The sequence below is a fragment of the Buteo buteo genome, chromosome 9 (genome assembly GCF_964188355.1).
Source record: "Buteo buteo chromosome 9, bButBut1.hap1.1, whole genome shotgun sequence".
NCBI classification, from domain to species: domain Eukaryota; kingdom Metazoa; phylum Chordata; class Aves; order Accipitriformes; family Accipitridae; genus Buteo; species Buteo buteo.
The window spans coordinates 17,943,359-18,231,716 of record NC_134179.1 but is presented as its reverse complement, the minus strand read 5'-3'; the positions used below and the strand labels follow the sequence as shown (position 1 = coordinate 18,231,716).

The window sequence follows — 288,358 nt, the reverse complement described above, 5'->3', positions numbered from 1 at the left end:
CTGCGTTGCTACAGCACCAGGGAGATCCTGGCTCCCACTGCAGATTCTTTGCTTGCATGATCATTAGTTAACTTCAAAGAAGTGGCTGACAGCCTTCCACAGCTCATGAAGAAAGCTGAAAAGATCAATTACAAAAATGATTAGTATGCAAACTATACCGGGGTTCTGCAGGCAGCTATCCCTCAATAAGTGTATCAGAGACCAAACAAAAGGATAAATAAATCATCCTAGCCTCTGTTTACAGCAGAAACAGCAGTCAAAAAGAAACCTTTAAGGATTTTAATTCTGTTGGAAACACATTCCTCTTTCCTATCACATGTATTACGCTGAAACTTAAATGAAGCTTTTAAAACTCAAAACTAAGAAAACTCATTATCCCATAAAAGGACAGATTTGCTTCCTTGGTGAATTAGTCATCCAGCTAATCTACCTAGTTTCTACTATTTAAAGCAATCTTGCTCTCATCAAAAGTTGTCATTAACTCTATCTGTGGTTTTTGTTCCAGGGACAAGGTAACACATTTTTACAATATGTGTGGTTGCATAGCATTAATATGATGGTTTTGCAGTTGTGGAACTAGTTACGTACCCAGTACCTTTACTGTAAATAATACTGTAAATACTATTTTCATGGACCTACAATGTGGATGTTAAAAAAAATAAAACACAACCAAAATAAACCCAAAACAACATACCAATTTCTCTATAATGGCCAGTTTTCTGAGCCTCCTTCAAGCTGCTCACTGGTTTATCGATGGGATTGTACCATTTATAGCAATGGGTGGTTTTTCACCTTTAGAGATAGAGTAAGAGTTTCTCAGGCTTAGCTATTCTCTAAATATAGCAAGAAATCTGGTTTGTAAATGCATCAGGCAACCATATTCCTTACTAATATGAACTAGTGCAGCTGCACTGACATCCATAGAGCTGCACCTATTAATAACAGCAAAGGATCTCAGCTATAATACCATGCTATTAAGGGCCAGTAGGTCTCATCAGTCCTCCCCTAAGAAAAGAAAAGGAAAAAAAAAAGAGAGATTGAAATACAAAAGCTGAAAAACAGCTACGATGACTATATTATCAGGTTCCTCTTTCAGGCAACTTACATGTGATTGTTTAACCTGAAGTGGCCTTGAATTAGCATGAGAGATTTAAAAAACCTGCAAATCACATAACGGGTCATTCATCCATGAGCCTATTTGATTCACACCAGAATTAGCAGAACACATGCTGACTTCGTACACTACCTCACCATAAAGACATTAAACCAGCTGTGTAGCAATTGACCAAGAATGCCTTTTTCCAAGCATGTTCCTTCTTCCTGCTGAACTATTTGTTATATAGGTAGGTCTGCTGAAAGGTTACTGAGCCACACAGCTAACAAAAATATACAGAGATAGGAGCTGCATCTTTGACTGCAGCAGAATTCCTCATATCCATGTTGAGCCACAGAGAAGCTGTGCTGCTGATAAACAGCTGATTAGTTTATTCTGCCAAACATCTGAGAGCATCATTAGTTACACAAATGGCTTGAATTATGATCAAATGAGCTGAGTAACCTGCTGCCACAAACTCTATGCGAGTCCTGTTTTACCAGATCTCAACACGTGTTACTCAGTGCGAAGCCACATCTCCTGGCTCTGTCTGATGGCTTATCCTGGCTAGGGCTTAAGAGTCCCCTTCCCATCCTGAGGACCACCTTTCCTACTAAATTGTTTTACCCGAAGGTTGCCTCAGTATATATTTCCACCATACAAGAAGGATTAACACAACATTTTCAGACATCTTTGCTACTGCACTTTCACACACTCTTTTTGATAGTAGGTATATGGATATGTTGTTCTCCTCTTTTAGAAAAAAAAATACATTTCCCTGTTGTTTGAAAGCTCAGTGGTGATGGAAAGGAATTAATGAGATCAGTTTGTCATTTTGCTAAGACAGGAGCAGGCTATCTCTCTTAGACCACAGAAAGAGTACTCTGCACAATACCAGCAGTAAGATTTACCTCCCTCCTTTACTTTTTGCTGCCACTCCTGCAACCCAACCATTTATAGAAAAGAGGCTCTGCCATAGATCAAGATACATCAGCTCAACCTAATTCCAACAGAAAAATATTAAATGCCACTATTTCAAAGCATCAGTCCTCCAGTCTACTCTCACTTTTGAAGGCTGACACCTGCTGTGCTAAGTCCCAAGGGTGAATAAATCCCTGTATTCCACCAAATGAGAGATTCCTGTGTAAGCAAAACCATCAGTTCCAAATTATACTTCCTCTTCTAGGTCTCTAAACTCTTTGCTCATAAAGTAAAGTACCTAGCTAGTATCACTCACAAATGTGGGCTACTCCCATGTACTTATTTTTGTCCTGTGACATACTTTACAAGAGATAGCCTGTACAGAATCAACACAGTGGAAGAAAACCCTGCTGTTCTCAACCTAGAGACACTGAAACATTTTATCCTGCAATGCAGAACAGTGCTTCTCTGCACAGTTTACCCCAAATTTATTGCATGGAAAGGTATCAATAAATACACAGAGGTACTGATGAAACATTTGTAAGGATAACCAAAAATGAGTGTGTTCTTTCTTAGTTTTACAAGTCTCAAAATTAAGTTTCATTCTCCCCTCTGGGAATAAATGGTTTCTAAAATCTGAAGGGGAGAAATGCATCACACAAAATCCACCGCTGCCACCAATAATGGTTACACTCATTTAGCCATGACTGATCAATCAAGAAGCTCCGCAGAGATAGCCATGCCAGCACTGTCAGGCAAGAAATAAGCAGCCAGGTTGATTCCTGAGATCAGCAGGGAGATAACCAGGCTTCACACATGCTTGAAACCCTGTCCAAAGACGAGCTGCTGGAGGAGGGAGAGCACAAAGCAGCTTGATCTGCTGCACATCCTGGGACAGATGCACTGAGTGCACTGCTTTATGACTAAGCTGCAACATGCCCATTTCCAGCATATGTACAGTGTAGAGGGTGGCTTGGTGGCTTGCTTTGGATGACAACAGAAAGGACTTGGAAAGATGTGTTTCTTTTGCTAACACAGAGACATGCTCTCTCACTCAGATACACACAGAGAAGTGATGCTCTGCACAACTCCAGCTACAAGGGTCCTCCCTCTTGTCATACCATCTCCTCCTCCTTGCACTGAAGCAGCTCTGCAGCAGTTTAGGAGTGTGGGAGAAAGGACAGCATTTCCCCTACATCCAGAAGTACTTGGCCAATGGACACCATTTTGTATCTACCAGATGGTTTTTACACACACTCTTGTACAAATCCCTCCAAGTGCACTGACAGAATTAGTGACCTGCCTCATACTTTTTTCCTTCTTGTTTTCAAGCTCTTCCTGCAGAGAGCACCTGAACTAGAGTATAGCTGAGCTAGAACTACAGCAAGCACCTGGTGAAATGCTATATGTGTTACTTTGGATCATCAGATAAAATAAAATCACAACAAACACTATTAACTTTAATAACAGTGAGTCCAAGATTTAACCATATTGCACTCATGTGGCTGGGACTTTTCTAACAAGAGCTTCAAATGAAACAAGTAGTTTCTGTAAAAACAAACTTTTCATTCAAGAAATTCCCATTTAATTCTTTTAGAATAATCAGAATGAAACTATCCAGTTTCAAGGCAGATATACTTATTTGAGTTCACCTGACCTACTGCAGTGCCTCATGACATTTCAGTTTTCAACTACTACACCACTGACAGATGACACATAAAATGGTAACATATATTAGTCTGGAAAATACATTAATTAGTATACTAATAATAACTAACATGATACGAAATTACCATTTTTCTTCTGCCAGGAATACTTTTGTTCAAAAATATGCTCATAGATCATGTTTAATTGCAACAGCCTTACATAATGTACAGGGGAAAACAGTACACCACAAATAAATAGCGTATTTTTAAACTCCAACAATTCTTACTGTATGAAGACAAGAGAGAGAATCTCAGTGGGATTTTCATGCCCAACACCTGTAGGCTCCCAGCCTGTAGCAGCAAACTTGCACCAGCCACTAAAATCTGTTGACTTATTTTCTGCCATAATACCTTTTCTATTGTTGATGAGGAGACACTTCACAAAAATAACACCATGGATCTTCATATTCTAAATCACCACAGATCCAAAAATAATGTTTTTCTCCACTGAGAGACAGAACTAACAGGTAGACTTAGTCAATAGCTCTCTTTTCACAAACTCACCCTCTCAGATTTGTAAGGACACTTTCATTACCCAGCTCATACAGTGCACTGCAATTGAGATACGATTGTTTTTATTAATTAGAAAAGATTAGCAATGCTAAAGTCCTGATATCCTCTCCTGACAGAAGAAAAAGTGTGATCAGTAGAATTATGGTCACTTAAAGGTGGAGTAAAAGAGCGAACACGCCTTGCAAATTTGCTGCTAATATATTTTCTGCTGTTGCTGTGGGTTATTGTATTTATGGATTTACTATGGCTTCTAAAGCAATAGCTGCAACTCTTTTTTTTATGAAAGGACATCTGGATCAGGCACATATCCAGAATAAGTATTCTTCCTGCAGCAGAACTTCAGCATCTGTTCCGTATGTTATTGTATCTTGTATACTGACTGATTTCCAATAGCACTGGATTTTGCAGGGTTTACTAGAGTGCTATGAAAGGGCTCATCAATATGTTCCTCCACTTAGAATTCAAAAACCTACTCAGCATTATGAAATATAAGCTTACAGCTTTTTTTCTCCCAAGAAGCCTCTCACTGTTGCAGTTCCATATACTGTCACTCCTGTCTATCTTTGCATCCCTGTAGTTACAGAGAGAGCAGACATCAGTTCTTTTTCTGCAATGGTCTTAAAGAAGTCTTTTGTTCCAAAGGTTCTTAATGGAGCCTTAAGGTAAGGAGGCATTTTACTGTCAATAATCTGTTACTGCTTAAGGGCATATTTTCTTGCATAGCACTCTTCCATGTTTTCTTTTTGATGCCTCTGAATGACCTGGAGTAGACAGCCAGTTCTAAGTAGGCTCTGAGAAATTATCAGCATCTAGATAGAGAATACAATGCTGGAGAGAGGTTTACCAACAAAACCAACCCCAAAGCACATAATTTTTATGATTTCCTTTAAATTTTTTTCTGACCTTATAGGAAAGTCTCATTAGATTTCCCAAACTTCAGATGTTCTTTTCCATGTGTCTCCTTTTAATTTGGCAAATGACCAGAGTATTGCTTGCTTTTTATCTTCCAATTTCTTCAGCCTTTCTGGTTTGCCAGCATAATTTCTTTCACACAAGAAGTTTCAAGGGTACACTTGAAAGTTTTATATCAAGACCACTTTTCAAGATGCAGTAATTCTACAGTATAAGCTGCTCTGCAGACAGGTAAATGTACTCATGTTCTTCTTTGTATCATCTCCTTCAGATATTCCCTGCCCAGTAAGTTTACTCCTCAGTTTGTTTTCTGCCTTGCATGTAAAAAAATTTATTCAGGCTTTTGGGGACTTCAGGATGTTATCATCCTCTAAGACTTTATGTTGTTTTCCACACAACATTCATTATTCCACAATGTATCTACACTCATCTGACACCCACCAGTCTGTCCTACATGTGATCTGAAACACTTTGCTCTATGAAGTGTCCGTCAGCTAAACTTCTTGTTTTGATCTCACACTCTGTTGCACAAAAATTACAAGTATTGAGGAATTCAAACTGATCACTATCTTACTTACATCTTGTCTCTCCTCCTTGAAGACAAATGTTTCATTTACCCTCCTTTTTCTTTCTTCTGTTTTTTTTCTTTCCTAGAAAGGGATGATACTGAAGGCATTTTTCAAAGGTATTTTCATCTCCACCAGGGATTTTGCTAAGCAGTGAATCATAGGTGACATTTACCTTCTCACCCACATAGTGCACCAAAGTGCAGCTTTTGTAATTTCAGTCACCAGTTTCAAACTGCTGCCAAAAGATTTCTGAACCAGCTTGTCCACTGCTGCACCACTAACCTGAGCCCCCCCCCCCCCCCCCACCCGCCCTTCAAGCATGCCTTGTTGTGACCATACACAAGAACGCTGTATTCCATTTGGGTTTTCAATCAGTTTCTCCCACATGCCACTTTTATGTATTTTTCTTCTTACCAGATCTTAGTCAAATTTATTTCCATTTGCCTCCCCCAACTGTTTTATGTAGCCTGCCTACTGCATGCTTTATGACTTCCTCCCCTTTTTACCGCAGACTTCTTTACCCTCTCGACAGTCTGTGAGTGGAGCTTGTATCAAAACATAACCACTGTTTTTTTGCTAGTTTCTTTCACCCCCAGTAAAAGACAAGCGCTATGCATCCCATACATTGATTCCTCTCACATCAAAACCTCCTAGTAAGCGTGGAAATATGATTACAACTCCACCTTGGGCTCTACAGATAGAAAGCCTATCCACAGCCAAAAAAAATCTGTTGAAAATGTGCCTTTCTTAACATCTGTGGAGACCAGTCAAAATTGTCAAACTAGCAATGAACTTCAGATGTCTCTAGTAAAGCTCCCAACAACATGTTGCCTCCAGGAGCTGAAGGAAGGATGTCACCCATCCTCAAGCTTTCACAGCCATGTCACCTCACTCAGTGAAGGGCAAGGGTACATGACAGCGATTCCTTCCAACAGCAGCCACCTGTGTTTCACTCTTACCATTGCCAGGTGAAGCTGAGGGTCCCCAGTGTGTCTCACCAGCTTGGTGGACAACACCCAATCATGTTTTGCCCTCTGGTTTTGCTAAGGTTGTGTTTTATTTAACTGTCTTTTTCCAACACCTTGATCTTTGACTTGCTATTTGATTTCTGGGTTATGATTATTACTACTACAGGAAGAGTAACCTGGTTCATTGAAACCTAGAGGTCTTCCAGTTGCCCACTCCACTGCACATTTAAAAAGTTGATGTTTAAATTTTATTTGTCAAGGCATGGGATGGTTTTGTGAAATTCACCAGGGATTTTTTTAATTTTTATTACTGTTTTGACTCTGCACCTACAAAGGAAAAAAGACCAGCAATGGAAGGGTTTTCACCTCAATACTGTGGGTGGAAGGATTATGTAAACAACTTGTCTGTCTGGAAAGAGGGGCCTTGACAGGTCTCATGTTGTCAAACGACAATTGTGACTTCTTGCATTTCAAAAGTCACGCTCAGATGGTTTCATCTGAAACCCTCTGGGTAATAGTAGCCTTTTGAGGTTATGATATCTCCGGATAGAATTCAATAAAAGAAATTCGCTTTCAATTGAAGCACTGGAACACTGCCAGACAGCCCCAACAATGCGATACGTCTCCAAAGAAAATTGGACTGATCCCCCCCTCCTTTTTTCTCCTCCCCTTTCTATTTCTCTCTCCATCTTTATTTGTGCTTTTAACCTTGTTTGTGGGTTGCTTTTTTGATATATTTCCTCTCCCAATAAACTTGGGATGCTGAAGCTTTAAAAAAAAAAAACAAACACAAACACTTGGGACTGAAACAGTAGTAGCTAGTAATATAGAGACACAGACGCTCACAGCAGCAACAACAAGTTGCTCTCAATAGCTGACCTCTGCCATATATGTGAAAGGAAATAGAATAGAACCTCTGCTCTAGGTGAAGGGGGTATATTATTACAAACATCAGCTTCCTAGTCCTCGTTAATAAGGCTGGTTGATGTACTTATTTATTTACTTACTTTAAGGCCAAAGGAAGGGAAAAAGCTCACAAAACCTGCCTGACTGCCAGAGGCAATAGTGTTGGCTTTTTTCTTGGGTTGTCATTCACTCGGTCTTGGGATTTTTTTTGCCTTTCCCACTCCCCCTTTTCCCTGGGTTTGGCAAGAGCTGCAATTGTCCTTCTCCCCTTATTTTTGATCCTCTAAGCAGATGAACAGGTGTGCATAATTGGGAGGCAGAAGATGGAGAAGATGCATCAATCTTTTCTCCAGTATTTTCTTAGTCAATGATCTACCTCTTATGTTTTTACTACTACATGTGATTTTCTTTTGATTTCCCATCAGGTCAAATGGGCATAGGAACTGCATAATAAAAAAATAAAAACTCCACACCTTGGAAACAGACTGTAGATCTGTTTGGAAGACTTTGTATTGAAGTTCCTTGTGGTTTGCATTTGATTCACCTTGGGTTGCAAATCCCTTCTTTTGTCTTGGTTCTACAATGATTTACTCTTCTTCCATTAGGTTAAGATGTCAAAACCAGTAAAGGAACAGCAATGTTAGGGTTAAAAAAATCTGACCTGGTTCCTCTCCCTACAGCGTTATTTGTCCTTTTATCCCTCCAAAGCTCACAAGCTATATAGGTTCAGGTCTGGTCAAGTGTCAGCTGAGAAAACAACAGGGGGGGCGGGCAGGGAGAGAAAGAAAAAAAAGGGTCATTTGTTCTGTACATGGTGCTCTCTTCTGATCAGCCGCATCAAAAGAATGATAGGGGATGCACAGCCACTGTCTTTGACAAGAAATGTCAAACCAAATTCCTGCCTCACTGGGATCCTTGGGATCCACTTGCACTTTCAAGAGAGTTGCTTGATTGCTGGCATCAAAACCAAATCTAGAAAGTGAGCTTCTGAGCTACAAGTTTAAATCCCACTCTCATTTCAGATTACTACATTTTAACCATTTTCCCTAAACTGTTCTCTACATACTATTAAATAGCTGATAGGACTCACTTATTTCATAAGAGCAGTTGCAGCTACAGTTCCTTGCAAAGACTTTGCTTACACAAATTCAGAGTATCAGCAATAGCATTAAACATACCTGATCCTAGTTAACTGGAGAAAACTATTTAAGTACTGCAGAAGCATGCAGATGCCAGCTCTGGATAAATTTGCACACACAAATATTAAAGAGGGATTACAAGTCTCTAACACACAAGATTTCCCGCTAAAATTCTCAGAAGCACAAGGAAATTAAACAACTGCTCCAAGCTCACCAAACAGCTCGGTGACAGAGTGAGGAGAGGAAAGCAGGTCTTCTCACTTCCCCTCTCACACCCAGTCCTGAAAATACATCACCTCCTTAGAGTGCAGGCTTGGTGTAACAGACCTTCCCAGGGGCTAAGGTATTAACTAGGTACTAAAATATTTAGGTGCATTTACTGCATCTCATAATGTTGGATTTTAAAAAATTCCTTCTAGCTAGCAGTCTTTATGCTCTCATTGTCTCAAGTTAATAAGTAAATAAAATACACACATGTGCATCTGAGTGCAATGAAAAGTCATGGAAGTATATTCTGCTACTCATACATTTGCCCTAATTCTCTAGAGTGCTAGAGTGTATTTGGACTGGATTTTCTTGTTGTCATTATATTTAAGTTAAAGAATCTCAATTCTCTCCTCAAAAGATTTACAAAAAATACTCATTTGTTTGTACTTTATGGACAAACTGTCACTCTCTAGAACATTTTTCCCCTTTTTCCTCTTTGTAGGAAATACCATTTACTCACACATAAAAATATATTCTAACTACCTGTATAATGCAGAGGAGTGTTCAAAGAACAACATTAGAAAATGGTAAACAAGAAAAAAACCTGCAAGTTTAAATCACTGCAGAGCTACTCTCCTAGCCTTTTTAGTATTTGAAAGATTTTAACTTTGTTATGGAGTAGTAAGTCAAAGCTCTCCAGGCAGAGTAGTTCATGAGTATCTCATCAACATTCTCCCTGTTATTTACCCGCTGCATTTGACATTTTTTAAACAAAAAAAACCCAAGCAGTTGTAACAGGCTTAAACATATAAGGCAACAGATTTGTCCCTTTGAAGCAATTCAGGCATCTACAGTCCAATAATCTATGTTTTCCTGTAGCAATAATAGAAAAATATTCCTTGCAGAATACAACATAAGGTCTAATCTGCAAAAACTTACAGGCATTCTTCACTTTATTCCTGAGAAAGAACCTTTGTCTACAGAAACAACAAGAATTTTCCATCACTTCCTGCAGTGCCAAGCACAACCACTCATCAAGGTGGTAGATGGTCTTACTGACTTTAACAGGATTGCCCATGTTCATGCACTTACTGGCCATGCTGCAATCACAGGTGTGGTGACCAGCTACATCTGTGCTAGCACAAACCTGGTCAGGTCAGATACCACTGGGGGCAAAGAACAGCAATATGTTTTTTAGACTATCAAGTGAAAACCAGAATCCTGGCCTCGCTTACATAGATAAATAGACCAGCTTCACGGCTAGCAAAATTGAGCTAGTGCTGGTGCATCTCTACACACTGGTAATTCTTGGATGTAAGCACAGGATAAATACTGAAGTTTGGCATCAAGCAATAAATAGGTGCACTCCTACTTACCAAGATGAGCACATTCTCTTCTCTTGCCTACACAGATTTTATTTGATTGGTTAATCATAGTAAGCTACTAAGAGCTCTAACATGGATCCTCCTCTATGTGAGGATCAAGGTACTTTCCTTCAGTACAACTGATTTTTTAATCCTAGCACAGCTTCTTCCAGTTGTCAACCCAGACTGCACTATAAATCAAAATAAACACGCACTTATTTATATGAAATAGCATCCACACTGCTAGCAATTAAAATCATAATACCCTGTAAAGTTATAAACAGAGGCTTTGAAGTCCAGACCAAGAATCTCATTTTCACATTCTTCTTCCTTCCATACTTCAGGTTGTTAACAAACAAGTTATTCTCATAGCTGGGAAGAATATAAAGCCTTGCTTAGAATGTATAACTTGTACTTTACTCCCATGGACAAACACAAATTCCTTAGGAAAAGAGTGCTATGAGTTCTAAGCTGTTCAGAAGCAGAAAGGTCCAGGAGAAAAACATTTTCCTCTAGTGAAGAGAATCCATATTGACCCAGAATCCTGGATAGCAGTGTAATTTACTTACAGCATACAATACTAGTCCTAAAATTTAAGCATCTGGGAATTTTTCAGTGAACAGAACTTAATGGAATATTAAGCTGGGTGTTTTAGCTCCGGTCATAAGTCATTTCATGAGGAAAATTTGGATCCATGCCCCAAACTTCATGATTTTCCTTTTAGGTGATTTTGTTCTAATAGACTGGATTATCCCTTTGTGATCCACTAAGTTTTCTTATTCTTTTAAGACGGTCACTGCAGCAGAGCACTAAAAGTCATTTATTATTTTAAGCTAGTGCAGAGAGTGCCCCAGGTGACCAATATTGGCACCAGAATAACAGGTCTGACTCCCATCAGCCTGAAGTGTGGGCATTCCTGGGACCATTTCTAACCCAGACCTCCTTCTCAAAGTGTAAGCATTAAGGCTGACACTGCTCCAGAGTCTAACCTGAAAAAGAGTTTTTAAAAGCCTATAATTATGCTTGTTCAGGCTTGCAAAGTCATTGTGAAAATTAACCAGGGTAGGGAAAAAGTCTGCTCATACCACATTCTCGATACAGAATAGTGATAATAAAAGGCTAGATAAGGAAAGCAAAATGCCTACCCCTCCAAAAAAATCAAAAGCCACCAAAACCCTAAACAAAACTGCCCATGTACCAAAGCATGTAAGACTTCCATGAGAATGATCATTTTTCCCTCAGATTTTGACAAGAGTATGATATGCCTTTAATTTTCACTTCTTGAGCCACATTAAAGTCAGCCTCCCTTTCTGCACATGAAAACACTGCTGCCCCAGCAATACTGAACTCAAGGAGTAAAGTGCATTTCACTTGTCATTCCCACACTACAAAGCTGACTATCTACTGGGAAGATACCACAAGACAGCAAATTCCTGCAAAGAAACATCCAAGAAGCAAAACAGAGAACAGTCAAAAAATCATATTTTCCAGAAAAAGAATACCTGGAAAAGAGAGGAAATTTTTGTTTTGTTCTTAAAAGACTATCTGAAAAAATTACTGGAAAATAAAATCTATCCTATTTGTTGTACTACTACTACTCGGAAGGGTTTTACTTCCTGTACTGGTGGTTTTCTCCACTCCCTTTTAAATCAATTGGTCCTTCCCTCTCATTATATATCAGGTCTCCAGTACTGTAGGGCAGAAGAGATTGCAGCTACACCTGCCAGCATTGCCCTGCTGTGCTCTGCAGCCACAGACAAACATCTGTTTCTTACCCAGCAGTGCCAAGGAAGGAGTCTCTGTGTCCAGACCCTCATTTTTCCCCCTGTGCTTCCAATACCATCCCCTGTTCAGTAAACAGTGAGACTAGCCACCAAACAGCAATTCTGTGAGGCACGTTATCCCATCCAAGGCAAAAGCTAGCCATCTAACAGCTCACACGAATCACTCAGAAACTGGTGAAAGCACTCCTCTCTTCTACCACCACCTTCTGCTTCTGGAGAAAGATGTCTCCACAGCATGGTGTCCTCTGGGGCCAAAAGAGTCAAATTACAAGTTAGAAATTCTCAGAATAAGAAAGAAGTACAGCAACTTTCATTGGAAATCGTGCTCCAAAATCCTTTAGCGCTGTTTAATCTCTCTTCCATAAGATGACTTATCTCACCACCTATACAACACTCCATCTTCATTTTAAAATTTATTAATCAATCCTCCCACTAAAAGCTAGAAGAAAATTTCCCATTAAAAAGTCTTTTTTTGTAGTAATAGTCTCTGCACAAAAGAGTTTTCATTTTTGTTGAAAAAGGCAAGCATGGGGGAAAAAGCGAACAAGTACAAACCACCAGGATGAAATACCCCAGCGAATCAGGAAACAAAAAACAACTAGCTAACAGTACCATTGGCTTTACATACTATAGCTGCTCCACTGTTGACCTCTCACCCCTGATCCTCTAGGAACCTCAGACTACAAGTGACCTTAAAATATAAGTCTGAAAACTAAAACTTCCCAACACAGTGGTTCCTAAAGACTTGAAAGGTGTTCTTATGTCTCTAAATTTCCCATTGTGCCTCATACAGTCAATCCACCTAGTGACCTAGCTGTCTTTCTCTTTCCCCAACAAGTCTACTGACCTCAACCATTTCTCTTACTTCACATCTCAGTCGCTACATCAACCATCTTTCTCTGGTTCACTAACTGATTAAAAAAAGGTAAACAGAAATTCACTCAGAACTATGCAAGCAGTTTCAAGGACTAGTTATTAAACCATTCTTCGGATGGTCACCTACTCTGCTTCTCAGCATCTATCTACTAGGTGAAGAGCTCAAAACTAGAGAAGATGAGAGTTGTTGCTACTCCCACTGAGAAGCATTTACCTTAAGCAGCAGGTCTTCATGCTCTCAGCTCTAGATGTCTCTGGCTTAAATACATCTGCCAGAAATAGGTCTGATGGTAAACTTGCTAATAGTGTAACTTTCACATTTTCTATTCCATGCACCAGGGCAGCTAGCAAAATAAGTCAAGCTGAATTAATTTCTGTCTCCAAGAACACTTGTTATTTCACTCTTTGCCTTCAGCCCTTAGCATGGAGATCCCAACATACCTTGTACACAAAGAACAGACTTCCCTTGCCTTGTTTATTGAGGGCATGTCAGGCAATCACAATGGAACTAAGCAGGAAAACTACTTTCCAGCACTGCTGATTTTTGGTTTGTTTTCCTGTATCTTCCCTCACCTCCCTCCCACCCCGAAATCTGAACCACAGGCATGGTCCATCTGGAAGGGCAACTCTGGTCTGCAGTTCATATGGATGACTTCAAACCAGGGCTCATGAGTGTGTAGGGGGGGGGAAGGAGGAAGAAAGTTAGAGGGGAAGAAAAGAAAAAAAAGAAAAAAAATTTAAAATCACGTGGACTAGAAATGTAAGCTGCAGATGAAAGGTTATCCTTCCCTATTTGTTATCATGTTCCTTCAAGGGACCCTGGCTGGCTTTCAGCTCTAGTTTTTGGCCAGAAAACTCCCCAAGCTTAATTTTAGTGAACTCATAAAACAGGACTCTAGGGATGATACAATACTCTGTGCAACCTCTAAACAGCATGAATGACTAATACAAAATGACAAATGAAAGGAAATTCCACCTAAACTGTCTACCTGTGTCCAAATATTCCAGCTTAGAGGTTAAGTAATATCCCAAGTGGACCAGAGCTCCGGGCAAATGGTGTGACAAAGAAATCCTTTTCTTTCTGATTTTACTTTATACTTGTTTTTAATCAGACTCCTTTATAACAGAAGCTGGGTCAAGAAAGGGTTCTGTATTTAATTTCACTGAGCTCATTGGTCTCAATTCAGGTACAAACTGAAAAGTATCACTTGGATCCAAAGTCATTTATTTTTTGCTTTACAATCAACCCAGTTTGAAAGAGAGGCCTGAAACTCTCCAAGATACTCTTGTAATATCTCTGCTTAAAAAAAAAGAAAAAAAAAGTCCTCAAAATAACCTTTAAAAGGATAGTTCTTTTTATAAGCAAACTCAGCCATAAATACTGTACTTGAACCAAACACCAAAAGCAGAGATCTCTTGAACTTTTGCCATAAATCATCACAGAGCAAAATGCAGGCACAGTCTGCCACGCATCCCTGGGATATGCTGGGAGGAGCTATGAGAGGAACAAGGTTCAGAGGGTCCTAGGATTAGTGCTCTGATTTTCCAGTTCAAAACACAAGAAACCAGTAAAAGCTTGCCTTCCTATTCTCTCCTCCACACTACATTCAGATTTCACTCACAGCAAATTACTCCTGCCTACAAACTTGCGATTGCCTGCACCTTGTCTCGGTTTTTTCCCCATCTGCAACAGGCCAACAGAAAAGAGAAAAAAATCTGAAGTGGCAGCCAACATGGTTGAGGGTTCATCAAGAGTTATGTGATGCTGGTGATGGACAACTACAGAAGTTCTCCTAAATGCTGGGGCAAGGAATGGCAAGGAAGGCTATGTGTAGTTTTGGCAACAAACGTCAAAATGGCACAAAGTCACCCAGGGTGGGCCCATTGCTACAGTGATATCAACATTGACCAAGAGATCTGGGCAACCTGGAATGCATTTACTGTATGCACACACACACATATATGTCCCTATAACACAACCTCACCAGTGGGACAGACACAAGCCTATATTCATCCATGAGCCACTGAGCTGCACATCACTTACTTCTCCTACGGATCTGGGACTCAATTACTTAAACTGCTTTAATGGCCTCAAACCATTTAAACTTTGTTCATTTGAAACTATCTCCAGCAAATCTGCAGTTCTTCATATTTCCTACCTGCAAATGGGTGAAAAGCATAATCCTGCTTTAAAAGAAACTTTATTGGGTCTTACTGACATTTCACTGGAAACTATTCTTTTTGAATGGAAGTTTATACACACATTTTTAAAAAGTGTATCTCTCTGTAAATATACATACACATAAAGTTTATAAATATTGAAGTGGAATATGACCAGACCTATCTATTGCTTAAGCTATGAGAGCAAAGTCTGACTGAAGTCAGCTGAACAGTGATAAGGAGAAAAAAAGTTTTCTGAAGACATGAGCTGGTGAGGAAGCAGTTTCACACACATTCAGGGTGCTTCTGATACAAACAGAGCAAAAGACAGAAGTGGCAGATGCTTGTCACAATCATTTTGCAACATTTCAAAATACTTACCATACTCTAATAACTGGTCTGGCAACAACTCTATTTGCCAAAGAACTTCAAATATATAAGCTTATAAGGGGAAAATTACCTACAAACACTCCAGGTCTAGAGACAATGAAGAATAGAAAATTGCTATATAAGTTAAACCAGTGCTACTATAAGCACATCATTGTAGTAAGTAAGGGGAAAAGCACCTGTGTTGTCAAGGAAGAGCATGCTTCTGGAAACCCTCTCTGATACACTGTCTGGGGTGTGAGAAGGCAACCATTCAGGCTGAGGTATGGGTGCTCTTCACATGTTTTCTCATTGTACAGTGCTATTCCAGAAGGGCAAGAATATCACATTCCAGTCTGTAAATTAATAAGGGTAAAGATTCAAAGGAATGAAAACCTCACCTTCCTCTGGGAGTACAAAAGAAGTCTAAATGCACCGATACTCCCCGTGAGAAGGGAACATTCACAGGGTTTTCCTTGTACTCTGGGAAAAGCCAAACAGAAGCAGCAGCTGTGCCCTGCATGGATTTGCTAAATCCACTGGCTCTTGATACTCTGTGGAAAGTCATGGGCCCTGCTCCCTCACTGCCAGACCCACAGGGAATGTGGATGTACCAGTACCCTCCACCCAAAGGCCTGCAGCGCATGCTGCAGTTTCCTGCTTTTCCTTCTGTGTGTTTCCAGGACAGCCAGCACAGAGACATCCTGTGCTACAGCATCGTGCTGTGCCTCTGTGTTAGACATCACTACTGTGATTCTGGGGAAGCTGAAGCAGTGAAAGTCACTTTGCAATTTTTCCAAACGTTTGGGGAGGATTTTACCTTTTTGACCTGCCACCTGTACAGGCCAGGTATAAGGACCTAGCTACATCTTCAACAGGAAAGGAAGGAAGCAGGGCAGTATTTTCTGGTGAATGGCTCCTGTTTAGGTACCTCAGCAAAAGAGCAAAACCTCCACAACTTTCAGCATCCAACTAATCTAGCTGATAATGGCTTTTTGAGTAAGGAAGTCCTTGGCCTTTGCCTGCTTGAAAAATACTGCTGCAGATGACACAATGTACAGCAATGTACAGAGCCAACAGTTCCATGGGAACTGCTGCCTACTGAACATTGACGAAAATCCAGCTGCCTGTATCCCATATGGCACTGCCAGCTCCTTTTTCAACCCTGACCAAACAGTCCTCAGTTAGCCAGAGAATGTGAAAGGTGTGAAGGATGCCCTTCCTTCCAGGCCTTTCCATATATGCTTGGCCAAATTGTAAGCACACTTATTTAAAAAGAGCTAATGGAAGCTATGCATCAACCGCAGCTCACACAGGCTAACAGCCAAATGACTGTTTACTGTAACCTCTATGCCCATAGAAGTTTCTTTTGTTCTTAAAATAGCATCAGTCACTGCAGAGTGGAGACACAAGGAAACTGAATACTACATATACATATATACACACACACACACAGAGGCACAAATCCTGGGGCTTACACATAATATCAATTTTAATTATAGTTTTAATTGATTTGCATATTACAGTACTGCAGCTTCTGTAGATCAATGAATATATCAATATTAGGTGTTAAATAAGAATATTAAAATGCTCCTCTAATGCATAATTTACTTCAGCAAACAATCTCTTCCTCTCAGATCATTACTATTGCAAATTTGGAACCTTATCTGAAAGGGTTTCCGTAATGCGTTTCCTAGAAATTAAATTATTCATACAAAAATTATTTACATTATGATTTTTTAATTTGAGTTGAGTGGCACTGTGGGAATGTGCTATTTTCTTAACTGATTGAGAATGAAAACTTGAGGGGAACATAGCAAGCTCTTAGTTAGAACATATTTATTTTTATTTTGTTATTTGTATCCCAGTAACCGTGTCAAAGTCCCAGCCCAGGTCAAGATCTCATGGGCCAGGAACTCTGCAAAGCCATGGTTAGGAAAAGGTCCCTGGCATAAAACAGCTTGCAAAATAAACACATGATGGAAAAAGGGGAGGCAAGACCCTGAGTATCATTATCCCCACCCTGAAAAGTAGGGAGGGATATGCAGACTGCTGGAAGTCACAATGAGTTAAGGCAAGTGGTCTGAACTATGGCAAGAAAATAGAACTGGACTCTATTTAATGTATCATAGGATATGATCATTCCTTACAAAGGGAATATTTCTGGTACTAAAGGTCTCATTAATCTAGTGGAAAAGGCATGACAAGGTCTAATGGCCAGGAGCCAAAGCCAGGCAAATTCAGAGACATGAAGGGTGACCATTTCTAAAGAGGGAAAGTAGCCCATTAGAGTTCCTACACTGGTACATAGGGACACGGTGACTTCTCCAACTCCTGGAGGCACTGAAATAGAGCTGAATGTCTGCCTAAAAAGGCAGAGATGCTGTATCCCAGAAGTCGCAGGCCTTATGCAAGAATCACTACTCATATTGCACAGTCTGTGGTCATATTCAATGTCAAACTCTTCTGGCTTTAACTGAGCCAAGAGCAAGCTCTTGAATTCCAACTTTTTATCTCAGCTACTTCCTCCCAGAGATCACATAATCACTGAAAACACACCAGAAGCTAGACAACAGAAAGGTGCCATCAACAACTGCTGGTGTGAAACTGTGCAGTGAAGAAGCAGCAGGGAGTGGCAGAGAATACAAGGGTCTATTTGTCAAAAATATCATGCCAATAGAACTTGACGTTTCTAATATTGACAACAGCAAAAGAAAACACATGTACCCCACATTCCCTTCCTATCAGCTAGGGAGTGAAGAATTCCCTACGCCATTCCCTGAATTTACACTGTGAAGAAGGAGAGGGTCAACAATACCATCACCTTTGAGAAGCAGCACAGGACAGGTCTTGGGAATTCATCAGAGGTACAAACCAGGAATTAGCAGATGCAATCCATACACATGGAAAATTATTTACACCTGCCTTACATAGGGAATGGGAAAGCACTTAGCAGGTCCCCAAACAAAGCTGTCTTGCTCAGGCAGCTTAATAAGCAAAACAATCTCTAGGTCTAGAGGAAAAATCCTGGCTTCAAGAAATTCAGCAGGGGAGCTGCCATAGCAGCACAGTCTCCCCTCCAAATTCTACTCCCAGCTGAGCCACTAACCTGCTGTATGACCTTGAATGGCCCTTCACTTCCCCAGGACTCTCTGTCAGCCTTTGCACGCCTTGGGGAGCATCATGTGACTCTTGCTCTACATATGTGCAGTGCCTAGCATAGCAGGGCAAGAGGTCCTTGGCATTTCTACGGTACAAATGCTATTACTAATACCATTCACAGACCAATCCTACTCCAGCAATCACCATGTGACTGGCTGTCACCTCACTGGGCCACACAAGTCCTGTTTTCGGGAACAAAAGTCACAGCACTGCTGTATCAGGAAGGACTGCTCACATGCTGGTGACAGGTGTTGATCTCTTCTTTGTAGCAAACATGGAACATTACACCGCATACACTGTTCCATGATGCCACTGAAATCATAGGCATTGCATTCACAGAGTTTGGCCTCAAAACTGACCAGTTTCCTGTCCTATACATGGCCCTTTTTTAAAGTAGCTGTATGGACACTAAGGGGAGGGGGGAGTGGAATTATTGTAATAAGCAAGAAAACAATGCTGAAGATTGATCCAAGATCCAGCTGCACATTCTATTATGGGACAAGACAAAGTTTAAATGCTTTTATTGCAATAATCCGACCAGCTCAAAGAAAGTTAAAAAAAAAGAGTTTGGTGGGGTTTTTTGTTTGGTTGGCTTGGGGTTGGTTTTTTTGGTTGGTTGGTTTTTTTAAATGTCTGTCTTATAACCGACCTTATGGGCAGAGAGAAAATACCTGCAAATGGCTCCATGATCTGCCATTCACACAGCCCAGAAGAAAAAGAGTATGTGGTTTCTTTCAATACAAGGATTTGGACAGAGCTAGTCTTAAAATGTTGAGAGCTAACTTTCCGCTCCAGTGCCTTGCAGCTCAGTTCTAAATAATGGCCACCAAACAGGAACAGGCGGAGAAGAAACAAGTTTTAATTAGCTGTACAGTGAGGGTCTTTGTCCCACAGATAGATTTGATTATATCGCTGATAACCTTCACAGGGCTTGTTATCACATTACACTACGCCATTCTTCTTAGCTGAAGAAATTTTCCACACACCCCAAGCAGACTTAGCAGCAGTGAAAGAATAATGTCAGAAGTCCCTTCCAGATACTTTGGTGGGATTCTTCTGTTTGACTGAGCTCACTCTACTGGGATGGAGCCAGGAGAGCTCATCAGTGGAGCTGCAGAGTGGTGAGTGATATCAACACAGACCCCTGCCAACTCCTTGTTTACAGGGCTTGTTTGTAAACATACTTATGGGGTTTTTATGGGGTACATGAAGTGCCTTATGTTAGCTCCTGAGAATAGGATCTGGTAGCTACAGGGCAATGTATTCTGCATAAACTCAGGCAAGAAAAACCAGCACTGGTATTACCTGACATGCTGTGACCTTCAGGTGTCACCCACTATGATTACATACCCCAAGCCTTCACAGAATTGGGCAAGTCATGGAAAAAAATGCCTCAAAAATAGAGCAGGCTGTCTTCCCCATGACTTCAGCCCCTCCACTGCATTGTTGTGCACTTGTGAGAAGTACACCTAGCATTGTGCTTCACTGTCCCTTGCTAGTGGCCTGCATATGGCACCAGGCAAGGAGAAAATCAGAACCTCCCTCCTACAGCAATATTACGAAAAGAAAGGTTTTGGATTCAACAGAAGGCTTTTTGTATGAAGGTAAGTGATCTCACAAATAAACATATGCAACAGATCATTCATTTCCAGTTATTGCACCAGCCAAGAATGAAACCTTCCTGCTGTACTTAGATAAGTAGCTCTAATTTAGTAGGGCTCAGACAGCAGTCGTTAACAGCAGGATTCCTTCTCCCCTTCCAAAGCAGGGAAACCAGAAACCCCTTCACAAACTGTCTCCCTATAGGATACAGGAGATCTGATCCTCATAGCCCATGCGCAGCTTATACTGCAACTGTAACTTCACTAAGGGATTAGCTCTAGCTCACAGCAAGACAGTTGAGAGTAGGAACAAGCATTGCCATCTCTTCCTTTCACTACTACTGGGGTAGATGGAGCCTTCATTGTGCTTGCAAGGAGGCTGGCTCCAGCACTTAGTTATGTCTTATCTGCTATAAAACTGATAGAAGGCAGACTGCGATATTTGGTAACTTTGGCGATGAGCTGAGAATGACCTCATATATAGTAATTAACAAAAAATAATTCGGTAATAATATAAACATATCCTGAAACAGATATAAGAGTTACATTTTGTTTATACCCATGGCTTCATCACTCCACTGGCCTTATGACATCCCTGGGGGAGGAAGAAACCAACAGCCAGTAACATCTCTGGACAAAGCACAAACTGCCTGCACTGATAGGTGTATATGCCTGAGTGGGGCTCAGGGAAAAAAGTTTTCTATTTTGTTCTTTGTATGTCCAGATATGGACATATAAAGCAAGGAAGAAAAAATTACACCTTTGACTTTTTACTTCAGAGTCTGTTGTGAGTTCTGGCTGCTGTTTACCCTCATGGCAACAGATCTTTATTATCATTGACCTTCCTCATATACCCTTCACAAGGCCAGATTATTGCTGGTTCACATATTTTGGCAGGAAGGCTGGGCAGGAGCTTCCTCTCCTTGTCCTGCCTCCCTGCTGGGCCCACCCATGCCTGCAGGTTTCCCACCGGAGACTGTCCAGATGCCTTTTTGCTGGAATTCAATGGGGCACAAGCTCTCCAAAAGGAGGCCCCAGGACTGCTGAACCAGTGGGGGTAGTATATGCCCCTCTCTTGTAAGAAGCAGCCAGGACAGTTCATCTGAGGACAAGGACAACATCATGCTCCTTTCAGCCAGACTTGGTCTCTTTCTCAGAGAATGCAACACCAGAGCATCTCTAAGGGATGCCTGCCAGGCACACACATACTCCTGACCAAACCATGCTATTGTAGATAGTACAGGGTCGTCTAACCTCAATAGCTGTGGGGGACAGATTTGGGTTTAGAAATCCCCCTCCTGCCTTCCTCACCATGGGTTGCATCCTGCCTCTCCCTCCCCCGCCACAGCAGTGACTGCCAAGGACAGCCTCAAGGCCATCCACACGCCAGCAACAAGGCACTGACATCGACTGCGACCTGATGGAGCCTGTGATGCTGGGTAAAAACTCCCAGACATTTGCCCCTCAGTAGCAACTGATTCCCCATCTCCCCCCAAAATACACACACCTCCTGTCAACAGCAGCAGCATTTTGGTTTTGTGTTGGAGGACAAGCTCAGCTGCAGGAGGGTGCAGTCGTAGCTCAAAACGGCTGTTCCCCATGTCCTCCAGGGAAGAAGCCAGTGGGCCAGATGGATCAGTGCAGAAGCCTGGAGCTGGCCTGCAGGCCGCCAGTTGGACCACATGTAGTTGTGGCAGGCTGCAAGCATCTCCAATGGCGCCGAGGCAATGCAACTACCCCTTCAACTGGGGGCCTGTAACAATGTAGTCACATCTGTAACACACATATAACACCTAGTCATCCTTTATAAATTAAGCTTTTATTATGAAGTCCTGTTTATGAAGCTATTCTGAAGCATGATCCTTTTCTCTAGGAAGAGGTTTTAAAGTCTTGTCTTTTCACACAGTGAAGAAAGGAATTATTTTTCCTCTCCCCCTTCTTCCTGGCACTGCCTTTCCATCAACTCCTGTGCACAGCTCGCACTATTTCCATTAATTATTCCCTCAATCTCTCTCTCTTCCTAAAGAATTAAAAAGTTTTTTGGAGAATACCATGGCTTTGAGCAGAAGTCAACAGAAAAGCACTAGTCTGGGATCATTCAGTTCCTCAAGCATCAGTTTGATGTTGTTTGCCTAAGACTTATTTTAACTTCTTAGAGCAGACCTACTGATGGCAAGCCCAAACATTCATTTTCATCCTAGTGCTATGCATATTTAGTAATGAGGTTTTTTAGTAGAAATTTCTGTGATGAAAAAGCAAAGCATACAGCTAAGATCACAATTACAGCAAATATTTAACCACTCAGGATTTAATACACCTGTCTGCAAATGTTTCTCTCATATTAAGGCCTTTAGCAAATTGAGAAGTATGGTAAATCATATAGCAAAATGAGCTTGGTCCTTGCAAGATGGGGGAAAGAGAATTCAGGTAAGATGTATATCCCAACTTCAAACTGAGGAACACTTTCTCTCAGCCTTGTAACATCACATAGCACTTTTTTAATCAACTGAAACACCCTAAAAGACAATTTTGCAACATCACCTGTTGAGTGCATCTTCAGGTACTAACAAAAACATTACAAGATTATCTTCAGGGAGTCTGAATTCGCCAGTCAAAGTCATTGCATGCTTTAGTCATTTTCACATATGGCATTTATTCAAATACTGAAAAAGCTTTTTGCTCCAATACCAGAATCAATAAATTTTTTTGCTGAAAAAAATAGGCAGAACCACAAACTGCTATATTACACTTCAGCTCAGGGTGTGAGCCCTCACTTACAGGAAAAGTTATCGGGAATTTTCAGACTTTTAGCAAGGTGATAACTCTGAAACTCTTTCCAGCATTAACCCACTTCCATTCTTGCGGAAGAGTTCATCTTCTGATATAATTTTAGTTAAAGTAATAGAGAGAACACTTTAAAGCTACTTCTTAACTATATAAAGAAGTTTTTCAAGATCTCTTCCTCTCCTTTTTGCCCTAGTCCCAGTGGTTTTGCCATTGCTTGCATTGCTGATCGAGCCTTTCTAAGCAGCACTTTGACCACACATTTGGCTCTTCACCTTCTCTTTACTCAATCTCTCCCGCATCAGAACATACTGCTTTGGCCTCCAACAGCAGTTTGCTAGAAACTAAAACAACTTAAAAATATAATTGGCTGTAAAGCATTAGATTAATACTGGAGTACAGGAAATCAGAATGTTGTATTCTCATTAGTTGGCAGGTGGTTCACGATCATGACAAATTTCATACTCTAGTTGACACATTTTCAAATGTTAATGTCCTCCAGAGGAATAAACTATGTTGTAATGACTGGAATAATGGCTTCTAAGGTGAGCATTCAGCTTATTATGGTTTCAAGCCCTGGCATTCAATGTACATAGGTGCTAGGCTACACACTCTACAAAAAGGAAGTAATTATGATCGTATAATGAAAAAAGAAGAAGTTTACAGAAAAGAGATTGCGAAGAGGATCTGAATCATGGAGACAACCACCTCCTTCATCAGCATGAAACAATAGTTAATCAAGTACTGTATATAACATAGCAGACAAGCACTTGCAGGCATCCCAAGAGCCACAATGTTCTGGATAATTGCAGCGAGTTTCTTGGTGGTTGTATGGTTTCAGCAGAAGTAAAACTCCAGTATCCTGCCTGCTTCCTTCTCTCCCACCCTTTTCCCCCCACAGTCACTGTGAGCTGGTTTCCACAGGGGAAGGAACTGAGGCAGATTGCACAAAGGAAACAAGCAAGAGGAAAGTTGTCCTTCAAGTTCAGTCCCATGGCAGCCAGTAACTAACGCAAGAAGGACATCCACTGAGAAGCAACAAGGAGAGTTTTAAGGATTGCCATTTTTGGACTGCACCAAAGGATCTGGATCTTTTGTCTTGCGAACCATGTGCAGGCAAGTGCTGTAACTCCACATGTTCCTCCTCTCCTAATGCTTCCACATTCTCCGCCCACAAGCATGTACACATGCAAATACTAAAGCCTAAGCCATCTTAAAAATTTACACAAAGTGAACACCGCCACAACTTGTGCAGAACAAGCATCGTTCCCCAGACTTCATTTCTTTGGATATATATTTTCCCTCCAAGTACTTTCTCAATACCTAAAAGTTCCCATGCACAACCAAGCAGTAGCATTCTCCTCTAACAATCTACTTGTCATCAAAAGTGGAATTAACCCAGTTAGCATCCACTGATGATCCCATGGTCATGGATATATCCCACTGTCCTCTTAACAATGACTTGTGCTTCAATGTCAAGGATACCGTGACGATTTATGCCTTCCCAAGACAAGCAGAACCATCTGTTGAGCAGCAGTTATGGCCTTATTTTCTAAAGTATTGCATAATCCTACCTTTGCCCCTGTAACATTGGTTTAAAAGCATCCTCTGTCAAGAGCCACTCTGCAATCAACATTGCTGACCATGTGTTATTAATTAAGTAATTTTACAAAATTAGAAATACAAATCACATTGTTTTCAACCAAAATAACGATCTACCAATTATTCTGCCAACAGAAATGACTTGTAGCTTTTGGCAGGTCTTTTCCTTTTGGCCATTGTTTTCTTTGTTATTAACAAGGTTACAGTTGGTCCTTTTGATTAAAAAGCTTTTTGGCCAGAATCACTGCTATGGGAAAACAAAACCTGAAATTCAATATCCTTCTAGAATTCTTTTGAAATTTGATCTCAGCACCAATGAGGGAGGAAGGTGAGGGGCCACAGGGGACATATTTTGTAACTTTTTAATTTTCTTTCCAGCCTAAGATTCTTAAAGATGAAGCAAATAGGGCTGGAAAGCAAAAAAGAGTATTTTTGTTCTCTTGTCTCCCTGTAAGGTACACACCATACTACTTAAGGGCTGACTGTAACATGAAACTTTTTAAAAATATGAATTAGGCTCATGGAGTATACAAGCTAGAATAAGGCTACATAGCAAGGTGTATCTCCATGGCTCTTTCAAAGCAGGGCATCCACATAGCCCTAGAAGATCCTTTCAGCCCCTCTAGAGGAAAGTAAAATTCAGGACAACAGAATCTACGGTCTTAACTAGAAAAGAATCTTTAAAAGGTATATTTATTAGTGAACATATACAAAGAAGTATCACCAAAAAAATTATGATTTTTAATGTGACCAAAACAACAACATAACCGATTGTAAGAACTAGATTTCAACACAAACCTGATCCTGCTAAACATACCTCCAAAATCAATCACTGTCCTTCAGCACTTCGCACTAAGAGTGCTATGGAAGTAGTTTCATCTTAGAAAGATTACTTAGAAGGTAAATTGTGTGCAACAGGGCACTGCTGTACTCCCACTTGGGGAAAGCTTAGTGCTTAGGCCTTCAGCAAAATCAAACTTCCATGCATTTGCAGTTGTACAAGAGCCTACAGAAGTATGGACTGGCTTTACCCCCTGAGTAATACTGCAATATATAATACCAAAAAAAAAAAAAAAGGCGGGGGGCTGGGGAAGACCTGTACTTAGCTTGTTCCTTCAAAAAAGGTTATTAAAGCAACATGGTGAACTGTTCCTGTCATATTTGTGAGAGTCAACATCATACAGAGGGACATAAATGTGCAGTAGCAGAAACAAGCAAAAGAATAAGGAGCATTTCCAGGTTTCTCCGTGAACTGGCTTGTGCCAGGTACCTCAGACTGGATGTTTACACAAGCATGTTAAGCACTTCAAGCTTGGAAGATTTTAAAGCTTGGGTATAATTGACTAAACAATTCAGAAAATGGCACACAGGGGTGTCAACCCTGCATATCAGCAACAGCAAAGAATCAAGCCTACCCTTCTCAATTGTTTTGCTTTCTTTCTCATCAGAGAGACCAAGTACAGATAAGGAATCCCAACAATAACCATGTGAAAACATAATTTTCAAGACATAACAGACTAGGTCTTTCACAAGACAGACAAACTGAAGGGAGTTGGATATTTTTTTTCCCCTTTTGCATCTCTCCAATATTTACTGTCAGTGATTTACAACAACTAAACATCTGGCCCCTAAAAGGAACATATCAGTATTTATTGCAATTAGAGCTCTGGCAAACAGCACATTGCTGTATGCAAGTTACTTCAGCAGCTTTCATATCTCAACCTTTGCAGTATCCCAGCAAAAGTCCTGGTACAGCTACTGTTGGCCATCTGGAAATTTTTCCCTTCCCCAGTCATGCAGCTAGAATAAATGCCACCTCTTCTGCTCTGACATCATGCTTTGCCTGATAGTGAGCCAAAAAATTTCTTACTCAGGAAACTCTTTTCCAGAGCCAGTTCACTCCATATTTGGGGGGGGGGGGGGGGCAGGAAACCAAGGGGAAAAAAGAAGAAAAAACAACCCCAAGCCCTTCAAAATTAACCCTTCAAAAGAGGATGCTGAAAAGCAAATGCTGAATGTTACCATTTTGACTGCAGAGATAGCAGGCTAAAATTAAGTTGTTGAGTAGTCTTGCTTGACCTTAGAAGAGAAAGATCATGCATGTCAAGACTCCTCGCTGTTAGTAAGATTTATGCAATGCTGCACCAGTGACACTCACAGAATGTGCATTATGCTTGGCAACAGGCCTGCAATCCAGCCACTTACTTCCATCATGTATTATAATGTAGAAAGAGTCACACCTGCAAAGCCTATGACAAATGACATTTCATTAACTTTGAAGACTGCTGGATCATTTTCCCAGGTTACATGTGAGCCAGGCCATAATAGTCCTTTCAACAGCCTATCATGAAAAGAAAGTCACTATAATGTCCCAAATATTTCAGGGAGTAAATACTTCTCAATTTGTTAATGATAAAGTTCTATGTCAATTAGATGTAATGGGATAAAAGCCTATCATTACAGATCCTAGGCCACACAAATTTAGAGTGGTATTTCCCATTGCTTGTTGTGTCACTTCCCCACCACCCTTTCTCTCTCTTTTATTTATTTAATTTTTTACTGTTTCAAGTGACTAGCAGAGCGGTCCAGTACATTTCACACAATCTGCTTTCATGTCAAACAATCTTTCCAGGTATTTTATTTCATTCCCTTGATGATTTCATGGGATCAACAAATCAAATTGTGAGGTTTTACAAACATGAAAATGTCAACAGAAGAACATAGGATATGTTCAGCTGCTTGCTTTCCAAACAGAAGGATTCTTTTCTCCCCAATCTGCCTTAGCTTAGTTACAACCACCAAACTCTGTTTAAATCATACATATTACAGGTGTATTAGGACACTAGTCTGTGCTGCTGATAGAGGAGGGCTTACAAAACAGCTCTTTGTACAACACATGTCAGTGTTTCGCTCACTGTGACTTCTGTTGCCCTGAGGAATAGCACTTCTTTCTGCTCTCGTGGAAGGAGAGGTGGGGATTACTCACATGTATAAAGCTAAGCACATTTTTAACAACTTTGCTACACCAGGGCTCAAGACTTTGAACAACAAGGCTTCCTTGTGAAACTTAATACAGCTTAGACTAAGGCCTGCAATTGGATCCCACAAGTAAGCAAGGTTCTACAGGCAACAGATCCATGGCAGAATTCAGCTCCTGAGGGCATTAACTGCATCCCAGTGGCCTCACAAAAATCTAGGGAGCAAGAGAGCATTCACCCCAGCTCTACAGTTGTTGCGGACGGACATCACACACAGCCCAATGTGATCAAGTGAAGTCCATCTACTACAACGTTTGACACAGTTATATATCTTATGCGCTTGTGCACACGCCTTGCCTTATACAATACTCTAATTGGTACAATACCCCGTTTCACGTGACACTATCTTATTCTCTATTGGCTGCGCAAGCTTCTTCACAAGGTGTCCAGCAGTTACTTATCTCATTCTTCAGCATCCAGGTGTTGTTTGTCAGGCTCTTCTTATCTTCTTTTTTCCCAGCATACAAGGACACAGCGTCCTTGTCTGCTCCAGCATTTTGTAAACTTATGCTTCGTTCCCACCTAACGGCTGGATTGCTCACATGCCTTCGCCCAGCCAAGAAATCCTCAACATACAGTTACTTCTCCAGGATGTTTCGGAGGACCTGAGGATCACAGGGTGAAAGTCCAATGGTATTGCTGGTGTGGGGAGAGAAACACTTGTAACAAACAGGCAGGTCCCCCTTCTGCCTGGCCAGAGGCAGAGCCTGCCTAGAGCAAGAGCCAAGAGTCTGGCTCTTAATGTGCATACACTAGTCCACCAATCTCCACTCAAGCTTATCCTGAAGAAGTTATCAGTAACATCATGATCCTTCACAGTTAAACTGTCCCCTCTGACCAACATCGGGGTGTGTACCAGATCACAGCTTATACAGATCACTGTCAGAAAACACCTGCAGATCTTCTCTCAGAATGAGAGCTGGCCCTCTAGGCCACCTCATTACACACTTAGATATCAGAGCCTTCCTCTTGCACTGAGCCTTGCTCAGCCACAGAGGAATTCAGTCAGGATTAAGCCACATGAACTGCAAGTCCTAGAGCTGCCAGATCTCTGTCAGTGTTTGTTGGCTTCTCAAGGAATCATGCTGGCAACATTTGTAAGTGTACTGAGAAACTATTTGCAGCTTGAAAGCAAGAAGCCCACAAATGAAATTTTAATATTCCCTAACTATAACCTCTGCAGACAACTGGGGATGTATCTCTATCAGGAGCACTTGTGAAGACACAAATGAACTTGACAAAATGTAAAGCACCCATGGAGAGAAGCAAAGAAATTCAAGTGATAATATGGCAACATCATGTAGCTATTCCCTATAGAAAGCAAACTCTATCGGTAAAAGCACAGTTTTGCTATTGTAAACATACCTACACCCAAGGCTTATACTGCCTGCACTGGTCTGTTAGCTGGAAGTTACATCTCATAGCATTTGGTACAGGAAAAAGTATGTGAAAGAAGCCTGTAATGTATAGATGGCCCATGATAATTAGCCCTATCTATTGTGTTGATCTACTTAAAACAGGCTATACTATTTTGGATCAGCTCAGAAGGTTCTGAATCAAACATGACCACAATGATCTAAACTAGGTATTGATTGATTTATGTCAACAACCTTTTACCTTAAAACATACTATGGCAGGCTTCATCCATTAATTTTTCCTGTTTAGGAGTTTAAGTTTGTCTGTGTCTGTATTACTATTGTATTTCAACTACATACCCTATAGTAAATAATCTTAATGATCAAATGACAGGCTTCATACCTCTCTGAGCAGAGTTCATCTGATTTATTAAAGTGACACCAGACATTTACTCAAAAAGTAAACATAGCTGACATTATAGGATGATCTCTGAGGGGAATGCTCAAGGGTAAATACTGAGGAAAAGAAGTGGTTATGCATTCCATTCCTTTGTATTTCTTGCCTAATTCTTTACTTTCTTCTTTTTAATGTTCTTACTAGTATTACAACATCTTTTGTGATCTTTAGGCAATAATCTGTGAGAGGGAGCCCTTGTAATATGGTCAGTCTTTACAGAAAAAGAGCAACCGGTTGAATCTGGAGAAGCAGCTGGAGAAGCCCAGTGACTCTTTGTCTGAAATACAGTCTCAGTGAAACTGTGACTACTTGGTCTGCAGTGGGGTCCCACCTTGACAGGGAGTCATTGAGGTGCTCTGGATAAACCTCTTCACCTCATCTCTAGTGACTACATAAGAACAGGATTGTTGCCCTTCACCCCCATCCCCAGAAAACATCAACTGGTTTACCTTTTCTTGTTAGGATCATGGGTTTGTGTTTGTTAATAAGAACAAAGGGGGAAAAAAGGAAAGACAGGAACAATATATATTAAAAAAGATACATCTTTCAGTCAAACCACAAGTGCAGAGTTTTCTCTTATGACATATAGACAAAATGACAAATGGATTGGAATGACTTGAGCCAGCAATCCTATCCTTTCTGTGAATGACAGTAAGAAGCTGTGTGGCTCACTTTTGGTAGCCAATTAAATTAAAACTAAGATAGCTATTCTGTTATTTGCATAGAAAATAAGCCTCACCCTCCTTCAAATCTAGGGCAACACAATATCCTGTTTCAAGACACTGCTCTGGTGACCATCTATCCCCACCTGCATCACTGCAGAAAGCAAGCCTCCTCAAAGTGAAAGAAGGAGGAGCTATTCAAATAATCAATTACTTATACGTAGAGTAAAAGGTTTCACATTCAAAAACAGAAAAAACTCTCAAGACCCTTAAAATGGCACTCATGGGAGCAAAATGTTTTCCATGCTCATACTTATACCAAGCAAAGCCAACAGAAAAGGAAATGGGTTACCATTGTTTCTTAAATCACAATCAACAGCCCAACACAGTAAGATGCATCTGAGGAGTAGAAACAAAATGTCAGAGCCAGGAGAGCCACAAAAGACTTCTTTACAGCTTTCAGTTTTACAGAGAAGTATCTGATGGTCTGGTGACTGCTGGTGAGAGGATATACCCTCAGACAATAAAACAATATCCACAGGCAGTACAAGAGACCAGGTTAGGCAGCACAACACAAGGAGAAGCAATAGCACCTAGAAGGCAACTCTAGGTTGTCTACCAGCACGTAAGCATTACCTTCTCTCACCTTTTTCTGACAGATGTTTTGACAGTCCTTGAACACAGCTGAAGCAAGGCCAAACAACTCTCATTCACTCAAAAAGAAAGTGCTTCAAACTTGTACACAGGGGAGAAACCTGTAATATACACCGACTACACACATATCAAGAAACACAATGTGAATGAGACATATCACAAGTAAAAGCCTTGCCTTGGCTACACTAACAAGGACAATGCCAAAGTCTGGATTATCTTGCTTGACATCTATCACTAACACCAAATTTTAGAACAGTTCCCCTAAAATCATAGTATCAGCAAGGCCGCCACAGCAAAACCACCACGTCTGACATGAATTATCCTTTCCCCTCCCCTCACATGGGGGATCATCTAAACCCATTTCTTCTCATCCTCCCCTCAGACAACTGTGTGGGTCCCATTACATACATAGGACAGATATCTGTAAGGAGATGTCCTGCCCTCTAGGCCAGAAGGTTCAGGCTTCTTAAGGCGCTGTTTTTAAGTTGAAAGTGCTTTAGCTTTTCAGCTAAAACTTGGCTAAAATGCTGCTGAAAAACATAACTTTGCCATTCAAGACTGTTCCATCTGCAGCATGGTCCACATGAAGGTCCACATCTGAAACTGGCATAATTCAATACAATGCTCCTTCAGCCAGCAGTGATATGAGCAGAACTTACAGCTTCAAATTAAAGGCCTTACTGCCATAAACACTGAAGACAGCTGGAAAATTATATTTAGCTACAACCAGCAGGTTAACCTGGTGCTGTCATGAAAAATGTCTGTTTCCTTGACTCATCCATCATCAAGTCATAATAAACTTATAATCAAAATGATATCACTTCAACTGTTGCTGCCAATCTTTCCTTAATGGATTTAATTTAATAAAATTTTAAAAAAGTTTTGATGTGTGTCTGTAGTAGACAACAATAGTAACAATGGCCTCATAGGGACGGTGGAAAAAACCCAACCTATTCCACAGTGGCAAAGTGCTCTGCCTATCAGATGTTACTGGGGCACCGCAGAACTGGAGGGACTTATCCTCACAAGGCAGAATTGAGCTTAAGTGCCCTTTCAGGGAAATGGAGTGAAAAGAGTTAATCTTTTCTTTTCCCAATTCTATTTTCTCTGCCACTGGCTGGACTCCAAGCCCAAGAGGGTTGTTTGCTGTGGTTTCAGGAGGGTTTGGGGCGTTGAGGAGGGTTAGGTCTCTGCACCTGTAGATAACATTGCAAAGTCTCACTTTGTAACATTCATGAGATGGCAAACTGCTATTCCCCTTCAGCTATTTGCCTTATCCAAAAGTTTTGCTCTTTAATTTGCCCTTCCTTCCAATCACTCATGATGATGGGCCCAATCCAGTGTTTACTGAAGTTTTGGGACTTTCTGCTGAGCTGGAAAAGTCCAAGGACTTCTTTCACTAGATGCAAATAGCACCCACTACAAAGTAGAAGGGTAAATTAAGTTCTACATTCAAGGCAGAGCCTCACCTCTGGATCCAGGAAATTGAGAGATTTTGAAACTTACCATGGCAAAACCTAAGCCAAAGTCACTGGGAATTTTGCTTCGATCTTGAAATCAAAGGAGTGTTAGTATGGTATTTTCAGCACCTACAGACCTATTCCTATTCCTTCCATCACAAAGCAAACCCAAAATTAACAGAGATTGTAATCAATCAAAACCAGAGAAAATTCACTTCAGTTGGAGCAAAAGTGGGTTTTCTCTTCAAACTAAAGCAGTACTTTGACACATGAACAAATGGCTTTTAAGTTGCTCATGGGCACATTTTGACTTGAAATAAGAAAGATATTACTAAACCAACAGCTTAAACGTAGGAATACAATTCTGGATCAACTTTCTTCGGGCCAACAAACCTAACTAGTTAGGATGTTGGCAGGATTTTTTAACAGGACTAGGCAACATTGTTGTCTAGTGGAGGACTTGATGTCCCTGTCCTATAATTCATCTTAAATGTTACACTGATGCCCTCCCTGTGTTCCTCTGGTGTGTTATAAGAGGCAGCACAGGTATAGACACATTGTTTATGAAGAAAAGGGAAGGGGAGAAAGAGTAAAAAACCCTGTTTCTCAATGGATATACATAACAGTCTGTTTTCCCTCTGAAAAAAAAAAAAATAATTACAGAGCTAAAAACTTTGGCAGCTAATATTCATTCTCTACTGCGTTTCTTCCGGGACCTGAGTATTTTGCATTCACACTCTGAGATACAAACAGGGAATTCCTCTTGGGACTTGGCCAGTGTAATGTTATACCAATGGGTTGATTCAGGAGCAAAATCTTCAAAGAGTCTCATACTGCTGAAATTCTGGAGAGAAAAAAGGAATGACCAATATGCGAGTAACTACATGTGTCAATGGGCTGTGACTGAAGCTGGAGGACTTGACTTTGCATTCCACCTAAGTTCAGTGGGGAAACTGGGGCATGAGTGGTCAATAATCAGAAGTTTTGCTCAAGGAATGTAAAACAGAACACAAAGGCTATTGCCCCCATCGGAATTTCACAACTACGTAATACTGGTGATTTCATTAGAGCCAGCCCTGATTTACTAAAAAACAGAATCAAACCTCAGGTCTAAGGAAGCCCTTATTTTAATGGTGTAAATCCACAGGAACCAGTCAGGCTATTCAAGATTTACAGTGGTATATGTTAAAGCAAGATTCAAGACTTAACATGCAAGTTTCTTGGATCTATGATGTGCTTATTTACTAGTTTAAGCACAGGCATGAAAATCATCAGTGACCAGATCCTAAGCAGAGAATAAACACTATGAAAATTAGACCTTGCCTCAAAAAACTTCCCAGATAAAGTTATTTAAAAAGTAGGTATTTGGGGCTACCATCTTGTGCTGGTGAAAACCAGCATCATTCCATTAATAGAAGAACATCCACTTTTGCTGGCCAAGGCTGCAGCCCTTGACCATCTTTTTCTCTCCCACTGGGAAGGACACAACCCTAATCTGAATGGGGCACTGCACAGATGTGCTCACCTCAAACAACATGCCTAGCATGACACATCATGCCAGCTAGGACTGATAGGCAGTAAGCAGGGAAGACAAATCAACACCAGCTTAGCTCTCTGGTAAATTTGCATCACTTCATTCTCAAAGCAGCACAAAGCCTTTAGAGTCCACACAGCATGGCTCATTGCACCAGCTGGGGTCCCGTCTTCCAGTCTGCAGTTGAGAAATGCTGTCCTTTTCCACTCAATATTTGCAATCTATCAGGATCCTGAGCAGAAGAATAAAGAACCTGATCTGCTTCCTGCTTACACCATTGTAAATTAGAAACAAACCCATTAGCAGCCTTCCATGAGTATAAAACAGGTGTGAGAGTAGAAACAGGTCTATAAACTCAGCTGAATTTAGAAGTTAATGTATTACTTTCCAATGATGCAGAGATTACATTACATTATACATACACACACATACACACACCACTTAAAAATCTCTCCAAGAAATCAGACAGAAACTAAGCAGAGCATATGGAAATTTAACTGGTTGCTCACAAAAAGCTGCTGAAATCTGCCAAAGTCAAAAGACACAGTGCAGTCTACTACACAGGCTTGTTAAAAAGAAGGTAAGAAAAGCAGCATTTTTAACTATGGCTACCTGATGGGTGGAGCAGCACTTTCACTTGTCTTAGAAATGCAATATTTCTGTATTTTTAAAGATTTTGAAAGCTTGGGTTCTTTTTTCGTTCGGCTTTTTTTTGTTGTTGTTGTTGTTGTTTGGTTTGTTTTGGGTTTTTTTTGTCCCTGAACCTCAGAAGCAGATTTCTAAGGCTTAAAAAAAAAAACACTTCTCGACGCGGCCTCCGGCCTGTTTGATGCTCCTTTGCTGCCACCAAGTGGAAAAGAACCAGTAAGGCTAAAATTTGCCGAAATAGCCTATAGCTGACGCCATGTGTCAAAGGCCTCGTCTAAATTTGCTTTCCCGCTTTCCTCTCCCAGTTTTTCCCTCATCCTCTGTCTCCTCCGGGGATGCCTGCAGGGAGAGGGAGGTGACAGCTGCCGCCATGTTAACCACAGGGTGGTCCCCAGTAAAGTCAGCCTGAGCAGCCTGCCACAGCACTCCCATCCACGGCATACACTGGGGAAACATAAAATGTGGAGAAATAACAAATATGCAGCATCACCACACAGCACCTCTAACAGACATTGTAAGGAAGGGGCTCCTCAAGCATTAAATGCATTTCCTCAGTAACAAACCCCCACTTTGCCTCCTTGCAGAGCTGCTGCTCCTCCACTACGCGACACAGGTGCACTTCGTAGATAGGAGAAGTGCAAGGAAGAGTAAATCCTACCTTTTTCCTGTAGAGGGACTGAAGGGCAGGTCAAAACATGCTGAGAGCATACACCGCTCCTCACAATCCTGCTCAGGTGAGATAAGCCCTCCCAGCTAGCGCTGCCATTTTGGCCTTGGACCTGGGCAGTGACTGACCACAAAATGGCACACAGAGGCTAGAGATACCTTGGGCAGGGCAGAGGGGTGAGCTACAACCTTTGCTCTCTGGGTGAGTATGGGGGGGAACAACACACATGCAAACCCCACCAAATTCAGGATGAGCCTTGTATGCCTTTAGGGTGTGCAAGGGGTGTGTGTCTCTCTTTCTGAAGGGCTCTGCTGGGGGAGGAAGGGACAGAGGTTAGGTGGCAGCCATAGCCTCTAGGTGGGGTACAGGAAAATGGCCTTTAAGCTCCTGAGCCTGGAAGTGTAGTGGTGTTTGAAGCAAGAAACAGCCCCATCAGGGGATGAATTTTGTCACACTCAAGAAGAAAAAAAAAAAGGAAAGGGGGAAGAAAAAAAAAGGCAAGCAAGTCTTTTGGTGAACCATTTAAGCTGGCTGCTGTGTTTGCCTTAAACCATGCATGATGAAAAAAAAAGGCAAGCAAGTCTTTTGGTGAACCATTTAACCTGGCTGCTGTGTTTGCTTAAACCATGCATGATGCACCTATGTTTTAAACAAGGTAACCCATGCCAAAGCAGATACCATCAGTGATTATATTCCATGAAAAATAAAATCTAGCTATAGTTTTACAACTTCAATGAGCCAACCACTTCTTGTTGAGTTGTATCAAGTGGTTAAAGGAACAAACATCTGTTTTATTGTGTTATGGATGGATGGTTTGGCAGCAGGAGTGCTGCCCACTCTTGAAGGAGTGCAGAGGACTCTGTGGAGAGTGCTGAGAAAGACACTTCTGTGCAGATGCTGCAAAGGAATCCAGCAATGCATATTGGTTTCAAGGGATATATATGCCATTCACCTTCCCTTTTAATTTAAACTAATTTAACCTATTATAAGATGTTCTCCCTGTTTTAATAGATCTTGGTTTTGTAGCAATTACTGTCATTTAGATAATATCACACAGATGTGCCCAAGGAGCACAAACTTGTGAGAAGCCCTGAAGAATTTCTGGCAGTATTTCTTTCATTCAATCTAATTTCAGAGGCAGAAGGAGAGCCACCCAGTTGAATTATATTGAAGGCAGACATAGGAAAAGCAGCTGAAAGACTGAAAAATAGATGAAATGGCCTTTAAGCACAAAGGTAATTAAATGTGAGAATTTACATGTCCTCTCTCTTATGCTGTAATCAAACTGAAAAATGTTTGCCTCTCAAACTTAGACAAGGAAGCTAACCTACTAAAATAAAGAAGTATCAGATACACTAAATAGAGAAAAATGGCAAACTTCTAATCTCATGGTTGGCCAGTTCATTTTCCAGATGCTATTCAAAACCTAAGCTTTAAGATGTGTTCTTCAGTTATGTCAAAGAAATATTCAGATATCTTAACATGGGGGCCACAGATGTGTTAACACATACACTGCCAGCAAAGTCACTCCAGTTAACACCAGCTGAGAATCAGCTTTTGGTTTGGGTTTGGGGTTTTTTTTCCCCCCCTGCTGTTGGTGGGACTTCAGCTTAGATGCTTGAATAGAGTAAATTGTTACTAATCTTTGCCAGCTGAGGTAATGGCCACTGAGGTTCCTGAGGCCAGCACGCTACCCAATACAGGCTTTGTCTTAAATGACTTAGAACCTTAAATTCTTTTTGGACACAGATGAGCTTACAACTATGCATTAACTGAAGGCTTGGCTCAATTATATCTTGGCTTTTTGCTATGGGAATAGAAGTGCCATGGCATCAGGAAACTGCAAGTCAGAAGTCACTGTAGCTAATGTCAGAATCTGGCCTCTTTGCCTTCTGAAAACCTGTGCAAGCAAATCCAAGAGCAAAATCTGGCCCTTAATTTTTCTGATGGTACAACCTCACCTAGGTGGCAGAAGACAAAAAAAAAGTAAAAGTTTTTCCAAGTTTATTTTGTTCTTGTTAAATTTTTAAGTGGGCCAAGTCTCAATCTGGGCAGTTTGCCCTGGTTTCAGGAAGGAAAAAAAAAGGCATTACAAGGTACAGGTACATCTAGAAATATTAACCTATGCTCAGAAATTACTCTTTATCTATCAACATTCTTCTGTGTAATTTGACATATAAAGGATGAGTTGAATTCTTAGTCTTTAATGATCTGTGTGTCTTCCAGAAAATAGGATACTTCATTCTACACATCCCAAGAACACCTATTAAAAAGAATACATTAAGTAGACCAGACTTCATTTTACCAGCTCAAACCTGGAGCAGCTCCACAGCTTAATAAATAAATACACACCCCTCAAAAAAAAACCCAACCAACCGAAAAAAACCAGTATAACAACTGTAACCCTTCTTTTCATTATGGTTTGAGTTGAGACAAAAATTTAAATTTCAGATTTCTAATACATTCAGCATACTTAAGCAGTGAAAAGAGGTACACTCACACTGGATTTACCTCTTAGGAAGGTGACACGGGAATTAATTCCATTTTAGTTAAACTGGTATGAAGCTGAATTCCAGTGTGATCATAATGTAAATTAATCATATACATGTGAGAGCATCCTTTGTCTACATTAACTTTTTAAAAATCTGAAATCCATGTAAAGCTACATTAAAACAATGCTGTTAAAAGTTGCAAAGTTGTACTAGATCTGCAATTCTGCAAATATAGTATGTTACAGAGGCCTGTCATCATCTGAGATAAATTGGACTTTAATTGCAGAGCCCGTATTCCTCCCTAAACTATTTGTGGCTTCAAAACTGTGCTGGGAGCTCAGTAATGCTGATGACCATGCATGGGAAAACTAGAACACAAGCAAATTAAGGGCCAGTATCTATCATGCAGTTCTCTGAGGTTTCTCTAGAGCCCTAATTTGGATAGATTTTCACTGGGATAACTTTTCTTTTTAAACTCCTGACAATGCATTTCAAATTTTTACCTCAATGAAGGAGAGTTACAACCTTCAGAAAAACGTTGTCAGCTACCATTGCCAATGTGGCCTATACTTCACAAACCGTGTTCTTGAACAACTGTAAGAATAACTGCTCAACCTTTCTGGGGTAGGGGGCAGGGGATAAAATTCAGCCATGGCAGAAACCAAACATGAAAAAGCCCAATACAAGTAGTTAAAAGCTGGCAAAATTATAAACATCTGGGAACAGAACATTACCATAAAAAGCTGAGGCACTCTGTGGAAGTATCAGTGGTAAGCCCTTGTCCTGGTTTCAGCTGGGATAGAGTTAGCTGTCTTCCCAGTAGCTGGTACAGTGCTATGTTTTGAGTTCAGTATGTGAAGAATGCTGATAACACTGATGTTTTCAGTTGTTGCTAAGTAGTGTTTAGACTATAGTCAAGGATTTTTCAGCTTCTCATGCCCAGCCAGGGCACCTGACCCAAACTGGCCAACAGTGTATTCCATACCACGTGACGTCCCATCTAGTTTAGGAACTGGGAAGGGGGGGGCAGGGAATCACTACTCGGGGACTAGCTGGGTGTCAGTCGGTGGGTGGTGAGCGATTGCCTTGCGCATCATTTGTACATTTCAATCCTTTTATTACTACTGTTGTCATTTTATTAGTGTTATCATTATCATTATTAGTTTCTTCTTTTCTGTTCTATTAAACCGTTCTTATCTCAACCCACGAGTTTTACTTCTTTTCCCGATTTTCTCCCCCATCCCACTGGATGGGGGGGGGGGTGAGTGAGTGGCTGCATGGTGCTTAGTTGCTGGCTGGGGTTCAACCACGACAGCCCTGTATATAATAAAAGGCAAACAAAGCTTAACAAACACTGTCAAAGCATCAAGGAAGTGGACTTTAACTAACAGACAAGTAAATTTCACTGAAAGTCAGTGACTCAGTATCAGCTAGATTTGTAGTGCTGTTTTTGTTATGTGAAGACATTCATACCTACAAAAAACCAAATTCTCGGTTCTTTTGAGCTGGATTTTTGCTGTGATGGCCCTAACAAAATGAGGAGTTGATCTGACTTAAAGCAATAGAGAGTTAAGCTTGTGATTTTATACGCAGTCTCCAACAATAGCATTTCACGAATATGCACTTTGTATTCTGTTACACACTGACAGAAGAACTTACTGCCATTCAGGAGATATATAACATGCAGGTGGATGTGTAATGTGTACATACATGGACAGCACCTCATGAGATTAACTGCCTTGAGGAAACACTCTCTCCATGGCAACTTTACAGGACAAAACATGTTTTCTCTTGTGTGTGAGTTGGGGAGTAGGTTCGTCAGCCCAGGGCAACAAATTAAAAAGATTGTTTATGCTATCCAACTTGACCATGTTTGTTACTAGGCATTTCTCCTTCTCACCTTTTAATAATGGGGACAGTAACTTTGTAGCTTTAAACAATGACTAATTTGTTCCATTGAGGCCAAAAAACACTTAAGTGACAAAAAATAAACATTCTAGGAAACAAAGACTACAACACATTCATGAAAATTAACATTCATATCAAATAAGAGAATATAAAAGACTACTGCTTTTTCAGGTAACTTTTTCACTTGCATAACTCAGCAGCTGCTCATTTACTTCAACAGACTCTGCTGGTAAAGAGCAGCTAAGAATTTGCCCCTAGAATTACTACTTTAAAAGAGTTTATTTGCAAGCACAGCTGAGTTTCATTTCTTTTCTGCCTATTCTGGATCATTGCTATGCAAGATACATTACCAGGAATTTGGGGTGAGCCTTAGCTTGAAAATTGTTGTTGTTCATGTGCTCTTTGGATACTGTCTAGGTACCTTTGATATCAAGACTGTCTTGATGTAAAGCTGGAACAACATTGTGCTGAATTAGACCCTTTTTCTATCACTTAATATAGGCTTATAAATTCGTCCATGGAATGTGTCCACACTAGACTGAAAAGAAGCCTCTTGGCAATACTGCATTATCATACTGAATTGCTTCCATCCACTTGCTGGGGCTGCCAAATTGAAATGATGCATGTCAAGGCAACCCTACACTGGAAAGTAAAAGATAGCCTCTTAAATATTCCATTTAGAAAGCTTTTTATTCACAGTCAAATTTAGTATCCCCTCTGAAATATATCACTTTACAAAATTGATACCTTGCCATTACAAGATTTCCACGCCATATTCACTCAGCTTAGTAGTAAAAACAAGCTTTTGCTCTTTTCCCTTTGGTATAGCTGATGAAAACTGAGCAGTTCAAGGTCTGCTTCTTAGATCACCAGCACTAAGTATTCCATAGATCCGTAATCTTCTCCTACAGGGAAGGTTAAAAGTCAGCAAAAAGGCAAACTGTTAGTTCTATGAGTAAAATGTTACAAGTGCATCATATTGGAAAGCAGAAATTGGGGGGGGGGGGGGGGGGGAGAAAAAAACCACACCTACCACTAATGCTAAGGATGCTAAGAGTGATCTGCAAAACAAAAGCATTCATGTGGACTTCCTGGAACTCTCTGCAAGGAATATCACTCAAAGCAAATTAGCAAAAAGAAAAATTACACTGTTGATAGCATATTTCCATACATTCTGTATGGTATGTCTAAATATTTTGATGGTTTTAATATTTTGCACCAGCTGTGGAAACTGGTTTGCTGCTAGGTGACTGTAAAAGTGAGATTTGGTAAATAATTATTAGAAATCCTATACTAACACTATGATTGAAAAAATAGACAAAAGTATAGCCAAGCAATTAACTAGTAGAGGTAGTTACTCCTAAGTTTTGCAGTTCTTTGCTCTTATGACTAGATGTTCCTGTACACTAGATGAGAACAATGTTGAAACTGACCACATGTATTGAAGCTGCGTTAAGCTTCAAGATCAAAGAACAAGGACAGGAATAAAGACTTCAAGGACAGCCAACAAGAACTTCAAATGGGTCAGTGGTTGCAAAAGCAGCCCTTCGACTCAAATGGATCCTTCATTGTGCATGATCAGATGTAGGCAGTACTAAGATAATCAGTTGCAATTATTTTTATGTATATGTATACTAATCTGATTAATATGCAATTAGTTATTCTATATAACCTGTTAGTGCTAAAGCTGTGGCATGCACGCTAGGTGGAACTATCCCCTGTGCATCCAGCACTGCAATAAAGAATGCCTGCTTTCTAAAACTCCAAAACGAGTCTTAGAAAGTTTCTTCAACCGGCTTTTCAGTATCACTGTCACACTGCAGGACTCTAATGCATTTTTTCCTAAATGGTGTCACATATGATTCTAAAATGACAAACTGCATTATTTACTTTCTGTATTATTTCCCCTAAAATGCTGTAGCCTAACACTTATTTTTAATCACTTCTAAGAAACACAGTCTTTTTAACTAGTGCTCTGTTTTGGCATCTTTACATCTCAGTTTATGACAAAGGAATAACCTGCCCACATTTGGGATGCAACCAGTTTCAATTATTTTGGCCCTCTAAATTGGAAAGTTTCTTTGGCTTCAAGTTTGTCAGACTTACTCTTTTGGAGCGGCAGAACATATCCATGAAGCCTCATGATCATTTCTCCAATTTTATTCTGATTTGCATGTCAACATTTAGCTGAAGTTGTTTTTTTTTTCAACTTCTCATTTGCATCAAAAATAGTTTGCTATTGTTTCCTTACACTTTAACTCTCTAAAGCAGCTATGCATTACTAGCCAGCCATGTCTGATGAAAGAAAGAAATGACATTCCAATCAAGTTGTTTCATTTTTTTTATGGTAACTTGGCACATATCCCAGCTTGTAGCAATATTAAACAGAGAAAAGTTTTCTAGGTAGAAGGGCTTTTTGCAGTTGCTTGCAGTAGAGGAGAATCTGCATGAATTGAGTCAAGAGTTCAGTAAGATCTTGCCAGAAGGAACCCTGTGCCACAGAATGCCCCTTACACCAATATACCTCTACCCGTGTTTCCAGTTACAGATTGGAGTTTGCCGTTCACAACTCCCGAAAGCCTTCCTGTAGCCAACAGCTGTATAAGCCTTAATCAAGGTAACCAAAGTCTCTTCTTTGGGGCTGCAGAACCAGGTCTTCATCAGTCCCTGGGCAAAGTATATAATTTACTATGGAAACCAGGATTTCCCTTTACATTTGTAACGGTCCCAACACCACAGTTAAAAAATGAATTTCAGTCTACCCCCTTAAATCCAAGAAAATTCTGAATTCTAAAAACATTAAGTTTGTTTAACTTTTATCATTCCATATAACTACATTTTGAGGAGACTGCCAATGAAACTGCAACATTAATACTTTTTGACAAAGCTTCATGCTAGTATTGGTTTTCAAGCCTGGGAAAAAATAGGATGACTTAATAAACCATCCACTCTTGAGGATGCAGTTCTCTGATAATAAAAATACTGAAGGAGTAGAAATGAGCACCAGTGAGGTGTTGACTTCCCGACTCATGGCTAGCATTCATTAGGGTGGGAATTTAAATTCTAGTAAGATTCCTCCTCTGTTTCCAGCCACAGTAAATTCTCTGTTGGAGACAGAAGTTTTTCTACAAGTAGATCTGCAGAAACTATACGTAGCTGGGAGAAGACCTGGTTTCTCAGCTCAAAGATGCCTATTTTGTTATGGTAAAAATCTCTTTACATGGGTGGGACAGTTAATGATACGGAGTTTTCTCCCTGCAACATTTTTTTGAGCAGCATAGGTTTGTGGGGAAGAAATCTTTCACTAGATATTTAAAGATGCATCTATGAAAAAGATAATTCACTGACTGAAAAAACACTGAGTAATGGCCAGACATCTACTACAAAGTCCCAAGCCACTGATCTGATAACTGAGTCATTATCAGTCCAACTACATGTATATTTCTACCATAACTTAGAGTTTTACATAATTTTCTCACTGCATTAAAAACATTTTCAGAAACAGCAATTTTGTCAGTACTTCTCTTAGCTGGTACGTCTAACTAATATTAATTAACCCATAATATATTTATAGCAAAATCAAGACAAAGCAGGGAGGTGTCACACACACCTTAATGTTCTCTTAAGATATCTAAAGTTTATTAATACTTTAATTCACTGGTACTAGTAGCTTGCTATTATAATAGCAATTCTTTGCATTACATTGGCATTAACTAATGCAGAATTGGTATTTTTGCACCATATTCAGCACATACAACAATGGGACTAGAAGTCGCCCAGATGTTTTCCTTCCCTTTCAGGCCCTGTAGAACCATTCTACAAACCATAGCTCATACAGATTTATGCACACAGCCACCGCAATAAATGTTCTTCTTGTCAGCCTCCTATTTTGAAGCAGGAAAGTTGGGGACTTTTATTCCAATAGTCATGTAGCTTTTCCAGGGAGGAACTTTCACAAACAATGTTCAGTCAAGTCATTTCACATTTGAGACCTCAGTAAAGTTAAATACCCATCCTGAAGTCTAGATGTTCCAAGAACACTTCAGTGTTCTTCAGTCCAAAAACACTTAGCATTCATAATCTTGTATTTCAAGTCTCTTTCTAATAACGCTGTTAGTGAACAACAAGCACATGGTGACACTTCTTAGCTTGTGGGGCATTTGTCTGGGTTGTTTTCTTTGTGTTAGAAAAGAAAAGCCACAAATCCAGGCTGTGAACAGCCATACTGAATGATACAAGCCTTAAAAAAAGTTTACAAAGTTGAATTTGTTACATCTATTTGAACTACCCTATTACAAATGCTAAATACCTGTATATAATTAATTATACCAGATGTACTTCTAACTCAGTCAGTCTTAGCTAATAGCCTTGCATTATTCTTGTTTAAACATTTACCAGTGAAACCTGTGTACTTTACCGGACACTGAATTATGATCCTTTTCAGAAATTATCCTTTTAAAACAAAAGCTATAATTGAAGCTTAAGAGGAAAATCATGTAATGGAAATGTCCTTCAATCCCCTTCTAATTAACAGCACTGTGCGTAAATACAAGCTGAGCTACTCATTTCCTCAAGACAATGCCTCTCAAAAGTACAAGATGTTATCTCTCAGAAAATCTCTATATTAAAGTGCTCTGGCTTGTGCCACTTTAGACCGCTTCTATCCTATTGTCTTCCCAACTAGTTCATAGGACACCTGGCCTTTTTTCTTTTTTTAAATTGATGGTTTTGAGATTAACATTTTGAACCTCATGCTTTGCACATGCAGACCTCTACATCCACACAAAGTCCAGAACAGTCTACAGCTGTCATCTGCAGTTTCAGGTTGAAAGGGGTACAAGACAGGACACACAGACTTCCAAATAAACTCCATCCAAACCTGCTGAGCCCACCAAAAGAAGAACTACTTTACACAAGCATTGCTATCTTTGGCCAAGAATACACTTCGGGTGTTTTGCATTTTTAACCTTAATTGGACAAAAAAAGACTCCCGAGTCCAACAGCTCTTTCATTTGGCATAACCATGACATTAACCTATAGAAATAAATCATTCTCATTTTAGTTTTCAGCTGGCCTTTCACGTGCATACTCACATGACCAGTCCTGTAGATCTGAGGCACCTACATGAGCATATACACCAGCAAGTTCTCTTGTTAGTTGGATTAAAGGAATCACTATTTAAAGAGTTTATCATAAACAAAAATGTGTAAATTCATACCGGTCACTGAAAAAGTTTATAGAGATAATGCAACAATTACTTGCCCTTAATCAACTTGTCAATGTATCGAACTTTTACTTTCAAATATATATTTTTAGATAGTCAGTGGCCAGAGAACCTTCATTTTAGCACCTAATTCAATTTAGTCCATATTCTGCATTGCATGATGCAGTACAACTCTGTAAGGACAGTAACCATCCACTGTACATCATTCAGCTTGCAGTATTATAGGTATACTGGATTCATTTGTTCTTATCATTTAGTCTGTCACACTAACAATATTTCCCAACCAGTTTTGTAGACTGCTACCCAAACTGCATTTTGGTGAACTAAATTGTTTATTATTGCTTCATAAGTAGTTAAGTTACTGCTAATTGTTAAATAGCTCTTGGGCAGATAATTGAGTTTTGGTTTGCAACGTATTGAAAAATGAACTAGTGAGGTTCTTCTAAAGAAACAAACACACCTCCTCTCCTAAATGACTAAGCTTCACATTTTGAGGAAAACAAACAGAATATTTGTAAGACAGAGAAGTAGTTTTTATTGCACTTTCCCTGATAAAGATTTGAGAAACAGCAATGGATGACCACACTCCTACCACCTGAGAGCATATTTCTCTCTCTGACAGTGTCAGCAGTAAGGGATGAGCACTGCAGCCAAAATTCCAATCAAGTTCCTGCATGTGGTGTTTCCTAATAGCTGTCCCCAGCCTGCTCCTTTTTGCAGACCCTACAAATTGCCCCTTTGGGGATATCTATTTTTTCCATTGACTAGACACAGTGGCTTAGAGTGGAATCCAGGCTGTTTGCTTGTGGCCCTTGCATCTCAGTTTTCTCAGAGGCAATAGAGTAAGGGAATATGGCATGTGCTCAAGTTCAGAAGCTGAAGAGGAAAGAGTTTAACACAGTGAATAAACCTTACAAAACTGTACAAATACAGCATTTCACACAGTGATGTAATGAGAAAGTAAAGATGGCTCTTTCATAAACACCACAGACTGGATAGCATTGTTTGAGACTTTTTAATATTCAGGAGATTAAGGATGTATAAAAAAGTGTCCATCATTCAGCAGTAAAAAAAATGAAACTTAGGCATTATGAGCAAAACATCACCATTATCTATTACCAGCAAGTGTAGGTCAGGTCATTATCATTTGAATAATGAAACATTACTTCTCTCACATCAAATGGCACTTTCAGATACACATACAATGCGATCACCTCAGTGACAAGTGTTCTGGACAAATACAATCCTGTAAAATTCTTAAGTATAACTTAATCAAGATGTTGCTATACAGCACCTCTGCAAGATGCACACAGTATGCAAAACACATTTCAAAATAAGTTCTAAATATCTCTGATTTATATAATGGGAAACAAACATTTAGTCCATCTTTCTCTTTTTTCCTTTAGCTGGAGTTTTGGAAGCACGTTCATTTTCAGCATTTGGTTCCCAGAGTGCATTTCTTACAAATCTAGAAGCAGCTCCTTTATCAAGTTTGGATGCCTTTTTCTTGTCTGCTATTTCTTTGACCTTGTTCATGTATGTTCTTATTCTCTCCTAGGGGGAGGGGAAAAAAAAAAAAAAAAAAGGAAGAGTGTATTTCATACCATTCTCCAAAGATTGCTGCTGAAATAAAATCAACGAGTAGAAGCTCTCCACACTGTACATTTAGATAACTATAATACCTAGAAAAATAGCATCATTTAAATATATACCAGACTCTTTGCAAACTTGAGGCTTCTCCCCTTAGCAATTTTCCATCACAGATACCTACTATACTAATATCTGCATGACATCCACTGTCATAGGAACATGAAGTCCTACAGACATGAAGACTGCATCTAATTTACAGTGAGATGAGAACTGTTCTTGCAAGCAAAGTCAGAAAACAAAATACTGAACTCAATTTGGAGTTTGGCCTATATAAAGATGGCAAAATAATATTTAAATATTTGACACTTATATATGAATTACACTGTCTGACTACTGTCTACCAAAAAAAAAAAAAAAAAAAAGAAAATTCAGCATGTCCAAGCAAAGCCAAAAAGCACCTTATACAAAATCAAAGATGTTACAAGCGTTACACATGCAACTACACAGAAATCTTGTGGTCAAGATCCTGAAATGGTCAAGGGTACTTACCAGTGAACCTATTTAAGGCAGCCTGATGGATTTCCAGCTGTACCAGAAGTTCCTTTTATGAACATAAATAACAAGAAAAGCCTGTTTCCACTGCCATTCCATAAAGCAAGGGGATACTATCTTGCCATCTTAGCCTACCATAGTCACCTGGTGTCTAAGCTTTTTTTTTGAACAAAGCATGGCTTGGATTCGTCCCACCTAAGTATACCCTCCCAGCTTAACAATCTCATTTATGTGCCTACTCATCCTCATCTACTTCTGCAATCAATAAAGAAAATTACTTTTAGAGGGTAACTAAACCCCTCTAAGATGTGAATCACCCTCTGTTACGTGACTGCTTCTTTTCACTGACTAGAGAGGACACTTACAGTAGTTCTGTAAAATACATAGGAGTTTGGTTGATGGATTTCATGTCTACGTATTTAGCCTAATATGGCCTTCAACTCTAGGGCCTTTAGGTGTTACTGTAATACAAACAATAGTAATATATATACACATAGATATAATGCTCTACCTGATACCTGAATCATAAATGTGGATTAACAGAACATTTATGGATACTGCTAACTAAATAAAAGTTAATACTATGTAACACACATTTCTCAAACAGCCATTGACAGCACTTTGAATCTGGAACAAAAGTTACAAGACCTACACTACAGAACTGATTTTCAGTTCTTCAGTGACCATTATAAGTAACTGGTTTATCAAAAAGTTGGCCACTCTTTCTCTATCAAAAACATAGCTTTAATGAGACAGGCTTTACAGGGTCTGAAATCATGACAGACTGTAGTATTTCTTTGGTGATTGAGATGGCTAATGAGAACAGATGGCAAACCTACATCTATCAAGATGGGAAAAAGGAGCTGACAAATGTCAACGTGACAAAAGAAATGAACTCTGATAGCTTGAATGTGAGTTTTATTAATACAGTTTGAACCCCCGTGTATTCTGTGTATGTACACAAGGACAGCAATTCTAAAAACAAAACAATCATGACAGAATAGCCTTGTTTTATTCCCTCTCCACATGAATAAGAACATCACAATGTTCTTGGAAGGAAGGAATGTGTATTCATTCACCTTAATAATTGTAAAAGGAAAAGAGAACTGGATAAGAATCTAGGCTGTGATAACTCACTCATTCTTCAGAGTTAAAATGACTGGCAATTGTGAAGTAAAATATCACCATAAAATATCCACAGCAGAAGAAATAAAATTTATTTTTTAGTATTGCTTTAATTAACACAATATTCAGACACTATATAATATAGGAGGAATAAGAAACTGACTGAAAGCTCGTGAAATATTAACCGCTCTATTTTTTAATATGATACAGTTTAGACTACTGAAAACCTCACAAAATTAAAAATAGAAGTATTCTTGTTATTCAGGCTAGCTTTCCACATTTATCAGTCCTATCTTCCGTTCCACTAGTTATGTAAGGATTACATTTAAGCTAAGTATTTTACAATTGCCCAGATTTAGTATTTTCATTTATACAGGAATTAAAATGTGTAGCTGTAAGTTCTGATTTCTATTTTTTCTTCAGGCTAAATGATTTGACTTTTTAAGTCAGCAGAATTTTCAAGATAGCCGGCCTTCTATACTGTAGTCATGCATCTAAATGGAATATAAAGACAAATCTGAAAGATTTATTGTAGGTTGTAAATATGTCACTAATGCAGAATTACTGGACAATACATATACAACTGGTGCCAAAAAAGCTTTTAGCTTTGTTGCTGAACTGGATTCTTTACTGCTGAGAAAATGAATTAATGGAGAACTTGGAAGGGGGAGGGGGGCTCTTTCCCGTCTTTGCTAGTAAATCAACCACACTATACTTTTAGAGTCATACAAAAGTAAGAAAAGGCAGCCTTAGAGATTAACATGATTCCAAGTATTTATAAGAAAAAAATGACATACTGGAAGTTATAAATTATTATCAGACATGTAACATTTTTCCATTTAACAGATACAAGTGAAAAGCTGCTCTGTTCAGAATCCAATTCTCAAACAAAGGTGGAGAAAAGAAAAGATGACACCATTCATCTTTTTGTTCTTTTCTAATTTCAGCAGACTACAACTTTGCTTTAAACAGTATTGTTTGGAACTAAAAATATTACTTTCTTAATTTAGAGAGCCCAGCAGGGCATATGAACAGTTATATAACACCACGTAGCATATGTGTGCTATTATGGCAACATACAGTTTTAAACATAGATATAAACATTTATTTTATTTCTATATGAGTTAACTGTCCTGGGCAAGTAAGATATTGCAATGCATGCAGTGTAAGAATCTTACCAGTTCTTGTTTCACTGGATGTTCCTTTGGATTGATTCCCTGAGTAGCCAAGTATACTACAAGAAAAAAATATTTTTTTGAAACTGAAGGCTGTCATGACTGAGGACGCAATCAATCAGTCACATAGGAAAACTGTAAAACCATTAATAAGAATTGGAGTTAACTGTGTTGTTAAGTATCTGACAAACTATTATCATCAAATATTGCAGCTAAAAAAAAAAAATATCTAACATGGTTACACTTTCTGTCTTTAAAAGGACAGGAAAAGTTGCCATGAAAAAAAACAGAAAGAAACATCCTCATGCATGTAAAAAGTCAGCTTTTGTAAATATCAATTTTTGATTTGGAGTTTCAACATCATTTACCCTACGGATGGCAATAATTTGGGTCCTTGGGGTAATTACAAGTTTCTAATTATCTGGCTATTAAATATGATTATTTAATGTTTGCAGCTGTCTAGAAGGTGTTCAAATGGCAATCATAAATACTACTTTTTCCTCCTACCACATACTTACCCCAGAACATTGAATTTAACGTGTACACCGAAACCAAATCCAGCTTTGCTTGCTCAAGAGGCTCTAACTAGAATGAAAAAAACCACCACATTTGGACATTTTTAAGCAAGATGTGCACAGATTTTAGTAACATGCACATTTTATAATTGTGAATGTATTCATAAAAAATACACACTGAACAAGCACATTTTTGCACCACAAGTTCACTGAGACCATGTCTATGCCTATTTCCATGCCATCACAGAACCATTCTTTCTGTGCAAGTATTCATGTCATCTTCCCAGTCTGATGTTAAATGCCACAGTCCCATATGGCCAAAAGCACAAAAATCTCTTGGCACATAGCTCTTAGACTACTGTTCCCGTAAGTCAGAAGTAAGTACCATTTTTTCCACAGAAACTTAATTCAAAATAGTTGTTGCTATCAATGGAAGAAAAAAAATAAAAAGTCTTAGATTGCTGAAGCTCAAATGTGAATATAGTATGCTACAGACAGTCAATGAAGATTAACACCACACATGGTAGACTGTGTGTTCAACGCATGCTGGAACACTTAGGGCTGTAAAGCGAAGAAAGAATAAAGGTAATGAGGGGTTTTTTTTCTTGACTGTCAAAGTCAATTTATTATTTTAGTCCTACAGGATTTCCAGAAACTCTGATAACATCATTGTACAGCTCACTAGTTCTAACATGGATATTGTCAAAAGATCAGTGTTGTCAAGACTGTTTTCTTCATAATTTATTTGTGTTAAAAATCCTCAGACAATGAAGAAGTTCCTTCATCTGCTGACTTTTTCTTGCCCTACAGAAAGAAATTACATGTTAGGCTTTAAACATTAAAAGATAGAGAGGCTTGTATGAAGTCTTCAGGCAGTACCTCACTCTGTCTTTATGCACTGAAAAATCCCCACATTTTATAGACTTAAGCTGATAACATAGCTAGAGGAGACAGCTCAGTTTTTCAAGCACCAGGTTCTGCAAGTCTAGACTTCTAAAATCAGATCAATTCTCACTGCTGTCAATTCATTTTTACATCCTTCTGGGTATACCAAGTGCCGTTAAGTTTTTTGTGAAAAGGTCTCAGATGAAAATGGGAATGACCTCTCTGTTATGAAAGACCACTCAGCATGCACTTTAAGGAAGGTCAGGAATAAGCTAGGATGTCCTCTACCTAAATGACTCACTAGTAAGATCATCACTTTTCAGTTTGGAAGAGCATATCTTTCATTGCTTAGTTTTTAAGACCGTCTGGATGTCTTAGAAATGTAAGAATTTCAAATATTAGGTATCAAGGGTAGGATGTGTCTTACTTGTTATTTCTCTATGCGGTGGCTAGCCTAACAGACCCTTTTATTTCAGTTTGGGTTCCCAGGTATTCTTGTATTAATAACAAAAAGGTTGTCAAAAGGAAGATTATTTACCTTTTGGAGAAGCTCACTCCTGGAAACTGACATCATTGTCTTCAGCATCTCATCTACAGAACCAAGAGATTTTTCAAATGCTGCAAGATAATCATGAATTTCAGTGGGGTATTCTTCCATGTTAATATCATCTTCCGACATTTCCATCTGGAAAGAGGAAACAAAACTAATAATCCTTTTCATTAAGTCCCTACAGAGTCAAAAGACCATATTTTACAATACAAAGCATTAGCATTCCTTCATGAAACATTATAAGAAATGCCTACTTCTGAAGAGTTCTAGCAGGTAATGTCAATAGTGACACAGTTAAAGGTTCTATAATTTCAGGGATATCTCCTAACTGCTGTGCAAAACGGCATGAAGGGGAATTACAAGTGACATGACTGTAGTACCTATTCTTATAACAGTCCCAAATCAGTATTTAGCTTTTATGGTCTGTGATAGAAGGAAATTACTTGCTTGTTTAAAAGAAGTGCTCTATAAATCAGAGTATATAAAGAGCTACACCAAGCAGCAGGCAGGACACTAAAAAAAAAAACAAAAACAAAAACACAAAAAACCCCCAGGGATATGGCTTCAGCCTGTCTTAGGAACAGTCATTACTTCAGTTTTAAAGTGGTTATGCAGCACCAGTTACACCAGGGTCAGTTACATCTTCCAATACCAAATTTAGAAGTTGGTCCGAGAAATTCTTGTGAACCCTGTATCCAGTTTTCTGAATTCTCTATGGGGTATTATAATCTGTGCTATAACTCTACCAGTAACAAAGCCAAGCTGATTTGGGGATTTCAGAATACTCTGGAAATCTTGTAGACACATCTATGTACAGCAACTGTGAGATAAGCAAAGATGTGAAAAATTCCAAAGCACTCCTTTTTTGATCCCAGCATTCATGGTAACATGGCATGGCTACTGCCAAGCCATCTGGCTGCTGGCTTACAATCAGTATCTTTAATTCCTCTCAAATCATAAATCACATACTACCTTGCAGAGTTGATGTTACTTAGAGCTGTGTTATTTTCTGTTACTTCTACTGATTGAGCAACAACTTTTGGAATGTTCTAAGGAAAGAAGAGAAGAAATAGATAATTTTCCCACCCATTTGGTGAGCTGCATCAAGAACAGCGGGAGCACCTGGATCACTGCAGTCCTTCCTATTTAGGATTAGTGTGATAATCCCACTACCCAGCCACTGAGTACAGAGGGCAGGAACATAAATTGGAGAAACTGCACTTTATCTGTGAACACCAAGCCACACAGCCAGTACAAACAGCAAGGAAACTGCAAACAGCTGTCACATCATGAGTTTGTTTTAGATAACGATTTGATTTTTCGCTCTTCCTGGCAAGAGTGTGGTATGTGCAAGAGAGGTTTCTTTTTATTTATATTGTCTCCTGGAGGTCAAACAGGAGGAAGATTGCGAGGAAAAACAGTGTGGAGCTACACAAGCTTGTCTGCAACTCCAGTTTTAATCGCACCAGTGCGTTTCCAGAAATACGATCAGCCAGTTAACAAGCCCAGTTGCACTGCTGTTGTTTGCATAGTTTAGAATTATAATCCTACTCAGCTGTATGAATTTTCATCCTGTTCAGAGCTGTTTTTCAGATCGAGTACAGAATCGCAATGCTAACCATGACATGTTGAAGGACCCCTCCCCACCCCAGCATGTAACTCACACATGTAAATACTGTTTCAGTCAGCTGCAGCAGACTTTAGCAAGAAAGCTGAGCTGGACCTACAAGATGCTGCCCACAGAAAGGCAAAATACCAATACATTTATTTCTGCCATTTACAGTAGTATTGTTTGTGGTTTGTTCTGTCCTGGCCACCTGCATTATAATCACCCTTCTAAGGTTGATTACAGGAGTCCAGAAACAATGTTTGTTATTAAACTTTTGTCATAAAATACAGCATAAAAAACACTCAAAGCTACAGAAGAAACTAGATTTTCCCAGCCATTAATACAGTTAAGCTTGGTTGGGTGTCTGTCAATACACATTTACTCTACTTACACATACAGGGAGAGAGATGTAATCCAATCCAACAATCATCTACAGAGCTTACCATCACTACAATGCTTATCTACTATGCTCTTAATTTGATAGACAAGCATGATAAGTGATAAATTCCAACTTTTCTCTCTCCCTTTATCAGGGCATCCAGCACCAGCAACTGCAGGAATAAAAACACTACCAACAAAAAACTGTAGCAGGAATGTGTTATCAATCAAAACCAACTCGAGCTATTTTACAGTAGTTGCAAGGATAAACAGTCACTAGAGCACATACTATATTCTTTCCAATATTCCAAGCTAGACCTAAAGAACGAGACAGAGAAAGAATAGGAAGATAGAAGGAAAGATAACAGATACAGTCCAAAATACATTTGTCTATGATTGCTGTCTCATGAACCAGAAGAAATTAAGTTTGCCCTTGTATCACGAAGTATTTGACACTGTCGAATTAGCAAGGAAAGGGAAAAAAATGCATCAGCCTTCAATGGAACAAGGCTGCAAGTTAGCCTGTCTACAGTACCCTTCATTGGTAAGTCCACTCCTTCAACCCAGGGAGGGGACAGAATTTGTTAAACTTGTGTTTTCTGTTCATTTCAACAGGAACTAGCAAGTTCCTACTCCTGCTGCATAAGGACCTCTCTCTTTTCATTAGACTGTTGTTTCAGCATTACTAAGCAGGATATGTTACAGTGTCGGCACATGCCAACAGTAGGCACCAGTCAACAGCCTAAAATAGTTTTGATAACATTAAATCAACAAGAGCAAACTTACGCTACATTAGGAAATGTGTACACCAGAAACTCCACAAAATTGTTTCTGCCAAAATCAACACATAGACTGCATAGTCACACCTGCAGAATGACAAAGGCAAGGATGGGATGAACTAAGACTACATCAGTGATTCTCTAAACATACCTAAAGGCTATACCACCCTGAATACTTACGTTTCAGTTATTAAACCACGAACAAAATTTTCCTCAAAGTTTTAAAACTGTTTCTCTATATAATTTGAACAAGCAGAAATTTAATTCAGTTCCTGAAGTTGATGTTTACTACACAGGTTTTCTCTGTTGAATTTGCTGACTTTCAAACAAATTTTATTTGGCACAGATATCCCGCTTAAAAAAATTAAGGACAGTACAAATATTCAGATAAGAGAAGTTATGAAAATACTTGCTGTGTAAGCCTGTGAATAATAGGGAAGTCTAAGGGAAATGAGGATAAGACAGCATTTTCATTATCAAGTAATAACACTTATGATGCAGAACACCTAATGTGTGCTTGCATACATGATGATAATACTTTGTAAGATCTTTAACTTTGAGAATGCAGAGGAAAGTTCACAACCCATAAACATAAAATAGAAGAGAATAGGCCTACTTTGATTAAGGACACCGAGGCAAATAAATAGCAATGAAAAATGTGGTATGACTTCATAACATCAATCTACCAGAAACAACTTTCCCTTTTAACCCTGAGCTCAAAAACTGCCAAGCAGTTTTGGGGAAAACAGCATAAAAGAGAAATATATTTGAGGAAGAAAAGGACTTTAAATCACAAAAGTAAACCACTTTTCATGAGAAAACTCTTTCATTGCATTTAAGTCTGATCAAAAATTGTCTTATAAAATGAGTTTCCACACGTAGAAAATTTCTGAATATTCTGAAATTTTTGAAAAATTCTGAATAAATTCTCATTTACTCAGAAACATGACTACATTTATGTAAACTTCTGCTTAGAACAAGGAACATAGTATAAACCAGAGCAAGTATTACACTCAACCTGCAAGAAGGGAAGGGAGGGAAATACCACACATTATGAACCACAGAAAAGACACAGATATGAAAAGGAGAAAGCCAAGAGAAAATATGTCATCTTCTGTAGACCATATAAAAAAAAGCTAAATGGGTTTGCCATAGTACTAATGTGGCTATTGATCAAAGATCCAACTGAGTTAAATGCTGTATTAAGGAAGTTTAAATAAAAACTAAAACACAGATGATTGTGTACAATACAACTAGCAAAACATCTATCTTCACATTTATTTTTCAGGAGAATGAAGAGAAGAACTTTGCAGACTCCTTCCAAGAAAAGCACACCCATGACTGGCACACAAAGGTAAGAAATGGAAAAAGAGAAACTGCAGACAATTTGCAGGTGGCTTTTATGAATAATCTTTGAATATATCTGGTGCTTTAATACAAGCCTTAGAAAGTAATTGCCAGCTGGTTTAAAAAGCAAAACCAAACCTCCCTTCCTGCCCACCCCCACAGCAAAGCGGTATCTGTCTGTATTGGCTTTGTGTGGCAAGCTTTTGGGGCGGGGGGGTGTTACAGGGGTGGCTTCTGTGAGAAGCTGCTGGAAGCTTCCCCTGTGTCCAACAGAGCCAATACCAGCCGGCTCTAAGATGGACCCGCTGCCGGCCAAGGCCAAGCCAAGCAGCGATAGTGGTAGCTCCTCTGTGATAACATATTTAAGAAGGAAAAAAAGCTGCTGGGACACAGAAATGGCAGCCGGAGAGAGAGTGAGAACATGTGAGAGAAACAATCCTGCGGACACCAAGGTCAGTGAAGAAGGAGGGGGAGGAGATGCTCCAGGCACCAGAGCAGACATTCCCCTGCAGCCCATGGGGAAGACCCTGGTGAGGCAGGCTGTCCCCCTGCAGTCCGTGGAGGTCCACGGTGGAGCAGATCTCCACCTGCAGCCCAGGAAGGACCCCACATCAGAGCAGGTGGGTGCCTGAAGGAGGCTGTGACCCTATGGGAACCCCGCGCTGGAGCAGGCTCCTGGCAGGACCTGCAGATCTGTGCAGAGAGGAGCCCATGCAGCAGGTTTTCTGGCAGGACTTGTGACCCCGTGGGGGACCCACGCTGGAGCAGCGTGCTCCTGAAGGACTGCACACCGTGGAAAGGACCCATGGTGGAGCAGTTCATGAAGAACTGCAGCCCGTGGGAAGGACCCATATTGGAGAAGTTTGTGGAGGACTGTCTCCCGTGGGTGGGACCCCACGCTGGAGCAGGGGAAGAGTGTGATGAGTCCTGCCCCTGAGGAGGATGAAGCGGCAGAAATAACGTGTGATGAACTGACCGTAAACCCTATTCCCCATTACCCTGTGCCGCTGTGGGGGTTGGTAGAGAATCAGGGAGTGAAGTTGTGCCCGGGAAGAAGGGAGGGGTGGAGGGAAGGTGTTTTGAGATTTAGTTTTATTTCTCATTACCCTACTCTGGTTGATTGGTAATAAATTGAGTTGATTTTCCCCAAGCTGAGTCTGTTTTGCCTGTGATGGTAATTGGTGAGTGATCTCTCCTGTCCTTATCTCGACCCACGAGCCCTTTGTTGTATTTTTTCTCTCCCCTGTCCAGCCGAGGAGGGGGGAGTGATAGAATGGCTTTGGTGGGCACCTGGTGTCCAGCCAGGGTCAACCCACCACACTGTCATACTGAAAGATATAAACTCTAATTAGGCCCTGGGTACCTCTGTGAGAGATTTTGCTGAAGATGCATGGTGAAAGTAATGGAAGCTACATGCATGTATCAACATGGCAATAGGAAACCCCAAAAGACAGAAGTAAAAAATGCTCAGTATTAAGTGTCATGCACATGGTTTTCAACTGGAATTAAAACTGCAAGTTCAGAATAAAAATGGTGTATTTGACATATTTTGTAACATGCAAACAGAAAACAAAAGTAATTTAGCATCCTTCATTCTACTTAGTATTGCAACTCGCTTCATGTTAATTCTTACCTATTTCTTAAGCACTAGAAGGCCTTGTCTTCATATTGAGCTCAGATCTTTTATTTTTTTAGATCATTCATCTAACAAAAATCAGATTAGACTTTCCTTCCTTTCATTGATATTTACAGCTTGTATAGAGAAAACCAAAACAAACCCCAAACTTTTTGGTCAGGGCATAAAAAAACACACTCAAATTCAAAACAAATGCATTAGCAACACCAATATGACAAACTATCTCTGTCAGCTCCTAAAAACTGACACTGTCCTCCCTCTCAAGAGTTCTGACTCACAACCTGCAGTGAATGTAGCTGATGTGCAAGTGCAGCAGAGATGTCCCTTCTGCTCCAACACTGTAGTTCACTGCTGTGACTATAGGGCAACAGAGCAACAAGGAACAAGCATCTTAAATTTAAAGGTACCAGAGATCGTGACTAAGTTCTTTGATCACAAGCCTCTTTTGGGCAGAGAAATCCGCTTTATTCCATGTTTGCAAAGCTCTTAAGTACGACAGGTTCTAATCTGTGACAGACGCTCCTCAGCATTATTGCTGCATAATAAATAATTAGTTGCCCGCTAGTCATCACTCTGTCCACAGATTTGTTTTGCTACTAATGCCTTTTGAGCCAGCTTGGGGCAGCTGGAGAGCTCATCTAGTACAATTAGTCAGAGGACTCTTGCAACGCCAACTCACAATCTTGTTTGCAAGAAAGATTTCCATTGCAAAAGCAATTAAGCCTACCATGAAATACCAAGTATACACCAACAGACTTATCTTGATCCCCTTAAAAATATCCCAACTCAAGCCATGATAGTTACCCAATGCACAACTTGCACTATATTACAAATGGGCAACAGCCAAGCAATCATTTTTAACCCTGCCTTCAAAGCTAGGCTCCAGTCAGCATCTTAATGTGCACAGAAGCCTACAAAACAGCCCACAGCCATCCTGCTCTTGCTGATGCCACCGAGATAAAGTCTCCTGAGCCTCAAAGGATTTGCAAAGTTTATTCCAATCTGTCTTAAAAGAAGATTAACATTTAAAGGGAGGGAATAATATTTTTGAGGCTCACTTACACTTTAGCCCATGGTGGATATCACATGAGAAAACAGGTATCTCAGCTTGGCTTAAATAACCCATATTCACTACAGCCCCATATATATCCACACAAACCAACTCTGATGTAAACCTTCAACTCAGCATGATTCTTAAAACATTATTTTTCTCTGTAATCAGCTTTTCTAGATTCCACATCTTTGACGACATAGTCGTTTCCTCTTCTGAACACAGGACTGGCGCTTACAGCACACCACCGTGGTCTGACACTAACCTTTTTCTGCCAACCTCACCTCCGATATACCCTGGCTCTTGTTCAGCTCCAACCTGCCAGTACCTCCATCAGTAAGTACAATGATAAAGCCAGCTTTCTTTAGATATGTCCAGAACACTTCTTAGTGAGAAGTTTTCATAAAAGCTCTCACACTCAGACTATGCTACCACAGCTCAGTTCAAGACTGGGGCTTTAAAGTGATGTTAAATTTGTACATCTAAACTGGTCTTTAAAACATATACTTTTGCCTGTACTGAACCTAGCAAGAACGTCTTGTACAGCAAAGCACTGTCTCCTTGGCAAAAAACAGTTTACACACAGTGGATTTTTGTTCATGACAGCAATCAATACTGAATATTTCTGTCCTACCAAATTTGCAGCAAACAGGAAATAACCTGCCTTCAGTCCATAGCTCCTGTATGCTCTAAACCATAGAGTTTACTACCTCTTCTATAATTTGCTGCCACTCTCCACTGGTATCAGCACCATGAATATCCAGAATTAAAGCCAAGGAGCTTTTCACTCTTTTAAGCTACTAACCTCCTTTGTTTCCTTTAGCCACCAGTCCCACAAAGCGTGAAAAAGTACTTCCTTTTATCAGAATTCAATTTCCTGTATTTGCACTTCATTCAGTACCTTTCTCTACTGTTTAGAACAGTGACCCCAATCTATTTTTGGCCATTCATTATTTGACTCTCCTAACAAGACTCTGTTCAACTGGTAGAAGCACTTTGACCCATTTTTTGGTTGAACATAACGCAGCAACTGTGGGATGTTGTGTTCCAAGCATTGTGTTCTAAGCATCAATCTTACTGATGCAGGAGAAAAACAGGGAAAAACTTTTCTACCTATCCCCTAAATAGAATTTAAGAGCTGATAACCTGACAAAAAGGAGACCAACTACTATCAGCAATGAAAAGGGATGTGCAAAATCACAGAAGTGAGGGAGTAACAGGGAAAACTCATTTGGGGACATGGTAATTTTCACTGGGATTGAAATAGGTGAAATAAAATATTGTAGGATGGAGAACAGAGATGCACTCTGGCCTGGCACAGGAAGAAAGGGCAAGGCAGTAACCACAGCTTGACACAAAAGGGAGAACAAAGAACCAGGAGAATAGACGAAGCTGGGAAAAAGGAACCTGAGCAATTTCCCAGCACAGAAAAATGGAGCTTATACAGAACAGCATGCATGGGGAACACTGCCTGCGTGAAGAAGTAACTAAATATGGTGTGTATCCTGAGGCCCAGCAGAATGCCTCACGGCAAGCCTGCATGAAGAATGGAGAAAAGCAAATAGTTATAGTGAACAAAGAGAGTTCAGACAAAGGTAACAAAGTCTGCAACCTCAAAGCTTTCATAGTCTGTTGTTACATCCCCTTGGCATCATCTCTAAAGTTAACAATATTCACTCTCATTGTTGCCCCTCAATCAGTCATCTTTGCTGCTTCTTTCTGTGCTGCCTTTTCCAGCTCTGGTTCTGCAACATCTACCTGGAGCTGTGGTGACCAGTACCATTCTAGTGCACTGTTTATTTATTTAAAGGAACTGATGTTTTCTCGTTCACCATTCCATTCCATATACATCCCACAATTTTCTACTACTGCCATTAAAAACAAACAATCTTTACTAAATGTAGGCAGTTCATATGAAAAGCAGAGCAACCGTGCACAGATGAAGAATTGATTCTGAAAATCTGAAACCACTTCAAAAAGAAATGCACTTATCAGAAAGGTTTGTGTGACTTCTGCACTGCATTTCTGATAGGAAGCCTAAGAATTCTAATAATCACTTTCAAGCTTCTCATGTTCTGGAGTATAGCCTTGTGTTAAGTGCTTTCTGATTTCTTTAACAAGGGTCATACTGCTACAGGGTTAGCAATATCCAAGTATTTTAGATTGGAAGTGTTCTTTTATATTTTTAAAACCAATAAATGTGCCAGACACCTTTCAGTTTTGATTTATTTTACAATCAAGTCTTTCCATTTTTGTTTGTCTCAAAAGAGGCCTTTTAATTAGCATAATCTAAAGTTTAATTTACAAGTCAAAGTCCCTTCCAAGTTGCTAGCAGCAACTACACTTGCAGTCAGAGAGTTGTGACAAAGCGTAAAGGACATCTTCATCTTTGCAGCAATATGAGAGAACCGTAACGAAATCTACTTTATTACAAAGTACTTGAGCTTAATAATTTTAACTGTCACCTGCCTTTCTGTTAAGGGGAAAGAGTGAACTACTTTAACCATGGCCTGTATGTGCAAACTGTATATTCTCTTTGAAAAACACACTCTTCTTACAACAATTACCAAGTTCTCACGGCTCCTCGAGTTGCAACACTATTTTACTGACTTTTAATAGGAATGTAACTGTTCACTGCCTACCACACAGCCTTCTTAGGTACAACCATCCTAAAGGCACGACTCCATATCGTCTTTTTCACAGGTAACTAAACAAGTTGTGCATTAAACTGTGTTTATGCTCACTAACAAAATCAGTACCGCACACAACTTGACCCTCAGTTCTGGGAAGTTACGGAGGAGTGTCCACGCATTTGGGACAGGGACAACAGAACAACTTGGACTGCTTTAACATTGACTTACAGCTCCCCTGGAAGCCTAGTTTAGCTCTTAGGCCGCACACAGATTCCTTGATCACGTCTACCAGGTGAAGTAGATACGCATGCAAACCGAGGCCTTCCCAACAGTTTATAACCAAAATCCCCTGTCCTGACACCTCTTTGTGAAAGATGAAACACCTTACCGATCCTTTAGAGACACGGTAAAATGGGATTTTAGCATCTGACCTGAATTCCCGAACACCTTTGGTCACAAGATTTCCTGAAGGCACTGGACGTACCCTTGAAGGCCCACACAGGACTGCAGCTTACAGCATGCCGCCGTGGTCTGACACTTAACCTTTTTCTGCCAACCTCACCTCCGCGCCTCTTCTCAACAGACTGAAAACCTACGGGGTGGAGGTAACCCGCCTGTGAACAGCCATCAGAGGCCCTGATTCCCGACAACGCACCTCCCGCTTTTCAAACGCCTCTGAAAGACCCTGAAACCACAGGAAGCAACCTGACCGCGTTCCTAACTCCTACCCCAAGGACAGACCGCCATTTCCCTTTCCCAGTCCCAGTCCCACCACCGCCCCAGCCCGCCGGCTGCGCCAGACCGCGAGCCGTACCACCCCGCGGCGGGGAAAGGGGGGAGGGAAGCGGGCGGGCCCATCTCGGGGAAGGGCGCAGCACCTATGCAGCCCCGCGCGCCGGGTGAGGGCAAGGCTACGGCGGGAGGAGCCGCTCTTACCTCCAGGCGGGCGGCCTAGCCCCACGCGCCGCGCGTGGGGCGGGGGAGAGCGACGAGGGGGCGGGGCCTCCTCCGACGCGCAGCGGTGACGCCAGTGCAGGGGCCGTGGGGCGCGAGGGGCGGCCGTTCCTGCATGCGTGTCGGCCGTGGGGCGGCTCCGGCTGCCGCGTCCCGGCAGATAACGGCTTGTGGTAGGCCCACACGGCCCTCCCCGCAGTGCGGGTATTCACCGCGTGTAGCCGGAATACTGGTGACGTGCCAGGTACGGTGACGACAGCGGCTTCCGTCCGTGACAAAAAGAAACGGGCCCGCTCTTTTAGGGCAGAAAACATGCTCTTCGGCAGCCAGCTCGCTTAGATGGGGGAGGTAAACAGCCGGCCTGTCTCCGGCTGTTCCCAAACGCTTCCAGTTGCTTCCTGGATAAAGGGAGGCACAAACTGGTTTTAGATGCCGGAGATCTTTGTTCACACGGAGGCATCCCGGGGAGTGGGGGGCATCAGTTCCTGACTGAGGTTGCACATCTTCACCTCATCCTCGAATGAGGGTTGGTTTCTAACAGCGTTATCGGTTGTAATTTCCACTGCGTTTCTCCTCAAGATTTCAGAAAATAAATCTGAGTTCAAAATGCAGTGGATTTATATTTCTCCACCACAAGAGCTTGCTGACTGGAAGATTGTACAAACACATCTGTGGCTCCCAAAGATCTGCATTTTACAGATTCACATTCTGATAAATAGTAAAACAGAAGTCAGTATCTGCATCGAAAGTATTGGCATTCCTAGCCAGAGACGTCTTTCCTCTACTTTCTGTTCACAATCTTGTCTGAAGCTTATTGTAACTAAAGTCTGCAGCCTATCCCCTCCAAGGCAGATTAAGATAGGATCACTAGAATCCTTCAGTGTGGTTGAAGAGGGCCTGTTCTCAAATATAGGTTATGCAGGAGTGTATGTGACTGATTAAGTCGTGGCTGGTTGCCTGAAGGGAATGTGCTGAGCTGGCTTACTCAGCATCAGGGTTTCTAGAGGAAAACAGGTCCAACTGAAGAAGGACAAGGTCAAGGTTGGGGAAACTGGAATTGTGTATTCGTAGGGGGAACAGGACTAGAAGGTCTTAACTAGCTTCAGTGCACTTCTCTGTGCCTTCAATACAATTTAACATATTGCAAAAGTGAGCATCCTTTTAATAAGTTGGTTTATATCTAAGTGCTATACTATGTCTGTTCTAATTAAATCAGTATGAACTGCAAATGAGAGTCTTTCTCCCAGTTAGAAGCATATCTAAAGATCTTCACATGGAGTAGTTACATGTTTACATCTTGTCATCTCCTTTTCCTCCAGGAGATTTAGAGGTTTAGGTTTTCAGTTTCAACCAAAAATGGCTGCAAAAGCAAGACTTTTTTTTTTTTTTTACAGCAGAGTATTTATGAAAGCAGAAAACACAGGGATTCTTTAAGAGCCTTTCAGCTGTATGTGGGACACACATAGAGACAGTAGAACCACTGGTGTAGGGAATAGTATCCCTACTGTCTGCTACTATTTTAGTGTAGTAATATAATGTTTCACTGAATTTTCATAACCATTTCTTTTTTTCAGAAAAACACAGTCTTAAATATTTTATCTTGTTCATTTTTACTAGTACAATGACAGAATTTTGCACTGTAGGTAAAAGGGAATTTAGGAGAGGTTTGGGGTTTTTTTTTCCAAAAATTCAGAAATGCAACAGTCTGAAGAGTAGCAGGGAAATAGCAAGACCTGCACTCCTAAATAAAATAATACTTTGCAATTCCAGTGCGCCAAGTGTCTACAAGGACCTCAGAACACTTGACATATGCTTAGTTCATTCTTACCTCAGTATTCACATGTCACAGGTTGGGAAAAGGAGAGGGAAGTTGATTGATAGACTAGTTGGTTTACCAAATGTTAGGTAGTGGTTTCTGCCAGAGCCTTATTTCCTAAACCCAATATTTTGTTTCAATTACAAGATCAAGGGAAAATGCAATGCATGCTGATCAATGTTCAGATTCAGTGAACTCTGTAGATTGTAACCACGAATAGCATTAATGCAGTACAGGTTGTACTCAGAGTATTTCGTGATCATACAGTGTGGCGCTCTGTCTCCTTCTAGTGGTTCACATTTATTGTAGATTTGCTACTGGATCCAAACTACTACAGATCTATACTTCTCTTTAGTTAACTGGAGTTCCTATCCGGAGCGCCATAAGTCTTGGAATTTCTTGAGGCAGTTCATTCAGAGGATTACTAGGTATACAATCATTCATTTTCTGCTTAAAATGGCTGTGTTGCTTGTTTGGTTTTCAAGAGCGGAGAGTGAGGAGTTAAGGATTTATATTTATCCCAGCCAAAATATGACTGAGATACAGCTCATATAATCCAATTATTTTATGCTGGTGCCACTCTGAAAATATATTATGATTTTATATATGGATATTTATAAAAAAATCTATCCAAGAAAAGCTCTACTATATATCCAGTACTTAATGGAAGCCATTCCATTTGAGAGGCCTGTGAATGATTATTGATTTCTTTCTATCATTGCCAAAACAACAGAAAACAATCCTGAATATTTTCTCCAAAGTAGTCAAAGTGGCAGACATCTTTAACATAATTTCTCCTTTATTATGAGGTATCTCATTCATTGTACATACTACATATTGACTCTTGTGGAGGCAGTGTTCTTTGCAGAGCAGACTTGGAGACCAAATCCTGTAGTCTTGACCTCAGTGGAAACATTATACTTACAGCCTGGGTCATGGAAGGCACCACAGCCTGACATACAGACCAGCTGTGGCAGAACTCCCAGAAACAATGCCACTGAAAAAGCTTTTGGAGATGCTCATATAGAAGACAAGACAAAAAAACAGCCTGGATTCTTCTGTTCTGCATCTGGTGTGAATACAAAGAAGGATGCCAGAAGCTACTTGTAACAAAAGGGTTAATGAATCATTGGCAGGATAAAAACACATATGCTAAAATCAGACCAAAAGCAAAAGGTGGTTATAATAGGCATCTACAGTCATCTTAAGGGAGAAACTAAAGCAATAGAATTGCTTTGTCTGCAAGTCCAGCTTCTTCTGACACTAAACACTCTTTTTGGCCTTTTAATGTGAGTCTTAATGAGAGCAGCAGAAATACTTCATTAAATAATTCAGCCTTTCTAAGTAGATACTTTTATCAGGTGTCCACCATAAGCCCTTTTTAGCTATTACCGGAAAGCCCATACATCCAAACACAGAGAATATTCCCTTTTATTCTGTCAGTATCTGTATTAAACCTCTAGAGATTCAGCAACCATGCTGAAAATGCTAAACCAATGCAGACTTAAATGAAATTAAGTCAGTGAGAGTACAGCAACACTGTGTTGAAACTAAACTGAGAAATTTCGTGTTACCTCTGGTCAGTCTGTAGCTTGCGATTAAAATGTGTGTGTCTAAACTTGTGCAACATCACATTTAAACTATTTCAAGAGTGAGTTAGTCTGTACCTGTGTTACCTGAGCTGCAGACCATTTCATGACAGTTCCTGGCCTAGCATGTTTAAAGTCAAGTTATGGCCAAAGTCATTAAAAAGCAGAGTATGAGATGGTACCTTTTGAAATCTCAGGTCAGAATGAGTAGACTAGTTTGGGAGATGTTAGTATGTGTAGTACACTTGTGTCTGAAGGGCCTCAGCCATGTTGGGCATTTCTGGGGTAGGCATTTAGTGATCGTGAGGCCTGTTTCTTTGCAATGTAATCTAATGAATTTGCAATCTGATTTATGGGCAGACCAGCAAGTTACCAGAAGAGGGTGTAGCAGGAGTAAGCTGAAGCATGAACACCCATCTGCTCGCCAGTACCTACCTACATGCACTTGCCACTCAGTGGAAGAGGGGTGAGTACCTGATGCTTCCTCTGGCATATCAGAAGACAAATACTTGCAAAAGGACAGTTACAGACAGCTGCCTGACTCAGTGGCATGTTTATGGTAACTTACATCTCTGCCTGTATTCTGCAGAGACCAGGTATATACAGGGAGCAGGGAGGCATAGCAGGAATAGAGAGTTTACAGTGATGTATTACAAGATGGATGGTGAATCCAGGAAGAGAGCCCAAGATATCTGGCTGCCAGGTTTGTGCCCCAGCCACTAGATAGGGTAAGAAGGGGAATAGAGTCTTGAGGTTAACCCACAGGGATGTCTCACATCTTCAGGAACTAAAAAAACTGTAGCAGTGACACTTAGTACAGTGGAAAAGAAGTGTAAACTCCAAAATTTTCCATGTTGTGATACAGTTTGATGGAGTTGGCGACAGCGTATGTGGCAGCCTAAGCCCAGGTGAACTTAGACTCACCTTTCACTTAAAATGCTCTGGAAATGTCTTTTTTTCTGCACTCAAATTAAATTAGAATGACTTTAAACCCACTAAGCACAGATTCTTTTCCCTTTTGAAAGCATAACTTTTCTAATCAAAATACAGACATAAAAGTACATGGAAAGAAGGAAACTGAGCTTGATGTAGCTTCGTTTTAGGGAGGAAAAATAATATAATTCAATAAGACTAGCTTAAACCCTCTGATTAAAGCTTTTATAACATAACAGATAGGAAGGATGAGATCTACACTGAGATAAAAATAGTTAGTACAGATCAAAAGAGCTTGTGTTCATGCCAACTAGATTAAGTGACAGGATGTGGTGAAGTGCTGGGTACCGTATCTGGTTACTTCACATACAAAACTTTATTAGCTGAATGTAGATGTATCTATTAGGTTATATGCATTTATATATGGAAACTGTAGAAATAAATTGAAAGCAATCTACCATGTGTAGAGTATTTGTTCTGATACTGTTCTAAGATTGCATTTCTTCCAATTAGTATGTAAAGCTATAATTTTTTATAGCTGTCTCTCTCACTAAGATTGTGGAAGTAAATTGTATTAGAAATTGAGGTTTATTTTTAAATGCATTAGCATTCCACCATTCTCACTTGTTAGCTTCTGTGCATAAATTCAATAGAACCATATATTTCATACTCCAGCTTCATTTTAGCAGGAAGCCTAGGACAACTTTGGGATTAAATTAAACTTAGGACACAAATTGCAGTCATCATTTTAAAGGTGTTTTTTATATTTGTTTATCTGCACATGGCCCCTGAAGAGGAAGGATACAGGACTGGAAGACTCTTTGGTCTAACCCCGTGTGGCTGCTCTTATGTTTCTCATATACTCTGCAACAGCAGGATGTGGGAGGACAGGAATGTGAATGTCAGGAAGGGAAAACACTGCTGGATATGAAGATGCCACAGGCCTGTGCCACTGTGCACTTCTGCAAGGCAGCAGAAAGGGTCTGTCCCCCGCATCTGCCAAACAGGCCGCAAAGTCAGAAAGAAACACAAAGGAGAGATTCTGTCATCTCTGCAGGAAGGCTGATGACTCAGAAAATGAAAGGTTTAGCATGGGATGCAACTGAACTGAACAGATTTCATTAGCTGCACCTACGTTTTATTGTTACTTTTCATTGTTGCTGCAGCAGTGCCTAGAAACCTGAGCCTCACAGTACTCCAAGCTGGAAATACTCATGAGAAGACTGTCTCTGTCTGAGAAATGTTATACAATAAGCAAAAGACAAAAGATGAAGACAGCAGGAGGAAAAAACCTTTAGTACGCAGAAGACATTGCTAGTGTTGGATTATTTCTGGCAGACAGATGCAGGACAGGCTGGAGCAACATCCCAACATAACCAGAGCCAGAAACAGCTACAACTGCAGTAGAAGTGCATGGTTTCATTATGATCTGTGACATGGAAGGGCGTGAGAGGCTGAAGCTCCCTTAGCCCTCTCAGCAAATCCACAAATACGAACTTAAGGCTTTGTGCCACGTGTAGTCATTCACACCTGTGCTGAGTGAGGATAAAGTAGCATTTCTGTGCTGATGGAAGTGTTTGCACAAAAAGATTACGTCCTCAATATTTTCTGAGACAGAAATATTGCCAGTGGTGGGTTTTAATGTAAGCAGCCCCTTCCTTTAAGAGAAGGAACTGGAAGCAGCTGGGACTTGGAGACTTAACCAGTAATTTACTTGAAAGAAAGAGTAGTTTCAACTGCAAGACTGTAACAGTCAGTCTAACAGTGTGCAACTGCTACAATGCAATCTGGTTAACGGGCTGAGCTACTATTTCTGAATCACTGCCACACAAAAAGGTCCCATCAGGTCTCAATTGCTGTACAGCTCTGCAGGCCTTACTGCCATTCTGCAACCCACACATCCACTAGCTTCAGAGAATGTCTTAAATTTTTCACAACCTTAAAATCCCAAGCAACCTAGGAGAGCTTGCCTGTGCTTGTTTTATTTATGTTGCTGATGGGCTTTTCATAGTGACAAAAAAACGACTTCACTGCCATGCTTAACAAGGTCAGGACGTAATGTTCTCATCAGGAAATACCCTGAGAGGCTGGCAACCTTGGGCGGCCTCCTCTTGCACATTGATAAGACAGGAAGAAGACATTAGTCTGGGAAGGGAACACAGCAGCATTCTGCACAGGCTGTTTTTACTGCTAAGCTCAATAGAGGAGGGAACTTACAGGTGCCTCCGCATGGTTGTGCAGCTCAGCACTCTCTGCACATCCCCAGACATGGAGACAGTGACTAAAGATTTACTAACATTGTGGAGGCAAGGGAGTACAGTCAGGAGGGAAGGAGATCTCCTGGAAGTAGAGAAAACTGGAGCAGACGCATCTGTCCCCGAGGCTGTAGCTGGACTACTAGGCTAAACAGCAACAGGCTTGTTCTCTGGCTTAGAGACCAATTGGCATAGCTTGTGACCGTACTGTTAAATTGAGCTAGTCTCCAAAGCAGGGATGCCACACACAGGCTGCCTGTTGGGAACAGTCCCCGCTCATGCTATGGTCCTGAATTGCACAAGCAAATTATTGGGCCAGTTGCTAGTTAAATGCTCTACCTGGTCCCCACGAGTGGTGCAGGGGGATGGGGAATGGGGGTTACTATCAGTTCATCACACATTATCTTCCTCCTCAGGGAGAGGACTCCTCACTCTTCCCCTGCTCCAGCATGGGTCCCCCCCCCCCCCAGGAGACAGTCCTCCACAAACTTCTCCAACCTGAGTCCTTCCCACAGGCTGCAGTTCTTCACAAACTGCTCAAGCGTGGGGTCCCTTCCATGGGCTGCAGTCCTTCAGGCACAGACTGCTCCAGTGTGGGTGCCCCACGGGGTCACAATTCCTGCCAGAAAACCTACTCCAGCGTGGGCTCCTCTCTCCACGGGTCCTGCCAGGAGCCTGTTCCAGCACGGGTTTCCCACGGGGTCACAGCCTCCTTCAGGCACCTGCTCTAGCATGGGGTCCTCCATGGGCTGCAGGGGGACAGTCTGCCTCACCGTGTGTCACGACCCAACCTGGGCTGGACAGACCAGGGAGTCCCTGTTTAATTTGAAATTCCCTCAGGCTAAATTAAGGTGAAACGACACCATAACAATCAGTTAAAGATTTTATTCATGATGGAAGCTAACTGAACTGGGGAGGCATGATAGTAGGTGGCAGGGTTTCTCACAACAGGAATTGGCATAAGACTACTTCTGTAAACCGTGTAACCCAGGGTAACCATATACATCAATTCAGGGAATAAGGAGATCCCTCCCATTGAGTCACAAAGTTCAGAGCAGACCTCCTTGCTTTCTAGACTCCTCAGAGAAGGGCCCAGGGGTGGCTGGATCCACATTTAGTCCCAGACTTTGTTAATGGTTTTATGTCTTAAAGGGATGAGGTGTAGGGATTGTGGAAAAGGAAAGAGAGAAGAAGACAGAGAGAGAAAAAGGAAGAGAGAAAGATTTCACTGGTCCTGGGTCCAGCGTTGGTTCAGTCAGCCGAGGGGTCCAGTTCCAGTGGGTTTGCGCACCTGGGGCTTCAGTGTGTGTCCTTTTATCATCCTTGCCCCTCCTTCAGGCGGGCACTCAAACTTATTAGGCTAATGAGTAGTTTGTGAGCCTCTGGGCTTGGGGGTCATTTGTGGATTAACTTCTCCTTCCCTGCAGACATGGCCATTGTTTGATCTTTGTATCAGAACAGGGAGCTGGGCACCCTCCAGCACGGCCTCCCCCTCCTGTTGCTGATGTCTGAGCTGATGGGCTTTTCACCTCTGTTCCTTGCTGTGCAGGGTTTGTCTTTAAGCAGAACTTGCCCCACCACAATGTTTGAGACATTAACTCTTTCAGACTCTCACACCATGGTCTTCCCCACAGGCTGCAGGGGAATCTCTGTTCTGGCACCTGGAGCACCTCCTCCCCCTCCTTCACTGACCGGGGTGTCTGCACGGTTGTTTCTCTTACATATTCTCACTCCTTTCTCTGGCTGCAGCAACTTTTTTTTTTCCCTTCTTAAATCTGTTATCCCAGAGATGCTTCCACTGTTGCTGATTGGCTCGGCCTTGGCCAGCCAGCTGGCATTGGCTCTATTGGACGTAGGGGAAGCTTCTAGCAGCTTCTCACAGAAGCCGCCCCTGTAGTCCCCCCTGCTACCAAAACCTTGCCACACAAACCCAATACGGACAACTTTATGACAGTGATGAATATGCAGGCCACAAGTTCGCAGCTTCTTACTTATAAATCAGTCAGCTTAGCCAAACAATCCCTACTTGCTATCGAATATATTTGATGGCAATAATTTAGAGAAGATGAACTGAACTGTATTGGCAAGCTGTATCTGCTGTGTTATCCTCAAGTTATCACTGGAGGACAGATGTCTTTTTTCCATGCAATTCCCTGCCTTCCTTCTGTGCACAAGTTCTGTGATGTCCCTAACAGCATCAGTGGTTGTGAAGGGGGAAGGGCATGTGCACTTCCAAATGTTGGTATATGCTGTGCACCTCACAGGTTTGCCATTTATTCCCTGCTTCAACTCTGCCCTTCAGAGTTATAGTTGCTATTTTGGATGGCACAAGCAGTAATTAATTATAAACTAGTACAGTTCACACATGAGCCATTCTAACTTCATTGGGTAAATTCTCAAAATGCTGGCATGCTACTTAACTTTTTCCTCAGTCCTTTCTTCTGTCATGGCTCTTTTGTTGCCGATTCTGGTTTTGAATACCTTCTATACTGCAGCTGAACTTTGGAAAATCAGAGGCAATAGCTGATGTTTCACACGCCTTGACAGCACACTGTATTGTAGCCTCTCATACAGAGCTATAACTTGCCTTACTTTGCTTAAAATTCAATCCAAGTGATGGCTAAGCTGTAAATAATTTTGTGTGTGTGTGATGAAAACTATATACTGTAGGCCAAATATAGGCTACCTGCACAGTAACCTTGGAGGGCTGTAATTGCCAAGGACCTGTACAAACAATTTAAGTCAAAGTAACTATATTGGTGTGAAAGAAAAAACCTTGATTTGTAATAGCTGGGGATTTGGGCAACACCTGGTTAACAAAACAAAACAAAAAACAACTGTGCAACACATACCTATATTCTGGCTGCAGTCATGCCCATAAAGATTTTTCTCTTCCATAAGTATACAGGGATGGTTTGCACAGGAAACAAGCAATAGCTGCCAAGCAGATACACTTGTTAAATTTGGTCACTCGAGGTAGAGCCATGAAACTCGGTAGCACGTTTCCATTTCCTGGCCCTGGGTGAGGCAGGGTTTTTTTCCGGAGTGCTCCTCAGTGCTGCGTCAGAGAGGATTTGGCCCTCTGCATTTCATCTCTGATGTATTATGATTTTATTTAGAACACATTTTAGTTCTTCAGCCTCCAGGTTACAGAGGCAAGGTGCCAGTCTTCAGCAAGAGGAGGAAGGACTATAAATAGAGCAGGCTAGACTGCCACAGGCAGCTTTTGGTCTGCTTAAGTTTCTTGTTTAGCCTGGGAGAAGCAGAAATCCAATCTGCTGAGGAGATCCAGCATAGTACAGGCAACATAGCAACAGCTCTTCTCTCCAGCCAGTAACTGTCTTTCATTTTCTAGGTACACAGCTACAGCCACTTACCTTTCCTGAACAAGGACAGCACTACCCTTCATCTGTGCTTCCCTCCAGCTCTCTTAGCTTTTTGCAAACTCTTGCCACGCAACCTGTCATGTATTTTCGTGAAACCAGCTACTCATGAGGAAAATGCATTCCTTCATTTTCAAAACAACAAATAAAATGAATCCCAAAACTAAGTACCCAGAAGTAACACACATTTCATCTTTTTGAGGCCCATGGAGCTTTAAGAAGTGTTGTCTATTAGTTGTTGCTCAAATTTGTATCACCATCATGTAGGCTCACTAGGAGCTGTCCCTGGAGTTCGTATAAGGAAGGGACATTTTTGCTGCAGGCCAAGTACATAATAAAAATACCACCAAGAGCCCAGTCCTGCATTCAAGAGTTCTTTGCTTTCCCTCACAGGTACCTATACCGACAGCTTTTTCTTCCCTTACACTGTGCTTGACTCAGAGTTACCATTAAAGAGAGAAACATATTTCCACAAACTTCCACTGCCTAGCATACCTTTCACTAAGTATATTTTATTTACAGCACAAAGCTAATGGGGGCCATCTCTGAACAGTGCATTTTAGACTCAAAGCACTTGAATTGATTCTTTTAACTCCACACCCCCAGCTTTTTAAAGCAAGCTGCAGCCAAGATTGCACAGCAGTAGTTCCCCCTATTCCCTCCTGCTGGGAGGCACCCTAAGAGGCACAACATTTAAAATAATTTCAGAATATGCTCTTAGCATTACGCTATGCACACAAGCAGATGGGATTACCGATGTCAAAAAAAAATCATATACTAAATATTACACTTGAAAGCAAACCATCAAGTCTTGAGGAAGACAGCTGGATCTCATAAATCTTTGCCTTCCACAAAATATTTAGCCTACATCCCTCGGAAGGGCACTTGCGGACCTATGTACATCTAACATGCTACACAACCTGCCATTTGCGTGCCAAGCCAAAGTGAAACCTGCACATACACCTGCACCAGAGGTTAGCACATCACGTTTTTGACAGATGGACAGATCTCATTAGCCCTTACTCAGGGATCTTGAAATTCTGGGCTCAAGCCTTAGCAGCTTTGGTGCTGGCCCACAGCACCAGGACCTACCTCACTAGGGCATCCCCATGGTTCTGGCCACACTGGGGCACCTTCCCAGCGCCAAGCCACTGAGCAGATGCCTCCTTCACAGAGGGACAGATTCTCACTGGTCAAACCTACTGGCTCCTTTTCTGGAAGTAAGCTTTTGTTACAGTTTCAGATACCTCCCAGTTTGTTACTATTGGTTACTGTGCTTTCATCCCTGCTGGCCCTTGCTAAACCTGTGATAAGAGACTAAATGTGAAGGCAGGCTAGAGCCAAGCATCAGTGACCTACTGAAACCATGGACTTCCATAGACACATTGAGTTTATGGTCTATTGCAATTTTCCTGCTGGCCCCCTCTGCTACACAGGCATTCATGATTTCTCTGTTCCATAAGGTTTAATAGCCTGTGAGCCTTTTGTACCCACAGGTGTCTGCTCTCTTTTTCCTCAGCTGGTTTAATCAATTAAGATACCCAGGAGTTAATAAGGACAATTTTATTTCACTTGTATTTAGCTGGAATCTTAGATCAAGAGAAAAAGTCCAAAGTCTCTCAGTCCAAAGCTTGTCACCTCATGCTCTCCAAAACAGAGCTGACTGACAATGCACAGGCAAATTTGCATCCCATTTCCCTTTTAAGTGTGATTTAGCTATCCCAATGTAACTTTTCTGACACAAGCTGTTAAGTGGAGGGACAATGTTTCTAGATTTTGGGAAGCTGGTGAGACACTGTAATTTCTTATTATAAATAACTCTAACACAGTAGTAGCATAGAAGTATAGCAAGGTCCAATTTGGATCCATCAGCACATTCAGACCTTTTAGACCTGCCTCACTCTCTAGTATGTGACTTGCTGCAGTAGAGAACTCATCAGTCCCCAGCAAACTGAAGAGACAGATAGCTTTGGTAAATGTTTCAGAGCTATTTCCCAGCAGTCTGAGGACATCACGTAGTGCCAGGTCTGCATGTTTGCCATCTCTCACTATCTCATCCCAGCCTTAGTGTTGCCCTTCTGCTACAGCTCCTCACCTCTCCTTTCAACCCAGTTTCTCCTTCTACTTTCAGTCGTCTCTGGTTTCCACACTGCTTCCCCCATTTGCCACTTTCCCTACCTTAACCTTCAGTATTTGGCTGTTTCCTCTTCCTCCTGCATCTTGCTTGGATGCCAGTTGGTGGCAGGACCAGCACAGACAAGGCCCTAGCATCTCTCCTGCAGACCAGCCTCTAGTTTTCAGGTGCAGTCCCTAGAAGGTTAGGCTTGATTCGACACAGGTGACTCACCTGCATTTGTCAGATACCAAATCCTCATTTGGAAGTCTGAGGAAACAGAGCTTCTTTGCAAATGGCCACACAGGGGCTTTTTTGTTGTTAACCTGGACAAAGCCAACATTCTCCCTTCACATCTGGTTTCAGAAATAGTTAAATACTTTTACATAATACCAGACAAAGCTAATTAGCTTTGTATTTTAGGTATTAACTATTTAGGTAATACCAGACAAAGAGGTGACAAATGAAGTCACTAGAGCTTACTGAAATTCAGAAAGCCCCCACCATACATCCACAAATAGAGGACAGCAACTGGATGTGCCTGCTAAAAAGAACTGACAGCAGCATACACTGGTAAAATCAGAAAAGAAACACACTGGAGATAAGGGGAATTACAAACAGAAGTTCAGGTGAAACTACAGTAACAAAGCTACTAACTCTGTCACATCAGATTTTGAAGAAATACTGAATCGGTTAAAAAAAAAATAAAGAAGAGACAGTACTTTGGCTACCTTATAAAGTTTTTCACGATGGAGCTAAGTTTTAGTGACTTTTGCTGCAAAATGAGTTAAGTTTTATCTAAGTACTGCACACTGTTCTTGTAAATCTATACAAGTACATTCCTCCTCTAAATCTCTGGATGTTTGAATAATATACTTTGTTCACATTAAGACAACACTGCATATAATTTTATTTGTAGAATACCAAGCTGCAAACATATATTAAAACAACAGAACATAAAAACTTGTTATGAAGCCAAACTCAAATAAAAAACAGTGCATTTTGCTCAATAGTTTAATTTCAATATGATTTCAGTAAAAAGCTTACTCCATTAAACCTGAACATTTCAGCATCCATTATAGTTTCTATAGTGTATTAAAGAATCCTAAGTCACTTTCACAAACATTCTAATTGATATATCCAATAACAAAGTTTCTGTGAGGAAGTATATAGTAGTTTCCATCGCATGAATGCATATTGACAAAACTATATCTAAAAAAGCCAGACCATTTAACAAGTGTGAACAGATTTGCACTGTGATTAAACTGAACACAAACAATTTAAAGTGATTTCTAAAATTACAGATTGCGCTAACAAAGGCACCTTTTATTTTAAATGTAGATTCACATTTCTAGAAGGTAAAAGTTTTGTGCACAGGCAACTTCACGTCATTGCGGCACCATCAGTCAAACAACTCGTAACTGCATGTATCTGAACTTTCAATAGAAAGATCTAGTTTCTATTTCTTTAATCCCGTTTTAATAAGGGAGAAATTAAATTAGAAACCGGAGGGCTCTCCCTCCTATATTTACAGACTGCAAACTATACTGCTTTCTCCTCAGAAATCCTAGTTTTCCTGTCAAACTTTGTTAAGCTTCGTAACTATCAACACCCTCACAGTTTGGTCAAAGGCACCACAAACACAGAGTCCCTTTTTGTCAGGGCTCCAGTCTAGGCTAGAAATCGGCTGCGTTGACAAAGTCACATTCTGCAAGAGACTGACAGAACCTGCCACCCCCATCTCAGCTCCTTCAGAATCCTTCTTCGAGCGCTGAGCTGGGTACTCACTGGTGATAAGAAAAGTCAAACAAAAACATGCATTTAGAATTTACTGATGCAAACACAAATTTACTGATGCAAACACATCATTATCCTCTTTATTTTCAAAAGAAGGGTCTCCTCTGTTCTATAGATAAGGCAAATAAATGTCTTAAAATAATGAATAATCATATCCAGCCATATCCACCCTGCATACTTAGTAAATATTTCATGAAAAAAAAATTAGGCAGGAAGTTTTGAATCTTGACACCTCACTCCTATAGCCCTTCATTTTTTAACTGTTTGGCTTTTGCCACAGGCAAGAAAATTTCATCTCAGCTAGCCCTCTGAAACTTAATGCACCTACTTCACCGCATTTAGGATGATTAAATTATTTTGCCATGTAATGTAAGAAGATGTAAACATAAGAATCTTTAAAAGTCCAGGCTTTCAATATTCTCCTCACACATAACTGCTACCATATCAGAATTTTAAGAAATCCATTTCTTCCATTTATCACCTTGTTAACCAAGGATATAATTAGATCTTGATTATGTTAAGAAAACTGAAAATGGCAAAATTCACCTGTGCTGTTGTCACATTCTTTTAGGGATTAATCCAAGATTCCAGGTCAAGTACTGACACTGAAATCACCCTTTCTCCTGCATTTGTAAGCAATGATTTTAACTAAATATTCTAAGGTTGGAAGCAGAACCCTACTCATAATTTTCAGGAAGATTCTTTCTTAAAACATGAAATGGTTGGTTTCTTATTACCCCTATTGCAGGCTGGACAGTGATTACTTACTATTTCCACAGATGAAGGCTCCCAGCTCCTCCACTTGTCATAAATATATCTCTGTTCTGTGGTAGGTGTCGAACCTGCCATATGGTAGATTTTTGTGCCTAATAAAAAAAAAATAATCAGCATTGCATAAAAGTCAGTTATGGATGAGCTTCACAAGAAAGGATGCAGAATCTTAAAACGACAATCACTTGTATGAAGAGAACCCAGCCTTCTCATGGTGGTTATTGGAATGTCTGTTCTGAGGTACCTTCCTTTCCTCCAGCCTTGCGACCTCTGCCACAGGAGCATCCAGTTCCCACACAGGAGAAGCCAAGTCAGGCCTCCAGCGCACCCCTTTCTTCGGCAGGGATAAGGCAGCAGCCCTACCAAGGCTATCACTCACTAGTACTTCAGCTTCTTTGGGACTGGCCATGTGAGTGAGCAAGGTTAAAGAGAGGTAAAGTGGCTGCGTAAGCATGTCTTTTGGAACTGCTCTAGAACTACAGGATTCCCAGACTCTTAGGTGACACAGTCACCACCAGGTTAATTTCACTCTCTGACATCTCTTAAAATCATTACTGGAAGGGAATATACTACAAATGCTGTGCAAACAAAACAATCTACAATTCAGATTTAAATCTCAGCCAGGGCACAGCAAGATAACATAGCAACAGAAATCACTTAGGGAAAAACCCCAACACACCTACTCTGACTTAATGCATATCTGTCTGCAAGTGTCCAAAAGGAAAAGCTTAAATGCAGTGAATGAAAGATAAGAAATTCCATTTTCACATTTTGATTATTACAAACACTAATTCAGTAAATACTTTCGTGTTATCTCATCAAAGTACTTCCAACATGTTATCTGCTTTGAATGGTGGTATGGAAAATATTAATTAAAGATATTAAGTTGAAACTCAGCTTTTTCTAATTTAGGCAGTCCTGGAGAATTTCAACACAAAAGTTTCTTTTCTCTAATTATCAGATTTTGTTCACCAAAAAAAAAACCCAACCAAAAACCAAAACACCCCACCTGTTTTATAAAGAACTTAAACTAATCAACATAGCGGTCACAGATGGAAGAAAAAAAGGTTATAAGAGTTCTCCATATTTAACAGCCTCCAGACCACTAAGTCTCTCCTATATATCCTTTCACTCACTCTCAATATCCCAATCCAAAAATGTTTGGTTCCGAAGAACAAATAATGGTTTCTGTGTCTCATATGAGATCTGGTGACTGCAGGCTGAAAAGTGTTTGCAGAGAGCTCACTTTGTTTTGGGCTATATTTAAGATTCAGATCTGCATGCTTATCACAATTTAATATGGCCTCCAATAAACATGACTCCCAGATTAGGGGCACAGCTGAGCGCACAGAGGTGGAACTGCAGCAGAACCCAAAGACCAGAGAAGCCCAACATCAGGTTATAAAAGGGAGGAAACCTGGATGAGTGCTGGCAGCTGGATGCACAGGGGCTCTTTCACTGCTTGCACCTGGGGCCACACCACCACACAGCTTTGTGCCCCAGTAACCTGGGCATATATTACCTATCCAAGACAATAGTTTTAGACCTGTAGTACTATGGCAGCCTATATTCAAAAAGTTTGTCTCTTAAGAAATTCTCTGTCTCCCCATACCTTCTCTGAAACAGAAGCAAAACCTTTGGTTGGATGCTGAGTTCTCATATCGAAAACATGAAATTTTCCCTCAAGTGATGTGGCCACTAGCTTGTTCATATTTACATCTTTTCTGTCAAACTCCAGACTGCAAACCTGGAAATATAAAAAAAAAATAAAAAAATAAAAAAATACATTCAGCCTTGAAATTTAGCCACTGCTAAAAAAATGGGGGGTTGTGATTTGTAAATATATATTAATCATTGGTTATTTTTACAATGACATCACCACCAATTTGGAAATAACAAAGTCATCTGAAAACATGAATCTACTGAAAAATACCCCATGCTATTCAGACCAAGAATTTGAGGGGTACAATTCCTTGGTACAATCTCAGCAGAAATGTCTTCTGGGTAAATTTCAGGTAGACAGATCCTACACAGGAGCTGGAATGAAAAATACTTTTATGGTTTTCTTACCCCATTCTTAATGTTGGTCTCCCATCGTAGTGACATGGTTTTTAAGTCAAACAATTTAATGTCGCCATTGTCATATCCAGCACATACAACGCGTTCCTCTTGATTGTAAGCATTGCCTGGACACAGAGAAAGAATTAAACAGAATACAGAAACCCTCTTTACTCTGTAAATTTCAGACCTCCTAAGCCTGCAATTTCAACTTACATTTATGCCAGAAAAATAATATTACTATTGGGATATTAAGATTTAATGAACAGTCTGGTTTTCAAGCCTAAAAGGTATAGAAAATATAGCTTGAAAACTGGAGGTCTGTTTCTTTTAAAAATATGAACAAAAGTCTTATTCCCCCTGCCAAGTATTGCCTAAACTGCACAGACTTAAGTACTGCACACTGTTCCTGTAAACCTATACAAATACATTCCTTCTCTAAATCTTCATCTGCTATAAACCACGCTCCCCAGACAGCACCACGGCACCGAAGCAGAAAGCGGTTCAGCAGTTCCTTAACCAGCCTCTCAAGCACGAAACGTTAGTGGGACAAGAAGACTCTTCTGTAGACACAGACTTGTAGGGAGGCCCTGGGTGTTACCATGGCCATCACTAGACAGATGCAGAAGCCTGCCTCCAAAAACTCTCAGCTGACAGGATCAGGGAAGCACATCAGTGTCTGAAAGAAGTTAGCTCAGGGCATGTAGTTCAAGATGAACCTGGCCTTGGCTCAAGCTTCAGTAACTCAGAAGAAAATTGAAGAAAATATGAGGCCATTTTTTTCTCCATTTGTCAAAGCAGAAGACAAAGATATGAATAGCAATGAGCATTATAGCTGCACCTTCTTGCCAGGAAACGTCATCTCCTTACTATCAATTTTGTTATTATAATCCATGCACTTATTAGCAGTTTGTAAAACTTACTCCCTGACTCTGGAGGCAAAAATGGAGCTAATCCAGAAATACCAGCTTGTGTAGAACACAAGCAGCTTGTTCTCTCCAAAAGAAAAATGCAGAGCACACATCAAGCATTGCTTTTGTCTTCAATTAGCTCTTAGCTTCAAGGATCTTCTCTTAAATTAACGCCTTAATGCTTGATAGTTGGAACTACACTGCAACAGCGATTGGTTCCCTGTGCACTACAACATTTACACTCCTTCAGGACAACGCAGCTGGATTTACTGTTTTTACATTCCTAGGCATAGATATAAAGCTTGCACAACTTATCTATGCAATCATAGAACCACAGAATCATGTAGTTTGGAAAAGACCTTTAAGATCAGAGTCCAACCGCAAATGATGACCAAAGGTGATAAGAGAATGAGTCCAAAACCCAACTATCACAAAATCAGCTTCTTTCGGAGGAAAAAAAAAAAAAAAAAAAAGATTAAAACCACATAAATTTGACAACATTGAAAAGCAAAACCTGCTACTTATGCATCCATACAAAATAAACTAATCTGCAACATCCTGAAATACTTCGATAATTGTCAAAGCACAATCATATTAGAGGGCGGAATGGATATAATCTGACAGATTACCAAATGTTACCGTCCAGCAGTCTCTTTTGCTCTCCCCCTGTACAGGTTCCATATTAGCAACAGGAGTATCTTTCTGTCTCGGGTCCCATACTTTCACAGTTCCTGTGAAAGAAGGACAGTGGATTTTGTATTATGGATATTCTGTCATGTTGCGTTCATCTTCCCAGGGAAGGCCTTTGCTTTTCAGCCTGATACTCAAAACACGGGAGCATCTCTTTCAATTCCAGAAAGACAGACTGTGTTTAGTGGGTAGAAAAAACAACCAACAAAACAAACCAGAAATAAAGTGAAAGTATTTGTCAAGGATGTATTTTCTCTAGCTGATATTTTGCATTTATGCTGCTTTGTATTCCTTCTGTCCCATGCTCAGTGACAACAGTATCTTTTGCTTATCTGCAGCTTCTAACAGAATTAGAGAAAATTTGTTCCAAGCAAGATTCAAAAGACAGCATACGAAGAGCTAGTTGCAACAGATTCGTAACTAGTTCAGATGGCAGACTATGCCCTGCCATCAAAGCTTGCAGACTACTTTCTCAGAGTAACTGAAAAGACTTTCAAAGTTCACTAACTCACCATCTCGACTGCCAGTCACAATTTCTGGTGCACCTTCCCCAATTCCTAAGCCACCTACACCATCTATACTGTTTATGATTTCCTTATGACCTTTCACAGAATACACTGGTATTTCAGGAACTTCTAAATTCCTAGGTGAGAGAGAAAAGAACAGATAACATGGCATTTTCCTTGATGCTCAGGATTTGTATAAAAGTGACAGGAAACATAAGCACAAATTACATAAACTGAGATTAACAGTGGGAACAAAACATGGATATCACCATTAAGAACCACAAGTCTTTGTTCAATTCCTTCTTTGCCTACTGCTTTAGACTGGTCTGGAAGTTTCTGCTCAGTTCTGGACTTCCCTGTTTGTAAAGGCAGTTGTAGGATTCCCAACAGCAACCCTGAAGAACTAGGTTTTATATTGGGCTCAAAATTAATTGTGTTACAGATCAAAATACTCCAATTAGCTTTACTTTCAGTAAGTATATAAAATGACCTTATTCAGCGATCCCCACCTAGCTCTGACTACTGCTCTTGAACGTCACATGAAAGCTGCATCCAACTGTGGGTTTCATGGTTCTTCCCCACTGATTCCCATCCTTTGAGAATCCTTCAGAATTTTATTTTAAATTTCAACTAGTGACTAATCCATGTCATTCTTGCTATTCCAACAAAATAGAACCAATAGTTCCTTAGCAAAGGAAATGCAATAATAACAACAACCACCACCAACAACAACCCCTTTTTGACCCTGTAACTTTATTTGATAATCAATTTACCAATACAAATTAATTATACAAATAATTCAGGGATGTGAAAAAACATTTGAGACTTCAAGGTTAAAAATACGTATTTAATCTAGACATCAAATTTAGGTTGAACACAACTTCTGACTTGTACTCATGCGTCCATTCAAAAGCCTCTGAAAAAGAAGAGGACCTAGCAGAACTTTAACAGGTTTTTGTAGCTGCACACAGAATGCAAGCAAAACAGCACCGAATTAAACCACTGTGCAGAATTCATGTTGTTTTTACAAAACAGGCATGGTCCAAATACAGTAGCCAGCGAAGCTTACGACTGGGTCCCAATCATATGCGGCACAGAGAGCATCTCATACAAAAGCCAGCCACATACAGAAACATCAGTTCAACAGACACATACGACATCAAATGAAAAAGCTACGAGAGAATATGCACACTTACCATATATTAAGGTTTCCACCAAAATCTCCCGTAGCTAAGTATCTTTGCTGCAGAGATGTAGCACCAAAAGTTCCACATTTTATAGGCTTAGCCTTTTCAATCTTTTAAAAAAAGGATACATTCTGTGTCAGCACACGGAAAAAACCAACACAACCGCGGACCGTGGCAGCAGTTTCTTGAGAGTCCACGGGTGGCAGATTTCAGTGAAATATACATAAGACATTTGGCGTAAAATACAAGCAAAATGCTATCAAAGGCATATTACACTTTATGTTTATTTCTTTGTGCACAGAAAAGCAGAGACTTTGGTTTAATGGTCTTAAACCTCTCACCTTCAGGTTGCTAATGATACTCAGAGGCTGCTGTTTCACTGATTTGGAAAGATAACACAGAGGAAATCCCAGCTCTTTCCAGAGCCCTGCTGGCACGCCGGGAAAAGGAGAATTAAGCCCTTTTTTCAGTTAATGTGTAGCAGTATTGTGCGTGCACCCTCAGCGCCTCTTCCCTCCTGAGCTATGTTTATTCGCTGGTGGCCCTGGGGGTCTTTATGCACCCGAGGGGCTGTCACCCCTAGAAATCAGCAAATCCTCAAAGGTCAGTTTGAGTTTTAAGAAGAAAAAAAAAAGCACACCCCCGCCCCTAAACCAAACAACACAACCGGGGCGCGGGGCCTCCGGCGTTCCCTGTAACGCGACCCGTGACAACAAGCCAACGAGCGCACGCCAGACTAGCGCAAGTAAACGGAGCGACGCAAATTTAACGGGCGAGCCGGGCACTCCTGTCATGGCTTTCGTTTCGTTTTCCTCCCCGCCATCGAGTCTCGCTGGCCGCGGGCAGGCGCCTGGCTCTCCCGCCCCGAGCGGGATCCGAGCCGGGGCTGCGGCCCCCGGGCAGGGCCTAGCGGCTCTCGTCCCCGCGGAGGGATCAGGACACGCTTGGGCCCAGGCGGTGGCGCCCGCCGGCCCCGGTCCCGGCCCCGGCCCCGGCCCCGTCGCCGCCGCTCACCTCCCTCAGCAGCGCCAGGCGGCCGCCCCGCAGCTCGTACAGCTGGAGGAGGCCGGTGCCGCGCGCGGCGCTGCCTAGGCAGAGGAGGCGCGCGCTGCGGGGCACCCACTTGCAGTCGAACAGGGTGTAGCTCAGCGCCTGCTGCACGTGCGACACCAGCTGCGGCCGCTCCAGCCCCGCCACCGACATCGTCGCCGCCGCCGCCCCGCGACGGGGCTGCCCGCTCCGCCCCCTGACGGCCGCGCTCCGGCACCGCCGCGGGCACCGCAGGAAGCGAGCGAGCGAGAGCCGGACGGGGCGGAAGTGAGCGGCGGGTCTCTTCCGGCGGCAGCTGGTAGGCACGTAGGCTTGCGCGGCCGGAGCGGGGCGAGGGTTGGAGCGCGAGCCCCTCGGTAACGGCTTCCCCGTCCATCGCCATGGAGACCGAGAGGGCGGCGGAGGGCGAGGGAGGCTTCACCAGCATCGTGTCCAAGCGGAGCCGGCGGAAGCGGCGAGCGGCCGCGGAGGAGTTGCCGGCGGCGGCCGCCATGGACACGGCGGAGCCGCGGCCCGGCAAGAGGCCCGCCTTCCCGCCGGTGGCCGCCGAGGCGCTGGGGGTACGCGGGGCGCCGGGCGGGGATAAACGGCGGCCTGGCCGCGGTGCCGGGAAGACCCGAGCGCCCCGGGGAAGCCGCGGGAGACGGAGCAGCCCTTCGGCAGCTGGAAGGGTGTCCGGTTCTCGGCCCCCCTTGGCTCACGCCCTTCTTTCCCCCCCCCCCCCACCCGCTAGGTTGGCAAAGGCGAGATGAGGAAGGTGGCCGTGCCGGCCAACAGGTACACGCCGTTAAAAGAGAACTGGATGAAAATATTCACGCCTGTCGTGGAGCACTTGCAGCTTCAAATCAGGTTTAATTTGAAAACGAGAAACGTTGAAATCAAGGTAAAGAGACCTCCTCCTCTTCCTCCTCCTCCTTCTGCTGCTTTCCCGGCTAGTACCTGAAATGCAGCGCCTCTTCTCACAGGTGCTCTTGTTCTGCCTTCTAAAGACTAGGGAAGCGTGCTGAACCCCAGAGAATGCTCGGGAAAAAGGAAGCTGCGTAGTTCCACCTAACCAAAGAACCCTTGCTGGGGACCAAAAGAAAGTCTGGCAGTTACTGCTTGGAAGCAAGTAGTTCATGCAACCAAAATTCAAAAGGGTTAATCTCTTCTGGAAGCAGGCGGAGGGTGGGTGGGCGGGCATGTTTAATTTTTATAGGAGAAAAGTACGTACACAAGAATTAAGGAAGGCTTGGTCTGTGTATTAGGTACGATTTTGGAATGCAGTGTTTTCACACTATTTAAGGCTACTAAGTACTTAGGTGACGATTTTGAGTTGACTGTCTTTTGAGGGGGCCACCGAATCTTCTGTTACCTTCTGTTTGTGGCAGAAGATAAGGGCCTGTAGTTTAATAGTTTGTGATTTTTCTTTAATGGATTGCACTGAAATAGCTTAGGGTACAGATACCAATATATAGTTGTAAGTCTTGCAGATGCTCACTCTTCATTCTTACTCCTCCTCAGGAATATTCAGACTAGCTGTTTTTAAGTGTACATCCAAAGCTCCTGCTATGCCTTTGACGTACGACTTAATACCGTATGAGCTATAATACCGTATTAGCCATGTTGATGTATGAGACCTTCTAATGTAATAGTGAAAATACAGACACCGACAGTAATTCTGCTTCCTAACCGTGATATCTTACCACAAGTTCAATGGCAGCAACTAGAGGAAAGGTGACAGAACTATCCCTTATTTACACTTCCTAGAAATAACTTGAAGGAAAAGGTAGGGAAGAGCAGGAACTTGCAGTTCCACCAAATAACTGTGCAGGTGAGAAACCTGGCATTTTACTAATGCTTTTTCATACGGAATGATCTCTGGTTGAAAAGTGAGGTAGTTTTGATCTTGATCAAGCCGATTTCAATTTGCCCATACCTATCATGAATATAAAACAACTGAAAATTTTGAAATTAGTTTCTATCATTTCTTTCACATGGCACAGAAGCTGTAAATGGTGTTTCAGGATACTTTTACGTATTCTAGACCTTAACGTAATTATCTTCCTTAATTATTGTTTCCTGTTTTTCTTTTCTTACAGCTTCAAAGACTGCTTTTTTCTAAGTCGTCCCTGTTAGGATCTGTAAATGCAGATGTGCACAGACTTTTCTACTGGTAGCAGAGGAATGCTTTGGCCCCATTTTAGAACATGAACTGAAAAAATGCCCCCAGCAGCAAATCCGGTGGCCTCTGCTGGCATGGGGGGGGGGGGGTGGGAATTATAAAACTTAAACACTGCAACACTTGCTGCTTTGTCAGCTTGATTTGTTCCTGTTCCAAATATCTTGTTAATCTTTCTCTTGTCCCATATGTTTTGTTGAACCTGTCCAGGCTTCTATTCACCTGCTAAAACTTCTTTAGGATATTGTCATTAGAATAACTTTCCCTCCTCAAGCTGTCTCCTGCCTTCATCCTTCTTTTTTTTCCTGCTGTTCTGTGTTGCAGCTTAGTTTGCGTTGGTTTTGGTTTTTTCCATAAAAAGGGTGCTCCTCTGTCAGTGGTGGTGGGGATTTTCAGCAGCTTCTCTTTTTCCTCCCCTCCAAACACTGGCTGTGGTAGTGAATGTGTTCTTGTTGAGGGTCAACATTATAAAAAAAGCACAAAGCATATTACTTGGGTCTTTCAGTAAAAGACAATACAGGAGCATTATCTGAATGTTGCTTTTTGATTGTTAGACTGTATCTCTTAGATTTTTCAAGTCCTGGTCCTACTTGCACGGTCTTAATTTGCAAACCTAACTTCTTGTCTTGCAGACTTGTCAAGAGACAAAGGATCTCAGTGCTCTGACGAAAGCAGCTGATTTTGTGAAAGCATTTATACTTGGGTTTCAAGTAGAGGTGAGTCTACCAACAGCTACATTGTGAGATTGCTTGAATTTGCTTGCATGATGTCTTTGGCCTCTCTGCAAATTACAGTAAGAAAGAAAGAAAGATCCTTAGGTGGTTTTCTAGAAATAAATTTGTTTGTGACTGGAGTAGAAGTTTAGTTTCTTAAGCTAATGCAGGATAAAAAAGTACCCTTCAAACAGCACATAATTCAAATTATGAAACGGAGGAAATATGTAGCTGTGTGTGAGAGGCAAGCGTGAAGCAATAATCTAGCTCTGAGGTGCTCTGCATGTGTAGAGACTGTTCATTTTGCTTTAGTCCAAGCCAATAACCTTCAGTCTGTTCAAAACTCAAACTTTACTTGAAGAAAACAAAACTACTTTTTGCAGTATCGCACAGCCTGCTTGTTGCTGCAGACCTGTACTGACTTCACTAGTATAGGTGGGCCTAAGGTGAATGTGTAAGGTTTTCTACAGAGAAATAAAAATTTATATTGCTATTGAAAAAATAATTTGATCTAACTTTAGCTGACCATTGTTTAATATGTTAAGTGGAGGAATACTGCTGATGTCATCTGTTTGTACGTATGGAGAAAACATCAGGTTTCAACTCTGTTGTGGTACTGCAACACTCATGCCAATAACAAATCTTTTAATATTTTAGGACGCTCTCGCTCTCATCAGATTAGATGATCTCTTTCTAGAATCATTCGAAGTTACAGATGGTAAGTAGTTTCTGCTGCGGTATTCAAGTAGTTGTGTGTTACCAGCTGCAAGTACATTTTTTTGTTTCTTTTCCCCCACTCCACTTGGGTCACACTTCTTCAGGGATCAGGAAAACCTTAATGTCATTACACAGAATTATTGTCTAGGTACAGGCAGCTTGAAAGCCTTGTCACTTTTTGTAAGATGTCTCAACAAAACCCCCCAAACCTTCATCCTTAAAAGCCTGTCACTTTGTCACATTTGTTTTTTCTTGTCACAGTGTAAACGTTGTTTTAAACTTAAAAGGTGACATGGACTGTTTTGGGGACTACATCCATTAGATTACTAAAGCAGCATGGGCTTTGTTCTTTCCACTGTCCTGACAGCGAGGGGTGGGAAATAGATAGCAGAAACATCTATTATTTCATGTATTACTGGGATTCCTTGGAGTCCCATTTAGAGCAGCATCTAAATCTGATCTGTTTCATTTCTGCCAGTGTTAATTGTGTGCACTCTGGCTCCGTTTCTTTCCTCAATCTTAATTGCTCAGTAATGAAGCGAACGCCTTCCATTACAGTTCTGTATGAGAATTTCTTTCTGATGCCAGAGACCTCATGGTCATGTAGCAATGGATGTGATTTTTCACTTCTAGTCACATAGATCTATATTCACCATAGTAAAGTTGCTTTCGTATTACTTGGAATGAGTTGTTTCCAGTAACTTGAACAAGGGAAGCACTACAGAAATACACACCACTCCTGTTACACTGAATGTGTTATTCTCGTTTTAGTCAAACCTCTGAAAGGAGATCATCTGTCGAGAGCAATAGGGAGAATAGCAGGGAAAGGTGGAAAAACCAAATTCACTATAGAAAACGTAACCAGGACACGAATTGTTCTTGCTGATGCGTAAGTATTGACTTCCTTCTAGGCAGAGCACAATCCCTAAGCTAATCCATGTCCCCTTCCAGGAACAAAGATAACTTGAATTTCTTGAAACATTTGTAGAGCAGTTTTAAGACAAATGCTTTGAATATATGACCTTTTGTTATGAGAACAATGACAATGTCACCAGCACACCTAGAAGTTAGTAATTCCCCACACCATAAGAATTCCTTCTTATGAATAATCAAAGCTGAACCTACCAAACCTGCAACAGTATTTTCTTCCTCAAGCTGCTGTACTGTTAAATCTGCAAATTGTAAAATCTGTTTTAAAAAGGATTTAGAAGAGCACAGGTTTTATGTTGTAGGTTTCCTTGTTTTGAGGTGGGTTTTATGGAGGTTTATTTACAAGTGTAGAAAAGGAACTAGTACACTGATCTGAAATTCTACCTTCATCTCTAACCTCCAACTCTCTATTAACTATGTAATCACAGAGGTTTTTTTTCCATTAAGTAATGCTACTTTGACTGCTTTTTTACAGGAAAATTCATATTTTGGGATCTTTTCAGAACATTAAAATGGCACGAACAGCAATTTGCAATCTAATTTTAGGTAAGTCCTGTTATCTAATCTTCTCTGTTACATATAAGTAGATCTTGCAGTTTGAGAAGCTACTTTCTGTGGGTCTTCCCTGGTGTGTCCACACCTGCATGTGGAGCAGGTAGCTTGCTGGGGCTTGTCTTGTTACCCTTAAGAGAAGTGTTTGGGGAAGAAGCAGGAAGCCCAGGGCTTGGTTTCTGGCTCCAAAACCCTCTCCATGGTGCAGAAGGAAGATTTTCTGCTTTTTGTTTTAGCTGCAGCATTCCCTGAGGGGCTATTTTGAATGCCCCATCTAGAAAGCCAAAGGGGGCAACCCACACCAACACCAAAAGTTCCTACACTTGCAGTAACAGACAAGGTGGATAACCTTGAGTATCCTTCTCACCCAGGAGCTTATTTCTCCACTTTTAACACAGATGTGAGAGCAAACCACCCATTTCTGTGACATACATTTATCTTGTTTGCTGACTGAGTTTGTGCCTTCTTCTGCAGGAAGTCCTCCATCAAAAGTTTATGGCAATATTCGGGCAGTGGCCAGCAGAGCAGCTGAAAGATTCTGAGCTGCAGCATGGGTACCCCACCAAGGACTGGGGCTGGGAGTCGTGGTTTCTGTATGCATGAGAGGCCTGAAGCTACACAAGCATGCACTCAGTCTTCTGCTGAAAACCCAGACTGTTTGTGTAGTCTTAATTTCAAGTCAGACAGCATGTCTGATTTGAACACACTTCATATTTCTGTGTAGTCATTAAAAGTTACTTTAAGTTGGCTGTGTCTGTATCAGTACAGGTACCTGATTTTACTTAAACTTAACCCTCAAACAAAAACATTCTTCATTACTGACTTTCTGAACACTGATGTATTAAAGAGACTGCTGGGAGGACTTTGGAAAGCCTTTGTGTTTGAGCCTAAAGGAATCAGCATAGTTAAATGTTCATAAGCACACATCATGGATTGGTATCTTCCTGGAAAAAGGAAGAGTCAGCTGGAATGCAAAGTTCAATGGCAGGCTGTCCAATGAGTCTCTGCTACTGATGGAACAACATATCACATGAAAATGGTATGACAAAAAGGTAAATAGCATATTTAATCCTAGAATCTGCACCTATATAGATTTTATTTTTTTATTCTCTTGAAAATGACCTGTAAGGGCAGCCTAGCGAAGCTAAGAGCCACCAGGTTAAGTACTTGCCCACATACCAGAGCACAAGCAATTGTGAAGTGCTGCATCTCCTCAAAATGCTACATGCATGCAACAGAGGAGGGAAAGAGATTACAGAGACCAGTCACAGTCCCAACTTGACTTAAACATGGGCCCTCTTCTCCTAACCTTGCCACCCCAACTTGTTACTGCATGTCTTGCAAAATAAATCAGTTCAGGTTTGTGAATGAAAAGAAAAACTGAAATGAGGTTATCAAAAACACTAGCAAATTGAGTAAGCATTTCTCTACATGTCTAAATTTCCAGTGCAGCACTTTACAGTATGGGATTATTATTATAGCCAAATTCATTCAACCCTTCAATTGCTAACAGATTTAAGACTTGCTGAGTTACCTGCATGTACAGCTCTCAACAGTCTGAGCGATATAGGGGAGAGTGTGTCCATTCTGAGCAGCTCAAGGTGTAAGAGCACACCTACCTGGTTAGCACATTTTCTGTTCACTGGCTGCTTACGTCATTTATCTCAGCTTGAAAGATAAGGGGAGAGCAAGGCAAGGACACACAAAAGTAATCTAATCTTTATCCTATAGCAGGTGCGTACTGATACCAACCAAAAGCAGTAGAAAGGGAGGGGGCAGCACAAAAGGCCAAAACAACTGCACCACAAAGAGCAACAGCAAACAGCTTCTGTGAAGGATATACCTGCTACAGGGAGGATTTTCACCAGCAGAGGTCTCAGACCTCTCCTTGAGAAGGAAGCTGCCTTTCAATCTCCACCTACATTAAGGTTAGGGTTTTTTTTTTTGTTTGGTTGGTTTGGTTTTTAAATCACCTTCCACTTAGCACAATCATTCTGAATTTACTAGGATTTAAAACAAGGTATTTTATCCAATTTGGACACATAGCAAAGAGAACCAGATGTGCCTTTAAAAAAAAGAAACCGAACACTTAAGTGGTCTTGAAACTAAAATTAAGCCTGGAACTATTTTTCAAGTGTCTGCGTGCACCCTGTGCAGTTTTTCAATAAATCTTTATAATCAAAGAGGGGACAAAAACTATAAGCAGCAGGTTTTCTTTTCTTTTGAGCAGGGTACAGAGCTGCTTTAAGTTGAACAGGAAAGGTCTAGGTAAGTACTGAAACACCACAGCCAAGGTTCAAATGTTTTATTTTGTATTCATATAGTATGAAGGTTCTTATAGTTCCCACAACATATGATGTATCATGCAGAGGAAAAACTAAACATTCAACATAAATCATTTTTCCCCACACAAACTAAAAAAAAAAAAACACCTCATCCCTCCCCTTCCAATCCCCCTAAGGAAATAACATTAGCACTAATTTCTATAATGCCAGCCAAGATATGCACAAGCAATTAAGAGAAATTGAAAGCATTTGCTAAAATGTTTGTAACAAATACTTATGTACAAAAAATTCACAAAAGACTAGTTCCCCCTTGAAGCAGAGCGCATGGCAGTTGACACTGGAACAGATACAACCACTGGCTGGGATTATAAACCACGTACTGATCCAGAGGAAGGAAAGTTACATGTAGTGGAGATTTTTGTTTTGAACATTAACATTTACCAAAGTTTGGCAACATTATCTTTTAAATTATGCAAATTATGTAAACAAGAGGAACATTTCAAATTTATCTACATGCAAAACTTCATGTCATGCAAGGACACCAAGCACCTGGATTTCTCTCTCACAGACAGAGCCCATGATGTGCAGCACTCAGTTGAAGGAACAGCTATGGCAGACAGGTGCTCAACTGAAGTAGGTTCAGACAACCTGCACTTTCCACTGCTGATTATAAAACAATTTTTTTGATAGAAAAACTACTATACAGGAAAGATGTACTGTCCTAAAAAAATCTAGCAAATATTTTTCTTCCAGCCAATAGTACCATTGCAGAAAAGGGAAGGGATGATATAAAGTTGTAAAACATGGCTCGCTACTTTTATATCACACAAATATATCAAGTTACCATCCATTACAGATTATGATATGGACAAATCTAGAAAAGAAAAAAATTCTCCAGGCAAAGGCCTGGAGAACCAGAAGAGGTATAAATTTAGATAGTGTGAAGTTTTCCTCCTCTATGGCATAGGTTAACAAGATTTTTTCCCCTGTATGAATCCTATATACATACATATATATATATATAAAATATTACCAGTTATTTATGCTACCTGTAGTATTCTTTAAATGCAGAGGGGAAACTATCATGGTTGAAATAACAGAATTTAAATGGCAAGAACATTTTATAATCTAAGTACTGTATAAAATAAGTAGATGGGAATCCTGCACAGTTATGTTGACCCTAATTTCATTAAGCTAAGCACAAGAGAATCATGAATGTGTCTATCACCTTGAGCAGCTGTATCTAAAAATGAATCCAGAACAGCAGATTTGCCTTAACCACAGGACAGCTGTAACTGCTCCCAGTTCCTAGGTGACAAAATCTAGTGGCCATCAAAGCATCCCGCAGTTACTATATGCACACAACGGCTAGTTCTTGGCAGTAGCATTAAACTATATTCTCCTATTAAGTGGAACTGTACTAAGTTATTTAGCAAAGAGACACAGTCCCTGGTAATATATTAACAGGTATAAATAAACTTAGTCTCCTGTGTTACAAAAAACATAATTAAGATGAATTAATAAGCAATGCTTTGTCAGCCAGTCAATATATAGAAACACCTGAACAGTCACAGGAAAAGGAAAAGAGTTGACCTAAGACCCAGTTAAAATTTTACATTCTTCTACTATATATATAAAACTGTGTGAAATAAAAGTAAGGATGTATATCCATATATTGAACTGTTAATATTCTGCTTGGCACTTTGTACTCTAGTTTTGTTTCTGAATCAAGTATATTAAATTAAAGCCCACCTAGCTACTACATATAGAAAGCTACATATATATCTATATATAAATACACACACACATATATATATATAGATAGATATTTCCTTGTTATAAAAGATGAAGAAAAATAAATTAAAAAGCCAACCCCTTCCCTTTCTCCACCACACTGATATGCTCTTTCCATCTTTGCTGTCCTTCAGACTTTAAAGTGCTACACTGAGTTATTGAGAGAATAAAAGTTCAATAACACTTAGTTGGCTTCATGAGGCTCATGTTGGAAAATGTGGCTTCACAGAGAAAAATACTTCCATTTAAATACACAGAGAGCATTGCTGGACGTCTTGAGCAGATCTTCAGAGATGGAGAAGAAAGCAAAAGTGTTGGATGGTGCCCTACAGAGTCACACGTCTACAACCATCTTTTTGTGGATATCTAAGCCTCCTACAACCTGAGAGAAAAAGAAGTGTTCATAAATAGATGAGAATTGAAAGTTAGCAAGATACAAAGAACACACTTTATTCAGAAGATGCATTCAGGTCTATCAGAATTACAGTACTTCCCTGGCCTCTCCAAATTCATTTACATTTCACAGGTACTGTGTGGTATGTGAATGAATTATGTATTACCCAAGATAATGACAACAGTACAATTTACACACTCAAGGGCCTGAAAAAAGTGTAAATTACATCACTTTGGCTCTCCTCCCCATCTCATATTCTGACCTTGTATTATGTTTCAGCATGTTAAATTAAATGCTAACCTCACTTCTAACATACCCTGTAAAACTGTGCATCTTTGCAGGAGAAGCAAAGGGCCTTAGGAAAGGCGGCAGGATTTCTGACAATACTGCACACATCCAAAAAAGGATTGCCAGTGTTCAAAGGTGTACAATTCACACGCAGAGAAAGGAAAAGGAAAGGCGCAATGTCAGAGGAACTTTTTATAATGTGGAAACAAAATTCAAAGGCCAAGTGGTATGGCCAAATGCCACAAACGAAAAAGTATTTTTGTAGATGGATGGCACAAAATTCAAAGAAGGTAAAATGCAAGAACAAAAGGATAATAGATTGTAGGAATGAAAGGTGTCTTGTCAGTAGGTCAACAAAAATTGAAGAAATTAAAAGAAAGGTAGAGGAAAATCAAACGGCAGTGCAAGACAGGAATTCTGGGCAGAAGCCCAGGAACAAAAGAAAAGGGCAACTTCATATTTGATAGACGGCTAGAAGACAACAGCCCAGTGCAAGAAATAAACAGATATTTCACTAATCTAGGTGTCTGCAGGCTGCAACTCATTCTGAGTTCTTTGCAGATGACCACATTTTCACATGATGCCATGAAAATAACTAAACTCTACCAAAAAAAAAAAACAAACCCCAAAAAACACAGGCAATAGAACCTTTTTGCTTTAATAGTTTGGAGAAGGGCAGATTTTTTTTTTTTTTCCTTTTTTTAGAACTTCCATTGATCATGAGTATGAACAAGTTACATTTGAACTGAAGTTGTAAATTCAAAGAGTAGAAAACAAAAGCAAAGCTTGAGTGCCTATTGACTCAAACTGTGCTATCCAGGTGTGTGTTCATTAATACACCATTTAATATTAACATGTAAACACTCGTTGCAATTTTAAAATCTTCACATTTCAATGTGTCATTTACTTTTTTTTTTTAAAGAGAGAAAGAGTTTAAAACTTCCTGTCAACTAATTAAACAAATACATGACATGGGTGAAAATCAACCATTTCAAGTCTCAAGTGCTACATTCAAGCATTCTGCTCAGTAAAACTCAACGTTTTTAAAATGTACCTTTGAACTGCTTGTCCTTTTTCAAGAGCAGCACTTGAGGGGTTACTCTTCCTCTAACTGACACAAATCACACTATCCTGGTCTTTGTAAAAACCTCGTGTTGTGCAGATGGTGATAATCTCCCCAGGCTCCCTCCACACCCTGCTAAAATAAACCTTTCTAAAGGGTGATTTGGAACAGACACCTAGTTTAGAGATTGGGAGATTAACCTAAAATTCACCTCTGTGGAACACACCTCTCCCCTCCACGCACCACCCCGACACTGATGCTTTTTGAAAGAGATCTGCTATGGCGTCCTCGGGTTTTACAGCTTTCAGGTGGTTTAAAGCATTCCTCACCCCCCACCCTGGCAGACTGTACCTGCCTGCCCACTATGCTTTGATTTTTATTTTTTTTTCCCCACACAGTGTTCCATTAAGCAGCTATAGACATTTAAAACAACTGAAGTGTCGATTCTTTTTTAATCAAGTTTAACTGTTGAAAACAAAGAAAACCAGCCTCCTACGACAAGCCAGTCACTCACAACTCATATTTAAAGCTGCTATTTTCTACCAGCATACAGACTGGAATCCAATGTATGTCTTCGTGTCAGGCTAGCATTTATATACAAAAATAATTAGGACTAGTCTTGTGTTTATTGTGTCATACAATGACATAGAAATTACTTCATACAAGTTGCTGTGCTCTGAAACACCCTCTTCTTCCAGCACACTAGATTCAATAGGAAAGTCTGCATCCTGAAGGAACAGACTCATGACTTGCTCATACACCAGAAGACACACTGCTCTACTGTAAGCCACGAGATGACGATACCATCTACAATAAAGCTGTGTCAAAGGGTGACTGTTTCCAGATCTGAAAAAATACTCTGCTTTTATAACTTTACCCTTTATACCATTTACCATTTTCCCTCCTTTTTTTAAATTCCAAATTATCAAAGTCTTTTTTAGAGGTTACTTACAGCACAGAATTCTTCAAAGGATATTCTTCCATCACCATCCTTATCTGCATTAATTATGGTTTTATCTACAATTTGCTGTAACTGAGTGTCTTTGAGATTGTTCCCAACCATCATCTTGAGCACCTGGAAAAGCTCTCCATTTGAGATATAACCATCTTTGTCCATATCATAGATGCGAAAAGCAACTGCAGAAGTAAAATATACATATGTAAAACCTAGAGTAACAAATGTGGTCAGAAAAGAGCAATATACATTCATGTGCTTTGCATTAACGCTAAGTGACAACAATCCTGCACAAACTGCGAAAAATACTGCATGTTAAGTGAGATTTCTAACAGCCTTTCCATTTCATTCTGAAGAACATGAAACATCAGAAACAATACAATGAATGGTGCTACTATAGAATTTAGAAGAAAGAGTTCACTTTAGAAATGTCAGCTGAAATTGTTTTAGCGCCAGCAGTAAAAGAACTCTTACAAACACCAAACTGGCAAATCTTCACCACTGCAAGTAAAGCACCCAGGTAGCAGCTCATTTGCAAGCAGAAAAAATTACAACCTTCCAGGGGACTGATGAATCAAAATTCCACCTGGCTACTTTACTGCAAGCAATTTGGCATTAAGACTGAATTTATTTCTAAACATTTCAGTCGTAGTTATTGAAAGTTACATCCATGACTAAGCCTATCCCTTCCCCACTCCAAAAGCCTGGGTCATGTGTTCCTGAGATGCAGTTCTCAAACAAGAATTTAGTGTTGTTCTGCTGTAGTAGCAAAAAATTTATTATTCTTATGCTCCCATAAAGCAAAGCACATTGCTACACAGTTTTGTGAACTAAGTATTCTTAAATGATTTATTTTTTTTAAAACAGGAAGCAACTGAAGATATTCAGAAGGCAACCTCAAACCTTCTCCGCAGAAAACAGCGATGGCAAATTCTTAACACAAATGACGTGTGCAAAAAGCTTACAATCTACCTTCACAATTTCCCACTTTTTCAAAGAATCTGGATTTGCTGATTTCTCAGTGTTAACTAACAAAAGTGTATTTTTGAGGACCAAAAAGTTTTTGTTAAGGAAAATCAAAATACTTACACCTCAATTTCTGTTCCTTATCTCCTTTGACACTGAACTGGGAGACTCCTTCTATAAATTCTAAAGAGTACAAGAAAAACGTTTACAAAAAAGTGTATTTTTTTTTAATAAACCAAGGATATAAACATTCAGAAATTTTTAGAAATTGTAAAAAATCCCAGTGACCCTAAAATCTTTAAAATATTGCCTACCATGACACCTAAGTGTCCACATACATTGATACTTTAACGTACTTCAGCGGGAAGTACTCCAAATCCAATACTGCTCTCGCCAGACTTGTTCTCCCCAGTATTTAAGTAATTTTGTTGCTAGACTTTCACAAGAATCTGATGTAAAACTCCATCAAGATCTCTACTAAAGCTACTCCAGCAGGGATTCTAATTGTACAGCTCCTCTCAAGATTGGTTTCTCATCTTAAAGCAAGAATTACATTAAAACTGGAAACTGCTCTAAAACAAATTTTAAAAAAAATATTTTTCTATAAGAAATAGGGTAAAAAGAAAATTTACACTGTTTGACAATGAAGTCATTAACTCCAGGAGCAAACTCTTGAGTTACCCAAAAAATAAAACCCTGGGATGTGATCTGTCTGGATGAGATCCTGTAACTCGACTTCTTAGAGTTTTGGGTGGTAAAAATGACAACAGTGCAAAACTACAACCTAAACTATGATATATAAAAAATACAGAGGTATAGCAAGAGAGCATTAGGTTGAAAGGCCTACTACAGGTTCAAATTTTGTGAAGTTAAATCAACAACTCCTATACATTTTATCAATAAAAATGCTTGACTGATAACATGGATATTTTAATTACTTTTTTAACCATTATGCTTAAAGATTAATAAAAAAAGTTTAGGTCTTTCAACAAAAGAATGCAAGTTTTCTCACACTAGCAATTTTCGTTTTCATAGTCACAGAACGGTTTGGGTTGGAAAGGACCTTAAAGATCATCTAGCTCCAACCCCTCTGCCATAGGCAGGGACACTTTCCACTAGACCAGGTTGCTCAAAGCCCCATCCAACCCGGCCTTGAACACTTCCAGGGATGGGGCATCCACAACCTCTCTGGGCAACCTGTTCCAGTGCCTCACCACCCTCCTCATAAAAAATTTCTTCCTTACATCCCATCTAAACATATCCACTTTCAGTTTAAAACCTTTCCTTTGAGCTTCCCTCTGAGACAGAAATAAAGAAATTAAATTAATCAAACTTGGCCAGATGACAACAATAGAATTCACTGCCACTTATTGCAGCAGCATCATTTTACTATACAAAATTGATTTTGACAACTTCCTGTTGCCACCCAAGACAAACAGTAATTATATTAATCACAGCTCAATCTCACTTAGAATTTAGTATCATCTTTCACCACTGCCTATTTTTCACAAGGGAATTTTGGACAGTTACATACTACTTCTAGTGCTTTGGAAATGGATACCAAGAAAGCCTCAAAAACTCAACATACCAGCTACACTGTAGTTCTCCCTATAGAAATTTGAGGGGGTTTGTAAAGGTTAGAAGCTTTTGTATGTTAACATTTTATTTAAAACATTAGCCTGTCAATACAAATGAGATTGAGTAACTTTCTCCAATTAAAAAAAAAGAACACTTAAGAAAAACTGATTAACCTTTTCTAGTCATGAGCAATAAGAAACAGTAAACATTAGCTTGAACAGAACTTACAGACATTATCACTTCTAAGGGTCAGAGACTGTTTTAACATAAACTAGTAATGAAGATTTTTAACCTGCTGGTCCTTTTAATCATGAATATTTAAAATAAGTCAAAATTTTGAAGGAATGTACCAAATCAAAACTTCTGCTTTTTGCTTGAAATGTCTACTTAAGATCATAAAAAGAATCCTGTAAAGGAAGTATCAACAGAAAAATTGGAACCACTTTCATAATTTAGAAAACTATTTTCAAAATACTCCAAAAGACAGATCTCCTAACATTTGGGTAAGTACAACTTACACACAGAGACACCACTTAACACAATCTACCCCACTTTTTTCAGTCTCTTCAGCCTAAGAATATACTTCAGATAGCACCACAATTGAGAGTCTGAATTAGTGTTCTTCAAGAGATACTTAATGAGTAGTCCTAAATCGGTAAGACCTGGAAAGCTATTACTGAACAATCTGCTCTTTTAAGCATTTCTTTCAGGAGTGTATTGCCCTAATGCACCATAGAAACTAGTTTTACTGGTACTCAGTTTCACTAGGAATTAGAACCTTATTTTGATTAACAAGTTTTCTTCACCCTTCCTTTCTCAGTTGAAGCAAAATTTGAATTCCAAGGCTCCAAGAATTCCAATAAAATGCCACCACCTGTCACCAACCACTGTGTCTTACCTTTGAAGTCCACTTCTCCATTTCCATCTGTGTCAAATATATCTATTACTCGCTGTACTAATGGGTTCTGTTGCAATTCAGGTAAAGACATGAACTCTTCCACGCTCAAAGAACCAGAGTTGTCCAAATCAAGCTTCTTAAATCTCTTTCCTAGTCGTTTTATCTCATCCGCATCAACTGAAAGAAAAAAAATAACCAAAAAACCACACACCTATTTTCAAAAAGGCTTCAGTAAACCCTTTGCCAGTTAAGCACAATGCACATTTTTTCATTGCTTTCCTACCAGAATTTCTCCTACTTCATTACAACTATTAAAACACTCATGGAAGATTATAAAGGTAATGTCAAATTTGGAAGACAAACACAAGCCTTTTCAGTTTATTTTAAATAAACCTTACCTTTTTTCCTCCCTGCACCAGCCATAATACAGTTAGCCTTGTGACTTACTGAATACCACATGCTGACACAACATTTTTAAGGATTGAGGATGCTTAGCTAGTTCTTAGTCAGACAGCTCTTACAAATTCAAGGTATGAAGAAATTAAAGAAGACACTGAGTCTTCTTTGAAGAAGCTAGCATTATGTTTATAGTAGACTAACATAATAAGTTAGAAAGACAATTATATTAGTAAACATATTAGCAAAACTAGTGCTTCTTAAGCACACCAGACACATGAGATCTCCTGGGATACATGCCAAGTTAAGCAGGTTAACACAGTCCCACTGTTGACCAGTAATCACTCACCTACCCAAAACATCACCCAGACAAACCCAAGATAATTTTTTTCCCCTCCATCTTAAACAGGAAACAGACATACCTGTAGCCATGACCTGCATACATTGATTATTTTTTTTTTTTTGTCCCAGAAATGAAAGCAGATTCAGGTTCTGCAGCAGTACAACTTCATCCATCCTCTTCAAATTTAAAAAGAATCTCAATTACAGCATATACCTAGTACCCTACTTTACACCTCTGGTTTTGCCTGGAATAGACTAATCTGTGAATCAATAATCACCACTAAGAAATCTTGTACTCTGTGACTGCTGAAAAGCTTGAAAAATTTTCCCTGTAACAACCTGAAAATTCTTTATCAGCAGCTTGATTTATGTGACCAAAGTTAGTTCACAAATTGCTCACCATATTTGGGTATGAAGGAGGAACTGAGATTCTTAGGAAGTCCTAGAAAGTGGCCATCATACAGCAAACCACAGCAAACCTATCTTACAGAACCTGATGCTTTCAAACTCCCCATACCAATTTCTTCCCCAATATGAAAAGCCTCCTCAACATTTCTTAGCTCCATTTAGTGCATTTGCTCCAATATTAAAAGAAATTGTTTCTTAACTTCTACAAGGCACATACATACCACCTGATCCACTTTACATCACATTAATACCTTCTTAGGTTTTTGTAAAAGTGCAGCATAAAAACAAACAGCACTTAGTTTTTCCAATACTCAAGGTCAGCCAACACGCAGAGCTTTATGTTTGGAAGTTGTAGCCAATTCAGAGACCAGATCCTCTACCAAAACAGTAACAAACTTCCACTTAAATTTCTTGATATCCTTGTCTAAAAAACCAACCAGACACAAACCCAGACATACACACAACTGCAGTATTTCAGAACAAAGGAGAGAGCACACCAGAAGTCCAGAAGCACAAGATGATTTTCTGTCAAGACTTCTTTTGCCTGAATAGTAAATTCAGACATTCTGCAGTTAGTCAGTCTTGGTAACTGCTTGCAACTACAGAGGCAGAGGGCAAAAAAGGGTCGATACGCCCAGAACAATCTTCCCTTTGCTGTGCCAGCAAGCAACAGATCCGATTCTTCCTCCTGGGCTATAAAAATAAGGCTAAACAGTATTTCCAGAGGCTTAAACTAGTTTTTTCCATTTCCAGTAGGCAATTTGGCATTTCTATTAATAAGGCTCTCAACTGCAATAAAGCCACATTCCTTTTCCCACCAGTTTACGTGGAAGCCTAGAACATGATTGAAGGTGTGCCCTTAACAGCACGACATCGCAACACAGCATCAAAAGCATATTACTGTCAACATAGCTATACAGAAAGCCCTCTGGATCACACAAAAGGAGCCGTATCACCATACGGTAAGCTATATGTCAAACGTAATAATGAGACTAAAAGAAAACAGTACTAAAAGAGAATGGCAAAGCAGAGATCTACTGGCAATTAGCCCAAACAGTCGCTCATGAGTTCCACCAGCACAAAATGTTTCTTCTCACCAGTATACTGAAGGTAATTGTCAACTCTTGCTTCTGCCCACAGAAACTCCTTGGTTTCCATTTTCCTTAAAATCTTAAAACTGTAAATGGATTCAGTCTTTGAAATGGTAGGCACTATCTAACCTCACTCCCTGCCCTGCCACCAGAAAGTTACTGGACCCACTACAGTTTAATGCAAAGCCACCACCTTGGCAAGCTGTTAAGACAGGAACCTCATTTTTACTCCAAGCTCTACTCCAGACTTGCACCTCGCATAAAAAGAGTTGATATCCTAAAAAAATCCTCACAGCATATGCATCTGAAAATGCACAAAAACATTAAGCATGGCTTGTCACACTACACATGTAAACACATTTTCCAATGTAAAATGAATGTATGAATAGACATAATTTATAGCTATACTATAATAATGTAAATAAGGGCTTGTTCGGCCATGACATCAGTCTCTGTACTTTTATTAGTCATGTTTAAAATGATGTCCTGGTCCAACCACAACTCTCCTGCTTCCCTGCCTGGACTCAGAAATCGCAACACCTTTCAACAACTGGCCATTATTTATTTAAGACAGATCCCTCAAATGATCTACTTTTGAAATCAGAAGCGTGCAATTCCATCTAGAACTCATGCTGGAAAACCCTGAAATAAGCTCTGTGAGGGTTATTCTTAGAACTACTTCCTACTGGAAAAACCAAGAACAATAAAAGGTACATGCATTATTTATTTGTTTTAAAAAAAACCCCTCACTTTAAAACAACTAAGCAGCCAACTAAGAGTATTATCTATAGTATATATAATGCACCTTCATTCTCTTGCCAGATCAGTGAAATCTCAATTCCAATATTAATAGAAAGACTAGCACTGACTAAAATTGAAAGATTAAAGCCGCCTAAGCAACTGAATAGTTCTGTAATTTCACAAAATCACAATGGAGAAAAATGAGAGGCAGCAACATACCTGGATCTCTTCTCCTTTGTCACACAAACTAATGAGTTAGTTAATTGCGAGTTCTGAAACATTTCTAACTTACACTTCAGAAAACCTTAAGTACCAGAACACAGTAATGAAATTTTTTACATATCAGGATGTAAACAAACAGATGCCTGAGCCAGGACTGAAGCCCAGCAGTCATTAGATAGCATCATTTTCTCAGAACCCCCCAAAGTAGCATTAAGCAAAGTCTGATTTCATTACTTCAGTCCATTTCCTGGTTTGGGAGCTACAGTCCACAGTATTTTTCCTCACAAGTATATAAGCAAAGATTGAAAGTGAGACCCAGAGTTCTGTCAATGGTCTGCTTTGAAGTGGAGCTAATTACCATGTATACAAATCAGCTTTAAATTATTATAGCTGGCACAAAAGACTGACAGGACCAACTCTGACACCACACTGGTCTGCTCTAGTAAAGACCACACAAGATGGGCTAAGTAACCAAAATTTTGCTAGAAAGGTATTTTATCTCAAGCTAATCTATCTTTTAGGAGGACCTACCAATATGAATTCCGAAAGAACATTTTATTGGGACATTCAGAAACTGATCCACCGCATGCAACGTTAACAAGCAACGCTACACTGAAAATACATGCTCTGCCATCACCTGCTGGGCCTAAGAGCCACTGTTCAGTTAACCAGCCTTGCATCTGCAATTATTAGCCAGATACTTAAACTTACAAACCAGTGATGCTTAAGAGAAGATAAAGCACCAATTTATTTTTTTTCTTTTGAAGATAGTAGTCAATGAGGTTAGGGTTATGGATGATAAAGACAAGAATTGGATGATGGGAAGGGGAAGAGGTTGGAGAGGCACGTAAGAATATTTCTCAGGAATGTTTTTTGTGCTTTGCTGAACTGTAGCAAAGCAACAACTGCCTAAATTACAAAATTAAAGAGGAGCCTTCATACTTAGAAAATGTTAATTACTCTTTCTCCACATACACACACATCCAATTTCATAGTTCATACAATCAATTCCAGTTCAGCTGCAATATACAGACCATGTACAGAAGTTTAGCACCAGTTTCTACTAGAAATGGGATTGCAAATGTCTCATTCCAAACCTTTAAACATTCAAGCAAAAGGACTGCCTGCACTAGAGAGCTGAGAGAGGTCTTACTCTTGGAGGGGGAGAGGGGAGGACAAGTCAAAGAACAGTACTGAAGAAATTAGTATCTCTGCCAAAAGCTGAAGTATCAATCTCATCCAATATTTTGTTTCTGGTAACAGACACACCATGGATGAGAGTATTTGGGAGGAAGAAATAATGAAAAACTGACTATATGATAATTTCATATCAGAACAATTTCATTATTTTTTCCTTAAATATATTGCAAGCACCTCACCTACCTTTAAAATCCTTTCCACAAAACTGAAATTTAAAAAGCTTATACACTTCAAAAAATTCTTATTTCAGTAACATCTTTGTCTTCATAAAATAGCTTTAAAAATAAGAATATAAAATAAGGGATTAATGCATTACAGTATAAGCCTTAAATTTGCAAAATTTTTGGCTATTCTTTCTTCAATTCAGTCATAATTCCTGCTGACTCTCTCTGCCTGGGCTAAACTTACCTAAAAACCACATAGGTTTTGGGGTTTGTTTGTTTGATTTGGATTTTTTAAATAAAAACAGCATACATTTATGTGTAACAACATATTTCAATAGCATCCTATTAATTTTTTGTTCAGATGTCCTCCCCGAATGCACATATACAACACTCCTCACCTATGATGGATGTGCCCCTTTTCACAAGACTGCTTTTTCCTCAGTATTTAGCAACAGACTTTCTTAAAATTTCACATCGTTGTCACTGAAGAACAGAGTACTGAATTGAATCTTCAGAGCCTGAACAAAATACTTCTCCGAAGGCTCCTTACAGACAACCTAGTGCCCACACAAATATCCTGAAGCTATACTGGAAACGCAAGGCACAAGATAGTTCAGATACAGTGAAGGTTTCTGAGCTGGAAGGACTGACGGTGGCAGTAGCAGACAGAATTTTACAAGACAAGCTCAGGAGACCAGGATAGAGAAGAAAACACTAAGAAATCCAAGGAGGTCCAAGTCCACAACACTGTAAACAGGGTGACATCATCACTGAGCAAAATAAGGAGGATCAAGCTTTGTTTACATCATTTGAGGCAGAGTCTGCCTGTGACTCATCACAGCAGTCTGAGCTTCGTTGAGCCCTGGCCGCAGTGAGCATTCCTTTAACCTCAAACTCAAGTTAGCCTTTTCTGTGCTTTGCTCACCAACTGACATGAGGCTCTATGCTTCCTATGCTTTTCAGCAGAATCAGAAAGTATCCTGTCAGCTTGGCACTGATGCCTGAGCTTACAAACAACTGGCTAGAAATAATATCTGTTAAATGTTTTTCTTTAAAAGGCTTTGCTGGTAGCCTGGTAGAAACATCTGTTTTATTTATTGAATAATTATTGAATAATTGAAGAATTTATTTATTGAATTATTTAAGTTTATTTCATAATCCATTTTGAATTTCATTCACCTTGTAACTAACACAACAAGGTGGCATTTTTTAAGCAGTGCCAGTATTAGGGATTTTTTTGTTAAAGAACTATCAGTATTTTCAAAAGATACCTCTTCCATCCAATTATTAAAATTCTAGAGCCAACAATATCTGTGTCATATCTTGAATTCATTTGCATACATCTAAAAATATGATGAACCGGGTTAAAATGCAAGAACTCCACTCTTCCAAGAAACCACATGCAAATGCTCTGTGAAACTGCCATTTTAGTACAGTAGCTTTATCTGTTAACTGGACACTAGTATGTTGATACATATTACTAAATACCACACTCCCTTCCCCAACACAGTAACAGAGGATGATCCGTAAGTTTTAAAACAATTGTCTGTTTCAAGCTGTTACTCACATAACTGATGCTCAGATAGTATTGTAAAAAGCATTCAAGTGGCAACTCAAAAAGCTTCATCAAAAGCCAATTTCTGGAGTGCAATGTGCTCTACATTGAAAAAAGTAATTTCAGAAAATTTGTTTTAATGATACTTTTTCTAGTCAAAGTACAGGTGCATGATTAGTTTGCTATTAATATGACAGTCAGAAGTAAAGAGTGCCTTAAAAATACATATCTCTGAAATCCACTACATTCAGTCATAGTTTTAAGAGGATAATTGATTATGTATTCAGAAGCACTGTACATCCATTGATGCAGAGTAGACAATACTTACACAGGCATTTGCAAAGTGTACAAACCTTAGAAAAGCTGTATATGTCTCAGCAAAGAGGTGCCGGGCACTTCTGAAATCTAAGTGTTTATCTAAATGTTTAAACCTGTATTTAAGAGGTTGGCTTTTCAGATACTCTTAAAATACTGGCTTAAAGTTATAACTAACAAAAAACAGACCAGAGTGTGGTCACAGAGAGCCTAGTTCCCACATATTTTTCTAATATGAGATTATTATAAACAAGAATATTGCTAACACATTAGAAGAAAAAGATTTTTGTAAATAAAACATGTTCTGAAATTTGTTTTAAATATTTCCAGGTTAAGAAAAAATATTTTTCCCCTATAAGAATGGATTGCAGAGACCTCAAAGTAAGACAGACCTTCAGCAAAAGCTCTCACCTCTATCTATACAGTCTTGTCTGATTCACTAATATAATGTTTCAGAGTAGCAACCAAGACAGCCATTTCAGTCTTGGAGATCAGATTTCAAAAAGATGACGCCCTTGAGAACACATTCAACCACTTATCTTGTATATGCTTACACACAGCTGGCCTAATCCTTTTCATGACTTCAGATATGTCAGTTACAATCTCCTAAATTAGAAAACAAATACTAGTCTCCTTATCCTAAAAACAAAACATACTATAAAATATTGTTTATACTATAAAATACACTACTTTCTACAATAAAATATTGTTTACTATATCAAATAGTTATAAAATAATAGTTATACTATTATAAATAGTTTTCTTCACAGCTTTTTGCTACAATAGAATTTTCTTATGGACGATTTGACATAGCTCGGCTAACATCAAATTTTCAGCATGTAAAACAGCACTAGATTTTCAGTAATTTCTCAGACACAGCACAGCTGAAAAACAAAAGCATACTGTTTTAAGGAATACAAAAATACTAATCCACCCATGAAAAGAACTAATGTTCTAAAATGAAGGGTAAAAAGAATATTAACGGTGTGCATCCTCTGCATAGCATCCTGAATTTGCTTCCTGTAACTGCCAACTTTGAAACAAAATTATTCTTATAAAAACCAGACACCAAAATAGTGACTGCAGTGCCAGGCAAAGGTTACAACCCAGTGCCACCATGCAGACAGCATAAATACATTATTGCTAACTGCCAGTCTCCCAGAAGTCTAAACATTCAAAATCCTTACCAAACCATCTTCAAAAACACTGTCTGGTCTTGCCTCGAAAAGCTTTTGTCCTGTCAGTAACAACTACTTGGAAGCAGCATGAACGTTTAACATTTGAAGAACAAGGTGAATACCTACTTAGTGGACTTATTCACAGACGTGCTACTGTACATATCTGTGCCCACCCCCAAAACCCTGCTCCTTCAGGATATTTAGGCATGCAGAATCTTTAAGCACAGTACAATCATTGCAGCGATTAGGCAAAATAAAGCAAAGGGAAGCGAGTAATAACTACATCTCCCCTAATGCATGTAGTTATGATGCCCTGAGAAGCAGCTGACTTTCTCTCTACTGTGAGAAGGGCCATCAAAGCAGAAAAAGCTTTAATCATGCGAAACCTCAGATTTACATGATGATATCCTCAACATACAGTTTAACCACAGAATATAATGCGGAAATCTTCTCTGCAATAGAAGGGGGCAAACAAGCTCAAGTAATAAATCTTTAGGTTGGCAGTTGCTACCAATGAATATAGCTTGTCCTAGAATCAAAAGTTAAGGATGGCAACACACTGCTTACAAGTCTGCCAGAGGCATATCTAGTTAAAAAAAAAACCAAACAAATATTCAGAAGCCAGTTCATCCCTAAGCAAAAACTGACCAATGAAGCAGTAAGCTAAGATTGATATACATGATTCAGGAAAAGACTACTGAAGTCTTAATCAAATATGAAACTTTCACCCACATATCCATATTTAACAAAATATACACTGAGAACAAAACACAGCAATGCAGTGTTGTGGCTAAGATTCTCAAGTGTTTACAAACTAAGGACTCAATTTATAATTCATGTGGACATGTGTATTAGGCACAGAGGACTTGCAAATTACTAGCTGAAGCCTCATTTCTCTGAAAAACATATTTAGAGAAAGATTCCCCCATGATTATTTATTTCATATTACTGTTTGACTTATGAGAGCTGGAGTTCAGTTATGACTAGCATTGTGAAAGCAATCTAGAAGACAGTTCCTATCTTGAAGAATTTATTATCCTGTTTAAAAACAAGATCTGATTCACTGAAGATGAGGAATTTTATCAAGCAGTTCATACATACATACACAGGTCTACACATGATTTAGTGCTGAAGAAAAACATTCAAGGAAAAAAGCAGTTAAAAATAAGTATGCTTAGCATAACACCACAGGCACATTTCACAAGACAACCCTTTCTTTGGTCAGCTTTAGGCAAGAAATACTTTGTTATTTTTACAGGGTAGACTAACCCCATGAGACAGAGCAATGAGTTTTATGGTCATGTGGCCAAAAGTGAGTAACAGTGTCGTGGTTTAACCCCAGCTAGCAACTGAGCACCACACAGCTGCTCACTCACTCCCCCCATGGTGGGATGGGGAAAGAATTGGAAGGGTAAAAGTGAGAAAACTCGTGGGTTGAGATAAAGACAGTTCAATAGGTAAAGCAAAAGCCCTGTGCACAAGCAAAGCAAAACAAGGAATTCATTCACTACTTCCCAACGACAGGCAGGTGTTCAGCCATCTCCAGGAAAGCAGGGCTCCACCATGCGTAACGGTTACTTGGGAAGACAAATGCCATCACTCCAAACGTCATCCCCCCCCCGCCCCCTTCCTCCTTCTTCCCCCAGCTTTATATACTAAGCATGACATCATATGGTATAGAATACCTCTTTGGTCAGTTGGGGTCAGCTGTCCCAGCTGTGTCCGCTCCCAACTTATTGTGCACCCCCAGCCTACTCACTGGTGGGGTGGGGTGAGAAGCAGAAAAGGCCCTGACTCTGTGTAAGCACTGCTCAGCAACAGCAAAAACATCCCTGAATTATCAACACTGTTTCCAGCACAAATCCAAAACACAGCCCCATACCAGCTACCATGAAGAAAATTAACTCCATCCCAGCCAAAACCAGCACAAACACCAAGTGGCTTCTCACCCAAATGCCTGGCTGCAAGCATGCACAGAAAAAAATGCTCTTTCAGCCTCAACCTCTCTTTCCTCTCAGGGTGGAAAGACAGCTTAGGCAATATATTTGACTCCTAACATAGCACATGCTGCACCACAAGCTGTTCCAGATTTCTGAGGAACTGGCACTGGAACTGATGGAAAAGCCCCACCAGTTGAACTACCAATTATAAAGCTTCACTGTACAGACATTGAAACTATTAGAAGTTTGTTTCATATTCTGATGGAAAAAATAAAAAATCTTCATAATTTTTTTTTTAAAGATGGACTGATTTTTTATTTTACAGTCTAACAGCAAAAGCTGTATTATTTCCAAAGGTAATCTTTCACCTTTTAATTTTACTCTTTTGGTTAGTATATAAACTGCATAACTTTTAAAGCAGTAATTTCATACATAAAAATTGTACCTATGGATCTCCAAATAAGATTAACCTCCCTAACAATATAATGTAGCAATTAAAAAAAAACTTACAGTGGGAGCACATTTCCAAAGGGTAGCTTGCCTCATTTCCCTGAAACACAAAAAAAGAACAATGTTGCAATTATTCCCAAGTTAGCTTAGAGGAACTACTTTCAGTTTCAGCACTGTAAAGATCTCTGGCCACTCACATTGCATGGTTATTTAAATATAAATATATATATATATTTTAAACACAACAACCATGGACAGTGTTATATATGGATAGGTCTATGTTACCAAACATACAAAGAAATATAAAAACATTGAGAGGTCTCCTCCAATGAGAATTCCCATGAAAATATCAGCAGTCCACACGATGACGGTAAGAACTTCAATCTCATATTCTGAACATATGTGCAAATACTACTTTTCAAGTTAAAATATTTAATTTCAAATTTCAAAACTTCACATAATCTTCTTTACCATTTTATACATAGAAACAGACACATCCTTATGAATTACCATGACAAACCTTACTCAATTAGCATATGAAAATCATAGCATATTTTCTCACCTGAGCCACCTGCCCACTCCCCCCAAAAAGGATTCACACAAGAATGATACAAAAAAAGTGGTTTACATGACCAGAAATTCAGATGTAACAGTTTTACATTTAAATATTTTTGTAATGTAGTACGTTAATATGTTCCTGTTTTGTAGTTAATAGAAAGTTAAAATAAGATTTTAAAACCTTGCTGCACTACACCACAGTCATAGCAAGAAAATTTAACTTTGACGGTACAGTCACTTTGAATTTGCACATACTTAAATCTGCAACTATTGCAGCATGAACGCCAAAAGACACTAACATTAAAAGTTGGTATTTTTTTCCCAAATGCCTCGCTTTGAGCCAGAGAAAATCACAATACACACATGCTTAACATTTTTTTCAGAATCAGTCAGCTAAGAAGTGACCAGATAACTGAAGAGATTCATAACCAAACATCTTCAAAAATATTATTGTTAAGGGAATGTTTTATACAAGAAAACAAAACATATTTAAGATTAGTCTAAGACATTATATTCAGCGGTGATTCCCTTATGGTGTGGAATGTAAGGGGTTCCATAGCTGAGCACTTGCACAGAAAGACTCCTCAAAATTATACCAAATTGAACAGAAATACAGAGATTACTTGACAGAAAAAAAAAGAAAAAACCCAACTACATTTAGCCTGGAAGCATGCAACTGCATTTCCTAATAAGGACAAAAAGGGGCAGAACAAGTATCTCATGAATCTAAACATGCCTGAGAGGAGATATGTTGTTGGGGGGTGGGGGGGGATTGCTTTTTTTTTTTTTTTACCTCCAGAACACATTCACTTTGCTTATCTCCCACAATCCACAAGCTCTCTTGCTTCTTCAAAAAAGTTAATACACTTGCTTTACAGGTAGAGCAGAAAAAGATACAGCCTTAACTTCTTCCTCAATGCCTACTTACGGCAAGACAAAGTAGCAGAACAGAAACGTAGCTGAGGACTGTCAGGTCCCTAAAACCTCAAACAGCTTGACTGAGATATTCTACAAGAGAAACTTATTCCACTGTGGCAGGGAATCCAGGAGAACGGTCCCACATGGAAAAACTTGGATGGAACCCAACCACAGTCTTAGAAAAAACAGTGAAGACCAAAACAGCTAGTAAAAGCCTAGTGTATGTATATAAAAGGGTAGGGGATTTAAAATGGGGGAAAGCAGAATTTTGAAACAAGAAGAAACAGGAACCAGGGGATCCAGCTAGGCTGCTCAAGACACGAGGTCATGAAGAGGCAAGAAAACCAGACTGGAAGGCTGCAAATTAAAGGAGAAAGTTGAATTAAAACCAGTGCACTTATGCACATGCACACACAAATATACAATCATAACTACATCAGATAACTGTTCTAGGCACTTACATCCTTGTTCAGGTACTGGGAGAAAGTTAATTTCTAGTACAGGCTACTGAAATCAATCTGCCTAAAGAAGCATAAAACGCTTCTGAAAATCAAGCAGGAAAAATTAAAAACGGGAATAACTTTTTTCAGTCCACGAACTAATTGTAATATTTATAAGGAGTCTTACTATGCATCTAGAAGCACATGCTAAGCTATAACAAAGTTATCTACATGAAGTAGCCTAAAAAAATATTTGGAGAGCAGAGAAAAAAAAAGTAAATAAACTTCGACTTAGTTTCTCTGTGAAACAGTTACTGCTAAAAAGAAGTGTTAAAAATACTTACCTATCCAGGACTGGAAAACTTGGATATCTACAAGGAATTAGAAAAATCTAGTAAGTGACAATGTACAAATTACATGATTATTCAATATTTGCTACATAGTATTTAAATAAGGTATTTTAAAAATTAGTTACCTGCTACTGATGTGCTGAGTATTCATCTTCACAGAAGAATCCAAAAGTCTACAAAGTTTTAAAAATATTTTAGCCCCCCCCCCCTTTTTTTTTTGTACAAATAAACATTCAAGCTACTCATGCCAAGATTCCTGTTTGCACAGCTGTGACCTGGACAAATACAAAGGTGTTCCTCTATACCAAAGACTTGATCCTCAGAGATGAAGATTAACGACTTGGTCTTGGGGACAGGCATACTCTGAACAGCAGTACAAAAAGGTCACTTATTTGTCCCCAAGTACAATCAGTGTGTGTACATGCTCTATGAGATACAATATAAGCCCTGAAACACTAAATAGTTTGAGTATATTTTTGCTGTTTAAGAATAGGTAGGCAGTAAGACAGAAGGCCTAGAGCTAAATCCACATTAATGCATTATGAAAAAAAGCAGGGAGGGAAGCACAGCTATGAGACTTCATAAAATATGAAATGAGCCCTTTAAGGAAAGAGGAAAAAATATCAGGTACACATTTTCATGTGTACAGTTTTAATGCAAAGAATTACCAAAGTTTAACACCAGGACTAGGTAGCATTCTAAAGAATGCTCGAAAATATTACTTTTTGACTGGATGCACTAACAGAAAATTTGACAGTAACTGCAGAAGATCATCATAATTATAAACCTTATTCAGCAAAATAACACTGCACTGACATTTATTTTTTTTATTTTATAGTTTTAAGATAATGATACCCATTTATAAAGACAAAAGTCACTGTAAAATCTCCAAACAGCATGTCATTTCATCTCTGACCCACAGAAGTTGATTTATACAAATGAACGTGTAGAGTAACAAGGTTCTGATACAACTTAAGATTGCAAACTTAAACTCACATTATTAGTATTTGCTGCCAGCTATATATTTAGCATACCTCACATGAAGTGAGAGTATCCTCTCATATACACTCTATTAGCAGATTTAGAAACAAGCGACACATGGTTTGTTAAGAAATGAAGCTTGTACGGCATGAACACTCCACAACAGACTTACTTGGCACCTATTCCTAGCATAAAACATGCTTTCCTCAGCTGCATCTGGGTATTACCACCACACTGCTGGAGTTCAACTCTTCTCTCTCAAGTTACACAATTAGAACAAGTGGCTGGAATACTATGGATATTTTGAATAGCCTTATCCTTTCAGAATAGTCTTGACATTTTCTTGAATGCTGTTAGATCCCTACAAGTTAATTCCTGGTTAAACAGCAGCAAAATCATGACTTATAGACAGAAATAATTACAGATCGAGGAACAGTCTAGAGACTACTAACAGAAGGCTAACCAAATTATGAATATTGCAGAAATATCAGTTTACTAGAGAGAAGTCAAAACATGTCACTGAAGTATTTCAGAGGTTTATATGACATGTAGTTTGTTCCTTTAAGAATAAAAGTGTTCTTTGCAATTTTATTCTCTGCTAATTATTCTCCTTTTCTCCTTTCAGCAGCTGTGCCTTTTTACTGATTACGGATAACCTTGGACTTTAGTCTTTATTTCTTCTGTAGGTTATCCATAAAAATGTGTTTCTTGATTTCTCTTTCTTTGGCAGTTACTTCAAATACTAAATAGCTCTCTCTTCTTAAGATTGGTTTTGTACATGCTCCTCCAAGGTAGGATAGTTAAGGGCAATTATCTTGACAAGTTTCCTCTTAGTGAAAGGCATGAAGAGCTGTGGATAGAAAATTAAAAAAAAAGGAAATTTGCAATTAGCAAAATCAGCAACAGAATCTAAATTCTTAGCTGAAGTTTTCTATACAAAACAGCTTGTACACAGTAAGACATCAGACTGCAAAAGAGTTCTTCAGCATACATTAGTAGAAAACACTTCCTAGATCTGCTCAATTGTATGTTACTTTTCTGCATGATGTACATCCTTTTATAAATAGTTCAGAGACTTAAATTACAGTGTCAGCCTTCAACTGGTCTTCTGCTTTTATAAAAGCAGAAAATGTGTTTAAATTGCAGCAAGCCATAATGTCACCTTAGGACTCATCTCAAATTTAGTCCTCAAAAGGTGGTGTGAGAGGGACCACAAATACAAATGAACTCCTGGAACAGTTTAAAAATTAGATTGTTTCAAAACTTTTGATTTGTTTACATAGCCAGTCAATGAATTAATTCAACAAGTGGCATGAGTGGTCTCCTAAGATCTGTTTAGTACATGTACAGGAATAGTTGTCCAAGATTCACTACAATTTTTGCAGCAACATACAAAGAACTGTAATAAGCTCATCCTTGTTGGAAATGGCCTCAAAGATGCAAACTGCCTTGACACTACAGTTGGCTGTTATACCTGTGCACCAAAGCTGCACAGAAACTGAACATTACTAATGTTTCTGTATTTGTGGTTCTGATGCATGGGCACCTCATGGGGTGTTGTCAACACACTATATGTTGTGCTTCCTGCATTTGCTCCTGCACCTTCTACATTACTAATTATCTTTGTTAGCACAGGAAAAACTACAGTGTGCAACTGAAACAGTTAACCAAGACATGTCAGCTGGGGGTCAGAACTAGGAATTATCAAGATAATCAACTTCAATTCTCAAATTACACAAAAAGCTGTTTTCCATCATCCACTACAACTAGAAAAGAATGGGAGTGTTAAGAAGAAAGGTGGCAGAGGCTGGCAGTCAGCATTTAAAGAGAGCTTACTCAGAAGACCCTTCTTCCTGTTCCACAAACATACAAAATGCTTCTCATTCTTTTCTCATTCTTCTCCATACCACCAAAATTAACCATTAATGAAAATTACCTGCTGCAGAGAATTCTTCCTCCTCCTCCGAGCTCGTTTTCCATGATGTATTGCCATTTCCATAAAGCTTTAACAATGAAGAACTGCCAGCTTGGTAAAGAGAAGTTTGGGGTTTGGGGTGGTTTGGGTTTGGGGTTTTGTTTTTGTTTGTTTTTTTTTTTAATGACCCTTGTTTAACAAGTTACTAGAGCTCTGGCTGTGATAGGCTGGCACTGTATTCTTCCTCAACAACCACCAGGCAACTTCGCAAACTAAAAAGGATGGTATTTGTTATCGAGGCTGCAAAAACTTTTGCATGAATAGAATATCCACACAGACACATCCACATTGGTTTAAATATTTGTTAAAATGAATTTCAGACAAAGCCCACAGGCTTTAAGCCACCTAAATATTAGAATTTCTGAATTAACTGATGGTCAGAAAAATATGCAAGATCTCACCTGCTGTAATTTATACATTTCATATGCAACTTACCAGAGCAATTAAAGCCTAAAAGAGGTTTACAAGAGCACAGATGAAAGACATGTCCAAAGTTTCTGTAGACACCACAACAAATAAGGCTTAAAACAAGACAAACAGGAGTAAGGTTTGACTGCAAAAAAAGCAGCAATAAAAACATCTTCATCTACCCCGTTCAGAAACAGTGTGAATACATTTTGCCTTTTTTTGTTAAATCTGATTAGGAAAAAACCAAAACACCCTCATCAAACAAACTATTCAATACAGAGAAGTTGTGTCTTAGCCTGAGAGGAGCCTGTGAATCCAGGAAAACGTGATACTGATTATCTTCCAGTATATTTAACAGGAATATCTATCTGTACACTACAAAAGGAAACTTGTTAATGAGATGTCACAGATAAGATTGCTAGGGAATCTATGGCATTTGTTTGACTCAGAGTAATTAAGTCACCTTTCAGGCTTTGCGTTGCAGCCACTAAAAGAAATCTAATTCAAATTGGGATATTAACACAGTTACAAGACTGGACTTCATTTAAGAGCTGATGATAGTGCAGGCTAACTGCCAAAATTTAGAAATTAACATTTAAAACAACTTCATGACTTTTACATTGTTTTATGCAAAGCAACTACTAAGTACTTGCTTTGCATAAAAGTAATCCAGGCACAGAGAGTGCAACTTCCCCAAATACTAGCTCCTCGGAATTAGCAGCTCTCTAGCACAAACAAGACTTCTACTCAAATACTAAGAGAATAAATCTACCTCTGAGGTTCTTATAATCATACCAACGTTGAGTCAGATATTGTGATGCAGAAGAACTAAGCGAAGCCAAGAAATTAGAGGGCATGAAATTGGAAAACATGTAGAAGTTCAAACAACTTAAGAGCAGTGACAGTTTCACTGTTAACCCCAAATACTCAACCTACTTTCTAAGATCATGACCCACAGAAGGAATTAAAGAAATACATAAAAATGCCTGACACCCACCTCACATTCAGCAAGTTCCAAAATTAAATATCTTCAAGCAGTATACTGTATTACACTTCCTAATCTTACATTATTTTTCCAGCCCATCAACAAATCCATTCACTCTTCTGTGGAGCAGCCTAATTCCTTGCACCTCTAATCCTGAAGCTAAAATAGTATGACAGCAGTTTAAGATGCAAGACTTCCAAGCTGAATCCAAGACAGACAACAATTTATTGAACCGTCACAATTACAGTTTTCACAGTCTCAGCTCTGCTTATGCCCCACTTATTTTTGTGACCAAAGCTGTGGAACAGTCTGACCACATAGTTCATAGCCCTCATCCTGTCTGTCCAAAAATCCAGTATAGTACCTGAAAGTTGGCAACCATCTCATTTCATTTCTCGCATTTGGACTGTCAAATCTGGGCACTTTGTTACCCATTGGTAACATTCAGTGTTTTGTGTGAACATTCAGTTGTCCACATGTGCAACAGAAGGAATTAAACAGGTTACAAACAAGCAAGGAATTCTTACAGGTTATCCACATCCAGAAAAGCAAGGGATTACAGAAAAAAAATAAAGAAAGAAAAGGCAAGGAAGAAAAACACAGAAGCAGCAATAATGGCACCAGGTAAGTAGCACAGACCACAAGTGTGACAGTAAAGGAATTGGCCATTCAGTTGGTACTGAAGAGTTGTGCTCTCCTGCTCTTCAAGTAAAACTTCCCATTAAAATCAGCAATTTATTATTATTATTAACAAAACTCCAACAGCTAAAATTGCCATCCTATATTAAATTCAGAGAATGGCATGGGTCATGGAAGAAACACAGATCATGGTCTTGCAATATGTTGGCAAAGAATAAACAGTATTTTTATGGAAGAGTATCCACCATTTGTTTCTTTAATTTTTTAGTCAACCAAAACCAAGATGCATATTGCAGCAATGCATATAGTTATTTTTCTCCTGGACCTTTGAGCACAAGATAGAACTACAGAAGCAAACCATGAAATTTATGTGTTGACCTTAAATCTTAGTGTTTAGTTAGTACTTCCTATGCACTGTTAAGAGTTCCCTAGGTATACAGAGATAAGGAATGGATTCAACATCCACCAAGTTTTAGGATGCAGCCTAAATATTGAAAAAAAAACCCACACTTGAACTTGCTTTGAAGTTACTCCAAGTGGTTTTGGGACACATTTGCTTTACCAACTATGACTGTTGGTCATTGGGAAAACCCATAAAGCATGAAGGAAAAAAAGCTGCAGGAAGGCTATTTATTCTAGTACAAGAATTTAGTTTATTTAGGAACTTCTCTAAAGATTTTTAACTTCTCTGACTCAGCTACAACCCAGTACTCGAAGCTTCTCATTTTGAAGACACTTAACAAAACGTATCCAATAAACAGAGAAACTGAAAACTGCTATCATCTAATTTTTGCACCTTAATGTAAAAACATACATATTTTTCAACTCTAAATTTGCCAAGGGATTGCTAACGTGTTCTCCTCTACTTTTTATTCACATACACAAATATTATCTACATGTTGATTCTACAAGAGTTGAAAAATTAAGAAGCATGTTTTTAATGGCCCAGATAATGTAATAACTGAAGTGTCAAACGCTTTAGAAGGTCTAATAATCTTTTCTCTTTAAAAAAAAAACTAAAAGAACTAGAGAAAATGGACAAGTTTCATTTGGGATTTAAAAAAAAAATCTTAGTTATATTTAGTTGACACATTCTTGTCCAATCAATTTATGGTTTCCTTTGAGGAGATAGAAGCATTTTCCATCTTCTGGCAGCCAGGATTTTCAAGAGGATACAAGAGGATACAACTATCTAACAAGATACATCTGCAACTCCTCAGCATCTCTGTTACAATTCCACCTAGCTGTTTAAGACCAGCAACATAAGCCTGCCAACATTCTCTTCCATTCCACCTTTGTCTTTTGTCACAGTCTCCATTCTGGGACTACAGCATAAACTATGCTCTCCCCTATACCTGTCAATGAGCACAATCATTAGCAATCAAGTGCAAATTACCTTGAAGGTATGGTAACTTTTTGCCCAACACTTCCAATTAACACTTCTTGGCAGGTTTACTAGAATTCTGATAAACCACTGAACTTGTATCAGTGCTCAGTTTTTATGTATGATCTTAACTCAATGGTGAAACTACAAAGGTACAAGGGACAGGTCTTAGAGCTGGTGTTAATATTCTAACTCAACATCTCACCTGAATGCTAATCAACAGCAAACAAGGAAGGCTACAAGCATTTTGTAGTCAAAAAAGGGGACTGCAGGGCAGGTGGGGGGGAGCACCACAGCTTGTTTTAACTTACCTTTGGAAGGAGAAGATTTCAAGTTTTAAATGTGTTATCCCCAAAGTAACCTAAATTTGTTAATCCTGCCTCTAAAGAAAACACTCTGTGACCTTCAGTACTGAAGGAACTCGAAAAAAGATTAATACCTAATTCTTCAACATGGCATTTAAATTGCAGACATCAGAGATAACGAACCAAGGCAAAGGGGATTGCCGGATTTGGGATTACAGTAGAGATCAAGTCAGGTTAAAGCTGTTACAGCATTCTGGCATTGTTGTTCTTTGCAAGTACGCAGAATAAGTGTTATAATTCCCTTTGCCACATTTAAAAAAGTCTTACTACAAAAACCTTATTTTGGATACATTTATTCAATCTGTTCATAACAAAAGAAGTGATGATTCTTTAGAAGATTCTTCCCCCTCAGATGTACATCAGGTTCTACCACATGCCCCCTCAGGGTACAGGAGGCAAGGAAGACTGTACTAGTCTTAGGAAAAGCCTGCAGTTTACTCCTTAGTCACCATCTAATCCAGTCATGGCTCTGCTCAAACTCTGTCAGTCATTTTAAGGGAAGCCACTTGTCCTCTGGCTGGCAGTTGGCCAGTTGCTTCTGCTATGCTTTATTTAAATCCTCCACTGTCCATGGGCCTCCTCCAAAATGAGATATTAATGGCTTAAGACCATCACAGTCAAGTAGCTATTCTAGGATATCACAGGGAAGCCCTAAACCAATGAAGCAAGAAGCAAACCTGAGAGACAGCTACTATTGCCAAAGTCTCTACCAGACAGGAAAAGTAAAGGAATCAAGAGTGTAATTATAAGAGGATTCAGCCTTTATCTTTAATACGCCATTTGGCTTTATTAACATTAAAGGAAGCACAGAAATAAGAAGTGCATCTATTCAAATGGAATAAAAACCACTCATCTATAAATTTTAATGTTTTGAATATTAAGTGTTCAGGACTGAAAAGCAATCAGTAAAGTCTGTCCAGTTATAGCAGGGATTATGTGATTTATATTCATATACATAAATGCCATAGCTTTTCCTATCTGAACTCAGTTACAATTGCAGAGCTTTCAGCAAAAAATCTAAACTTGCGTGATCTTGAAGGTACAACAAATTACTTGGTTTAATCACTTATCTATACATACAGACACACAACACTACTTACTCATCTGCAGGTAAACTAAAGGTGTCTCCAAGAAAAATAATTGTCAAATTGTCACCCAAGACAGAATGAGACATAAGGACCCAGTAGAAACACCAAAGAAAACAGTCTGCAAAACTGCTTAAGAAAGCATGATCAAAGATGGAAAACAGCTTTACTGCAAAGTCCTTTTCCTGAATTTGGAGAAAAGGAGCCATCAAGTCAGAGCATACATCAATAATGCTATTCACTAGGTACGTGTCTATCCCCACAAATCATCTTACACAAGTTGGATGTAGACATAATAAAAACCTAAAGGATAACTGGTTTGCTTTAAACTTAACCTCCATTGTTGCATCTGTAATATGTGTGAATATTAAAGTTTTCTGTTCTATTTTATGATCTCCCTGCCAGAGTTTGCAATATGTCAGGTAGGCAGATAATTAACAGTGCTAGAGACAAATATAGTGCAGTTTTTAAACCAAGGCAAGGCAGAGTAAAGATTGTGCCACATTTGGAAAACTAACAAATAAATCCTTTCACTTGAAGCAGAAAAGCAAAACCTTGTATGTATGAGAAACCATAAGCTCTCATACAAAATAATAAGAGCTCTCACTGCAAAAACTTGCATAAGCACTGCAATCTGTAAATAAAACTTGAGACAAAAAGTCACAGGAACAAAAGTGTTAACTTTATGAGCTAAGGTACAATTCCCTGTGTGGTATTAAGACAATTTCACTTTTGGCAGTTCCCAGCTACTACTCTTCAGAGGCAAAAACCCAATCTACTATGTAATCACTACAGAGCTGGCACTTCTAAAGCTTGCATCACTCTTGAAAATTCTCAGAACCCTATAATTTTAAGTGCATAAATGAATAATGACCTCTCCAAAAGCCAATGAAAGGAGTTTCCCAGAAAGATTCTGAAGCAACTCAACCTTTAGTAGGGGAACAATAAAGTTCTGCCACCACTAAATCAAACTAACTTCTGATGGAATTAAGAGTTCACATTAGGTAAGACAGGTTGGTCCTCCATTGCTTCTGGAGGAGTCACAAAAAATTTTGCAAGATGCTAACTTATTTGTTCCACTTACGTTAACATACTGGTTTCATCTACAAAACTTCTTACTAGGTTTACCATACAAGCCTCTTCACTGAAGTTTATTCAACTCCCTTAGCTAAAGAAGAGACCACAGCAGCCTTCTTTCTCAACTTTAAAGATAACTGCAATAGTTTCCCAATCAATCCACCCCATGACTGTGCTGTTACATTAACACAGACCACACTAGTGAAAATTAAAACAAGACCATGCTGTCCAGGCAGAAAATTTGTAATCCAAGTACTAAATAAGGTAGAAGACTGAGAAGACTGCAAGGCAACAGACATATCAATGACAATTAAAAAAAAAAAATTACAAACCAAACCATAAATCTTCATGTATAACAAAAGTGGAGTTGAAGAGTTTTAGAGATCATTTCAAAGAAGGCAGTTTTGTTTCTAAGTATATAGTGCAAAAGCTTATAATAAACAGTATGGCAGAAAGCATAAATCATGACTGAAGGTTATAACAAGTGACTAAAGTGTCATGGGATTATCAGAGTTAAGGGTCAACATCTTAATAACAAAGAAATGACATCAATTTACACTTAATGGGATACTAGAGAGAAACAAAAACCAAAGCCTTTCACATTGATCTTGTTCTTCAGTACACTGACAGATATAAATTGGATATTGGCCACTTACTATCATCTCCAATTTAATCACTTCATTAACATGAAGGAATTTTTTCCCATCATTGGAGAATATGAACATAGAAAATCCAAGCAACTGCAAACAGTAAATTGTGTTACGGTTGTGTGAAAGAAACAACTTCAGATTTGGAAAAGTAAAGTAACATATAGAACAAAGGAAACAAAAAACTTCATTCAAAACATTAAGCATCACTGAGAACCTGGAGGGACTAAGAACAAAGTCACACAGTTTTCACCAGTAATTAAAACAGATTATATTTAAACTATTATTTAGCATCTTATAGCTTGTCAAATGAAGACAGACAAAACTACCCAAAAGAGTTAAAACTTTTTTTTACAGGTAAGGTATTTAGTAGGCAATTAAAGCTTTCAGCTTCTCCCTTTCTCCACAACAATTTGGAGATAAAACAGTTTTTGTCCAAAGTACCCTCCCTGCAAACAACCTTCAAAACTTCCACTCCAACACAAAGCAACAGAACAGTGGTCCAGCAAAATTGGGAATTAATCAGTGGCTGACCTACATAGAAATAGGAATAGAAAAGTTACTTTACAAAAAGATATTAACTTGACCTAAAGCCATATTGAAATATAATTTACTATATATAGATATACTCTCTGAGGCTGCTTTCTATTACACCTATTTAATTCTCAGCACTTCCATAGCACTATAAAACCCAAAGAGAACTAGGGACCTTCAGCAAACAGCTCTCTAGAACAATCGCAGTACAAACTCTGCCAAGTTAATTGGCAGTTCAATACCGCCCTCCAAAATTAACAGAAACAGTCAAAAATTAGTTATATTCTCTGTAATACTTCCAATTCCGTGGCAAGAGTGCTTGACTGATGAGGGGTATGAAAGGTAGGCTTTCTTTTCTCTTCATTGTTTTTTAAACGTGCTTTAGTATGTTGTGGAAATCATTGTCACTTAAAGGTATGGTACTTGTTAACATGCTTGCAAATTTAAAAATTACTCCAAAAATAAGTAAAAAAAGCTAAAGGCAAGTGTTATTGACATCTGTAGAATCAAAAACTCTACCTCTTAAAAATATGATTTGTGACACTCCAAATACAAAAAAGTGAGTATAACTAAGAGTGACCCAGCCTTCTGAAGTTTCTGAACTTCCTGATTTTGCTTGTACCAAGAAGATATAACACTGAAAGCCCTAACTCTACAGGCAGGAAGAAAACCAATAATCATCAGATCAGTTTCACACTACTATTCAGCAATGCCATGAGCATTAGAAAGGCATAATAATACTTGCAGAGCATTTTCCAAAAGCAGAAGAGGAGCTACAGTAGTCACAGAACCCCCACCAGAGAAAACAAACCTCCTCCCTAACTTCTAGCAAGAAACGGCTACAGGCCTGCTTGTGACTGATCAGATATATCTCACATATGTATCAGGCTGAGGCAAACATGAAAGATGAGAACCTAGCTGGAAATGAAATGGAGCATGTTATCCTCTGACAGCAAGCGACAAGCATAAAAATTAATGTATTTGTTCCCAACATATCTGGTAAATGTCCCTCACCACAAACTGTTCACCAACTTATGCAAGCAAAGAATGGGAGATCAGTATCAGTTGGAAAGTAAGTTTAGAAGGCTTCATTTTTTCAGGGGGTTTAGACGTGGCAGGTTCACTGTACTGCTGCAAGTGGTATTTGTGGAAGGGAAAGAAAATAGCAAAGATATATTCTAGAAATGAAGACAACAGATTATACTCCATCATATAACAGTATTATACTACTTAGTGTAAAAGATGATACTACAGTTGAATTAATTCCCTGTTCACAGAAGTAGGTTGGAAATACTCAAGAACAATGTGACCAGCACATCTTTCTCGTAAGTTTTTAGATTTTTAACAGTGTATTCAGTAATGAGTTAACTGCAAAGGTTAAGGCTTTGTGAACAGTTGCATGGATATATTTAAATGGATGTGAAAAGGCCTGCAGGAAAAAGAAAGCTGATGCAGCTCTACTGTACTGCATACAACAGTCTACTAACAGTTTAAAAGAGTCAAATGTCCTTGAGCAGGAAGTTTAAGTGCCAATTCAGAGAATATTGCCAATTCACACAACCTATACCACAAGATTTAGGAAAGTCACACAGGTCAGTGTACAGTACTCGCTCAAATGGTCTAAGAGCACAGAAACAGACTGCATAAATAGATGCTGTCACCAGCCTTTCTTCCCATTTAAGAAATTTATAAACAGTTTAATACCTCTTAGTGTGAAAAAGGGAAATCTGAGCTTGAAAGACAGGAGATAAGCATCTTATCAGCTCCACAAGAAGAGAGACAATGGAAACAGTACAGTAAAAAAGATCACAAAGGAAAGTAGAAAATTAATAAAATGTCATTTAGGATCTACCACAAAAGAAGCTGAAGAACACTGCAAAGTACTATGTAAAGGACATGTATCTGAAAACAGAACAGATAGTTCAAAAATGGGATTTGATTTCACGAACTGACAAGAACAGAAAACAATCAAGGCGGCAAAGATGCAGAACTGGACAAGATGTGCAAATCAAAGGAATAAACAGACTATGCTGAAGGGGAACTGTTGCATAGCTACAGAATCTGCAAAAGAGAGATTGTATTCCAGTACTCTTAACCATCTCTGATAGTTAACTTATCTTAATACTTAGTTCCTTTTTTTTTTTTTCCCAGAAGGAAAATAACTTTATCAGAACTTAGAGCTGTCAGCTATTACATTGAGATGTTTTAACAAGCTCTGGTTTAGTTCAGGCCACTCAAGGACTCACAAAGAATTCAGTAAAGAATAAAGATGAGTCATACGGTTTGAAAACAGGGCCTTACCAACACTGTGATCCAATACATGGGAATCAAACCCACTGTAATTAAATTATAAAGAATTTTACAAAACATTAAACAGGTCTTCTGGGCATTACCAGCTTCTATTGTAAGTGAATAGCTAGAATTTCCAGCAAATTAGGAATTTATTTTCAGAAAAGATGCACTGCAAATTTCTGAATCATTATCATTATCATAGACTTCCCAATCAAAGAAAAGCAAAATGAAACATAGTAATAAACAGAAAAATACCACACTGCTTTCAGTTAAGGTTTTCACTGGTATGGAATATTCCAAAATCTTGAAACAGTTTTCTTTATATGACCTGTGTCATGGAGAAAATACTGACTTTTAAAAATCATAACACTGAGGTGATGTCCATTCTGGAGTTGGTTATATGAATATTCAAATGCAATTAAAAAGATAGAATATTTTAGGTTAAGTTCCTCAGGGCAGGAACTGTACAGGAATGCCAATATTTAATATTCAGTATCAAATAGAGACATCTAGCACTTCTGCTACAAGCTAATAAAAAGGTACTCAAAAGATTAAATTAGAATTCCAACCCAGTTTCAGTAGCTTATAAACAATTTTATGTCAAATATTTGAAGAATTATCCAAAATCTCATTTACTTACAGATGTTAGCATTATTTTTAGTAAAGATTCATAGCACCTGCTAAAGAAAAGATAACTTCATATTGTCAGGAATCAAAGCTTATTAATTGCTGTAACTATCAATACAATTAAAATCAGCTATCCTGAAGAGCTGTAAATTTTCTTAAGTTGTAAATGTACATAAAAGTAAGCATAGAAGTACACACAAAGCAGCATTAGAAAAAATTACTGCTATTTATAGGGTCCACAGGTCCCAAAATAAGTCAGGTAGATGGACCCCTGCAGAGCTCCAGTGACTTCCAGTAATAATTACCAGTTGCTCTGGAGGCTCACAATCAATAATCTAGTCATCCTAGCCCAAGGCACAGTACAAATAACTGCATCCATCCCCAAAGACTGACACAACTGTGCATGTATACACAATTTGCCCACAGAACAACAGGCTACCATCTTTCTGCTACCTCCCATCTTAGCTCTTCATAGGCTGTACTTCGAAAAATTTACTGCTTGCAAACCTTAAAGGCAGCGTATAATACGCATACATTTGTACACCAGTCTGTAATATGAACTGCAACTCAAAGAACACTTCTAATTTTAAAATCAGTGCTTTATCTGCTCTTTGTGAGATGCTGGGTAACATGAACTGACTTCACAAAACATTTATGGCACTCCATAGATGCTAAACAATACCTCTGAGAAAGTAGCCAAGGTAAAACTATTGCTCTGCACTCTCTCACTCAAACCAACTCTTCCCCATTTTTTATGGCATCTTTAGCTGCTCTGCCCCCTACTAGAGAGCATTACAGTACTACTACATCATTACATAAAATGCCTAAATCTTAAACAACCATCTTCTACTTCCCCTTAATTTTAGTCCCTTTTACTCGCATGATTTTTTGTTTTGTCTCCAAGAAAGGGAATTTGGCCACCTTCTAGCTCACTGTTTATTTTTTCAAGGCCTCTCAAAAGACAATTTTTCAGAATTGAACTCTGGCAAATTCAGCTGCACCAACACTAGAGTTGTACTCTAACATTCAAGACTACACAAGAATCAAATTTACTAACCTTTTATATTTTATAAGTTACATTTGTCACTAATCTCATTTTTCAATGCACTGTCTGAAATAAAAAACTAACACCAGCGGCACCCAATGCAAATGCTTTAATCTTATTACTGAAGTAACCACATTTAGTGTTTTGAATAAAATATTTCAGAAAAACACCATTTTTATGAGAATCCCTGAAAAAGTTTAAGGGTAAGTAGGAAACAGGTATTTTACTAGAAGCCCCTATGAAGAACAGGGATTAGAGTGCTAAGATAGACTAGATTTTTATATTTCACTTAAGTAGACTATTTATTCATATAGCATTTTGTTATTGCTGTTCAGAAGTTCTCCTATTTATCATTAATTTTTTCTAGACTTCCTAGCAGACCTACATGCAATCAAGCTTTATCTGAGAAATCTGTGAAGTGTTCTTTCAGTGTTACCAACAAAATTGACCCATGACTGCTCAGATACCAAGGTGCTAAGCCTGTAAGCAGTAGCTCAATACTAAATTAAACTTCCCCGAGGGAACATCATTACATACAGAACACTAAAAAAAGCTGTTCAGACATCATGCCTACGAAGAACGTGAAAAGTTCTCCTTCGTAAATTCAGGCCTAAAGTCATATCCATGAGTTTATTAAAAAAAACCAAACAAAACACTCTTTTTGAAGTCCTCTCTGCTAGCCATAGTATCATTGAGCAGAGGGAATTCAAGTGAGTTCTTTCAACTTCAGTGATGCTGTTCAGAACCTACGGAGTCAGCAGTGAAACAACAGTTGTTTTGTCTTTTACTACCTATTACCAAAAACCCAAAACACCTGATAAACATATGCAGAGGAGCTATTCACAGGGTGACAATGGAGAAGGGGAAAAAAAAAAAAAAGTACTGTAGCTGAGGTCTTCCTTCTCAAAGTTTCCAGCTGCTTAAAATAAAGGGTAAAAAGCCTCCATATTTGTCACAAATATATCAAAGTAGAAAAGAAGTTCCACAGAATTTAAAGATGATCCTAAGATCATATTCTTGTGAGAATCACAGCTGAATCCACCTTTCCAGTAGCTGGGTTTCTTCCCAGGAACACAGTAAGCCTGGCCTTTATTTCTGGGCTTCCTAGCTCTCACCCCATCCTTTCCTCTCCTGCCCCTACCAAACTCTGACTGAAGTTCTTTAACAAATGTCTTACTACATTTTTTAATTCTTACTTTACCCAACTTAGACAATGACACAAAGTGTTTTTGAACTTCAAGCTGACTGCATAAGCTTTTTAAAATAGGCACAGTATCAGCTTACTAGGGGAGTTCCGGTTCTTTGCCTTAACAGTCTGCTTAAAAATGTCCATCAACACAGACTTCACAAATATTCACCTGAGTGTATTAACTGGCATAACCTGTTTACAGCTTGGAAGCCAAGATTTTTATTGGCAGTTCATGAGCAATGTGGTCCTTTAATCCAAAGCATTTAAAGGGTTTCTGAGACTATTTTAATGCAGTCAAGGATAATTATTTATATCGCATGGGATTCTTCCTTAATTGTGGAATGGAGTATCAATAGCATGGCCAACTGACTGTCAAGTTACAAGTCAGATATAGTCTCCAGCCTGTTTTGCACCATCTACATAGTTTTGCCAAGCAGTTAAAGTAACAATGTGCTTGTGGCTGTGCTAGGTACAATCTAAAAGCAAGATATAAAACATTTTAATGGTCTTTCTGTTTGTGGAAAAGGCCTAATAAAGTATAGTTACCAAATTAAAATTTTCAAGCTACGCATTTAGAAAGCTACATAAAATGTCAAGATTAAGTTTTCTTATTTAAAAGAACTGTCATTCAAAAAATTACTTCACTTGAAAGATGTGGTCTTTATTCTTAGACACATCTGAAAGTTCTTTAAAAAAAAAAACACACCTCTGCACAGACTTTTGCCATTCAAATTATACAGAACAAACCTGAATAGGAAAACAAGCCATAGTTTAAATTTAACCCTGGTTAAACTTATCTCGATATTCAATATTACTAAGGAAATACAGTATTTCACATGGTGACCAAAATAATCTAGCTACATCATACCTCAAGCAGAATATATTGCTTCTAGTCGTGTTCTTAAATCACTGCAAAATCCTATATTTCAAGTCATTTAAGCTCCCTGATCATTGATTCAGGGAAACAGCAGTGAAAACATTCCCAAAATACTTGAACTGGTATACTGAAAGATCTATCTATTCCAGATTAAAGTACACTGGTCCATATCCAAGCCTGCCCCACTTCATTCAGCACATTAAAGTAATCTTTGTAGCAGATCTTTCTCAAACTGCTGATGTCAAGATTACTTTAGGCCACTGACATCTAAGAAACTGAACAGCTTTTATGGGATATAAATGTCCATTTCCAGGTCTAATCTCTAAAAGAAGTTACTTTAAGTGGCTAACACAATGCTACAAAGACACTGAAAGAAGGTAGTGTGTGACCAAGCCTTCAACCACTGCACACCATCACATGCCTTAAGACAAATGGACAGTGCACAGCACATTTCCTAGTGGCTGTATTCTAACTCAACTCATCAGCCCCAAGACCTCAAAATTTTTAGCAGCTGATTTGATTTAGACTTCTTATTTTTAGAGCTACAAACACATTATCCATTTCCGACATCACATACTAATGTTAACTTCTAAACAATAAAAAGGACCTTGGATAAGTTATTACCCCACCATGACCTCAACCTTTTTCATTTGTAGAACAAGGACAGTATTTACCAGCTTCACAAGAGCACAGTGAGATAAGCTCTTATGGTCTTTAGGAAAGAAAGAACATGTTTAAGTAATTTATATAATCAAGCCAGCCAATAAAATTCTTACAGTTTCCAGGAGCTCCAACTTCTTTTCTGTTTTAATTAACAGGGACATGCACATAAACCAAGATACTTATTTTTCTTACACTATCCTGCTCAGAAGGTTCCAACTGCATAATCTTTAAGCATAAGCACTTTTCACTCCTCTCTTTTGATGTAGATCCATGCCTCTCATCATTCCTTCCCCATCAGTTCAATCTTTACTCCCCCATCCTTGCAGTGCTTGCTCCTCCAGAAGCAGAGGAGTTTGATCGTGACAAGGACATCACACAGTAGCACCTTCTCTATTTCTGCTGACAATTCTGGCAAAGAACTAGCATGTAGGAAGCACGGGAACAGTCAGCCCCCTTTGCCCCCACGGCCTTTCTGTAGGGAACACACAGGAATAAACAAATTTAGGAAAAGAGAAAAACATATAGGCCAGAAGAAGGAAAGGATCGAAAATAGGGAAATGTGTCACTAAATGAATTGGCTGCTAATCAACAAACAGTGCAGTGTAATTTTTCTCCCAATTAGTAGTTCACAAATGATACTACCCAGAGCAGGGAGAACAGGCTTGGGAGGAAAGAGGAAGGGCAAGGACATCAAGAGCAAATTGCTTTCAAGAAGTCATATATTAGCTCAAATTACAAAAAAGTTTTTCCTATGAACACAATTTTTGGTCACCATTTCATATAACTAAACCAAAGACTTAACAGTTTCATGCTCAATTGCCATTCAAACTTAAAACACTTCAGGAGAGGATACAGTTTTCTTTAACAAAACTCAGCTAAACATAGGCAATAATAAAGGGGAGGGAAAGCAAAAGAATTCTTTTACTAGCAGGGAAATCAAAGCAATGTTGAAAAATCTTATACAAGTGTAATTATGAATTACAGTAGGAGAATGCTATTAAGCATACGTACAATTAAAAACCCCTATTCCTTCTGCAACATTGCCAGGTAAGCAACTGATTCAACAACCAGCTACAAGAAAGCTGTAAGATCTTCACTACTAGATTCATTTCTTCTTTAAAGTATGTATTGCGTCAATCAAAACTGATGAATAATTTTCTCATAGTAGCTTGGCTACACCTTAACAGTTTTTTGTATGTCTTTCTGACATACAAAAATGAGGGAAACGAGGAGGCAGAAGCAGACCAAGAAATGGTTTGGCACCAAAATGAGCATTTCTGCCCCATTTGTTTCCCCAGAAATACCAGAATTACTGAAGACTCCTTTTCTGATCAACTGAAGATAGTCCCATCTCCTTTAAGGTATCAATGAAAAACCCAATTTAGATGTTATTAATGTCACTCCCTTAAAAGCTTCCCTTTTAGTGCTAAGTCAGATGCCTTAGAAGATCAATATTCTGAAGTTCCTGAGGTATGCCTACCACAAACCATTTTCCCCTCAAACTACTCAATTTTCATTCCTCTCTATTGTTGAATTAATAGTTTAACCAATAAAGACAGAATTCTACTTCTACTGCAGAAATAGTGAAAAAAATTACTTTTTAAAAAGTCTCTTTCCTCCTCCATCAACAGGATCTGTCTTCCTTTCTAGATCACAGTCAAGTAAACTTGCATTATCAAATTGGCCTCTAAACTATGCCTCTGAAAATTACTTCCAAAATAAAATCTTTTATTAAAGAAACCAGCCTAAATAAGCCTACCAAATACTTCTTAAGACCTACAACGAGCTTCACAGTTTGAATCCTACACCAGTTTATTCCACCTGTGGCAGAAGACCACCAGTAGGCTGTAAAACATAAGACAGACCATGTAAGTGCCTCCAGTTCCTGCCACCTGTTACAAAACTGAACTGACTATTCAGATGTTTGTAATGATAGCAGTGAAATGATGATTTGGTAATGGAGTAACTAGTTTTTTTGTCAGCTGAGAACCAACATATTTAATACCCTCCCTAATAAATAGTAAACAATGAGTCAAGATGGTCTTCAGGCTTTTTTGTTGTTGTTGTTTTATTGCAAAAAATGTTTTGGTTAGAAACACTGCTAGATCAGCTTCAGCTGGAGAAAATGCACCAGAAGCACCACTACTCAAGTAAAGTGGGTCAAAACAACTGAGTAAGAGTGTAGCTAAGGTGGACACACTACATAACGTGGTTTGGGTGACAGGATCCTGTGGAATTCTGTATCTTCTGTCCTACAACTACAAAACTCAAAAGCTGGATATAAACCAGAATACAGACCATCCTGAGAAAACGGAAATTACCTATCCAAACCCAAGATTGTTTAATAGCATCTATCTGTGCTATCTACCTTTTCCTAGAAAATACTACTCATAGGAAAATCTTGCTAAGTCAACTCTGACAGAAATAGCATATCAACATTACTTCTAGCATTACATAATGGACTCATCTTATGCTCTGCCTGATAGATTATTTTAGAACTGGCTATACCAAAACATCCAGAACTACATTCTTTGACTCACTACATGTTTATGTTTTATCTTAAGCTACCTAGAACAAACACAAGAATACATTCACCTCTTTCTTCACTATAACTTTCAGCTCTCTGGTCCTGGAAGAACACAAAAGAAATGTTACCCCAAACTGTAAAAAAGAATTGCTCTATCCTAATAAAGGTTGAAACAAGGTCTACTCCATTAAAAGTGAACTGTTCCAGTGAAAACATCCACAGGGTAATGACAGTAAAAAGAATAGCAACTTAAATGAATTTTTTTTTTTCATGTTTATCAGCTGTTTAGTTTTAGCTTAGTTTTCAGACCACAAGGCACCTAGGATCAGTTGTTATCGGAACCAGCATACTGACATAGCTACAGTGAAAACTCTCCTGCTGTTGTTACTGCTTATGTCAGCAAATGAACACCTTTACTGATAGATACAATATCCAGCATACCTTTTTTCCAGCTTCTGCATTTACACATTGCAATTGATCACACACAAATACTGTTCAACAAATCACAAACTAATAATCAACATGACTGTACCATCAAAAGATGCTAGGACAGCTTCAGTTACAACAGAATGGAGGAAAAAAAAAAATCAAAGTTAATCACACATGAAAAGTTAGGTTCATTACAAGTCACTAACACACACGGGCATTCATGGTTAAATAACTTTTTCTTTCCTTTTATGCATGTTAGCATATCTCCTCAGGCAAGTCTTTGAGAACACAATTTTCACAGAAGACTCAACTAATGGCAGTATGAGCACAACTGTTGTGTGGAAGATGATCACTGTTCATCTATATATTCACAGCAATTAGCAGTATTGCAACCATGGCATAATTACAAATAACTTTTTTCTTTTTAAGTTTCAGCTTCATTAATACCTTGTTCTCAAAATACAAGCCACCTTTTCTCACAGTTTTAACATACTCCAAGACCGTGAAGGCATTCAAGTACACACATTGGTTTAGTACCCAACTGAAACCAAACCTTTATACATTTCAAAATATTTCTCCAAATGCACATCTAACAGACATTAAAGTGTACACACAAAGACAGCCTGAACATGATGCATCAGTTTCTGCTACAAATTTATTTTTTTTAAAGGGAAGACTGCAATCCCCTGCTTAAAAACAAAAGAAAACCCACTTTTGGTTCCCAGGCCCTGTGAAGTCTAATGTGAAATGTGATGAACAGCTGACCTTGCTATTAAAGGGTTAAGAACCAAAAAGTTTAAACCACTTATATTTTTCCAGGTGTAAAACCAAAAAATTGCCAGAGTCTTCCTGCAGCCAGAGTACTGGATAATTTAGGCTAAAATAAATGTTTATTAAAAAAGGGCGTTGATTTCTTGGCAGCGGTGAAAAGCAGGAGACACCCCTAGTGTCGACGTAAAACACTACAGGACTCCATACTACATATCTGGGTTAATTTTACGGCAGTAAAAGGGAAATTTAAATCGTCATGATTTAAAAAACAGAGCAACTCAAATGCACACACCTGGACATACCTCATACCTTCTTCCTGCAGTCTCAAAACCCGCATGCCTATCATATTTAAAGTGTCAGCTTTCTAAACCCAGACCAATTGAAGTATACATTATCTAGCCTGTCTCCCTGCCATAGGCTACGTGCATTATAGCTTTCCGGTCTGCACATGAACAGAAAAACGCTGCTGCACCAAGGCGGTGGGGGGTGGGGGGGTGGAACGGGACCCTATTGAGATTGCAAAACAACCACAAGACACCGCTACCAAAATGCCGGACTTGCTTAGGGCGCTGCTGATACATCTGGAAAAGAGATGAAGCGCAGGCCGAGGAAGGCGAACCCCCAGACAGAGGGGAAGGGGGGCGGGAGAGCGCGTTTGGGGGCGGGAGTGAGGTGAGAGGGTGCCGAAGAGCGAGGCGAGGCGGGGAGAAAGGGAAGGGCCAAGCCCAATGAGCGCTGCCGGGGGGGGGGGTAAGGCGGTGGAGGGAGCAGGGGAGGCAGCGGAGGGCATGGGGGCGAGGCGGCGGCCGTGGGCGGCGGCGGGGAAGCGGGGGGACGTGCCCGCCCCCAGGGAGAGACGCAGGGCGGCCGTAGCGGTGGCCCAGAGGAAGGGGAAAGCCCAGCGAGGCGCTCGCCCGCGGGAGGACGTGGACGGCTTGGGGGCGGGAGGCGGAGGAGACGGATCAGAGGCAGGGCAGCAGCAGCGAGGCGGAGCGGCGGTCGGGCCGGGCCGGGCCGCGGGGCCATTGCCTCGCCCCCCACCCCCGTGGCCCGGCCCGGTCTGGAATATTCCGGCGGGGCGGGAGCGGGGGGCTTGGCACGGAGCGGCAGCGAGGGAGGGTCCTCACCATGGCGGCGGGTGGGCGTCAGGCGTCTCCCCCACAGCTGAATCCACGGAGCCCCGGCCTCGCTGTGCGTGTTCGGCGTCGCCGCCGCCGCGCCCCGGGCCTGCCGCTGCCGCCGGCTCCGGCTCCCCTCACTGCGGCAGTGGCTCGCGCTGACCTGCAACGGCGCACAGGGAGGGAGGGAGGGGGCGCGAGCGGCGGTAGCGCTCGGCAGCGGGGGCGGAGCCTCCCACATCCGGGCACCCGCCGCGCCTAGCACCTCCCTCGCGGGGGGCGGGGCGAGTCCCTGGCGTCACCAGCGAGGCGGGGGAGGGAAGAGAGCGGAGTGGAGTGCAAAATGGCGGTGGGGTGAAGGTGCCAGGGGATGTGGGGGCGTAGTTGGGTAGGAGTGGCTGTGGCTGCGGCTCCTCTGCTGGGTTCCCTAAGAGCGGGTGGAAGGCTTTGTGAAGGCGCGGACATGGGAGTCTCCGCTGAGGGGTTGTTCTGTTGCCAGGAGGTCCTTTTTGTAAGGCCTTAGGTGTTGAGTATTGCCATAAGACAGGCCTGTTTCTGCTCTTTTAGGCCTCTGCCCAGGGAAGGGTTAACCCGGTGTTCCAGGGGCTGTCAGAGCTGCTGGTTGTTCCTGTTCTCCCACACCCCCTCTGCTTAGGTTGGCTCCCCTCAGCCACTTTATAAGCTGTGCTGCTGGAGCCCTTGCTGCTCTAGCTTCCTTCCTTGTTCCTGCGTCACTTCTGCTCCCTGCAAAATAAGAAAAAAAAAAAAAAAACCAAAACAGCTCCATGCAGGGAGAAAGCTCAGCACAGGTGAGCCTTTAGAAGCATAGCTCTAAGTGGTGCCTGCTTTCCTTATGTTCTGGCTGGTTTTTTCCTCTGGTTTTTAATTTAATAAAAGGTTGTATTGCAAGAGACTATCCAGTCTGGAAGGTGCTTGGTACTTAACAGCTTTCAGAGTATTGTGTTTAAGTAGTGTTAATAGTTAATTATACAAAACTAAAGGAATTGTGCTGTGATGAGATAATTCTCAAAAGTATTTACGTGTATGTTTGTGGTTTCATGCCAGTAGTTAATGCTTTGTACCCTAGATAGTTTACAAAGTAAAATGACTGGTATAGTTGAATGCAAGCTAAGATGAAAGATGTAGTCTTGGTAACCCCTTTAAGGCAAGATTTAGGGCAATGCAACAGACTGCTTGCATAAGTAAGGCTGACCCTCAGGGAGTGATCTCTATATATTGTAAAGTTTTAAGTAGGCCAGGTGACACCTTTAAAAACCTCTCTGAAGGGTAAAGTAAAGTAGGGAGTAAAGATGGGTTGATTTCACATTCCTTTTGCTGTTTTTGCCCTTCTTTCTCTGCTTGCTCTGCTGAATGTGTTTATTTTGGAGCACCATCACACAGCGCGTAACACTATGACAATTGAAGTGGTGATGTGAAAATAATAGTTACATATAAAATATTGTTATGTTAATACTGCCAAAGAGAAGATTCAGTACCATGTTGATGTTTTCAGGCATTTGCTATTTGGCTCACAATAGCTAGACACTTTGCCAGGGAAATGCGAATCAATCCTGCCAAGTTCAAGGTGAATGGCAACCTAATTTGTGAGGGAAGGGAAGACTGGATTATTACTTTAAAACCAGGTTAATTTTTAGGGCCATAGCCAAGCATGAGCTTTCCAGTCTAAAATGGTAATTTCCTCTTGTTTCAGCTTCTTCTGGAAAAGGAACTGCCTTGTCACTGTTGCCCTGTTTGTGGGAGTCTGATCTCGTCTAAGGCTAGCAAAGGTTACCTTAAGAGTTCCTGGAGAAACCTGGAATCTGGAAATCAAATGCTGATGCACAAATGTTAAGAGGAATGGGGAATCTCCTATACGGAAGCCTGCTCAGGAAACTAGATAAATAAAGGGTGACTGTGAAGTTCAGGAACAGATTAGAAATTCTCATCTAAAAGATTGAAGCAAAGCACAGCAATAAATGCGCCGTTCTTAGAAATTCTTAATGACTGATGAAGGTTCTGTTTGGAAAGTGATACTTAGCATGCGTTCAGGGGTGAGCTTGACTGGGAAGAACAAAGAGTGGATTAGGGAGATTGCACAGAAAAACCTAGCAGAAATAAGTAAATGAACATGGGGATGAGTGAAACTAAGTGGTGGTGAACAAAAGGTAATTTGCACCAGAAGAAAGCAAAGCAAACACTAATGCATAACTGTAAGCTTTGAGTTAATAGCAAATCAGGAAAAAAGGCTTTGCTGGTAGGAACCAGCACCAGTGGTAATATGGTCTAGGGAAGGCATTTCCGGCCTTTTCTTATTAACAGGTACAGGTGGCTGGGACAACACTTCTTTTGGGAGGGGGTGGAATTCTAGTTGCTAGGATGTCTAGAAATAAAACATTCCTAGATTTTACTGAAAACTAGTTTTAAAACTGACTGTACTTTAGAAAAAATAAAAATAATAACTGAAGATCTCCAGAAGAAAAAGAAATTCTTATGTAAAACGGTCTTCCTGCTTACATCTCTTGTCATTGCAGCCTTATCTAGCAGGTGCAAATCTGGAGTAAAATCAGCTAAATGAAGTTGAACATGGCTAGAATTTCTTTCATTTACTGTAATGGGACTAAAATAAACAGAAATTAGGAATACAATACCTTAATTGTTACCTTTTTAAGTTCCAAGTAGAGACAGCCAAGAAATTATGAAAATATATTTTTTAATACCTCTTTCTGTTGTGCAAATGTGTCAAAGTTGCTTTTCTATGTGACTTCTAAGAGTAGTTAAAAATGCAAGTTGGCATTTGTTAGTGTGTAGATAAGAGGCTGTAGAAAACCATGACTTGCATTTAACACTTTCCATTATATTCCCTGTATTTCTGACTAGCGTTTTGCAAATGTTGATATTTGAAGGTGTTTTTAGAGCAAGTTTCAGACAATGCTGTGTCGTGTCAGTTTCTGGCTTTAGTAAAGCTCCTCTGCAGCATAACGACCACCATTCAAACTAGGATAAATATGTATCTCTGTGTGATTGGAAGCTGTTTTAGCTACAGATAAATAAACAGGTATGTAAACTCTGTACGTGTTTGGGTTCTTCAGTGTTATTAACAGTAATGCTGTGGCTTGCATAGTGCTTGACCTAACGTTCAGAAGACAGTTTCCATGCTCCTGCTTATGTGTCTGGACTCCAGCTACAGTTCTTTTCATAGCATGCTTCTTTTAAAGTGCTATTTGTGATGCCTTGTATGTCTCTAAGTTTTGAGGGGTTTTTAATATAGCATGTATCTTTGATCCCCTTAGCATATCCTCCTTTGTCTTGCCTTGTGCTGGTCTTCATGTAAACATCCCTTACTCACAAACATAGCTGGATGCAATTTGTATGGAACATTCCCCTCTCTGTTAACCCAGGGTGAGGGCTGCTGCCTAATTAAATAATCTTCTGCCCTGACCTTAACAGGCTGTAAGCAGCTTTTACTAGCGAAGCAGGTAAACTCTTGGGACAGTGCAGTAAAGCTTGAAAATACAGGATTTTTAAGCATATGCATGTTCTTATGAGCTCCAGTAGTGTTTTATAAAAATAAATAAACTCTTGTTCTTCTTTAATGCTCTAGAAGGAAAAAAGGAAAGCCACTTTTTATGAACTGGCTTTGAGGGAAAGTGCTTTCAGCTACAGTGGGTGGGGGAAGCTGTATTTTATCAGCAAAAGAGGAAGCCTTTTTAGATAGAAATGAAAACTGTCCTTTCTCAGCATGTTTGAATTGCTCTATTAGTGCAGGTCCTCAGCTCTAATGTCTGTAAAACCAATGTGCCATATTTATTAATCTCATTTCATTTGTAATAACAGGTAGAATAATAAGCAAATCTAAAGATACAATACTGACTAGAACTGGCAAATGGTTGGAAAGATAAAATGCCTCTCATTGTATCTCTCTTACACCTACATCTGTCTTTTCAGTTGAAAGAAATCAAAGGGAGTCTGCCCTTATTTTCTTGCATATTTGTGAGAGCATGTATAAATTGCCAAGATAAGGGAGGAGAGGGAGATGATATTTTTCAGATCCAGTAAGGCACAGCTGAAAAAAACTGGTCAAATGAAAGCATTAAGGACACAGGGGAACACTGCTCTCTTTTACCTAGAAAATGAGGACTAGGAGTCTCCTTAAGACCAGAAGAATGGCGTGGGCCACAGAAGCCTTGTGAAGCTGTAGGTTAATAGGGTGATTTTTGGTTACCTGTTGGTTCATTTTGCATTGCTGCAGGATGCTGGATTTCAAATTGCTAGAGCAAGTGCAGGTGTATAGTTGTCTTGCATATGTGCATTTACTGAAACAGTGGTTGTAAATGCTTCTGATCTGTGGATCTTGCTGCCCAAGGTGGTGTGAATTAAATGTCCTGATAGTAGGATTATTTCTTCGGGTACCCTTTTCAGCTCTTGGTGGTAATTAACAGCCCCCAAGGACTTGAAGCCACAGATTGAAAATAACTGCATGAAACTTTTTTTTCTTAACTGGGTTATAAAGACTGGTCATCTGACAGTTCTGGCTAGGATAAACTGGGGATAAAAGTGCTTTCTCTATCTTTGACCCTCTGCCTGTGATTGTATCACTGTATCAGATAGCTGTCTACAGAACAAATACGTGGAAACAATTTGCAAGAAAGAGTGAGACTAAAAGGTTACATTTTTCTTGAGACTCTACTGTTTGCATAATAATTTCATGTAGTGATCTTATTTGTCTAGCAGCTGATAAGATTTCTTGATGGGATGCAGCTGTAGCTAGGGTTGGTATAATTGGCTGCTTTTTTCTGAAGACATTTGTTCTGGGGAACTCTGATAAGAGCTGTGGGCTCACTGCTTAAAGACTTTGCTACAACTGGAGGCAAGTATTGCAAGTAGGAGTACAGTGTTTGATTTTTTTTCACTGATGTGCTTGCCTACCACCATTGTAAAGGTTTATTGCTTTCATTTAACTCTGCTAGAGATACATGTATTGGTCTGACTTGTGAAGTTCTTATCTTCCTGCAGCAACTGATTAGGCAGTAGTGACTGGCCTGCACAGGATATTAATGAGCTATTAATCTAGGTAACTTCAATCTTGTGGAAACAATGGCTTGAATTATTTTAAGGTGGTACCTGTTTTATGACTGGTCATGTGTTGGCTGACTGGTCAGGTTTGGGCCAGTATAAATTCTGAAGGAGATGACTCAGGCAGCAAACTAGATGCATAATTTAATAGCGAAACAACAGAGTCTGAACCGAAACAATGCCAAAAGGTCTTAATTTGTTCCTTCTTTTTCTTGTGGCAGAGAGAAAACTAGGGAATTGCTTGATTGCTGATCCCCTAACAGTTTGAGTTGAAGACAAATTTTGAATACCAGTAAGTAAACTGACTCTTTGAAAACTAATCAAAATAGATGTTGTTGTCATGTGGAGTACCTTTTAGTGTATCAGTATGTGTTGTGAGGAGTGTAATGAATGTAAGTGTGAAGTTCTGTGTCTAACCCTTTTTGTCATGGAAGAGAAAAATAATTGCATTAACAAATGCTGTCTGTGATATGGTAAATTGCATCCATCTTAGCTGTACATTTTTCCATAGCTTTGATTGCCATGAACTCAGTGCTAATGTAATCTGTTTTCATTTACAGTGCTGTCATCTGTGTGAAAAATTAAGTAGCTTGTTAGAGCTTTCAAAGAAAACATGATGCAGCATGATCACGTGTATTTGTGTAATGTTCAAGGCCCCCTCAGCTGAGGATATGAGACCACACTGAGGTAAGCACCATGCATGTGTGATTCTCCACTCTGTGCCTCTGTGCCATGCAGACTTACTTGGGAGTGTATATTGAGGACTGTGCAGTTTGTAGTTTCAATGTGAGAAATAGGAGGGAGTATAACCCCATATGCGAACTAGGTCTCTTTGCCACCGGATGTGATTTTTTTTGCCACAGGAATTCAGAAGTGCATCTAAGAACTCCCAAGGAACTAATTTGGTGCTAATACAGAATAGTGCCTGTATTTTTATAGCCATGACAGGTTTTACTGCTTTAGACATGGTGAAACTGGTTTTGGTGATGCTCTTTTCTTGAGGTGCAGAGCACCTAGTATATCAACTGTGCCTGTCTGGGACGAAAAAGAGGCACTTGCCAGAGACGGGGTGCAGCTTGTTACTGTGGTACGCTGTAAGTCATGATGCTTCTGCCTCCTACCTATTTGGCAAAGTACCATCTACTTTCTGGTGGTATAGAATGGATTTATATCTTCAGTGGATTTAACATTAGCTTCTGATCAATCATGCTGCTGCTGAACTCTCCCACAAGAAAAAAATTGAGATTTTCCTTTTCCAGAAGGACCTGCAGAGTTTCCAGGGGAGATTTCAAAATTCAGAATAAAGACATATGCTCATATTCTCATATCAGACTTCCCCCCCCCCCGCTTCTGTCTCCCTGTAGACAAAAGGTATGCATAATGAAAGTGAAGTTCCTAAGTAAATACCATGAAATTTTGGGTGACTTAGTCATACAGTACCATTTTTTCTTCCCTTTGTCAATAGGGAAGAATTCTGCTCTGTGGAAATTGTACATTTTAGTTTGTAGCCTGCTTTGTACACTGAAGACAACTTCAGATTTTGTACCATAAAGTGCCACCACTGGAATTTTACTACAGCCCAAACAATTTTACCACTGGATGATAATCTCCACAAATGTGCTGTCCCTGGTTTGAGCAGCATGTATCATACAATAAGAGATACTCCAGGCTGTCCTCAATGTGAAATCTAGTTTCAAAAAACCCACTCCTGTAAGCCTTGTCTGTGGCAGGAAGAATAAGACCACTAGTGATTCTAATGCTTTTCAGCTGGTGGGGAACTCTACAGGTGGTTTTGTGGCTTGGGTGCATGTGTTTATGCATAAATAACCAAACAGAGGTTTAAGAGAATAGTATTACACAAAAAAAGAATAGTGCAGATTATTCATTGTGAGGATAACACTAATGAGATGAGACTCTTTGTGTTGAAAAAATCATATTATCATGTGAAGAACTTCCACTTTATGTCTTTTTCCATTCATGAAGTTGTTACATGACCCTTTCTGCAGACTTAGGGATAGCTGGTAAAGTTGCAATGGAAAGTTAATGCATAGGTAGGCTAAGTACAAAACTGTACCTCACAATGCCATGAGAGCTCTGTAATGCATGTAAATCTTAGTATTAGAAAAATATGGAAACTTGTTTAGTGTTGTAATAAGCATGTTACCTCTAAGTAATGCTATAACTGCATAGGTTGAAACTGCATGAAGATTTACTGAGGTGTATACAGTTCTGCTGGACCCAATATTCACAAGGTAACAGCAGCCTGTGGATGAGACAGTACTGCCATTCTGACAAACCTTCTTAGTGTCGTTGCAGTCAGTGTCTTTCTCCTGTTACAGCTCACACCACTTTTGGTCTAGAATAAACAACACTGTAGTGGCTTTTTGGTCAACGTAATTTGCAGTTTTCTGGCTGACTTGTGCTCATGGGAGTATTTGCTACCTTCCTGTTGCTAACCAGCAGAGCTAAAAGTGTAGGAAATGTCTGGGAAATGTTTATGTTCTGGCCCTCTTGCAAATAGATACCATTCTGAGAAACACCCCTCATGGCATGGTGAGGCAGCATGCTACTTACTGATTTTGGCATATGTAGCAAAGAATAAGTACAGGTCATCGATACTATCTTGCCCTGCTGGATATGAACTCTTCAGCTCTAGCAATACTTTGAGTAAGACCTCAGTAGCAAGCAACTGAAAGCTTTCATTCCCTGTGTCTGCATCCTGTAGTCATACACTGGGATGAAAGGGACTAATTAATGCCTCAATACCAGGGAATACATACCCAGTCTTCTGCTGATCAAATACAGTGCCAGTTACTACTGGATTTAGCTTAGGGTCAGGGAAGAAAGAAGAACTGCTGTTAGGGAGAAGGAGGAGCACTTATGTAATCCTCTTGGGAGTGAGCCCCTTTCTCCGTCTGCCGATCAGGACAGTCTTGATCAATAGTGTGCCAGATGCACCCACGTCTGATACAGTGAGAAAATTTGTCCAGTGTGTCTGGAGGCTTCCTTTTTTTCTCAGACACATAAACGGAGATCTACCTTTCATGTTGAACAACCTGCAGCCCTTCTTGTGTGGGCTGTTAGGTTTGGTTTTTTTTAAGCACTGCTGTTCTGAGTGCAGTAAATAGAGCATATCTTAGATGAATTCTCCAGGGAAATAATTTTCAGTATAACCTGGTTGTCAACACTCAGAAGCCTTTGGATATAGCCTAAAACTGTTTGTTGCAAACCTTGGGAGGTCAGAGCCTTTGAAATAGTTGTGCGGAGTAAACCGTGTTTTAAAAATAAAAGGTAACAAAAAAAATTCCCCAGATCTGAGCTGTGTTGCTTTCAGAGCCTCCCAGTTCTTGCAAAGTCTGAGTGACCCTGCAAATGGACTTTTTAAAGAGGAAATTCTGCTACCTGATCAAGGCCCCTGAAAGTGCTAGGAAAGAACAGAGAATGTCTAAAGCCAGTAAAGCTTGTGGTACTAAGATGAAAAACATCCATCATTGAAGCAGTCAGAGCTGGAATCTTCTAAAGTGCTTGGGATCCGTGGATAAAGTGCTAGATTCTTTGGAGTTCTTTAGCTGAACTAAAATACAACTTAACCAGACACTATGCCATCTTTTAATTCATGTGGAGTGAAATGTGTAAAAGAATTAGGAAAAAAAAAGAAAAAAAAAAAAGTCTTGCAGTACTGTAACTCTAGATTTGGGAATATATCTTGTTTGTACAGTGTTCAATTAAGTATCTGGTTTGTATAATTGTTAAGGGAGAACTTGCCTCCCCAGTGGCAAGTCCTTTAGTCTATTGGCATTTTAGTAACATTCAGTGCACATTTTACTGCTCAAATGGTTAATTTGTTAGTGAACATGTACATTTATCTTGTTTTGAATATGTGGGTGTTTGTTCCAACTGAATGCATAGATCTGTAGGTGTATGCTATAGAACATAATGGAAGCTTAAAATAGTTCTTGGCATCTCAGTAGCCAGTTTAAGCATTTGCTCAAGATCTCCATTCATAACTAGCCAGCTTTGAGTCTCCTCCTGTGTATCTCATGACAGCTTTGGGATAATATTTTGGGAGAGTTTGGGTTGGGGGTAACTCTGCAGATAACTTCCAGTTAAGAGATGAAAAATAGTTTTCCAGGGATTGTCTGGTTCCACTGAGCTATGAGATTGAGCTGGAAGAATGCTGAATCCTGGAGCAGACCAATGAAAGGCTGTTGCTGTGGGCAGCCCCTCTTGCCCCACTCTCTTAGCGCTAGCATTTAGGCTCTCCAGCATCCTTAATGTCCCCATGTGGTATGTGGTCCTGTTCAGGAACCAGATGTGTCCTAATCTGTAGTAATGTGCTCCTGCCTGCTGCTGTGGTGAAGACCACAGAACAAGTCCAGACATTCTTATCTGCACAAGGTTTAGCTTACACCCTGTTATTTCTGTTCTGTTTTATGGGATTACTAAGCACGTCAGTACTAAGTTACCTGTAGAGTTGGGGATGCCAAACCTTGATCAGTACCACAGTGATTCTTTGCTCCAACTATTAACAAATCAATCACTTTGGGCTGGAGAGCAAATACACATGTAGTTATGTTGGCAGCCTGGGGAGAAGGGGGAAAAATTTCAGTGAAAGAAAAGAGCTGTAATAGGTGGCTGGGAGTAAGAAGCCTCTTTACTTGCCCACTGTCAGCAAAGCACCACCTCCAACACAGGTGTAGTTGTTGGCACCCATTGGGTGAGTAAAGTTGGATTTCATTATCAGACTTGAGACCAGGGCTGGACCTGGGTCAGCCTGAGAGTTGGAGGGAGTGTAGTGCACGTGGACAGGGAAGAGCTGGCATCATAGTGGAAAGAATGAGGCAGCTCATCAGCTGGCAATGTTTCTGCCACATTTTGCCAATTATTTGGTTTTCTTCAGGGAGGAATTCAGTGTTTGGTTAAGTTTTGTCATTAGTTTTTATAGTCATAGATCCTAGGAAGTAGTCTTGTCTATTCTGAATTTAGTATTCCTTAAATTTAAAGCAATTTTAGATGCTAAGGAGTATGACTAGTGATCACATTTTAGGACTGGATTTTCTTAATAAAAAAAAAGTCCAAGTTATACATAAATGTTGTGGCAAAGGGTTCCCCAAAACCCTAAGCAGAATATTCATCTTTGTGGCAGATGGTTCTGTAACTACTGATTCATAATCTTTTGAAAAGGAAGTAAGCTACTCATAAGTTTATAAACCAAGCATTTCAACTAAATTAACTCATTTATATCAGCTTACTGCTTTTACAGTAAGCTCAGAGTTAGGAAATACTGCTTGTATTTTACAAGTAGGTGTGATTTAGTGTAGTGATTGCATAGAAGAAAATGAATCATACATTCACTTTTTTATTCAATAAGTATTTCTTAAGTTTTGTTAAACAGTGAGGTAGTTTTATTAATCATTCCTGTTTTTCTTAAGCAAAAACATAAAATGTATAAAACCAAGCATTAACTTCATCTCTAGGGAGTTAAGCAGTTTAGTTTTCAGAAGAGATGTGATTCTCACTGACTAATTTTTCACGTACTTTTTTTAATTCTTGCCATAGGTTTAAATTATCATTAGCTTGCTAATGAATAATAGTGATCATTAAGCTTTAAGATTGTAATGCTTTTTTTCATCTGTTTAGTTAAAAAAAAAAAAAAAAAAAGAGTGGCTGCCTGTGAGAAGGACAACTGCTTTCTTGAAGGGAGAATTTATCTACTTATATATAAACATTTATTCCATGCTCATCACCATAGTAACTGAGGCCTCAAGTCAGTGTGCTTTGCTGAGGAGGATTGCAAATACTGTAGTGATCCGAAGCCTGAACTTCTCTATGAAAGTGCAGTTTTACATTTGGTTGAGGCACAGCTAGTCCCTGCTAAACCTTCTTGACCTCTCCCTTCTGCCACTATTTGTATTCCTGTGGTTGCAAGCATGGTGGAAACAGGGAGCTAATATCACTGAAAGATAACCTCCCCCAGAATTAGTGTACACCAAATTGTCGTTCTGATCTGGCTGACTGCATGATTGCATGAGCACTAGTGAGGCACTGGGAAGAGTAAAAAAATGCGTGATTGTGATTAAGTGTGGGGAGAGACAGCTACAAATCAAGCTGATTACAAAGCTGCTGCTGAAGCTACTTGTTTAGGGCCTGACTATGCTGTGTGTGAAATCACTGAAAACCAGGTATTGAGTTGGGAGTTAAGCCAGTTGAATTGAGGAAATGATCTAACCCTTATTAATTTTGAAGTGGTTTTGTGACTTCAGCAGTATATTCTTGAGCCAAGTATATCTATGGCCTATACGGAAGTGCTGTTCTGAGAAAGGAAAATGCTAAAAGGATGGAAATTTGATGTCTCTTCTCATATGCAGACCTCTGAAAAGTGGCCACAGTATTTTATCAAAATGTTCATTTCAGGAGCTCTGTTACAATCAACTTACCACATCTCTTTATTTTCAGTGTTATCTTCTTTTTGGCTGTACCTAGACAGTTGCTTTCAAAGAAGCCTCATCTTTTTACTTTAGCTTTCCTTTGAACAACAGCAAGGGCAGTAGCAAGATATTTTTGTAGCCTATTTGTAAATAAATCTCAGATGTATTCTGTTTTCAGCTGCTCCCTCTGTCTTATAAAACGTTGCAATGGAGTGTGTTTTATAACTACAAAACTTTACAGACTCAGGTTTTAAAACATTTATCGTAAAAGCTTGATGAAGGCTTTTTACTTTTTATCTGCTACATTAACCAGGCCTTCATTTTTGAGCCTTTAAAATTACAGTGCGATTTTATTTTCCAGCGCCCTTTAGATCATCACTTCACCATCCAAGGTCCTGATCCCAGGGAGACTTGCACACTTGTTTAACAATGCATGTTTCAAGCAGTACCACTGATATATTACTCTGCCTGTACTGTTACCTGATTTGAAGAGAGTCAGGTACTGGGGCATCTACATTACTTCTGCAGTATTTGCAAAAAGATAAATTATTTGCAGGTGTAACACAGCACTACAGTTAATCACGCTAGCAAACTGCAGCGTGAAATGGGATCTTGTATAGCCATTTATAGTCTGAGTTTTTAAGAGCTGTAACTCTGCTTTTGGCTTGGTTAACTTCTGTGGCTGTTGTAGATTACATTTGCAACCAAGTTGTTGCCAAACTTCCACTTGATGTTAAGGTCATGTTTACTACTGCACAACTGCATAGTGAAGAGTTGCAGTAAAAGCAAAATAAACTTTAAGACTCTTGACAAAGCAGCTTAGTGTCACTCTTTGGGAGCCTGATAGTAAGCGTATGTTGGGCAGAAGCTCAAAACTGACTGTAGACCGAAGCAGAATGTTGTTGGTAGCAGTTAAATTTTACTGTTTCATTATAGCTGATGTGTCCTTGACTGCAGCTCTAGTAAAAACATCTTGTGCATGTTCTAAGTACTGTTTAAAAAAGAACATAGACGTAAGAAAACTGGAGTCTGCCACTCTCCATATGTGGTGTTAGTACTGTGCAAGGTTTTCAGCTATTAGCTGGATTGAGTTATCTGGTAGCCTCCTAAAAGAACTGTGCACATCAAATTTCCGGTACTGATGATCAGAAGAATGCTGTTGTTGGAACATTTGAGTTCCTGTTACTCTTAAGGGAATCGATACGAAGCCTAAATGTGGTCCTCCCAGTTGAGGGTTACAGTATGCTACCAGTGAGCTGCAATGGAGTTTATGTTATGGCTATAACTGTTCTGGATTAGACATCCACACCCACACACCCCTTCTTGTTTTAAAATCTTGTAGATAGATACATTTTTGCTGGTGTGAATGCCAGTAATGATCTGAGCTTTTAAAAAAAAAAAAACACCAAAAAAACCCCAAACAAACAAAAAAAAACCCCACAAAACAAAAACACGGACAAGGGAAGGAGTATTACTGCCACTAACATTTTGAGAAGCCTTTTTTAGCTAGTTTTAAGGATGTATACACTCAAGGTGTATGCAGATCAGCTGCATTTGACAAGCAAAATTCTCAAAAATACTAAGTTCTCTGTGTGAAAATAGGCCACAGAGGAGAGAAGGGTTTTTTTGGTTGTTTGAGCTTTTTTAAATTATCCTTAATGGGAGGGAAGATACATAAACCTAAGTTTTGTTAAACACCAAAATTCCATAGAGGATCAACACCTTATTGTCCCACTTGTGTAAAAAGCTTCAACTGGAGGTCTCAACTTTTTAAAGACCAGTTAACCACGTCTGGAATATTAATGCATAGGAAACCAAACTTCTTTATTTCTGGTACTAGGGAGAGATATTTTTTCTCCCAGTTTTCAGTTCCTGAAAAGTTGAGACAACTGGTATTTAGGGGGAATGATTGTGCTAGCTTTCTGGTGTGTTGCAAATACAGGTCCAAAAGTTCACAGAACAGTATTAGAATTGGAGATACAATAGAGTTATGACCTGACTCAGTATGGTTTGTGTACTCTCAAATCCCTGTGAACCTGGTGGGGTCTGAACCCTTTTATCACAACTGGACTCAGCCCTCTTTTTTTCTACTGTCAGTTACTTCTGCTGATCTATTTTTGTTTGAGTATTATTTCCCATTATAGACACAATTAAAAGCAATTTGGAGTAATTCCAATATTCATGTGCATCAGGGAGGAATTAAACTATAAAAAATGGGATTAATTTTGGTCCCTCTGCTTTAATATTATCAATATGTTTCAAATCTCAGTGAAGATGCCCATATGCTTTCTAAATAATTTTTCTTAAATATCAGGTATTTTTGTGGAGAATTTTAATTTTTAGTTACTTACACTTCTGTTTCAATGCAGGCACTTTTGCAGGTCCCTGCTCTTATTTATGGTATTCAAAGTATAGAAAGTAAGAATACTTTTGACTCCATTGATATTTCACAGATGCAAATTACTCGGACATGGCAGTGCATCCCATAGAATGTTATAGATGCTCTCTCTTACCAGGCAGGTCAAATACCTTAAATAAAGCCCTTCTGGATCATAAAACTTTTAAAAGAAATCAGTGCCTGCTGTAGAGCTTCATACATGTTGTAATGATGTCCAGGCATCATGTGAGTGTTTCATTTTCCATAAAAGTGAGCTTCCAAATCAATATATTGGCTTTGTTCTAAGGCTGGAGGCACTGTAGTTGCCCAAGATCAAGTTTCACACTCAAATAGCAATCTAATTGAAGCAGAAAAGTCCTGGTAACTGTTCTGGTTTTGTGTGCTTGCTTTCCCAGGCAGGAGTTAAATCATGCCCTCTGGAGACTGCAGTTGGACTCTCCAGTCACTTCCCCTTTTCTTTAGTTGAAATTGTGGTATGCCTCCTATGCAAGAGTAGCACAAAAAGGAACCATATTGGGATAAAAGATCTGGTACTCATTAATGTTCAGGGTTAAGTAGATATGTAGTTTAGTAAGGATCATACCCTACCATTTATTTTTGTTAATTTGCAATAAGAGAAGGGGTTGAGGCCAAGAGAACCTTAGAGAGCCAAATGGTTATTTCAGCCCTTCATCTTGTTAGAAAGCAATACTTAGAAGGAAAAAAAAAAATCACACTGTGTTTATCAGTCTTATGTCTGAGTGCCATAATAATTTTACAGGCATGATACAGAGGCAAGTAGTCTATAATATTACTTGGTTATATACAATCTTAATTATGAAAGTTATGAAACACTACTTATAGAGAAATAGCTCTTTAGATCAAACCATTTTTTTTGTAGGAAAATTTTCTGTTACAAAATTTCCAGCTACTAGATCAAACAAATTAAGCATACCAAACTTCCAGTTAAGTTTTTGTGTGTAAATACTTCATTTCTGCTAAATATGCTTGAAAATGAAAAGGTTTTGGTAAGGTTTTAGTTGGCATGGGTGTTTTTAAACTTTATTTGAAAAGTAACACATTTTTGAAGGATCTTTAATATTAGGAAATGCTTTAAATAACAAGGGACAGTTGTTCCCTTTTCAGAATTGTCTGAGATTTTTCTGATTCTTACAGCTTCTGATGTCCCTTTTTTCTTTCCAGTCAAGTAAAGCAGATAGATGCTTAGCAATTCTGAAATTCAAGCTATGTATCCAGGTATCTAGCTTTGGTTAAAACATTCTGGATCAGTTTATAAGAGTGATTATTGGAACTGGAGTGAAACCAAGTAATTCTTGTTTCCCAGACTTGAATTCTAATTATCTACCTTGTATTCTGGCCTTTGCCTTTTTATCTTAGAGTAAAATCTACTCCAGTGTTTTGTGTTTCTCAGTTGTAGTTTCAGGTTGTAAGAGAGTGATTCTTTTCAGGAACTTTTACAAAGTCCATAATTTCTTTTCAAATGTAGGGGGAAAAAAAATCTACTTAAAGAAATAGGAGTCTTGGAATGAGTGTAAATATTGACATGCTGTCTTTGTCAGCTACAAGTCCTACTGGGAAACTTGATGTCAAGTTCACTTTGTGTCCTTGTACTCAAAATATGTCAAATGAGTGCTGAAAATGCAGTGTTCCTCAGTAAAGATTTTTACTTCGCCTAAGGAGATTTAACCTTCCAAGATGATCTTGGCTACCTTCCAAAATGTATCACCGAGGATGCTTTTTTTATATGCTTTGTTCAAGCTTTATCAATATTCACACTGAACTTTCAGGAGACTGGACATTTCATTTTATGAAACATCAGTAACAGATGTAATTATGATGAGGAAAAAAAAAAAGGGACAACCAAGGCAGCTTTACACAGTTTTCCCTTTTCCCTCAGGGACTTATTAAGTGTTATACAAACAAGACTCTCTGGTTGCCTTTGCTTGTAATGGGACTTCTGGTCTTTTCTCAAATGATGCTGTCTGGCCTGTTTTGTTTCATTATTAATATTTGTTAGTAATTTACATTTACTGTATAGCACAGTAATTTTGCAGGGTTAATTACCTGTGAACAGGAAGAGTTTTGTTCTGAAAAATTACCCTGAGCATAGAGTGTGATCTGATGTGGTCTGCAGATTGTTTGGATGTATTTTTTTTCTAAAATGTTAGATAGGGCTTTGATTAAAGAAAATTCAACACCACTGAGTTATCACTCCAGAGCTGGCTTTTCTGACTTTAATGTTAAGCCTTCTGTTTAGCTGACCGTGGCCTGCAGCTGAATCTATCTTTACTAGTGTTGATTATGTAGAAGCCAAAACAGCCCGCATGCTTATACCATAGTTGGCTTTGAAGTAATAGCAAGTGTTGAAGACAGGGAAGACTTGTAATATTTTTTTACATTATGACTTTAATAGGAGGAAACAGTTCTGAGCAGCATGTGCTATTTTTTATGTGGCTAGTCATAAATCAAGATTGTAAGACCTTTGGAGCAGATGATGTACTTCACCTAAGCCTTTCTACCTCATTTTGCTCCACAGAACTTTGATCTGTGATTAGATCTGTGTATATAGAAACGTATATATAGCAGTTAGTTATTCATGGCAGAACTATTTCTTGAAATTTGTACAAAGCTGGAAACTATGTGAGTAGGGTATCTCTAGTGCTCTGAGTGTACAAACCCATAATGCATTCTTAAACACAGAAACTGGTGCCGAGGCTTATTACCTACCATATGCAAAATATGTTTACCCTGATACTTTGAAATTACTACTTCAATAGGCCTCAAAGGCTCGTTGTCCCTTTGTGTGCATTTGTTATTCCCACTGTTGACAATGGGAATTAGCTAGACACGTCAGGAGGAGGATATACCCATTGGACTATAACTTAGACAGCAGGGAATATGAAATTCTCTAGCTATTAGATGGTGAGAACAGCACAGCTTAAGCATTGCTCACACTTGGCTTGTCACCTCTGCTTTTTTTTTTTTTTTTTTCTGAGGAAACAGTAGTGGAAGTAGCAGCTGTGAAATGTGATGGTAGCACAGTGCTACCTTGATAGAAATTGCAGCTCAGAGCTCCAGATCAATTGTGGCACAGAATTTTGAATGATGGAAGTGAGCTGTTTTTCTGGAAAAAGCAGCCATTCAGGTTAAGCCTAGTAAAAGCTGACTGTCACTTGCTGGATTAATAAATCGTTGTCCAGAGAATTTTCAAATTTGTATTCAGTTATTTCTTTCAGCTGTTAGGCCAGATTTCTTCTCAAGATGTTATATTCTTTGAATTGCTGTGATTTATTGTTCCTCTTCTAGTACTGGCTGGATAGCTGATACCTTCAGTCACGTGAGTGAAGTTTATATATGTCAGATATGTATGGACATATATGGTGTTGGATTTGGTGTTCTCAGGTTTTTCTGCTATATAAGTAATTGCATTGGGGGTGGGGAGGAATAATAGTGTGATATAACACCGGGGTCCAAGAATGGTTTAGGTTATAAATGCTTGATCTTTGGTTTTCTGGGGGTGTTTTTCTTCACTTTCTGAATCTTCTTGCTAATCCTGTGTGGAAGCTGTCAGGTGTGGGGCCCTCCAGAACTGTTTAATGCTCCTACACGTTTCCAAAATGAGAACTGCAAAAGAAGTTCAGTCGTCTTTGCAAGATAAAAGCTCCCTCCTGTGGAAGAGAGGAACTTCTGCAGTGACTGGGAGCAACGTTAGGGCATAATACTCTGATTTTAAATTAGCAGGAAAAAGGGGCACAAGCTCCGCAGGGGGTTGCAGATGCTGGAATTCAAACCCCTGTTCCCTGTTTTTTTTCCCAAAGCAAGTTCTTCATATTTGTATGACTTCTTTCTAAAAATGTGTATCAGTTATAGCTGTTTGCTGTGTGTAAGTAAAACTGGATTGTTTAAATAATATAATGTGCCCACAGTGGAATCTGTAGTGTTAAAGGGGTCTAAAGCAGCTGATATTTATACTGAGTTTGCTTTCTGTAGCTCTTTGCTGAAATTCCTCAGTATTTTGGGCACTTCTATGAATTCCAGTTCATAGAACTTACATTACTTTTTTTAAAAAAAATTCTTTTTATTTTTCCTTGTAAGTGTGATAATCTGTTCTGTATATACTGAAGATCTGTATCACAATGATTTTGGATCTTGCTGCAATTTGGGGTCCTTGGTAGAGGGCTCTGCTGAGCTCAAAGTCCTGTCTGACTTGGAAAATACAACTGCACAGAAAGCATAAAGATGAATTTGTGATGGAGGAGCTGGAACTAGAACTCATCTTGATATCAAATTTCTGCTAGAAACAGTATTTTTACCTTTGAGCTGAACAGGATTCATGCTTGTGATCTGAAGGTGGAAGGCTCTAGCTCCTTAGCACATTAGCAAAACCTTGAGGCATTTACTTCTATAAATGCTGATGTTACTCACCTGAGAATGTAGCACTTTGGAGGGGGTGGGGACAGACAGATCATTTAGTGTTACAGTGGAGATTTAAATTTACCAACTCAGATTCATTGCCAGGTAGAGGACTGAGACAGCACAGTGTGTGCTGACCCATTGCAGAAAAACGTTGTGTTGAGATTGGGTATTGGGATCCTATTAACTGGCAAAATGCTAAATTATGATCTTGTTCACAGCTGGCTGGGTTCTAGCTTGTGGCACACTGCAACACAGACATAACTTTGGTTACAGAAGCGTGTGATTTGGCACATTCTTTGTGATCTGTAATGGTGAAGTGAGATTTGGTTCTGTCTTAAGAAATTTATGGTATACCAGCTCATTTTGATACAGTTTGGAGTTATCTTTGAAGTGGGCAATAGCTGCTCTATTAAGGAAGTAAGTATCCTCATTTATAAGAACTGTGAAGGTGCTATAGCTTGGATGAATAGTCCTTATGATTGTGCATGTCAAGAAATGCAAGCTTTTGAACTTGTGTGAAAGCAGAAACTTCTCATGAGGCTGCATGCAGCGAAGGCTAAAGTCAGGGTAATGAGGGATGCTGGCAGAAGTGCCCTATTACTGAGCTTCAGTACTGTGTGAGCTCCCTGGACCTCTGTCTGATCTTCTGGAGCACAGACCACTCAGTGGCTGCTGCTCTTCAGGTGCCAATTTGAACTAAAAGAAACTCAGCAATAGCAAAGGGGAGTCCCTTTTGTATATAAGTACTTGCACTAGGTTCTGTAAGATTGTAGTGTGTTTGCATGGGAGGAGAAGTGGCCTACACAGTTAAAAATGGGATGGGGAGTCTTTCATGTGGCTTACAGTTTACAGATGGCTCCTGGATCTTTAAAGTTCCTTCATGGTACATACTTCCTCCTAGTAGCACCACCTAGTGATTGCCTGGAGTATTTTTGATTTGCAGCTTTTTTTCCCTCTGGCAGTTCTAATCTGGTTTCTTAAGAAACTGAAGCTTGTGTTGAGCACGTTTTGTCTTGCTCTTCTTCCTTGTCTGCACACTTCCACCCCCAATGTTAAATGTTTTTCATGAAAATCAAAAGAAAGGCTGAGGTCCCATACTGAGTTGCTTCAAGTTTTATGAAATTACATATCTGAACAGAGTACAGTGGTTGAAATTAGTGTCCATAATGACAGAGGGGCTGCAATACGAGTTGAACCACAATATTAAAACACCAGAGAATCCACAGGAGACAGACAGGAAATTAGTCTCCATAAGTTCCACAGTTCATGGTGATATACTACCAAGAACAGAAGCAAGGTAAAAGTTTTACTGTTTTTAGTATTCACATGGCAGTGATTTCTGTGAAGCAACTGTGAGCTGGAAGAACATTGCTTCAAATCCCTGAATCCTCAGCAGTTAATTTTCTTTTACTGGATCTGTGGGAATTGAAACAATGATAAAAATACAGAGGAGAAAACCTACTAGAGTTGGGCATTTATTCTTGACTGTAATGACTAATAATTTGTACCTGCTCACTTTAAATGAAGTCTTGTTTGAAAATGTGTAGACCCTGGATGAAACAGAATTGCAGAGAAATGTTCTGGTGGTTTTGCAGTAATTTAAAGCACTGGTTTGGATTACTTGATGCAGATTGCACTAAAGTCTTGTCCTTCTCCAGGAATTCTGCATCAAATGGGCTACGCAGCAGGTAACTCGTGACTGATCTGAGATACAATAGAGCCAGCCTCCTTTTTTACAGCATCCTAAGGACTATTACTTCATTAATCTTTAATTTCTATGAGTTTTTATTAAAAGCCCAGAAGGTAGAAGGAGATGGACTAAAATTGATTCACTGTTTTTCTTCTCAATTGAAGTTCTCCAGTATCAAATAAAATGTGGAGTAAACAAGCTTGAATCGCATGGAATGGAAGGTGTTTCCATGACACTTCTAGTGAGCATATAAAGGAGAAAGATTTCTTGGATTTGACACTTGAACTTGCTGTGAACTTGGCTTTCGGCCCTTTTTATTTGTAAATAATCTTTAAAATTGGGGCTAATGTTCAATGCATTAAAACACTTCTTTGCGTGTGCTTGTGTGTGTGAACATACATATGAGTACATGAGTTCTTGTCATCTTTCTCTCCAGAAAGTTAAGAACTGGTTTACCAGGTGTACTGTAAAAGAGAAAACTAGGTGGCTATTTAAGTAATTGCATTGTTTGTCCACACAAATTATTAGCTTACATCAAGATTTGTAGCATGCAGAAATGAAGAATCTGAAAAATAGAAGGAAAATGACTACAGTCTTAAGAACAAGCAAATGGGAACAGTGACAATGAAAATTCTCTCTGAGTTTTCCTGGGGTACTTTACACTGTCTTGACAAAGAAAACACTTCCTTTCTGTAGGAAGAACCATGTAAAATCGATGCCTTCTGCAGAAATAATCACTTTGGATTTTAGGATTCCAGTTTCTTGATTTTTCACATCCAAGCGTAGCTTGGATGAAGTACTTGTGAGAAGGTGGATTGCTAAACAGTTTAGATTTGTCTTTTCTTTGGAGCCAGAGAAGTAAAAACAGGTAGTATGTGCTAATCAGGGAGAGTCTGTGCCTCTTCTCCTAGATTATCCTCTTCACAGTCTGCTCTTCTAGAGAATCAGTAGTGACCATAGCAGGTAAGAAGGCTGTGATGGCATCATGGTTAATGTCTATATTTTGGTATTTTGATTAGAATAAAGATGGGCAAGATAATTGCTAAGAGGCTAGCCTGGCCATGGTGTGATACAGGTTAACACTGTGTTCTATCTAGGCTTCCCTGTAAGAATATAGCAAGTCCATCAGTCTTAATTTACACCTGGACTGTTGACCAAGGTTTCACTTCCATGGGAAAATACAATGCAGCAGTTGGAGGAAGGAGGCTGCTGCATGTCCAGATTTTATCCTGATGTTGAATTTGGGTTCAGGAAGGTCATGTACCCTGACCTGGGAACTAAGAAGTGCTCTCTGATTCCCTTAGCCACTTGTTCTTTTTTGTTGTAGCTGTGCCTCATGGGAATGCAGCTCAAAGACTGCAGTGGTGCTGCTTGAACCAGAATAGGAAGTGGCACAAAGTCAGAGCAGCGAACCCTGCCTGGCCGAGCTGTGCCAGCTTCTGCTTTGAATATTTCCTGGTATTTCTGAGTGGTGCTGCTCTACGTGGTATCGATGTACTCAGTTGGTGTGTCCTCTGTGTAGGAATTATGAGGGCTTCCTTGCCCATCCCATAATATGGAACATAGTACTGCTTCCACCACCCCCTTGGATTATTACATTACGAGTTATTGAATGACTGGGGTCCTTACAAGTTTTTTAAATAGCTACTTAACTGCAGAGCCTTCAAGGTAAATGAGTAATAGATTGAACAGCAAAAGGTGAGAGAAGATAAAGCCTTTTCTGTCTCTCCATTGCAGATGAAACATGAGATGAGACATTAGGGGATGGTAAGTAAGCTATGACAGTATTCACTAGCAACTAATGACTGCCTGGGCAATGCTTTAGTGAGATCTGAAAAGTTTTGAGATTGGTATGAAATCTGTGGAAAGTTACTGACAGTGAGTTTAGTGAGCCAGAAGCTTAAAGCTACTTACCAATAAAAACCATGGGACGTTCTGTAGGAGATTTGAGGTTAGGAGTGGTCTTTCTAGCAGAACCTGGAAGGAGTATTAGGGGTGACTGAGATGGAGACTACCAAAAGAATTTTTTTAGGGGGGTTCTGATATTGTTACATTTTGGATATGCTCTGAGATTCTTCTGTCTCTCTCGCTGTTTCTATAGTACCATGACTCCAAGCACGTGCCCCTCCACTGTTTTCCCTTTAGATATCCATACAGAAGCTGGTGTCTCAGATAAGGCATGATCACTCATGGATTTGTAGAATGGAGTGTGTGGGGAAAAAAAAGTGTACTTACCTGTCCTAGTCATGGCTCTTCAAGAATAAAGGCTATAGGAGGACTGACAAGGTGGCTAATGATCTCCCTTTCCTGTGCTGTTTGGATCATATCTCAGTCCTGGAGCTAAGTATGTGGCAGCATTCCTTCTTTCCTTGTTTATTTGTGCTTGAGGGCTGCTGCTGCTGGTATTGCAGGACTGAAGCACAAGGAAGTAAGAGTTGACAGCTGGTTTTATTTTAAAAACAAAAACTGCAAGAAATTTTTAAGCTGTGCTAGCTCATTATGTAACTGATTCTGTACCTGTATGCAAGCACAAAATATTAGTTCCTGATCCCTGGGGGAAAAGAAATATTTTTCTAAGATAGGGCAAATGATCTGTAGAGGAAATCTTTTCACTGTTTTTAAAACAAACAGCCTCCCTGGAAGTATTTCCTCAGTGAGTTATACTTAATTTGTATTAAAACGGTTAGATCTAAATTCTTACAGTTTTGTTTTAAGCAAGGGCAGTTAATCCACATTTTAGCATATTGGGGCAAATTTGTCCCTTAGGTTAACTCCATACATTTTGGTAGAACTTTGTACCAGGAGTGCATTTGGCACCTTTTCTTGTTTTTTTTAACCATCCACCTCAAGAGTAGCAAAGTTCAGTGTAAGCATTGTGCATTTGAAAATGAGATGATCAGCACATTTATGCATGACTATTGCCTTGTTCTGGTACAAGATGTTGCAAGCCTCTTGAACAGTGTTCAGTGTGCAACAGAACTGAAAGATGCATGAAGCCTTTTTTTGTTTGTTTGTTTTAATGCTATTAAAGCTTTGAAATGCAGTCACAGTTTCCATACAGAACAGGGATGACTGCAGTTGTATTTTCATACAGTCATATTTCCTGCATTTGCTCAGCATGCCTGTAGTGTAGTCTTTAGGCAGACATGTCTCTGAAGCCAGAAGTAAAAATAATACAGTTAGTTAAAAACAAAAACAAAACAAAAAAGTACCAAAAAAGTCTGTATATTCTGTACATAGAATCGGCCAGGGCTTGTTCTCCACAATAAGTTTGAAATGTGGAAGTACCTTAGGTGGATCTGTTGGCATAGCAACTTAAAACTGAGCAGAAGAGTGCCATTATAGTCAGAAAATAGTATGTGTTGTGATATTATTGCGTGCCTGTGCCACTTCTCTGTAGACAAGACCCTCTGGGGTTCACATTAAACTCATAATGATTCAGTTCAAGCTTCCAAGAACATTTGGTCCTTGTAGCACATGCACTGTAGCTTAATGCAGATATCACTGATGACGTTATCACAGTCACTCCCGTAACAGCAGGATGGCACCTAACCTTACAGTTACCGTGCTGAGAATGGGCAGAAGGTCCATCTTACCTCCAACACAGTCGTATGGTTCTTGCCTTCATCATCATCAACTATCAGTTTATTATTGCTTCTCTGAGGATTGTTCAAAGGCTGCAGAAGTTACTGGATGGGATACCAGCCTGTTCCTTGCTATTTGGGGTAAAGTAGGTGTGTCTGTTCTCTCAGGGAGGGAAACAAAGGCATTGTGGATAGCATATGAAGCACTCATACGTGGTAGCGTTGAGACTCAAGTTTGTCCAAATGACAAAAAACAGAATATCAAATCCTTACACTTGGTCAATACAGATGTGTCATTATGAATTATTTTTTTAATTTCAGATTTTTGGCAGCAACATTGATGGAAAAGCTGTCATTGCTTTTAAGCCTTGCCTCCAATGGAGATCTGTTTGTATCTATGTTCTCATACCTGAGTGGTGCAACTCACTGCAGCTCATGGCTTAGACAAGTATACTCTTCGCTGGGTGAAAAACTGACTGGATGGACAAGCCCAGAGGGATGTGGTGAATGGAGTTAAATCCAGTTGGCGGCAGGTCACAAGTGGTGTTCCCCAGGGCTCAGTATTGGGGCCAGTTCTGTTTAGTATTTTTATTAATGATCTGGATGAGGGGATCAAGTGCACCCTCAGTAAGTTTGCAGACAACACCACATTGGGAGAGAGGGTTGATCTGCTCGAGGGTAGGAAGGCTCTACAGAGGGATCTGGACAGGCTGGATCGATGGGCCAAGGCCGGTTGTATGAGGTTCAACAAGGCCAAGTGCTGGGTCCTGCACTTGAGTCACAACAACCCCATGCAGCGCTACAGGCTTGGGGAAGAGTGGCTGGAAAGCTGCCCGGCAGAGGAAGACCTGGGGGTGCTGGTTGACAGCCGGCTGAATGTGAGCCGGCAGTGTGCCCAGGTGGCCAAGAAGGCCGACGGCATCCTGACCTGCATCAGAAATAGTGTGGCTAGCAAGAGCAGGGAGGTGATTATTCCCCTGTACTCGGCACTAGCAAGGCCACACCTCAAGTACTGTGTTCAGTTTTGGGCCCCTCCCTACAGGAAAAACATTGAGGTGCTGGAGCATGTCCAGAGAAGGGCAACCAAGTCGGTGAGGGGCCTGGAGCATAAGTCTTACAAGGAGCGGCTGAGGGAGCTGGGGCTGTTTAGTCTGGAGAAAAGGAGGCTGAGGGGAGACCTTATCGCTCTCTACAACTACCTGAAAGGAGGCTGTAGTGAGGTGGGTGCTGGTCTCTTCCACCAGGTGGCTGGAGATAGGACAAGAGGAAGTGGCCTCAAGTTGCGGCAGGGGAGGTTTAGACTGGACATTAGGAAAAATTTCTTTACTGAAAGGGTTGTCAGGCATTGGAACAGGCTGCCCAGGGAAGTGGTTGAGTCACCATCCCTGAGATATTAAAAAAGTGCATAGACAAGGCACTTCAGGACGTGGTTTAGTGGGCATGAATGATGATTGGACTTGATGATCTTAAAGGTCTTTTCCAACCTAAATGATTCTACGATTCTATCTTATTATACAGAGAAATTCAGTGAGTGTTAGTGCACCGTGGAAACAATCTGTGTAGTTGGCTTGAGTTCTCCAGCACTGTAATGGCAGGTGCTGCAGGACCTCCACCACTGACCATCAGCAGTGCTTTCTACAGTCTGGCTTCTTTATTTTTTTGGCAGCTGGTCATTTTCTTATTCATAGTTGGGATACAGTTGGAATCCCTGTGAATTTCTTCTGCAGGAAGAGGCAGAGAAGGTTATATGAGTGCACAGAACTAAGCTGTGTTGACTAGTAAGAGATATAATCAACAACTTTGAGGGAGGAACAGAAAATTATGCAGAGAGGACTGATTTGGCTTTTCCTGGGTTGATGCAGCCTTGTTTTCCTCAGGCTGAAAGCCAGGGCTCAAAGGGATTTGAAGCCTTAAATGCTGGTCTCAGGGAGAGGGGAAAAGGAAGCAGTCCAAGGAATGCTGGCGAAAGCTGCCAAGCATGCAGCAGGGAAGGCCTGTGGGCAGGAGTGCCTGTCTCTCCTGGCCAAAGATCTGGATTAGCTGCACTAAGGGGACTTTCCAATCACCACTTGTGAGCTTTGTAGAGCTAAGGGAAAACATGAATTTGTAAATGATTATACTGCTGCTTTGTGCTTCAGGGTTGATACAGCTATTAAGGCAATGCTCAATGCTTTGAATTCTGAAAGCCACAGCACTTGTTTCAGATCTCAAAAAGAGGTTAGCATTCACAATGTGCCACATCCTTATTTAACCAAAGCTTTATATGGTGACTTTAGAAGAATAGAACTGTTCAACATAGCACATGGATCAAAATTTTACATAGCAAGTGAGGCAGGTACTCTTAACCAAATGGAAACCAACCTCTGCTAGCATGTAAAAGCCTTGTATTACAAAACTTACAGCTTTATTGTACAGAAGTTCTGTTGATGTCTTTTATAGGAAGAATGTAATAAATGAGGTTTTCTGATACTCTGCTAGTCTGGATCAGTAAGGGTCACTGCATCTGCAAACCAATGGACAGAGCCTCAGCTGAAGCCAGTGAAACCCCCCTAACTTGTGTTAGTAGGGCACAGAGACTTTAGCAGTATTATTTCTTTTTCAGGTAGTCAGATGGTAGGAAATACCAAAGCCTGTAGGAGCTGTGCTAAACACAAAGCCCTGTTCAAACTAATGATCTAATGCAAGCCCTATGCAGGATCACAACTGTAATAATCATGACTAAACTTGCTTTTGGATCCTTTTACTCAGCAGTCTAAAAAGTGCTAACAGCTACCTAAATATAGGTGAAGAAGTGACTCTGAAAGATTCAGTATGTTTGTTTAAGTCTTTCTTATGAAAACAAAAGCTGGACACTTCATGAGAAAAATCCTGAAGTCTCATGTATAAAACCTTCAGATATGAGTGCTTTGTGGTTTCAGGTGGATTGACGCATTGTCAGCATTTTTTGATATTGTAATGGATAAAAATAAATATAAATATAAGCTTAGTTTGTTGTGCCCTGTTCTGAATTTTGGAGTTCTGTACAAAAAAGGCAATACTAATTAGAAAAAGCTGTGTAAAGAACAAATTTGGCTGGAGATTAAATGCTGCTGATTGCATAATGCATCAAACTGTCACAGCAACAATTTTTTTAGTGACTCAAGCTTTATGAATATTTACCAGAGTTGTCCTGGATGAAAGAAATTAAAAATATTACTTTCCAGGGAACGGCTAAAGTCTTGGGTCTCCTTTACTGAAGCAAATGTTAGCATTGTTAGCAAAGCACTTGTTGAGCAAGGGGAAATTGATGGGACTATTTTGCTTTACATGTGCAGAGTATCAGTGCTGGTGGTATGGGTACTCAACAAACACCACGTGAATAATCTTTTATTTAGGAATAATGCAAGGCCATCAAGCCACATTTCTGTATGCTTAAACCTCATCTAGGAAAGAAGGATATAACAGCTGATAAACACCATTTACACCTTCCCCAAGATCAGCTGTTAACCAGTCCTTATCCTTTTTATCACTGCCACTGTCTGTAAAAGGGGTGCTGCAATCCTGGGCAGCAATGTTCAGTCTCAGGGTATGAGGCCTGCAAGACACAAGTCTGGCTGTTTTCTCCTTCCTTTTAAAAGCAACTCACTCCATCTGCAGCCTGTTTCTTGGCCACCCTCTGAACTGATTGCTACAGGACTTGCTAGGATGTAAGAAAAGAGCTGTCCTATTTAGCATTAATATGGGCATGAGTATTTACCTTGGGAAGGGTGTGCTTCCAGCTAGCTGAGAGTAACAGCCCTCCTGTGCCAGAATAGGCTAGATTTATTCATTGTAACATTTCTTAAATGCTCAAGAGCTAGGACATTGTGGGCCAAGGATTTCATAGAAGCTGAACTCAAAATGAAGGCATGTCTTACACATTTTAATTTTACTAGGACAGAAGTTTCTCTGTTAATTTATGTATCATACATATTTCTTGCTGATGTGTTTTCAGTTCATATGTACAAACAAAATAAACCAAAGTATGCCAATTGTTGTAGAATAAAATTGCTTTCTAGTAGTGCACAGATAGAACTGGTTGACAGCTGGAAGTTCAGTATCGTTGAAGCCTGTTACCTAGAAACTTCTGCTAAAGTGCTGGCAATAACACTTCTGTCTGAAGTACAGATTACATTTGAATTTGCTCAGTTCAGTTTTTCTCATTTTGAAGAATTCTTTCTGTAGTCTAGGAAAAGTCTAGGAAAGAACTTAATGCAGAAGATTATTTCTAGAATTTCATCAGAGTGAAATTTGCCTGTGTAATATTGCCTCAGAGTAGAGATGCAGCTGGCTAGCTCATCGTTCCAGTGCTGTATTACATCAGTGCTACTGTCAGGCTCTTTTGTCTGCAGAAATCTGCAAACAGTCAAGCTTTTTGATTAATAATTCAACAGAAGCAAATATTTCTTTGGGATTTCACTTCTGTCCTAAATCTCTACTTTCCATGCTATGTTAGTGGAACAAAATGCAGTTGAATTTTATCAATAAGCTCTACTAAGTGTTATCCCATTAACTGTCTGCATTCTAGCACATTGGATCTGTATTGCCTAGAAACAGTAGCTTTGGGTAAAGAACATGAGGCACTTTGGACTGGATTCTCAGAACACACTGACTTCGTCCCCTCTGCTGTCTGACTTTCTAAAACCACTGCCTTTTTGGATACAGTATTTTCAACTTATTTAGATGGCCATACTAGAGAAGAAATTGTTTAAGTCCTTTATTACAAAGATCAAAAGTAATGGTTACCATTTACATACACAATTTACAAATTATTCACAAAAGGAATAACAGATACGCAAGAACTGACAGCTTACTTCAGCCCAAGTTGGGGATGGGACAGTGTATTTGTTTCCCTGCTTTATTTACTGAAAGAAAAGATGTATTTGCTTTTCATTTTCTGGATGTGTTAAACACTGATCTAGTGTTTATGTAGCACCTTTAGTCATAACCATGCAAATGCTTACATGCTTATCTTTATTTGAAAGAGTGCAATGCATGTATAAACATGCACTGGGATCTGTATTCTCTTCATACTGCTGACTGTTTGTTGTTCAAATTCTGTTGATTTTGATACAATACAGTGGTGAGGCTTGAAAAAGTTGATTTGTAGGATTCTACTGATTTGAGCAATGTGTCATTAAAACAAAAATGGAGATTACTATCAGAACTCTTATTCTAAGAACTAAATTAAGTATGGTTGCTATATCTTTAAAGAATACTATATGATCTTAAGATAGATATTAGCCATGTTGTTAAATGTCTTTGATATAACTGATTTATTGCTTTTCCTTCATTCAGGTTAGCATGTTTTATACCATCTCCTAAAGCTATTTCAGAGACTGGGAAACTTAACAAGAAAGAATCCTATTTCAGAGATTTGGTAAATTAGCAAACCTTTCACAGAATATCTTACAGCACTTAACAAACAGGAGAATGAGTTTCCAAATCCCCTGGTATGAAAGCACAATATCAACAGTGCAGTAGCTGCCATTTAGCTAAACCTACAAGTATCCATAATTTGCACTTTTTGCTGTCCGCTGGGATGACATGTATGACAAAATGCTTGGAGGAGCAAGCACACCAATTTAGGAGCAAACACAAATATAAATACAGAAATCACCAATGTGATGTTGCATCCAAATTCTAAGCAAAAAAGCAAAACACTTCACAAAAGTTGTTACATCTAGTGGAACTGTTTAGTGGGAATAATCCAAATACTTACAACAGTATTATGATGGTATGACTTTCTACCCAGCTATCAAATATTCTTTACTATGAACTTTTCAGTATTCTCAGGGTGACAGATAAAGAATGTTGCAGATGCCATGGTAAACTTAAAATACAGTAATAGGCGAAGATTTTAGTGGCACCACCTGTATATACAACATAGTTGTTGCAACCTTATGGAACAAAGCAACAGTACAGTATGCCTTTGTTAAGGCTTCTTGCTGGTTTAAAAAGGTAGATTTTTCTTTAGGGAGATTGTCCAGCAGTATTGGTTTTGCATCTCTTCAATGGAAGGTCTCTTTATTGATCCACATAAGACTGCGCGTTTCATTTGGCTTGCATTCGTACTCAATACTGCCAAAACTGTTTCCCCATTGGCAATGATCCCGTTTGTGGTAGTTGTAGAATTTGACTTGCCAGACTGTTTCAAAAACGCCAATGTCGTTAAACTGCGAGGAAAAGGCAATATCAGTGTTAGTGAGCTGATTATTTTGTTGGTTTCTCTATCTTAATGAGAAATAACACTCTTCTGAAACTGTGGAACATAAACCAGCTGATATAAGGGTCATTGTTCCTCAAGTCAACAAATCAAAGATCTGTAAAGCCTGCTCTAGCAGTCATAAAGTTTTTTATGCTTAGGCACATATAAAACATGAAGGATCAGATTCTCCAGGTACTGTCCTCTTGCACTTTTGTCTGGGAAAGGCAAGGGAGTAAAAATGTTCAAGTTCCCATATGGATAAATGTTACTAACAGCAAGACTCAAAGCTGTAATCCTTCCTAAGATGACACATCAGTAGTTGGCCCGATGATCTCTAAGTGGCTTGTATGTACTGTAGATCATGTAGCAGTGATCTGTAGTGATACAGGCCATCACTTCACCTTTATACCATACCTCGAGGCTGCAGTTAGGATTGGGAAGATTTTTTTTTTTCTTTTGCTCAATCTGAAATCTTTAACATCCCTGTATTTTGTAACCTTGTGTTTACAGTGTCTTGACTGAGATATGCTGCTATTAGACCACCTACTCCTTTCCTGGGATTCTGTTCCATGTCTTACATGGAACTTAAGCAAAAGAAGTTCTTTGTGCATTTCTGTAATTGCTAGTTGTACTGTGATAGTGCAGCTTTTCAAACAGATATGAGTAACAGAAGCTAGGAAGGTGATAATCAGTGTGTTTAGCAGATAAGTGTCTAATACAGTGAAGGAGTAGTGAGAGATCGACTGTAAGTTGACAGATTGCGCTTGCAACTTTGAGACTATGTCTATAGTAAGTTCTGTAGAATAAAATCTTTTTTTTTTTTTTAGCCACTGCTATACACGCTTACAACATCAGAAAAACCTTATGAGTGAGGCTTTCAAGGACAGATTATTATTTCATTTATAATGGTGATATAAAATTTGAGTTCCTGTGCCCTGAGACCTTGCAGAGAATCCGAAGTGTGGGTGTGAAGCCTGTATGTATTGCTGTTGGTCCCAGTAGTATCACTTGTTGATTGTGTTATGTTGTTAGAAGATACTAGATAGTGGATTCAGTGCTACTGAACAGCACTGTTCTTCAATGTTTTTTCCTTTTAAATATTTCCATCACTCACTTCAATGACAGCTTCTTCACTTGACTGTTTTCCATTCCCATCATGTGCCTGTGAGCTGACCTTTGATCATTTGCCTATTATAACCACACTTGCAAAGTCCATATGAAAGCCCTTCCTGACTCTTCCTGAGTTGCAAGCAGAGCCTTCTTGTATCCAGTTTTCTCAGGACATGTTTGTTTGTTTTTAATTCAAGATGCAGTTTGTAAGGTGCTGCTGCGTAATGGACATTGCTCTAAACCTTCCCCCAGCCTACTGTGGTAACTTAAATTTAGCTTTGACAACACCAGGAGTTGCTGTGTGCTGTTAGTGGAAGGTTTTTATTTGGCTCCAGTTCCAAGTGTTACCTTAAAGGAGTAGCTGAAATATTTCTGCTACTTCCTTTGACAAAGAAAGAATCAGATGTACAGGCTATTTTATCTCTCCCAGCAACTAAAACCTTAAATAGGGATTATTATTTTTTTTATTAATCATCTTTGATAGTAATCCTGATATAATGCAAGACGGTGAAGGTTAAGCACATTGGATATTACTGTGCACAATCCACAAAGAGAAATTTTCAGAAAGGAGCATCAGCCATCCTCAGTGTGGAAATTGAGGAAGAAAAGGCATTACTGATAGCATTTGTAGAAGGTGATATGATAAAAGAGCAGCATTTCATTTCATTAATGTATGGAGGATCTGAATTTTAACAAGATAGAGGAAGAAAAATTCTATGTTCCTCCAACAACCCAGATTGCTGAGCTACCCTGAGTAGTTTGACTGCTGTGGATTTCCAGGAGGAGAAAAGAATTAATTGTAGAGCTTTTCCAGTACCATGTGCGACCACACCACCGGCACCACCACACCACCCCCCCCAGCCCAGTACTTAGCAGATGCAGCAGCTCTGTGGCATAATGAGCATTCTGCATCCTCAGACCTCCCCTGAATTCTTATGGCTTGTGCAGCTGAATCCTGGCTCATCCACTGGGGCTGTATATGGGTCCTACTCTTTGTAGGTCAGGCTTAGAAGCCTATTTCCCTGTCTGCTATTCTCTGTCATCCAGTGCTATAGGTGTGAATAGTTATTTAATCACTCCCTCTGAATTTGCATGCCAGGATGATTTAATGGCTATTTATTACTGGGAATAGAGGTCTAGCTTCTTTATTCAATCTTAGTCTAGTCTGACCAAGAATAAAATGAGACCCAAAGAGAGGTTTCTAACTTAATTTACACCATTTGCTAGACAGTTTAGCAGTTTCTGGATAGTGCACATAATTGAGCATTCAGGTAACAGAAATGCATCCTCAGATTCTGGAATTCAGAAATAGGATTGTTGTTTTACATGTATAAACTATGGCTGTAATAGGTCAGATGTCTACTAGCCAGTTAAAGTAGGAGCACAAAGAATTATTTGTTTGAAGTTTTAAAGCAGATGGGAAACAAACTCTTAAGGACCTTTATGGACCTTCTGTCTTTCGGGCATTAGATTGGCAGTATCAGACCAGTTTTTAACTGCAGGACTGACCTCACAATCTATTTCTAATGTGAGTTCAGATTTTATGCTGTAAATAGTGTCCTTATCTCCCTAGGATGCATCAGGATCCTGCCTGTTCTAGAAAAGGAAGTGGAGGCAGAAGTTCCTCATAGTTGAAGGAAATAGGAAAATTTAAAGCTGTAAGCAATAAGCCCAGTTTTGAAGATTCAGGAAGTAGGTATTAGAAGCAGTTTTGGGACTGTGGTATCTGAGCTTGGTTCCCTAAATCTGTTATGGCTCCATCTAGCTAAGCAGCTAAATGATGAGTTAAACATGTAAATCCCTGTCGAGTTGCCTGTATTTAATACTTAAAAGTATCAATTGTGGACACTTAAGTCTGTACTGAAGAACCTATCTATCAAGATCAAATCCTAAAACGTGTTGAGGACCTACTTAATGCTTGAAAATCATATTAGCTTCATGGTTAGTATCCCAGGATTTGATTTGGTAGAAGCAACTGTTTGGACAAATATTATGGCTACTTACTCTGATGCTGCAACAAACCATCTTGGAGCTTGTACCTGAAAATCAGACCCTCCTTGCATTTCTGGGAATTACTTCATTTGTGATTTGACTTGGTTTTCTCCATAAGAAAAGTTAAACTTTCAGATTTTCAGAGTTCACATTAGTGCTACTCTTAAGGGCAAAGGTGGCTATCAAAATAGGGATGCCTTGGTCAAAGCAGCTTTTGGGGGGGGGAGTGCTGCCCTTTCACCTCCTGGTATAAGGACATTGTGAAATATAACTGCAATACTTAACAGTGGCATCCAGCAGCCCTGTTCTGCTTGAGAAGTTATACTGGGTGTTTGGTTTTCCTAGGTGTTAAAAGGAGGTGACTGTATAGAAAAGTGATTAATGTGGACAAATACTTCAGGGTAGTCTTATTAACCTAGGATTATGAAGTGGTAACTGTTAATGGGATGTGGGTCTCCCAGATTAAGTTATGCATGCTGTAATTATTAGAAACTCCAAATGGAGATGTTACAGTTCTTACTCAGAAGGGGATTACCATGCTAAATGATGATTCCAGAAAAAAATAGTGAAGATAAAGATGAAATCTTATCTCACATTTGCTCACTTCCCACAAAAGCTGAAATCTGGTGGGCTTGGCAAGGTCCTAAACATGTATAAGTTGGAACAGACTCTTAAGAGAGCTTCAGATGAAGATAGCTTACTGCCCTGTTTCCCCTTTTTGGTACAGGAAGCATAGAATAAACAGCAGGAATCCCTCACAACTGTAATCAGGAGAGGGGAAAAAAAACCCCACAAACAACCAAACCAAAGCCAGAACAAAAGAAATCTCGCTTTGCACCCTGAGTGTTGTGGAAATCCGCCTGCTGCTCTTCCAATCTTCTGTCAGCTCTGCTGCCTTACAGGCTGGAGCTTTTGTCATCTCACTTTGAGGCCATGGCATATACTGATTCTGACTCTTAGAGCTTCTCTTCAAGGTTGGAGTGAGGAGCCACTTGTGTAAGAATTAAGGTTTGTGGATGCAGAGATAATGTGATAATGGGAGCATATGAGGAAAGAAAGGGAGACAACAGCCTGAGGGGGGTGGTGTTCTTATGCATGCTTTCAGCCTCTGGCAGGCCCTCAGGCATCCTGCAGATGACAGGTAGAAGGGGAGAGTAGTCATCTCTTGTGCTTGGGGCATGCTGTGCTCCAAAAAATCTGGCAGTGCTGGCAGATAAAAGGGGAGGTCCCTGTATGCCAAGGGCTTGGGCTTGGATTCCTAGCCAGGGACCTTGGTGGGAGTTGTCTGAAGTCTATAATATGTCCTGCAGAAGAGGCAAGATGTTCAGCTCTCATTTCTTTCTGCTGCAGCACCCCAAAGGGCTTTGCAGGTCTCTAGAAATCCCCCTACTACTTCCTGGCCCTTGCTGCTCTCTTGGCTTCCCCTTGGGAAGCAGGGCTTGTGTTTTCCAGCTACGCTCTGACCAGCGGTCTTACTGATGCAAAGCAGAGAGGAGGGCAGCAGCTTGATCAGACTTTGCCCTGGAATATTTCACCTCAAGACCTCTCTGGGAGTCAACCCCCTGCTGCCCTCCCTTGTCGTCCCATGCCAGGCTTGGAGAAACACATACCTGCATGTTGACCTGGATGGGCTGTCTCTCCCCACTCTTGGTATGGGGCACCCCTTCTGTATCATAGATCCCTGTGTAAGAGGCCACCTGTGCATCCCTCGATTTCTCTTCCAGCGGGACATTGACGCCCCCAATGCCCATTGTCCTGTAAAGAGACGGGATCCATCCTTTCAGTAGCCCCGCAGGTCCCCTTCCCTAGCAGCTTGAAGCAAGCATGTGGCCTGGCAGCCTCTGTGCTGGGGGATGCTTCAGGGATTTTGGCAGACCTGCAGGTGTTGCTGACTCACTGGCGCCCCTGAAAAATGTCAGGGCTCTGCAGTCACCCAGGGAAGGTGTAGAAAGGAAAGGCAGGAGGGATCTGATGTCGAGTAGCTGGGGAGAGGTTATTCGAATCTCTTCTCCAGGCATGCCCCTCCACCCAGAGCTGGTTCCCCGTGTGCATCCTCCCTAGTCCCAGTCTCTGCTTTGCCATGCTGCAGCGAGGCTTGGGCATGATGCATCTCTGACATGCAGGGCTGGAGGGGCCTTCTCCCTCTGCCTCCAGGGCAAACCGTGGGGAAGGAGGGAGAAAAGGAGCTGGGCTTGAAAGGGCTCTCTCAGGAGGTGGGGAGGGAGAGGGAAGGAAGTGAGTCCCAAACGTGCCTCTCTTCTGAGCCAGCCAGGCAAAGCACTGGGAACAGTTCGTCAGGGACCTAGAAACGGGGCCACCAAAGCAAAAGGGCGGGGAGGGAGAAATCATGGAAACCCTGTGCTGTCAGCCTGCCAGGAAAAAATATTAAACCTCTAAAAATAAAGCAGCGGGGAAGGGAGGGCCAGGGAAGCCACCCCAAGCCGGGAGGCTGCTGCACTTACGTGGCCTGGACGGTGCCGGGCCGAAGGGCCACCTCAATCTTGTACTTGGCTCCGGTCAGCAGCTTGATGGTGCGGTTCTGGCCGAAGCGCTGCCCGTCCACCTTGAAATACACCGCCCCGTCGTTGGGCTGGATTTTGAGGGAGACGCTGATTTTCACGAGGCCGGGGATGTCGTCCATCGCTTGTCGCCGGGGGAGAGGGGGGGGGGGGCTGCGGGCTCTGCGCTCGTCTCGCCCTCTCCGCGGAAGGCGGCTGGCCGGGAGAGGAGAGCGAGGCTGCGAGGGAGAGGAAGAGGAGGAGGGAGGAGGAAGAGGAGGGGCTGCCGGATCCCAGCCAGCCCAGCCCTTCCCAAAAGCAGCGGATGATATATTTGGTTTTTTCCCTCCCCCTAATCGCGGCGCAGCATCTGGGCAGCGGATGTACACACCCCTCCGCCCCCCCATCACCCGGGTTGGGGGACATTTGCAGCTGCCCAGATTGCAGCCGGTTTCCAGGCAGTAAATCCGGCCCTGATTACTGCAGCCTTAATCCCGTCATTCGTCCCGGAGGGGAGCACGGGGGGCCCGTGCCGTGCCAGGCGGGCGCCGCCGCCGCCGCCGTTCAGCACCACGGGCGCGGACAGCGGCGCGGGCAGGCAGCGCCCCACAGGGCTCCTCCGCCGGCGGGCAGCGCGCCGTGGGGTCTCGTCGGAGGGGGGACTCCTTCCCCCCCCCCCCCCCCCCCCCAAATCACCCTGCTGATCCATCCCCTCACCGCGGGGAGCCGTCTCCCGTAGGCTGATCGAGCCCTCTGGGGTGGGCTGAGGCATCTGCGTAGCGGCACGTAGGAGCCAGAGCTGCCTGAGAGGGAGGGGAGGGCGGAGAGCAAAGACATGTTTTTGTGGCTCTTCTCTCTCCCTGTACGGCAAAAGGTTTTTGTGAGCCCATCATCCTAGACTGAGTGTTAGTTTCTTGCTCCCCGAAGTCAACAGTCAACATTAATATTTGGTTCAGGGTTTCTGTTGGGATTTTTTTAATCACTTTATTGAAATCTTCTTATTTTAATAGAAAAAAATCCCACCGTAATTGCAGTATCAGATCAGAATCTCATTTCTTTGAGTCTAATACTACTCTTTACCTACGGCTGGTACCATTTTTTCAAAGAGAAAGATCTCTGAAACTGGAGGTTGTACCATAATTCTACTCTCCACAGGTCTCATTCCTGTCTAACAGATTGTTTTTAACCCAGGAGCAGGTTTGTGCATCCCTTCCATTCCTTTGCATTCGTACTTGTTTGCTGGTAAAACTGCAGCATTCTTATGGCTGACAGAGGACTTGGGCCACAAATATATTTTTTGTTTGATTGGACATAATGGCAGAGTTAATGATTTTGTTAGGAGAATTTCACAGCTGCATGTTGCACTGGACCTGAACTTTTCTTTGTTTTTCTAAAGCTGGGATGCACACATGGTGGTAAAATGTAGTAGTATTGCTAAGCCAAATGGAAGATATAGCATTACCCAGGTGCCTTTCTTTGTGCATGCAAGTTAATTAGTGAATTAATTTTATTGTGAACATTAAGAAAAAGAATACATCCTGCTGAAAAATTAACCTCTAAAAAAAAAAAAAGAAATCCTACTGTATTTGTGTTGATTAGGTATCCAGCTAAGAATATGCTTCATAATGTGTCCAGGCAGCCAGGTTTCTGCAAAGATAAGGGTAGGACATGATCCCTGCCTCTCAGAACTGTGTACGTGTTAAGTTTTGTAAGTAACATCCTACCTTCGATGGCGCTCACTGGCAGCAGAGAGTCCCCCATAGGGAGGTTGTTACACAATGCAGCCATTGCTTCTCCCACTGAACAGTCAAGAGCGAAACAAATGCTATTAAAAAAACCCCTAACATTTCCCTATGTACGATGAAGTGGTGGCATTATCAGCATTAATATATGAGAAGAATCTTTTGGGTTTGGTCAGTCACCTAAGACTCTTGTATTGTCAAAGGGCACCTAATCAAAGAGTAGTTGAACCTAATCAAGCAGTAAGTTGCAGGAGCAACTCATTCCACAGTGGGACCCAACATTTGATCATGAATCATACACTGAACTCCAACAGTTTATTGCAAAGATCTTTGCTGACTTTAAAGGTCCTCAAAGGCAGTCCACAAAAAGTTAGGTAAAGTTAATCCCTCCAACCATTGTCAAGGTCAACAATGAATGGTCTTGAAAATATCTTGGAAGTTACCAGACAATCAAGTTGTATGCATAGGTTTTCAGATAAGGAAGCAGCTGGTATATATGGACACAGCTTATAACAGTATGGCTCCGCAAAAGAAGACCACATGTGCATTTCTCCCTATCTTTTTTGCTTGTTGCAAGAGAATTCTCATTTTTCATTCTATTCTGCTGAAACTGCTGCACTTTGTGGCTTGTTGAAACTTTTGCTTGCAGCAATTCCCACTTCTGTAAGTTTAAATGTAATTCAGTACAAAATCACAGAGGCCTTACACATGGGGAATCTGATAGTATCACTTAAAGTGGGGTGTGAAGAATAATGGCCATTGCCAGGGATCAGTTTTACTCAGCTCATGGGCCAGACATATCATGTTGTAGTAAATTGTGTGTAGCTAAAGACATTGATTGCAATTAGTTTCCCAAGTACATGAGAGCTCAGATCTATAACGAGGGTTTTTTTTCCCCTTATTATTTCTGCCTGAGTGATCATCTTTCTCTGACACAGCTCAGGCTGTGACTTTATTCCAGACCGCTATGGCAAAAAGTGGCAAACATGAGGGAGAACTAAAAAAGCATCATATTATGGATTACATGTGCATAGGCTGAGTAACTGTTTTACCATGTGAAAGTGAAACATGGTGAGAGTAGAATGTTTATGAAGAAGAAATTTTAAATGTAGGCATTGCCTTTCTTTTTATCCATCTGATAAAGGGGTTGCCTTTGCTAAGTCTTTCTGGGAGCTTAGTTTTGTTGCTGCCCACGTTAATGGCCCTGACCAGCCTCACCTGGGGCCTCCACCCACACCTATGCCCACGGGCCCTATTTCAGCTCAGCCCTGGGCCTTTAATCTCTTCCTGAGTTATGCTTAGGAATGCTGGTTTCCAGCTCTGCCACCGACATATCCAGCCATAGATGCTGTTGATCTTGACCTGTAGGCGGACTACCTGGCTTGACCTCAGCCCATCCCTATGGAGATGCCAGATGCTGTGGGCTGCCCCCTCACTGAGGGTGGTTGGATGGCCCCTGGGTAGAGAAACCCATGCCCTTCCAGTCTCCATGGGGGTTTTCTATGGGTCCCAGCCCCCAGGCTGCTGCATGGTTACCTGAAATTAATTGCTTGATATTCTATAGGGAGCAAAATACCTGCAGGAAGAAGGAGGCAGTGTGGTTTTGCCAGGAGCACAAAGCAAATGGGCTGACGTTTACAAGATTCAAAGCTAAATAGATGATCATAGGCTTAGGACAAGGTCCCATTTCTCCTAAGCCACAGCAGTAATTTACTTCCAGATAAATTTGTGTCCATTCTGCCATTCTCTACACCTACATTTGAGGGGTGGGGGTTGGAATCTTTAATGTCTTTGTAAAATGCAAAACTGCTTTTTGGGGTTTTTTTTCAGTCCTTCAAATCTACCTTTTGTTCCCCTGGCACTTGAGGCTTCCCAGCCTGTTGTCTGGAGTTAGCAAGGTACATTAAGCTAATTCACTTCACTTGGAGCAGGAACATTACAGCACTCCCCTGTGCCCTGGTGAACCCCTTAGTGCTTTTGAAGGGGTTGGTGAGCTCCTACAAGTGAGCTGCAGCCAGCATGCTCAGCTATTCTCATCTTTCTGTCTCTTCCCAGAACTAGTAAAGTCTTCTCACACTGCAGCTTCATCCTCCAAGACCTCTCTCTTGTGCTTAGGCCTTCCCTGCTGCGGCTACATTGCCTGTATGTACCTCTGATGGGGAACTAGTGTAGGGAAGAGGCAAGTATGTCACAGGTGAGGTTGGATGCATCCAATGAAAAGTCAGAGCTAATATGCACATAAGCCATGGCCTATGCTTTGCGCTGGTCCAATTTGTGTAGAAAACATTCTGGAGAAATCCATTTGGTCTCTCGACTGCATCCACTCAATATGATCTCTCTATGAGTAATAATATGTCAACTGTATAAGCTTTTCAGTATTACCATTTATGCAAGCCTTCCCACTTAGAGTTAATGCACTAATCCTGCTGCATAGCTCCACAATAATTAAATATATGAAATGTGCCTTGAGGTCCGAACAGGACAGTTAATTTATGACAGCCAGCCCACAGTATTCAGATTCCAAGGTGACGTGGACAATATCTGTAATAGTCTTTTCATGCTTGCCCCTCTTTGGTTCCTTTCTTAACACAGTGGCAAATTTGGAAATGTTCTGGTTTGGGATTTCTTTTCGAGAAGTGAATGCAAAGCCACAATCTCTCATTCACTAAAAATAGCCATATGTGTTATTCGTATGGAGTGAATTGTGCTGAGACTTGCACCTGCCAGCTCTCAATTTAATATTGTAATTCTTTTGAGACCTTTGCCTCTGTGCAAAAGTGAGAAAGGGTTTTACTGAACTATAAGCTGGACCCAGTCTCTATCACCTTTGCAAACCACTTGTGTATATTATTTTTCCCATGTAGACAATCATTTTGAACATATAGCATTTGATTTAATTTCCCCTGGAAATGCAGCTGGATTTGCTGGAGATGCATATTTATGGAGAACTCACGTGCTCTGCTACAGATGGAGTGGGCTTATGGCATTTACAATGCAGCAAACATGTTTGAAGAACAGCTCTGCAAGGGCTAGTAGAGAGAGCAGTGAAGCTGATGTAACAAGCTGAGAAACTGCCTGTCTTCCTTGCAGCTGACATGTTTAATTGCAAAGATATGGTTCCAATTTTCAGTATAAATGCCCATCAGTCTCTCAGCTAGATCTCTCGCTCACATAAATGTGGTTGATTGCTTTTTTTTATTTTATTTTTAATGATTGCAGGTGTGGACCTTGAAGTAGCAGAAAAAAACCAGAATTCTCTGAGGAAATACAGCAGCAAGATCTCCTGTACAAGAACAGATCACTTGCCAGTAAACTGAGCCAAGATAGTCAGCTCTGTTGCAGATTGTGCTATTGTGACAAATGTTGCTAATCCAGCATCATGCACCATTACCTACTTCGGACAGAAATGGGGAGAACAGGGTAAGTTATAGCAGGTTTTCACAATGCAGGTTACTTTCTCTTTCTGCCAGACAAGGCTCTTTCCTTCCCTCTGTGGAGAGCTGGAAGAAATACAGCTCTTCCTCTCTCTTATGCCTGGTGCTGCTCTTTAGGAATGGCTGCACAAAGAAGATGTGCTTCAGCAGTCCAGGCTGTCCCTCACACTTGCCATGGCCACTGTATGATTAAGGACCATTTTGCTTCACATGAATGATTTAGCTGATCAGCCCATTTCTGCCTGGGGAAAGCTGAAGTGCTGATTCTCCTGTGGTGATCTGTCATAAATGAAACCAAGCCTTAGTGTTAAAAGAAAAGGATCGTTCTGGACACATAAGGTAGAAGGGCAGAAGGAGTAGCTGAGCTTTGAAGATGAAATAGAAACAATATAGAGAAGTGTTATAGAAATAGTTGCTTCCAGCTAATATTGGATGGAGGTAATTTTATGCTTTGACACTGAGTTGCTTAAGTAGCTAATGTTAAATTGTGGAGTCATTGGCTTGGTGCCACTGTGTCTAAAATCACATTTCACACCTCCAAGGGCTTTTCATGCAGGTAAATAAGAAACTGAGCTTTTGTGAAATTGTGGAGTCAGCATCCTTTTCTGTTCACTTTAAACCACTTTTTAGTATAAGGTCATATAGATATTCTATTGAAGAGGATCTGTCCTTGGACATTTTATATCATCAATTTATCATGCAGGGCCCTGTCATCCTGACTCAGCACAAACACTGAACTAGTAGGGACAGGTGAGCAGGAAAACCTGCTCAGAGGCTGCCTGCAGGGAGGAAAATGCTGGCAGATTTCTTTGTCTTTGTTCCCCATAACCCTTCCAGCTGTGGAAAGGGTTTCCTTTCCTCAGGTCTGAGGGACAGCAAGGTAGAGACAGAAGGAAGAGCTAACTGTGAGCCACTTCTTGTTCTCTAATGCTTACCCCCAGCTCTGTAGTGTTATGGCCTCAAACCAGCTAATGAAGGGATAGTTTGTCTACCAGCCATACAGTGAAAGGTATTTAATCTGAGTTGTGGTTGTCTATGACCTGTATTTTTGCGTTATCCAATCACAGGAAAAAAAAAAGTGTGCCTTTTCCCAAAGATGGAACCACTGGAGTGAAAGGGAAGAGAAGGAAATAATTCACCTTCTTAAAGCAAAAGGAATTACTGACCAAGAAAGACATTATACAGTAAGAATCTCCTGAGTCCATCGAGCATCATTTTAAGGCTTATGGGAAATGAAAGGAGTCTTCACAGAAATATAACTCAGAAACTCAGATCATCTCAACTCTGGAATGCATCTTCAATTCATTCCAGGCCCTGGGACTGGTAGGCAGATTCTTTATTGTACATGTGACACAAAGCTTTTTGCTCACTTTTTAGTGATAAAATATTACTTTTAGCTCTTGTCGTGGTTTAACCCCAGCCAGCAACTAAGCACCACGCAGCCGCTCACTCACTCCCCCCCCATCCAGTGGGATGGGGGAGAAAGTCGGGAAAAGAAGTAAAACTCGTGGGTTGAGATAAGAACAGTTCAATAGAACAGAAAAGAAGAAACTAATAATGATAACGATAACACTAATAAAATGACAGCAGTAGTAATAAAAGGATTGAAATGTACAAATGATGTGCAGGGCAATTGCTCACCACCCGCCGACCGACACCCAGCCAGTCCCCGAGCGGCGATTCCCTGCCCCCCCCTTCCCAGTTCCTAAACTAGATGGGACGTCACATGGTATGGAATACACTGTTGGCCAGTTTGGGTCAGGTGCCCTGGCTGGGCATGAGAAGCTGAAAAATCCTTGACTATAGTCTAAAAACTACTGAGCAACAACTGAAAACATCAGTGTTATCAACATTCTTCACATACTGAACTCAAAGCATAGCACTGTACCAGCTACTAGGAGACAGCTCACTCTATCCCAGCTGAAACCAGGACAGCTCTGTTCCCAAAGAGCATGAAGCTTTTATTAGCTATGTGTGAGTTTCTGTCCCTCTAATAATTTTAGAATCTGTTGGCTGATGTCAAGTACACTTGACAGCCAGAGAATTGGAAAGCGTATATTGAATCTTTGATTTGCAAACTGCCTAATGGATGATTGGCTTGGTCAGAAACTAGGGCCTTTAATAGCAATTAGATCCTCACAGCAGCATGATTTACATGAGCAAAGGAACAATGTACTGAGACTGTAGGATCTACAGAAACAAGACCTGAACAACCTAATGATGCATAAATTCATCATTACAAAAAGGTATGCTTTGGGCAGAATGTGCTGCAAAGTGTATAGCCTGAGATTGCTGACACAAACAGGTGCTCTGCTTGAAGATGAGACTGGAGGGGTCATTTAAGCAGCAGCTAGTTGAGAAAGATCTGGAAAGGAAAATCTCAGTTCAGACAGTGAAGAGAAACATTCAGCAGTTGGGATAGTGAAGCACTAATACAGATAAGCAAGGAAGGAGTGGAGTCTCGTCTGTGGGAGAACCACTAAATAGCCATCAGTGAGGAATGGCTAGAGAAAGTCTTTGAGGGCTCTTCTAACCTTCTGATCCTCTGTCACAGACCTTGTCAGACTTCTGTGTACTTCTGACTAAAGGCTGAGACAGAGAGAGTCAAATGGAGAGCAGGAATGTCTGCAGAAAAAGTCCCTGTTTGGGGATCTTTACAAGAGGCAGAGGTGCCAGATGGAGTAATCCTGGGCTCAACCCTTATCTCAGTGGGCTCAGCTGTAAAAGTGACTTGAGTCTTGTGCATGGGAGAATGCTCTTGGCAATGCAGCAGCCTCCTTATTGCCTCCCATATACCACCACCCTTCCTTCTGTATGGGGAAGAGGGATTGTGGCTCTGGTATATACCAACTTTTGGAAAATTACAGTTTTGCCTTATCTTTCACCAAATATAGCCAAATGAGCTCTGCAGCAAGTAAAAGATGCTCGTAGAAAGTGACATTCTGCAGTGCTTTATGTAAAGTGCTGGTCTAATCCATTTATGCCTATTTGACAGGTAACCTTTTTGGGAGGCTTCAGCACCAAACCCCAAAAGCTGATCAAGTCCGATAAACAAATTTCTTTTATCAGCAGAGGGCGCATCGTCATTAAGCAAGTGAGGGCTCTCCAGCTCTCTGCCAGACCCCACCCACTCACCCACTGGGCATCAGACTTCAAAGACGGGATGAAGTGACAGAACCGGTGAGTTGGAAAACTGTCTGTGAGATCCTTTTGGCACGCACCAAGCAGCAACACAGCATGCCACCCTGTTTGTTGTTTTGCTAGAGTTCATGTATTTGCAAAATGGGCCTGATTTCCTGGGATTGGGCATTAAAATGCTTTTTTTGATCTCCCAGGTCACTGTCATCAAGGCTGGCCATATTTGGTACAGTTGAGCATTTTGTCAGGCTGTTGCCTGTTCTGTCAGAGGCAAATTATAAATACACATGTGCTTCTGCATTTCCCTATCTCTCACTCTGTAAGAGGAAATGGGCTTGTTTTCATGTGATTAGCAGGCAGAGGAACTTGTGAAAGTGACACAGCTGTACTGTAAAAACACCAGCCCACGGACTTTGCTGCCAGAGGAACTTAACTGCCAGCGCTGATAGACCTGAGAGCAAGATTGCCTCAGACATGGAGCGAGAACCAATGCGCCTAAGGGAGGGCTACTTGGTTAAGAAGGTAAGTGGGCAGTTTTGGATGGAGTGGAGGAGGAAGCTAACTCTGAAGAGGTTGGGGAGGTATAGGGAAACATACTTTGGTTTCAGTTATTAAAACAAGGATCATTTTTTCCAAAAAGAAAGGGCAAATGAACAGAATTCCTTGAGCAGTAAAACAATGTGGTGTTAGTGATTATAGAGGTACTTGTTAGCAGTTATATCTTGTCAGAATACTACAAAAGACATTTTGCACATATCTCAGATGTACCTGTGGATCAAAAGATTTGTATTTTTATGAAGGAAACTAATGCCCTTAGTGGAAGCTTGGCAAAATAGGTAACAGCTTGAAATGGCCACAGCCTACTCGATTGCACTTAATCTCCGAGTTAAACATCAAGGAAGCATAGTGAGATTAAAGAGGTCTGATCACCTTGTCCTAGAGACAATGCTTGGGGCCACAGGCACTTCCCTTCTTTGGGAAGGCAGTTGCTGCTCCACAGCAACCTCTGCTCTGGAGCCTTTTGTGGTAAAGCCCATAGGATAAAGCCTTGACTTCCATTTAAATCTATAGTGACATCAGTCTGGCTTAAAGCAGCCTAACTAAACAGTGTCAGTCCTAGAGCAAGAGAATAGCTCTCTCCTGTGGTATCTCTGCTCATCAAAATGAGAATTTCACTCACTAGAACATCTGGCTGGAGGGATCTCTAATCTGGGACCAGTGTTATGAAGAGGCCACTCCTCAGTCTTACTTCCACTGACACTGAAAGGAAGTAAGTTCATAAAGTAATTGCAAAGCTGCGGTGATGCTGTCATGAGGAAGGAGAGCGCCAAATTTGTGCTGTGTAGATTGTAGATATCTAGTTCCAATGGCCTGATATATAGAGAATTGGCTCATGATCTATATTCCTCCATGACAGGGGAATGGCTGGAAACTTAGACACTGGGACAATCCCAAACTGTGCCCAGCTGGGTATGCTGGGGAAAAGATGCATACAGATGTGCCAGTGCCAGTGCCTCACATTCCTATAGGTGCTGGGTCCCCCAAAAGTCTCTCTGTGCAGGTACTACTAAAGTTGCTGCTCAGTGCTGCTGCAATGGTAACAGGGAAATGGAAATTGTGCCTGTTTCCTAGAACAGCCTCATAGATGGCTCTGTCCTTACAGAAGTGAGCTTATGCTGGTGGTGAGGAGCAGCAGTATGCTAGAGGAAGGGCTGGAGGGAAAAAGGAGCAGAAGATACAGATCAGATGGGTACCGACTGTTTGATACATCAGTGAGGCTGCTGTACATTCTACAACCAGAGCTTCCAGCAAGAACGAGCATGCTTCTGATTAACCTTACTTGCTAATTATGTACTCTCCTCCTCTCCTTTATGCCTGTAAAGTGAAACCAAGGATTTGACCTCCCAAAGGAGTCATCCATGCAGCCACAGCTCTCTTTGCAGAGAGTGAAGGCCATTTGTCACTGACTTTCTCCTCTTGATATTTACATTAGGCTGGGGGACAGTGTTGTGCTCGGGGATCAGTGCTTTAACTGGGACAATGTGACCTCCAGTAAATGTGGGTTCAGACTTCAGTGTTGATTTAGGTCAGCTTAAACCTCTGTATATTTTGGGGACCTTGTGTCATCTTCTGAGCATAAGAAACAGCTAATTTTTTAATCCTGTAGTGCTGTAGATCTTCTAAAAAGAAGTTGTTCTACCAAAGGGAAGTTGTTTGTGTTTTTAAAGTGGCTAATGATTTCAGGGAGCAATTCATTGAACACTGCTCTGTATCTGCAGTCTTTGGAGTAGGTATGACAATTTGATTTTTAGTCCAGGAAGATAAAATCCAGCATCCTACTCGCTTGTCTTTCATGAGATGTTTTAGATGAGAACAATGTGACCGTGTTTGGGTTTGCTGGTGGTGTGGATCTGAGACTGCCAGTCTAACGCTGCCCTGTGGTGGCTTCCATTGGCAGAGCATGACAGAGTCTGGTCTTCAGGAATTACTGGACTTGTCTGATTATGAGCAGAAGTACTATAACCTGTGTTAAACCCACAAACAAAAGGAAATTGCAACAGTTCTTGTCTTGGCTCATCATCTGAATTGATTTCTTAGCAGAAAAGCAACCAGTGTGTCAATTTGGCCTCTCAAAAAATGGTAAATTCTTATGGCTTATTAAAAAAACCAACCCAGAATCAAAAGAAAACAGCAGTCAACCCATATGTGGTACCCAGATGAGACTTTTTTTAGTTCCCTGTTTAGCTAGAGAACCCCCAGGGCAGTGACTTTCCTTCAGAAGGTAGCATTCATTTGTGGGGCACCTTCTGCTTCCAGTGAGGGCTGCAGAGGCTGGAAGCAGGTCCTGCTCTTAATAAGATCTCGGCTGACGATTTTCCCTCCCCACCCTGTAATTGAACATAAGGTCTGATTCAGAGTGCAAAAGGCCTTTGTTGGAAGGTAGGGCAGCAAAAAAGGATGTGACAGACAAAGGTTTCATTTGGAGAATAAGAAAAAAAGACTCGGCATGTTTCTGTCCCATTTGCTTCTGCAGAAATACAAAATGCAAGTGTAACTAACTCTGCCCAGCTCTTAGGTTTAACAAATCAAAACAAGCCATCTGCACAGCACAAAGGTGTCTGCTTTGCTTCTGTCTGCATCTTTAGCACTGCTCAGCCACCATGGTCTGAGGAGGACAGGGATGCTGTGGATGGAGTTGTAGGATGGGGAGAATAAATTTAGGTCTCTCTTTGTAACAGAAAGAGCAAGGGAAGTTAATATTTTTGAAGAATGGCCTCTGATTTGAGGACCACAAATGTTGGTTGCACTTTGGTAACTCTTCAGAGGAGCTGTTGGTATTCAGCATATCTAAATGTTCATTTGGCTGAGCAGTACAGTCACTTGGGTATCTGGGATTGTGACCACTTCTGAAGCTGGTTGCAGGCAGGACGAGAGAGGCCTTCTAACTAGAGTGCAACAGTCTTAGTAATTCTAGTGGTTAATCGTGCTGAACACAGAGAGACAGCTTGTTTCTCTCTAAGCCCCTGAGAGTTTTGCTGTGCGTTTCACTGTATGTAGGATCTGGCCCTATCTTTTTCTCTGTATGTCTTACATCTAACAGCTGTGTTTCAGGAATAGGAGGTAAAAGCTTTAAAAGATGAAATGAAGCACCTCAATTCCTCAACACAGCAGTTGGAGATCTGCAGCCTCAGGCCCTTAAACTGTTCATTACTCTTACAGTTTGTTCTTATATGTCTAGAAATCGTCTGAGATGTGTGCTTTCTTATCAGAGAGCCAAGCCTCAGTGACTGACTGTATAGTAGCATCAAGTCCTAAATACAGCACAGGATGCCCAACTTAATGAGGCAGTCCTAATGTGCCAGTTCACATCCAGAAATTTTGAGCTTTATTCATAATATTGCCACTATGTCATCTTGAAGACACTGGTTGGGACTAACTGATACTGAAGAGAAACACCTGCTGGGGCAGGCAATGCGATTTTGGAAAAACTCATGGCTGGGGTGACTACAAGGGGAAATTAATGGTGGTCAGAAGAATAACAACAATGGTTTTTAACTGCATAGTAAGATGGGTGTGGTTGTGGTATGTTCCCGTTGAGACACTAACTATAGCTATTTTAGTGTCAGTCAGACACTCCCTGGAAGGTCATATCTTCAGTGGGTATCATGTGAAGAGTGATTTATTGAACATAATATACATGGTGATTTACTGATGCAGGGCAGCATGTTTAATACCTGGAAGCCAATGTGGGTTGTGCTTTTAGAAGATGGAATTGAATTCTACAAGCGGAAGGCTGACAACAGCCCCAAAGGGATGGTCCCACTAAAAGGAAGCTCTATTAACAGCCCATGCCATGATTTTGGCAAAAGAATGGTAAGTACTTTTTAAATAACAATTATTGACAGTATATTTATACTCCTGGAGGCACTGAAGGGGCACAAGGGTGGTGGTTACAAATTCCTTGCACTTATCCTAGTGGCAACTCTCGCTTGCCTTAGAAAGTCACAAGTAGGCTTAGACTTGTGTCATGTTCGAAAGGTGTGACTGCTCAGGAAAAATTCAGGGTACTTCAAGAGGACCAATTCAGAAAGTGATTTTTTTTCTTTTTTCCCTTTTTTTTTTTTTTAAGTCTCAGTCTGTCAGAGAGCAGAGCCAAATTATATTGTTGTGAGGACACTTAGCAGCTGAATGGTGCAACTCCTGTATTAAATATAATTCTAGCTGCCACAGAATAAAGATGTGGGAAGCTATTTCATGAGCAGTGGAAGCGTTTATTTACTGCCAAAGAGCAACAACTGGCTTGCTCAGACAGGAAGGAGATAAATGCTGTGACACAAATGCCCACATAAAGCTGTAATTCCAAACCTTTTTATTACCATTTGGTAACTACGCAACCCCACACACTTCACATTCATGCAATCTGTATTAATTGCACACTGCATTGTTTCTTGTAGGGCTTTTGCAAGTGACTAAGAGTCACACCTACACTCAGAGAGAGCGAGCAAAAAGCAAAACTGATTTAGAGACAGTAGTTCAAATGTTGCCTACACTTTTGGGATCTCTAAGGTTGAGGGTAGCAAGTGCACAGACTGAGGTCCCAATTCCCAGTGAAATGCACAGATCACTATATTCACAAATTCAGAGTCTTATTTGACAGAAAATAAGATACAGGAAGATAAATGTACAAGCATACTTATTTTGTTATAAGGTTCCTGAAAAATAGTTGTTGGTAAAACAACATTTCTAGTATGAGCAAAGAATCATATCTTTAGTCAGTCATTTGTTATTTCAGCAACTCAGTTTCATCAAATAGGCATTATACCCCCCCAGGAATTCCTCTGACAAAGGGTTCTCCCAGAATCTGGAAGATTATCCAATTACAGTTTAAAGAAATTTACTGCAAGGATGCCTGACTAAAGAGAGAAGTCTCTGAGAGCATTAGAACAGAAAGAAAGTGTGAGAGAGTGCATGAGACAGTAAGCTTCACTTTCTCGTATAAATAAAGTGGGGAGAATTATATCTGTCCTTAGGTTTTGTGGCAAGTGGAGTCAGGGTCCCTGGTGTCAGGTTTGGACCTGCTGGCTTTCCTTTTTCCCTCCTTTCTTCTTTTCTTTCTTCTACTTCTTTCTTTCTTTTATTTTTCTTTTTTTTCTCCTTCTTTGTGTAGACCCCATATTTATATATAAAAAAAGTTGATTCTTACAGAGTCTTTTTAGACTTACATCTGTTAAGAAAAAGGGGGTCTTAACTTAAAAGCTCTCTTTGAGGCAGTACAATAAAAGGATGGGGCAGAGAATAGAGATTGCTGTTAACCCTGTGCTGAGTTAAAGAAGTTGTAGATGGCTGCTTTTCCTGGGAACAAAAAATTTTAGAAGACCATTACCTTGGAAATCCCACCCAGAGCAGGATCATCAAAAGCTACCTGCTTCCTAGCTCTCTCCAGGTACTGGGAGTTGTCCATAGAAGGAGACTGTATTATCACGCTTGGAAGGAGAATTGCACAATCATGCATTCCCACCTGTCATGGTTTAACCCCAGCCAGTAACTAGGCACCACACAGCTGCTCACTCACTTCCCCCCTACCCAGTGGGATGGGGCAAAGAATCAGGGGGAAAAAAAGCAAAACGCATGGGTTGAGATAAAGACAGTTTAATAGGACAGAAAGGAAGAAAATAATAATGATAATAAAAAAAAAAAAGAATTGGACTATACAGTGGTGCACAATGCAATTGCTCACCATTAGCCGACTGATGCCCAGTTAGTTCCTGAGCAGTGATCCACCCCACCCCCCGACCCCAGCCAACTCCCCACGGTTTGTATAGTGGGCACGATGTCACCTGGTATGGAATACCCCTTTGGCCAGTTTGGGTCAGCTGTCCTGGCTGTGTTCCCTCCCAACTTCTTGTGCCCCTCCAGCCTTCTTGCTGGCTGGGAATGAGAAGCTGAAAAGTCTTTGACTTAGTCTAAACACTACTTAGCAACAACTGAAAACATCAGTGTGTTATCAACATTCTTCTCATACTGAATCCAAGACATAACACTATACCAACTACTAGAAAGAAAATTATTCCAGCTGAAACCAGGACACCACCCCATGCCCATCATAGATTTTTTTGATCCCTGAGCTGGCAAGGGTGATTGTCCAACTGATTCAAAAGGGTTTGAGATTGACTGCTGGTCAAGCCCGTTTTCTTTTCTTTATTGCTAACAGCTCCTGCCTGAGCCACCCTTGGGCATGGCAGGGCAAACCTTACTGTTTAACCCCTGCAGCTTCAGATCTGACCTTCTGCTTCAGCCAGCATGGCTGTGTATCAGTGCATTGCCTGGGCGCCCGCTGGGAGGTCTTTGTTACAGCACTTGGCTTTACATCTTTTGCAAACCATAAATAATAAAGGTGAAGCATAATTGCGTCTAGGAACTAGAGCATGGAGCAGGAACATTAAATAACCAAATAAAGAGAAATAAGTATATCTGCACACATTTCGTTCTATTTCTGCTGTTTTGAAACCATGTTCCTATATTATCTAATTAACAAGCCTCAGCACAGCACTCCTTGCTCTATATATGAGGTATAATGCATGGGGAGAAGGGTACTATGTTCAAGAGTATCACAGATCCTACGTTATAATGGTAGAAATTAAGTTTTTCCCACAAAGCATTCCTTTTCAAACAGTTTTGTGGATTTTTTTGTTTTTTGTTTTTTTTTTAACTCCCACAGAGGCACTGACATCAGTATTGGTCTATAGTAGTTGTTTGGGAATGTCAGGAACAGTAACACATTTAACAATAATGAAAAAATAATTCACCAGCATATGTGCGTTCTGCAAAATAGGCAGAGAGGTCTGAAGTATCTGATGTCTGCAGTATCTGATGTCTGCTGAAGGCAGAGTGAGAGAGATCCTTACCTGCCCTAAGAGTTGCTTGAGAATGTACCAGTTTGCAGAAGATGCATTACATCTGTATCAAAGGGTGATGAAGTCTTTGAGGATTGTTCCTTTGACTGCAATGAATTTTACATTATGCTTCATTTCACATTATGAGTTTACATAATGAGTTTTATATTATGGTTCATTTTAGTTGCTGGGGCCTTTTCTGAGGGAGAATACAGATAAAAGGAAGGATCTCAGACCTGGGGGTTGAGGCACCCAAAACACCTTTTCAGAAGTAAAATCTGATGCAGAGTTTGCTGAAGTCAATGGAAGTGATCCGAAAAACTTCAGCAGGTGTTGGAGCAGATCCTCCTTATTAAGTTGGTGAGATCAAGCCCATAGACCAACAGCCCTGGAGACTTATTTTCTCTTAAAATTTGCACTGTTCAGTCAAAACTGCAACATGCTCATTCATATGAGCAATGCCATCACTGGGATTGTTCTTAGAAGCAGTTACTGCCCAATATGATTAAACCTAAATTTCTACATGTATTCCTTGAAAATGTAGTATGTTGATTTTTATATCTTACATTTTACAGCTTTACTATACTGCTGAATCCAATGCCTCTGCATTCCATCCTGCCTTCTCATTGGTTACATGCCAAAACATACAGTTCTTCCTTTTATGGGAATTATTCTGATTCTTAGTGGTTTGCATACATTTACTTCATATGGCTAGAAATGAAAGTATATTTTTAGCACAGGAGTTCTGTAGGGTGAAAATTAGGTCACTTTTAAGTCCAGTCTCACTCATTTGAGCCCAGTTTGGAGCAGGAACTATTGAGCCATGAGCAGACTTTTACATTCATCTGGTTAGATTTCAGCTTTTTGAATTGGCTTGTGTGTCTGCATCAGGTGTAGCTTGAAACCTCAGAGCTCATCACCAACACACTTTGTTTACTAAATCAATTGTAAAAAGCAGGTGCTGAGGGGAAAGGAAGCAATCTTGGATTTGTTAAACAGAGATATAGCCTGTTCAGAAGAGGCTGCAACTGCATATTTTGAGATTATATTTCAAAATGCATTTACCACTGTTCGCTGTTCTTGATCTGAAGTTTGATCATTCTTAATGTGATGTTAATTTTGCTATACTTGTGCTTTCTCTGTTTTGCCCATGGCTTTCCTGTGGATAGTATTATCATGTAAGGTTGCTCATAGTCAGATTCATTTGTCCTAACTTGAACTATCTAAAGTGTTGTTGTTTAGTTCAGTCTAATGGTTTAATTTTCTCAAAAGCACAAACAGATACGCATCATCAGAGGGAGACTTAGTCACTTCTAGGATTGGAGACTCAACCTCTTCACCAATTTCAAAGGAAGCCTGGATGTCTAGCTTAGTAGCCTAGCTTTCTGAAAACTAAAGTTAAGAGAAAGCTTTCCCAGTCTCCTCTGTGTACTGGAAATGAAAACTCTTCTTTAGGATTTCACTGTACAATGCTTCTCAGCTCTTTGACTTCAAGAATGCTGATTTTTCCTTTGGTAAAAGCTTGCTTTAATGCTTTGATATTTCATTCTGTTAATCTGGTGTGTTAGTGTGACTCTTGGATATTGGGATTTGGAGAGATCTGTCTGTTTGCTTTTCATATGCACTGTACATTGATTTTCAGGATGTAGCTCTTTACTGTATGATAGAAAAGGTGGCTGTTGCTGGAAATATGAACAGTGTCAGATAAGAAATGGTTACTTTTCTGTCTGAAATGGATTTTTGAGGACCCAATGCTTTGTAAGTTTGAAATCTGTCTTCCATGAAAGTCAGCAGGACTTCTGCACAATTTTAGGGTGTCAGAATTTTTCTCATTGGCAACAATCTGGAAGATGTGTATTAGGGATGTTCAGAAATGTGCCATTTACAAATGCAGGCTTCAGTAGACTCATTCAGTGTTTTGATTTCATTGCTGTAGATTCACCACTCTCTGCTCTTTGGCAATAGTTTCTACTTTACTTGCCCTCATAAAGCCATGCTGTTTGCTTGCTGATTAGCCTGTCATTTTTAGATGCCTGCTGAGTCAGAACCTGTTGTATTTATTCTAATACAACTATGGAACAAATTACAGTTCCACTTACAGGGAACTATATTTTAGAGGAAGTGGAAACCCTCTTGACTGAGTAATTAGATACAGGTTTTTCCACCCAAAAGATCACTGGACGAAAATGAGATCAAACGATGTGAATTTTGTGGTTTTTTTCCAGGTAGGTGTTATTTTTTCTGCTTAGAACTACCTTTAAAAGACCTTTTCTCATTTGGGGGAAATACAGTCTTTCCATTGTTGCTGATGTGTTTACATAGGAGATGATCATAAGGTGTAGCCAAGGTATGGATGTATCATCTCTCTACCAAGCTAGGTTTGCTAGGCTGCAGATGTGTTCAGCTACTATCCAATGTGACTGTGACCTTTTCTCCCCTTGTGAATCAGTAGCTGAGCAACATGATGTGGGGTTGTTTGTTTTTTTCCTCCTTCAGGCTGACCACATCTCTATAAACATTAAGATGAATTTACACCCACTGTAAGCCTGCAGGGGCTGGGCACTTCAGCCTTTCAGCTGTGTTGAACTTCCCAGCAAAAGTTAAAATCAGCAGCTGTATCAGTGCCACTCACCGTGGCTGTACTGACAATGTCAGGATTGCTCAGAGGGAAATAACAAAAGGAGTCAGTTATCTGCACTGCCTGTTCATGTACTTCTTCAGAGTTTTTTAACTGTGGCTCTAAGGCACTTTCTGTAGTCCCTTAGGCACAGGTAGGCTGTATGTCGTGGTGGTACTAGGTTAATCATGCCCAACTGGCTATTCCAAAGTAACTTTTAATAAAACATTTATCATTCCAGTTTGTCTTCAAGCTCACTGCAGCCAAGCAGCAGGACCACTTTTTTCAAGCTGCCTACCTGGAGGAGAGAGATGCCTGGGTACGGGATATCAAGAAAGCAATTCATTGCATAGATGGAGGCCAAAGGTTTGCCAGAAAATCCACAAGAAGGTCTATCAGACTGCCTGAAACAATCAACCTGAGGTTTGTTCTCAAAGCTCTGCTCCCTCATTTACTTCCATCCACAGGCAGTGTTCAAGATATGTAAGCTCAGTCTGGAAGAACTATGAGCATGTTTGCCCATGCTACCTCTCTGGTTTTCCTCAGAGTCCCTTCTGCATGTCGTAACAGTTTCAGAGCATATAATGTGGCAGAAATGAGCTAGCAATCAGCACTGGGAAAATCATTTTTAATACATCATCTTTTACCAAAACATGCTTATTTATCAAAGGATTTTGCTGATAAGGAGGTTTCTGAGCACACTGCAGTGCAAAAGGAGACCCCAGCCAAAGTGTGATTCTTCCAGGAGAGGCATTTTTATACAATATATAATTTATTGCAAAAATATTTTAAACCTTTTGTTTGCTTTTCAGAGAAACACTGATGTTAGCCTAGTTTTTGGATAGTGAGGGGAGAGTGGTGCCTGTCAGAGAACTTGGAACTAGCAAAGGGGGAAGAAGAGATAAAGGGCACACACAGGAAGCCATCTGTTTGTCAGTACTTAAAAAAATCAGGGACAACTTATTTTTTGCTTCTGAGCAGTAAATACGAAGATACAAATGAGCCTGCAGTGCTCCTTAGAGGACAGTAAAACTGCATAGGGTCAAGATCCAACTAAATCTGACTTCACAGGTTTCAGCAGAGGATCATCCTGACTAACAGGCCAAAGGACTTAGCCTGTGACATTTAATATTCGTCCTTCTTGTCATTCCAGAGCTCCAAGGAATTAGACTTCTGAGCAAGTGAAAAGCGGGTGGGAGGAAGGAAGTCAGACCGGGGTCACTGAGGTTACCTGGGGCCTCTGAGAGCATACAGGCTAGGAGATGTCACAGTTATAGATTTTCTGCTCAGCCAAGGACCTTTGGGGGAATGTAGCAAAGCAGTGAGCTCCCCTATCAGCGCCGAGGCTGTGGGGCCCTGTGAGGGTGCCTCAGCAGTGGGTGTTCCTCTCTTCACACTACAGTCACCACAAGTTGTTCCATTCTCAAAATATGGGGGTGTGGTGAGCCATTTGTGCACTCCCCACTCTGCTCCTGCAGCTGTGACAGTGATGTAGTGAGGCCTCTAGGTTTTGCAATGTAAATTTTTCAGGAGATTCAACTAAGCCATGCTATAGTTCTGCAGAGATCAATATGCCAGCAAAACATGAAGACCCTGTGAATGACAATGATATTGTATGAACTAGCTAAAGCTTTTTATTTGCTAACAGTTTCTGTGGTTCTTTTTATGCACAGTGCTTTGTACCTCTCAATGAAAGATCCTGAAAAGGGAATAAAGGAGTTGAAACTGGAAAAAGATAAAAAAGTGTTCAATCACTGCTTTACAGGTAAGGAGCTCTTGTCCTTCTTTTCCATACGATAAAGGGAGCACAGGGCCAAGAGGCTAAAGATAGATAAAATAGCTCTAAGCTCTGTAGAGCACAGAGAAGTTTGAGAAGAAAACCTGGCAGATGTTTTCCTGACTAATGTAGGAGGTTCTCAAAAGATGAAGCTTGAAAAAGTGTTCAGTTATGGCCATGATAAGCAAGAAAGGAGGAAGAAATTTAACCAGTGCCAGAAAGATGGAAGTAGATCTTTGTAGAAAGTTGCATGAAACACTTAACTCCAGTAGAATTATTCCTTTCTGAATTTTTCATCAACAAACTGTGTCACATTGTAATTCCTGTCCTGCTCCAAGTCAAATCTGGGGTGCTAGAGTTGGAAGTCACCCTGTTTTGACAGCACTGTGTCAGTAACATAGCAGCCTGGAAGACTGCTTTCTCCAGGCTTGGCTGTCCTTCATACTTCCCCAGTCCCTGTCCCTTCCCAGTTCAGTCCTCCATCCCCTCCCAGCTCTCTTCTCCCTCAGGTACAGTGTTCAGGAGTTGTACTGGCCCCTGCCATCAGTCAAATCGGCTGTGCCTCACTGGATGACCCAGGCACCTTTTCAGATTAGCTCTCTGTGTTGTCACTAAGAACATCTTTCAGGAGATTGATGAATAGATGGAGTAGGCTTGTTGCCTGTGGATTTTTAAACTTCTTCCTGTCTGTCTTCATTTGTGGCTCATACTGTTTGTTCCTTTGTAACCAGGCACCTGTGTGATTGACTGGCTGGTGTCCAGCAACTCCATCCGAAATCGCAAAGAAGGTCTCATGCTTGCCTCCTCGCTCTTGAGTGAAGGCTACCTACAGCCTGCAGGGGATACATCCAAGGCTGCTGCCGAGGGCCTGTCAGACACCCCCTTCTTAGATCTCAGCGATGCTTACTATTACTTTGTGAGTGTTGTATTCTGTTTCTTTTTTTATTGTTTCAGACTTACTGATGCTCTGCTTTTCTCAGGCTTCTTGTCAGGCTTCTGAAGTCCTGGAGGAAAGATTGTACAGAAATGGAGAGATCCCTGTTAATTGTCATTCTCTACATGATACTCAGAATGAACTGGCTCACTTTAATATTTGTAGGCAGGACATTTTTTTCTGGCACTCTTCTAAGTGTGAACTGAGTGCTGAGATCAAGGTGGGTTCTTTTTAAGTTAAACTTTGTACCTGGTAATTTTAGCAGTGACCAGAATTTAGCCATCAGTTTTCCTGATGATTCAGTGGAAGGGAAGAGAGTAATTCATTATCATGGGGTTTCTCAGAGTGGCACAAGCTACAAACCCATTTTTGGGCAAAGCCATCAAATCTGACTCAGCCACGTGTGTGCACACAGCTTGCCTGTGAGCAAAGAAGCAAAAGTTTTTAATATCCCCCAGTAACACCTATCCTGGGTAGCTCACCCAATCTTTTCAATTTATTGCTTCATATTCTGTAGATTGATTTGAAGAACTTGCAATATCGCGATCACAGTCAAATACTGTTTTAAAAACGTTTGGCTTATGAACTTACACTAATAAAAAAGTATGCCTTCTATTAAGTAAAAATGCTTGAATATTATAATGCTGTTTATATTTACCACATAGAATCACTTGACTTCAGCAAAGTAACTCTCCCATTACTTCATTTGTTTTCCTAGAATGTGTCTGTGGTAGGGAGACTACCTGCGCAGCAATGGAAGTAGAGATACTGCTGGTGAAGGCAGCCTTGTGGCCATCTCAGCTCCTAGCTACCTGGGACACTTCTAGCAGCCCATGTGCACTCTGCTCACTTTCAGCTTGTTTCTAGTTTGATTCAATACCAATGTGGTGTGAGGAGATCACAGCAGGTCGATATCTGACTTGCTGTCATAGAAGTAGGCACCACAGATGTTTACTCAAAGCCATACAAATGGTTACCTACATTTACATCATTTGAATAATGTAAGGTTTCAGTAAGTAGCATCACAGTTTGTCTGGTGTGGAATGGATGTGATGCATGGATCCTGAGACAGCCTGTGCTCAGTGCACACATCACAACATCACAGTTCTAGAAAATTGCAAATTTCAAAAACTAGGGGCAGTTCTTGTGGTTGGAGAAGACAGCCTAGATGGAGTATTTCTTCTTCCCAAATTCTAGATGGTTGTGATGGATGGCGGAAGAGGAAGGGTGTGTTGTAGCAGGGATGGCCAGCCTGAAGTGTATTGGCTGTGCTGGCATTGCTTCATATGAACTGCTGCCTGTGCATTGAAAAATGTGTGACATCATGGGATTGAGGCAGCCTGTCCATCGTGGAGGAAATGTGACACCAAGGATCGTGGAGAACGGAGGCACTGACATATACACAGGTGCTCCAGCTCTCTTCAGATGCCCTGAGACCCATTGGTGTATTCCTGCCTCACACTGAAATGCTTCCATGATGACTTGGAGAGCTCTTCAACTTCACTGGGAGATTTTTCCAGTAAAAGAGTTGATTTTTTGGGTGGAAAAAAACGGAGTGGAGGGAAGCCAGATTTGTACATGTACATAAACATGCAGCAGCTGTGTAACTTCTGAATTTTCTCTTGTGGTCATGCAGCCAGACAGTGGGTTTTTCTGCGAGGGAAATTCTAGTGATGATGATGTGGTCCTGAAAGAAGAATTCAGAGGCATAGTAGTCAAACAAGGATGTTTGCTGAAACAGGTCAGTATTGCACATGTTCCATCCTGTCACTGGGATGATGTTGCATGGATACAAGATTACTCTTTTACACCTAAAAGCTTTAGAGAAGAGAGAAACTAGCCTATGCCATCTCCACACTTCACAGGTTTCTTCTCTGTTCCTCTTGCCTTTGCAGAAAGAATGTTTGCTGTAGCATGGCAGCAGAGCTTTTGCCGAACATTGCAAGGTTTATTGCTCTTATTATGAAATAAGACAGTTTATAGTTTTAATTAGGAAAGACTGCTAAAGCAAGAGACGCAACAAGTCATTGGTACAATGCAGAACTGAACTGGTAAAAAGGCTGCCAATCCAGTGTCCCTTTGGACACGCAACTGGATTCAGCTGCCACTTTTTACAGGCTTTTTTAGCATACCTGAGCAAAGCAGTCCTTTCAGTCACCAACGCTTGATCCTGTCCCATCCGTAAGACGGAAGGTAACTGTATGCCTTCCTTTCCAGCAAAACTGTAAGCAATACAGTGAACGTCATGGTAAAATCCTTACTTTCTGAGGCCACTACAGACAGGTAGTAGTGAACTGAAGGCAACACCAGGATTCTTCAATGAATAGAATAGTTCAGTTTGAAGGGACCTACAACAATCGTTTAGTCTAACTGCCTTACCACTTCAGGGCTGACCAAAGGTTAAAGCATATTATTAAGGGCATTGTCCAAATGCCTCTTAAACACTGATAGACATGGGGTATTGACCACCTCTCTAGGAAGCCTGTTCCAGTGTTTGATCACTCTCTTTGTAAAGAAATGCTTCCTAATATCAAGTCTGAACTTCCACTGTTAAAATATACCTTGGGAGCCTAAGAACTTTTTGGTGGTGCTCACTTGTCTCTTGCTTAATCAGATTACTCAAAAGCAATGGAAGAAATTGGATATGGGTGTTGCTGCTAACTTTTACCCTGTCACATTCACCTCTGCCTAGTTAGTAAGAGCTTTCTTGCAAACAGTGTAGTTAATTGAGAAACTATTGTTTTGAAATGCCAAGAGGAAGTGATTCATGACAGTCTTCCACCAGTGTTAGTCTGGATTTGGTCACCCTCAGTGAGTTGTGGATCACTGCTTAGAAGTGTCACTGCTTCTGCCAAGAATGCCTGTTTCCAAGACTGAAATGATGGGTGGGGAAAATCTAGATGTGCTAAAAGCAATGAGGCATTGTCGTGGTTTAACCCCAGCCAGCAACTAACCATGCAGCCGCTCACTCACTTCCCCCCTACCAGTGGGATGGGGGAGAGAATCAGAAGGAAAAAGGTACAACTCATGGGTTGAGATAACAGTTTAATAGAACAGAAAGGAAGAAACTAATAATGATAATAACAACAATAATAAAATGACAATAATAATAAAAGGATTGGAATATACAAAACAAGTGATGCACAATGCAATTGCTCACCATTTGCCAACTGATGCCCAGTTAGTTCCCAAGCAGCCATCCCCCCCAGCCCAACTACCCCCATCTTACATACTGGGCATGACGTCACCTGGTATTGAATACCCTTTTAGCCAGTTTGGGTCAGCTGTCCTGGCTGTGTCCCCTCCCAACTTCTTGTGCCCCTCCAGCCTTCTTGTTGGCTGGGCATGAGAAGCTGAAAAATCCTTGACTTAGTCTAAACACTGCTTAGCAACATTAGTGTGTTATCAATATTCTTCTTATACTGAATCCAAGACATAACACTATACCAGCTACTAGAAAGAAAATTAACTCTATCCCAGCCAAAACCAGGACAGGCATCTATATCCATATCAGAAGGTGGTGTTATTTCTGCTTGAGATTCTCAGCCACAAATCCTCTCCAGGGTGGTTGAGCCAGATAGGCCTGTTGTTGTTGTTGTTGTTGTCTTTGCAGGGAGAGAAGAACCTTCAGCCCATTCTTGCCAATAGTTCAAGGTACCTTCCTGCAAGACATTTTGCAGCCATGTTTTCTGGCAAACATTTAAGCCCAGTTCTCACAGACCTTGTGTGAATGTCATAGCTACTAGACTATGAGATGTGTTTAGGGGAATCTCACATGTTGAAGCTGTTCTACTTTGTACAAAAATAAAAAGAGAAAACAGTGTGGTAGCCCAGTTGTGCAAAACAGTGGGATGCAGAAAGCCCAGATTCAAGTTCTACTCCAGTGAATATTTCCTGTCCAAAATACAAATCTTTCTCCCTTTTGTATTTGTATGTTCTCTCATGTGTGGGTAAGCTGACTGTGAGCACCTGCAGGCAAAGCAGTTCATAACATTCCTGGTTTTTTAATTTTCCTAGGGACATCGGAGGAAGAACTGGAAAGTGAGAAAGTTTGTTTTAAGAGAGGACCCTGCTTATCTTCACTACTATGATCCTGCTGGAGTAAGAGACATTTGGCCAACTTTGGTTTATTCCCCTGTTTGTTTTAAAGCTGCCTTCCTGCAGAAATATTTGAATGGAGTATTTGCATGGGAGTGTGTGATGAGGAAGACCAAGCAGGACAGTGGGGCTGTTTGTGATTGTGCTGCCTGGCCACCTTCTGGAAAAGCAGAGGGGAGGATGGTTTCTGGGGTTGCCAATTCAGATGTGGGAACAGGCAGCACTGAACTGTGCTCTCACCTCTAATCTGTGATTAATTAGAATTAATGTGTGCTCTCACTTGATTAAAATGAACTAGGTCATAAGCTCAAATGAACATAATACAGTAATTTTGCAGTTTATAATTGAGGTATTTTCTGTGTCAGGCTGACACATGGTGTTCCATTTCTTGTGTCATTCTAACAGGCCAAACCCTGCCCTGAGAAAGGAAAGGGCATTGTCACTGACAAAATCTGCCCCACAAAAGCTGACATTCAGGTAGATTGAGCCCACGGGTTTTATTTCATCCTGCATTGCTGCAGAGGCAGTGCCGTTGTGTTGTGGGTTACAGGTGCTTTAAGCCGTGCCTGTGCCCCTTGGCAGGGGCAGCCTAGACACACTGGAGAATCAACACTGAGGAGTTTTTGACCTCCCTATTCCCAGCTTGCCATTCCCACTCCTGCCTTCCCTTCCCAAAGGGCTGAGCTGTGTCAGCTTATAGGGACTGCTTCTTTCAGGCTTATGCCAACAAAAATGCATCTTCACCCCTTCTTTGACTATCACAGTCCTGAAGTGCACAAGAGGCCAAATTGTAAGTAAGGGTATAGCTGCTCCTGCTGCTTGGTAAGACTGCTTCTTAGATCTACTCTTTCTAACTAATCTTTTGTTTCTATTCACTGTGACATCAAAGGAAAAGTTATAGTCGGCACAAGGCTTATATTCTTGTACCTTTGTTCAGGACATGCTAAATACTCTGCAGATACTGAATTCCAAATCCCAAAAAGAGATTTCCTATTTATTTGCATGTCTTCTGCCTGCCACACACGCCACCTTCCATGTCATACACAGACTGAGGATCCCCTGGTTTCCCAGGTGACATACAAAGTCAGCAAATGTTTTTCTTTCCATTCTGGAGCTGTAGCAGATATTAACATGTGAATACTTTCAGAAGTATTGTATTTCATTTTGATTTCATGTCCTCACCAGGGAGAAGAACCACTAGGAGCAATTCACTTGAGAGGCTGTGTGGTGACAGCAGTGGAAGATATGCCAGACTGTAAGGAACCATATTGAATGAGCTGTGTAATAAGTTTTTGGTACATTCTTTCAATCTGCCTGAAACCACAAGTTGTTTTTATTCAAAAGCAATCTATGTGCAATGATTCAGTAATTCTTCCAGTAACTAGTCTCTCTATTGCTGGAGAAGGATACTGTGGTAAAGGTAGCAACAGGGAATCTTGTGTTTTGTCAGTTGTTCAGGGAAGACTTGTCAAAAGGATGACACCACCCCTATGTTAGGATAACTGGCCTTAGACAAAGTAAGCTGAGATTGCTCTTTTTAGTTGATGAATTTGGGGTGGAAGCTTTATGTTAGAAATGGTTATGCCAACAAATTATTACTGTTCACATTCTGTTCCCTCCCAAAACTAGAAGTTGTGGGAACAGCAATGGTTAAGCGTTGCTGCAAGGAACAAGAAACACTCATTCCATGCATTCTCCTCTCCACAGGAGAGGCAGACTGTCATACCCAGCAAGAAAGTCTGTTGGCATCTCAGCATTTGTGTAGGCTGTGCTGGCAGATATGAAAAGAACCAGAGATTCTGGATGTGACATAAACTTAAATGTCTTGGTTTTGTAGCTGACAAGGCATGGGAGGGTTTGGGGAATATGACCTGTCTGCAGGATTGCAGATCCTTCCATTATTGGAGATCAGTTAACCAGAGACTCCTGAAGGTGAAATGTGCAGAATTCATGGGTTGTTTCTCCAAGAGAGAGACCTTTTTCATGGACCTAATCTTGCAATCTGTTTGCAAAGGCCTGATCAGGCACAGCTGTAGAAAGGAAGGAAATCCCCTTATAGTGTGTAAACGAAGAAACATTGTAAATACAAGTTTTTATTCTCTCAGAGATGACTTCCTTATTTCTTTGCTGTAGCCAAGAAGTATGATGTTGACAACATCCTCTTTGAAATCATCACAGCAAATGAAATCCACTATTACTTGCAAGCAGCTTCGTCTGCAGAGCGTACAGAGTGGATCAAAGCAATTCAGGCAGTTGCTAGGACTGGAAAATGAAGATGATCTGCCAGCGAGAAGACAGACAACTGAAATTCATTACTCAGAACAGAAATTTTAGCATTTCACTGAGAGAAAACAAGATCATCCAGAAAGATTTCCTAAGGCTTCTAGGTTGGGGGTGAGGGTGGGTAGTAAGTTTCAATACTATAGTGGGCACTAACAAACTAACATTCTTCCATTTGTGTTATGGTAATATTTTACTAAATTATAGCACAGAAAATGCCATATTAGTGTGTGCTGCTTAGAGTAATTGGTCTACCTTGGGAAGGTTGTACCTTACACCTTTCCCTACTGCCACAGCTGATAGTGAGAATTTCACCATTAACAGGGGACAGGGTCATGTCACTGACTACAAGTGAGGAGCTCAACCCGTCACTTACCATTCAGCCTGTGTTGTTTCAGTATCTTCAGATACTTCAAAGTCTTCCCAAGACAAACTTTACACTTTCTTCTTTACCAGATCTTTTTACTGCTTGTTCACCTATACAAGTTATGCCACAGATTTAAGGAAAGAAATCAAGTCACTTGGAAACATGATCCACTCCTTTATAATACTTCAGTGTAAAGGAAGGGAAGAATGCAGACAGCTATGGAAACACCACGTGGAAAGCAAGTACAACTCAGTGACAGTGGTATTAGGAAAAGTCTCTTCCCACAGTATTTCAAACACAAAGCAATCTCAGTTCAACTTCTTTATCACCTGATTTTGACCTTTGCTAAATTTCTCCACAAGAATCTGCTCTAGGACCATTGTTTCCCTTCATTTAGGTCTCCAAAGCAGTTGCTAGGGTGTCATACACTGCTGATTTGACCTGTATTTTAATTAAGAATCTTACAGGAGAAGGGAAAGGATCCATGGGTTACTTACTTGAACTACTGCTTTGAAGTGGTTTTGTTTAGGTTTTTCTTTTTTAACCTCCAGCAATATACTCAGTCCTTGGCTCTATGCCTTACTAATATAAGAGAAACGTTATGCTTGCTGTAACTGAAATAAACATTATTATTTGACAGGATCAGTTTACCTGATCAATCCTTATATTTTTGGCTGACTGTATGTATCAAACTTCTAAGTCTTAAATTTTAAGCAGGAGTTGAAAGTCAAGTTAATGTCAGATTGTGCATGTAGACTGTTCTGGATGGAGACTGATGTTTCTGAGTGCTAGTAAACTTCAAAACTTTTAGAACTCTGTAGATCTAATAAGGTACCTTATCCTTAAGAATTCTTATTCGTATCTCTTCAGTCTAAAAAAAATCTGGAACTAAAGCTTCTTTTCAATTCTGCTTAATTATACCTATATCTGAGCTAATGAACATGAAGGTCTTTTGCCTTAGTATTGCTTATCATAAAGAAAACACAGCCTTGCAGGGGCAACAGGCTGGCAGACACTGCATCGTCATGCCTATTTAAGACATCCAGAGGAAATTGGCTTCTGGCAGACATTTCCTGTATCTCACACAAGCTGACAGGATCGCTGAAGCCTAGTCTATCATTCTGAGGAAGGAAGATTCATGGCAAAAAGATACCCTGTTTGCTCAGCCTGCTTTCTTGGTAATTGCTTTGTGGTTGCTGCTTATTTTTGCCTTCAGACCTCACTAACCCAAAAATACCCTATGGCACAGGAAAATAGAAAACCACCCCACAGAACCAAACAACAGAAACTTGCCCAACTTAGCAAAGGAGGGATGCAACTGCCAATTTTTAATAAAACTAAAAAGTTTTACCAGTCTTTGACCTTGTTATTTTTCCCTGTGCCCAGTCAAGTGTACAGCTGCCCACCTATGGACAGTATTTTCTCTGGTATATGGTGCTAGTCAGTATATTTGTGGAAGAGCTCTGATGCTTGTACCTGTTTGACTGTATCGATAGGGTCTCTAACCTTATAGGTAGTTCTTCTGAAGATAGATCACAAGGGTTTGTAGGTGTCTCTACTTCTTGGTGGAAACGATTGGAAGATTGGAAGAGTATATCTGATGCCACCCTACCTACATTTCCTGCTATAAATGCTTTCATTTGCCTGAGACTGGTACTGGGAGTGACTCCAAACTCTTCTTCCTTTTAGTCAGGTTCTCATGCGTTTCTTGACATCAATAATTAGCTCTGCGTTCCAGGGTGAATGTGCTATAGTCCATTTTCAGACAAGGCCTGGCAAGAAAAACAATACATTTCACAGACCTTTCTCTCTGATAAGCTCTTCACAAGCGATGAATTGAGGACCAGGGTTATTATGGGGCTAGTTTTCACAGACATTTGGTTTCCTAACTCATGGCAGTCCTTTTGAAAATCAAAGTAGGTACCTGAATGCCACAGCAGTCTGACCATAGGAACTGTGTGTGAGATGATGACAATTGCCACAACCCTTGAACTTAGGCAGGAAAATCGCTAAGGACAGAGCTACTAGAGTTGAGACAAGGTGGCGAGGACTATTGTAACAGATGTCTGTATATGAGAAAATAAGAAGGTTAGTTTTGTATCATTACAATTTCTAGAGATACTAAATAGATCTTGTCTAAGGGAATTCTGTATTAAAAAGCAGCTACAAATCTATCATAGATTATGAGGCCAGCCTAGTTACTCAGAAGGCATGGAAGAGGCATGTATCCTGAATACTAGCACAAGAGAAGAGAGAGCAGGCCTAGGACAAGGAACTACTAATTGAAAGAGGAAAAATAGAAGAGCAGACCTTCATGTGCCATGCTTTCTCCATCTGTTTTCACCCTCTAACTATTTAAATCACACTTCTATACACTCAGCAATTACTACATCAGCATCAGTTCCTTTTTTCCTTATAACATGAATTAGTCTTTTTTCATAGACTAAAGGACAGCAAAATAAACCATTGTATATCAGGACTATATTTATAATCTTCAATTACCGTAAGACTTGTATGATATAATCTACTATAAAGATCCTCTTAGGTTTGTGTTTGACTTGCCACATCTTACATTGAGCAGTTTTCCCTCCCCTGGAATGCTGCCTACGTGCTTACTGCAGTCAGGTTTTCAGGAATGTTTGTTAACCGTGCACCCATAAAAACATCCATGTAGACATGGAGCTCCTTCTTCCATGGTTTAAAAGAAAACAGGACAAAGCAAACCACATGCACATACACTGAAAAAATAACATCCATGAGGACTGCAGTGGCCCAACAAGCTTTCAGCCACAGGTGTTACTTTTTCTTACAATCCAGTAAACACTGCATATGGAGGTACACGGCTCAGCTGCTAGAGGGAGCCTTGTTGCAATGTGGAGCCTTTGCAGTGCTCCCATCTGGCTTCAGCAGTTGCTGGATTAGAGCCTGAAAGAGGAGAGTGTGTTTTGTGAGCTCTGCAGAAGTAGCTTCAGTATGAGAATGAGACTTAGTCCTGGCTGATGTGAAAAATGAATGTGGCAGGGAGCTGCCATCTGTGTCTGTGAGTTGTTTTTGTTATATGGGATGGTGATATAAATGAAGTCTGAATCTGATGCATGAAGAATAATTTGCATGTGGTTACTTCATCACCTTTTGAAGGTATTTTAGGAACTGCTTTACCTCTTAAAATGGTGGGTTGGTGATCTGCAAGCCAAGCAAACAAAAAACACCCTTCAAAAATCTCTGACTGAAAACAAGGTTCTTCTTTTGTTATTACTTGTGAGACTTCTTGAAATAGAGCTTCTCATTTGGCTTCAAAATAAGTTTGTTGGTTTTTTTTTTTTTTTCCTGGATTAGAACATAGGGCTTCCTGCTTTGCATTTAGAACCAAAACTGTGGTTTTCCACACTGTTTCTGGTTCTTGTAGATTGCTTAATTTTTTTCTTTCAGTTTGGTTGAAGGGAGAATAAAACTGTGTGTGAAAGCTGAGGAAAATGCCGCTTTTCTTACTTCATTGGACTTCCATTGTAAGTGTAATGTGGTATAGTGAAACTCTTCACCTTCCCTGCATAGACTCTGCCTTTTTTTAAAATGGCAACACATTACCCTTTCTTTCTCCATCCCACTAAAAGATGACTGAGAAGGAGAGAGGACAGGAATTGAAGGCAAATGCTGATGAAACTGATGGACTTTTGCTTCCAGCAGTTGAAAGAGAGGGAAATTACATTAATAATTTTTTAAAATTTGCCTTCAGTATGTCTTTCACCAAAATCTGGAATATTAATAAACCAGAGTGATCAAGGGAGAGGAGAAGGAACTGGGGATCAACTAGTTTAATTTAAAAAAAAAAAAAAAAAAAAAAATCCAAAACTAGACACCCCAATCTTCCCATGTCCTCAAACCCAGATGCTAAAAGGACATTGAGAACTTTCTTCTTAGAGTATTGCCATTAGCCCCTTTATCAAATATACTAGAACAACCTGTTGCAGACTGATAGAGTATCCATTATACAAATCAATGTATAATCAGTCTTTTCATGTACCTATGTCCACACCATAAGGAAAAGCCTGAAAATCCTTTCTTAAGCACAGAAGTATATAAAAATAAGAAACTATCTCTTTTGTCCTTTATTGCTTCTGTTATCTGTGTATGTAGGTGTCCTGCTTTGAAGGCTTAAGTTGCTGTGTGTCTCCCTCGTATGTGATGGTGAAAGTACAGTAACAAAATCAACACGCATGTGTGAGACATTTTTGAATAATAGGGAGAGTTGTTTGTATCAGATTTTTAGCACTCCTATGCAGTTTTCTGATTAATAAAAGGAAATATTTCATCTTTCTGGTATGTGACTGGTAAAGTAAGGTTAGTTTTTTCTTTTTTTTTTAACTTAATTTTTTTACTTAAAGGAAGGCCTTTTGTCCCACGTTACATCTCCAATTTCCTCTTTCTCCTCTTCCCCCAACCCCACCTCCTTCTTCTTAAAGCTATTTGACCTAAACTTCCTAATCTAAAAAGAGAGCTTGTGCCTCTGCTTTGTAGGCATCATAGAGTGGAACTTGGATACATAAACATAAATGCCTAATGGCATTTTAGATGTGCTACAACATACCATGTGGTCCGTAGTTACCCCTCTAGAACAGCAAAAACTTCCTCTCATCTCCTCATACCATCATGCTGCATATAGATGTTTAGTTACTCTATGGGTATTGAGTGCCATTATAGTCTCCCTATTTAAGCATTTGAGGAGCTGCCAGTGTTATTATCTCTAAGTGCATCTGTTGATAAGAGTTGCATGTTAGAATGACTTTAAAGAGCAGCATAATTTAGTGATAAAATTGTCTACAGACTAGTGATGTTCAAAAACAAAGGTGCATTGGAAAAGCTGATTAGTTTGGTCAGCCACACTAGATGAAACTTGAGGCACGTTTCTGTTATTGGCTGTCAAATGGCTATATACTTTATCTTGTGAAACCTAGGCGTTGGGATCTCCTGGCTAAATTGGTACAGTACTCTTGTCTTTAGCATTGTGATGGAAAAATAGTGGAAGCTATTGAAAATATTCCCTCAATTGGAACAGATGAATAAAGTTCTTATGGGATATTGTCATATTTCATTTATTACCTGTATGATACTGCTGCTGCAAAAAATATTTTGCCTTTCTCAACTTATCTTTTTTCCCCTGTTAGGATTAAAGGCTTAAGGTGGCTGGTTCTTTGCTTTGTTTCCCTCTGTTCCCAACTTACTCAACCTATACCTTCATTTCAGCCTTCAAGTTGAATCTCCCAATAGGTAGCTGGTAGCATTTTGTGGCCTTTTGTGTTTGGTGTTCTGAGATCACAGATGTTTAAAAGCAATATTTAGTGTTATGGTTAATACATTATCTCATGGCCAACGGTGTCTTGTGGCATCTGGAGAAGTCTTTGTGTAGAGCTTCAAGTGTTTGGTATCTCGGCAACAAAACAGCCTATGCAGTCGACATTCCTGTATTGGCAAGCAGCAGCTCCTTTGCCTGTTAAGATTTTTAAGGACCATGCATTAAAACCAGCACGTGGAATTCTAACAATATTTTAAAATGTGGATCAAAAAAGTTAATGTTGTACCTAATTTGCATGCTCTAGCAGTGTGATTTTTATCCACCTCCACCCCCACACCCCCCCCCCCCAGCTTTGTAAATCCATGTTTGCTGGACGTGGGTGGCAATGTTGGACAGGACAATTCTGAGGAGTTGGGGGAGGGGACGGGACACGACACAGCTGGTAACTGTGCCGGTACATAGAATTGTCCTTTCGGGTTTCGTCTTGGCAGGTCCCGTGGGACCTCTGAGTTTGCTGTCCATCACCTCTCTTCTTGTCCCCCTTCTACTCACAGTTGTAGCTTAGGTTTTTTTGGTTTACCAGAATAGTAGAAATGGGTCTAGCCCTTAGCACTAAGGCCTGAAAAAAAGCAGCACACCACCAACCCCCAATTCTTAGTGGTGGTGTGCTGATCAGAAGCCGCTGCTGACTCACAGTGTTAAATGCAGCAGGTGATTTCTTCCATGGTTTTGGGGACAGACTTTTCTGAACAAGCAATATGCTGAAAAACAACCACAAAGCGTCAGGATGCTCTTGGGAATCTGATACACCTCTACCCAAGTTCATTTGGAGAGAAAATAAAAAAATAACACCACCACCACCCAAATTCTCTCATCTGTATGCCTTTATTACCTTTCTGTCAGCTCTGGTGGCTGAAGCAGCTGATCCCAGTCCTGAGCCCAACTGTTCTGTCTTCCTTTGGGATAACTGTTACTTGGTACCTTCCAGAGATGACCAGGATAGAGACACGAAAAATTAGTGCCTGCCTATCGGCAGAAACACTTCTTGACAAAATTAGCTTTGAAATTTGAGTGGTCTAATGAAGAAAAATCTGTGGTGATTAAACATTTTGTGCATTAGTTTTTGTTTAGTCTGACTGTTAATAGCAATGGCCCAAAGCCACATCCTGCACCATGATGAAATAAAGCCACACTGTCAGCTCCTCCCTTCAAAAATGGAGCACTGCAATACTAAGTAGTTGCAAGGAAGGTGCTAACACCACAGGCAGTTTTGGAAATGCAGAAATAAAATATGGACCTCAGGTTGAGCTTCAGTGCCAGCATTTTGATGTCCAGCTTTGTGCAGCAGCTCAGGACATTTTGTGCAGCAGGGCAACTTTTTTTCATCCCAGAAGCCTGGCTGGTTTGAGTCCATGTTGCATAATTGGAGTGTGTGGGCAGAGGACATCCTATTTGCTCTGCACCACACAAGCTTCATGTGCTCTCTCAAAAGGCCTGTCTTAGGAAGGCTGAGCGGGCAGGAAGGTAAATGGCAGGAAGGCCATGTGGGTAATGCGATGCCTGGGCAATGGGCAACTTGAGCACCTTTCTGCAGCTGACATCTTCTGAGTAGGAGGGTAGAATTGGTGTGTGAATGCAGTGGGAAGGTCGGTGGGGTTTGCTAAAGTAGAACTTTCCACTTCCTCAAAAACGTACGGGCAAGAGCACTGGGCACTGGAGCAGAAAAAGGGTTTCACCAGCCACCTAAGTGTGAGGATAGCTGGTGCATGTCCTGAGCTGCTAGGTGGGCTTTACATGTGTGACCTTAGCTGCTGAGAATGCTCTCTGGGGAAGGATACCTATGCGTTAGCGCTAATTCAGGCACCAGTATGATCCTCCTGTTTCTGGCATTTCAGTAGTTTTTTGTTTGCAGGTAGGAGGGGAAAGAGACGAGCCCAAACCGGCTAGTTTAGGAAGTGCCACTGTTTGGACCGATAGATGCTGCTGGGGTGTCTTTAAAGGGAAGAGAGCACATCCAGCTTGCAGTGGAGCTGAGAGGCTGAGTGGGTGGTGCAGAGGCAGAGATGGGTAAACCAGAAGACCAGAACTGATATAATGGAACCTCCAGGAGGACTTAAAATCCTTAAAGGAGGGGCTCAGAGTCAGAGGGGAAGCAAGCTTTGTGTTCATGAGAACTTGTACTTAAATGCTTGTTTTTTTCTTTCAGTAGTAGATTTTTCATGAGAAACTTATACCACTGCTACTCCAGGTTTAAAGATCCAGGCCTTGTCTAATTACATAGCTGAGTGTTAATTCCTTGTGTGTTTAAAGAGGCACAGCCACCTGATCTGAACAGAGGTAGAGGTATGACAGATGCTGGCAATTCCTACGCTCATAAGAGAATGGGGAAAAGCTACAGCTAAGTGCATGGTGAAACAACCCTGTGTCAGGATTTATACCAGAATTATTCTATTTAAAAATTGTATCCTGAAACAAATACATGAGAACTGACAGCTGAGGGGCAGGAAAGGACCAGAAAGAGGGGATAAATGTCTGGGAGTTACAGAGACTGGAGGTAACAGGAGGAGGCTGGGTGAGGAGAAGGGTGAGGGCCTAGATCCATTATTGTGCACTTTTCCTGTCTTATGATTAATAAATTGAGCACTCCTGAAGTGATGAGAATGTACTGCTAGTATTATTTTCTTCATTATTAATTTATATGCACTTTTTTTCACTTCTAGCTGTCTTAAAGTCAGGGTAAAACACTGTGAGCAGGGAGTGAGGCAGCACCTTCAATGGAAAAACTGTTGCGCTTGGGTGTGTGGGGTTTTTTGTTTCTTTTTTTTTTTTAATTTGAACTAACTAGATATAATCTTAGAGCAGAATAGTTTATATAAAGGAAGCAGTGTTTGCAATTCATTGAGCTGTGTGCTGCACCCACTATACTTAGCAATGCTCTTTACTCTGAGTTACACTTCAGCCATGTTTGGCAGCAGGGTGATAGCAGAAGCTTCAGTGAATTTTGGGTACTGCATCCATTTAGGCTAATGTAGTAGTCATCTCTTTTGGCAGTAAAGGGAGGTGTTATGCATCTTTATAAAACCTAGTGCAACAGGGTACTGATCCTGGGACTAACACTCACCTATAAGGACTAAATCGCAAAAGATGTATAAGAAACATTATCCAGTCACACAATGTAATTGATGAGAAAGCTGTCTCGATTAGATATGCTACTCATGGTTTAGAAAAGCTACTGGTGCTTACGAACTGAAAACTGTTCTAACGGGGAAAATGTCGGAGGCCGAGGGAAGTAGATCAGTTTTGATGAAATCTGTTGAATGCTCCAAACTAGAAAAGCGATCAGGTAACACACTGTTCTTGGAAGCATTTTAGAACTACCAGTTTTATCTGGCTGTTCTGTTTCTTCCTTGACCTGTAGATAGGGGCACCTACAATAAACAGCCTGTGAGCCCAGGCACTTGCAGTAAAGGGGAGTAAACTAAATATTTTCACCAGATATTCTGCAATGGTTAAATAATTGTGAGAAAATAAAAATGCATAAGTTGGAAGCAAGTTTAAACTAATGGTTGGTTTAACAACCAGCACCATCGAACAAAAAACAGTACTGTATCTTAGGCCGGAGGACCATGGTCTGTATTTTCAGAGCAGAACTGCTCTACTGCTCCATCTAGTGTTATTGGGCCCCCTTAAAGGTAAGGGCGGGACCTAATGTAAGTAAACTCTGAATCTAATAGGGGCCTAATCTAGTGCCATTGAACCTCATGTTCATGACAGAACACCTCTGTTCTTACGCTGTTGCCAGAAGGTCCTCTGCCAAAGTCCGCAGTAGTTGATTTGAAATCACTTCATATTAACTAAGTTTCATAAGCATGATACAAGTCTTTCTATAGAAAATTGGTCCCAGATTAGTGACTGAATTTTGTAGGAATACCTCAAGCAATAGGGAACTTCCCAGGGCTTTCCCACTTACTTTACTGTTTAGTGCAAAGTAGGTAGGGAAAGGTGATATTCAAATGGAATTGTAATAAATTGAATTTGTGGTCACTTTCATTTTAGGCAATGAGACAGGCATCTCCTCTTTTGTTAGCAGCAGTTTTTAAAGTCAGTGCCAAAAACTGGTGCTGGTAAAGCAAGGACTGTGTGATGGGAGATCATCACATAGGAAAAAACTGAGTTTCTGAATGTGTTTTAGCCTGGCTATAAAAATATATGAAGTTGTGTTATCTTTTGTGTTATCTGAGTTACTTTGTTTAAAGTGGTAAATTTTGCTCTACTCCTCATCATGCAAATTACTAAAATGCATAGCTGATGGCAGAGAGGCTGTTAAGTTACATGGCTGCTTCAGTCCTGCCTGGTGCCTGAATCTGTGGGTCCTCATCCAGAAATCCCACAGCCAGGCAGTGGAAATGCAGCGCTGCCAAGCACTAATACCTCCATGGGTGCAGCTTCAGAAAAGATCCCTGAGAGGGCTCTGTCCCTTGAGATGGGCACTGGGGATGTTCAGCTGATCCTGAGGTGGCTGCCTTGTCCTCTTTCCAATGTCTGGATTTGTCCCTTCCCCAGCCTTCCTTTGTGAGCTCTCCTGTTGTGCTGCTGATGTGATACACTTAAGTCAAACACACTTTTTTTTTTTTAAAGTCATCTCTTCCAAAATAAAAAGTGCAAATTGAAAGTACAATCAACATCTTTTTGACAATACAGCAGGACATTAAATTTGCAAATATAAAATTACAACTAAATATTTAGTCTTATTTAGAATTTTACAGAAAATTAATACAATGAAGTGCAAATAAAAAAAAAGATAGACCTAACTTTTTTTTTGAGAAGCTTTCACCACATGTTTGCAAACACAACTGATTTTTGAAGGGCAAAATATTTACAGTTTGGCAGTCTGTGAGTTGTTGATAGAAGGTTCTTGAGTTGCAAGAACCCGCACTGGTTTCTCATCTCTCAAGTTCTGCTTCCAGGATTTCTCCCCATGTGTCAGCATCCATTGGATACATGCTTTTCTCTGGCAAGGTGTTTTGTGAAGGAATGTTGCTGTATTTCCCGCTCAGCCATTCTTGCTTCACTTTGCTTTTCCAGTAGTTTCTCAGTAATGTGATCTGATGGAAAAACAGACAGCTCAAATCTTGGAAATGAACTGATTTAAGTTCCATTCAATACAAGTAAGTTTTCCACTGGAAAGGTAATGCTAGAAAAAAGATTTGGAACATGTCTTTGGATATCTAGATGCTAAGCCCAGGAAGATGTACTGCTGCCAAGAACCTTGGTCTGCTTCCATCTTTTCTGTTCTAAGTTGGGTGGAGAATCACTTCTTGCCTCAATTCTTTGAGGGTCAAGATCAAAACCCTAAACCAGGAATTAATCTTCCTCCTTACTCCTTAAAAAAGGTGTGGTTCACTTTCTCTTCCTATTTAGGTTATTTATGACCTTTAACTCTTGTTTGGGCTCTTAATGCAGGCTGGCTAGATTATTCTGTTCAGCCAACCTTTTAGTGCAACAGAATGCTGACTTGGTGTGATTGTTGCTTCTGCTTCAAATCCCCTCTCCAAAATACAGATAAAATAGACAATCAGTGCAGGGAGCTCTGGAAATTCCAGTGCAAGAGGACTAAGATCTGTATGTTTGAAGGGCAACCACTACCTGCTCAAGGCTTTGCCTCATACTGAAACACCTCTACTGAAATGTGAGAGTCCAGAACTGTTTGTTTGTTTGTTTGTTTTTGCTGCTGCTTCTCTTTTCAGTGCTGCACCACAGCCCTGCTCTCAAACACACCAGCTAAAATGAGGTGGGGATCACCCTCCAGCTGGTCCAGAGTAGTAACTGTGAAACCACTCCTTTCCTGATCTCCCTCAGTTTGCAGGCTGGACTCGACAGTGATAGATCTTCCAGCATGTCCAGCTCCTAACTCCTCAGAGCAGCTGTAACTGGGAGTGTGCGTGGGGAGAGTTTGAAAACAGCTTCTCCAAGCTCCTGCGTGCTTCCTCTTCTCCACCCCATTTTTTTTTTTCTCCTGGATACGCGTCGCTCAAGGTGTATTGAGGCAGAGCTACCTAGGATGAATTTCCGGGAAGTCCTTCCTCACCAGCAGAACTATTCCCATGAAATACAACCAGAGAGCACACGCTGCCTAGCGGGAATATGTTGTCTTCTCCCCTGGCCCTGTCTAGTGAGATGTGGGCTTTCTTCTATGTTATGGCTGTGCAGACTTCGACGTGATGAACATCAGGGCTGAGGCTATGTGGGGCAGCGTGAGGAGTAAGCGGGGCACGCTGAGCCAGCCAGAGGTGGTCCTGGGTAGGAAACAGGGCAGCCTTGCTTTCATCTCTCTGTGCATTTAACCAGATGTCAAGCTGTTGGGGTACACTACTGAGCCACGCTGTGATTACAGCAGTTATCCCATAAAGCTGGGACAGATGAGAAGTGCTGTTGGAATTTCTTTACATAGTTCTACTACCGATCCCAGAAGCCTCGACGCTGCCGACATTACGTCACCGACGTTAAATTTACCTTCCAGGAATATCCATTTCCCCGATCGCAGTCGATCTCCCGCTGGCAGACGGCCCTCACGCTCAAACAGTGGTGTCTCCATAAGCGGTCGTCGCTCTCGATGATGCGGTGCCAGCCCTTGCACGTCACGGCCGCGTGACACAAGCTCTCGACGTCCAGGTCGCTGAAAATCCGAGAGCTGACCTCCGGCGGGAGGAGAGCCACGAAATCGGCCGGGCCTCCTCCTCCTCCTCGCCCCGTCTCCCGGCCGGCAGGGAGGAGCGCGGCCCTCCCGGCGGCGGAGCGTTCCCCCGCCATCTCGGGGCGCGGAGGGCGCTCCCCGTCACCGCGGCCGCTGCGTCTCCGGGTGGCCGCGGCCAGCAGCACCCGGGGCCGGTTGTCCGCCGGCCGGCATGTCTCTGCCTTCTGGCCGCCGCGTCACGCCACGGCGGGGGAGGGGGTTGACGGTGGTTTTTAATGCGAGTCTTTTCGCTTTTCGGGCTCGCGGAGGCGGTGGCGTGTGACGTAGTGCCTGTGCGTCATCAGGCGGCGTCAGCGGCCCTCGGGCGAGCCCCGGCGGTGGCTCCTGCTGGGCTGTGCCCCGTCCCGGCGGCGGTGGTAGCAACCGCCGAGGTGAGCCCGGCCCCGAGGAGCACAGTCGCGGGCCCCGAGTTAACGACACCTCCCCGGGCGGGCTGGCGCGGCCCCCCGGCCGCGACCCGCGGCCTCCCGTGAGGGGAAGGGTGCCGCTCCCAGCGCTCCTGCAGGCCGCTCCCTGCAGCCGGCGTGCCGCGGTCACCCCCTTCCCCGCCTCCCCGAGGTCAGGGTTGTTTTGTGTCTTCGTCCGCTGTGGTTAGAGGGGCACACGGTGGAGGCCCGGGTCCGGGCTCGTTGCAGCGCCGGCTCCGTCGCGGGGGTGGGGGGCGTGCAGAACCGAAACCTCTCGAGAAGCACCTGGAGGGGCCTGTTTAGGAAGGGGGGTGGGGGGGCAGAGCTCGGCCTCTTGTGTTTCTCTTTGCGAGGCAACGAGCAGTTCAGTTGGTCAGCCTGTACCTTCCCTATAACGCAAAAAGCTGCGAAAGGGGCGACAGTGACTCCCGAGTGGTGCTCCGCAGTAAATACAGCGGTAGTTAGACTTTTTTTCCTAATTCTTTGTGCTAGTGAATTGACTAGTGGAAGGGCGAAGCGTTGAAGGAAATACAGGTGCAGTTTCGGTGCACTTCCGTGACTGAAAAGCATTTCAGACCTGGTGGCTCTGAACTGAGGCTTTTAAAGCCAGCACCTGAGTACGTGGTGTCACCTCAGAGCTACAGACTTGTAGCCTTTAGCGAGAATTTGCCAAGAAGCGCTGGATTCATTGGGCATCTGATCCTGAAAACTGTATTTTAATGTTGTTACCCGTCTTCTAGCATAGAATCAAGTCTTGGGAAGTTGCACAGGTTTATGGTAAAGCAAGTTCTAAGCTGTAATTTCAGCTTTCTCAAAGTTTTGTCACGGCAGCGACTAGTATAAATTATGTACTTAAAATAAAACAGTACAGTAGGGGTTAGCAGCAATTGGAAAATCTTTGGTTCAGTGGAATACTTTCAGTGGAAGGTAGGAAGGTATGTTTATTTCCTCTGTAAGTTGAGGTAAGAGTCATTCAATTTAGAAGTGTGTTAAGGCAAAGGTTCAGACCAACTTATGTGTTTAGGTGAAAAGTACATGTTTATATTCATGATGAGTTTGACTAGCTAAAAATTAATTTGCTTTCACAGAAAAAAAAATCAGGAGGCTGGTGCACAAGAAAGACCAACTGTTCATCCTGTTGAGATGTCTCGTAGTCCATCGTTAATAGAACTGGCATGTTCCAACTGAGATACTGGGAACCGCAAAAATGAGAAAAAATGACCCTACTTCCAGACATTTGGTGAGTGCTTAATTTTTAAATTAAATTTAATGTTTATAAATGTGTTGAAAATGAAGTAAAGGTGTTGTGGGTTTGGTTTTGGGGTTTTTTTTTTAACCCTGAGAAGTAATCTCTGGCAAAGTTGTATGCTCAAAATATCTGTTGTTTTATTGATTGGGATTGTATGCTATACAAGTATATAAATATATTTCCGTTGTGTGTTTATGTTTATGGTAATTACACTGCAATAATTGGTTCGCTGGAATATACAAAAATTGCTATTGCTATGGGAATATTTTGAACTAACAATACGGTAGCCAAGTTCAGTACTGCAGAACAAAGTCCAGTTCTGGTCTCTGGCCTGTATCAGTAATTATACGGTAAGTACCTGTGAAGACCTAAGGGAATGAATGACTGTTCTTTAACCAGCATAAAAGCCTCTGAAATTTATATCTTGAGAGCCTGTAGTTGGACTGTAGATGTCTTAGCCTGCTAGTACACTATAAACAGATATTACTTCTAGCCAGCACATTTCATTTGGATCGTATAGCTGTGATGGAGTTGTGTTGTTAAGATCCATACAAACACGCAGATAAATAACCCTCCGATTTTTCCTTGGCAGCCAGCATCCTGTCCAGCAAAACAGAATTTTCAAAGCAAGCATGTCTGCTTTTTTTTTAAATATTGCCAGGTAAAATGGCTTTCACACAGTCTGATAAATAGTGTATGGAGCCAGTGGGATTTTTCTTAGGTCTTCTGTTGTGTATCCAGCAACATAGTGCTTAAAGGGACACATTGGTCAACATCATTGTACAGTAGATAAATATGTACAACAAATGAAATGTCAGCCTTTACTGTAGCTGCGATTCCTGGGATGGATGCTTACCTTTTAATAAGCAGAGATTCAAATTGATAGTATTTCTTTCAGTACGTAAGTATGTACTGAACATGACTGTAGGGTTCGGTGTTCGGAAGATCTCGCGATGTCACGGAAAGTTAGAGGGTTAGTCGCAGCCTTCTGATGTACCTGTAATCCCACCTCCCCTTGTTAGTGTAAAAGGAATTAACTGAGCAATAAAAGGCGGAAGTTGGCGCTCACACTGTGTGTGTTATCTGTCTCTTTCCCTGGTCCGGGCCGACCAGTGATCTAAGCATGGCACCTTGATATGTAGCGAACGCTACACATGACTTTGGTGTATTTAATTCATTTAGAGTGTGGTTCCTTTCTGGAAAAAGGAATTGAGAGAATGCTGGCAAGACTTTCCTGTTTTTTTGACAAATAGACATTTGTTTGTTAAACCTTCTTTTTCTCTGATTTCTGTGTGTGGTAACTCTATAGCAAGATGAAACCTTCAGTCTGTAGCCTTTTAGATATTTATTCTAAAGGTTTAGGGAGGTGTTTTTTAACTGAATGAAGATTTCTATAGATGTTAGTTTTCTGACTGAGTAGGAACTGTAAAAAAAATTTCAGACAATGGGCACCATCCAGAAGATGGGTGGTAATCCAGGCTGCGTTTGAAGGACGTAACTCTGTACAAACTTGTGTTCTAATTTTTCCACCCCTTCTGTAACTGAAGAAAAGTACTAAACACTAAATACTGTTTCAGGTACCTCCTTCTGATGGCAATGAAAGTGAACAGTCAAAATCTATTCAAAGAAAGAGAGTACTTCCATCTTGGATGCTGGAAAGAGATCTCCTGGTTCAGAGGATTTATGAGCCTGTAATGAAAGGAGGTAGGTTGCAGTGTAGTATGTTTGCATACCAATGTACATTTATGTGCTTTGATATAATTTTCTTAAATTATAATGGTGGTGGTAGAAAGTATTAATTTGTCACTTCCCTTTCCACATTCTGTGCCTGGCAGCTGACAGAGACTGACTTCTGTTGTCTACTTTGTCTATGGGTGTGACAGTGCTCTTTGATCAGTTGATTTTCTTTCTGTTTTTTGTTTTTTTGGTTTTTTTTTAAATGCCAGGTGATATATTCTCTTTGGACAGCTGATGTTCTGGAGCCCTTCCCTATAAACTTGCCTGTTTTGCTTAGCATGTAAATTCTAGGTAGTTTCTGTACTTTTAATTCCAAACCTTCTCCACATTTAAGTCACTGTTGTATGCTCTTCTAAATTAGATTCTTCTAATTTCACAGGTTTTAAAGGTAGGTTTTTTTGAGTGGTGGTGTGTATTAGTTTTTTAACTGTGACTAAATCAAACTTGATGACTTAGTCCAAAGTTACTTCCTAGGAGGAGCATTTCATTGCAGCATAGTAATTTCTTACTAATGTGAGGCTAAAATATTATTGCATTCCCTTTTGTCCTTCCTGCAAAAGGAAATTGCTGAATGTATGATAAACTTTTACTGCTGTGTATTAGCAGTAACTGCAGCAGAATACTGTGTTTAGTCACTATCAACAGGAGACACAAGGGTGCTGCATTGGCACAATGCCAAGATGATTTTTCTAGCATGTCTGGCTTTGGTCCTGGGAGCTTGTAAAGGCTTCTAAAACTGCCATTAGACATTCTCTGACAAACTTATCACAAGGTATTTATTGCTCTGATGACTTTTATCAATGGAACTGGAGGTCTAAAGAAATGAGAGAAGAGAAGGAAAATGACTATGTACATTAACAACAGTGCCCCAGTGTTTCTATCTTTCTCTGTGCTGAAGACAGCAAGCCCCACCCTGCTTGCCGTTCTTTGGTGAGATGTGAGGTGGTTTAGGTGCTAACTGCTGAGTTTCCTTCGTTAATTCTAAGTGTATGAACTGTGGCTGGTGTGTGCATGTCTGCTCCTCTGTGTCCAACACCTCTTTATGCCTTAATGCCTCTCTTTCCACCTGCTATTCCTGCTGAGATGGTGTAATGAAAACATTTGGCTCTTGATGCCTGAGGAGGCCTGCAGAAGTATTTCATGCAGTGTCTGACCAATTGCTTCTTACCTGCTGTAGTAAATGCAGGTGTCTGGATGGATTTCACCTGGGCAATTGTGGCTTTAAACACCTCTGTCCTGTGCCATTGGCTACCCTGCCTGTTCCTTTTCTCAAAAGCTAATTTTGAGAAAATTGTAAGAAGCAAAAGAAACTTTACTTTTTTCTTTCTTTTTTTCTCCCCCCCTTCCCCCCCTTCCCCCCCTCCCTGCTGGCTTATTCACGCGGATTAAAAATTGCATGTATCAGAAGACTTCTGCTGGCTATGTTGAGTTGTGCACTAGTGTGATTATTTTCTTACGTTTGTTTCTCCACAAGTACTGTAATGTTTATTGTATATGTGTATATAATGTTTGTTTCAAAGACTGAACATAAACGTAAGCATTGAGATTTGGAGCTGTGTGGGCAAGGGGTATCTGTGTGCAGCTGAAGGCCTGACCTTGAGGGAGCTGAGGATACATACGAACACTATTGGAGCTGTTTAAAAAAAGTCATTATGTGAGATAATGATTCCAGCTTAGAATGGGCTGCTTTAATAAAACAACCAATCTTTTCTGGAAGTCTAAAATATTTCCTTAAAATTGTGAAATGGTTTGCATCTCTTCAGGGTGGTATTGAATGGGAAGGCTGCCCTTTTATTTTTTTCTGTCTGTCTTCCTATTGAAAAGGTTAACACTGATTAGAGGTTTTGAAATCAGATGTTAAAATTTGGAAAAACTCCTTGCTTCATACATATAACTCCAGCACATCAGTATTTTTTGAAGGGGGAGAGTTTTTGAGGTCTTGCAAAATGGCATCAAGTATCTTCCTTCTGAATGCATTTTGCAGCAGATGGAGCTATAACAAAACCAGGACAATGGCCCTAGCTGTCTCCCAGCTGTATGTCCAGAAAATACTACTTCAGTACAGAGATCTTTTGGTTTTCAGAGATGTGAACCTTTCCGAAGAGAGGCACAACATTCACTGTCTTTCTGTTGGTTACTGGCTGATGAAATAATCAACTGTGATGTGGTTGACTAGGCAAGTGGGCATACCCTGATTCTGCCATGTCCTAATTGATGTTTGTGTATATAAACTGGTAGTTTGAAGTGATACTTAAATGAAAGGTCTGTGGTAACAGTCGTCGTCCTTGGACATGTGGTTTACTTGATCAGCTCATATTGTGTGAATGAAGTTGTCAGTCATACTGATGCAGTCAGTCCAGAATATTCTTTGCCACATGTTTATTGTTTTCCTCCAAATTGCCCCTTCAAGCATCTGTTTCATTCTAAAACATACTTTTTACTCCTATAAGCAGGAAGTGAAAAACATGCTGTTGAAACAGCGCATGCACAACTGCTGCTGTTTCTCATGGTTGTTGCCCAGTGTTCCACTTCAATCTAGCTTTAGATGTCTAACGTGGCCAGGATTTCACTGTAAAAGTTGCATTCCAAAGGTACCCTTTTATTTTTCTTTTAAGGTAGCAGAATGAAAAAAGGCCAAGGAAGGGGAGAAAGTAATATGGAGTCATTAAAATCAGAAGTAAATGTGCAGCAGAAAAAAAGATTAGTCTCTGAAGAAACTTTTGAAGGTGAAGAGCAAGATCAAGGGAAAAGGAGCTGTCTTTCCATCCCTGTCCCTTCATCTCAGGTAATTTTTTGGCTCAGGGCAGAACCATGGTATTTGAAAAAATGAGAACGTAGTTGGTAATGTCATGTTGAAGGTTGGGTCTACCTCGTAAGTATATGTTCTGCTTGTGCATTGTTGTTTAACAGTTGTTTTGAAATGCCAGTCCATTGGATAGCTCTATAGCAAGGATCCTGGAAGCCTTCAGAGACTTGGTTTTCTGCATTTCCTTCTTGGGATCTGGGGTTTAGGCCCCAAATGGTCCACAGAAATACTAGACTTTCAGCTTTACAGCAAGAGGCTGGAAGACATGGGCCAAAGTACTGGTCCTAGGAGTGGTTTGGTTTGTGGTTTCTTTTTCTGAGAACCCTTTAGGGATAGGTGATGGTATGACACTGAAATAATTCAACACTGGATTTTGCCCAAAGTAGTGCCATTTTAGTTGGTGAAGTTTTGTGGTCAGAAAATTATGGTATGTAGTTTAACAACTGCTAAGTTATGAAGAAAAATAGCAGGGAGCATGCTTATGCCACTATCTCAAAATTTGAGTCAAAAAAAGGAAAGGAAAAAAAAGTAATCTGAAATCCAAAACAGTTTGTGGCAGTGAGTGAACAGATGTTTCAGTCCAGCTGGTCAGTGTGTCCCCGAAGTACAACTGCTTTTATAGGCAGTTAAATATGTACTGATAGCACCCTGTTAGTAATGAAAAGAGAAGGATCATTATCAAAGACAAACAAAACGTATTCTGATGAGAGCAAACTGAGGCTTTCACTGACTTTTTCTTTAGGTGCACAGCCTGGGGAGGTGTTTCTAACCTCTAGCATTAGAATTGCCTGGATCTGTTATAGGATCTGATAAAACACTTAAAATACTATTATTTGGTATGCTTCATTGGTTTTGACACTGAAAACAATTGGGGGTTGGTTTTGTTTTTTAATTAAATCTTAAGGTTAATTGAAATGATCTACTCATGGAGAGCGTACCCTTCAGGGTAGTTTTGATGTAACAGTGTTATCTTTTAATCTGAAAAATGGTGAGCTTTGTGGTGGATAGGTACATTAATACCAGCTGCAGTGCTGTTTTCTCATTGTCACATTATAAGGTGAGTGACTACATAATGAATTATTTCATTTTGCAATTTGTAAGTATGAAGCCTTACCTAGTTTCTAATAATTTCATACATCATTTTATCTCAAACACACCATAAGAAATTGCCTTCAGAGCTTTGTAGAAAAAATAATGGGTTAGTGCAAGCAAAAGTAATAATTGGAGAGCTCTAAAAGATTGGAATTTTTATATCAAAACCAAAATCACTCTCCTGCTGTCATATTTAAGGCAATTGAGAAAATCTGCTGTAGGGTAGGAAATAAAAAGAATCTTCATTCTTCTAAGCGCCAGCAGCCGCCAGATGGCAGTGAGGTCATATACATATTATAACCAGTGCCAATAGAGCTGTTGTCTTTGGTTTTCCTTGATTGCAACCTGTTTTTTAACTGGTCGCCATAATAAAACTGAAAGTATTTACTCTCATTAGATACAATATAGGCAATGGATTGAAGTATGTAGTAGAGAGAAGTCACAAGTGGGAGTGGCAAATTAATTAGAAAAAGTAATTTAACCTTTCTGGGAATGCGTATTTCCTTAACTGAGCTTTATTTTGGGAGTCTCAATATTAAGAGTCATCTCTATCTCCAAGTTGGCTTGCTAAATATGCTGCTGTCAGGATCATTTGATATTAATGCTGACTTTTCCCTTTCTTAATCACATTGCTGCTCAAATGTAATTGTCTCTGGTTTTGGCTAACAATTTGTTTAGACTCGCATCGAAAGGAACAAAATCAAATAGGAAACCACAAATAGGATTTTCAAGCTTTGCCAAACACATCCCTGTAAACTAAGTATAAATTTACTGGAGGGGGAACTTAGATAATAAACTGTAGAGAGCAGTGACCTTTGAATAGTTCTGTAGTGTATCAGGTTCAACCTTCAATATAGATATGCTTCCAGGTAATGTCTTGGTTGTTGGGACAATGTTCCTGTCTTGGTTATGTATCTCGTATTATTTTTCTAAAGCACACATCTCTTACTTTAAATGTACATATGTTCCAAAATTTAAAATGCAGTATTTATCAAAAGTGAAATCTTTGCCTGATGGTATCTACTGATAAACTGTTTTATGATTTAGAGTCATGAGCTGAAGTATTTAAGATGTATTGGGGTGGGTTTAAGCTCAAGGTGTATATCATGAATTCCCATGTATAGATAAATATATTTCTTCTAGAGTCTACTATATCTTCACATGTATAACCTCCATTCATTTTTTCAGGAGCAGTACTTTTAATTGAAAGTTAATTTAAGCTAAAGTCCTCGGACTATTCACAAACTGAGGTGGTGAGAGAGGAGCCTGACTGTGTTGTGAGGGAACTGAAGCTGAGGACAGGAGCTCTAGGATAAATTTTTCTTTAAATTGTCTGTGTGTGTGTGTTCTTACCTTGAACATTTTATTCAGCAGCTGTATCTAGCAGCTAACTTGAGTTTGGAAGGTGGAGTAGAAGATTTTAAAGGCTGGACCAGATGATCTTTCGAGGTCCCTTCCAACCTGGGCTGTTCTATGATTCTTTGATTTTGAAAACCGGAATGATGAGATGAGGCAGAGTTTGACCTTAAAGCTTTTTAATTCTGAAGAGTGTAAATATTCAGGTCCTTCAAAATGTAACCTTGTTCCACAGAATACATCTGGATTTGGAAACATGGAAGGAAATGGCAAGACTGGAACAAAAAACCTTGGAAGTCCTCTGGAAAAAAATGATAGGCAGCTGCATAGTAAATGGTCTAAAAGAATAGGTCAGATCTCCAGTAAAACAAATATAATTGAGGAAACGGAAAACAAAGAGCAGATTACTGGTTCTACAAGCCAACAAGCTCACTGGGGCAGGACTTCCCAATATTTTGGTGCCCAGGAAGGGGTTCTTGAGCCTGATGCAAATCTGGATTACGAGACTGAGATTTCTGATTCAACCAGAAGTGCAGACGCTTCAGAAAGCTCCAGACAGATCAAGCATAAGAGGACACCTTGCATGTATGGAAAAGGCTGTTACAGGTAAAGCAAAATTAAAACTAGCTTAAGATAGCTTATTATTAAGAAGTAATGTATTAGCTATGGAAGAGAAAACAGTAAAGTCGTTACAAGCTTTGATTTGAAAAAAAAAAATCTTTTGGTAAGCAGAGGACTGATTAGAAACAAATGGCATAACAAGAATTTTAAGACTATAACAGGAGGACCCAGGATGTCTTGCTAATTCCTAATATAACCCAAACAAGGTATGATGTATTTCAGCAAATTAAAAGATGAAGTGTTGTAGGAAATAAGAAACAAAGAAAAAAAGAAAAAATAAAAAATTTTAAAAAGAAAAGAAATAAAAAACCTTTTTGTACAGTACATGTACCAGCAGGGAGAAGGGATGTAAATGGTTAAAATGCCCAACATATACCCTGTAGGCTTTTTTATTATTAGATGAAACTTTTATGAAAGATGATTGTATTTATTGAAGTTATTGCATGCTTAGTGATCTGAATATTTAAAATACTTACTATTTGTCATCCCTAAATAATCAAGAACTACTTTTTATTATAAATTGGCCAGTCTGCCTTTTTAATTTTTTTTAATGCTTTCAGTCCTTCCCTAAAATTAGAACAAAGCATACTTACAAACTCCTGTGTTAACCCTAACCTTGTCAGTGTCTTTGGTAATACTTCAAGTGAAGAACAACCCCCACCCAACACCCCCCCCATGTCCTCACCCTTCACAGTGAAAGATCTGTCATATAAACATTTTGTGCGATACAAATGTTCCAGCAAACTTCCAAAACGCCTGTCCTGAGTGCCTGGCCTCCTGTCAGTTCTTTCTGCCCAGAAAAGATCTGGAGTAACGTGTTGATGTATCAAAGGGAAAGTACAAATCTAGAGGTGATTTTGAGGCTAGGAGATGACCAATGACCTGAGGACTGCATTTAGGAGAAGGCTTTGAGCTCTAGATAAATACGTATACACTGTAAGCACAAAAGATAAGGCTAAGCCAGGAAATGGGATTCCCTCTTTTTTCCTCCAATGGACTTGAACAATAAGAAAAACAGTGAGGTTGTTTAGAAAACAAGCAAGCACAAGTAAACGGATTCTTGTTTATGTTTGATGTGTAAATCAAAAGTGTAAAGCTGTTAAGTTAACAAACACATCAGATTTCTAGCTTTCGTGTAGCTTTTTTTCTACATATCTCAAATTTTGCCCTTAATGAATATGATGTAAACATGTTTTATTAGGCAGTTAAGCTGATCCAGTAGGACAAATGCAGCCTTTAGTTTACTCCAGCTACTTTTAATTTTGCTAAGACAAGTTTTCCCCTGTATGGGGGTTAAGCTGATTCTAATGAATTAGCTCGTCTAATATGCTGAAGGATTCCTAATGTTTAGGAAGGCAAATTTTAGTTACAGGTAATATGGAATTGGAGTCTGTCTGTGCACATTTGTTCTTGGGTTATTATTCTAAAACTTTTGGCACTAATAGTTTTGGAAAGTATTGCTTTGTAAGAAAAAAAGAATGCTTTGGAATAACACATAAAATCTTCTATTGGAGAAGTTTGTAAATATGAAGTATCAAAAACATCAGCTTTGATCTGCCAGAAATGTCATGATACTAAACCTGCTTGTTTCCAGCAAAAGAAATATGCTTTGTAGTCTTTCTTAGTATTTGCTTTTAATGCAAGACCACCAAATAGTCTTTCTGGATCGATGGGATAGTGATGTTAGATTAAAGCAAGTCATTGCAGTTACCCGTATTTTTAACAGAACACGTATGTAAGTGCAACGTGAATGGATGCCTTGAAGGAACACACTGATAGCTGTCGTGGTTTAACCCCAGCTGGCAACTAAGCACCACACAGCCACTTGCTCACTCTCCTCTGGTGGGATGGGGGAGAGAATCACAAGGGTAAAAGTGAGAAAAATCGTGATTGAGATAAAGACAGTTTAATAGGTAAAGCAAAAGCCCTGTGCACGAACAAAGCAAAACAAAGAATTCATTCACTACTTCCCATCGGCAGGCAGGTGTTCAGCCATCTTCAGGAAAGCAGGGCTCCACCATGCGTAACGGTTACTTGGGAAGACAAATGCCATCACTGTGAACATGCCCCCCTTCCTCCTCCTTCCCCCAGCTTTATATATTGAGCATGACATTGTATGGTCTGGAATATCCCTTGGTCAGTTGGGGTCAGCTGTCCCAGCTGTGTCCGCTCCCAACTTCTTGTGCACCCCCAGCCTCCTCACTGGTGAGATGGTGCAAGAGGCAGAAAAGGCCCTGACTCTGTGTAAGCACTGCTCAGCAACAGCGAAAACATCCCTGAATTATTGACACTGTTTCCAGCACCAATCCAAAACACAGCCCCATACCAGCTACTATGAAGAAAATTAACTCTATCCCAGCCAAAACCAGCACAGTAGCGTATTCAGTTTTTCATTGTGTGGTGTTTTCCTTGAGTAAAAACTAGTTTTTAGAGTGGCTAAGGAAGAGGAGTTGCTTTGAATGCTCTTTTGAGTACAATGGGTAGTTGGTTTCCCTCTCCTTGATTACTTTAACCTTATGAATGGTGTCCTCTAGCAAGATGTGCTGTAGGAGTCAACACCTTAAATGAGTACTGCTTTGGTAACCGTAACAGTTCCTTAAAGTTTTTTTCTAGGTGAGGTTTCTTATTCATAAAATGGCATTTGTTCAATGACTAAATGCTCTTCAGAGTTCTAGTCTTTATTTTGTAAACTCCTATTAAGAGGTACTTCTCTTCTGGATATTACTTAGGCACCTTTGGTAGGTGCCTAGTAAAATAGCACAAATTGAAAAGATTAAATGTTAGTTCTATTAATTTTATTAGATTTCTCTAACATGTACCTTAAACATTTAGGAAATTACTTTGTAACCTATAGTTTAGTTTCTTAATTTATGAATTTGAAAAAACTGCTTTTGAAAGAATCAAGCTTGATGCGCATCTCTTGCTCCAGGGATTCTTCTTGTCATTGTCCTTCAGCGTCAGATTCTCTTTCTGAGCTAGCCTGAAGCTTTACCAAATTGAAACTGCTATTACCACTAGGAGGCAAAGCGCTCTGTGTATGTTATATCTGACTGTATTTGTTGTCAAGGAACTTACTCTTTCAATACTGTCTTGTGTTAATTTTCTTGTCTGCTGCTTGATTTTCCAAAGTTAGAAGAATAGGGCATTAAAAATAAATCCAAACCCAACCCCCCTCTTTCAAGGGCTGTGTAGAAGGGGTGTGGTAGACCTGAACTGTCCTCTCTAAAACTGTAACTCACAATTTTTGTCCACAATTCTGTCCTTTTGCTGGCCTGCAATACAGTTCTCTGCAGACTGGGTGCATGTGAATCTTTCCTATAACTGTCAACGCAGTCACGTGCAACCAACCTTTGGATTTGTAGATGTGTTCTTCTAAATATGTTGCACTTTGTTTGTTTGTTTATGAAAATAATTGTTTTTCATTTCACCTTAAGCTTGTAAATCTGGCAGCTGAGGGCCTGCATCTGTCTTTTTTTAAGTCCTGTATTCCAATAAGACTTACAATTTAGAACTTAGAAACTTCTTACGCGCAGTTGTGGCATAACTTCAGGCTTGAATTCTGTGGCTTTATAACTAGTGCTGGTAATATATGACAACTTCACTACTTCAGTAGCGGAGAAAATAAGCCCTTGAAATGGCAGGGATCTTTTCTGGGTGTGATTATGAAGACCCAGGGTTTCTGACCTAATCAGTTAAACTTGCTTTAGAAAAAGCTTTTAAGTTGCTTTTGGTAGTTGCGCAGACAAAAAATTGTCTTAAATATTTCACTGAGCAATCAATACTCAACTTCTGCTTGAGAAGATTGCATTGATTCTGAAGAACTTCAGCAGTTTTATTTGCATAGGTTTCTGCATCTTGAAGTGTGAGTACACAAATTCAGAGCTTCTGTGAAAGCAAAGTTGCAGTAACTGTGTATGTTTACGAGAAAGCAAATCTCCCATAAAACTTTATTCTTAAAATAGGCTTTTAATTGGTTAATTTTTGTGCAAGTAAAGCTTCATGGTTTTGTTACGATCAGATGAATAACATATTCCTGTGCAGTGAGGTTTTGTTGTGAAACTAACTAACTTTGGAGTGCAACTTGGAGCATGATATATGTGCTCTTACAACTCAAATCTCTTGGGTCTAAAAAAAAATTAAAAAAAAAACAAACCTCAAACAAACCAAACCCTTAATAAAAGGAAGAAGCTTTAGATTTTTGCAAGAAGGGAAAATGTTTGCTTAATGTAAGCTATTCACTTCTCCGCTTCTATTTATTTTGCTTGGTATTGTTGCACAACAGATAGAAGTGGAATAAGTACAAATTATCCAGGTGAAGGTAAGATACAATACAATGTTTCTGCTAGTCCTGAGCATCTGAAGTAGGACATGTTCAAGGTGCTTCACAGGTAATGTATAATTTGAGGAGCGTCATCCACTGGCCCAAAGAATCCTGAAGCCTAGTGATAGGTAGCATACATCAAGACCCTTTTGTTTCTCTTCCTCCTTCTTCCCATACTACTTTATTCTTCTTTTTCTTTTTTTTTTTTTTTTGTGTCTCCTCCAATAAGGGCTGTTTGGTGGTGTTCAAGAAGGTTTCAAAGTGAATTTTTGAAAGGAAATGGGTATCTCCTAAAATACAATAGGTTGGCTAATTGACAGCTGTTAGGCCTTCTTTCCTTGGTGACTATGATGCTACATGTATCTTATTGTAGGAATAAATATTAAAATGGTTTCATAGAACATTGGTTGCTTCTGTATTCCTTTGAGAAGATAAATTGCTTCAAGTGCCTGAAAATTCTTGCTAATATTGCTGGTAGGTTAGCTCAGTGCCTTTAGGAAACAAAGCAAGTAGCCTCTAAAATGACTTTGTTTCATCACATTTATTTTTAAATGGAAAAAGAAGTAGGCAGCCAGTCTGAATTTGGCATAACAAGCAATGTTTCCTGAGAACTTGTCATAGAATAAAAGACTGTTAAATGTAACCTTGCAATGATTTCTAGTGAAACAGTATTTACTTACTGTACAGTTTGCAGAAATTAGCAGAAAAGACCAGGACAAGAAGTCTGTCACCTATGTAAATAGATGGAAGGGACACTGGATCTTTGATAAGTAGCTCATTGAAGAGTTTATCTGTAGCTTGCTTGTTGAGTTTCCTGACTGAAAGATACCAGGCAAATGGAGATTTAAAGTATTAATACTAAATACCTAATCTTTTTTAAATGCCTGCAAGGAGGCCTGGGTGGCTAGTAGAGCTCACAGCGCTTAAGTGATCGTTTTGCAAAAGCTGTAACAAAAGCTTTTTTTCTTATAGCAGTAGCTGAAATGCTGAAATTAATATTGACTGTTCCCTATAAAGTTCATAAGAGGTAGTTGTGAATTTAAAGGAAAGAATGCCTGTGATCAATGAGGAAGCTGTTTTGTATGTAGCTAGCTACATACAAAACATGTTTCTGGCTTTGTGTTTCTAAATGCAGCTGGAACAAGTGTAAATTCAAGCAGTAATTACTCTATTTTAAAGTTGTCGTTCCTCTTGCTCAAGGCAAGCAGTTCACTTTTATAATCTGCACAAACACATTGAAGATTATGTACTCTGGGAATTAGTGTGGTACATCACTGAAGTATTTTGTTGATGTCTTTTGGAAAATCATTTATTAAGATATCTCACATTTCTTGCTTTTAAATATTATGCTTGGAAAAAAGTGTCCCTAAAAGAAATCATAGGAAAAAGTAGATTTGCTTTTGGTACCAGTATGTTCACTTTGACATAATTTTTTGTAGTGTGTTTTCATCTGTCACATGAATTTCTCCTGAAGTCATAACGTATTTTTCTGTGTTCTTTTTAATGTCACTTACGGAAGTTTTATAAAGCAAACTCTAAGTGATATTGTTCATAGCTGACTTGTCTTGTGTGGTATGTATGCAAACCTATTGTCTAGAAGCAGTAGAAATGTTCTTTCAATGATGCACATATTTGTATTCACTACTTGCTCACCTTGGATTCAACTGTGTAAGTGTTGTAGAGCAAAAAGTCATGGATGCTAGTAATGTGGTCTCATCACTAACATTGGTGTGACTCAGCTACATACGGAGTTGTTATGTCTTGTGGTACAACTTCATGTCATTGTTGTAATTTGATATTTCAAATAAAATGTCATGGTAGCCAAGGCAAACTTGACAGCAGAATCGACGTAAAGTCCAGTAGACTGCTCCATCTGGAATAACATGCTGGCGTTTGAAGTATTCAAGTGAACAGTAACTTGCATGCAGAACAGAAATAATAATTGAGACATATTGCCTGAAGCTAATAGGCTATCACCTGAGGGTGTGGGAAGTCTTTAATACTGCAGTTGTTCAGCTGCCATGCATTGGCCCTTCCAGCTTGAGCTAAGACTTCAGTAGTGGTTTCTTTAGCACTTTGATAGCTCCAGAGGGAGTCGTAACTGAGCAAATCGGCCACTCAGTAAGATTCATGCTATATGACTACATCCGTAGATTGTGTACTGTTGGAGGTCTGAAACTTAAAGCTGATGACAAATAGGAAAATTTCTGTTTTAACCTCTTTTGCAGCATGCAGCGAGACAGAATTTTTTTTTCTGTTGTCCTGAAAGTAGGTCTTACATATCTTACATTCTGCATAAAGTAAAACATTAAAAGCTCCTCTTTATGTAACCACAGAAAAATGAGTTGTCACAGATTCAGTAACACCTTTCTTATTTCCACTTCTCATGTTTAAATGGAACAGTCAGTTCTCTGTATATATTTGTCTTTTGCAGGAAGAATCCCATTCACTTTCAGCAGTTCAGTCACCCTAATGATGACGACTATCAAGAAACAGAGATCGTAACTCAGGATAACAATGATAAACGGCCTGAATGTCCGTATGGAACAGCTTGTTATAGGTAAGAAACCCTGGATAAAATGGCTTTTCTTGTTTTACAGGTTAAGAATGTTCTTCATTGGAGTTGCAAATTGACAATAGAATAATGAGTAGTTCTTCATGTTAAATCTTGACTGTAGCCTTCTGAAATTTACTGTGGACAAACTGCTACCTTTAAAGCACCAAAGTCTGTGCAAAATCTTTGTCAGTGATTTCAGCTGGCGAACATGAAAACTTGACTTTTGGAACCTATTCAGTGACCTAGAGATCAATACTTTTTCACTTGTCAATATGTAGTAAACTGTTCTTTTATGTAAACAATAATTTATTGTTACATGTTGTTCTTGATAGGTAACTCTTAGTTTAAATTTTGATAAAGTATTTGTTGAGAATTTATACAAACCCTCTATTTTAATCAGTATTTGATCTGTTAGCATAATTTAAGTAACAGCAATAAAATCCAGTTTATGGCTCACTGGTACAATTTCTTTTAAGCACTGTTGATTTTCTTCAAAAGATAGTTTTATTCCATTTTGTTTCTCAATGTCTACGTTTTACACTTTTATTTAGCAGAGTTTAATGACTGCTGTGTAATTGACACAATGGACAAAAGGATATATTTTGAGGCAATACCACTTCTGTGGGGGCATATTGAAACTAACAGCTGCTGTTAATAAAGATGGTGCCTGAGCAGAAATATTTTGTCCTCTCTCTACTGGAAAGTGTGGTGATCCTGAAGGCATGTTCTCGATGAAATGTAACAAAATGAGGGTAGCTTTTAAGAAAAAGCCATGTTATATTCAGCTAATGCAGAAGAAGTGTTTCTTTTCTGAAAAACATCTATGAGATTAATTTCTTATCTCAGGATGAAAAATCTGGGTTTATACCAGTAATGAAATTGCCAACATACTTTTCAGGAGTACAATGGATGCTTTATCCAAAACCAGAACTCTCTCTCCTTCCAGATAAGACAACTTCTGTGCTGTATTGCTTGATCATTTCTTAATCTGTGTTTGTTCTTTGGGGGTAGAGGAAAGGAGGCACCCATGAATCGATAATAATGCTTTCAATGAAGCAACAGATGCAATTTGAAGGGTTTTCTTGTTATTTTTGTTGTCTTTAACTGTTGGCTACTACTTGAAGGGAGTGTAATGGAGTGGTCTAAATGCTGTGCCTTGAGTTGGGATCAAATGGTCTGATGCTGACAATAGTAGTAAAACACTGAAGTAGGCAATTCTTTTTGTTTCAGTACAGTGTATTTAATAGAAAGCTGTATTTCCATTTTTTATTCAGATAACTATCACTTCTAATGCACACATAATGTACTTTGGAGTAGCAGTAGCTATAGAATTGTAAATCAACTTGAAGTGTGTGAATTTGTCACATGTTATTTAACATAAAAATAAGATTTTTCTACTGAAGACTATTACTCTGTTCTTTGAAGAATAAGAAAACATAAATAACTGATTTTACAAGGCAGTCTTCACAGCAAAGGTATTTTGTAAAATACACAAAAACTTCTGCAGTTGCAGAAATTGAGGATCTCAAGTTTCAAGCAATGTAAGATGGTATGTCATTCTTAAATAGTGGCCTTTAACTGTTGCTTATTTTCAGAAGCAGAAATTAGGACAACTGAACTCGTTTTCTTCCGAAGTTAGAATTTTTTAAAAATTTCCTGCATAAAAATAAATCTAATTGAAACTATTTTAATATGCAGCCCTGAGAAAAGCCTCTAATATACTAACACGACAGGTTAGCACAGTGTAAGTTGCACCAAGTTAAAACATTAGAGCAGCATTGGATAATTGTTTGGGGGAGGATAAATCAGTGTGTTAATGACCTGGATCACAGCCTGAATGAGGGGAACATATATTGCAGATCCAAGAGTATGTTGACTTTAAGTTTTCTTTCATTGCTTTGATGCTGTTTTTTTATAGAAGACATACAAACTTGTATGTTGAACTTGCTGGATTTGCATACTGCAGAAGTGAGACTAATGACTCTGAAGAATCCTTCTGTGGCTTCTCCCTGTCATCCTTCGAGACAGTTCTTTCAAAATTCTTTAATTTTCCCAAACTATTTAATTTGTAGCCTTACGTTACAGAATATGGAAGCTATGCCTGGATGTCTCAGACCTAGTGATACACTGTGCATGCATTGTACTTAATGTACCAGAAGTTATGCTCTGGTTTCATTTTTAGCGAAAGTAAATAACTGGATCACTTCTTATTATGCTGAAAAAATGCATCTTATCATACAGCTTTGGAAACTTACCTCATCTCTTGGTTTTCATGAGCCATCTATTATTTTTTTTAAATGCTGAAACAAGAGGACCTCTTATTTAACCTGATTTTTTTTCCACCCTACATTCTATAAGTTGAGACAGTAAGGTACTGGTCACAGAATTTTATTTAAAAAAAAAAAAGAAAATTATCCATAAAATACAAAGGAGTTCTGGGCTTGTTAACTGTGGGACAAGGCAGTGAATCAAGCTTTTACTGGTTTTTTTGTTTTTTTTTCTTTGCAGGAAGAATCCACAGCACAAGCTAGAATACAAGCACAGGGCACCTCCAGGTAAGCAGAGTTGTTCAATATAGCTTAAAGGGGGAGGGGGGGAACCCCCAAAACTCATAATGGATACCAAAAATTTGGACTAAAATGCTTTTAGCTACTGTGAAGCATCTGCAGCTTTCACTGTATTGCCCTGCACCCTTGCTTTTCTTAAGCTTGAAGTCTTGCCCTTGACTGTGATAAGGAGGGTTGCTTGGCCACTGCAGACTTGTACTCACTTTTTCAAATGTTTTTCAACTGAAGTGACATGGGCTGGGTCAGACACAATTGACATAGTTTCTATGCTTTGTTTCTTATATATTGACAAAAGTGCTGTGTGGCAAGTGGCTATTTTCATGAGTTTAATAGGTTTTATTGAAAATTAAACATGGTATAGTGTGATATTACTGGATCTCTGTATTTCACGTCCCCCATTCAGAGCTGGAGCATTACAATGAAGACGAGGAATATACTTAGGTGTTACTGAAGTATTTCTCAACATTTCAAATGGATGCTGCAGTAAATTATTTCTATAGCTTTTCTCCCATCCATGTAGCAAAATGTGTACACAGAAATATTTTATTTTAACTGTATAGATTTATATCTTAAGATTTCAACCTTACTTTTTAATCTTATTTTCCTTTTGATAGAAAATCCTCAAGTAACAATTTTAAAGTCTTGTGATGCTCTAAAAAAAACATTGGAAGCATGTCTGTCATCTTATTTTATTTTATTTTAATTTTTTTTTTTGCACCAGTGATTTTCTTACTGAGAAAACAAATTTTTGCATGTATGTTCTCTTGAGGCTTGGAGGGAATTTAATTAAAACTGAATCTGAGTTTCTATTCTGAAATTTTCTAGCCTTTTTATATTTCAGTAACTACACTTGTTGAAAAACACAGGGGAATGTACAGTTTACATTTGGTCTGTTTTTAAAGAATTCAATGAGATAGTTTGCATTTTTTGGTGCTTTTTCTTGCTTATTGGACTTGGAGATTTTTTCCACTTGAAATCCTAATGCAATAAACAGTACTTCAGAGCAGAACAGTTATGGAAATGTAATGATAATGTATTTTATTTTAAAGAATCAGGGTTATGACATTATTAAGGAGAAATTGCATTTATGGAAACAATGGTGTAAAATATTTAAATGCTTTGAAATACACCAATTTTCTGCTTAAAAAAACCCAACCAGTATTGATGACATTTGTCTACAAATGGCATGGTTTGTAATTGTAAGAACAGTTCATCTGGGTAATCTCTCAAGAATCATTCAATACAAAAAAAGGGGTTGGGTTTTGTGGGTAGCAGAGTAGTTTTTATACTTGTAAATACAGCACAGCCATTGCAGCATTTATTTTAATAGGTCAGTCTTCTATTGTAGCAAACTCTATTGAACAACACTTAGGCTAGGTTATACTCTGTCCTGACTAATAACTTTCCATTCTTTAGTAACTGAAAGAGGAACCCGACAACAAACTTCAAAAAATGGCGAGTATGTTCTAATCGTATGAATGGGCACATCAGCATGGGATGCAACCGATCTGCTTTGGTTTGGGGGCATTTGATAGTGCTGGGGATACTTGATAATACTTACCTGAGAAGAAAGTAGTCATTATTTTAGTAAAACCATGCTTGCTCTTTTCAAGTAATAGTGCTGAAATTGATTTTGTGCCAGGCTTCCTGAATGAGCATACCTGTACTTCCCTAGAAGCAGACAAGAAAACAAGCAAATGTTTTAAGGAGAGACACATGTGGCTAAATCGATTCTTCCTTCCTTACACAGGTGTCATAATGGGATGAAAGCAATCCAGTATTTCATCCACAACTAGTTATGGTTGCCCCGTAAAGATTGATTACTCTTGAAACATTGAGATACTCCTTCTGCATTGCATTGACCTTTAAATAACTTTCAAGTGATATCTGTGCACGTGCTGATGAGCTTTTCTTATACTTACTATGAGATATTGATGTTCCAGGTAAAATACTGGCTTGTTAGGACTGAAGTGTAAAAGAAGGTTAATGCCTTTGAGTTGGGGGCAGTTTTCACTGTAAACCACTTCTTTCTTTAGTTTCTGGTTGCCAGTGAGGATTATGTAGTAGCACAGGCAAGCTGTAGTCTCTCTTGATAATGTAAATTATAATACGGTGTATGAATATCTCCTCCATTTATGGTACACATACCTTGCTTTGCTGCTGCCAACAATGTTAACTTCTATGTTGCGGGTGCATAGACTACTAATTTTAAATATCCTTTAGGTCTGTCTCCAGGCTTCTTTTGTGTCTCAGCTTCCAGATGTGAAGCTTCCTATTCTTTCTAAAATAATTTAAAAGTGAGCTTTAAAGAGCAGTCTGAAAGTCTGATGATACACTGTCTTCACTTTCACTGGCCTGAACAAGGCATGAGGATGTGGAACTGCTGCATCTCAAATGGAAAGTGGGAACTGGCTTGTCTTCCTTGAGATCACCAAGGTGTGGCTGGGCATTTCCTAAAGAAATCCTCGAAATAGATCTGCCTTCTAAAGAAAATAAATAAAAGTGCAAATAGCTGTAGTTAGTTTTCTAGGCAAAGTGTTTTGGCCTCCATTTCTGTTGTGAGTGGATGCAAGAGGTTACTTCTATACTTTCCACTGAGAAATTTCTTTCCCATCCCATTTCCTTATCATGTATGTGTGCACTTTTCCTATCGCTGAATGCTCGGTATGGTTGTATCTGTGCACTAGCATATTCTGAGGTATATTTATTATCTGTATGTTTTGCTGCATCCCATGATGCAAGTACCAGCCCCATTTTGATTGCTGCTGCCTTGTAGAAAAGCGTATTACAGTGCGGTGACAATGGTTAGCAGCATTGTTAGAGCAGTGAGTGGTTAAGATTTTATAATTAAACAAGCTGGACTGTGTACATATCTAAAATCTAAATCTAATCTTGAAGGTTTTAAATTGTAGCTGTGCCTTTCATAAAAACACCTTCATTACCCAAATGGTAGATCCTGTGTGTACAGCTCATGGCAGGTGGTCAGCCAAGCATGACTGCAGATGGAAAAGTGCTTCTCTTGTAAGCATATAAAACAAGGAAGTGAAATTCATTCTGTCAAATTCAACCTTTCGTACTAAGTAAGAACCAGGGAAGAATTGATATTCTGTGCACAGGGCAAAGAAGGGAATTAATTAATTAAAGTGCTGTTTGTATTTGCTGGTTTCCATCCCCGTCCCCCGCAATGTCTTCTTGACTGGCTTGCTTCACTCTCTTGAGGGCAAAGCTTGTAAAAGATTGTGCTCAGCAAGTTCGTATCCGAGGTAGTCTTACTGAGTCGTGCAAGGTCACACAGACAGTCAGGGCTCTGTTAACCTTTATTTCTTGCTGTTTGGCACAACTGCACTGTTAAGCACAGCAGGATTAATTTCTGTACAAGTGTATTTAAACTCTACCAGCCAAGAAAAGAAGGGTACCATCTACATGACATTTGGCATATTTAGTTTTTAACATTTTATAGTCTGATTGCTACCAGAGGGATTACAAATTGCCTGTAGAGAATGTGGTCTATGTTCTGAGAAATAACCTAAAGCTAATTACTGGAGGAATAGTTGTAAGGGAGGAAGAAAAAAAGGTCAGAGTTATACTGTCATTAAATTGTCACTACTGAATGAGGTCACTACGTTGTTGCTACTTAGATGAATGACCTGCTGTGGCTATGGACTATGCAGGATTCTCCTACACGCTTCTTTGTAGGTTTTCTAGCAAGCTGATAAGCTCGCTTCCAAATACAACTCTTTGAAAGGGTGGTCAACAAGCTTTTTCTCCCCACATGAAGGAGGTATTTCAGAGAAAGTTTCATGGTCATCTTTATAAATACGGTACAAGGGAAAAGGCAGAATTGTGCTTAAAGAGCAGCTTTAGGGGCTGTGAGACTGAACTAAACTATAGCGGAAAGAGGTAGCATGGGAAGACATGGAAGGAAATGCATCAATCACTCCTGAAGTCTAAAAGCGTTGATGTACGGGGAGGAAAAATGTAGTATGCTCCTTATACATTTGTCGGAAAAATACGGAAGTCATCAGTATTTTGCCAGAATTCCTACTTCCGTTGTAAAATACCACCCACAGTGCTGTGAAAGTGAAGAAGAGCTTTTATTTGCAAAGCAGGTCTTGGGCTTATTGTTCTCATAAGCTTAGTAGAGAAGAGGGATTTTGTTCTTAGTGTATTTAGCATCTTTGTTTTGACCTCTGCCCTCCAAGACATAATTCATTCTGCAGGACCATAGTCTGTGATTCTTATAAGATATTCTGCTGGTATGGGTAAACATGGGCATGATTAATTTCCTCTGAAGTCTGGTAAGCAATACACTAGCAAGCATAATAGTGGATTACAGCTCAAATTGACAGTTGGCATTTTCAGGATTTTCTGCTAGGTGGTGCACAGTCAGTCCTTCAAAGAACACAGATTGCTATGTAAGGCAAAGAATTCAAAGATTGCTAGCTATAGGATATTTCTTGGTTATGTTATTGGCTGTGTCACACGTGGCTGACATTATTCTAGGAGGTCATTCAGTGCCTCTGTAGCACAATTCACCCATAAAATTGTGTATTTTTGAGAAGCTTGACTAATGCTGTAAATGCTTTTGAAAATCTTGGGTGCAAGTTGCAAGGGAGTATAACATGTTAATCAGTCCATAAGATAATTCTGGAACAGTAATGTTCCCACTGGTAGAAAAATGTAACTGATAGAGGATGTGATCTGACTACATAAGGTACTGGTGTTCTCTTTTGTTCACCACATGCATAGCTTGAGTGCCTGGGGCTCTGAACTGAGGTTTCAAGAGGTTGCTAAGAAATGCTTATGGTTAATATAAATGTTGATGATTTGGACTGGGGTCTGTAACTGAGAAAAAAAAGTACATGTTTATAGTTTCATATGAAAGATGATGACAAGAATTGCTCAACAGATAACCTGTCAATGATCTTGTACAGATAATTTATCTCTAGATGAGATAAGAATGTAAAAATTGGAGGCTGGGAAGAAGAGGAATGAACACAGTTTTACTCAGAGGTATGACCTAAGGGCAGAATAGCATGCAATTGGAATATTAACAGAGTGTGACTAGTTAGGAATTGTGGACATGTAAGAAAAATGGGAGACAATGTAAGCAAGGCACACCTGCCGACATCAGGAAGTGGTGGGAATAAACTTGTTGAAGGTTCACAGCTGCTGATAAATAAATGAAGGCAATGCTGCCATGGCAGCAGCTTTGTACAGACACTACCAACTCAATATGACTTCTTCAAATAGCAGAAGTATCCTGCCTCTGGGACTTGGTTTAAATGTGCCAACATGTTTGAGCAATTGAAAGAATATTGCAAAACAAGCTGTCTAAAAAAGTTTAGGAACATGCTGCAAACAGCATCCTTTTCAGGTAAATGGAGGTTTCCGAGCCTTTGATTCCTGACAATACAGAGCATTGTGAAATATTATGAAGGCAGAAGGCAATTTGATCACAAAACATAAGTTGTGAAGAAGATGGATGGACAGCAGATTATAAAGCAGCATGATAGGATAGACTGATCTGGGAAACAGGTAGGCTGCACCCTAACTCAGGAAGGAAGTGTTCAGCGTTGTTTCCTTAATCTGTGTTCAGAAAAGAAGCACAGACTCCCCAGTGTGGATCCCAGTTGAGAACGTAGGAGGCAAGTGATCTAGCAGATTCCATTCTCTCACCTGAAGCTCAGGAAAGAAGTGAACGGAAATTAAAAGCCTTGTCAGATTCCAAAGGGTATGAGTATAAAATAGCCCTAAGTAAGTGTGGATGGATGAAGGCAGAAAATCTAGGGTCAAAATAGCTGCCTAGCAATACCTAGAGGCTAAATGGCAAGATAGATGTATTGTTTAGGTACAGAAGTAGCAGGAAAACAACTAGGAAAATTGTGTGTGCCACTCCATAAGGAAAGGAGAGTTATCAGAAGACATTATCTGATAATCTTTTCTTCTGATATCAGAAGATGTTCTCAGAAGAGGCCTGATGCTGTTTTCCAAGTGCTGGAAGAAAAGCCAGTAAGGAAAACTTTCTAAGTGATCAGACTGGTAAGTGCTGCAGTAGGGGTCAGAGAGAGATGTCATAAGAGTCTTGAAAAATCAAACCCCAAATTGTCAGCATTGGGTAGAGTGCTTTAGTTGATTCTTTCTCCTCTTGAGGAGAGAGAGTAACTAGATGGTCTCTGGAAGGTCTCTTTAGTTCTGTATTTATGATTCATGAATATATGACATTTTTGTCCCTACAGGAAAAAGGGCTGTGGAGAAAGATGGTGCCAGTGATGATGAACCAAATGAATATGACGTTAATGACAGCTTTATAGATGATGAGGAAGAGGAACGTGAACTTACTGATGAAGACTCTGACTGGGAACCAAGTTCAGAAGACAAGGGTAATGAAGATGTTGAAACGCTTTTGCAAGAAGCACATGGATTTGTTAAGACCAAAAAGTAGCTGTATGGAGCAGCATTACGAATGTCTGATCTGGTTGTGTTAAAACATGGATGCACAAGAAGAGGAATTGCTTTGAAAACTGTTTTTTTTTCTCAGTGATGTAGGTACTACAGGAGGATTTTAATGGGGGCGAGGGGATTCGGCAACGCCTTTCTTTTTCCACATGTATTATTTTGGTGGTGGGGTTTTTTTGTTTTATTAAGTGGTGGAGCCAGAGGACTGAGCTCTGGGTTGTTTTTTTTTTTTTTCCTCATGTATTTCTTCTGCAACAAGGTTGTTAATGCTTCATCTTCCTGTGCTTGAAAGAAGTATTGGCATTAGGAAAGCCTTTTGTTTTGCTGAAACACAATATATACAGTGTTGAATGAAGAGAAGTTACACTTCACACCTGCAGTATCGCAGACTAATTCTTGGCCATCACTGGGGAATCTGTCTAAACCATTTCTTAATGTTCTTTTGAGTTAGTGCAGTCTTAAACTTCGTTAGTCTGCTACTAGCTTCCTTTTAGGTGTCATTTCTTTGATTCTCTTGATGTGCAGTAGTTAAATACAGGTTGTCTAAATCACTTGAGAACAGGATCTCATTGTATCGAACCACTTGGTTGTCTCAACAACAATTACGGTGTATTTGCTCTAATTACAGTAGTACCTCTTTCCATGCCTGTACATCACTGGAATTGTGTTCAGTTCACAACAAAGCTGAAGTCTTGATGATTGTATTTTTGCACAATTAAACTTGTACTGTGGGAAAAATGTGTAACCGTGCCTCTGTGATTTCTTAAGACTTTGTTGGAAGATCTTGCCTTCAGTGTGTTCACAACTTTCCTGAGCGTTCAAGAAGGCAAGTTAAAAAGTTTTAGTATGTTTCAGGACAGATGACCGAAGCCATGTGAATTTGGCACTTTTTTGGACGCGATCCTGAAATTGAGCAGGGGAAGCATTCTTGTGTGGCTCTGGCTCCCCTGTGAACATGTGCCCAATCATGGTTGAAAATAGACATCCAAGTACACTCAGGCTTTTCAGTTGTGTGGCAAAATGTTCTCCACTTAAAATGGCCATTGTTGCAAACTGGCATTGAGCTGCTTTTGGATGCAGTATCATCTTTTGCCAGTTGTGCATCAGAAGCTTCTCTCAAAAATTGTAGATATCAAAAATACAAACATTCACCAGGGCAACCATTCTGAATTTGGAAAACATCAGCTTGTGTTGGCCAGTGGCTTACTGTTTGCTAAAGCTATTTCATAGAGAAAGAATCTAGTTGGTGTTTTTTCACAGTGTCTGATAACTTCTGTGACCGTAACCTTCCTCAGGCTGAAGCATTCTGTATCATAGCATTATTTTGTGAATGGCTATTTAAGCTGCTTTCAGGAGCTACTAGCCTCTACTTTGAAAGTAGAAATAGCTTTTTGTCACTGGAGGCTCCCTATCAGATATGTAGTTGCAAAAGCAAGTTTAGAAGTAATTCTTGGTTTTGCATGAGACATCAAGTTTTATTGCTGATTCATCAGGACTGAAAAAAATTACATACAACCAAAGCAGCACATTGGGAAAGTCAAAGCCGTAATTGAGCTGTTCTGTACTGGTAGATTGAAGTTATCTCTGTTGAAGCGTGTTTTCCTGTTCTTGTATTCTTTCCTTAACAGCAGGATATATTTTTTATTCCTCTGGAGGGATAACTGGTAATTCCAGGATATTGGAATATTGATCAAAACTACTCTGTTGGAGGTACAGATGAGACTACCCAGACACTCAGCATCCCTCAAATGTTAAGTTACCCAATATTTTTTCAGCGAGTCAGGAATGCACCACAACTTAGTGGGCTGAGTCTAGAGATAGTCCTATGATTACACTCACCCCGGCTATAGTTTGTTCTGTAAATATACTGGTGAAATAAAAGGCACATTCTGACCCTCTATGCCAATTGCCTCCAAAAGGCAGAGTATAACATTTCACCACGTAGGCTTTGCATCAAATTACCCTGTAATATCTGCTTATTAGCTCTGAAAGAAATAGACTGGTGAAATCTTTACCCCCACCCACCCCCCCAAAAAAAAGTATTTTGAAACACTGTACTTCAAAGGAAGTGAATAAGAAGTGCTTTTCTTCAGCTGTCACCTTAGAGGGTACCCATCTGTTTTCATAAGATGGCCAAGATGTGTAAGCTCTCTGTTCCTTGCATTATGAGGCGCAAACACTAATTTGTCCTTGTAACTCATGATACTACAGACCTCTCTCAAACTGCCTCTGAATTCTCTTTCCATAACACCTCAAATCCATTTCCTTTGCTTCATCTGAAGCATGTTCCTGCTTTCCCTCAACATGGAGCACGGGGAGAAGTTAATTCCCTTATTTGCAGCATCCCTTTACATATTTAAAGGCCTGAACACAGCTCTGTTCTGCCTTCTCTTCCTGGCCTTAAGCAAGTCATCCATTCACGCTATGATTAATCCTATGAGACTGTCGCGGTAGAGACGGACACGACAAGTAATAGATCATGCAAAATGGCTACTTTATTGTTCTAACACACCTTTTTATACCGTTCTTTTGAGTATGTGTTAGTATATGATTGGTTTGGTTAGTAACTAACAATTCATGATTGGTGAGTTCGTTAGGACGGTGGTTCTTATCACTATCTTGTTTTTGTACTGGTCTTCTCGGATCTTTCCAGACTCTCAAGGATACACTACAAGCTGCTCAAGGTCGCGCTGTTCTCGAACTGTCAGGAATTCCGTAGCCTCGTTGCATCCCCCGACATGAGACCATGTTTCCTGAAACCCTGATGCTTCCTAGTTGTAGTCTCTGCATGCTTTCTAACTGGCATCTATCTTTCTTGAAGGGGGATCCTCAGAAATGTGCATGGTTTCAGATGAAAATGGAGACCCCAGCCCAGGCATGACGCTGGGAGCAGTTTTCCATCAGCCATCTGTAATCTGATTGAGACTAACTTCCACAAGCCTGTTTATGGGAACACCGGGTGAGCGGGTGTGGAGGCTTTCCGGAGTAAAAATCAGAGAACAATCAGCAGATCTCAAAGAGCTCAACAAAGATAACAGATGGCTTCTGAATATGTTTTTTTCCTCTTAACACTTTAACTGGTTAATACTATGTCTATTAAATAATGCATCAAGGAGACACTGTCCTAGTGGTTCCCACAGCAGGTGTTGTGCTGAACCAAAGTTGTGTCTGGACAGCAAGGGAAGAAGAGATTTCTGGACTCTCAAGCATGGAGTTTTACCAAGTTTATTCCAAGTTATTCCTTGATGTTTTTGCTGCAGGGAGTCAACATGGATGTTGTTGATACTGACATGGAAGACTGTTAGAGGGCTTGGCTGAATCCCCTCTCTCTCTGCAGTGGGGTGAAGGCGCCGCTGTCCTGTGCAGCTGCCAGTCAACAGTGAGGAGGACTTTGTGGACGTGGTGCCCTCTACAACACCCACACCATGGTTTTTGACTGCCTCGTGTGCCTGTCTTGTTGTAGCGAACAGGCTCCTCTCGGGGGAAAGAGCCGAGGGGCAACCAAAGCTGCCATTGACTGGGCCCCACCGCTCCTGCCCCGAGCTGCGCATGGCCGCAGCCCTCCCTGCAGCCCTGAGCCCTGCGCCGTGCCGCTCCCCCCGTGTCGGGGCTGTGTCGGGATGGGCAGTGCCGGTCGGCGCAGCCTGGCCCGGGGCTGCCGAAGGGCCGGGCCGGGCAGGAGGCCCAGGGCCCAGCTGGGGCTGCCGGCCCTGTCGCCGAGCAACAGGTGCCAGGGCGCTCGCCATTGGCCACGCCCAGAGGCATCGTGACCGCCGGCCAATGGGGCGGCGCTCTGCTGGAGGAGAGAGAGAGCTGGGGCTGCTGAGGCGGAGCCCCCTCAGGGGAAGCTGCCCTCGCAGTGGTGAGGCAAGGCCCGGCCCGGCCCGTCCCAGGAGAGCCAGCCTGGGGGCCGTGCCCAGGGCCTGGCTGGAGCCGGGCCGTCTCAGGGCAGAGCCGCCTCAGCAAGCCTGCCCCAGGAGGGGCCGGAGCAGGTCTGTAGCACAGAGCTGGGCCTTGCCCCAGGCTTGGCTTCAGGTGGGCCAGGGCCGGGGCGAGGGGCCGTCGGGGCTGCGCTGGGCTTGCTTGCCCTGCCCTGCCCTGCCCTGCCCGGCTTTGCCCGCGGGGCCGGTCCCTGGGGGGGGGCTCTGCCTTGGGCGCCGCTTTCTCTCCCCTCTCCCTGCTTCCGCCGGGCCCTGCCCGGCGGCAAGCCCTGCCTCTGGCCGGGGCTCCCTCCCTTCCCCTCTCCTCTCCCCCGCTCTCCCTGTCGGCGGGTGCGCGCGCGGCTTCGGGAAGCTTCGGGCGGCAGCGGCCGGCGCGAGGCGGGGCGGGGCGTTGAAGGCAACGGCCGCCGGCGCGGGGCGCTGCGCGTGGAGCTGCCGGCGGGCCGGAGCGGCGCTGCCCTGAGGCGGAGGGCGGCCGGGGGAGCGGACGCCTCGTCCTGAGGTACCGGCGAGGGGAGAAAGAATCCCGCTTTCCTCCGGGGAGCAGGCGGCGGGCAGCCTGTCGAGAGGCCCGGAGCCTGCGCCCGGCCCTGCCGTGAGCAGCCGGTGCTGCAGCAGGCACCAAGTGTGCTCCAGGGCTGTGGAACGTGGGCGCAACACTGGGGGGTTGTAGCCTGAGGTCCCAGCAGTTCAGAGGCTGAGCACTGAAGTCGGAGGCTGGGGACCTCCGGTGCTGCCTGTTTCTGCCTCAACAGAAGTCATTACAGCATCTGCCCCCTTGGCATTTGGAAAGTAGCAGAGCTGTTTTATTATTGAAACAGGGGGCCTGTAGGAAGGTTCGTAAACATAAACATACTCGAAACCCTGTTCTTTAGACAGAATTATTTGCGTGGAACAAATGAAGCGTGGCCCATGCACTGAGCTACACCTGGGGTTTTAGGGACCAGAAACCAGCCAAGGGCTTTATGCTCAGTGAGCTCTGGTCTTGCTGTGCTGGACATGAGGAGAAGGGTATGTGAATCACCCCCGAGCCGAGCAGGAGCTGCCTGAGCAGGCTTAATTCTGGCATTGGCCAGCTTTGTGGGGCTTGAGTGAAAAGGTGGTGTGGAGTCATCTTTTCAGAGCAGTGTCACAAATGTGTCTTAGCTTCTGGTGTGGGTGCCTGTCGCTTTTCCATCCCTGCTGCTTGCAGAGGGAGGAGGTGACCCGCTTTCAGAGAGGCCCGCCCGCCTGCCTTCATATGTGTGGAAGTCTTGTAGGGTGTGGTCTGAAGTGCACTGGCTTGCTCGTTGCTTTCCCTCTGAAGTACCTGTTTGCAGAATTTGCTGGATTCTGGTGTTTGGCAGCCCAGAAATTAATCTTCCTGCTTTATTTTTGTTCTGTAACGGACTGTAGTAATGCGGCTTGTCTCTTGCAGCATCTTCTGACAAGCTTGGAACGAAGATGAGGAGACTAGAGCTGACTGGTGACCAGGTCGGCTTCTCTGCTATATACAGCTGGGACCAGTTCTTAGGTGACTTTCCAGCTCCAGGTGAGAAACTTGAGTTGCAAAGAAAGAGTATTGTGAAGGTGAACGGAAGCAAAGGCTGGTAGAAACAAACGCCTTGCTTAGCTGACACTGAGTTCAGATTTCCACAAGGTAGCGTAGCAGTAGCTCGTGTTCACATGCTGATCCCACTGCTTCTGCCTTGCTCTTCAAAGCCAGGTGTTTGATTTGTTTACCTGACTGAAAGTCAAGTGTAGTTTGTTCTCCCTTCTCGCTTTTCCTAGATGCATATCCTGGAAGTAGTGGTACCTGACGTCTTCTGTCTGTCTGTCTGACAGGTCTGTTTGCACTCAGCCACACGAAATGGAGAAATTAAGCAGCACCTCAGATTATTCTAGAATACCCTTTGCTTTGAAAAGCATTACTTTTTGCTAAAAAGTGGGAAATGACCAAAACGAAAATACCTGCCAGTTGACGCATTTCATAAAAATTCATCTATATTCTTAGATCAGTCTAGTGTCTCTAAAGTTCGTTCCGTTCCTGAAGGTGGTCTCCTTGGTTCCTTCCTCTCCGCCTTCCCAAGGTGAATTCACTTGGCTGGGTGGAGGGATTCCACTTTCTGCTTGGCAAGTACAGCGTCATATCTGGTGTTTGTGGTGGCATCTTGCATTAGGGAAAAAAACAATCAAGAACATTGGTACCCATTGGGGTGGCCAGTAGCAAGGTTTGCAGTTGTTGTGGACCCTTGCAGACCTGGGTTGTCCTGAGAGAGCTGTCCTAGGGAAACATGCTTTCCTTTTGCTGTATGTGGCTCTCTGCTTGAAGTATAGTCCTGTCTGCAGTGCTAGCAGAGACTTTCTTGCCTGTTTGGTCAAGGACACCCTGTCCCTGGGCCAGCAGTCTTTGTTCTTCAAGGAAGGATCCTGTGGTCATAGGAGCTGAAGCCCTGACTGTGCTACTAGCCTGATGGTGTCAAGCAGCAGGATGTGTTTGCTCCTATTTGTGCCTTCCTGAGGAGAATACTGCCAGGGCCCTGGGCTCTTCCCCCTGCATGGTGCTTGATGTCATTGGTGTCCATCTAGGTGGCTGGGAGATAGGTGGGGGATGGGAGGAAAGGAAGGCAGGGGGTGGCTGGGGTGGAAGTTCCCTGCACTTGCGTGCAAGCAGTGGAGAAGGCCTGCCCTGCTTCCCCCAGCCCATCAGGCTGTATTCTACAAACCAAGAGAGAAGTCTTGCCTTGCTTCACCCTTCTGCCTGTGCTCTGCACAGAGTGTGTCGCCTGTGTACCAGTAGGAGCACCTCACCTTCCCCTGCCTCTCTGGGTCTGTTGTACAGATGAGCAGTATATTTTCTAAGTACAGTCATCTCTCTGGTCTATAGACAGCCTATATTCCGCATACGGGCAGAAAAGCCCTGTACTACCTGTGTGCACCAAGTCTTTGCTCTGCAAAGAGAAAAGCCTCACCTCACCTGTTTGTGTGCTTCTGTAGGCAGAACGTGGCTGATGTGCAGAGAGACCCCCCTCCTTCACCATGCAGTCTCCCTAGATTTCACATGCAGGTGGGTGGAAAAGCCTAGCCTCACCTGGCCCATCTCTGCTCTGTAACCAGAACGTTCTGCATCCTGACAGTAATGTAGTGTGTGGTGCTCTCTACATGGATTCTCCGTACAGCCATTTTATAGTCTGTATGGTGACAGAAAGGTATTGCCCCACCTCACACTTCTGTTGTTTTCTGTTCTCTATACAGCCAGTGTACACTGTATAAGCAGACCAAAAAAGTCCTGCCTTGGTGGTATTTAGTCTATGACTAGATGGAAAAGACATGTTTTGCCTGCACACAGTCTGTCTACAGGTGGAATATAGTCTATCTCCGGAGAGAAAAGCCTCACCGTTTCTTTTCTGATAGGCAGAGTATATCCTGTTATATGCTACATACTGAGAAGTCAAGTGTGGCTTTGCCTGTCCATGTGTAGTCTTGAGGAAGAAAGTATGTAGTTTGTATAGTGGCAGAAAAGCCTCCCCTTGTTGGCATGTTGTGCGTACAGAGGTGGTACATAGTAAACATAGACATAGGTGAGGCATGGCTTTTCTAAATACGTGTACATTTAGCCCATATATTCTCTACGCAGACAGAAGCCTCTCATCACCTTGCCTATGTGTATTCTGGGTATGGACAGGCTGCATTCTTTATAAACTGAAGAGCCCTCGTTTTATATCTTTTTATGTGCTATGTGCAGCGTGCATTCTATAGAGGCAAACAAAATCCTATTTTCAGCCCGGTCTGTATTTTGTAGATTGGATCACTTCTGTGTACGGACAGAAAAGCACTGCTCTATGGACCTCTGTCCTCTATAGAAAGAGGCTATCTTCTGTAAGCAGAGACGACCCGCCTCATCTGTTTGTATCTACTCTACGTATAGAATGACTATAGTCTGTATGCAGACAGTATGTGTGCTCTATACAGAGAGAAAAACAAGGCCTTGCCCCTCTCTCTGTGTATGTCTGCATGTAAAGTATGTTCATTCATGTGCATGTGTTCCAAGTAAAGACAGCATGCATTATACGCAGAGAAAGAAATGTCCTTCCTCCCTTGGCCTTGAAAATGTCTATGTTCTGTGTAGAGATAGTATATATTTAACATAAAGGCAGAAAAGCATAGCTTCCCCTCACCTGTGTCTCTGTTTTATGTAGTATGTATGCAGTTTACAAATTGTATGTATATTCTGTATGTTCTGTGTATGTGTTCTGTGATTAGAGTGCACCTACAGATAGAAAAGCATGGTTGTGCTTCCTGTGCCTGTATACTTTTTTATGTGTAGGTAATACCTTCTGAATACAGGGAGGAAAAAAAGCCTCAGTGAGGTGAGATCAGCTGAGGCGAGATCAGCTGAGGCTTCTCTTCCTGGATATAGAGCATATAGTGTCTGTATAGACCATGTCGGGGGTGGTGGTGGTGTGTGTATATATAGTCTCGAAAGACATGTTTACATATATCTGTATATGTCTATCTGTACATATTCTGCATATACTTGCTGCATGTTTTATGTGTAGATTCTGTGTGTATAAATTTATCTAGATGGTGTCCTAGTTGTGTGTATTTCATATCCAGACAAAAATTGCCTTACTCTCTGTAGCACATAATGTAAACAAAATGAAAAAAGCTTCAGCTAAGCAAGGTGTAATATACATAGTGTCTTGTTAATGCCCTGTTCACAGATACAAAAACCTCAGCAAAACTTTTCCAAGCGTATGCAGTAAATATACCGTGAAGTTCTATCCAACCTAGAGATGGAAAACAGGAAATAGTCCATAACCTTTTGTCCATATGCAGAGTCACTGCTGTCTGAATGTCTTCCAGCTTCAGCCTGGGGAGATCAGCTGAGTCTTCTGAGTTGACACAGATGTGGAATTTGTGCTGCTTGTGGATCTCTTGTGTAGTGGGCGAAAAGTGAGGGTGAGGTGATAGTGACTGCAGGAGCAGAGAAGTGGTTCCCAGGTGAAATAGGAGCTCTCCAGGTGGTCATTTGAAGGGGCTGAGGGGAACGTTTTGGGAGCCACCTTGTATGTTGGCCAGAAAGGGCATTCTGTGAGTTGCAGATTTCTTCAAAGGCAGAGAAGTGAGTTGTGCCCCTACACAGGTGCCACCTGTGAAGGATGAAAGCTCTCTAGGAAGCATTAAGAGAGATTGCCCCCAGACTTGACTTATCCCTGTGCAATAGCAGGGGTCTGGGAAGAGGTCTGGCATCAGTGTTCCCATCGGGTGTAGTCCGGCTAAATACAGGCAGCGTTTCCGTTCTGGGAATGTGCAGTATGGTTCTTCAGCACAGCAAAACCAGTGAGAAATGAGGAATTTCCTGGGAACCCCTAGGAGATGATGAATTTGGATGCATTCAAGAGTTTTCACACAACTTGCTAGGAATTATTCTCTCTAGAAGATTGATGGGAATGTTGTACAGTTTTTGGTTGGGAATTTCTGAATGAGACTAAAAATAACTCTTTAACTGTTGTTTTCTAGGACTACCCATAACAGTTTTGAAGCATGTGAGGGGTGCATCATCACATGGCCCTGGAGGAGCACTTCAATGCCCAGCTATTCTAGAGTCCTTCACTGAGTGGCTCTTTTGTGTTCCTCCACTGCCTGGCTTTATGGGGTGGTTCACCACCTGGACTTCTTGGGGAGCTTCACCATATATCTGTTCAGCAGTGCTTCATCGTCAAGATTTTATTGGGAGTGCATCATCACAAGACCGTGGTGCAGTGTATCACTGCCCCACCCTGGAGGAGCCCATCATCATCCTTGCCTCAGAGGAGCCGTTCACCACGCTACACCAAAGGAGTCCATCATCATCCCTGCCCTGCATGAGCTCTTCACCGTGATGTCCTGGAGGAGTGCTTCTCTGCGCTGCCTCAGAGGAGCTCTTCATGGCACCAGGCAGCTGCTCTTGCAGTCCCTTATTGCACTACCAGAGAGGAGCCCTTCACCATCACGCTGCCTCCAAGGAGTCCTTAACCACACTGCCCCAGAGGATCTCCTTATTGCACTGTGCAGGTCTGCTTGTGGCCCCTCGTCATGCTGTGCTCGAGAAGCCCATCATCATCCCTGCCCTGGAGGAGCCCTTCATCGTCCTGTGTCGGAGTACCCTTCATCGCCCTGCATGTGGGAGCCCATCATCATCACCCCTGCTGCGCCGTGCCGTGCCGCCACGGAGGAGCCCTGCTGCGCCGTGCCGTGCCGCCACGGAGGAGCCCTGCTGCGCCGTGCCGTGCCGCCACGGAGGAGCCCTGCTGCGCCGTGCCGTGCCGCCACGGAGGAGCCCTGCTGCGCCGTGCCGTGCCGCCACGGAGGAGCCCTGCTGCGCCGTGCCGTGCCGCCACGGAGGAGCCCTGCTGCGCCGTGCCGTGCCGCCACGGAGGAGCCCTGCTGCGCCGTGCCGTGCCGCCACGGAGGAGCCCTGCTGCGCCGTGCCGTGCCGCCACGGAGGAGCCCTGCTGCGCCGTGCCGTGCCGCCACGGAGGAGCCCTGCTGCGCCGTGCCGTGCCGCCACGGAGGAGCCCTGCTGCGCCGTGCCGTGCCGCCACGGAGGAGCCCTGCTGCGCCGTGCCGTGCCGCCACGGAGGAGCCCTGCTGCGCCGTGCCGTGCCGCCACGGAGGAGCCCTGCTGCGCCGTGCCGTGCCGCCACGGAGGAGCCCTGCTGCGCCGTGCCGTGCCGCCACGGAGGAGCCCTGCTGCGCCGTGCCGTGCCGCCACGGAGGAGCCCTGCTGCGCCGTGCCGTGCCGCCACGGAGGAGCCCTGCTGCGCCGTGCCGTGCCGCCACGGAGGAGCCCTGCTGCGCCGTGCCGTGCCGCCACGGAGGAGCCCTGCTGCGCCGTGCCGTGCCGCCACGGAGGAGCCCTGCTGCGCCGTGCCGTGCCGCCACGGAGGAGCCCTGCTGCGCCGTGCCGTGCCGCCACGGAGGAGCCCTGCTGCGCCGTGCCGTGCCGCCACGATGTGTCTCTTTATTGCGTCACGGAACTGTGTTTGTAGCCATTTAGCATGCTAGACTGGAGGAGACTTTCATCGTACAGCTCTGGATGAGCCTATCATCATCTGTCGCTACTTGGAGGAGCCCTTCACCCTGTGTGGTGTGTGGTAGGTATTGCGTGGTATGTATTGTATTTTGTATTGTACTGTATGTTTTTTAAATTGTGTTTTGTCTTTCATTGTCTTGTATGTATTGTATCCCTTGTCTTTTATTGTGTGGTATGGTATTTATTCTGTGGTTTACTATGTATTGTATTATACAGTAAGGTATGTAATGTATGGTATTGAATGTATTGTGTGTATCGTCTTCTGTGATATGTATCATATGTACTGTAGTGTATCACATGTCTAGTACTGTTTTAATGTATGCAGTATATGGTATTTATTGTGTTGTATTGTGGTATTGTGTTTTTTCTTGTGTTGTGTACTGTATTTTACTGCCTTTATTACGCCATGTCGTATGCATTATATTTTTTGTTGTGTTTTGTATTGTATGTATTGTGTTGTAGTGCATGGAATAGTATTTATAGTATTGTGTTTTGTATTGTTTTTTATGTATTTTACTGTATTTATTGCATGTATAGCATTTTGTATCGTATGTATTGTCTTTTGTGCTGTATTGTACCCGTTGTATTGTACGTATTGTCTTTTGTGTTGTATGTTTGCATTGTATTTTATGGTCTGTATTGTACGGTATGATTTTGTGATTCATTGTGCTGCCGCGGAGGAGTCCTTCAGCATCATGGCGCCCCCAAAGAGCCCATCATCATCATCACCGCTCCGGAGGAGCCCTGCATCGTGCCTTCCCAGAGGAGCCCTTCATTATGCTGTAGTGGAGGTGCCCTGCATCATGCCTCACCTGGAGCACTTGTTCATGCCGCCTCGGAGGAGCCATTCACTGCACCGCCCTGCAGAAGCCCATTATCATCCCCACCCTAGAGGAGCCCTTCATCGCCCTGCCACGGAGGAGTTCATCACGCTGTGTGGCTGTTCTTGCAGACTCTCATTGCACCACCCCCGAGGAGCTCTTCGTCATCACGCCACTCCGGAGGAGCCCTTCAACACCGTGCTGTCACAGCGGATATCTTCATTGCGTTGCGGGGCAGTTTTTGTAGCCATTTAGCGTGCTACACCAGAGGAGCCCTTCATTGTGCGTGCTAGGTATTGCGTGGTATGTATTGTATTTTGTGTTGTACTGTGTATTTAATTGTTTTGTCTTTCGTTATCTTGTATGTCTTGTATGTGTTGTCTCTTATTGTATGGTATGGCATTTATTCTATGGTTTATGTACTGTATTGTATGATAAGGTGAGTGTTGTATGGTGTGTGTCATAAGTATCGTATGTGTCTTAAACAATGCCATACATATGATACAATTATCTGTATTTTACGTATAGTATTTTGTGTTGTATTGCATTTTGTATTGTTTTTCATGTATTATATTTTATGTATTGTATTGCACATTGTATGTATGGCACAGCATTTATTGTATTGTGTGTATTGTACATTATGCATTGTACTGGGTTGCATGGTAGGTATTGTATGGTATGCTATGTACAGTACAGTATTTATGACATCATATGGTACTTTATGTATTGCATGGCATTGTATGCATTTATTGTATTTTCCGTATTGTATTAATTCAAAGTATTGTGTTGTATGTAGGTTATGTACTGTATGTTTTATTGTATGTATTGTATTTTATATACAATACTCAAAATACAATACAAAATATAGTATGTATGGCATAAGTTGTCTTTTATTGTGTGGTATGGCATTTATTGTGTTGTATGTATTCTGTTGTGTTGCATTTGTGGTACTTGTTCTTTGTAGTTTGTAATGTATTGTAGTTGGCATTGTATGTATTATATGTGTTGTGCTGTATGGTACTGTATGTGTGTTGTATTCTAATGTACGGTATTGTCTTGTATGTATGGTATCACGTGGTATTATTTTATATACTGTATTCTATTGTATTTTCTGTTTTATTGTGTACTGCATTTTGTATTGCAGTGCACAAAATAATGCGTATTGCATTTTGTATTGTGTATCCTATTGTGTATTTTATTGTATTCTGTATTCTGTGTATTACCTTGCAAAGTTACATATGGTACTGTGCCACACCAGAGGAGTCCATCATTCCCGCCCCGGAGGAGCTCTTCACTGTGCTGCCTCGGAGGAGCCCTTCATTATGTTGCCTGCCTCTTCTTGGAGCCCTTCACTGCACTGGCCCAGAGCTCTTTATCATGCTACCCAGCTCTTCTTGGAGCCCTTTGTTGCACCGCCTCTGAGGAGTCCTTCACTGTGCCACCCGGCTCTTCTTGGACTCCTTCACCCTGCTGTGACAGAAGAGTCCTTCACCATGCTGCCAGGTTCTTCTGTGAGTCCTTCACTGCACAACACCAGAGGTGTCTTTCAGTGCACTGCCAGGCTCTTTTTTTGTGTCCTTCACAATGCTGCTCCGGGGGGTCCTTCTCCACACCACCACCCCCACCCCCCACCCCCCCCAGGAGTTCTTCATCACACTGCCCAGCTGTTGCTGGGATTCCTTCTCCATGCCACCCCAGAAGAGTCTTCCTCTGTGCCACTTGGCTCTTCTTGGAGTCCTTCATCGCACTCTCCTGGAGGTGTCCTTCACCACCCTTCTTTAGGGGGTTGTTCACTGTCTGATTCTTTTGGTTTCTTCATCACCTGGGGTTTTTTTGGAGTGCCTTACTACGCGGCTCTGGAGGTGTCCTTCAGCATCCGGGTTTTTTGGGAGCACTTCCCTGTTTGGCTTTCTCAGAGGCTTGGGATGTTTCACCCCATGGATTTTTTTTCTTGGTTTCTGCAATGTGTGGTGTACACTGGAGAGCTTAACGGTGTTGTCCTGGAGCAGTGCTTCACCACCTGGCTGTTCTGGAACACTTCAGTACCTGGCTTTTATTGGTGTGCTTCAACGCACAGCCCTGTTGTAGCCGTTCAGTGCCTTGCTGTCTGGAGCACTTCAGTGCATGTCTTTTTTGGAGCTCTCCACCTCCCAGTTGTTTTCAGCGTAAATGATACCGAGTGTTTGGAATGGGGTAGCCCAAGCATCCAGCAAGGGTCATAGCCCTGCCGACACAGGGAGTGATGGAGAATGCAGATGGCAGAAGTGCTGGTGAAGTGCCTAGGTGGCTGAGTGATGAAAGCTGAAGCTCCTGTTGCTACTTGTGGGAGGCATGGGAATCCTGGGAATATCTGCATGCCTCTGTCACCAAGGTGGCTGGTGCAGTTTTTAGGGCTGTGCAGAAGGCATGTGATGCTGTGCTGCAGAGGCAGCAGCTGGAGGGTGCTATTGCCACAGGAAAGGCTGCCAGGCTCAAAGAAGGAGCAGTTAAGCCTGAGCTCCTGAGTGAGTCAGTCCTCAGGGAAATTTCATGTCCTGGCTATTTTGACCAACCCTGGCCTGGAGTCTTGCAGGTCATCCTCCTTTGGTAGAGGGACGATGTTTGGAGTTTCTTTTCCTGCTATTGCTTTATTGAAATACATACTTTTTTTTCCTCAGTGCCTGTTGCTGAGAATAACTGCTTTTTCTTCTCTTATTTCTCTTGTAGCTGTTTGAGGTCACCATTTTAGTTTCCAGTTACACCTGTTGTTTTTCAGAGAGCCAGTGTGAAGGAGCAGAGACTGGATTTTACCTGCAGTTATCCCTGGAGGCGCTGCTGCAGAAGGAAGCCAGCCTATGGTTTTGGGAGCTGTGCCACAGGACAGCTGAGCAGAAATCTGGCCTGATAGCACTGCATTTTTGCTTTTGGCAATAAAGATTGGAGCAAGCCATGACTGAGACATGGTGGCATCTGGTTTATTTGCTGCAGGTTATCTAAACCCTGCTAACAGCTCTCAGGAGGATACCTCGCCCCCACCTGCTCCTCATCCTTGACACATCCCACAGCTCCTGCATGGTGAAGTCTGTATTGCTGCTGTGGCAGTGGAGCTAATAGTGGGCAGCTGGCGGCCACAGAGGTGTTGCTGCAGTTTTTACTGCATTCTAATGGGTAAGTGTTTGTGCTGGACGTGGCTGTTTCTCTGCGACAGATGCTGCCTTTGTCCCAGCTTGCGCTTTTCTTTCTTTGTTTAAGCGTGGCTCTTGCAAGCAGAGCTCTAGGTAGGTGCAGTCCATGTTCAATTTCCTCACTAAATGTTGCCATTCATTGTAGGTGAGAAAGTGCTTCTGCAGGGAGGGGCCAGGCAGGAGGCAGCAGGGTACCCCCCACCTGACAGGAAGCCAAGGGAGCACCTCTTGGCACCCATGCTCCGTAGCCTGAGTTGTGTGGGTACAAAAAAGCCTTCCTGTTCTTTTTTTCCCTGCACAACTCACTTAAGCTATAGGGAGTGTGGGGTTTGGTCCCCTCTCTTGGCTGCTCTGGCTGGACTGTGGCCTGCCTTGCTCCCTGAGGAAGCCACTCTGGTCAGGGCCTGTCCCCGCTGCACACTTCTGCACTTAAAGGGAGTTTTAAAGTGACTTTAAGAGTCTTTTAAATTCTCCATTTAAGTGCAGTCATGGGTGGCAGGCAGGCCCTGGCTGATGGAGGGTGCCATACCTTGTCACTCCCTAGATGAAATGTGTTCTGTAGGGACAAAAAAGCTCCATGGGGTTTCTGTCCCCATGCAGGGCCCTTGGGCTTGCTGCCCTGGGCTCCTGGTCACTAGAGATCAGTTTAGGAGCAGGCATTGGTCCCTGAAAGTGAAGCCCATGACCAGTTTTGGGGTGTTTGGAGTTGGTGCAGGTACAGGCTAAGGGTGATGTGATTGTTTGGCTGCTCTGATTAGGGAACAGGGGACTGCTGCCCTTCCTCAGTGGAAATCCCCCTCTTTCTGGGGATGCTGTTCACAACTGTCCTGGGTTCAGCTGGGATAGAGTTAATTTTTTACAGGAACCTGGGAGGTGGGGGGCATAGCTGGGGCAGCTGACCTGAACTAGCCAAGGAGCTATTCCATACCATGTGACATCATGCTCAGTATATATATAGGGAGCGGGCCGGGGGGGGGGGGGGGGGGGGGGGTGGTCTCTTCTTTCGGTGGGGGAAGTGGCGGAGCGTCGGGTCCCGGGTGGTGAGCAGTTGCACTGTGCATCACTCTTTGTTGTATACTCGCTCATTAGTACCGTTGTTGTTGTTGTAATTCCTTTGTGTTGTCCCAGTAAACTGCCTTTATCTCAACCCTCGAGGTTCCAGGTTTTTTTCCTTTCCTCTCCTCCGTCTTCCCCCCGTCCCACCGGAGGGGGGCGGGAGGAGTGAGCGAGCGGCCGCGTGGTTCTTTGTTACCGGCTGGGCTGAAACCACGACAACAACAAATGCAGTTGAGGGCAAAGCACAGTTTTTTCTCCGGCCCTATCCAATCCTTCAGGCTGAAACACTGCTTTGTTGCTGGGAAGACCTCAAAATGTCAAAATACAGCAATGTTGCGGACCCCAAAACCTAAATCCCCAATAGGGGCTCTGGCAGCTGCTGCTTTACTACCCTTCACAGAGACAGGGATGCAGTGATGGCTGAGAACATGGGGCAGGCTGGGCCAGAAGAGCTCTCCTGGAGCTCTCAAAGTGATTTCCAGAATTTTAAAGCAATTCTTTCACCCAATTTTTGCTTGGTACTATATTGCTGGGGGGGGGGGGTTGAGGTTATTTTTAATAACTCAGCCTGAGATAGATTTCCAGGTGTGGAAAATTGTCAGTTGTTTGGCTTTGTTGCACCAAGAAAAGTCTAGGAAAAATAGGTGTAAGGAGTATTATGACACTAATAACAGGTAGTAGTGCTAGCTAATCCCCAATAACTAGTACAGGTTTCAGAAGATAAATATGGGTGCATAGTTTCAGAAGAAACCATGAGATTTCGGGAGAAATTACAAGATTAAGCCTCTTGATGATGAAATATTGCAGCTCTCTGGTCCTTTGAATTTCTTCAGCAGGCTGGGAAACAAATGGCTTTACTACTTATCCCTATGCAAAAATGTCATTTTGAAGAATGATTTCAGTAATGGTTTTGCCTAACAGAGCAAATTATGAGATCCTCTCCAGTGTGTATTTTTTAAAAGCAGCGAACAATGAGAGGATTTGAGCACTTCCATGGATTTGAATATCCTTTTGCCATTAAATTTAACAGGTCAGCCTGGTAGTTCTTCTTTAGCAGAAATGGGATAATTTACATTAGTCCCTTGGGTAGGAAAATGATGGCTGAGGGAAAAATATTAAAAAAATAATTCACAATGCTGATCTTGACTCCGTGTTTACTGTTTTATTAGCAGGATTTGCTGCTCACTTTAAATTCACAAATAGACAAATTATTTACAAAAGCCACATGCTTTAAAACAGGAAGCATTTGTCATCACAATAGAAAAGACTTGATTTCAATACACAAAAATCCATGATATCTTATGTATAGTTTCAAGCAGTAGGTATTACTGCTACTGTCACCTGCTTTATCACGATTATCAGTTGAGAAACACCTGTCCTGGAGTTGCACAAAATCAGAATAGTAAAAACAGCACCGGGGGGAGGCAATGCAGAATTCATCTTGAGTTGTTGCCTCGTGTTTGACCAGACAATGAGCTACTCAGCTCGGCCAGTGACTAGCTTGCTGAAGCCTAGAGTCTGTCTCCATTGCTTGCAGAAAGACAGATCATCTCAAGATCTTTATGCTAGTTTGGCCCTACTTGTACTATTTTGAAGGTGTACGCAGACTTTGTAAGATGTCTAGGCCTGGTTCAGCAGGGTGGATTTTTGCCACTAACATCCAATACTTTTATGTGGGTCCTACTGAAAAACAAGTTGAAACACATGAAATTGCATCTGAACATAAGAAAACACTTTTTTACTGCAAGGGCTGTTAACACTGGTACAGGTGGTCCAGGGAGGCTGTGGTGTCTCCATCCCTGGAGTCAGTCAAAGCCCAACTGGACACAATCCTGGGCAACCTGTTATACCTGACGCTGCTTGAGCAGAGGCCTAGAGTTGGGGGAAGGGAACAGGTCCCTTCAATATGTAGCTGTGCCATTTCCAAATACATGATAAAAGAGTAACACTTTACATAAACTACAGAGTGGAATATTGATTCTTAAACAACATTCTTAAACAAGGTGTCACAGGAAGAGACTTGAGGTTTTCACTAGGCCGTGAAGCAGTATTTAGCTTTTTAGAGAATGTGCCTTTCCTAAGAGTATGCTGCACATTGGACAATAGAAAGCTGGTGGTCTGTAGACTTCAAGGAGCTTCATCATGAGGAGTAAACTGAGAGGATGAAGACTGACATGAAGCATAATGGGCTTTTTGCCATCCTTCCTCTTGTGAGCAGAAGGAAAAGGACACCAAAGAGCTTAAAGGTACAAATGATAAGCTCGAAGGGGTTAAGAGATTTCTCTGAAGAAGAAACAAAGAAGCATCATTGCTAGGATCAGCAATCAACTCTTCCATCATTATAATATGTTTCAATGCATTCATAGACTTTTTTGTTCATCTTGAACAACTCTAAAATGAGTATCTACATCTGAAGTTGACAGATAGGTGAACTGAAGCACAGCATCAGTCTGAGTCATGGGATTATACAGCAGTCCAGTGAAAAGAGTTCTGGTGGAAATGCATGGGAGGCTGCTTTTTAAGGCCTCTCACCAATGGTGGATATTCCCACAGACAAGGGAGAAGCTTCTGAGGAGGCATTGTTTCCTTTTTACCCCCTCTTCAAAATATGAGAGATTAGAACTGCAGAAAATTTATTTCAGCTTTATGCAGTCTACCTCCTCTGTGACTGGCATTGTACTTGTTCTCAGGTCTAAATCTGTGCTAGATTTGCTTCCATTATATGTTGATCTCCATCTGAGCAACATGATCTTCTTGAAGTATTTCATGGTGTTATTTTTTACAGTTACAAAACACATGGTGTTTATCATGCTGTTACTCATAGCAATGCATTCAACTATGTAAAAAGCAGTAAGATAATGCTTCTCTTTCACAAAGATGGTGGGGAAAAAGTCACGGACAATTGTGAAGCCGTAGAAAGGTGCCCAGCAGAGAACATAGGCAATCAGGATGCACATCAGTACCATAACAGTTTTTCTTCTGCATCGAAGTCTCTTTCTGATCTGTTCCGTCTGAAATCCTGGTACAGTTTTAAACCAAAGCTCCCGAGAGATCCTGGCATAACACAAGGCCATTGTCATCACAGGTGCAACAAATTCAATGCCAAAGATGAAAAGGAAGTATGATTTGTAGTACATCTGCTGGTCAACCGGCCAAATTTGACCACAGAAAATTTTCTCCTGGTTTTTCACTATAAATAACACCGTTTCAGTAGCAAAGTATGCAGATGGGATAGCTACAAGTATGGAGACAATCCAGACCAAGGCGATTAAGAAGGCTGCTGTTTGATAATTCATGCGTGGTTTCAGTGGGTGAACAATGGCCAGATACCTGGAACAGACAAATACATTCAAAATTAAGTCTGAAAACACTGTTAGTCAGAACATACTTCAAAATACAAGTGGACAGAATTAGGCAGAAGGAAATTGCTGTCATTTTTAAAGAGAGAGCCTGACAAATTTGTCTATGAGGAGAGTTAAGAAAATTTTCCAAACTAGCAGCCCAGACCTGAGTTCCTAAATCTAAGCAGAAACTCTGAGGTGAATGGCTGAAGGGTTTTTTAGGACAGTGGGTACTTTGCAATCTGAAAATCTGAGCATATGTTAGGGTGTCTGACGATGGATGGTTTTAAGACCTCAGTCTTAAACTCCCACCTGTTAACAAGATCAAACTGAAACAGTTACCATTTTGTATCACAAACCCTTTAAGGCAGACCACTTGTCTGGCAGTTAGGGAAAGACTGGAAGAGGAGAAAGAGAGGGAATATTGTTTGCAGGACCTAGCACAATACGCAGGTGATGTTGTATCTAGGTTATGCCATGATACAACATCTGGAAATGCTTTGGTGGACAGCACATGTTAAAGTGAGAGTTTGAAACATGCAGTAATATACACCTAGTTAGGTGCAGGTAAAAAGACAAACATGTAGAAACATGAAAATGTTTTCCCTAGGCAGAGAAATATTTAAATATGCTTTTTTTACCAGGAGATCAAATATACATAATGGTGTTTTTATTATTTTCTTGGTTATTCCATGGGGTATAAAGAGCTGAAGCTGATGCTGATGAATGATTACAGGTGAGCATGTTTTCAAGACACCAACAAAAGACTGTGTATCCATTTTCTGCCCATGTACATTTTTGTTTCATCTGCTGCAGGTGACTATTGCTAATTAATCTTAAATATGCTGTGTTGAGTAACATATCAAACCATAAAACTTGAGTTATGTATTTGCACTCCTTATGACTGTAAAGCTGCAAGGTGTACCACAGTGTTCCACAAAGAAGTGTGGAGAAATGGAAGTACATTGCTCGCAAGATTCATCAGTTGCCCTTGATTCAGTTAAAAAGGGGCTAGGACCAAATGGCATTCACACTGGGTTTTTTTGTTTGGTTGGAGTTTGGAGGTGTTGATTTTTCAAGAAGCTATAGATGTAAGAAGAGCTTACATTAGAGTACACTGTCCCAGAAAGATTAGGGTATTTCTGCTAAAAGGAGATTTTTATCACAGACACTCCAGAGCTCCCAGCACAATTGTATTTAACCAAAAGGATTGTTTCAAAAAGTGGCATTTCTCATTCATTCAGAAGCTTTTCTATCTGTATATATTCTATACATTGATAGCATCCACAGGATATATTCATTCTAAAATAAAATGGAAAGTCAGTAGTGCTTTTCATCAGCCAGATCTTGGAAGCAGATGAATTGTTCATCACTCTTAATGGTGCAGGTTAAATGTCAAGGGACAGCAGAATTAGCCAGCCTCATTGTGGAGCTGATAAATTAATATTTTTAGATCAGGTTCTGTGGAAACAAGGTTATAGGATAATGTTTGTGTGTGCATTTATAAGTATTCATATCCGCTCAGCAGAACATTTGTCTGCATGGGGTAAATCTCTCCAAGAGAGTCAGGAGGGAGCTTTTGTGGTGGATTTCCTGATTCTCATTGCTTACCATGCTTGGGCTGTTACTGTGGAGTGGTCCTGGAGCACGTGAACTGAGTTCAGATGAAACTGCCCAGGAAGATGTGCTCCAAAAGTGTACATAAAACACACCAAGTGCCCATGGGCATTCAGTCCAGGGCACCCAGATAAAGCTAAACCCCCCAAAATATTTACGTCATGGACATTGGACCCTTAGCATGAACTCTTGCTCTTTAGATCCTCTCCTTTCACGTTACATTATTTTCTAGCATAGATGTGGCCTTAAATATGTGAAATTCCTATGTTTCATGTGAATAGACATCAAGGAAGATGAAAGAGAATCCTACCTGAGGGAAATCCTGTGGGACAGGCTTACCCTCCCTACACAGGTGAGCCCTTTTAAATGATCTAAACATGGGAAGACTGTTGGGAGCCTATTCTTTTTTGAGACAGAAGTCAATGACCCGCATGACATAACAACCATGGAATGGTTGATTGTTAAATGAACGAGGTGTCTCTCTGTTTACTAGTTCAAAAGCTCACAAAAAAAGGCAGTGAAACCAAAACAGTGTGTTCTTACAACAAACTTCAGTGATTAATCATTTCCAGAATTGTTTTTAAAAGATGCATGGGGAGATATGCTAGAAATCTTCTGATTTCTTAGCAGGCATAAGGGCTCAATGACCCATGTTACTTCATCAACCTGGGATGCACTAGCAGAGCTTTCCAAGAAAATTTTTTAGAAGTTGAAAAAGATAAGTAATAGAAAATGGTAATGCATACATGATCGTGTTTAGAAGCTTAATCCCGAGCCCTCAGCTGCTGTTCAAAGGTTATTTTTGTTAGACACTTGTTAAGGTTTTGTTTCATAGGAACTGATTGTCCTTTCCCCCACACCAGGCAAAACATCTCTGAACTTCCCCAGAGTCCTTCCACAGACTTCTGTTGACATCAATAACAGCTGAATCAGCTGCACACAAGCTGTATCTATAAAACTATTGGCAGGGTTAACTGCTTCTGAGCTGTCTTTTGGATCACGTACCAAAAACTATGCAACATTAGACTGGAGCATAAAATGACACACAAGAGAAATTAGAAAAAAAAAAAGAAACGGGGGAATCATACAGTGTACATATGCAGAGGGTGTAGAGAGGTGTATATTGTGTTTGTTCACAAAAGATGACTTGTTGTGATGGCCTTTCTGTAAAGAGTTTACTCTGTGGGTCTTTTGGCTTTCTGTGAGTCAGTCATGTCAGCCTTATGTCAGCATGAAGCTGATCCTCAGCACCTGGGTCCATCAGAGTCCGTGGTGCACGAGGCTAAGAGAACAGGAGTCATAAGAAAGAATACAACTAAATTATATTGTTAAAATTCCTGGAGTGAGAGTGGGCATAGAAATATCTCAAGACTGCAGCATAAAGCAGGTAGTATAGCAGGTGAATATCGTGTTCTGCTTACGCCATTATGAAGGCTGTAGGAAAATCTCTGCTAAACTGGGTTGGTGTAGCATTTTGTCATTTTCTGGACAGTGCCATAAATATGGGTGCTATAAATGACCTGTGGGTCTTTCCTGGCTTGCCACTGAGCCATTCTCAGAGAGGCATGTAAAGAGAGAGGAAAGTATGAGAGGAGAGTGTTTTCACGGAGAGGAGAGTGCTGGCCACACTCACCGAGCATCCATGGCTGGGTTGCAGCATCCAGCTAAGACCTCAGTACTATCAAACAGTTAATTTAATGATTGTTGGGTTTTCTCAGTATGGCACGACAGAGAATAAGAACGCTATTTTGCAGGCTAAACAGAAGTCTTATCTTTTACTCTCTTTCACACAAAAACAAAACCTGGGAAAAACACCTTAGAGGGAGAAAGCAATATCCTGTAAGGCAATAACCCTGTTGGAAACTCACCTGTCAAATTCTGTATCACCAGTCAACTGTTTCTGTTGCTAAAGACTATTTAGTTCACTATTTATAGAAAAGGTTAGACTCAGAAGAGCTGTCTAGGCCAGTAATGAAGGTTCCTTGGAGATGTATAGTTTGCGTCAGGATTATGTAGTATGGATGAACACCCTTGTCTCTGGGTGTTTCTGATTTGCTTCTCTCTTCCTCCTCTTTCCCTTATTTCATAAATCGTCTCCTACACTTGAATGAAGGATGTTTTTATGAGAAAAAAAAATGTTTTACTAAATCAACATTCTTTTCACCTCAAAAGTTCAATCAAGAAATTTCCACTAAGTTTTCTCTGGGGTAATGTCATGACCCCATGTGATTAAATTTTTATGAAACAAGATACCCAGGTCTGTGTGGTACCTACCTGGACATCAGCAAATCCTGCAGAACAGCTGAGGATGTTAAAAACCTAGAAATCTGAGCAGCCAACCTCAGAAGCTCTGGCCATCTCATGCAGTCATAGCACCCTACTTACCTGTCAACAGCTATAGCTAGGAGAGCATTGGTAGAAACATAGAGGGAGACGGTCCGTAGGTAGTTGACTGAGGCACAGAGGACATGGCCATGCTCCCAGGACAGTTGCTGCACCACATAGTAGTCCATCTCAAAGGGGCAGCACACGATAGCCACAATGAAGTCTGAGATGGCCAGGTTGGCAATCAGCAGGTTGGTGAGGTTTCGTAGCTTCTTGTAGCGGGCGAGAGCAGCAATGAAGATGAAGTTGCCGATGCCACAGACCAGCATGATGCCAACCAGAGCCACCCCAATCACAATCTTGGCTGCAAAGAAGGTGCGGGTTTTGGTCATGTCGTCTTCACTGTCCAGTGGCAGGTCGTAATCGCTGTAACTGAAATTGAAAGGGAAGGAGAAGTTTCGCAAGGAGGTTAAATCCCCATTGTGGAGATTGTAGATTGCAGCAAAGTTGAGGTTGACAGTAGCATTTGGGTTATGCTCTGCTTGCTCCGTGGCCATGTCTGTCTTCTTTTGACATGTGTGGCTTGGCTGGCCCTTGGTTTTGTGTTAGAATTACCCAGTATGGCAGGGCACGACAGTGGCAAGTGAGAGACCTCATCCAAAGTTTCCTTTTGAGCAGTGAGTCACCTTGTCTTCATCCCCATAAGATTATAGAGCAACAGCCTCATTTATCTCCCTCTGTTGGAATAAAAAGAGCAAAAAATGTCCTTAGAGGAAATTACAGCAAAACTACTGTGCTTGAGGGAAAGCAATAGCCACCTTGTTGCCCCACAGCTCTATTGTTGGCTGTGCACAGTGGGAGGAAATACCCTGTGAAGGGATGCTTCTGTTATCATAAAAGCCATTGAGTTGCATAATACACTTGTTACACCCAGCAGTTTTATTTACCAACGATGGAATTTTGTTTTCAGCACACAGTGAAATGACAATATAGGAAGAGTGTAAAATCCAGTTTAAACCTCCGCCAGCCTTCGAGCTGACAGTGCTGTCATCCCTGTGCAAGGTAAAAAACTAAAATGAGATGACAGCTCAGTTTGCTGAAAAGTATCTGATGTGCCTTTTAGACAAAGTTTTTGCTTTATTCTAAGTGTCTCAGTCAGAGAGATGTGGTAGGTGAGAAAGAAAAGAGCCTGATGTCCTGGATTCTAAATACATTTCTTAATTAAGTAAGAGTTGCCAAGACCCAAGAAAATAATGAAGCCAGCACTTTCCTTTTGGCAGCCATTAATTGAGTAGTGGGGACCAAATTGTTAGCCAGCATAATCCATTATTGCTTCTTGCAAACCAGTAGAACTCTCCCAATTTGCATACACAAGACTTTGTCCCATGAACTAGTTTGTAGGGCTTTGCTGTGAAGGCAAATCTGCTGTTCACAGGGAGAGTGCTTCCACAAACAGGCTCTTGAGGTGAAAGGGAAAATCTTCCTTAAGCAAGACAAAGTGCCTTGAATTTTTGAAGATGGGGAGGAGCAGGCTTCCTTCTTTGTACTGCCAGTTGTACCAAATGTTAAAAATTGATTTATTTTCCACACTGAGGGAAAAAATCTAATCAACTCCCTAATTTTGCCTCTACTCTATATCAAAATGCTGAGAGGGCTGTCTTCTTGCATCTTCCTGTGCCACATCTGGGAATCCTCACACCACACTCCCACCTGTCAGGACAGTCCCACCCTATCCCAGAAGAGAATCGGGAGCATTGCCGCTTTTTCTGCTTTGAGAGAGTAGGTCTTCAGGGTGTCAAATGCCATTGAACAATGTCCATCATGGCTACAAAGGACAATCTGCATAATGGAGCTGTTGCTCCCTTCTTTCCCTAGAACCACCCTCAGCCCCTGATGTACCAACACTTAATAAATTTCTGAGAGAAACTCCCTTGTACAACTTCTGTCTCCACATTGCTTTTCAAACAGAGTTGCAGAACAACAGAATAACAGAAAGCCAAAGCCTGAAACTAAATATCAGTTCATACAATTGACTGCTTTACAAGGCATCCCCACAGCCGCCTGGACATGTGAACGTTCATTTAAGAGTTAAGTACTAAATAAATACTTGGATGCAAAATCTGTATGCTGGTCAAAGCAAGGTGCAGCATCTGTTTCAGACAGGTTTCCCTGTAAAATACCAAGAGAGCACTTTAAAATAAATACAGACAACACAACCATCCACAAACTGACATAACACTATCAGCTAACTGTACCTCTCATCTTCTTGGAGGTCTCAGGCACCCTGTGAATAATAGCCGCCAGGTTTTTCCCCTGCAAATGTGCTGCTGTCACTGGAGCAGAGAAAGGATCAATGAAAGCAGCCAGAGGACTTTGCTGAATGATCATTTCTCTCCCAAGCAGGTTTGCCCTGCTGCTCAGGAGAGGATGGGTCTGCTGTCTCTGTGCATGCATCTAAAGCCTTTTCTCAGTGGGAGGCACCTTGAAGCTGTCCATGCATTTCCGATTTTAAAGAGGCAGTGCAATACGGAGACAATAGAGCACAGCCCTTCCCCCCGCTTTAAAGCCCCTGAATGCATTGAATTGGCAGAGCAGCTTTGTTACTAAGTCTGAGCAGGACTGCAGCATGGAAGGTGTAAGACTCCGGTCTGCACTTGCTCTTTGAGTTTTGTCTGTCCTGGGCAGCAGCTACCTGCACCTGATGTGACACAGAAGCAAAATACAAACCTCCCAGTGGAGAGGAGGGGGAGAAAGGAGGGTGAACTACTTTCCCAGGGACCTTTCTCCGTGGATCTCTCCCTGGCTATTGTCTTTAGGACTGCAGCTGTGGCAGCTCCTGCAGAAGGAGGGTCAAATGTTGAATAGCTGTAAATCAGAGGACCCCTGACAGCTTTTCTTGCCCTGTCAGGGAATCACTCGGAGCAGAAAAGTGGCAGTGAATCCTTAAGGACTGCATGTTCTTTGCTAATGCTGCCTCCTCATTGCTTTGAAGCACTTGCAGCCCAGGGAGCAGTTCTCTTGCTTCCGAATTCTCCAGAAGGAAAGGAAACGCACAGCAGATCCCCTGTCCTCTTCTGCACCTCCAGTGTTATTCACATTGCCTGACATTTTGCAAGATGCATAGCTGGGCCATGTTACGTAGTCCCCAGCGGATGAGACCATAGGAGGCTGTAAGAAGGTCATGAAGAGTGTAAAAGGTTTGCAGAAAACTTAAAATATCTGCCCTACAATGCACACTCACAACACTTCGCTTTCATGAGCTAGTGGGCACTTATCTCTGGAAGGAGGAGATAAGGAAAGAAATCTCTTAATGTGAAATATGTCTGGGGTAAAAGGGCCACTAATGTAACATTTCTTCCAGAAAACTTGTGGAAGGCCAGAGAGCTCCCACTGTCTGGAGCCAGCAGACAGCATTAAGAATTTCACAGCAAATACTTTGCGTGGCTTTATTTTTGACAGTCAGTGTAATAGGTAAAAAGCCATTAAAGGATTTTTAATATCCTGAAGGGGTACAACCAAATGAACAATGAGGAAATCAGATACAGTCAACCTGTTGAATTATGTCACAAAAAATGTAAATATAGTAAGTATAGGAAGAGGCAAAGTGAATTTATGGTGTACATCAGAACCACATCTAAAAGATCCCTAAAATGGGCCACTTAAACCTTAAATGTCCCTTAAGAAAACCTAGTACACTAAAGGGAGCTCTTGCAAGCTTCACATTAGGAACATGCATGATCTCTTTAAGACTTCGTTCAGCTGTCTCACATTAAATTATCCAGTGCATTAATCAAGCAACATGATACCAAATATTTATATTCCTTTAGGCCAAAACCTCAGCTGCTATAGCACTGTCTTATCCCCATTGACTCAAGGCAAGTTGGCAATGGAGCCCTCTCCAGATCTGCACTTCATGCTCAGTATGTAGCTTCTGTACAGTGGTTGTTCATCTACCATGCTCCAAGTAACTGTGCTGTATGTGTCAAGCTATTCTCAGAAAATACTAGTAATATTGTGAAATGATGTGATTTGCATGTGGTGTGCAAGGCAGTGCTTTGTAGTTGTTGAATAGACAATGAAACCAATGGTCCTGGGAGCTGCCCTTACAGCCAAATGGGCAGAGTGAAAGTTAAAAGGTGGGTCTAGAGCCTCAGTAACTGTGCTGGTAACCTGCCCCACTACAACAAGGGCTGGGGCGGTAGTGGAAGGACTCTAAAGCCATGGAGTATATGCAGGAGGATTTCCCAGCGGCAGACACTTGTGTAAGAAGTCCCAAAGGCTGCCTTCAAAAACCGTAGTCTCTTGTGACATCTGGTGTAAATGTGCTGAAAGAGTAGCTCTCTGGGGCAGCCAGGCTGCGGTATGGCCCAGGCAGCCATCTTTCTGTGCACAGCTGGGATTTTCATTGTCCCAGCATTGCCCAGTCCAGGGGCTTTGCAGCCTGCAGGTCTCATCTTTCTGGGAACAGGGCACTGTGAGGCTTGCAGAGACTGAGATCCTTCCCCACAGCCCATACGTGACATCCATTTATCACATGATTATACTCTATTACATTGTATTTCAAAATCCCCATTATTTTGTAGAGAGCACATGATTCTGCTGTCGGATTTCTGCATAGGACAAGGTTTCTCCAGCATTTTCTTAGCGTTTGTTGGTGGTTCCCCAATGATGTCACAACAGTTAACACAGTGTCATAATGCATTTTCTGAGACCAGTGTTACCAGTGTGAAGAATTCAGGCTGAGAAAGAAAAGTCAATACTGAAAACTATCATGTAAACAATTTACATTTCTGTTTGTTTGGGGTTTTTTCATTAGTATGCTCACAGTTTGAACAGGGAGTTATTTGGAGACTAAATGATGCAAAAAAAGATTGCAATATAAAGTACTTGTTTAGAGACTTTCAAATAATGAATTTCTAAAACTAGCATTTAGCCTGGGAACAGACCTAAGGACTCTGGCCTTTCATTTCAAAACAGCAAACTCACCAGCTACTGTCTAATTTTTCCTAATTGCTAAATAAATTGGACTCTAAGCGAGGTAATTAATCCTAGGGGACTCACATAAGCTTTGCATAAAGTACAGCTGGAGTTTTACAAAGGTTGCTAATACAAATCAGTTGGTGAAATGTGACAAAAGCATCAAGCATCCTGTGATTTTCTGGAAAAACAAACAAAAGGTAGCAGCACACATGGGTTATAAACATGTGTATTCCTGCTCAGTATTCCAACCAGACATTCAACTCAGGGGCTGTACTAAATCTAAGAGTATGTAACTGACATTAATGTTCAAGAGGACACTAGACTCGCTTACATAAAGAGTTAGGTATATTTTTCTAATACATGAAATCATGATTTGTGGTACTAGAGGAAGGTGACTTTTGGATGGAGTTTGGCAAATATGTGCACATAGGAGTAATCCCACCATACTCAGCTGTTCCATTGGTCACTTGGGCCATGGAAAAGCCCTCAGAAGGAGAGAGCAGAAAGGTGTTTGACTTCATTAATGGGTTATGTCATCATGTTACTTTCTCTTACCACTTTTTTCTGCTTCCTTACTGAGTGTATCACTTCCTGGCTTGGGAAAAGGGGCAAAGCATCTGAAGGAGCAGCAGAGCAGGCTGTCGGCAACCATAGTGATGCTCTGCAAAGATGGTTGTCCGCACTGTTGGAACAGCAGACATAGCCCTTTCATCCAAAAGGTCTTTTTCCACACAGGTTTCTGTGGACAGTGGCATTCAGGCAGATCTCACAGCTGAATGATACAAGGTTTAGCAGAGCTGCACAGAGCTCACTGAATGTGCAAGATGACACAGGGGCAATCAGCAACTTTATTCCAAGTGGAAGCTTCTTTCTGGTCTCTTTTTCTTCACTTTTTAATTCTCTTCCAGTGTGTATTTCCTGTTTTCTTCATCTTTGTTCATCATTTCATGACTGCGTAAGAAAATGGTGTTTATTTTGCTTAGCTCAGCTTAGCATGGCAATCTTCTGTGAGAAGCACACTCCCTGCCCTCAACAATAGTCTATGAAATATGTAGATATAGCTGTAAGAAGTTTATATTAGCTGGCACTTATCACCCCTTACTAGTGAAGCCCATCTTACCTGAAGCAAAAGTGACAGTATTTGGGACCCTGCAGGAAGCAGGGACCAGCCCAGGGACTATGCACAACTTTTGATGCCACAGTAGTGTGACATGAATGACCACAAAAAAACCATTGCGGTCTTTAAACATTCAATGTTTTGATTAATTATTAAATATTACTTTTTTTTCTTTTTCTTTTGGATGTGTTTGGCTTTGTGTTTTTTTTTTAACTTGGCCTTCCTTAGAGCAAATGCCTGTTACCACAAACCCTTCTCTTGAGGAGAAAGCCTCTGAAAGGCAAATCTTAAGTGTTTTTCTCCCCAAATCCTGCCCAGGCACACTCATATCTTGGTGGATACTAATGTGCCAGCTCTGGGCAGTGGCAGTGTGCAGCAATGTATATCCTCTCCGTGGCAACAAGGCAGAAGATTGCCAAGGCAGTCGTCTTTGCTTCACTCACCAGCTTTTTTCTCTGCTGAGACTTCCCTGTCACCATAGTCCCAGTCAGCTCTTAGGGATTGCCTAATTTTAGACTGTCAAACCCATTTTTGGAAAAGCCACATCACTCTTAGTTCTGTCTGTTCTATGCCAGATATATGGAATAACAAAGATCAGTGCTTAGAAACTTTTTGCCAATTGGAGATAAAGATCAGTTTAGCCAGTTGAAATGTTCTGTTTTGATATCGGCCTCTAACGAATGTTACTGCAATTACTTGGAATTTCTAGGAATGCCTTTTCCAACTAAAACACTGGAGATTTTACCTGGAAATTGGAAATTTTCCTCTGCTTCTGCCTTTGTGCCCATTGTACAAAAGAATATTTATTAGGCAAGGTTTACAATTGCAGAAAGCAGGCAGTTTTTTCTTTATTTCTGAACATTGTTCTAAGAGAATTAAGATGAAATAATATATAGCTCATATAACATTTTGGAAAGAGTTCTCAGTATTATCATCTAATCTATACTGCTGTTCCTGGGCTGCATTACATATACCCAAATAATTTATGACAAATGCTTTCCTGGCCTGTCAGTGAAGAAATTGTGTAATGTAGAGCTCATGTCTTCTGTATGAGACTATTAAATGTTTCTTAGCTGCACCAGATAGAACTTTAATGGTCCTGCTTTAAATTCCTCATTTTTAATATCTCTGATGCACATCTGAAGTCTGCATTTGGCCTTTTCCTCAAGAACTGGTTTACTCATACCCCATATTCAAAAGCCTTTGAATTTAGAAACATGTAAAAGGAGCTTAGTATGTCCTATATCTCAGTCATGCTTGTTGTTCCTTTGGATTTTCAGAGGCAGTCTTGTTTATTCTGGATCTTACTCAAAGATACACTTAGTGCATCTTCTCTTTCAGTGGGTGCTATGAGTTGCGGAATGCTTTTGGAAATGAAGCAGCTTTTTAATTGAAGTGTCTCAGTAGGAGATATATCCTTCTGAAAACCTGCTGACTTCTTTGGAGGTCTAAGTAGGAGAAGCTGGGTGCTGCATTTCTTAAAAAATTTAACCCTCATCCATTACAGCTACAGTCTCAAATTTAAGCTAAATTGTCAGCACTTTCATTTGCCATTACTATTCTCTGTTGACAAAGCCCTTTGATTTGTGTTATCTTTTTTCTGCTCCTTTTATTCAGTGAGCATTACTTTCCATTCATTTGCCACAGACAGAATCCTGCTCCTTTATGTCTCCCCTTTTGAATATTGTGGTGGTTTTGTCCTTGCCATTTGTCATTGGCAATTTGGCATTTCATGCTGTATTTCCAATGACAGTCAGAATGATTCCAAGAATTTCCCCCTGCACTTCCCATAATCCCACTTTTACCTAAAAGACGCCCTCCTTTTCCTTATTTCTACCATCTCAGCCTAAACAGATATGTACAGACCAGAGCACATCACTATGAAGCACTTTTATATCAAGCAGTATGAAACCTGCAGGTCTGGCTTGCTTAAGCCTATGCAGAAATGGTCCTATCTTCTCCAGGTCCCCAACTTCTCCCCGTAGCAAGACATGAAGTATTTAAAGCTCATGCCCCATTCTGCTACCTGAGTCATTTTTTGGTGCTTCATTACAAGTTATTAGTTCTTTTTTTTCTCACAAGTTATTTGAGATCTAAAGGGCTCTCAGAGTTCAGTATCAATATGAGAAAGGGATTAATACATCGTGAAAGCAGGTAACCTGTGCTGGCTATTTCTGCACACACTTGAAATGAATTCTAGCCCAACAGAATAATGCCTAATGGTAGTTTCATTTGAAGCTACTCAGAGCATGAAACCACAATCTCGGTGTCAGGATGAGTCATGAAAAGCTGCTTACACACCTTATTTCTAACTTTAAAAAAGGTTTCCTGGGTCTTCCGATGTGGTGTCAAAACTGTGGGGCCAAATCAGCTGCCTTCTCATAATCTTTTTGAAGTCTGAGAGTAGCACTGTAGAAGGGACCACTGTGACAGGAGATGAAAGCTATGTCCGTGCTCCACAAACTAGGTGGAGCTGAGGCAAATTCATCCCAGAAAGTGCACATCCATGTTTTCAGGTGACAGCTGTGCCCTCCTGGGTACCCCAGGACTGACTGCTGCGTGTGCAGCTGGGAGTGTGGTAGAGCATGCATGTTGCTGGCTCTGTGGGAATACAGATGATCTGGGTTAGAGTCAAAAGGAGTTGAACGCTGGTTTGTCTGAGAGGGAGAGCTCTCAGGGGCATGGATATCAGAACCAAGGGCTCAGCATCTCCCTTCCTGGTGCAGTGTGTAGATGGAGTTAAATACCATGGGACAGGGGTGACAAAACCCCCACGGTTAGAAAGCAACCTCTTTGCTATTTGTTGCCGGCAGGAAGGCAACCCTGCCCTTCTCTCTGCTGGTGGTCACACTGATCCTGACAGAAAGACCATTGCCCATGGAGCAGTTAGTGATCCCCAAAGCAGTTTAGTTAATCTGTTTAAATATAGACCTGGGCTGTGCTACTCGTGCCCCATGTATAACTTCGCTTTCATGCCTGTTTTGAGCTGTGCAAACCCCCTACTGCAAGATAATCTTAGTTGGCTGATTGTAACAAAGGAGCCTGTGGGCAGCTTCCCCTCAGTACTGGCAATTATACCACCTGTGCATTCTTGTTTTTAAAAGTGCAGCAACAAGTTCTCATGTAAACATCCTTTTTGTTTGATAATAGGAATGATGAACAGAATTGTTTTCTTTTCAGAAAATCCTGTTCAAGCTCAAAAGACCAAAGTGGGGTAACATTTCTACAGATGGCATCGGCATGGTGTGCTGCACAATAGTTGGAGACCTGTTCAACACCGCACAGCTCAGGGGTCCCACCATTTGAAGGGAGGTAAGATTATCTGTACTATCCTCTTTGTAGTGTTAGCTCTAATGAATGGCATTTTAGGTGATAATTCACAAAGCCTGAGTGCCTTGCTTACTGGGATCAGAATAAATTAGCACCTCCTGGTTCAAAACGGTGGTCTGCTTTTCACAGAATATTTAGAAACCACGTGGACATATTAGAGGTAATAGGAGAATGTGACATGGCTACAGCTGCATGGGAAGGGGTAGCCCTCAGTTCCAGAATTACAAGTCCTTGAGGCATAAAGTGTAAACTATGTCCCAACCTTTTTTAAGGCTGCTATTCCTTATATTTAGTAGAGAATAAAATTTGCAGGGAATGGTATTGCCCTTTTGAAATCAAACCCCATTAATTGTAAACATCTTAAGAAGACCCACTGTACAAGGGCTATGACACAGTCACAATGCCACAAAATTAACTTGTGAAGAATGGGCTGTTCAGCCAAAACTGGCATCTCTCAGCTGCATGGCTTAATCAGCTGGAATGCAATCTCCAGAAGTTTTTTGGGAAGAAATGTAGGTGTTCAGAGGTCATTTGAGCCTGTTGACTACTGATACCCAAGTAAATTGGTAGGAACTCACTGTGAGAAATACCATCCTGTAGTATATTATGCATAAAGGCCAGCTAGTGGATCTAATGCTGCTTTTTGAATCAGAGTGTAATTTACCTGCTGAGAGATACCCTTTGGAGTTTCTGTCCACATGACTGTAGAGGGAGGCAGGGGAGATAAGCCCTTCCAGACTGGTATGTTAGCTCCTGGGCAGGGGGCTGTAGCAGGATGGCCTGCTGATGGGACAGCTTGCTCTTTCTCACAGTATTCTTCTGAGCAAACTTTTATTTAAATGAGCTTGAAATTATAAGCCCAAAGTTTTCCCAGAAGAAATACTTGGTATAAGCTCAGCTGGCCTTTTCAAATAAAATTGTTTATTAACCATTTTTTTGTCATTAGCCACCAGGAAGCACACTTGTAAAGACACTTTTAACTGCATAAAAAATTCACAGTTTCTCAGTACCCTAATTAATGTAATTTTGCTGCAGGGAGTTTATTTTGAAGAGAAAAGGATGACAGATTGGATATTTGAGTACCATTCAGATTTTTTACGGCTCATTTCCCTTTCAGACACACTGACCCTCTCTCAAATCATTGTCAGATTCTTTTCTATCTAGTACCTGAAACATTACCTTACCACTGGAGGTTTCTACTTTACTATATTCTACCTTTTGCTGCTTTTAGAACTAGCTGCATATTCCAGGTCTGTAGCTCCCTGTTGAACCTGACACAGCCTTTAGCCAAAGATAAATACAATGAAAAAAAGACAATGAAAAGTTGCCCCAGCTACACAGGGACATTAAGCAATGTTCTTTCTGCCAGGGTAAATGGCTTTTCCTGAGCTTTCTGCATTGATTTCCTGGGCAGAGGAACATTTTTTGCTTGTTTTTATTCTGTTTGGCCGATTGAGTCAAGAGGTCGTTTCCTAAAGCCCTGTTGTGGTTTAAGCCCACCTGGCAACAAAGCACCAGGAGGATGCTCGCTCCCCCCTGGTGGAATGGGGAGGAGAAAATATAACAAAAAGCTGGGGGGTTGAGACAAGGACAGGGAGAGATCATTCATCAGTTATGGTCACAGGCAAAAAACAGACTCGTCTTGGGGAAAAAAAATCAAAATCAATTTAATTTGTTACCAATCAAATCAAAACAGGATAATGAGAAGTAAAACCAAATCTTAAAACACCCCCCCTCTTTTCTCTACCTCCTCCCCCCAGTGCCACAGGGGGATGGGGAATGGGGGTTGGGGTGAGATCATCACACGTTGTCTCTGCTGCTCCTTCCTCCTCCAGGGGAGGACTCCTTACTCTTCCCCTGCTCCAGCGTGGGGTCCCTCCCACAGGAGACAGTTCTCCATGAACTTCTCCAATGTGAGTCCTTCCCACGGGCTGTAGTTCTTCACGAACTGCTCCAGCGTGGGTCCTTCCCGCAGCCAGCAGTCCTTCACGAACAGACTGCTCCAGCACGGGCTTTCCCACAGAGTCACGGCCATCTTCAGGGGCAGCCACCTGCTCTGGTGTGGGGTCCTCCCTGGGCTGCAGGTGGGCATCTGCTCCCCTGCTCACCTCCATGGGCTGCAGGGGGACAGCCTGCCATCTCACCACAGGCTGCAGGGACATCCCCTCCTCCAGCGCAACTCCTCCCCCTCCTTCTGCGCTGACCTTGGTGTCTGCACAGATATTTCTCTCACATTCCACACTGCTACAGGTTTCCCTTTCTCAAATATGTTATCCCAGAGGTGCTACCACCATCACTGATTGGGTTGGCCTTGGCCAGAGGTGGGTCTGACTTTGAGCCAGGGAAGCTTCTAGCAGTTTCTCACAGGAACCACACCCGTAGCCCCCTCCCCCACTACCAAAACCCCACTACACAAACTCAATACAAGCCCATGTAAAACTAGACCACGTATGAATTTATTTCAGCCCACTTAATGAGAAAGCCACAGACAAGATGGTGTGAAACATTGCGTGAAGGAGACCTTTGGGAGACAAGGACCCTACTGTCCCCTGCTAAGGAAGAGCAATTTCAAAGTACACTTTGAAAATCGAAGGACTAATGCTCCCCAGAATACTTCAACTGCATGTTGTCTTCAGGGCATGCATTGTTTTACAGTGAGACTTGGCATCCCCCAGCCCCTTTAGTGTAGATCTGACTAAAGAGATTGTGTCAGGAAGTCTAACATCAGTCAGATGGAGGTGTGCCCGTCTGCTCCTATGAATGGAAGCTCCTCCCCAGCTGCACTTGTACCAGCCCTAGGCAAGCCTGTAGATACGGCTGATAAGTCAGCAGGAGATACACAAGAACATATTGAGAAGCCTCAGGTATACCGATAATGGGTCCTAAAGCCAGTGCCACTTCTTATACATTAGGACTATTCAGAACAAAACATCCCTAAAATAATTTTGATCATTTTAAGGGTTGTTGCAGCAGTGCTTTAGAGTTCCTTCCACTACTTGCATTGCTCTGTTGCCAAAAAACTCGGTATAAAGAACTTATCAACACCAATTTAGTGTAGATAAGCAGACACTTCTTTATTGACGGCCGGGTGCGCGAGTGAGTCCTCTCACGAACCACGCACACCTGAACACCAAAGTCATACACCTTATATTGAACTCATTCATACATATTCATTAGATTTCCGGGAAATGTTATGCTTATTCATTAGATTTCTGGGAAGTCATTTGCATATGTAAATGTCCTTTACACAGGCGCATTGAAGGTCTCTGGTGGTCTTCTAGAGTCCTCTGGTGGTCTTTCATAGTCTTCTTCACTTGTCCGCTTCTTGACCTTCTTTAGGTGATTCTGCGCAGTTTGGCCCTTGGCAGGTAACTAACTGTTTCTTGGCAGATAACTACAAGTTGCTTCATTTGACTCTTCTCAGTTCCCATTAATTTGAAATTCTGACATTTTATACATTCTTCTAAGCTATAATATACTCCTACAAATAAACACTATATCCATATTATCTTAAATCTTAAGCTTGTTATCTAAGTTCTGAATGTTCCTACTAGGTGATTTTGACCAGTTCCTCCGGCCTTGGTACAGGGTTATACAGAGGATTTCACAGCAGCTGTTGGTTGTTGGTTAAATGTGTAAAATGCAATAGATATATAATTTTTGCTAAAATATTTCTTATAATTCTATATTCCTATTAAAATTGAATATGATTACTTCTAACTAATAACAAATCAATGACAAATCAGTAACAGCTCCAGCATTGTTTTTTTCCTGAAACATTACTAATGTGAAGACAGATAGACTGCTGCTCAGCTCTGGTACACAGCTCCTCCTGCCTGAGGCAGCCCTTCTGCTGTTTTTTTAAAGCAAGTCTCCTGTTGCTGGTGGGGTGGTCTAAGGCTTGAGCCTTGATGCTGACAGGCAAGTGCCTTAAACAAATTCTGCAATTAAAATTGCAGGCAACACCAACTGCCAGTCATTAAAAACAATGCTTTTCTGCTTCATAAAGGTGAACTATTGAAAAAGTTCTAATCTGGAAAAGATTAAAAATTAATCACATTAGCTGGATTGCCTGGGATTGCTCAGAGATGATAAACCTCTCCAGAAGTCACACAGGTAGACAAACAAGTTACTGCTGAGCTGGGTGGGGGTAGAGGGAGGTGAAAAGGGGCTCCTCTGTTACCAGTGCTCGGTTGATGCTCTGGCAACGTAAGTCTGCTGTAGTTAACTTTACATTATGAAATGATGTATTTAAAACCACATTGAAGCCCTCACTGCCTGTCAATGCCTGCTTTGCTCCACTGCCAAAGGAATTGACAAGATTTGTCTTTAAAAAATTGACATGATTCAAAATTTAAAGAAAAATTTTTTCTACTCTTGTCTAGCAAATATCACACAATGGATTTCAAGAATGACTCAGATGTTCTTCATGAGATTATGTGACCTAACACATAAAGGGGGAAAAAACTCCAAACCCTTGAATTTCCTGTAAGTTTCTGCAAGTTGTCAATACTGGATCAAACATTTATATTTATCTCCTGAAGGTCAAATTTTATGTTTAATGTGATGATACCTCTTAGTTCCTGACAGATCATTTCCGTGAGTCAGATGGAATCGGGGTTAATAGACCTTGTGGGACTGTATACAAATGGCTGAAAAATTCCACCCCTCCAGCATACATCAAGTATGAATTTCCCACAGTACCAAATTCAGTATGCAGGTATGCATAACTTTTAGAGGTTATCTTATTTTTCTCATTCATTTGATGGGTAGAAATGATGAATGATGGGACAAACCTTGTATTTCTCATTCCTCTCTTTGGTAGGGTAAACTACTAGGCCAAGATTCCTCAGAGCAGATAGTGATGTTGATCACTTTGAGCTTCAAGGCAGGCAAAGAGACACACTTTGTAGGGTCCTCCCACTGCTCTAAGTGTTAATCTGCTCTCTCTGGGGGGAAATCACATCTTTAAATTGACCTTCTAGAAAAGAGACAATGAAAATTCCCAATTCTTGCAAATGTTGATTCTATAAACTCAGTATCAGGGCTCTGTAGGCACTAATAGCTCTTAATGACCCTGATAAGCCTCACCTGGAGCCTCCACCCACACCTCTGTCCAGGGGCCCATGAGCCCAATTTCAGGTCAGCCCTGGGTGCATTCCTCCCTGCACCAGGCACACTGTAGCTGTGCCTATCTCCCGGATGGACCTTAGAGTTATGTTGCAGCCTTGCTTCAGGATCTGTCTCTTCCTGCTCTGGATGGACCTTGAGTTTTTGTCTGGAAAATTACCCTCACTGAAACATTTGCTTTGAGAAGTGTGGTTTGGAAAAGTAGATTTTTTTTTTTTTTTTTTTTTTTTTTGATTCTGTGATCTGCACTCTTAAGGATTCAGGTACTTCTTGGTTTCAAAGCAGTTTATTATGCTGTATGGTCTGACGTATACAATGTATAAACAAATGTGAAGTCGCATATATGTGCTGCGTTTAGGAATGGTATTAGAATAGGCAGGTAACAAAACACTCTTATGGAAGAATTGTGATGCTTGGAACATAATAGTTATTTTTGAGATAGATATGAGAAAAAATTACTAAATCTTAAAGGAAATTCAGTAAAGCACACTTACTTGATGCTATTGTAATCTGGCATGTAATTTTGCTGTGAGGTAAAAATTCCTCCTAAATCAATTCCAAGGTCTGCCCAACAAAGAGAGAAAATTTACAAAAATATGCCACTATATGTCTTCATGTATGAATCAAAGAGTTGGCCAAGGGCAGGGAACAGAGGCTCAGGTGCCCAATGCAGTTTGTTGTGCTGTTAGTATTAGAATTTAAAGGTCACAGAAATTGATGTAGGCTCCATTAAAATTGTATTTCCAATAATCTTTGGGTTCTCATATGTGAAGTTTGGGACTGGATTTTAAGGAAGAAGTTTTGGGTTTTTTGACTTGGCTATTGACTTAGGGGGTAGCTGTAGTTAACTTCCACGCTTCCTTGCTTTCTCACTGTGAAATGAAAGAATAATACCAGTGTCCTCTGAAAAATGTTTTGATACCTGAAGATGACAAGCACCACATGAAGCAGTCATATTATAATTTAGATCATAAGGCATTACTGAGTATAGCTTCACAGTTAATGGGTCCAAACACCTGAAAAATCTTTAGAATTCATCTAACTGCACACTTCCCTTCTACTGATGCTGCACGAGTCGGTTTGTGCTCCCTCTTGTTTCACAGGTCTGTTGAAAGTAGTTCTCCAGGTGGCTAAGGATGCACAGGTGTTTGCAACTGTGGAAGCTGCCATGGTAAATTTGTAGTTAAAGGAATATGCCCTAGTAATGTCCCCTGCAATACAAGCATCCCTTTGGTTTTCAGAAATGAGCAGAAGTAGCCTCTTGCTACAGATTTCAACAGTGATGTTTACATTTCATTATAGGAAATTGCTAATTGGAGTATAGAACACTTAGAGCTGTTGTTCTTACATTGCTTGGTGGAATATTTACTAAGTTATTTATTTATTAAATGTTACTGTGAAAACTGTAAATTAAAGGTCCTGAATCTTTTAAGTCATACATTGATATTATTTTATACTTGACTAGGTATTTCCTGATACAGAGATTTATCTGTGTGTGTACGTGTATGTACTCATACATACTTACTGTGGTGATACAGTTGTTAATTTGTAAGATTGAGAGGTCTCTCTAAGAAGTTATCTTTACTAAAAGAACATTTATTTCCGCTAAAAGCTAACAGTCTGTGATTGTCTCCAACTCCCCACTTCTGAGCTAAGATAATACTGAGTGTGCTGCTCCTTTGGGCTCCACCAAGAGCCATCTCTTCATATTGTCTTGTTATTTACTGTTTGATTCCTTAGAATTGTGGCAGTTAGCAAGCTACCTAAGGAGTCCATCCCTCACAGGGGTGGGTACCTGGTTTTGTTAACACTGAAATGATTGGGTTTGCTCACCTCTTTCCTTTTTGCTGAAACGGTATGTAGGTTGGGTCTCTGCAATCACTTAGTAGAGAACAGGAGAGCGGGGGGGGGGGGGGGGGGGGGGGGGGGGAGATGCTTTCTGAATGTTCTCTAACTATGATAGTTGTTAAGAAAACTTCTCTGTGACCTGCCCTAAATTGTACTTGTGTTACTATGCAGTTGGATCCTCAGATTCTCCAGCAATACATACTCATATATACTTTATATATATATGTGTGTGTGTGTGTGTGTGTCTATGTATAATTCCTGTAAATAAGAGGAGGTAAGGTCTAGCATAGTTAGGTTATATTTCTAGTAGGTTACTGCTTTACTTTTATGAAGTCTGTTGTATGTAATAGATTTATGTTTCTCTGAGGAAGGAGCACTTGTTCTTTATTGTTTGCAAGTGCAGGGTTTAGAGCATAACTGAGCTTGACCAGTTTGCATTTGGGAGGTAGCAGTAGCAACAATAACGTGCAACCTTACGTAATTGTATTAGAAGTCTGTGGCTGGCAGAGGAAAATAAGGGAGGTCTGAACAATTCTTAGTCTGGTGTGGGCACAACTGATAAGCGTTTGACCTACATTACCCAGAGGAAAGAACAGTTGACCTAAAAAGTAGTGACTTAGGTGAAATGGGGTCAGATTTGGTAATGTATAGGAAGTGGGTAGCATTCAAATACAGTTTTTGGATTGCTGGAAGATCACAAAGGGAGGTATTGATTGTTGGATGATATGCTAAATCAGACCAACATTGACCAACATAGCAATCTGTCTGTAAACTTAGCCCAGCAAATGCTGGATCCTACTAGGAGTTAGCATTTAATTTGATTTAACGTTTATTTTCTAATAGTTTGGCACCACAGCAGAGGTTCTTGTAAAATTTCTCAGCACTGGTTCTTGTAAAATTATTTTGCTTGGGATAATAACATACATTATTCTGTCCTTGAGATCGAATTCAGTTCCCACAGTATGTAGAAGCAACTGCTTTGTCTTTTGAAAGACTGTGGAAGGAAATTTGCAGAAGCTGTTTTCTTTAAGTTCTTCATGGTCCTTCAAAGCTTCAAATTATGTTTTTCTATTGAAATGGCCCTTTAAAGAGATCTCTTTATGGCCTCTGGAATCAGTGTAAATACATTATGAAGCAATGACAAGATACTTGAAGATGTAACATTGTGCAGCCTCTGGTAGTATGGCAAGTTGTTGAAATGCTCTGATGTAAATGCCAAGGATTTGACAACATTTTTCTTGAACAAAGCCACTGAAGAAGACAACAAATATGTGAATTAAAAGGCAGGGATGAAGATGCGGCAGAAAGGTGTACTGATCTAGCAGAATATTGTACAACTGTGTTGTCCATACATAATAGAAGACAATCTTCTCCTGTGCATGCATACCCCCTGTCACCACCCCCACCAATTACTCTTTGGGGAAAATAGTATTCATCTAGGTTTTTTTAAAATATTATAGGAGTGAAATTACTTGATTGCCTGCAAAAGAGCTGTAGGAATTTGACTAACAGAACATGAGAACTAAAATCAGCCTCGGGAGAAAACTGAGTAAATGGGAGCTAGTGACTGGGGACAGATTCTGTTCTGAATTTTACACTTAATATTATTTTGCTCACCATCAGAAACTGCCTTTCCAACTCGTCTTGCTGCGCTTTCACATTTCAGACCTTAATTCACTGTTGGGCTGTCTTTTCCATTGGGGAAAGAGTATTCATAGGGAATGATTTATGTTGGGGGGGGAGAAAAAAGCAAGCTGTGCACCTTAATATTATGTCTTGTCCTCAGTGAGCCCCACTTCTACCTTGAGAAGAACTTAAGCTAAAAAAATTTTCAGACAGTCATTCAGTCACTTAAAAAAAAAAAAAAAAAAAAAGGCAGAATGGGAACTACTGTCAGTTTATGCCTTCAGGACTGCAAAACAAGCAAAATTTATATGTGATTGTAAAAGGCAAGCTTCATTAGAGCCCAGCAACCAAAAAAACTGAACACATGGAAGAAAACCAGTCATCTGCTTTTGTTGGGGGCAGGTAGAGAGAAAATTGTTTAAGCATCACTAATATCAAAATCTGACTTGTCAGCAGATGAACTGCATGGGAGATAAATGTGGACAATTGAAACATCTGTGTAACATGGAAATGGGGACAGGCTACAGGTCAGGCTGAAGACTTGGAACCCCACTGAGGCAGATGGCCTGCAACAGAAGTTTTCTTCAATTAAAACTTCTGGTGTGCTACAAAGGTGACTTTGAAAATTTCATCAGAAAAGACATTTTGCTCCTAAGGTGCCAATCGCTTTATTATAGGCATAGTGTCTGATGGAACCAAATGTAATATCAATCATGCTTGTAGGTGGATGGCCCAATGCCAAGCTGCTGATTGTAGCTTTTAGTGATGTGGCTTTTTTTCCTAAGCTCCAAAATGTCAGACAAACCGTTTGGGGTACCTACCAGCATTTACCTTTTTTCTATGAGTTATTCCAAGACTTAGAAATATCTAGACACCAACGGCATTAGAGTATATGGACCTGCCATTCTACTTGCAGTGCCTTCTCCACTGGGTTTGTAGGGCTGTGTTAAAACAGTCAGATCCCCAGTGTCCTGGCATCTGCAGTGCATTTATTCTTGTTCCCAATGATGGTGAACACTACCCTGGCAGAGCGACACTATTCTGTCCTCAGCTGCTGCTGCTTTTCCTTGAGCATAATTAAACAGAGTGCAGGCATAGGGAGAATCAGCCTCTAAAGCTGTATTTGCAGGTCCGAATTAATTTGCAAGATAAATTGGGAAATTTATAGAATCATTCCAATGCTCTGAGGAAAGATTAAGAAAATCCATAATGCCATGATGTTAAAGCAAGTTGCAGTCCTTCCCAAGGGCAAAGGGATTTTTACAATGCCTACGTATGCACCCTGTAAAATTAAGATAGTGTTGATAGCTAATGGTATTTAAAACCTCACCAGTATTTTAGTCTTTTGAATTACTTTGCATCTCCAACCTGTATTACCTTCAGTACTGCAAATGCTGGGATTAACACATTGTGATCCTTAACATAGTGATTGGGAATGTTGTAGGTACACTTATTTGATTGAAAGAGTTGGTGTAGAGCTATGGGAATAAGGGGAGTAGACAGTATGCTGAAAACCTTATCTGCCTTCGCCTGTTTTGGAAAGGAAGGTTAAAATTCTCTTGGTTCCTAAAAGAGAAGGCTTCGTGCAGGTTAAAGAAAATGGGGAAAAACAGTGAATATGACTTAGGCTCTTTTGATAGCATGTTTCTTTTTATTAAGTGTTTTCCATGCTATTTAGATGTCTGGTTGGCCTGTGATGACCATGTCATGATCGGGACTGTGTTGTTCTTACCGGCATCTGGCTATGCAGCTGTGTTGTTTCCTCCTGGGTGAAACGCTTGCTACTGTTATCCCTGCCTCAGCTTCATCATTGTTGTACAGTTATGCTGCAGTTTACTTTGGGCTACACTTGGATCCATTTAAAGTTAAATCTTGGCAGAGAATATGGCCATTCTTAATGCTTTGTCAGAAAGGCTTTTCCTGGTGTTGACTGACTTGATGCTGAGTGGTTCCAGCTGGCTGCCTCTTGTTCCAGGTGGCAAGAAAAGTATTTCTCTTTACCTATATTTGTGTTTAGACATTGCTCTCTTCCTGGCCTGGGAGCCCAGTTTGAGTAGATGCTCTCTTCATTTACAAGAGAAATGCCATTGGAAGGGAAAGCTCCATGAACCTGTTTTCAGTTTGGCATTTAATCCTATAGCCCAGCAGTCCACTTAGCCTAATTAGTCACTCATCAGGGCTGTGGGTGGAAGGACCACCAATTTTTTGAGATTCAGTCTGTACAAGAGCAGAGCAGACATTACCACATTACCTGTATGGATCTGATGGTCTTGGTCCCAGCTGCATTGTTGCATTAAACAATGGATAGGTTTTGTTGCGTTTGTCCTTTCAGAGAATTATGAGCAGTTTAAGTGCCATGAACACACAACTGGCAGAGTGGTGAAGGCATGCTGGTGAAATTTTGCATTGAGAAATTGTGCATGTGGAAAAAGTGCCTGAGGGAGTCTTATGAAACCAATGTTAATCTTCTCTAGTTTGAAAAGAGCAGGACTTCTTAGCAAGGGAGATGTGTTATGGCATTCAGAAAATCTACCACAAAAAGGAAACCAGGTATGTGGGTTATGTGTTTCTGTATAGTTTTGGTTCTTTCAGATAGGCTGAAACGTGACAGAGTCTGGCTAAAACTGTAGTTCCAAATTATGTCCATTTAGTGCCTTCTGCCAGAAGGGAAAGAAGTAGAGGCAGAGCCTCCTTGGGAGCAGAAGCCTTTCTGGAGCTCCCTGCTGTGCTGATGCCGTGGATGCTCCTGTGTGCTCTGTCCCAGTTGGAACACTCACTTGCCCTCCATCAGCTCTCCTGAGGGTCCCTGTGTTCACCAGATCCCCATGAGGAAACGCCTGGTCCTTTGGCTGTGTGAGATGAGGCACCACGTGGGATGTTTAAATGTGCTGTTGTTTTTCTATGTGAATTTAAGAAGCTTAACCTTCATCCCGTTTAAAGTATGAGGTGCCTACGCAGGTCTTCGTAAAAAGCCTCCGTCATCTTCCTTAGCAAAAATGTGTGAATTACTGCCAGGTAATTACACCTTTTATAATATACTGAGGTTGGCCGCTGCTTTAATCTGTGAAAATGCCACTTTGGAAAGCAGGTGTCAATGGATGAACTCATTGAACTTCTAATTCATTGAAATCTCTCTTATAGCCTATTTTAAACCTAGTTTACTGGATTGTTTGCAAATGGTGCATTTCAATTTCTGAGTGCCTGGTGCTGTGAATCTGTTCCTTGTCTGTTCATTCTGCATCCACTGAGTGCTCCTAGGGAGTATTCATGTAATTAGTACAGCTGTTTCATGCAGGATGGATCTTGGAGGATCTTGTGAATTTTGTTAAATGTAAGATAAACTATTCACCCTCCAGCTTTGGCTTTCCATTCAGTATTGCACTGCATATGCTAAAAGTGCCCTTGCTGTGAGTTTAATCTTGGGCACCAAAAATACCTCCGGTAACATTAAAGGAGGACAATTAGTCTAAAATTTACATTGTTTATTCCTGCTGCAAAAAATAATAATGTCAGTGCCTTATCTCTCCATTAGTCTGATCTGTGTATTTGCTGCCCCTCCACTTAACTTTTTTCAAAAGTTAATGAGAGGAAACATTTTGCTTCCTTTGTCCTTTTAAAGGTAAATCTGTTCTGTGTCTTATAGCAGCCCTCATAGATTACTGGATAGTTAATCAAAGTTGAGGCTTAACATTTCAAATCCAGCTGTTTTCAGCAGCAAATACTAGTGGGTCACTAAATGCGCTTAGCCTAGATTTAATATGCCTTAAAACAATTCTCTTTGGTTGTGGAGGAAACAGTTTTCAAGTTAGCATTTATCTTCTGTTTATCATTGCCTTTCCTTAGACTTTTGAGCTAGTACAGATTTATAGTGCTTTCACAAACTGCTCATGAGGTTTGCAGCATGCTGGGCAAACAGGGCATATTCCAATACGTTTTTGTAGAGGAAGAGGGGCAAATCTTCACGTGGTGTAAAACCACTATTGATTTGCTCTGTTTGCAAAGCTGCATAGTAGTCTGTCTGCTGTTACCAAAACATGTCTTTTACTACTGCTAGGGTTATTTTATGTGATTCCTGGAAATATGAACTTAGAATAGGGTTCTGATTTTTCCTCTGTGGTTCAGGATTTTTCACAGGAAAATTTGGTATCTTTTAGTTAGGTATCTGTCACTTAGTACAGCAAAGTCTACTAAATTAAATAAAATTTCAGCTTGTTAGCAAGGCGGGTACTGGCCTGGCTTCAGCATTCACTTATTTCCAGCATTTGGGAATGCTGAGGCTTAGCTTGGTCACCTTTTACCTATACTTTTTGAAGAGATAGGTTAACACTTCTGTTGCTGTACAGAAATATTTTCCATCATTTGTGGAGGGGAAAAAACCAATATGGGTTTTTTTAATGTTTTTATAGCTTTGCCTGGCTATGTATTGCTAACCAATTCCTACTGATCTTATTCCTGTACAGCTAAAAACATAGCATGAAAGCCAGAGATGACGGTACAAATCCTTTCTTGCTTTTCCACATCTATGATACAAAATTTCATGCTGCTCCCAGTTCAGCTGGTAATGCTTCAGATTATTGGAGTGAGAAGCTGTAAAATAGATCCTTGATAATGCATATGTGTGAATTTAATGGTTGTGAGCAGATTAACCTTGTTCCAAAAGGAGTGACAACCTTGTCTGGATTTATAACAAGTAGTTATGTTACCAAAAAGATTTAATTGGCTTTGAACATTCTTCTTTATATATGTATTGTATTGCATTAGCTGCTGTAGTCTTCATAGAAAAATTGTCAGGATTTCTCTGAGTAAACATCACGTGACCTCCAAAATAGACAGTTGGCTCTATTTAAGTCTCAGCATTTATCTTGCATTGGAGCATCTGATACAGATACTCACTGTTTATTTCCTTAAATAAAGCTGTATAGATTCAGAAGGCAGTTGTATATATTCAGAGCAATTAAGTTTTGTCAGTGCTGTTCTGACCTCTCTCTGAAGAAATGTCACTTTTCAGAAATTCTAGCATCTTGATTACCCAAAATACTGTAGGTAGCTTAAGCAGTGTAAAGTTAGAGGGATTATATTCCTTAGTAATAAACAAATCTTAATGAAAGAGAGCACTATAACAAGACATTAGCACTATGACAATGTATCCATTGACATTGAGTTTTGCAAGCATCAGAAAGCACCCAACTGTACTACTGTTGCATGGCAGGTTGAATGGTCGGTGACCTCTAGTTTTAAGTAGATTTACAATTTTAAAAGCCAAAATAATTTCACTGGGCTAAACAGGCTATGTGTTGAAGCAAAATGTTACTGCCTGTCTTGCTATATCTTCAGAACTGAAAACTGCTTATGGCTTCCATGTTCTCATGCCCTTTTCTTTAATTCTGCATGAAGAGTATGTTGAGAGGAATGGCAATAACGGGAGAATATCTTGGGCTCCTGGGATAAGAAGTGGGAAGCTGTTATTAATCTCTCTTAACAGGTGTATTTTCAAAGATCTCATTTGTTGAAGTTTAGTGAATGGCAAATTGCTTTAAAATGGTAGAAAAAAATTAGGAATGCAATCTATATTAGAATAAATAACCAGTGATAGACGATTTTATTGCGCTGTTCTTACACTCTAAAGTTATGATATAGATTTTATAGCCTTATTAAAATTGAAAGGACAAAGTAGCATGTTTAGAGTTTAGATTTGTGTACTGTTCCATGTTACCTGAAAATAAAATCAAAGAGCAAGCCCATAATGGATATATTTAATTTAATTTGAGTTACTGGCTGCACTTCAGACAAGCTCACATTGCAATTTCCATCACTTCTGAACAGCAGTTTACTTGGCAAGAGGAATTTGAAGTTGCTGATTATGTTTTTAACTTGGCTTTCCACCACCAGACAGATTTAGTAGGGCTGAATACCTGTGCCTGCTGTCTTCTGCAAGATGCTGGGAGGATCAGGGAAGGAATAGCTGCGAAGTTACTGGAGGATTGTGGTTTTGTGGGGAGGCCTAAGATGCCCCCACATTTCCTAAATGCTTGTAAAGATCAGCATGCCAGAGGCTAGCATCCCTCAATTTCCTGCACACAGAAGAGCCCCAGTAATACTTTCTTCTAACTCAAAAGTTCTCTAAGCCAGAGTGTATCTGGTGGAAATGTTTCTGGTATACCGAAGTCCTTTCAAACACTAGAAGTGTACTGAAAACATCTGACCTACTTTTTAACTAGCTAGCTCTGAAATAAGCAGATGTCTTCCTTCATACTTAAGTTTTCCTTATCCAGTCTCCAACACAGCTTCTTAAGGATGACTGGCCAGTATTTGTATTTGAATGGTTTAATGTTTAACATTTCAGCTTTCTATTACATGTTTGCCCACTTTCCCTGTTAAGTGACATATACTTTCTCTTTACTGCCAACATATTGGTGTATCTCTCTCTTCCTGATATTACTTGTAAGGTCGTCTTGCATATTTTTATGTAACTTCAGCTCTTTTGCTCTTCTCTATCTGTCTCGCAGTTGGCACTATCTGTATCATGCTGCATAGAAGCCTGTCCCATAGAGAGATGGGTGCTGAAGAGATACAGTGCATAAAGCCAAATTAGCTTCCACACTGCTCGCTTTGCAGCCTTGGGGCAGGGGACCTTACCTCACAGGGATTTTATTCTGCACAGAGACATGAAGTGACAGTATTGGGTATTGCAGTTGTTGCACATCAGCAAGAGGGCAGTCCTGAGTTTTCTCAGCCTTCTTGGCTTCTTCGTAAAACAGATTTATCTGCGATAAAAAAGAAAATATTGGAGCTTAGCTAGATCTTCAGAGACAAAGGGCACAAGTCTGTCTTATTCTGCAGTTACTTAAAAAGGTTTGGGATTTATTGGTAATGCAGGCACGTTACAGAACATCACTTTTCAGTAGTGCTTGTGTTGCCAGTAACTCCGTCATACACCAGAACTGTAGAAAAGCAGTTATGTGTCTATGGTAATGCTTCAGCTACAAGGTACAGGTGAAATAAAACCGCAGGCAGTCTGTCTTTAGAAGGGTTATTTATATGAACATCCTTGATAGTATTTTAAAAGCTGCTTCTCTTCTGATGTGGAAAATTTTAAAGGATGTACAGATGGGACCTTTTCACAGCTGGATGTAGGCATAGCACACTATGTTAGCATTTCTGGCCACTATGCAGCCTGCAGAACTGCTCCTGTGTCCTAGGGCAGGGCACAGCTGCAGTTGTTGTGTCTCCTGTGGGCTGTGTCTGTGCCTGGCTGACATGCCCTGCAGTAGTGCAACGTCCTGGCCGAGGAAGGACATGGGCCCTTGTGAGGTGATGTGTCTGCACAGCCTCCTATACAGGAGTTTGTGGGCCTCTCCTAAGCCTTTTCCACTTGGCTGACCAGAGCATGTAAATATCTCATGCTCCAAAACACTAGTTTTGTGACAAAGTTCATGAAAATAGGAAAAACTTGCATTGTTCTCTTACCTACTATGTATTTGTCTGGTTGCAGGCATGTATTATTTTCACCATTCACTTGTTCTGCTGCTTTGTAATCATGATGATCTTTGAAGGTGACTGAACTGGATTGCTTGTGCCTTATGCATGGGGAGCCCTACAAACTATTACCTGGCTTTGAAATTGAAGGGGTAATAAATTTATGAAAAACAGTTCGTGTGGTTTGAGAGTTAATGTTGCAGGACACATGATTCACCAATATTCCCCATTTTCTGCTAGGGTCTGTGAATTCAGTGGGGTTTATGGGATGTGGCTGTGCAGTGAGAACAGTGGCTGTAAGAGACAGAAATCCAATCTTTAAATAACTTTCTTAAAATCACCCTTTCCATGCTTGACTTCTATGGCTGTGTATACTCACTAGTTCGATTACTGCTGATGGGATTACAAGACGTTACTAGGAGAAAACCTGCTATTTGAGAGGGCAGCAGTGCTGTTAGGATGAGGAGGTGGCAGCTGTGTCAGCATTGTAATTTGGGATGTGTTAGCGCTATTGGAGCAACAGGCCACCTGCCTCAGAGGCATTGCGTAGCTAGTTTCTCTCCTCCTTCCCTTCCTGTCAGAGCTCCCAGGCATTGGCCTGTTTTTGCATTTTTAACTTGATGCGATTTCCAGCTGCTGCCAAGGGTATGCTTTGCAAAACTTGTGAAAAATGAATTGCTGGTGTTAGTTTCCAAGTAAAATAAATGATCCTGTGGCTGTAGCAATGTGAGGTTTTAATCAGTGAGTAAAATATGTATAACTGAAAAACATGATAGTTTAGTACTCACTTTCAGAAATCATTTTGCCTTGACCAGATAATAGAAGTTCCTCTATTCAATCATGAGTTTAAAAAAAAAAAATCCATGCTGGCAGTAACATCCAAATTGGACTTCTCAGATAATTATTCTGAAAATTGTCTAAATAGTCTAAAAGCTGAAGGCTTCTGAATAGAATATACTTAATTATATGAAGATGCATTATTTAGTAGATATTCTGAGAGTTTATTTGCCACCCTTCTTGTCTCCAAAGAATTGTGCAGAAGAGACAAGCTAGTATCCAATCTTTGCTCCTCTTTAATCCATGTAGATGTTGTATACTGGTGGTAGATAATTTGTTCTCATACAGAAAACATCCAAAATGAATGGATCATCCCACTAACTCATGTTCATAATAAAGCAGTGCCTGAGACACACTTCTTCATGTTCATGACCTAATTGCTTTTACTTATCTACTCCTGCAGCTGTAAGATAACTTTCCAAGTGCTTTACTTGAGCTAATCTAGAGCATACACAGACCAAGAGATGATAGACAGTGCTTTTACTGCCTGCCAGACCTGAACAGATCACGCTTTGGCATACATTTCATTAGGGCTGACGACCTCCCTCCAAAAACACTCAGAAGTAGCCCAGATAGTGAATTGATCCTGAATGGTGGTATGCCCTCTACATGTGCTCAGTTCTTGGCACATTGCAGCATTGGCAAGGATGGATTTATGACATTCTTCCTTGCTGAAAAAGTAATGGGAAAGAAGGTGGGATTTCTAGCATGTTTATGTTGGTGCTGGGCCTGAGCCACGAGGACTGGTACTGCATACATAGGCTGAGAACTCTATCCAGGGAGAGGGGCTAAGAGCACAGAGGTTATAAAACTGAGAAAAGTGTCTTTAGAAATATCCCTAACTATTAGACAATCAGAAATTAACATTTCTTATGCATATGGTAATGTGCCTTTGTTTTCCCAGGGAAGCTGAATTTCAGCACTTCATATCTGCCCAGCCTGCTCTTTTGTAACGATCTGATTGCTGTTGATTACTTGTGATTGTCATGAAGGGCATGGATATGAATAACTGTAACCCGTGCATTTTGTCATTTGGAAAAGATAATCTGTTTATCTCTGAGGGCAGAAGAGCAGCTTAAATTTTCACATAATCAGATATTCAGAAGCAGAGAGCCTTGAAGTTATGTCTGTGCCAGACTAATTGGGATTTGTGTTTTGAGATTTTTATGTATTTTGCATGCAAGCATTTGGAGGAAGAGCTAGCTATTTAATGAGGGAGACGGGGAGGAATTACGGAGTTTCCTGTGGGTTTTATTTTTTTAGGGGGAGGAAAAAAAAAATCAACCTTTCAAATAAAACCTCTACTCTTCTCCGTTGCCCATTTTAACTTAAACAAGTGAAATCTTGAGCTTTCATACTTTTATTTAGGATTCTTCCATGGGTGTTGCAGGGGCCATGTGAGTAGCTTTCCCTGAATAAATCCTAGAAATGTTCCTCCTGAAAGGCTCCAAGTTACTGAGATGTCGCTGTGTTGCAAATATTCTGGTAAAGAAATCAAAATTTAATCACATAAAAGAGTTTGGTTTGATTAAGAAGTAGAAAATTGTGAAGCATAGGTATGGGAGTGTTAAGTTTGAAATATATTCATAGGAAGTTAGGAACTTTAGAAAATGTACTATGTGTAACCATAAGAATTCAAGTATTGTCTAAAATCAATTAACCACAGAAACTTTGACAAAGATTTGTTGATTTGTAGTGTTTTGTTTTAGGAAACTAAGGAAACCGTTATGGACGCCAGTTTGCTGCTTGGATACCCCTTACCCTTCCCACCTTGATCTAATTATCGAGGATTCTAATCAGTAGAGTTAAGTGAGATTAACCAATGATTGTTTTAACATAAGAATATAAATAAGATGGTGTGACTGAAGGACCAATTATTAGAAAGGTTACATTTAAGAATAGACATAGTATGCATTTTTATGTAAACTAATATAGATGATGGTGAGAATCGTACTGTGCAGAATCACCTAAGAGAGGTCAAGAAGTGGACAAGTGAGGAAGACTATGGAAGACCACCAGAGGGCTTCTGAAGACCACCAGAGACCTTTACTGCACCTGCATGAAGAGACATTTACATATGCTAATGATTTATTGGAAAGTTAATGATTATGTATAACATTTTCCAGAAATTTAGTGAATAAGTATAACAGGTGTTGCCAGTCAAATCCCATACACTGGTGAACTTCTCCAGCAAAGCACAGAACACCTTCCATCGACCCTGACTTTGTCTAACAGAGGAGACATTCCAGTTCTTGCCTGTCAGAAGTTCAGACATGAGGATTTTCCAGACAGCATGGGCTGCCATACTGCACATTTGGTCTTAAAAACAATTTTTTTTTTTCTTTTTCATTAGGTAGGATGAGAGTATTTAAAGGAATAATCCTCAGCTCTGAGGAAACTATTCTTCCTTGGAGTGCCTTTCCTGTGCAAGGAAAATTCAGTGGCACAACGTAACTGTTGGTGGCTTTCTAATCATTAACAGAATTTTGATTTTTAAAAATGAGTATTTTTGGTGCTACAGGCAATAACTTTTTTTTATCTTTTTTTATTCCCACGGTTGTTTTTCTTTTCAGTGACTACCTTGTATTGTCAGTAATGAGGTTAGATTGGAAGGAATGTATCCCAAGCTTTCAGCTAGATTTACAGGGTGCTTGCATGCAGCATGCTGAAACACCCCAGTCTGAAACTCCTACGATTGGAATGATTAAGTTTAGAATGATGCATGTGCTTCATTGTAGCTGTCATGCTATTTCCAAAATTTTCAATCTTGATGTCCTTTTATTACGAATGATATAATGTGGTTTCTTTGACTGTGCAATTAATGCCTTTTTATCATCATGTCAAAGAGTTACCCCAGAACGATTCTGAGAAGATTTAAGCTTATTTTATTGAAGTTTTTGTCTTCTCTGCAGTTCATGACTGTGAAACACACATGAACTGCAGGAGCAGTTGCCTCCTGCATTTAGACGATGACAGCTTATGCCCTCTGCTCAGCCATTATTTTTTCAGACTCAAGCTGGATGATAGATGCAGGGGGAGGGTGGGAAGGCAGAGAGAAAGTTGGAACTCGGGAATTAAAATACAGGTTAAAAGCAGTTTCCTTTCTCAGTAGACATTTTTATTAACAACACTGCAGGGTTTTTGACAGCCTAGAGTTCTTTGCACAGGAGAAGTCTGAGTTACAACTTGACAAACCTGTTACTGTAAAGTGGAGCCAGAGAGTCCTGCTCTTGGTAAAGTCTTTCTGTGCCATTCATATGTGGTAAAAAGCAAACTGAATAAATTTTGGACAGAAAAGACATGGGCAAGACCTGTTCTTGAACTCTATTACAGCTGCTTTGTGAGAGATCAGTCTTGATCATTTAGAAGGTTGTGCTGAAGAAGGGCAAACCTTGGTGGTTTTTTTCTGATAGAGGCAGGCTGTGTGAGCTTGTGTTTTATTTGTTGGTTTTGGGGTTGGTTTGTTTGTTTGTTTATGGGGGTTTTGTGGTGGGTTTTTTTTTTCTGGTATTTTTTGTTTTGTTTTTGTTTTTCTCCACTGAATAGCTGCTACAATGTGAAAAAGCCCTTCAGGGTAGGAGCTGTTCAACTGCAGAGGCCGGAAAGCTGGTGGCTCCTGGGTTGCAGCCTCAGGATGGGGCAGTAACCGTGTGCAGTAGCAGGGTGGGTGCCCCATCTTGGCAGGGCTGTCTGTTTTATAAATTCAGAGCCTGAAGTGGCAGCTTAGGTATTCTGGGCTTTTTGTGGTATGTTCTTTCATTGGCTTGAAAAACTAGATGGCATTTTTGCAAACTGAGTAGCGCTGAGCATACAAACACATTTGTTTGTCTCTTCAGTGAGGGTTAACTGCTGCCTGAGCTGGCATGCTTTTTGGAGAGAGAGACCCAACCTCACTGTATGACCAGGTGTGATGGACTGCTATTATGGGCCCATATGATACTGGCCATGTGCTCTCTTGTAGCTTTGAGCACACAGAGAGTACAGCTGTAACGTGCACGTTGTCCCTGGAGGCAGATGTGCTGCTCTCCTTGAGGTCAGTGCTGGCTCAGGATCAGCAGTGGCAAAGATGTGGGTGAAATAAGTATTGCAGGGAGTGAGGCAAGACCTTTTATTCCACCAGTTGGAGGTGAGAAGAGACAAGCTTTGGCTCTTCTGGACATACCAGTCGCTCCCGTAGAAGAATATTGCTGCTTCTACAGTTCTGCTTGTGATGTACAGGAGCCAATTTTAAATAACCATTACACATTTCAGAAACTTTTTAAAAAGATGATAGGCTACTTATGAATGAGACATGGCAAACTTCAATGCAGGGCACATGTATTGCACAGTCTCAATTACCTGGTCTAATATTTTTTTTTCCTCCCATAAATTATCTCTTTTTGCATTATCACTCAAGTATGCTGCATGATCATATAATTACATACAGTGAGATGCCAAATAGTCGTAATGCTACAGCAGACCTTTACAAGTCAACTTGACATGCATTTTCCACTGTACACATTAATTATTGGCATTGTGTTTCTTAGTAACACCTCCTCTGTCTAAGTGACAGCAGTGCAACTCACCAGTTTGATATTTCTGTTGTGTCTATACAGAAAAGCTTTTGCAAAAGACAACCTATTATTTTAAAATCAGCATTGGGGAGTTCCTACTGTGTACATGCAAAGTTATAACAGAAACACTGGAAAGAGCAGCACAGCTGGAGGCAGGTCCATAGCAAACATCAAATGCCAAGCAGTCACTCAAGAAACAGTTGTGGGGAGCACTGAAACAACATACTTTGCAGGTAGTAATACCTATTAGCATGTTCTTTGAAAAGAAGAAAAGAGTGGTGGGTTGTTTTTTTCCCCATTAATTATAAGCTAATAACTTATAGTATCCTTAAGTGTCTTTATTTCCAGTGAAAAATGCAAGCATCTTGTCTAATGAGTAATGATGGAGTTCAATGATGTGTTCACACTGTTCTATAAAAAAAATTGCTCAAAACTCAACAAAAAAAATTATAATTTCCAGTTCTTTAGTCCAAAACACTTGCTGCTACTCATTTACTAGAGGCTTCTGAAAGTGTGAGTGTTCTTTATACATGATATTGAAATGTACTGAAGCAGGTGGTTTTCTCCCCCGGTACTTTGTAATTACAGTTGCTAAAGTTGTAGTAGACCTCAATCTGTTTGACATCAGTCATGCCTTTTTAAGGCTGAGAATATTGAAAGTAGGAAATCTGTAAGATGTTTATCAAAGCTGCACTATCTGAACTTTTGATCCAACCTCATTTCAGCCAATGTGAATCATGCAATTAATACATATAGATGTGTAAAAGTGGATATGAGAGACTACGTGTTCTCAGGCTTTATTTGTACATCAAAAGGGTAAATAAAAGCCTCTTCTGTGCGCTGGCTGCAGCGTGAATAGATTTTATCCAAGGACTTCTGAATTTGTGCTTCTGATACAAGCTGATACCTTTTTTCTTTGAGACTTGATATGTTATATTGTGAATTATCAGATAACTTAAGTCAAGCTACTTCTATTTTTGAGTGAAAGAATGATAGTTTTAGTAAAAGGTTTGAGGATGTAATTGTGAGTAGAGTGCATATATAGAAATACTAATTATGCTTCTCTTTTTTTTTTTTTTTTTAAATGAACATCTGTGTGAACAAAACCATTCCTTCTGTAAGTGTTTCTAGTAACGACAGCAGCGCATGGATTGTGTTGAAGTAGAAGGTTATGGATGTTGTTCACACATTTTAAGTGTTTCTCTGAGGTGAGAAAAAGTACAGGACAGCTTCTGTTGGTCTTGCTGTGGTTCTTCAACAGTGTACCTAAGATAAACCTTGCAAATTAGGTTAAAAGCAGCATGCTTTGAATAGGGGATTGGTCTGATGTGCCTTCCAACCTAAACTATCCTATGATCATATCTAAAGCAGCCCCATCACTTATTCAGACCTTTCTAGCTGCCACTTCACTCCATCCTGCAATTCTGCCATGACATAATTTCTTAAATACTTGGATAGAATAAAAGGGAAGCAAGAAAATTCATATTGTAGTGATCAGCTGTTGTAACCTAGTACATGCCTGTGTTTTCTTTGTGTCAGGTGTTCCACAAAGTAATGGTGGCTGTGTAATGTAGGAAGGTTTTTTTTCAGATTGCATGTTTGCATGTCACATTGAGCCATAGTACCCTGCTCACTGAAAATGTACACTTGTGAGCCTTGATTCATGTCCCTGCAGCTTGGCTCCTCTTTTTGCAAACAGGAAACAGAGTATCTGGAGGCAGGCTTTGCTACATGTTAATGTAAGAACTGTGCTGAAGTGTGGTAACAAAACTATCCAAATTTAGGATTACTATCTCATTTTCTAACACATTTTATAATCCAGCCAAACAGCATTTTCTGGGGTGGGGAAACTGTGCTGATGAATATGGCCTTCAAACCTGTGTGAGATCCTCACTCCTGGAGCAAGTGCTGCTTCCGCTTCAACTGTAGCTGAGGGGTACTGCACTGGGTGACAGCATTCTGTCATCTTAGTTCCTG

General features: G+C 40.7%; 9 protein-coding genes and 1 long non-coding RNA gene across 34 annotated transcripts; 4 read left to right on the top strand and 6 right to left on the bottom strand.

Annotated features, from left to right (window-relative positions):
* Positions 1–45,728: 45,728 nt before the first annotated feature.
* Positions 45,729–61,633, bottom strand: C1D (C1D nuclear receptor corepressor). Of its 3 annotated transcripts, none has more exons than XM_075035536.1 (5): positions 61,494–61,633; positions 51,113–51,259; positions 49,693–49,759; positions 49,178–49,233; positions 45,729–46,286 (listed from the first exon to the last, which is right to left on the bottom strand). In XM_075035536.1, the coding sequence occupies exons 2-5, from the start codon at positions 51,257–51,259 to the stop codon at positions 46,110–46,112; spliced, it is 447 nt and encodes a 148-aa protein (XP_074891637.1). In that variant the 5' UTR covers positions 61,494–61,633; the 3' UTR covers positions 45,729–46,109. The 3 variants fall into 3 exon arrangements, with proteins under 3 accessions (XP_074891637.1, XP_074891639.1, XP_074891638.1); XM_075035538.1 differs by lacking the exon at positions 61,494–61,633 and adding an exon at positions 61,042–61,122; XM_075035537.1 differs by lacking the exon at positions 61,494–61,633 and adding an exon at positions 52,097–52,170.
* Positions 61,620–68,320, top strand: LOC142034390 (uncharacterized). Its single transcript, XR_012651627.1, has 3 exons — positions 61,620–61,755; positions 65,277–65,382; positions 66,644–68,320. It is a non-coding gene; the product is annotated as an uncharacterized LOC142034390 (long non-coding RNA).
* A 6,170-nt stretch (positions 68,321–74,490) lies between these two features.
* On the bottom strand, positions 74,491–82,831 carry DNAAF10 (dynein axonemal assembly factor 10). Of its 2 annotated transcripts, XM_075035508.1 has the most exons (9): positions 82,535–82,831; positions 81,530–81,630; positions 80,340–80,470; positions 79,767–79,868; positions 79,497–79,580; positions 78,239–78,354; positions 77,781–77,915; positions 76,166–76,263; positions 74,491–75,387 (listed from the first exon to the last, which is right to left on the bottom strand). In XM_075035508.1, the coding sequence occupies exons 1-9, from the start codon at positions 82,721–82,723 to the stop codon at positions 75,180–75,182; spliced, it is 1,164 nt and encodes a 387-aa protein (XP_074891609.1). In that variant the 5' UTR covers positions 82,724–82,831; the 3' UTR covers positions 74,491–75,179. The 2 variants fall into 2 exon arrangements, with proteins under 2 accessions (XP_074891609.1, XP_074891610.1); XM_075035509.1 differs by lacking the exon at positions 79,497–79,580 and having other exon boundaries at positions 82,535–82,825.
* A 6-nt stretch (positions 82,832–82,837) lies between these two features.
* On the top strand, positions 82,838–88,392 carry PNO1 (partner of NOB1 homolog). Its single transcript, XM_075035533.1, has 7 exons — positions 82,838–83,130; positions 83,304–83,453; positions 85,364–85,447; positions 86,102–86,162; positions 86,933–87,050; positions 87,567–87,637; positions 88,118–88,392. The coding sequence occupies exons 1-7, from the start codon at positions 82,951–82,953 to the stop codon at positions 88,183–88,185; spliced, it is 732 nt and encodes a 243-aa protein (XP_074891634.1). The 5' UTR covers positions 82,838–82,950; the 3' UTR covers positions 88,186–88,392.
* A 1,541-nt stretch (positions 88,393–89,933) lies between these two features.
* Positions 89,934–131,976, bottom strand: PPP3R1 (protein phosphatase 3 regulatory subunit B, alpha). The gene is made up of 6 exons (XM_075035534.1): positions 131,760–131,976; positions 107,927–107,966; positions 97,865–98,041; positions 95,512–95,571; positions 94,420–94,604; positions 89,934–92,104 (listed from the first exon to the last, which is right to left on the bottom strand). The coding sequence occupies exons 1-6, from the start codon at positions 131,760–131,762 to the stop codon at positions 92,057–92,059; spliced, it is 513 nt and encodes a 170-aa protein (XP_074891635.1). The 5' UTR covers positions 131,763–131,976; the 3' UTR covers positions 89,934–92,056.
* On the top strand, positions 131,429–195,588 carry PLEK (pleckstrin). 16 transcript variants are annotated; one of them, XM_075035520.1, is made up of 17 exons: positions 131,429–131,600; positions 132,318–132,559; positions 133,462–134,805; positions 137,045–137,115; positions 137,384–137,510; positions 172,127–172,327; positions 173,409–173,664; positions 175,337–175,521; positions 175,833–176,001; positions 179,698–179,853; positions 185,732–185,913; positions 187,164–187,255; positions 187,999–188,183; positions 189,838–189,942; positions 192,219–192,302; positions 193,485–193,554; positions 194,433–195,588. In XM_075035520.1, exons 9-17 carry the CDS (start codon positions 175,954–175,956, stop codon positions 194,570–194,572), a joined length of 1,062 nt encoding a protein of 353 aa, XP_074891621.1. In that variant the 5' UTR covers positions 131,429–131,600; positions 132,318–132,559; positions 133,462–134,805; positions 137,045–137,115; positions 137,384–137,510; positions 172,127–172,327; positions 173,409–173,664; positions 175,337–175,521; positions 175,833–175,953; the 3' UTR covers positions 194,573–195,588. The 16 variants fall into 16 exon arrangements, 14 of the variants coding, with proteins under 14 accessions (XP_074891621.1, XP_074891620.1, XP_074891629.1 ...); XM_075035519.1 differs by lacking the exon at positions 131,429–131,600 and adding an exon at positions 132,043–132,110; XM_075035523.1 differs by lacking the exon at positions 131,429–131,600 and having other exon boundaries at positions 132,164–132,559; positions 133,462–133,915; positions 134,654–134,805.
* Positions 160,076–167,358, bottom strand: CNRIP1 (cannabinoid receptor interacting protein 1). Its single transcript, XM_075036782.1, has 3 exons — positions 167,130–167,358; positions 166,278–166,422; positions 160,076–161,533 (listed from the first exon to the last, which is right to left on the bottom strand). Exons 1-3 carry the CDS (start codon positions 167,306–167,308, stop codon positions 161,369–161,371), a joined length of 489 nt encoding a protein of 162 aa, XP_074892883.1. The 5' UTR covers positions 167,309–167,358; the 3' UTR covers positions 160,076–161,368.
* Positions 195,589–204,842: 9,254 nt separating the features above from the next.
* On the bottom strand, positions 204,843–207,046 carry FBXO48 (F-box protein 48). Its single transcript, XM_075035535.1, has 2 exons — positions 206,750–207,046; positions 204,843–205,341 (listed from the first exon to the last, which is right to left on the bottom strand). The coding sequence occupies exons 1-2, from the start codon at positions 207,044–207,046 to the stop codon at positions 205,180–205,182; spliced, it is 459 nt and encodes a 152-aa protein (XP_074891636.1). The 3' UTR covers positions 204,843–205,179.
* Positions 207,047–207,234: 188 nt separating this feature from the next.
* APLF (aprataxin and PNKP like factor) lies at positions 207,235–232,901 on the top strand. Of its 7 annotated transcripts, none has more exons than XM_075035515.1 (10): positions 207,414–207,548; positions 208,486–208,637; positions 210,224–210,354; positions 213,003–213,168; positions 215,873–216,243; positions 223,014–223,139; positions 225,645–225,691; positions 227,120–227,162; positions 231,664–231,745; positions 231,943–232,113. In XM_075035515.1, the coding sequence occupies exons 2-9, from the start codon at positions 208,605–208,607 to the stop codon at positions 231,731–231,733; spliced, it is 987 nt and encodes a 328-aa protein (XP_074891616.1). In that variant the 5' UTR covers positions 207,414–207,548; positions 208,486–208,604; the 3' UTR covers positions 231,734–231,745; positions 231,943–232,113. The 7 variants fall into 7 exon arrangements, with proteins under 7 accessions (XP_074891613.1, XP_074891616.1, XP_074891615.1 ...); XM_075035514.1 differs by having other exon boundaries at positions 231,661–231,745; XM_075035512.1 differs by lacking the exons at positions 207,414–207,548; positions 231,664–231,745 and adding an exon at positions 207,235–207,361 and having other exon boundaries at positions 227,120–227,158; positions 231,943–232,901.
* A 17,933-nt stretch (positions 232,902–250,834) lies between these two features.
* On the bottom strand, positions 250,835–256,044 carry PROKR1 (prokineticin receptor 1). Its single transcript, XM_075036781.1, has 2 exons — positions 255,545–256,044; positions 250,835–251,531 (listed from the first exon to the last, which is right to left on the bottom strand). The coding sequence occupies exons 1-2, from the start codon at positions 256,039–256,041 to the stop codon at positions 250,835–250,837; spliced, it is 1,194 nt and encodes a 397-aa protein (XP_074892882.1). The 5' UTR covers positions 256,042–256,044.
* Between the last annotated feature and the right edge of the window lie 32,314 nt (positions 256,045–288,358).

What these genes read in the sequence shown, in the direction of transcription:
- PNO1 (XM_075035533.1), top strand. Translation starts at nt 82,951, where the DNA reads ATGGAGACCGAGAGGGCGGCGGAGGGCGAGGGAGGCTTCACCAGCATC. An exon ending in TGGCCGCCGAGGCGCTGGGG is followed by an intron (nt 83,131 to 83,303) that starts GTACGCGGGGCG and finishes CCCACCCGCTAG; the next exon opens with GTTGGCAAAGGCGAGATGAG. An exon ending in AATTTGCAATCTAATTTTAG is followed by an intron (nt 87,638 to 88,117) that starts GTAAGTCCTGTT and finishes CTTCTTCTGCAG; the next exon opens with GAAGTCCTCCATCAAAAGTT.
- C1D (XM_075035536.1), bottom strand. Translation starts at nt 51,259, where the DNA reads ATGGAAATGTCGGAAGATGATATTAACATGGAAGAATACCCCACTGAA. An exon ending in GTTAAATTCAATGTTCTGGG is followed by an intron (nt 49,234 to 49,692) that starts GTAAGTATGTGG and finishes TTTTTCTTGTAG; the next exon opens with TATACTTGGCTACTCAGGGA. An exon ending in ATCCAGTGAAACAAGAACTG is followed by an intron (nt 46,287 to 49,177) that starts GTAAGATTCTTA and finishes CCCTCCCCCTAG; the next exon opens with GAGAGAATAAGAACATACAT.
- PROKR1 (XM_075036781.1), bottom strand. Translation starts at nt 256,041, where the DNA reads ATGGCCACGGAGCAAGCAGAGCATAACCCAAATGCTACTGTCAACCTC. An exon ending in CTAGCTATAGCTGTTGACAG is followed by an intron (nt 251,532 to 255,544) that starts GTAAGTAGGGTG and finishes TGTCTGTTCCAG; the next exon opens with GTATCTGGCCATTGTTCACC.
- FBXO48 (XM_075035535.1), bottom strand. Translation starts at nt 207,046, where the DNA reads ATGGCGGGGGAACGCTCCGCCGCCGGGAGGGCCGCGCTCCTCCCTGCC. An exon ending in GAAATGGATATTCCTGGAAG is followed by an intron (nt 205,342 to 206,749) that starts GTAAATTTAACG and finishes TTTTTCCATCAG; the next exon opens with ATCACATTACTGAGAAACTA.
- APLF (XM_075035512.1), top strand. Translation starts at nt 208,605, where the DNA reads ATGAGAAAAAATGACCCTACTTCCAGACATTTG. An exon ending in TATGGAAAAGGCTGTTACAG is followed by an intron (nt 216,244 to 223,013) that starts GTAAAGCAAAAT and finishes TGTCTTTTGCAG; the next exon opens with GAAGAATCCCATTCACTTTC. An exon ending in TATGGAACAGCTTGTTATAG is followed by an intron (nt 223,140 to 225,644) that starts GTAAGAAACCCT and finishes TTTTCTTTGCAG; the next exon opens with GAAGAATCCACAGCACAAGC.
- PPP3R1 (XM_075035534.1), bottom strand. An exon ending in TGGAGAAGTGGACTTCAAAG is followed by an intron (nt 95,572 to 97,864) that starts GTAAGACACAGT and finishes TGTACTCTTTAG; the next exon opens with AATTTATAGAAGGAGTCTCC. An exon ending in TAAGGAACAGAAATTGAGGT is followed by an intron (nt 94,605 to 95,511) that starts GTAAGTATTTTG and finishes TTACTTCTGCAG; the next exon opens with TTGCTTTTCGCATCTATGAT.
- CNRIP1 (XM_075036782.1), bottom strand. Translation starts at nt 167,308, where the DNA reads ATGGACGACATCCCCGGCCTCGTGAAAATCAGCGTCTCCCTCAAAATC. An exon ending in CCCGGCACCGTCCAGGCCAC is followed by an intron (nt 166,423 to 167,129) that starts GTAAGTGCAGCA and finishes GTCTCTTTACAG; the next exon opens with GACAATGGGCATTGGGGGCG. An exon ending in CCATCCAGGTCAACATGCAG is followed by an intron (nt 161,534 to 166,277) that starts GTATGTGTTTCT and finishes TTTTCCTCGCAG; the next exon opens with TTTAACGACATTGGCGTTTT.
- DNAAF10 (XM_075035508.1), bottom strand. Translation starts at nt 82,723, where the DNA reads ATGTCGGTGGCGGGGCTGGAGCGGCCGCAGCTGGTGTCGCACGTGCAG. An exon ending in GGTGGAAACCTTAATATATG is followed by an intron (nt 80,471 to 81,529) that starts GTAAGTGTGCAT and finishes TCTCTCACCTAG; the next exon opens with GAATTTAGAAGTTCCTGAAA. An exon ending in AGACCAACATTAAGAATGGG is followed by an intron (nt 77,916 to 78,238) that starts GTAAGAAAACCA and finishes TTATATTTCCAG; the next exon opens with GTTTGCAGTCTGGAGTTTGA.
- PLEK (XM_075035520.1), top strand. Translation starts at nt 175,954, where the DNA reads ATGGAGCGAGAACCAATGCGCCTAAGGGAGGGCTACTTGGTTAAGAAG. An exon ending in CCTGAAACAATCAACCTGAG is followed by an intron (nt 185,914 to 187,163) that starts GTTTGTTCTCAA and finishes TTTTATGCACAG; the next exon opens with TGCTTTGTACCTCTCAATGA. An exon ending in GCGATGCTTACTATTACTTT is followed by an intron (nt 188,184 to 189,837) that starts GTGAGTGTTGTA and finishes GTGGTCATGCAG; the next exon opens with CCAGACAGTGGGTTTTTCTG.